Source organism: Kogia breviceps, chromosome 3 (genome assembly GCF_026419965.1).
Source record: "Kogia breviceps isolate mKogBre1 chromosome 3, mKogBre1 haplotype 1, whole genome shotgun sequence".
NCBI lineage: Eukaryota > Metazoa > Chordata > Mammalia > Artiodactyla > Physeteridae > Kogia > Kogia breviceps.
Genome location: NC_081312.1, coordinates 142,722,901 through 143,011,258, shown reverse-complemented (window position 1 = coordinate 143,011,258; position 288,358 = coordinate 142,722,901). Strand labels below are relative to the sequence as shown.

The window sequence follows — 288,358 nt, the reverse complement described above, 5'->3', positions numbered from 1 at the left end:
GTATATATATAATATGTATTACATATAATACATATTATATATATATAATATATTTTATTGCTAATATAAATGGTATTTCATATATATCATATATAGTATGTCTTATAAGTTTAGAATTATTATATATTTTGGAGAAATTAAGCATTTCACCATTATGTGGTGACTCATTGATCATAAAACTGTCTGGCTTAAAGTCTTTTTTTGCTGATATTAATATATTTTTCCATCTTTCTTTTGATTAGTACTTGCTTATTGTATCTTTTTCCATCCTTTAACTTCCAATATTTCTATATCCTTATGTTTAAAAAGCATCTCATGTAAATAGCATATGCTAGATTGTATTTCTTTATCCAGATTATCAATTTTTGTCTTTTAACCGAGGACTTCAGTCTTATTGTATTTATAGTAATTACTATTATATTTGAATTTATTTCTAACATCCTACTATGTGTTTTATATTTGTCTCACTTTATTCTTCTCCCGCACCCCACTTCTTGTGAGTAAGCAAGATTGGTTTTGCTTGTATTTCATCATTTGTCTTTTATTTGTTTAGAAGTTATCATGTCCATATCTTTTCTGTGGTTTGCCCTAAAAATTATAAAATGCATTTTTAATAATTCTAAACTTAATATTTTTAACCTCCTCCTGAAAAAGTTTCTTAATTTTTTCTTCAATTCCAATTACCCGTCCACCTAATCCAATGCTTATGTTGTGTGGTATTTTCTTCTAATATTTTTTTTCCTGAAAATAGGACATTTTAATCATGTTTATAGTTAAGTTTATTTAGGTTTATCCACATATAATATTTATATTTGTTCATCATTCCTTCTCATATCTCAGATCTTGTCTCTTAGACCATTTTTCTCCTAGCCGAAGTATATTACATAGAATTTCATTTAGTGGAGACCTTCTGGAGATAATTACCTGTTTATGTATTTCTTTTATTTCAAATATCTTTGCCCTTATTCTTGAAAAATCATTTGTCTGGATATAAAATTTTTGTTAACAATTGTTTTCTCTCAGCACATTATGCCCTCTGGCTTCCATTATAGAAGCCAGCATTAACACTAGTTGCCATTCTTTTGTAGAAGATCCATCTTTCCTCTCTGGCTGCTTTTAAGATCACCTCTTTTTCTTTATTCTGATGTATCTAGGAGGATGTTTCCTTTTATCTATCCTCCTTCAGATTCGTTAAACATTAGTGTCTTTTTTAAGATGGAAGATTCTCAGTCATTTCTTGTTAAAATTAAATCCCCTCTTTATATCTGACTGAAATCTTTCACTTTGTCCACTCTTTTTCCTTTTTATTCATATTTTTAAACTTCTCAAATTTATATCCATGATAATGCCATTGCATTCATCTCCATTATTTCTCTCTAACTGTATCCAATTTTCTCATTACTCCATCCATCAAGGTCTTAATTTCAATTATTATAGTTTTCATTTTTAGAAGTTATGTTTTGTTGGTTCATTTTCAAGTCTACTTGATTCCTGCTCAAATTTTCAAGACTTCTTCATATTTTACATAGCTATTTTACTTGTGGTGTTCAATAAATCTGCTCTCTAATGCTCTTGTTGGTCTATTTCTAGTGTGTGTTTGGTTTTTATTATTTTTCTTTTTTGCTGGTTCTCTCAATCATAATACTTTGTTTCCTTGCATGTTTTGAGATTTTTTTACTGTAAACTGTTCATTCTCTTTGGACATTATTTGTGGAAATTCTGAGAGGACTGAGTTGCAGCAGAATTCCTCCAGAATATATTTGTGTTTATTCAGCTGGTCATGTCAGGTATTACCAAACCGAGGATAGGTTAAATTTTCAGACTTAGATATTTAGGGCCACACATGTGGAATGAAGTTGAACTGCAAGTGCAAGAGACAGTTTGTGCCAAGCCAAAGTGGTTATCTGGATTGAGACAGGCAAGTTTTCTTGCTTCTCTTTCTGTGTTCACCATAAAACATGTGTAATCTTTTGGGATTCCAGCTTTATTTAAGGATCTCCTATGATGTACCCCACCTTGATTAAGCACTGGACTTAAACTCCTATAGTCCATCCCCATACAACCTCCAAGGCAGTAGCCCAAGGTGTTGGCATCTGGCAGAAACTTCAAGGCTGAAGGCAAGCTTTGGTATTCATTTACCTCTCAGAGTTCTTGGTTTCAGTTTGTTTGGGAGCTGAGAGATTTTCTTACCTTCCTGTCAGCTCAAAGATGCATTTTTAAAGATTTTTAAAGGATACTTTATTCAATATTTTCATTGTTTTGGATGGGAAAATTATTCTGGCTATCTAATTCATTCTATTGCTGGAAACAGAAATGATCAAGCTAGTTTATTTTTAGCCAAGGCTAATTTCTGGATCACTCTGCACCTGTGAACCTGAACCAGTTTGCATGAATGTGCCTTCCTTTTCTAGCTAAAAAGAATTTTCAAAGATGATAACCAATGGACTTCTCTGTTGGAGAAAAACAAATAGCATGCCAGTCTACCTGTCTCAGAGGCTCCCAGAAATAACAATTCTATCCTACATTTGAAACTATCATGTCAAATGTATTAATAATAATAGCTAATGTCCATCCAGGGTAAGGCTTATTATCGTTTGCAAAACACTAGGTAATGATATGTATTATAAGGTTGGCCAAAAATTTGTTCCCGAACGAACATTTTGGCCAGCCCAAATACCTCAGTTTTCACAACTGTCTGCGGTAGGCATTATTATTAGTTCCATTTTACAGATGAGGAAACTGAAGAGCAAAATGGTTAAGTAATTTGCCCAAAGAATGTGGTGGAAGTGGGAGGCACTTGGGCTCCAGAACAGATACCCCTCGCCTCACTGTCATGCTATCTCTGTTAGAAGATAAGCAATCAGTGAAAAACTAGCTTCCTGAGAGATATGGCCCATATTAGATTATCCAGGGGAAATCATTCCTCTAGCACCATGGTTCTTAATCTGAGCAGCCCATCAGAAATACCCAGGGAGTGTTTTCAAAATATACCTGGCACCTCCCAAGAAGAGATTCTAACTTAGTTGGTCTGGGGTGGGGTCCCAACATCTTTATTTTGTCACGGCTGCCCCCGCAGTTCTGGTGAATATCTTTGATTAGAACCACCCCCTGTGGCTTACCCAGGGCTGCCACCCTGGATATCTTCTTCTCTCCCTTTGTTCACAGGTGAGAACACTTTACCAGGTCTCAACTTCCCAGAAAAATGGACGTCATCTCACTAGTCACCATCTGTATGTCCTTAGGCAATTCAGACTCTCTGGTTTCTGAGTGGGCATTGAATAAACCCAATCTCTCTTGGATTAGCACTGTGTAGCAATGGGTCAGGGCTGGGGGAAGGGCAGCTGTGGCTTAAATTAGACATGGGGATTATTTATGCATTTCACGTATCCATCACTCCTTATGTGTGGATATTTGGGAGTGAGAGTCACTGTGGGATGCTGCCACCTAAGTGATCCTGAATGATCTCCAACACATTTTCCCTCGCTGACAGCCCATCTTCTCTCCTTCCTAGTTAAGTGCTTGACAAAAGCACGAAGTACAATTTAACTTGGGAAGAGTCACTAAGGGACAAAGTCCTAAAAAAGAAGGAGAGGCCCAGATTGAGAATGCCACCCACCTCCACACGCACACACCCTTCTGTCAAGGCTGCTGAAGCCATCTGGGCAGGAAGAAGCTGCTTTTAAGGAATTTGGCTTTGTTGGCCCTGCATATAAAATTCCAACACAGATGTTCCTTGGCAACCACCTGGCTTCTCTGGACAACACAGTAAAAACTCTCCCTCCCTGGCTGGTTCGGGACCCAAGTTTGTGTCATCAACATAGTCCTTCCATTCAGCACTTCTGGCCTGAGTCCTTCCAACTGTACTGGATCCCTCCCAGGAGGTAACCAAATACTTCACTGCAGGGCCGAGCCTGGATGCCCTCCTCAGTGTTCCCTGCCATGTGCTTTGTAGGGCTCCACAGCTCTACTCTGTTCACTCACAGTATCCCCAACTCTCAGAGGTTATGGGCAGAAGCCACTCCATGTGCAATTAGAAAGGTGCCAGGGGAGTGGGCTGAGCTTTCTGAGGACCCTTGACCAGCCGTAGGCCCTGCTCCATAACACAACTTCATCCACTTCAAGTGGGACTCCCCTGAGAGGTGACCAGGCTTTCCCTGAGCTTGCCTCTGGATCACCAACTAAGCCTGGCTGTATCCCCTAGACACCCAGGCTTCTTGTGGCTGCCTGTGTAAAGCCCAGGTGAGGCCTCAGACAGGTCATCAGTTCTTAAGGAGAAGGGTTAGGCCTATATTCTGCCTATATTCTGCTTCCCTCACAGCTGTGCTTCCTTAGAAAGCCTCTGGACAGGGGGCTCAGGGGAGGGTGGCAGAGGGAATAGAGGCCAAAAGGACCTGGTTCTGTGTCAAATGAGTTAATGTCGTTAGCGTATTACCTGCAGCATTGTAAGGGCTCATTACTCCTCCACTATTACGGCAGAGTGCTAGGCAGTGCGACAGGTCTCCCAGACACCGTATGAAGCATGTTACGTATACTCTCCACGAGTCCTAATAAAGTTCCTGCAGGGTAGGTATTATTATTACCACAATTTTATGGATGAAGAAACAGAGAGGTTTAGTAACTTGACCAATGTCACACAGCCGATGAGAGTCTGAATTCAAATACAAATGAGACCAACTCTGAAACTGGACTCTTTCCTACTACTCCAGACTGTGATAATTCCCTTCCCAAATGGCAAGATTATCAATGCATTTATTTCTTAAAATGACTAATAAAGCATTTTTAAAGGAAAAGAGCTATGAGAAAAAAAGCCAAATGACAATCATTACAACCAATGTGGTCATTGTAATTGAGCATAAAACTATGCTCTGGCCTCTATAAGGCCAACGGGGGAAATTAAATAGGTGAAATTTGTCTTCCTGGGCCCTCCTTTTCTTGTGGCTCTTGTTTCCATCACCCCAATATCTACCTCTATCGCTCTTATAGAACGATTCTAGTGCCTAGTGCTTGATCCCACCCAGAGCAGCATCCCATGCCATACCCCATTTCTCTTCCCCCAGCCTGCCAGACATCAGTGATCATTTTTTCCTTCATTCTGTGCATGCATAAAAATAAGAGAATAAGCCACGTTCAGCAAAGGACTGATCTGTGAGCACAGGTAATTACAGGGCAGAGTACAGTGAAGGGACGAGTTTGAGGTTCAGACAGGAGGGCAGTAGGCGTGTCTCCAATGGAGGAAGCATCTCCCATGGTTGGCAGGGGCATAAGGGAGAATTCAGAATGGGTGTATCTTTGGAGACCTACATATTGTGTCCTAGAGTCCCTGCCTGCTCTACCATCGGTTGAGCTGCTCATTCTCTTAACAAGGAAGTACAAGGTTAAGCAAGTTTCACTAAGTAATCCTGGAAGAATAGGACTGCTTCCCTGAACAATGTATCTATTTCCTACTATTCTGCTGTGCAGGGCAAAGGCAGCTAACGAAATCATATACCTAAGGCTAAGCGGGTCAACCTGTTCTTCCCAGTTCCTGGAGACTGAAGGTATTCTGAGAGTCAGAATCCATGCGGGCACCAAGCATTTGCTGTAGACTGAATCACTATGTCTCCCACTACTAAGAGCCACCATTTCACAAAGGTAGTGAACACTACTGAGTTTTTTGTGTAGGTTCATTTGATTCTAAGGAACAAAGAGAGAAGAGCTCTTTGGTGGCAGCGCCATGGAGTGATGAAGAGGCAGACTCTCATGGGGTGTCAGCGAGGATTCTCTAGAGAAAGAGAACCAAGAGAAGCAGGAGTTGATGCTGCAGTCTTGAAGCAGAATTTCTTCGCTGAGAAATCTCAACTTTTGCTTTGAAGGTCTTCAAACGATTGAATGAGACCTAACCACATTATTGAGGGGTAATCCCCTTAACTTAAATTCAGCTGATTGTAAATGTTAACTACATCTACAAAATACCTCCACAGCAAAACCTAGTTTAGAATTTGATTAAATAACTGGGTAGTATAGCCTAGTCAAGTTAGTATAATACCAACCATCCCACATGCATATCCAGGAACAGGAGCCATCATGGCTTCATGGAGCCAGGAAAGAAGGCATCTCTAGATCTACTAGTACCCAGACGTTAATGGGACTCAGCCACCTCCTCACATCTCTTCTACTCCCAAGTAGCAAATTCGTTCTGAACATTCAGTTCAGATTTCCGAGAGAGAAAATCTATTTATTGAGGCCACTTTTTCATAGCAGGCTCTGTTAAGGCTGGTGTGGGGCCTGGTTGTTCTGGAGTCGGGCAATCTCCCTGTGACCCAGGCAGTGGTTTTCTCCTGTGCAAAGACCAGCCAAGGGCTCTGTCTCAGAGAAGGTGGCTGTGGGCCAAGGAGTTTCAGCTCGAGGAGAATGTGGACCACAGCAGGCCACTGACTGCACGCCTGCAACACACCCTCTGTCTTCACTGTTCTAACCCAGTGTATCCGAGTCATCACACACAGCTGCACACAACCCACCTGCTCCCAGCAAGCAGACAACCAAAGGCAGGGACTGGGTGCGACGACCATGTCGTGCGTTCACTTATAAAGTTGTTTTTCAGTGTTAAACCCACGATCTCCTGATGAAACTCATTCCTCTTGTGTTCCCTCTGCTACCCTTTCTAGGGATTATTCTTCATCCTTTTGCAAACTCCGGCCAAATGGTGAATGTAACCACCACCAACACACCTGATAAATAGGATGAGAGGAAAACAGAACATTCTTAACTAGTAATAACTAAAATAATAACATCCATCATGATTTTTAATAATGGTTAGGGGAGAATGGGGTATAATTCCTCAATTTTCAGATACGTTAGCAAGGAGCGAAAAATATACCTGAAAAAGAGGTAGGGACCATGCCGTTAATTCTACAATTGATCCCGAGGCTGTAGCTAACATCTATAGCTACCTTCTCCCCCCTTCTAAGTTCCTTTTGGTTTTGGCCCAATGGGGTGACTCTAACTTTTGCTATCATGAGCTCTTTGGGCTGCAAATAATGGAAAATCCAGCTAACAGTGGCTAAAATAAATAGGGACTTGTTTTTCTCACATACCAAGAAATTGAAAGCAATTTCTGGGATTGGTTTAGCTACAATGTCAGGTCTGTGGGTCACATCTCTGTTCCATTCTTGCCCTTTGCCTCATGATGAGAAGAAGCCACCATGGGCATCCTGGCCATGTTCATGGAAATATGACTAGTGAGGGATGGACACCAGCTACACCTGGACTTTTTTTTTTTTTTTTTTTTTTGCAGTACGCGGACCTCTCACCGTTGTGGCCTCTCCCGTTGCGGAGCACAGGATCTGGACGTGCAGGCTCAGCGGCCATGGCTCACGGGCCCAGCCGCTCCGCGGCATGTGGGATCCTCCCGGACCGGGGCACGAACCCATATCCCCTGCATCGGCAGGCGGACTCTCAACCACTGTGCTACCAGGGAAGCCCATACACCTGGACTTTTCATCAGCAGAGCCAAAGCTTTCCTCAGAGCTTCCAGCAGCCTTCTCCTTCCATCTTCTTGGCCTGAACGACATCAGATGACCACCCCTGCTACACTGGAGGCTGCAAAATCAAACACCTAGCAAGGGGAGAGAGGAACATCATAACTGACTGAAAGCAAATATGATTCTTTAGTTGGGTCATGGCAGATTACCTTCCTTCAATCAAGATGCGTAAGAAAGAAGTGGGGAATGGGTCATTGGTGCACCTGTCTATATGATACAGTCTGTTTTCTGCTTATCTTTATAGTCCCCTGCCTCTTGTTTGATAGTTGCACCTCCCCTGGATAATCAACATCAAGCTCTTTGCCAACACTCTGTAGCCTCAGCAGTTATCATATCACCAGTGGCAGTCCTAGTTCTGTAGGATTTTATCATGTCCCTCAGTGGAAGTATCCCTCCACTGGGTAGGGAAACTTCCAGACCAGCAGTGTCCAGCTGCAGGGTGAGATTGCATTGTCAGGTGTAAGCATGAGCAACATCCCCATCTCCACCTGGAGATTCCTGGCTCTTTTTCCCTGGTTGCAGGAGAAGACAACATCATATAAAAGAATTTTAAATTATTAATGAATTCACTGTTGCTTTTTCTCATTATCTATTTTCTCAACCAATCATTACCAAGCAAGACTTATATGAGTATCTCTGAAATGGTTTTGACTTCCAAAAGGGTTCCTCACAATTGAAGGAAGATGGAGTCTCGCTGATCCAGTGGGAAGACACCCAGGAGTCAGGAGACTTTTGTGCTAAGCCTGGCTCTGCAGTTAGCTAACCAGCTATGCAATTTTAGAGAAAATAACCACCCCCCCCCCCCCCCGCTTAGGACCACAGTTGTACACTCGGTAAGATCAGCAGATTGGACTAGAAAAATAGCTAAGGTCCCTTCCAGCTTGCAACGTTTTCTACTAATTCATTAGGATCTTGGGATTCTAAACTCCTAGGATCTGATTACTTTCGGGGTTAAACTTTCTTGCTCTTCTTAGTTGGCCTTTATTTTACACACTGAAGATAGACATCTTCTCATTTCCTCTAAAGGGAATGGGCTTTCTCTCTGGATTAACTACCTAGAATGTTGCAGTAGCATGTAAAAACCTCCCAGTGATCATTGGTCATACTGTATTATTTGCAACTTCTAGTTTCAAAAATAAGAAAAAAGGAAGGAAGGAAGAAGTTCAGTTCAGAAAATCCGAAATCTCCCCAAAAGAAAATGAAAGCCAATTGAAACTGTCTGGATATTACTGGGGCCTTTCACCTAGGCTAACTGGCAATGCATCAAAAGTATCACAAGGTTCTAACAGAATTCATTAATGCCAAAGTTCATTTATTCACACATGGTGCAAATGTGATGATGTTCTATGGCAAAATAAATCTTCATTTAAAAAATAAATGTCAAGGCTGTTTGAAGAATTTTTTTAAAAATTAATTGTTTAGGTTTTTATGCCTCTCTTTCTTACCCATGAATGATCACTTGGTATACTACAAAGAGCACAGAGCTGGGAATCTGTTATCAAAAGCCTTTGGCTGCACTACTTGTGTGATCCTAACCAAGTCTTTTTACACTCTTTAGCTTTAAAATAGAAATTATAATAATTAACACTAAGGGCTTTGGTGAGAATAAAATCACACCAGAAGAAATGCAGTAACATATGCCAAAGTTTTTATAAACCATAAAATAATATAATTTTAAAAAACTCCTTATGAGCTAACATAGAAATGATGAAAAAAAAGAATAGTTTGCAAAATATATGATTTGTGAATAATAATTTTGAAGTTCAAAAGATCCTCTACATCTGAGTTTTTTAAAGATATATTTGCCAAAATTCAAAGCAGCTGAACTCACATAAATACACACACTTTTTAAAAAAAAATAAATTTATTTATTTTTTTTTGGCTGCGTTGGATCTTTGTTGCTGCTCACAGGCTTTCTCTAGTTGCGGCGAGCGGGGGCTGCTCTTTGTTGTGGTGTGCAGGCTTCTCTCTGCGGTGGCTTCTCTTGTTGTGGAGCACGGGCTCTAGGCGCACGGGCTCAGTAGTTGTGGCTTGTGGGCTCTAGAGCGCAGGCTCAGTAGTTGTGGTGCACGGGCTTAGTTGTTCCGCGGCATGTGGGATCTTCCCGGACCAGGGCTGGAACCCCTGCATTGGCAGGAGGATTCTTAACCACTGCACCACCAGGAAAGCCCATCACACACACACTTTTTTTGTAGGATTTTAGACATTTGTTTTCATTTATTCAGAAAATAAGGAAAAACAAATTCTTTTCATTACCCTAATTGCAGTTATTGTTTTACAGTTGTATATATATGTCAAAACATCAAATTGCACACTTAAAATATGTGCAGTTTATTATGTATCAATTATACCTTAATAAAACTGTAAAAATATGTTAATTCTAAAAGGTCATTTAACATGGAGGGTTATATCCTGGTTGACTCACTCTTTTGGCTTCCTTCTCCTGCATGTTCCTTCATTCCTAGAAGTTTTCTGAGGGAACATCCCTAGCATTGAGCCACTTCCAGTTGGAGTTGGCCTAGGGCCAAGACTTCACCACCATCTCTGGCAGTCATGAGGGAGAAAATGAGGACTGGGACTCTGGAAGAACTTCTGTTCCTGGCAGGAGCTCAGCTGTGACCTAGCAGGTGGGGGTAGAACCAGCCACTGCCCACTTCTGAAATTCCTCACCCAAATGCTCAGCTTGTCTTTCTCTGGGAACTCAACACCAAAGGGCAGGCTGCCAGCACATTCCCCAGGGAAATAAACAGATGGGGGCAGGGTGGAGGGGAGTGTTTGCAGGGCCTGAGTTGAATCTGATGTAAAAGCAAGAAAAATCTTTGCAGCACTATTTACAATAGTCAGGACATGAAAGCAACCTAAATGTCCATCAACAGAGGATAAAGAAGATGTGGCACATATATACAATGGAATATTACTCAGCCATAAAAAAGAATGAAATAATGCCATTTGCAGCAACATGGATGGATGGACATAGAGATCGCCATATTGAATGAAGTAAGTCAGACAGAGAAAGACAAATATATGATATCGCTTATATGTGGAATCTAAAAAAAGGGTACAAATGAACTTATCTATAAAACGGAAATAGAGTTACAGATGTAGAAAACAAACTTACTGTTACCAGGGGGCAAGGGAGGGGGAGGGATAAATTGGGAGATTGGGATTGACATATACACACTACTATTTGTAAAACCGATAACTAATAAGGACCTACTGAATAGCACAGGGAACTCCACTCAATTCTCCGTAATGGCCTATATGAGAAAATAATCTAAAAAGAGTGGATATGTGTATTTGTCTAACTGATTCACTTTGCTGTACACCTGAAACTAACACAATATTGTAAATCAACTCTACTCCAATAAAAAAATTTTTTAAAAGAATATCTGGGGACTTCCCTGGTGGCGCAGTGGTTGGGAGTCCGCCTGCCGATGCAGGGGACACAGGTTCGTGCCCCGGTCTGGGAAGATCCCACATGCTGTGGAGCGGCTGGGCCCGTGAGCCATGGCCGCTGAGCCTGCGCGCCATGGCCACTGAGCCTGCGCGTCCAGAGCCTGTGCTCCACAACGGGAGAGGCCACAACAGTGAGAGGCTCGTGTACCGGGAAAAAAAAGAAAAGAAAGGTCTGGTCAAAGAAAAGAAAGGTCTGGTCATCTTGAAACAACCAACCCCTGCCTCCCAGCATCCTTCCCCTTGTCCTGATGTTTAGCTGCAGGGCACATGTTGGGAGGCCAAACCCAGGAACAGATTTTACCGAAAGCCGTTTTCATCCAGCACAGAGATCTCTAAACGGATAGACTATTTTAGGCCTAATAGAGGAAGAGATGAGGTAGGACATTTGCAAGAGGACAGGAAGTTTAAGCAGGGACAGTAAAGAGAAGGCTACTCTGCCCATGTTGAGTTCTTTCCCACCAGCAGCAGTTAATGATTAATTCCTGTACTTCAAGGTTCGGACTTCTGTACACAGTAAATTCTTCTAGGAGCGTAATGCTCAGATAATATTTTTATTCTCAGATAGGTTTGATAAGGATCAGAAAGCCCTAGCAGTGGTTCTCAGGATTATCTACTCATTGAAATCACCTGATTACCTGAAAACTGGGTCACTGATACCTGATCTCACCTCCACAGATTCCTATTTAGTTGGTCTGGGCTGCAGTCTTGGGTATAGCGATTCTTTTTAAGTCCCCCAGGTGATCCCAATGTCCAGCCAAGGTTGAAAACCACCTCCCTGGGCAGTGTACCCACACTGGTTGATAATCCCCTAAATCTCCCCAGGAGCATGGTGAACATAAAGATGTGAGGACCCTTCTCAGAACCCCTGTTCAGGATCTCTGGTAGTTTATCACGCAGCCATTTGTTTGCCTGCTGCTAAGGCCTCCAAGAAAGTACTTACATCCACTGCTGGCCACTCTCACCTCACTGGCAGGTTAAGGCCAAAAGCAGCGCCTCTTGATGTGCATTCACATCACCCAAGGATCTTGTTAAATGCAGATTCTGATCAATAGGGAAGAGGTCTGAAATTCCACATTTCTAACTAGCTCCCACCTGATGCCCAAGTTGCCCATCTGTGGACCACTTTTTAAGGAGCAAGAGCCATGGTTTTCAAGTAAAAATACTGATGTCTGGGAAATTCTGATTCAATTGGTCTGGGGTACAGCCTGGGCACTGGAATTGTTTTGAAAGTTCCCCAGGTGATTCTCAGGTGCAGCCAAGGTTGAGAACTACAAATAAGCAAAAACAAAACGATATTTTAAAGGGATATCAGCTTTAGGATTTTGGCAAAGTAATGCTTTACATTTACAACAGGAACAGAAAAGGTTAAAATAAAAGTATATATAATTTCTCTGTCAAGAATGATCTTGAGGAAGAGCCTTTCGTTTGTTGAAGGGGTGGTAAACATGCAGAAGCTAGAGGTCAAAAGGGAACTCTTTCTACATAAAAAGGAGCATGGAGTTGTGAGGGAAAATGATCCGGGCACTGGACAACACCTGGAGAGAGAGAAAAGGTAGCTGCTGTGAGGATGGAACTTGGGTAAGAGAGAGAAATGTCTACAGAGAATTTTAAGGAAGTTTTACTGTGTGTATGCCGTGTATCCTCCTTCCTCAGTGTCCTCAAGAAACCTTAAGCAAACACCTAGTCCAAATATTATTTGGACTCCAATCTGTGGTGGGTTTTGTTTGGTTTTTGCCTGAATCACTATACCTAATGGGGTCTCATATCACACCTATATGGAAAGTACTCTTACTACCTGTATATCACAGATGAGGAAACTGAGGCTTGGAGAAGGTAAATAATCTGCCCCAAGTCTTTTAGCTACCAGCAGAGCCAGAGCTGAGACCTGTCATTGAGTGAATCAACCACAGAGCCCAGACCTCAGGATTGATCTGCATGAGAAGAGAAAAGGCCCCAAGGCAGAGAAAATATGGAGATGGATGCAGGAATAATGATTCTGCTGAAGGTAAAAGTCTGCCAACTCAGCACTGGCCTGTCACTCAGACCACGCTCCAGGCCTGAACCCTAGGGAAAGAGAAGGGGTGGGAGGAGAAGAGGATGGGAGAGAAAAGTGGGAGAGCTTTTTCTTCAGGGATCTCTGGGCAAAGGTGGGTTCACAAGATAGCCTGCCTTGAGAGCCACATAACAATGAAACAAAAAAGTAGGCCAGGGAGTCTCCCCACTTTGGCAGGAAGCACAGCTTCAAGAGCTCTGTGGAACACTGCATTCATTCAGCAAAACATTTATTGAGCACCTACTGTATGCCCAGCATTGAGGATTCAGTGAGGAGCAATCCTAGTGCTTGAATGAGGGCACTCCTCTCAAGATGGGACACTCACTCATTCCTGTGTCCAGTTAACTGAGGGCAGAGGTGCCCTGTATGTTGTTCTGGCTACCCTCACATCTTGAACTACACTCATTTCACCAGAAAAAATTATTTCTAACCTTCCTTATGCTCCAAGCTTTCTGGAAGCCAAAGACAAGAAGAAAGTGTCCATAAGATTTAAGCAACTGCCCAGGGGCTTGGAAGAAGTGTCTCTCTTGCTCCTTTAGGAATGCACATAGTGTAATATAACCCACAAATCAACAGCAGCCTTATTACAAGAGTTTCAAGGGTTATTTCTTCAATTGCTCCTCAATATAAGTTTGCATATCATGCCAAAGAGCAATTCAGCAGAACAATTCCACAAAGGCCCATTCAGCAAGGGCATGCCCAGGGGGGCGGCTTCTTCCAGGAAGTTGTTAAAGTAATAATTCTTAAATTTGTTGGTGGGTGGGGTGTGGAAATTCCCTTCAAGAGTCTGAAGAAAGCTATGTTATATCTCCCTGGGAGGAAATGGACAGTTCACACAAACACACAGAATGCTGCCTAGGATTCCCATTCCCAGAGCCCTGACCCCAGTCACAGACCTGTTAGAATTTGTGGAGGCCAAAGGAGAATGCCTAAACCAGAGGAATGGGCCATCCTTTACAAATGTTACTTTCAGCTGGGCTTTGGAGAAGAACGAGGCAGCCACGAGTTTGAGGTTAGGTTCTCGACAAGAAGCTGAAGCAGCTGCGGCATGGACATATTTACACTACCAAACGTAGGGTGGATAGCTAGTGGGAAGCAGCCGCATAGCACGGGGAGATCAGCTCAGTGGTTTGTGACCACCTAGAGGCATGGGATAGGGAGGGTGGGAGGGAGGGAGACTCAAGAGGGAAGAGATATGGGAACATATGTATAACTGATTCACTTTGTTGTAAAGCAGAAACTAACACACCATTGTAAAGCAATTATACTCCAATAAAGATGTTAATAAAAGGAAAAAAAGAACTAACAGAAATTTAAAAGAAAGAACACGGGACGCCTCTTACTCCTCAGGCTCATCTAATTCTTGAAATTAGAAACCCCACCACCTAGCTTACCTCAGGTCAGCTGGCTTCGAAGAGACATCATCTTAAATAACTTACTCTAAAGGGGCTTTCCTGGTGGCACAGTGGTTGCGAGTCCGCCTGCCGATGCAGGGGACACCGGTTCGTGCCCCGGTCTGGGAAGATCCCACATGCCGCAGAGTGGCTGGGCCCCTGAGCCATGGCCGCTGAGCCTGTGCTCCTCAACAGGAGAGGCCACAACAATGAGAGGCCCACGTACCACCAAAAAAAAAAAAAAAAAAAAAAAAAAAAACCTACACTAAGACATAAATGACTAACTAGCCCCAAGCCCTTCCAGGGACATCTCCATTTCAAAAAGTGGTTGTTTATCCAAATGACGACATTCAAAAGAAGTGACAAAGGAAAATAAATAATTTGAGAGGGAAAAGACAAAGGAAATCATTAGTGAGCACCCACTACATGTCAGGCACTGCATGTATTCATGTGATTTTCTCAAATGAAAGGTGAGCTGGGTATTGTCCACTTTTTACTGAGAAGGAACACCAATGCCCAAAAGACAAAATAACTAACTTAATGTCACAGAGGATTCTCAACTTACATGCACATTGGAATCACCTGGGGAGCTTCAAAGGTACTGGGTTTCACCCCAGAAATTATGGCCTGGTCTTTGGCATTTTTTAAAAGATCCTCTGGGTCTCCTATGCAGACAGTTTGGGGACCACTGTCAGAGGGTGGGTTAGTGGAGATGTTAATTGGCCCAGTTCTTTCTTACTCTCAGGCAGTTATTCCACTGGGACACATTCATGTGGTCACCCCAGTTGTATAAACTTTGAACTAGTTTTATATCAGTTGCTATCCATCTGCTGACTCAAGCCCCTGTCCTCCCCCATGACTCCCCTCCTTGCCCTGGCTCACTTGTTCCTCTCCCCTAGAGTTGGAAGGAAGGCTCTGACTGGCCCTGCCTGTGCTAGATATGTTGCTAAATATCTTGACAATCACTCCTGGCAGTTTCAATGCTCATTTCCCTTTCATAATACCTTAGTACATGTGGGCAAAGTCAGAAAGACAATTTTGAGCACACAGCTTTCCTGACATAAGTTACACAAAGCTGAAAGCCCCAACTCTACTTGTTCACATACTGACACTAACTGGAAATGCCTACAGATAATTGGGACCTTTGCTCAGGTTTTGCAAGAGACAGCTCAGGACTTTGAGGCTTTGTTCCCAAATGTACCAGGTCTATAGTCAGGTCGACTCCTTGAGTTGTCCAGAGAATGAGAGATACTAAGTAGGAAAAAGGAAGAGAAAAGACTCAGGAAATTATCTCCTACTTCCCAGCCAACTACATTTTCCTATAAGACGATCAGCAGGCCAAACAAGTCTGAGATTTGAGCAAGAAATTCCTGTCCTCTTTGGGGAAAAGAGCAGGGGAGTGTAGTTTTCCATCATTAACCAGAGTAAACCACATTAACTGGGACAATCAGGCAACATACAAGAGCAAACTGGAAGCATCTGGTCTCTACATATCTGGTCAGAGATAATAAATACAGAAAATGATAACAATATATTTTACAATTAGTTCATTCTCTTTCATAATTAACTGCAGAAGAATATAAGTAGTGATAAAGGTCTTTACCTTACCCAGGGCACATCATCTCTCTATGCATCCCCAGCTTTATTGCATGTAGAAAGTAAGGCCCTTCTTTATTCATTTCACAAACAGATACTATTTGCCAGGAACTCTGCTAGGAGCAAGGGTGGAATGCAAGCCTGAGTAAGACACCATGTTCGCTCTCAGAAGCCCACAACCTGGGAGACAGACATGCAAACAAATAATTATAATGCACTCTGGGAAAAGTTGTAACCAACACCTGTGCAAGGGGCATGGGAGCTCAGCGCAAGGAGTAATTAGCTTGGCTGCCAGGTTAGGAAAGACCTCATGGGGAGGCAGTATCTGAAATGACATTACCAATGGGTATTATAGTACAGATGATTCCTACTGTTTACTCCAACTCTGTCTTTAGATTCTGTAAAAGAAGAGAAAGCACAGTGAAGACACACTGGGAGCAGCCCTGGATCGAGCATGGATATTTCTTAAAGGTTCAGACCAAGGGTTGGAGACTCCTTATGCATCACTGAGACCCGAAAGAGTGACCTGTTAATATCTGCTGGGTTTTAAAAAGTATCAGACTAAGTAAGATATGGCTTGGAAGTTATGGCATGACACTAAAGAATTGGTCTTCAGGGAGAAAATGGTGAACCCCTTTTCTATGAATCATGCATTTCCCAGAAGCCTCTGATTCCCTGAAACTTCCCTTGGGTATTCCCAGATGCACTAATGAGCTCTTTCAAATGGCATCATTTTTGATCATGTTTATCATGTTTGCCTTGGAGTTCCAGTAAGAAAAACTGGGTTTACACTGAAGATTCACATTGAAGCTTTGGTTGCATTTCATTTCTTCACCTCTCACTGCTTCTTTCATGGGCTTCCTTGGAATGGAGATTGAAAATAAAATTGAAAAGGAAACCCTGATATTCCTAAACAGAGGCTTTGGGGGAAAACACCTGACAACCCTTTGGTTTGGAGTCATTGAACTTTCTTCCCTAAAGAAAAACCCTCTTTCAAGGTCCACTGTCTGGAAGCTGAAGGGAGGGCAGGGCAGGGCAGGGGAGAAATTTATTCTAAAAGTAACCTTAAGAGTAGACTTTGGTAGAGGGAAAATGAATGGATTCATCAATTCTGACTCCCCTCACTCCCATCCAACCACCACTGCAGGCAGGGGCTTCTCTCATAAATTTAGTTGGTGTGTTTATTTCTTTATTCACGGAGCATCTATACAACTGGGAACTAGAGATAAAGATAAAGGGTAGGAGCTTCCCTGGTGGCGCAGTGGCTGAGAATCCACCTGCTGATGCAGAGGACGCGGGTTCGTGCCCCGATGCGGGAAGATCCCACATGCCGCGGAGCGGCTGGGCCCGTGAGCCATGGCCGCTGGGCCTGCGCGTCCGGAGCCTGTGCTCCGCAGCGGGAGAGGCCACAACAGTGAGAGGCCCGTGTAATAAAAACAAAAATAGGTTTTGTTAAAAAAAAAAAGATAAAGGGTAAGGTTCTCAAAGGAGCTTACATTCTATTTATAGACATGTACATTGATTTTTTAAAATTAATTTTAATTTTTGCTGCATTGGGTCTTCATTGCTGTGCACGAGCTTCTCATTGTGGTGGCTTCTCTTGTTGTGGAGCACGGGCTCTAGAGCACAGGCTCAGTAGTTGTGGCACATGGGCTTAGTTGCTCCGTGGCATGTAGGATCTTCCCGGACCAGGGTTTGAACCCATGTCCCCTGCATTGGCAGGCAGATTCTTAACCACTGCACCATCAGGGAAGCCCATGTACATTAATTTTACTTTTTAAAAATCTTCAACAAAGCATAGGGCAATGCAGAATATGGAAGTATCCCATTTCGGCCGCTAGATTGGAATCTGGCATTAGGTATGAAGGGCCACAGTAAATTCAGTGCCTGAACTTGAACTCAGCGAGTCCTCACAGGTCCAGGGTAGGAGAGTATGATGAAGAACCAGGTGTTTGGGGCATTCTCTTCGACCAGCTGCTTGAGACCACCCTGTGGGCATCCATGGCTTCAAGGCAGCACCCTCTGTGATGGGATACAAAGGTATTTGCTACATTATACAAAGGTGTTTGCTACATTATACGGAGAACAGTGAGTCCAAGAGAAGACAAATGGCTGAGTGAAAGTTTCGTGGGGGAAAAAAGCACTTCACAGGAAGTCAAGACACCTGGGTTCTGTCTCAGCTTTGTCACCCTATCACCAAGACAGACAACCTGCTCAGCCTCTTGGCCTCAGTTTCCTCACCTGTAACATTGGAGAATGGGTGATGTCATCTCTGAGTTCCTCCTCAGACTTCCCCAGGACTTGTGTGAACTGTCACTCCAGGGGCCTCCCTGGCCCTCACTGAGCCTCTCAGAATCCTGGGGTGATTAATGTAGCTTCCCAGAGAAGGCAATGAATGCCATGGCTGGGAGAAAAACCTTTCCTGTCCCTGCTGGAAAGTAGTACGTTGTTAGTCTGGTTTACAACCTTCATTCATCTTCCTGACCCTGGCCAGTTTGGGGTCACTGACAAGGCTGAGGGAATATCACTGGGATAATACCACCCCGGGTCCTCCTGCAGGTGCCTCCTGACAACTCCTTATTTAGTTCACTTTCTTCCATAAACTTGCCAAGTGCTTATTGAGACCCTCCTGGCCAGGACCTTGGAGTCTAGTTGCGGACAAAGACATTGTTATGGGTTGGATTGTGCCCCACCCCCAAATTCATAAGTTGAAGTCTCACTCCCAATATTCAGAATGTGACCTTTTTTGGAAACAGGGCTGTAGCAGATGTAATTAGCTAAGATGAGGTCATTAAGGTGGGCCCTAGTCAACATGACGGGTGGCGTTATATAAAAAGGATTAATTTGGATGCAGACAGGTACACAGAGAGAACACCATGTAGAGATGGTGTTTAAATTTATTGTCTCACAGTCTTGAAGGCTAGAAGCCCCCCCAAAAAAGTTAGTCAATATCATTTTTAAGTAACCGCCTGGGACTGCATTGTTTGGATGTACTGTAATCTGAACACTATTCCATAGCACTGGGAATTGAGGTTGGTGTGTTAATAATAAATAACACTGTGATTAGTATCTGTGTGCATACATCTTTGTCTGCATTTCTGATTATTTCTCTAGAAGATTTACAGTAGAGGAATTACTGGGTAAAGAATATGAATTTTTTTTTTTTTTTTTTTTTTTTCGGTACGGGGGCCTCTCACTGTTGTGGCCTCTCCCGTTGCGGAGCACAGGCTCTGGATGCGCAGGCTCAGCGGCCATGGCTCACGGGCCCAGCCGCTCCGCGGCATGTGGGATCTTCCCGGACCGGGGCACGAACCCGCATCCCCTGCATCGGCAGGAGGACTCTCAACCACTGCGCCACCACGGAAGCCCAAGAATATGAATATTTTAAAGCTTTTCAAAGCCTATTGCCTGAACAGTGTGCGAGCAGTGCTTTTCTCCCCACACCCTCACCAGCCTTGAGTAGTGTCATAGTTAGTCTTGCATGATGCAGCGGGGGGCAAAAAGTGTTTTATTGTTGTGTTTGCATTTCTGTGATTACTGTTAAAGCCGAACATTTCCCCATACATTTATAAGCCATTTTTATTTCCTTACCTGTGAACTGTTCATGTCCCCTACGCACTTTCCTATATTGATGTTTTAGTAGTTGTTTTTTTTAATCGAAGTAGAAACTTTTTAAAGATTGAGGTTATTAACCTCTCTACCACATTTGTGACAAATACTTATTCCTAGTTGACGTTTAATTTTAGGGTTTTATTTTTTTTTAGCTTGCATCGTGTCAGAATCCTTTCCTTTGCCTTCTTTTTCAGTACTCCTGGTAACACTAGGTGGGGCCCTCATGTGAGCTACGGCCTGGAATCTGGAGAGGAATGATGAGGCTGAAAAAAAGGACTGGAGATAATATAGATATAGATACATCAGTTAGAAGAAAATTGATATCTTAATATATATCGTGCTATATAGTTATCTATCTATCTATATATGGATAAAATGTCAATTTTCTTCAAATTGATCTATAGATTCAAAGCTACTGCAATTAAAATCCCAGATGGCTATTTTAAAGAAATTAACAAGCTGGTTCTAAAGGACCTAGAATAACAAAAACAAATCTGAAGAAGAACAAAATTGAATGGCTAAAGCTACCTGATTTCAAAAATTACTACAAAGCTCTAGCAGTCAAGACAGTGTGGTATTATCATAAAGCCAGACAAAATAGATCACTGGAACAGAATAGAGTTCAGAGATAAATTCACATGTATATGGACAAGTAGTTTCTGACAAAGGCTCAAAGGCAACACAGTGGAGAAATGATAGCCTTTTCAACAAACTATTGTGGGAAAATTAATTAACTAGATATAAATAAATTTGAGTCCATAGTTCATACCATATACAAAAATTAAATAAAGATGGGACTTCCCTGGTGGCTCAGTGGTTAAGAATCCGCCTGCCAATGCAGGGACATGGGTTCGATCCCTGGTCTGGGAAGATCTCACATGCCGTGGAACAACTAAGCCTGTGCGCCACAACTACTGAGCCTGCACTCTAGAGCCCACAAGAGACAACTAATGAGCCCAAGTGCCACAACTACAGAAGCCTATGCTCCTAGAGCCTGTGCTCCACAAGAGAAGCCACTGCAATGAGAAGCACGTGCACTGCAACCAAGAGTAGTCCCTGCTTGCCACAACTAGAGAAAGCCCGCACGCAGCAATGAAGACCCAACACAGGCAAAAGTAAATAAATTAAATTTAATTTAAAATAAAATTTTAAAAATTCAATAAAAATGGATCATAGACCTAAATGTGAAACCCAAAACAATAAAAATTGTAGAAGAAAATATAGGATAAAATCTTTGTCACCTGGGGTTAGGGGAAAGGATTTCATAGGTATAATGCCAAAAGCACTGTACATAAGAAAAACAAGCTGAACAACATTAAAAACTTCTACTCTTTAAAAGACAGTGGTAAGAGAATGAAAAGAGAAGCAAAAAGTGGGAGGAAATTTTTGCAAAGCATATATCTGATAAAGGACTTGTATCCTGAATATGTAAAGAACTCTCAAAATTCAACACTAACAACCCAATTTTTTAAACAGGCAAAAGAGTTAAACAGACACTTCATCAAAGAAGATATACAGATGGCAAATAAGCACATGAAAAGATGCCCAATAACATTAGTCATCAGGGAAATAAAAATTAAAACCACCATCAGATACTACTACACACCTACTGGAATGGTTCAAGTTAAAAAGACTGGCCAGGGCTTCCCTGGTGGCACAGTGGTTGAGAATCTGCCTGCTAATGCAGGGGACACGGGTTCGAGCCCTGGTCTGGGAAGATCCCACATGCCGCAGAACTAGGCCCGTGAGCCACAACTACTGAGCCTGCGCGTCTGGAGCCTGTGCTCCGCAACAAGAGAGGCCGCAATAGTGAGAGGCCTCCGCACCGCGATGAAGAATGGCCCCCGCTTGCCACAACTAGAGAAAGCCCTCGCACAGAAACGAAGACCCAACACAGCCAAAAAAAAAAAAGACTGGCCATACCAAGTTTGGCAAGAATGTAGAGGAACTAGAGCTCTCACACACTCCTGATGGGAATGCAAAATGGTGCAACCACTTTGATAGTTTGGCAGCTTCTTAAAAAGTTCAAGATACACCCACCATAAAATCCAGCTGTTATACTCCTAGATATTTACCTAAAAGAAAAGGAAATACATGTCCATACAATGGCTTATACACCAATGTTCATAGGCATTTATTTGTAGTAGCCAAAAAATAGAAACTCAGATGTTCATCATAAACAAATGTGTTCATCAATACAATAAAATACTTCCCAGCAATAAAAATGAACGAACTGTTGATGCAACAACATGGATGAATCTCAAAATAAATATGCTGAGTGAAATAAGCCAGACAAAAAGAGTATACACTGCATATTCCATTTATATAAAACTTTAGAAATGTAAACTAATGTGTAGTGATAGAAACTAGATCAGCAGTTGCTTGTGGATAGAGATATGAGATGGGCAGATAGGAGGGATCACTATCTCTCCTATACACCTCCTTCAGGGGTATATACACATGTCAAACATTTACACTTTAAATATATGCAGTTTATTGTATGACAATTATACCTCAATAAAGCTTTTTTTAAAAACAAAATTAATGTACTGAAAGATTTAAAAAAACAAAGAAAGAAAAACACTGCCTTAGTCCCAGGCCTTCCTTGTGTGTGCAGGCTCAGTTTTTAAGAACTGTTGAATTAAGTTTTGTTAAGGCTGGATCTTGACTTCTATAGATGTCTTTCCAAAATCTTCCAAAACAGATGGCTTTATTCCCCAGCCACAAGAACAAAGTACCCTTGGGCTCAGACAGGAAGAAACTTGGTGTCTTCTACCTCATAACTAAGAGCTGAAGGTTTATTTCAAGGAATCTGTGTCAGAGAATTTCTGTGCATTTGCTGAAGATTACCTCCTTCTTGTTATTCTCATTCCTCTATTCATTCAATGCATGTTAACTGAGCATCTAGTATGTGTCGGGCTTCTAATTGGCCAAATGAGGACACAGGTGTGAACAAGACAGGAACAATCAGGGTCACGTTATGTATTTTGTGGGCACTTTTGCCTTTTTGAGTTCTTTCTTCCATTAAAAACAATTAATTTATATTTTATGACTCTCTTGGTGAATAGACAAATATAGTCTAGACTGAATTAATTATGACATATCCATTATTCTTACATTCTTTTTTTTCAAATAATTTGAAAAGAAATTTAAATTAAAATATTTTTGTGGACCCCTAGAATATCACAGACAGTAGGCCTCCTGTGCCACTGGGTAACAGTCCCAGCCCTCATTGAGTCTGCTGCTAGAAGAGGTAATCTTTGAACAGATGCTCACACTAATAGCTAGGTAGGTGTTCTAGGCAAAGGGCAAAGCAAACGGAAGAGGGAAGGAGCACAGTGTCTAAGAGGAACTAAAAGAAGGCCAGTGGTTGCACCCTAATAATCCACAGGGAGCTCCATGAGACTGGAGGTGTAAGCTGAAGTTGAGTTATGTAGGATTTTGGCCTCGTGTTTTAGGAATAATAAGAAGCCGTTGAAGTGCATCAAAGCATACAGTTAACAGAGTGAACAGGCAACCCATGAAATGGGAGAAAATATTTGCAAATTTTATATCTGATAAGAGAGTAATATCCAGGATATACAAAGAACTCCTACAACTCAACAACAAAGAAAACCCCAATTTAAAAATGGGCAAAGGACTTGAATAGACATTTCTCCACAGCAGATATACCAACGGCCAATAAGTATATGAAAAGATACTGAATATCTCTAATTAGTAGAGAAATGCAAATCAAAACCACAATGAGATACCACTTCTCACCCATTAGGATGACTACTATAAAAATAATAATAATAAGTGTTGGCGAGGATGTGGAGAAATTGGGACCTTTGTGCACCATTGGTGGGAATGTAAAATGGCGTAGTTGCTATGTTAAAACAGTATGACAGTTCCTCAACAATTAAAAATAGAACTACCATATAATACAGCAATTCCAATTCTGGGTAAATGCCCAAAAGAATTGAAAGCAGCATCTCAAGGAGATATTTGTACACTCATGTTTATAACAGCATTATTCACAATAGCCAAAAGTTGGAGGCAACCCAAGTGCCCATCAGATGAATGGTTTAAAAAAATGTGGTGTATACACACAATGGAATATTTTTCAGCCTCAAAAAGGAAGGAAAGTCTGACACATGCTATGACTTGGATGAATTTTGAGGGCATTATGCTAAGTGATTCACAAAGATAAATAAAGATTAAAAAGATAAATATTGTTTAATTTCACTTATATGAGGTACATAGACTAGTCAAACTTATAGAGGCAGTAGAATGGTGGTTTCTAGGGGCTAAGGAGAAGGGAATTGTTTAATGATACAGAGTTTCAGTTTTGCAAGCTGAACAAGTTCTGGAGATGGCACAACAATGTGAATAGACTTAACACTACTAAACTATATACTTAGAAATCGTTAAGATGGTAAATTTTGTGTAACATGTTATAAATGATGTAATTAAGATTTTTTTGAAAGATAGCTCTGACATTTGTGGAAAGGATAAACAGGAAGTGTGCAAGAGTGAGTCCAGGGAAATCTCCTGGAGGATGTTGCAGAAGTGCAGGTGAAAGATGAGGGTGACTTGACTAGACTTGACTAGAGGTGGGTAGAGAAGGAGAGGAAATAGAGAGAAATGGGTGGATTGGAGCAATATTTATGAGTCCAAATCCATAGAACTTGGTAAGTGATGAAATGTGGAAGTCAAGGAAGAGAAAAATATAAATGGTAAGTGACCAATTTTGACATGAATAACTGAGGGGCTGGTGGTGCCATTTACTGAGCTGGTCGGGACATCAGAGAAGGAGCATCTGGGGAGAGAGGAGGTTGGGTTGGGGAACAGGATGAAATTCCATTTTGAGATGCCTCAGAGATCCAAGTGTGAAAGTTGGATTAGCAGTTGACAGTATAGACCTAGAGCTAATAAGAGTCTTTCAAGTGGAAAATGCATGAAAGCATAGACTTTCCATCTATGCTTGAGTAATAGCTGTGGTAGGGTGTGACTGAGAAGCTGGAGAAGCTGATTGTCTGGAGAAGAGAAAGCCTAGAACCAAGCTCTGAGTCATTCCTGGCAAACTGATGTCAGGAACAGAAACGTCAGCGTTACTGTCCCATTTTAGAAATGAGGAAAAGGAGAGATTAAGCAACTTGCCCAAGATCACACAAGTCAGTAAGGGGAAGAGCTAGAATTTGGACCTGAAATCCACCCTCAGCCACTATCTTCCTCCCACCAAAAAGCACAAAACACAAAAAACAAACGAACAAAAAAACAAGGCAGGAGAGGGCTCAGGGAACTGCAGCCTGAGCTGGCCCTGGATGCCTCTCCTGGCTCCTCACCACCAGCTGCCTCCTAGGGAAAGTCCCCTTCACCAACTGAGACTCAGTTTCCTCACTGGCAAAACGGAGAAGATGTGACCTCCCTTTCTTAGCACACAGGGTTGTGGTGAGGACCAGGTGAATCACAGATACAGACAGCTGTCAACTGTGGAATATTGTTTGATGGGGCTACAGTCTCTGTGCACTGGTCTTCAAATGAGGGAAGATCTGCCACATGATTAGCCTGCGATAATCTTAAAGGCAGAGGTCATCATCTTCCCATGAATCTAGACCAGCCACCCCATTAATCAATTCCACCTCAGACCTGCCTCCTCATGTTTACCGTTCTCTGGGAACCATCAGGCTGGTTGGCAGTCCCTGCCAGACCTGTTCTTCCCTGAACTGGGGCCATCTGATCCCCTCCTGCAGACCCACCGCCATCAACCCCCCCACCTTGGGGCTGGCCCTGATCAAGTGCCCAGGGCAGGGAATTGAACCTTCTCCTCTTCCAGCTGCCTCGTTTGGGGCAGGTCCCTGCCTCAGTGCCAGGACTGGACTCTTGGCAGAGGCAGGAGCCTCCAATGTGATGGTGATGCCCAGTCTGGACCCCTGAGAATCACCTGGGCTTGAGAATTGCTGGCCACTGGCCCTTGTCCACTGCCTTACTCATGGCCTGAGGCCGACTGCATGCTTGGACCAACCCCTTTCTTAGAATCACAAATCTACTGGCTTCTTTGTGTGGTTCTCCAGGCCTACCTATCCTCCCAGTAGCCTCAGCTGGGCCCCCACCCTTTACCCAACACCCCCATCCACCAGTACTTGCCCCTCTGTGGCATTTTCTCCCTGAACTCTTCATTCTCAAATGTACATATTTCCCAAGATTTCACCCTGAAGTAGATTCCCTTTTCTGGATATACTGTCCTTTGACAATCTGATTGACTCCCAGGGTTTCAACTAGTACCCCCAAGAGGAAGAGGCCCACAGATATATAGGTCATTTTGAAATTAGAATGACCAGGGCCCAAGCCTAATTGATGGGGGAGAGAGAAGAAAGGTGGGAGTCAAGAGGGAAGTTGAATCCCAAGAAGGCTGGCCCCTCCCCAAGGCTTTGGAAGGAAAGGCCCAGGCACAGATAGTCTCTGAAGCCTCCCAGGTCTGGAGCACTGCCAGGCACAGATGGGTGCAGAGTTTTTGCTGGATGGATGGATGAATGAACGAACTGGTTCTCCCCTCTCTGGGTCCTAGTGTGTCTTCTCAGGCTGTCAGTCCTCTCTCCTGATTCGGGGCAAACACACGGTCAGGGGAGGAAGTGACTAGTCAAACAAGTCCAGAGAGGAAACATCAGTTCCTGTGAGATCTGCCCAGGAGCAGAACTCACTTGTCCCTTCAGGAGGCCGGGAGAGGACAGAATGGGCATCCAGACTTTGAAAGAGCACCCCAGCTCCTACTGTCTCCCTAAGAGAGCTTGGGCCCCACCAGCTTTTGTTTTCTACTCAGCTACACTCTTGCCTGAGTTTATGGGCAGGCACTGTGTTAAACAAGCCCTGAACTGTTTTATCTTGCTTAATCCTCCCAAAGACCTTCTGAGGCACGTACGATTATCAATGTTCTCTCCACTTTACTGATGAGGAAATAGAGGCAGGAGGTTAAGTAACTTGAGCAGGATCCCACAGTTCATAAAAGTAACAGAACCGGGATTTTTTTTTGTTTTTACTGCAATGGTGCTGTTTTATCTTTAAAATATCAGCAATTAGCCCACATGCTCAGCTTGGCTGAAATGTGTTATTTTCAAACCTAGCAATGAGCTACCGAAGGGTAGAGGTGGAAGAGCCTCCGAGATGAGTTAGTCCAGGCCAGAGCTGGGAGAGAGGGGGAGAAAAGCTAAGCATACAGGCTGCAAATCTTCCCCTCACTCTTCCCTCTGCTCCTAAAATAAAACAGAACAAAAGATTAGAAAGTCTCTGGATTTGGAGAATTCAGCATCTCCCTCCTCACTCCCTGCGATTTTATTATTCAGGATAGAAAGAAGGGCCTACTTCCTGGAACAGGGAGAAGCTAAGATCCCTCTGTTGGTGGATATGATCTTGAAAGTGGGTAAAGGCGGGGAGTGTCCTGGTGTCCTCCCCCTTCAGCTGCCTGCCTTTCCCTCCAGCCCTCCAGGCGCTGTGAGGCTGCGGGCTGCAGATCCAGGGCCCTGAAGACTTCCCAGGATTGGTTCCCTGGGAAGACAGCCCCGTCCTTCAACAAACCCTCGCCTCCCATATGCATCTTCTGGTGACATCATTTTTCACTCTTGGCTAAAAATGGGCCTCTGATGATTTATTCTATCCAGGGTGTTGACAAGCTCAAGAAGTTGTGCGGGGCCAATGCCAGGCGCTCACAGTAATAAAGCGTGACTCACCACTCCAAGGTCAGTGGGGCTGGGAGGCAGGGGAACCAGATGACAGTACTTGCATTCCATCACCAGGCCTTCTGCCCTCTTCTGTGAGGGCTTTACACTCCTGGAGATGAAAGGGCCACCCCAGAGCCCTGGGACGGAGACAGGACAGGCAGCCCCTAGGTCTGTCACATCTCAAGGCTGCTTCTCTGTTTTGTTTCCCACTCCCAGTGCCAAATGCTAAACTGCCTTTCAGAGAGAGCTCTAAAAGGGAGATATAACCCAGCCCTGCTTGAATCCACCCAATCATGTGTTCACAAAACATGAGCACTGGAAGAAAAAAAAAAAAAGTTAGAAGAAACTCTTACAAATTATTTAATTCAGTCTTCTTATTTTATGGGAAATAATTTGAGGCCCGTAGAGGTCAAGCAACTTGACCAAGGTCACAAAGTGAGTTAGAGGTGAAGTTGGGACTAGAACCTAGGTCTTTTGTCTCACAGCCCTGTGCTCTGTCTACTGACTGCAATATTAGGAGAATTAAACCTGAGCTCATGGGAGTTCCCTGGTGGTCCAGTGGTAAAGAATTTGCCTTCCAGCAGGGGACACGGGTTCGATCCCTGGTCAGGGAACTAAGATCCCACACTCCACGGGGCAACTAAGCCCACGCGCCACATCTACTGAGCTGGTGCACCTCAACTGGAGAAGAGAAAACACACACACCACAACAAGCACCGCAGTGAAGATCCTGCGTGCCCAATGCAGCCAAATAAATAAATTAAAAAACAAAAATCTGAGCTCATCAATGAGTGGAGGCTGACTCCTTTCTCCATGAACAGGAGCAAGAAGCACTAACCTTTAAAGGAGAAACTGCTGGAATTTCAGCTTTGCCCTTCATTACTCTCTTAGATGGGGCTCTCTGTTTGGCAGACAGCCTTTTCCTAGTTTGTGGGGATCCCTGGAGTCCTGGAGGCTCTCCCAGGCATGATGTATTACCCACAGGAAGGTGAAAACTGAGGGTGATCTGCACACTATTTCTTGGCTTAGTCAAGAGCAAGTTGCCCTTCTAAGCATTTATTGCATTCTGTCTGGCTGCTAAATGACCCCACTTCTCTTTTTCTCTCTGTTGACCTCCTGGGTAAACAGTTTGTTACCTCAGGGGAGACTAGAACTCATGGAGACAGTAAATCAAAAGGGGCCACGAAGTTCCTCCAGTCTGAACCTGCTGCACTCAGTCCAGGAAGCCCCTTCACCACCACCCAGAGGGACACCGCCTGGGCTGGAACACTTCTCAGGGTGAGCAGTTCTTCCTCCCTCACTCATGGCCTCTCAGCTGCTGGACAGACCCAAGCAATAGAGATAACTGTCTAGATCTTCCTGGTGTCAGCCACTCTGTAATGCCAGGTTTGCCTTTCAGGCTGATGCAGAACAATTGTTTTCCCTTCTCTACACTACAGCTATGTCTTTGCTCATGACTTACAGGTACAGGCCACACCAAACAGAACCATTCTTGATCCTCCAAAGACTGAGCGTTCGTTTGGTGGGCTAAGCAGGACTCTTTTTTTTTTCCCCAATATTTAGTGATTTATTAATTATTATTTTTTAACATCTTTATTAGAGTATAATTGCTTTACGATGGTGTGTTAGTTTCTGCTGTATAACAAAGTGAATCAGCTATATGTATACATATATCCCTATATCTCCTCCCTCTTGCATCTCCTTCCCTCCCTCCCTATCCCACCTCTCTAGGTGGTCACAAAGCACCCAACTGATCTCCCTGTGCTATGCGGCTGCTTCCCACTAGCTGTCTATTTTACATTTGGTAGTATATATCTCCATGCCAATCTCTCACTTCATCCCAGCTTACCCTTCCCCCTCCCCGTGTCCTCAAGTCCATTCTCTACGCCTGTGTCTTTATTCCTGTCCTGTCCCTAGGTTCTTCAGAACCATTTTTTTGTTTTTTAGATTCCATATATACGTGTTAGCATATGGTATTTGTTTTTCTCTTTCTGACTTACTTCACTCTGTACGACAGACTCTAGGTCCATCCACCTCACTACAAATAACTCAATTTCATTTCTTTTTATGGCTGAGTAATATTCCATTATATATATGTGCCATATCTTTTTTTAAAACATCTTTATTGGAGTATAATTGCTTTACAATGGTGTGTTAGTTTCTGCTTTACAACAAAGTGAATCAGTTATACATATACATATGTTCCCATATCTCTTCCCTCTTGTGTCTCCCTCCCTCCCACCCTCCCTATCCCACCCCTCTAGGTGGTCACAAACCACCTAGCTGATCTCCCTGTGCCATGTGGCTGCTTCCCACTAGCTATCCACCCTACGCTGGATAGTGTAAATATGTCCATGCCACTCTCTCACTTCGTCACAGCTTACCTTTCGCCCTCCCCATAGCCTCAAGTCCATGCTCTAGTAGGTCTGTGTTTTATTCCCATCCTACCTGTAGGCTCTTCATGACACTTTTTTTTTTCTTAGATTCCATATATATGTGCTAGCATACAGTATTTGTTTTTCTCCTTTTGACTTACTTCACTCTGTATGACAGACTCCAGGTCCATCCACCTCACTACAAATAACTCAATTCCGTTACTTTTTATGGCTGAGTAATATTCCATTGTATATATGTGCCCCATCTTCTTTAGCCATTCATCTGTCGATGGACACTTAGGTTGCTTCCATGTCCTGGATATCGTAAGTAGAGCTTCAATGAATATTGTGGTACATGACTTTTTTTGAATTATGGTTTTCTCAGGGTATATGCCCAGCAGTGGGATTGCTGAGTCATATGGTAGTTCTATTTTTAGATTTTTAAGGAACCTCCATACTGTTCTCCATAGTGGCTGTATTAATTTACATTCCCACCGACAGTGCAAGAGGGTTCCCTTTTCTCCACACCCTCTCCAGCATTTATTGTTTGTAGATTTTTTGATGATGGTCATTCTGACTGGTGTGAGGTGATACCTCATTGTAGTTTTGATTTGCATTTCTCTAATGATTAGTGATGTTGAGCATCCTTTCATGTGTTTGTTGGCAATTTGTATATCTTCTTTGGAGAAATGTCGATTTAGGTCTTCTGCCCATTTTCGGATTGGGGTTTTTTTTGATATTGAGCTGCATGAGCTGCCTGTAAATTTTGGAGATTAATCCTTTATCAGTTGCTTTGTTTGCAAATATTTTCTCCCATTCTGAGGGTTGTCTTTTGGTCTTGTTTATGGTTTCCTTTGCTGTGCAAAAGCTTTTAAGTTTCAGTAGGTCCCATTTGTTTGTTTTTATTTGCATCACTCTAGGAGGTGAGTCAAAAAGGATCTTGCTGTGATTTATAACATAGAGTGTTCTTAGGCAGGACTCTTGTTCAATTTTCTTTTCCCATCTGATTTCCATGAGTTTAAGAAAAAAAAAAAAGCTTGCCCACCTTCTCTAGAGAAATTAAGAAAAAAAGATAATTGCTAGACCTGCCCATTTGCTTCTTGCTAGCAATTCTAGTGAAATGTCTGACTGGGGAGGAGGTTGAACCTGTCCAAGGTGAGACGCATGGACACCTACGCTCTGCAATTAGCCTCTTCCTCTTCCTCTCTCCATTAAAGTAGCCCCAGACATTCATGAAAAATATTATTGTTCTTCTAAATTCCTCATTTGCCTTCTCATCCCTTTGGAAACCACATGTGAATATCAACCAGTCAAGAAAATCAATTACTTACTATCGCCAGGCAGCATTCCAGGGATATAACAGTCAATGAAACAATGTTCCTGATCCCATGAAGCTTATGTTCTAGAAGAGAAGACAATAATAAACTAATAAACAATACAGTAATGTCAGGAACTAGCATGTACTGTGAAGGAAAGCAGAGCAATGTAAAGGACAAATGGTGACGGAGCTGCCATTTTGGGTAAAGGGGTAAGGGAAGGCCTGGGAGGTGACATTCAATCAGAGACCGGAGTGGAGGAATAAGCCCTCCTTGGGAATATCTGGGGAAAGTGTTCTAAGATGAAAGAATTATAAGAAATTCCTGATGCATGTGCTACTGGGATCAGTTAGAATGTTTCAACTGACTTTTCATAGATGACAGTCATCTTCAAGGCAAATATTGCCAATAGCTGAAATCAACATGACATTACTTGCTTTTAGAAGTCTTTAGCCTTCATAACCTGATTCCCAGTAGGTGGGACCAACGTTATATGAATGAAGTGATCGCTCCCTTGCGTGGTATCCTTTTTAATAATCACAACAACCCCACAAGGTAGATATAATTCACAACAGTGTTACAGATGGGGAAACTGAGGCTGTAAGAAATGAAGTATCTTGAATGTGCAGAGCCAAGACCAATAGTATATGGTGGCCTGACTCTGGTCCTGACACAGGACATCAGTATGCAGAAGCACACTGTTTCTAAAGGAAGTTGTCAGGACTTTACTGAAACATGTGGTATAAAGTTATAAGAACACCTGAGTTGTAATTTTAACTTCTAATTAGCACAGTATACGATGTCGAAGATCAGTGTACCACTCAGCTCTCCTTCAGGTGGACCTGCCAAGGGGAGAAGAGTTGCCTGAGAGCCCCAGTTAGTGCCCTATGGACCCACCTTGCCATTGGTGTCCCCTAGGCTGCTCCCAGCCAATGGCTGACCACTGCAGTAGGGGTACAGTGCTGGCCCATCCTGCTTGACACAAGCTGCCACCAACAGGCAACCTCGGAGCTCTGGGGCTCCTGTTGGCCTGGCCGAAATGCACTGCTGTCTTAGGCTTTTTCTACCCAATTCCCTCTCTCCTTTCACAGGTGTCAGACTTGCATTATGGTCTGAAGGCTTTCCCTGCCATTTCCTGCCACCTCCCCTTTCTCCTTCACAGACATTTCTCTTAATAAATCTCCTGCACATTCTAGCTCATCTTGGCCTCTGTTTCCTAGATAATCCACACCAACATGATTTCTAATCTAAATCATTTCATTTTATTTCTTTATAGAAGAACTACCCTTTTAGTTTACTATATCTTTGTGTTTCTGGACTTGAAAAACCAAAAAAACCTTTTGTTTTTCTCAGCTATCAGTGTCAGACTTCTGGGCTCATGAATGGTCCATTTTAATAAAAATGGACAGGGAAATTCTGGAATTTTACTGCTGTTAACTGAGGTGAGGTTTTGGTCTGAGTTTCTGGCCGTTTATCTTAGCAGTTTCCAGTCTGCTTCATAGATTCTTGTCTAGGGCAAACGCTTGCTGCTTCATTCCCAGGCTGTGAATTCCAAGCTTAGAGCTAATAAGAGCTGTCCATGCCTGTTTGAAAGTAAGTGGTTCTAGAAGGTTGCCGGGAGTGCTGTAGGAAGATGTAGGGGTCTCAACCTACATTGTTCAACAGAAACATACATGAGCCACATATGTACTTGTCAATTTTCTAGTAGCCTCACTGGAAAAGGAAAAAGAAACAGGTTAACTTAATGATATGCTTTAATTAACCCAAGACATCCAAAATATTATATCAATGTAATCATATTCAAACACCATTGATGAGATATTTTACATTTTTTCACACTAATTATTTAGACAAGTCACACATCAAGTGCTCAACAGGCACATGAAGCCAGTGGCTACTCTATTGGGCAGGGGAGGTCCAGGCGCTCCTGAGTCTGAGAAATAATACCTGGATATGGGGCAGCTGACAAGCTTTCTCTTCGTGTTCCTCTAAACCCATTATAGATCCCCACTCACCCCTACACCATTTCAGAATCTGTCAAATCATCACCCAAGGTGATTTTTATTCAGGACTTTTTGTTTGCTAGGTAATAGAAAATATTCATTTCGAAATCCGGGGCTGAGTTCTTAGGCATATATGAGATGTCAGCTCTCACCATGATTTTATTTTATTATTTATTTATTTATTTGTGGCTGCGTTGGGTCTTTGTTGCTGCATGCGAGCTTTCTCTCCTGGCGGCAAGTGGGGGCTACTCTCTGTTGCAGTGCACGGGCTTCTCATTGTGGTGGCTTCTCTTGTTGCAGAGCTCGGTCTCTGGGTGCGCTGGCTTCAGTAGTTTTTGCTCGCAGGCTCTAGAGCGCAGGCTCAGTAGTTGTGGCGCACGGGCTTAGTTGCTCCGTGCCACGGGGGATTTTCCCAGACCAGGGCTCGAACCTGTGTCTCCTGCATTGGCAGGCAGATTCTCAACTACTGCGCCACCAGGGAAGCCCTCACCATGATTTAAAATAAAGCAGCTAGAGAATCAAGTGTACAAAAGTATGAGTTTACTTCCTTCTCGCAAACAACAGACTCTAGCAGCTCCAGCAGTTACCTATCATGTGACTCTGATATCTTCTGCCTGGTCCCTGAAGGAGCCATCTCCCACCTTACCTGGCAGTTTACACCCCCAGCAGAAATGCATTACTACTTTAAGAAAGCACTATGATACTCCAATTTTTTATACTGGAATCACACATTTAATGCCAACTTCACAAGAGGCAAATATTGTCTAAGTATCTGCCCAGGCATTTGCTCATTCAATTTTCAATCTTATATTATTATCTCCATTTTACAGTTTAAAGAAATTGAGTTTCAGAGAGCTAAGTAACTTGCCCAATGCCACATTGCTAATCATTCTACATCCCTTTAAAACTTGGCATTGGGAGACCGATAACCCGAACCAATTTACTATGTTGATGGCATTGTAAATTGGTTCAATCTTTTCTGAGATTAACTTGGCAATGTTTAGCAAGTTATAAAATGGTCAACGCCCTTTTACACAATGATCTTGGAATTTATTCTAAGGCAATAAATAAAATACATATGCACACACTCACATATCAACTTATGCAAAATGTTTATGACAAAAATACCTATGACAGCAAAAAAAAATTTATATACCCAAAATCTTTCACTCATTTAGCAAACATTTACTGAGTACCTTCTGTGTGGTAAGCACAGGTCTAATACCAAGGATTCAGCAGTGGAGAAAAAAATAGGCCAAAGATGATCCCTACTTTCACGGAGAAGTTTTACACACAAATATCCTAGGAATAAAAAAGAAAAATGGATAAGGAGAGCCACACACATAATTTTAAGTTGTCCAGTGCCCACATTTAAAAGGTAAAAAGAAGTGAGAGAAATTACTCTTGATAATATATTTTATTTAACACAATATATCCAAAATATTACTTCAACATGTAATAAACATAAGAAACTAATTAATAAGATACTTTGCATTCTTCTTTCATACTGTCTTCAAAATCCAGTGTGTATTTTACATTTATAGCACATCTCAATTTGAACACTAAATTTCCATCAGAAATACTAGGTCTGTATTTAGATTTCATACAATTTACCATTAAAAGTAGAGTCAATAACAAAGGTGTTCCAAACAAACTTAATCGTTTCCCAATAAGTTAGTTGAATGTTAAAAATAATTTTCTTCTAATATTTGGAATCACATTGACCAAATTAGTTCATCTTTTTTTAGGAAAAGTGGTTTGACTTTGGAGCAAAAGCATATCAGTTTCAAAACAATTTTTGTTCCAGTTAGCTAAATTCACTAACTCTTGGGTCATCTCAGTCTTACTGACACAAATTCAAAAGTATATTATTACATAAACTGAAAAGAAACTCTGAAATTATCAATATCAACAAAGTGTCCAAGTTTTTGTAGCCAATTTACATAACACTGTCAATTACAATTAAAATCTTCTGCAATGGATTCATATTTGAAAAAAATATATAAAATCAATATAGTTGATTTGGATTATGAAAAATTTTGATTTCAGCATAAATTCTTGTACCTAGTTTATTTGTGACCTAACAAATAAACTAGGTTAGGTCACAAATAAACTTCTCCTTAACTTGAAACTTCAAATTTAGCATGTCCATGTGCAATGTAATATCAGTTAGAAAACATAAATCACACTGACATTTTGTTTTTGATTATTGACCATTTCAAATATTCCTTTTGTTTCAAGAAAAAAATCGGACCTACCAGTACAGTAAATTTTTGTAAAACTCTTCCACCACTCAAACAATGAGTATTAGCAAAGAACATTAAATTCATTAAATCCATTGTCTTCTATTTCTTTCAACAGTTCTAGATACTGGGGATGATTCATAGCATTTGCACATCTATAATGAACAATCTTAACAATTCCATCCATTACACTTTTCATTGTATCTCTTTCAGAAAACCCAGCCCAAATATTTTCAGTATGTGTCACACAGTGAAATGAAGCAATAAAGGAAACATCAGTCTCATTTCAAAATTCCATTAAATCTGAATTTTTAAACTGATATAGCTAGATCATAGTACATCATGATAAAAACTAATTTTTTCATGTCTAGCTGATATTGTCTGTTAGATAGAAAAGATTCAAAACTATCCATGCCTTGAGTTCAACTTTTTAGGGCATAAATTAACATTTCTTTGTAAATGTGGAAGTCCTTTGAGAAAAATAAAAATCTAAATGTTTCTGATCCAGTCATAGTACTAGCTTCTTCATCTCCAATCAATTCTAAAGCAGTAGTATGCCTTTGCTTTAAATTTAAATGTTGGACTTCCCTGGTGGTGCAGTGGTTAAGAATCCACCTGCCAATGCAGGCAACATGGGTTCGAGCCCTGGTCTGGGAAGATCCCACATGCCGCGGAGCAACTAAGCCCGTGCACCGCAACTACTGAGCCTGCGCTCTAGAGCCCGCAAGCCACAACTACTGAAGCCTGTGTGCCACAACTACTGAAGCCCGTGTGCCACAACTACTGAAGCTCACGCGCCTAGAGCCCATGCTCCGCACCAAAAGAAGTCACTGCAATGAGAAGCCTGCGCACCACAGCAAAGAGTAGCTCCCGCTCGCTGCAACAAAGACCATGCTCAGCAACAAAGACCCAACACAGACAAAAATAAATAAATTAATTTTTTTAAAAAGACAATATTAAAATAACTTAAATGTTTGTCCACACTTAATTTTTAACTAGAAAAATAATTTAATTATATTACAATGAAAACAAATGCAGTGTAAACATTTTAATAAATGCAGTCACTATATCACTATAATTCATGTTGTCTGCAGAAAACATTCAAATAAACACAAGTTACATCAGATGTAAAGAAAAAGAAATCACTCAAGCTTGACACACACTAGATGGGTGAAGTGTTTAGGTGTAGACCACAGTAAGTTCTTATATGATTACATGAAATGTCCTACCAAAACAAAGTTGTATTTAACAGAAAAATATTTTATACTGCTAAAGTTTTTAAGTTCAATTAGGTTAATTTATATTAAATTAATAATTCCATTCCTCAGTCACCCTGGCCACATTTCAAGTACTTGGTAGCCGCATGTGACTAGTATCACAGTGAAGCCCTGTTAGACAGGACAGGGTCCAGATCACTGGGCTTCTTCAGAGCTACCTCGTGTTTCTTTAAGGTTCCAGAAGTTTGGAAGGGAGAAAAAGCATTCGGGGCCGGGCTCTTGGCTGCCCCTTCACTGTAACCAAGGTGGCTCCACTTTATTTGTTTTGCTTATTGAAACTTCACATAAGATTTTGTTGGAAGAAAGTGTCCCAGTGTGTTTTTCTTTAAGGTTTGAAAGCATTTGGTCCTGTTTCCTTGCTTCTGAAGGTGGTAGCTCTAGTGTAGACATCCCACCCCAACTCGGAACTGGATGGAAATGCAGGTTCTCAGGCCCTGCCCCAGGTGATTCATGCACATTAAAGTTTAAGAAACGGTGGGATACATGCTTTTTTCAGCCTTGTGATGTCCTCTCCCTCCAAATACACACACACACACACACACACACACACACACACACCCGACAGTGTTTTAATGAGGAATTAACCCATCATGAAACCATAGCTAAATTCTGGCATTTTAGAAACAATTACAGGTCAGTGGATGCAGCCGTCAACACTTCCTTTCGGCAGCTGTGACCTGTGTGTAGCTGCTGGATTCTGAGTTACATTCCCAGCACTTCCCTCCTACTCCTGCCATTGATCTGCCTGATGGAGCCCCGGAGAGGACTATCATTGCAGTAGAAGCTTCATTGATGTGGTAGAGGAGGTATGTTTAGTAGTTAAACAAATGTACCCTGGAACAGAATTGAGTGGATTTAAATACCATATCCATCACTCTCTAGCTCTGTGACCTTGGGAAATTTTCTTAATCTCTTAGTTGCCTCAGTTGCCTCTTCTATAAAATGGGGATAATAACAGAAAGTACATAATGAGCCATTAAAATGATTAAGTGAGTTAATATGGGAAAAGCATTTAGAATAGCACTTGGCTTACAGTAAACACTAATAAGCAATATAAAAATCAATCAACCTCTGCATATTTTTTCCAATTTTTTATAATATGGATAGTAAAATATAGCATTTTTCCTTAAACACTTTCCTACCTCTGGGCAAGTGGAAGTTTTATCTGCTATAAGTGGCCCATAGGAGGTGTTCAAAGTATGTTTGCTGAATAAATAAATAGATAATCGATTAGAATAGGATAATGTGATTGTCCACAGAAGCTCAGAATTCCAGCATTCTCCTCCAAGTATCGGAACCCCCCGTCCTTCCTGTGAACCATGGCTGTATTTTGTCATCTGTTTTCCCCTCCTGGATGTTCACCCCACAGTGTTCCAAGAATCATTTGAGCGTAAATGTTTTTTCATAATTGAAGAGATTCCAAACCTACAGTCAGCAAAGCTCCTAACAGGAGCAAAAGCAAAACTAGGGTTTTGTACTTATACAAGGTCAGGAGATTGGAATACAGAGTGAGGCAAAAATCCCCCAAAAATAAGTAAAAATTAAGGCTGTTGACATTTTGCCAGAAACCTAAGGTCACTTTATTAACAGAGCATTCATCATTCTTTCTCTTTATTGTTTCATAAGTGGCTCTGGTCAATTCTCCTTTCAGTTTCCTCTGATGGAGTCCTGATGGCCAAGATGAGAGGAACCCCCTTCTGCCTAATATCCCCAGGTCTGAGAGCACGCACCTTGCCTGGTTCCGGGAATCTGATGTCAGATGTGATTCAGGGCAGGGATGGGGATATTCTCTTTCTGATGTGTATATCCCATTCTGAACTGTATCCTGGGAAAAGTTCTCCATGGAGAGAAGATGAAGGACTCTGACCCTTCTTTATATATTTCCTAAGGACATTGCAAAGTACATTATTTTTCACAGATGTGCTGAGGGATCACTGCTGAGAACAAAATAGAGACTGAACAGGGGACTTGGCAGGTCTAGAACTGTGTCATTCTGTTGGATGGAAGTGTGACACCCTAGCAGAAAAAAAAAGGTGGCCATGTCTGGGGCCCATCTAGGGAGAGAGGAGTGGTTTTCTGGAGTTAACATCTGAGAACAGGTTCCAGCTAGACTCGGGGCGGGGGTCGGGGAGTAGTGGCAGAGAGCTCAGCTCATGTCAGAATGAGTTTTGGAGCTTCCACAGAGGTGAGGAGATACACTAGCCCTGGTACAGGAAAGATTTCCCCAGTCTTTGACTGTGACCTACTAGGTGGTAAGCAACTGTAAGACATGAGGTCAGGGAAATATGTCTGTGCCATCTGTATATCCTCAGCCTTTGGTACTAGTCACAGAGTAGGTGCCCTGAATGTTTTTGAGTCAATAAACTAACTAATGTGGGGAAATACTCAAAGTAGGACTTCAGGTGCTTGAAGGGTTTGTACTCCCAAGTAGGTCTGGGGTCTCATGAGCCAAAGCCAAGCATGGGTAAGTGTGGGTTGGGATACAGCAGTGGCATACAAAGGAAGGGGACCTAAAAGCAGTGTCCTCTGTTTTTACATATTTATTTATTTAGGCCGTACCGCGCAGCATGTGGGATCTTAGTTCCGCGACCAGGGATCGAACCCATGGCCCCTGCATTGGGAGCACGGAGTCTTAACCACTGGACGGCCAGGGAAGTCCCAGAAGCGGTGTCCTCTGCAAAGGGTTAGCAACAGGAACAAAGAGGAGGGGAATGGGAGGATCAGGGGTGCAGAGCCACAGATACCCAAAGGACATTGTGTGAAGGGGGAGCCTTCCTCCATGTATAACAAGCTAGAGGGCAGGGAAGCAGCTGCTTGGGCTGAGGGGCCCAGCCACAAGTGTTTGTAAAGCTGCTGTTGCTGTTTCCTGTTAACTAAAATGCTGCAATGCAGGAGCGGGCCAGGCTGCATCCTTGGAGGTATCACGCTAAGTTGACCCCAAGACAACAGAGGGCTGTCTGACCTGCCCCCACTGAGTAATCAGGATCCTTCACGCTCTTGGGGTTCCTCTCACTACCAAGTTGTATCCTTAAGATTTCTGCATTGTAGCTTCTTGTAATCCAGGCCTCCCATACTCTCTAAATTCACATTTCCTGCTGCTACCAACTGAACACATACAGCTTGCTGCCACCTCCCCTGACTCCCTGAGCTACGTCCTCAGTGGAGAGGTGAAAGAAGAGGAGAGTGGTGGGCACATCTCCTGCCTGTCTCTGCTTTGTGCTGCAAGGGAGTATATGGGAAATCTCTGTACTTTCCTCTCAGTTTTGCTGTAAACCTAAAACTGCTTTAAAAAATTAGTCTTCTTAGGGACTTCCCTGGTGGTCCAGGGGTTAGGACTTCACTCTCCAGGGCAGGAGGTGTGGGTTCGATCCCTGGTCTGGGAACTGGAATCCCACATGCCTCACAGACAAAAACCAAAACATAGGGCTTCCCTGGTGGCGCAGTGGTTGAGAGTCCCCCTGCCGATATGCAGGGGACACGGGTTCGTGCCCTGGTCTGGGAGGATCCCACCTGCCGCAGAGCGGCTGGGCCCGTGAGCCATGGCCACTGAACCTGCGCGTCCGGAGCCTGTGCCCCGCAACGGGAGAGGCCGCAACAGTGAGAGGCTCGCGTACTGCAAAACAAACAAACAAACAAAAAACCCACCAAAACATAAAACAGAAGCAATACTGTAACAAATGCAATAAAGACTTTAAAAATGGTCCACATCAGAAAAATGGAGCTGGAGGAATCAGGCTCCCTGACTTCAGACTATACTACAAGGCCACAGTAATCAAGACAGTATGGTACTGGCACAAAAACAGAAATATAGATCAATGGAACAGGATAGAAAGCCCAGAGATAAACCCACACACATATGGTCACCTTATCTTTGATAAAGGAGGCAAGAATATACAATGGAGAAAAGACAGCCTCTTCAATAAGTGGTGCTGGGAAAACTGGACAGCTACCTGTAGAAGTATGAAATTAGAACACTCCCTAACACCATACACAAAAATAAACTGAAAATGGATTAAAGACCTAAATGTAAGGCCAGACACTATCAAACTCTTAGAGGAAAACATAGGCAGAACACTCTATGACATAAATCACAGCAAGATCCTTTTTGACCCATCTCTTAGAGAAATGGAAATAAAAACAAAAATAAACAAATGGGATCTAATGAAACTTAAAAGCTTTTGCACAGCAAAGGATACCATAAACAAGACCAAAAGACAACTCTCAGAATGGGAGAAAATATTTGCAAATGAAGCAACTGACAAAGGATTAATATCCAAAATTTAGAAGCAACTCAGGCAGCTCAATAACAAAAAAACAAACAACCCAATCCAAAAATGGGCAGAAGACCTACATAGACATTTCTCCAAAGAAAATAAACAGATTGCCAACAAACACATGAAAGAATGCTCAACATCATTAATCATTAGAGAAATGCAAATCAAAACTACAATGGGATATCATCTCACACCGGTCAGATTGGCCATCATCAAAAACTCTAGAAACAATAAATGCTGGAGAGGGTGTGGAGAAAAGGGAACACTCTTGCACTGTTGGTGGGAATGTAAAATGATACAGCCACTATGGAGAACAGTATGGAGGTTCTTTAAAAAACTACAAATAGAACTACCATATGACCCAGCAATCCCACTACTGGGCATATACCCTGAGAAAACCATAATTCAAAAAGAGTCATGTACCAAAATGTTTATAGCAGCTCTATTTATGATAGCCAGGACATGGAAGCAACCTAAGTGTCCATCGACAGATGAATGGATAAAGAAGATGTGGCTCATATATACAATGGAATATTACTCAGCCATAAAAAGTAACGGAATTGAGTTATTTGTAGTGAGGTGGATGGACCTGGAGTCTGTCATACAGAGTGAAGTAAGTCAGAAGGATAAAAACAAATACCGTATGCTAACACATATATATGGAATCTAAAAAAAAAAATGTCATGAAGAGATTAGTGGTAGGATGGGAATAAAACACAGACCTACTAGAGCATGGACTTGAGGATATGGGGAGGGGGAAGGGTAAGCTGTGATGATGTGAGAGAGTGGCAGGGACATATACACACTACCAAATGTAAAATAGACAGCTAGTGGGAAGCTGCAGCATAGCACAGGGAGTTCACCTCTGTGCTTTGTGACCACCTAGAGGGGTGGGATAGGGAGGGTCGGAGGGAGGGTGACACAAGAGGGAAGAGTTATGGGAACATATGTATATGTATAACTGATTCATTTTGTTGTAAAGGAGAAACTAACACACTATTGTAAAATAGTTATACTCAAAAAAAGATGTTAAAAAAAAATGGTCCACATCAAAAAAAAAATCTTTTAAAAAAATTAGTCTTTTTGTTTGTTTGTTTTTAAAGCAAACAAGTAACATTTTATGGTGGACACAGTGATACAGCCCCAGATTCTCAGGAATGAAAAGCCTCTTCCTTTAGCTGCCAGAAGTGGCGCAGAGGACAGCCCTCAGGGGTCAGCCACTCTGGAATTGCCTCAGCTGAATGAAGAGTCACTTCCCCAAGGTCATGTCACATTCCTTATTGATAGAGGGATATAAATACCGGGCTTCCTTGTCTCAACTCTGAAGAGTCATCCATCTTTAGAACTGCCCTCAGGGTCACTGTTATAGCTTCCCCTGAGACTCCATCACAGCTGGGCTTCTCCCTTTGCCAAATCCTGCTCCCTTCCCAAGGACATCCCTAGTAAACTCCCCACATGCTCATCTCTGTCTGAGTCTGCTTCCCAGAGAACCCAGAAATGAGCTCTCATTTTAAGGGAAAGGAAGTCACACAAGTATTCATTCAGAGTTTCTAACTTACAGAATTTATGACATAAAGTTCTTTTGATTTGGGTGGGATGATTTCCCTATGCGATGCCTCCCACAGATGAAGCAGCCACACTTTTATACCTCTGTATTTATGGAGAGGTGTATGTACTTCCTAGACAATAACTACACCTTCCCAAGGATTGTGTTGTTCATCATTACTGTAAAAGAAACTTGAGAGCCAGAGATCATCCACCAGAACTCTGTTCGATCTTGCCAATCATTAGGTGAAAAGTGGGTTGTCACTTGTTCTTTTGATTGGCATCTCCCCAACTAGTGAGCTTGAGAATGTTCACAGGTGCTTATTAGGCAGGTGGATGCCTCTTCTGTGAACTCTCTATTCCTATACTTCCCCTTTTCCTTTTTGTTTCTCCTTTTTCACAATAAATGGTAATAAATTTTTGAATATATGCTGTTTGGGCTTTTTTGTGGTAACTTTCATCACTTTTAAAGATAACATTTTATGGGTTGTTTTTTTGAGGATTATTTTAGTTTTGGTTTTAAAAATTCATGTATACAGAAGGATATAAGGAAGAAAGTAACTGTCTTAGTCTTTTTGGAATGCTGTAACAAAAATACCATAGATTGGGTGACTTATAAACAACAGAAATTTATTTCTCACAGTTCTGGAGACTGGGAAGTCCAAGATCTAGGCACCAGCAGATTCAGTGTCTGGTAAGGGCATGCTTCCTGGTTCCTAGATGGCTGTCTTTTTGCTTTGTCCTCACACGGTGAAAGAGGCAAGGGATCGTGCAGAGGCCCCTTTGATAAGATCATTAATCCCATTCATTAGGGCTTCACCCTCACCTCTTAAACACCTCTTAAAGGCCCCATCTCCAAATACCAGCATATTGAGGATCAGATTCCAACATATACATTTGGGCAGGGGGGACATAAACATTCAGTCTATAGCGGTAACTATCACTCAAAATTTCTCCACTTAGAGAAATCACTTTGAAACTTTTCACTTTTCCTTGCAATTTTTCCAAGCCCAGTTTTCATAACTGGAATAATCTTATATCAGACTTCATATATAGTTTTGAATTCTAGCTTTTGCATATAATATTATATCTTAAGCATTTTCCCAAGTCATTAAAAGCCTTAATAAATATCATTTAAGTGGCTGCCTAATAGTTTATCAAATGGATAAAACCATCATTGGATGTAATCCCTTCAGAAGTATCAGACGTGCGGATCATTTCCAATTTCTCACTATTACAGCGATGATGAGCTTCCTAGGCAGAGATATCTGTTTGTATTTCAGATTTCCTTAAATACATTCTCAAGAGTGGAACTGAGTTAAAAGTAAAAACACTGAAAGACTCTTGTTACAGATCTCAGTTTGTTTTTTGAGGAGTCATTTGTAAACCAATGCTTTACATCTGAAAAGAAATACTGCAGTGAAAACATTACACTCAAACTTAGTCCAAGCATTGGTGGTTCCAGCCAATATCTTGGGGTCTCTCATCAATTAAGCAAACATTCATTACACCTACTGCTTATTTTAGACACTAGAGGGATGTGGATAACATTGACCAGGATCCTGCTGTCAAAGAGCAAAGGGTCTGAGAGAAAGAGGAACAATAATTGATTAACCATCATACGAGAAAGAGAGAGACAAATCTTTAACAAAAATCGTGTCAGCATGTGTGGGGGAAGCAGTGAAAGGATGCAGCCAGGAAGATAAGTTGTTACAGTATAGTCTCATAAACACCCTAGAGGACACTGGGACCCTTCATACAATCAGTACTGGAAGTTTCTGAATGCCCAGTCTGGGAATTGAGATGTGGTTTTAGGATTTTACATAATGACATAGGTTTATGGTTTTTACAGCTTTGCTTTTATGATCTACTGTTGGTCATACTACAGTTTCCTTGATACCAGGTCCCTGGCATGCAGCCTCCACCTTTTTCCTGTAGAGTTTTATCTGACAGTAGCCCACCCTGGACTGTGGCCCTGAAGACTGCACTGTGTCTTCAAGGCAAAGATTGTATTACTCCATAGTTTGGGCTACGCTACTCACCGCAGAGGGGCTCTGGTAAGTGGAGGGAGACCCGCCAGGCTGGATTCCAGCAGAGCACGTTTTGTCTACTGCTCAGAGCTGAAGAGACCCCAGACCCCACGACCCAACCCAAATCACCTAAGGGCAGAATGGTGGGATTGCCCTTGAGTCAGAAATTTTGAATGTGACCCATGCTTTCCCCACTGAGCAGTCATCAGACCTAGACAACCTACTTAAACCTCTCACCTTTCTTTCCTCAACTGTAAAACAGAGTCAAGAGTGATCATGAAAAGACAAAAAGAGAATGGATATGAATGCACTTAAAAGGAGGAAATCGTGCTTCCCTGGTGGCTCAGTGGTTAAGAATCCGCCTGCCAATGCAGGGGACACAGGTTCGAGCCCTGGTCGGGGAAGATCCCACATGCTGCAGAGCAACTAAGCCTGTGCACCACAACTACTGCGCCTGCGCTCTAGAGCCCGCAAGCCACAACTACTGAAGCCTGGGTGCCTAGAGCCCGTGCTCTGCAACAAGAGAAGCCACCACAATGAGAAGCCTGCACACGGCAATGAAGAGTAGCCCCCGCTCGCTGCAACTAGAGAAAGCCCGTGCACAGCAACGAAGACTCAACGCAGCCAAAATTAATTAATTAAGAAAAGGAGGAAATCATCTTTGAAATATCAGGATTTATTATGTTTGAAAAAAATCTAAACGAAAGATTTTCTAGTCCCTCTTCTCTGAACAAATTCTTATGTTCATGCGAGATGGGGAGAGAGGGGTAATAGTGCATTCATTTATTCTTTGTTTGTTTTTTAAAAGGTGTGCCTTAAAGCAACGTGACAGAGGAGCTATTTTCTGGCTTTGTTACATCTAGAGAGGCAGACTTTGGCTAGCTAAGAACACATTTTTGTGTGTGCCTAGGGTTTTGAAAGTTAAGAGGGGAGTTTTGTACAGACATACCTTGTTTTATTGTGCTTCACCTTATTGCGTGTTTTACAAATTGAAGTTTTGTGGCAACCCTACATTGTCAGATGTTAGCATTCTTTAGCAATAAATGTTTTAATTAAATTATGTACACTTTTTAGACATAATGTGATTGCACACTTAAGAGACTACAGCATAGTGTAAACATAACACTTACATGCACCAGAAACCAAAAAATTTGTGTGACTGGCTTTATTGTGATATTTGTTTAATCCAGTTGTCTGGAACCAAACCCAAAATATCTCCAAGGTATGCCTGTGGAAGGCTAGGTAGGAAAGTTTCTCTAGGGTTTACAAGTTGTTACCAGGCTCTACCCCATAACCCTGCAGACCTTTGAGCCCTTAAGAATTACCATCCACTCTATCATCTACAAAGGGTAGATAATTTGCTTGGGCAGCAAATACTCACACGATGGGGGGAGAATTCAGCCAAGCTCCTGGACAAATGAAACTCGAAAGGTACTCTAGCAGATTTTCAGAGAAGCACCTCTACTTTAGTGAGCCTATGAAGAAACCTGCAGAACTGTTGTTTCTCTCACTCTTGTTGCATGGAGAAAATATACTACTCCATTAAGAGCTTACCACAAAAGAGAAGGCAGCATGGCCCTGGGTAGTTTACTTGGGCACACGTGGAGGCCAACTCAAAGAGGCTACTTCATTATTCAGAGATGCTCAGGGAAGAGAGAGAAGCGACTAGACCCACTACTCAGTATACCCACCCACCCCCTCGCCAACTAGCCAGGTAATGGCCCCTGGAGAGCAAGATTGAGGCATCCCTCCCACTCACCACCATATTTCCATCCTCACTGGTGCCCCCAACATGGAAGACAGGCCCTGTGCCCGGCTGACAAGGTGCCACCCTGGAGCTTCTTCCGCCGCTGTCCACCCACCCACTTTCCCTTCCTGCTGCCTTCAAGGACCTTCCCCTGCCCTCTGCCACATCCCAAGCCACAGGCCTCTTCAGGAGCTCCTCATGCTTAATGTCCCCACTGACTCTCTGCAGCTATTGGGCAGTGTTACCCCAGCTTTGCTCTCTCCTTCAGTTTCCAGCTCATCGCTGTTCCCTAAGGATCCTCTTCCTACCCTCTACTCTGAGATCCTCATGCCTGTCTGTGCTTGAAAGAGAGTCTGAGAAATTCTCAGGGCACCCTAACTATAATTCAGTTCCTGTTCTGTGAATCCTCAGTCCCAGTCAGAAACATGTGGAGCCTTGCCTCCACTCCCCACCCAGGAAAGGTGGTATTTTTAGAGGGACTGCAGAACGGGAAGGGTCAGAGGGAGCCGAAAGGATGGGTCCACTGAAGAGAAACCCTTACTTAGATGGAAGATAATAATCATAAGAGTAAGAGCTGTAATTTTCTGAGACACTTTCCTATTTACCCGCATCATGGCCTGGACTCCTCAGCATCACTCACTGAGGAAGATAAGCAGGTATATTGGCTCTGCTTTACAGACAAGGAAGACGAAGCTGAAGGAAGTTGAGTAAGCGCCTGCAGCAGAACCCCAAACTAGGGGTCAGTGATATTTGAGGCCCCTTCAGTTTCTTGCAGTATGAAGCCATCACTGCCCTCTCTGGTCTCTGGCCACGCCCCGGGACCATCTCTCCAGCAGAGCCTCCTCCACTGGCCAACCCGGACAGGGCAAGGCGTGTGGGAGAACGTGATGCCCCGAGAACAAGGTCAGGGAGGGAGGATAGTCCTGATGAGGGCTTCATATCAAGAAAACCATGGCTGCGATGGACAACACACCATAAAGGCAACGCTTCAAGAGCTATAAACCTCCAACCTCATGTGAAGCAGGAAAACCACACTCCAAACCCTCTAGACTGGGCGTAACACCCTGCCAAGACAAACTTAACCACAGATCCCCCACTGCGTTTCCTACTGCTTCCATCTGGCAGCCTAAGAAGGTGAGTTTTGTCATGTGTGGTTTGCTCTTTCTTCCAATAAGTGGGAAGAACCTGGTCTGGAGGCACCTCCTGCCAAGAGCAGGTGCACGACATGAGCCATGACCATGCAAGGGCCTTGCACCAGATCCCAATGCTGGGCCACCCTCTTCTGCAGGACCTCTCAGGCCCGGCAACCCTCCCCCACCTCCCCCACCCCAGGCCGATGGAGGTGGGAGTCAGGGGCTCTGAGTCTGCCCCAACCTCATGTGGGCTAGAAGGGGAATTGCTCTCCACCCACAGGAGACAGGGATTCCAGTTCCAGGGTCATCTTGCTGATTTCTCCTGCCCTTCCTAGCTCCAAAGTGGTTCCCTCTCTTGAGAACTGACTCATCTCACTAGGAAGAGAAAGGTGGGCACTTAAGGATTTACACAGTGTGCCCGTCAAAGAAGAAGACTCTGAGATATTAAGGAGACCCAAATATTACAGTGCTTTTGCAAAGAATGGCTCATCTTAGCCTTAGATAGTCCTGGGGAATAAATGGAAAAGCTAGTATTAGTATTCATATCCGTGTTTCTATTGGTATTTGTACTGGAACTACTACTGCTATTTGTAGCAGTATTTGTATTCACGTTCGCATTAACGTTGGTATTTATATTTGTACTCACATTAGTATCCACACTCATAGTCCATGTTGCTATTGCTATCAGTATTAGTCCTTAACAGGAACAAATGGTGAGGCACAAACAGCTAGAAAGGCCGGTGCTGTTGCATCTGCCTTCCGTTCTCCATAAACAATGGAGATCATCTTGGGCAGTAATGACAAGTATAGAGGCTCTTGAGTTCTCTTTAACCTGGGAGAAAAACGAGATGGCAATGCACCGTCCAGGAGCTCTGAGGCAGGAGAAATTACACAAGTAAAGTTCTAAGCACAGCCCCCAAATCCTACATGTGAGGGCAGGGTTACAGCAAGGTGATGGGAAATTCTGCTGGAAATGAGGGCAAATACTGAATGACATTATGGATTCGGATAAGGGATTTGTTCTAAAAAATGAGTCACCACTGAGGTTCTGGGAGCTCTCTGAAGTCCCAGGACCCAGGGCCCAAGCTGCCTGCGTCACCTTCAGTGTCACATGTCCTTCTAGGAAGGGCCAGCGCTGCACATCCCATCCTTCTTTCATCTCATGTCATACTGTGGGAAGACACAATACAAGATTTCACATCTCTGGGACTTTCCACCTCAGGAGGCCAATACAAAGCCATGGGTTTCCTCTTTTCACGTTATTTCACAACATAAAAGAAAGCACCCTCTCAGAGAGCTAGAGTCTGAAAAATATTCACACTCCCCTGCATTAGCATCCCCTGATCTATAAGGGCAGCAGAGGGAGACATGCTGAGCTAGTTGCAGGCTTCGTCCTTTCCAGTTCATCAGCTTCCATCCTGCTTTGGGGGCAGTGATTCTCACACATGCCTGCAACTAGATCAACATCTGGGCCAGTGAAATATACAACTTCCTGAAGCACATGAACAGTCAAGGTTAGGCATAGAGTTGAAACTTTAACATCAGAAATGCAAGATTCTTGGGCTTATATTTCACACCATTGGAAAGAATTCTAGAATTTTCCAACTGAAGGATATCCCAGAGCTCATCTAACTTCATCATTCCACACACAAGGAAATTCAGGAATCTGTTTTTCCAAGTGTGACCATCTGACCAGTTGCACCAGAATCTCCTGTGGGCAGATTTCTGAGGTCCTTCCCCAGATTGCTGAATTAAGATTTGCAGTGGAAAGCCTAGGAACCTGCATTTTAAATGGACTCTCAAGGAGATCATATACCTGAGAATGTTCTAGAAGTACAGCTGGTTTGTATTGAGACCATAACAATAATAATGACTACAATATTGAAGGGAGGTAAATCTGGGTAACCCCAGAGACCCATCTCCTCCCCACTTAGGAACTCAGCAAGAGCTAGCTCAGCAGTTCTGAGTAAACCAAGAGAGAACTCTCTGTCCCCAGTCACAGAGTCCCCAAGGTTCTCTCTTTCTAACAAGGCTACTCCCTCAACTCGGAAGCTCACTCACCCATACATGTCCCCTGCCTTTCTGCCCCTATAATGAGGCAAGGTCATTCTACCGATGCCCTCTCCATGGTATGAATGGTCCTGCTGGGTCCATCCCTAACAGGCCTCTCATTACACTGGTTCCACAAACAACTATTGCAGCTCTGTACCAGGCATTGTGCTAGGTACCGGCAATATCATCATGACAAAAATTGGGCATAGCGAGACTTCCCTGGCAGTCCAGTGGTTAAGCCTCCGTGCTTCCACTGCAGGGGGCATGCGTTCGATCCTTGGACAGAGAACTAAGAGTTTGCATGCCACGTGCATGGCGCAGCCCCAAAAAATGGGCATGGCATCCAAACACAGGTTCCCAAGTGACTCTGGTCCAGCTGCCTGTCTGGTCCCTGCTGATGGCCTGGCTAGTGATGAGAACAAGGGCTTAGGAGTCAGGCAGGCCTGAGCTACAATCCCAAGTCCACCATCTCCTAGGTGTTACCGTGGACAATTTCCTTAAGCTCTCTCAGCCTCCATTTCCACATCTGTAACATGAGAAAAATAAGACCTACCTCTACCTACCTCTCAGGTTGTATTGTGGATTTGACACAACCTTCATAAACACCAAGCACCACATCTGTACAGCAGGTGCTTGGCAAACAGAGTCTATCACCATTGCTATCACTCTGTGTGATAAATGACAAATGCCCTAAGTCTCCCAAAGGACTGTTCAACCAGCCAAATATTTGTTGAGCACCTACTCTGTGCCAGGTGCTGGAAGTGCACCAGGAACAGGACAAAGTCCCTATCCTCATAGAACTTAGATCCAGAATAAAAGAGATTAAGTGACTATATTAGTTTATGAGGACTGCTGTGATGAAGTACCACAAACTGGATGGCTTAAGAGAAATGTATTGTCTCACAGTCCTAGAGGCCTGGAATCCAGTATCAAGGTGTCAGCAGGGCTGGTTCTTTCTGAGGGCTGTTCCACGCCTCTCCCCCAGCTTCTGACGGTTTGCTGGCAGTGTTTGGGGTTCCTCGCCTTGTAGATGCATCACCCTGATCTCTGCCTCCGTCTTGACATAATGCGTTCCGTGCGTGTGTCTGTGTTTGTCTGTCTGTCTCTGTGTCCAGATTTCCCCTTTTTTAAGGACGCTAGATATTTTGGATTAGGGTCCACCCTCAGGACCTCATTTTGACTTATCGCTGTAAAGATGCTCTTTCCAAATAAGGTCGCATTCTGAGGTACTGGTGTAAGGATTTCAATATAGCTTTTTCTGAGGGGACACAATTCAACCCATAAGAGTACCCCTTTCCATCCACTCACTCAGCTTCATTTGATTTCTGAGTCTAGTTGATCCCGCACAGGCCTCCTTCTAATCCAGCTTAATCTCCTAGAATTGGGTATACACAGCATGTTCAGTGTTCTTAAAGCTTATATCCAAGAACCATCTCTGTCTCTCTCCTCTCTGCTCTCAGGAAGGTAAGACTTTGACCTTTCCCTCTTTCACAAGAGGGACTGGCTGATGTCCCAATAGGGGCTCAGTTCATTGCCCAGCTCCTTTCCCCATGTCTCCAACTCCGGTCACCTGTCCAACATACACAGTGCCTGATGCAAGCAGCCTTACACAAGCCTTAGATAGAGGCTTCCATACCCTGCACCCGGTATTTCCTCCTTTGAACATACTCATCTCATATAAATGGAGAATGCATCTCTTCATGAAACTGCCTACCTCTTGCAACTTAAGTTGGAAGAATGTTTACTTATCTGGCCCCAGGGAATCATAAACGTCTTGCAGCGTATGTTAACAGTCACTCCATAACACCATTCATTCTTACTATCTGAAATTACAGAGTGTCCCCCCCGCCAGGATTCACCTCCAGTGGTTAACAGACTGATGGGCTATGTCTTCCTTGCCTCAGGCCTCAGAAGGACAATGTTATTGGTTCTGGTTTGTCCCCTTCAAAAAAAACAGCATCTCTTGATGTGAAAAAGTAGAGAGACCAGCCACCAGGAACAAGCCTCATCGCAAAACGTCTATAAATGCCCAAACAGAAGGAAAGTCAATGACTATAAAAGAATGGCAATCTTTAGATTTAGTTTAAACAAGCAGTTTCTAAAGGCCAGGAAGTGAGTCTGAGTGAACCTGAGATGCATTTAAAATACAGAAACCTGGAACCCACCCAACATCCCCCCACCTACTGAAAATCAGAATCTTGGTAGTAAAAGGAGAGAATCTGCATACTCCCATATCCCTCAGGTATCTCTGGGGCCCCTGCCTTCCAGCTCCCAGCCCTGCCTCTCCCAGGCCTCTTTCCAGCTCTCAGGGACCCTCATGGTATCCGTCCCCCAGGCCTGCCTGCCCCCGTGCACCATCTCCCCACTGCCACTTCCATCTTCTTCCCACTCCCCACAGTGAGTCACTCTCTCTCTGGACCCCCAAAGCACCCGGGTTCCCCTCTGCAGTAGGACTCACCATACTCACTGGTATTGTTGTTCACTGGTCTGTCTCCCCAGCTAGGCCATGAACACAGGTAGGATTTGCATTTCTTTCGTGCACCCAGCCCAGGTCCTGCTCATCACATCCATGCTGCCTGCCTGAATGGCAAACTGAACCTTCCCTCTGTGACCACCTGGTAGACAGGTTTCCTCTCTCTCTTTCTCTTTCTCTGTGTCTGTCTCTTGTCTCTTTCTGTGTGTTTCTCTCGCTCTCTCTCTCCCTTCCCACCCTCTTTCTCTCTCCCCACCCCCCATCTCTGTCTCTTGTCTCTGTCTCTCCCTTTCTCTCTCTACCCCCCTCTCCCCACCTCATTCTCTCTCTCCCTCTCTCCCCGCCTTTCTCTCCCTCACCCTCTTCCCTCTACCCCGCCCCCAACTCACTGTCCACCCTGAACTCTCACTGGGAACTTCCTCACACTGCTGTGAACTGGTCCTTTTCTCTTCTGTCCCTCCTTTTGTAACCCTCAAGTGTCCAGCACTGAGCTTGACATCCAGCAGATCCCTGTAGCTGTTTGTGGATGGCTGGTTGGTAGAGACACGGGATGGTACAAAGGAAAGAACTCAGGAATGTAGAAGACATAATTCCAGTTCTGGCCTCACATCTGGACAGTGAATTTGCTGCATAATCCTGAGCTCCTTCCTTGACAGTGATGGCTCTTGGCCTCCTTATTGTAACTTGGGGTTTAGTGCTCCTTCTGTGACGCAGGTAGGTTAGACAGGGTGAGGGAATGGTCTTGGATCCCTGATGAAACCTAGTGCCTAAGTCTGCTGGTGCAGAGGTGCCCTGAGTAAGGAGTAGCCCAGCCACAGTGGCACGTCCCATGGGGCAGTGTAAACACCCCCAGACCCCCGAGCAAAGGGGAAGGAAGACGAGGGAAGGGAAGAGGCAAGACTCCCCACTTGGCCAGCAGACCAGACCCAGGGGCTGAAATCAAAGCCAGTCATCCTCAGGCAGGGAGTCTCAGTCATGCCAAGGGATTGCCATCCCCAAATCCGTGACCCGCTGGCTCTTCTGTTGAGTGGAATATTGGCTGAGGGAGCCAAGTCATCGTCCTGAGGCCAGAGCTGAGTCCACTGCACCTCTGGCCCAGTCAACAAACTGCCAGGTAAGAGGCAGCACACAGTGCAGGCCTGCCTGCACCCTCACAGCCCTGGGGTGTTGAGGTTTTCACCACATCATATACGATAGGAGGGCATCAATGCTTCTAGGCGACGGAGCTGCTTGCTGAACTGCCCAGTGGAAACCGATGCCTGGCAGACACTAGGAACAGACACTTTGAGATGAAACAACCCTGCCCAGATTGCAGAATGGAGGATGACACTCCTCTCCCGGAAGAAGACTGTCTGAAGGAAGCCCCCTAAGTGCTCCTACCAGGACCTGGGAGGATGTCGCTGCTCTTCCTCCCCAGAAGCAAACAGGTGAGTGCACTGGGGGCTTTGCTAAGCATCCAGACCCCGCAGCCCATCTCAAGACATGTACAGTGTTCATTGCTGCTGCTCCTGCAAACCCTCCTTATTCTTTTTCTACCTTATGTGTGGACCATGGGAGAAAAGCTGACACCACAGCTGGCAAAGGAGACAGCTGCCTATTTGCTGTGATTTCAGCAAACACATATCATAGGCTGTGCCAGCCTCCCACGCCTGGAATGCGCACTGACCCTCCTCTGCCGAAGACTGATGAACTTCCCAATAAGAAGACACCTGGAGTTCCTTAAAAATCTAAAAATAGAGTTACCATATGATCCAGTAATCCCACTCCTGGGCATATATCTGGAGAAAACTTTAATTCAAAAAGATACATGCACCCGCAACGTTCACAGCAGCACTATTGACAAGACAGAAGCAACCTAAATGTTCACTGACACATCAACAGATGAATGGATAAAGAAGATGTGGTATATATATATATAGAGAGAGAGAGAGTGGAATATTATTCAGCCATAAAAATAGAAATAATTCCATTTGCAACAATATGGATGGACTTAGAGATTACCATACTAAGGGAAGTAAGTCAAAGACAAATATCATATGATATCACTTATATGTGAAATCTAAAAAATGATACAAATGAACTTATTTACAAAACAGAAGTAAACTCACAGACATAGAAAACAAACTCATGGTTACCAAAGGGGAAAGTGGGGGGAGGGAAATTGGGAATTTGGGATTAACAAATATACACTACTATATATAAAATAGATAAACAAGGTCCTACTTATAGCACAGGGAACTATATTCAATATCTTATAACAACCTATAATGGAAAAGAATCTGAAAAAGAATATATATATATATATATATATATATATCTGAATCACTTCAGTGTATACCTAAAACATTGTGCTTTAGGTGTACAGTATTGTAAACCAACTGTTTAGAGTATAGTTGGTACTGTAAACCAACTATACTCTAAAAAAAAGAGAGAGGGACTTCCCAAGTGGTGCAGTGGTTAAGACTCCACGCTCCCAATGCAGGGAGCCTGGGTTTGATCCCTGGTCAGGGAACTAGATCCCACGTGTATGCCACAACTAAGAGTTCGCATGCCGCAACTAAGACCCGGCATAACCAAATAAACAAATAAATATTTGTTAAAAGAGAGAGACTTGGCTATGGTGTCAGTATCACACCTCTGGAAGAGAAGGCACAGGAGGTCTCTACTGGTCGTTTGCACCTCACCTAAATTACTTGCTCTTTTTCAAAGTCAGTTTTCAGGTGTGGAACGAAAAGAAAACAAGAAAACTCATCCTAACCTTTCAAGACACGATTCAAATGTGTCCTTGACAGAGGTTAGCTTTCTCCTGGAATGAAAACTGCATCTTAACTTTTCACAACTTGTTTGTATCATCCAAGTGCTATGTCTTGTGCTGTCTTTACAACATCCTTGCCAAGTTAAGCATGGAAACCAAGTATCATTTCCCCACTAAAAACAACCCTCAAAGCGTTTGTCATCTTTAAGAGAATCTGACACTTTTTATTTTAATTTTTAGCAGAAAAGTATAAGAATTTTAAGTCTATAAATAGTTGTGGCATGTTTAGGAGAACTTGATTTACTCTAATTATTCATTTATTGGATACAAGAGTAATTTAAATGCCCAAGAGGGTTTTGCTTATTAATATTGTAAGTATACCCTGCCAGGCATCTGAAGTGTTTAAAAAGTAAACATATTAAATTTATAAATGTGGTTGAAGATGTTTAATGGAATATAATTAACTAAGTTTGTAAATGGGACTAATTTTAATCTGTGTCCATGAGTTAATTGAAAAAATCAATGAACAAGTGAAATTATTTCTTCTCATTTTTAGTGCTTTTCTAGACATGAGGAGATGCAAGAATTGGGCTCATAAAATCAGCTCCTGGGGCTTCCCTGGTGGCGCAGTGGTTGAGAGTCTGCCTGCCGATGCAGGGGACACGGGTTCGTGCCCCGGTCCGGGAAGATCCCACATGCCGCACAGCGGCTGGGTCTGTGAGCCAGGGCCGTTGGGCTGGCGCGTCCGGAGCCTGTGCTCTGCAATGGGAGAGGCCACAACAGTGAGAGGCCCGCCTACTGAAAAAAAAAAAAAAAAAATCAGCTCCTGAAAATATCTAACTATCTGAAGACCTGTTCTGCCAGTTTTTCCCAGAGTACCGAGTGTCTCATTACTGATCTCCACCCTGAGCTCCTTTCAGGGGGTGTTGATGGTCAGCAGCTGCAGCGGCTCATGATTTTAATCCTTGTAGAGGTAGATGGCAAGTGCCAATGGCAAGTGCCAGTTTGTAGTTGACAATACTCTCCTATAGAACTTCCAGAAGGAACGTAGACCAGCCCACACCTTAATTTTAGCCCAGTAAGACCAATTTCACACTTCTGGTTTCAAGAACTGTAAGACAACAAATCTGTGTTGTTTTAAGCTATTAAGCTTGTAGTAATTTGTCAGAGCAGCAATAGGAAGCTAATACACCCTCCTCCATCACCTCTAGGTCTCTAATGTACTTCTTAATACAGCCGCCCACTTCCCTGTTTAAAAGTGAATGCACCCCACTCACCCTGCCCCTCTTTCCCACTTTATTTTTCTCTTTAGCATTTATTACCATCTAACATATGACATATTTTGCCTTATTTATCATGTTTATTTCTATCTCCCCTCTTTAACACATAAATACACAAGGGCATGAATTTTTGCTTCTTTTGAATAGTTTGATCACATAGTAGGTGCTCCATAAATAGTCAATAAATTGGCTAAATAATTTAACTTGAATAGAGTAAGTATTAATTTAAGACTATGGAGTTATAACAACCCATATACCAGCCCTCTCCACCCCAAAAATGTTCCACAATTTTGTGGTGGTTGTCCCTTTATATTTTCTTAAGACAATTTTAGAATCAAACGGAACCTGTTCTACTCACAGTGTCACTCAGACTGGAAGGGGCATCAGAAATGAGGATTCATAAAAAGAACCAATTGCATTACTAGCATTGGACAGAGAGGTTTGGAGGGGGAGGTGTAACAAGTGAAATACAGAGCAGATGTGTCCCCATCCAAGCCTGAGCCTCAGTTCCACTTCAGCTCTTTCCTGTGCTCAGAGTACAGGAAATCTTTGGAAATAAGAGTCAGTTCCCTAGTATAGGTGCATGCATATCTCCAGGGAAAGAATCCATCAGTTTCCCCAGCTTCTCAAAGGGGTGAATTTAGGGATCCTTGTCCTAGAATCAGCCATTTGTCTGTAAATATTCTCACTTGGATTCCAGACCAAACCCACCCAATATTTGAACGAATTTAATAGATTGTTGACAAAATAAGTGTCCGATGACTGTGATCAGTTGTTTCACTTTTTTTTTGTTTTTTTGCGGTACGCGGGCCTCTCACTGTTGCGGCCTCTCCCGTCGCGGAGCACAGGCTCCGGACGCGCAGGCGCAGCGGCCATGGCTCACGGGCCCAGCCGCTCCACGGCATGTGGGATCTTCCCGGACCGGGGCACGAAGCCGTGTCCCCTGCATCGGCAGGCAGACTCTCAACCACTGTGCCACCAGGGAAGCCCTATTTCACTTTTAAAATAATTTTTCTGGACTGATGCAACCTTAGTCCAAACTTGGTTGGAACATCAGCTTTTCACTTGTAGCAAAACTATTCAAATATTTTCACAGAGTAAGTTCTTCCCTTACAGCTATACTAACATAGGCCTGGTCTCACCCCTAGGGAATCCCAACTTTTTACAGAGGAATTTCTATGTCCTTATTCATATAATCACAGCAACATATCCTCCCTTCCCTCCTTCCTTCCTCAAGCATTTATTAAGTATCTACTATGTGCTAGTCTCCGTGATGAATGAGACAGTATTCCTGCCCAAGCTGCTCAGTGTGATGGAAGGGATCGACGCATGTAATCAATGACAGAATGTGGTAAGTGCTCTCACAGAGATACACAGGCACGGAGTGGTGTGGTGATTAAGAACATGGTCTCAGGACTGGGCTACTCAGTTTCAAATTCTGTTTCCACCTCTGTCTAGCCACAAAACCTTGCACATGTTTAAGTGACTGCGCCTCATTTCCTCAAAAAGATGGAGATAAGGAGAGCACAGACTTTCTAAGGCTCCTGCGAAGATCAAATGAGACAATGCACAGAAGGTGCTCAGACAGCACTTAGCACCTGAAAAGAGTTCAGTAGCTATTCAGGGCTCTGTGTCATAGGGCAATGGAAGCTCAAAGAAGGAAGTGACTAAAAGGGACTGACTCCACCCAAAGGGGTCTGGGATGGCTTCTCAGAGGAGGTGATAAATGATGAATCCTTTTCCAGGAAGGAAAAAGGGTGGGCATTCCAAGGAGAGGGAGTGAATATCCAAAGTATCCTGAGGGTGATAGGGAACCAGTGAATGTTTTTAAGCAAGAGAATGTCATGAACAGATGTGTGCTTTAGAATAATTTCTTGGGTAGCTGAGCAGAGAATGGACTGGGACACTAATAAGAGTCTGAAGGCAAGGAGATGAGTTACAAAGCTGTCAGTCAGGTAAGAAATGAGAGAGGCATGGAAGGAGGCAGAGGGAAGGAGAGGAAGCAAGGGCTTTGGAGGTAGAGTTACTGACATATCTGGTGAAGGTACCGGGAGGACCAGGACAGAAAGAAAATTGTTTATCTTTAGAATCTTCAGGCCTCCTTCCCCAAGGCTGACCAGGATCTCACTGAGCAGCCATCAGCCACTTGGCTGGTAAAGATGAAAAATCAGACCCTCCCCTAAGTGAAGGGACTTTCAGAGCACATGGTCAGATTCACCAGGTCTCTGAAAGTGATTCCTGCAGCCCAGCGAGCAAACAAAGCCAAACACAGGGAGAAGGTAAAGGGAGGCTCTGGGAAAGCAGAGACAGCACCTCTAGGTGCCATGACATAAGATCCAGGGTCTTTCTCTGGATACTTATTTAGAGTTGGTGAGCACTTGTCAGACATGAGTGAAACTCAGAGGCTGGCCCAGAGGAAGAGAGTAACTAACAAACTGTAAGAAAAAAAGACAAGTCTCCCCTAGCCTTGTCCCTTGGCATTTGCTCTTAGTTCCTCAATGAACAGGACTGCAGGACACAAATACCCAGGGTATGTGGAGCCAGGGGCTTTATTTACCAGCCTATCTCATTCTGCTGCCTGAAACTCAAGGGGAATTTCCTGGGGTGCTCTCAAAGATCCATCACTCAATCACATTATGCATACCAGGGTTGTTGTTGTTATTTGTTTTTTGTTTTTGTAAATCTGGGTCACAACAAAGCCCAAATGTTAAATATTAAACCTCTAGATCTATATTTCCCTGTGTGGTCACTGCTGCGGCCGTTTGTAAGTGCCAAATACCCAAATCTCCAAACATCTGAACACTGTTCCTCCAAGTATAACCACCCTTCAGAATTTAAATAGGGATTCCATCTAGAACTTTCTTTTGTTCTTGGGATGCCAAGTCTGAGAGTTCTGAGACCAAGAGTAATAAAGATATTGAGTTTTCTGCAAAGACTACGGCTGCCCAGCCACCATAAAGAACCAGAGTGTGGCTGGAAGTGTCTGTTCCTCTCGGCCCCAGCCTATCTTCTCCAAAGAAGAGACCCCTCAAGAGAGAGGGGTCCCTGGCAGCCCCAGGGGACTGACTGCTCCACCATTTCCTGCTGCAAATCTCAGCAATGATTTTTTACTCAAATTTACCCTGCTCTGGCCCTGCCTTCTGGGTCTCCTCCTCCCTATGAATAGTTTAGAAAATAACAAACAAACAAAATGTAGAAACACTAGAGATTTACACAGTCCAAAGGGAGGACTGGGACATCGAATCCCCCAGTCCCCATGATGAGCTCTGGTGTCTAATCAGTGCACCTTGTCACTGCTGCTTACTGCCATTTGGTGATACTACTGAAAGTGGTTCTCAGAACTTGGAGAAAGAGCCCACACCCCTGCAGAGCTAAGTTTAGCCAGTGAGGCTGCAGCTCAGGTTCCCAGGTTGCAGCTCCAAATGCTCAGTGATTTCTGGCCCTGCACACCCGTGTTCCAAGGAGCCAGATGCCCAGCCCACTATAGCCGCGAGCTCACCGCCCCCCCACCTTCACTTTGCTCTCTATCCCCAAGGAATCACACTTCTTTTCAATCTGTGAAACTCAAAGGATCTTTTCACAACCTCTCTCCCCAGATAGGTTTTCCCCAAATAGAACCACCAGCCCAACTCTTAAAAATGGGTTATAACAACACCCTTAAGGGGTCTGTCTTAGTCAGCTTGGGATGCCATAACAAAACACCATAAGCTGGGTGGCTTAAATAATGGAAATTTATTTCTCACAGTTCTAGAGGCTGGGGAATCCAAGGTCAAGATACCATCAGATTTAATTCTTGGTGAGGGCCCAATTCCTGGCTTGCAGATGGCCACCTTCTTGCTGTGTGCTCACAGAGAGAGAGAGAAAGGGCTCTATTCTCTCCTCCTCTTCTTGTATCAGCATTAATCTCATTGCGGGGGGGCCCACCCCCATGACCTCATCTAAACCTAATTTACCTCCCAAAGGCCCCACCTCCAAATACCATTATATTGTGGGTTAGGGCTTCAACATGTGAATTTGCAAGGAGACAAAAACATTCAGTCCAAAATAGGATCTAAAATCAAAAAAAGGTCTGGTTGTCTCTTTTCCCTTGAGAAAGGAGCTTCTTCAAAGCTAAAAGGAGATTTGTTTTCCCCCAAAGCCAGCATGATTGATTTGTAGAGACTTCCCTCTGTGGAACAAATAAATGGGAAACATACACATAACACAAGTTAAACTTTCAGCAGGATGAACTTCTGCACATCTTGATAAGCTATGTAGTGATATGGGCCATGGGCCTTGTTTTTCCCATAATCTACTCCAATGACTCTCTCTGTTCATGGTAGAGCACATGTAGCAGAGGATCCCACAAAAAGGGAAATATGTGCAAACCCTACTCATGCTTTCATAGAAGTTGAATCCCAGAGTTGACAGGGATTTTGGTATCACTCTATCCACCTCCCAATCAATGCTTTAAGCCCATCTATATCTCTGCCAACAGTTATTCAGCTTATTGTAAAGACCTCTAGTGCCAGAAAACTCACTGCTTTCTAGATACTTTCTTGCTTGTTTGTTTATTTGCTAGCTCGCTTCTGAAAACACACATTTTTGGGACGCTGCGAGTATACTGTAGCAGACAAAGCTTGGGCTTTGGTATTAAACAGACCTAAAAATTCCAGGTCTGCCTCTTGCTGTCTGGGTTTAGGGAAATATTTGAACATTTCTGGGCTTTAATGTTGTCATCTGCTAAAAAGAGGGAAAGAGCAATAATACCTACTTCCTGGATTCTTACGGAATTTATTAATCATGAAGTGTCCACTATAGAATAGGTGTCAAGGTTAGTTCCTCTCCCACCTCCTCATCACCCTTCCTTTTCCTGCAATACAGATATTCATTTCCTGCAATTCATTTCCTGCAGTACAGATATCCTGACTGATTATTTGGGTTAATTAACATACCATTGATAAAAGCACCACAAAAAGCCATAAAGGAGTCATTATGTTGAAAAGGGAGACCCTTGTCTGGCAAGTAGACTCATAAATCCATGATGATAATTAATGTCCTCACTTGATTGCAAATTCTTCAAGGGCATGGATCTTGTCTTATGACCCTCATAGAATCTACTATAGGTCCTTGTGTGTGGTAGAAACTCAATAAATGTTTATAAAATTAATTATGTTGTCTCCTATAAATTTCATTTCAAAAATGTATACAGATCATGGCAAAATTACAGACAACATTTGGTTGTCTAGTATTTTTGGATTATCAGCTCCTACATTGGGATGTAGAGGCTCATCCCTGCATTTAAACAGTCAAGAAAAAAACTTATATTCTCCAGGACTGGCTGTAACCCTGAGGGCTATTGCCTTAATAACTAGGCATTAAGTACCAATCAAACTTCTGTAAAATTTATTTTCATTGTATGCATGATTGAACCCCATTTGTCCATTTAGGAGACTGGAGTATATGAAAAATTTATTCTTAGCTACCCTTTTATTCCTAGTGCCTAGCCCAGTGACTGACAATATTTCATGGGTGGATAGACAGAAGGATTCCTCAATTTTTACTCTACTTTGAGTATATTTATTGAAAAACATAATGAAAGTAGAATTATATTAAAAGATCTGATATACACATTATTTACCTAAAATAACTTCAATATTCACATTATAATTTAAGTTTTAATACTGTACTCTGTGTGGTTGATTGAGCTATTATATAAGGTATGGTCAGAACATAAGTTACTCCAAAATTATAGAGATAAGTCACCCTCTGTGAATGAATTTGGTACAAATCAATATATAATGATGAGCTTAACCACTGCAGAAATAACCCTTCCCAAGCGATAGTTGGTAAAGGTGTTACTTACAAACTTAAGAATAACCTAAATCCAGCTAAGGTGATTTAAATGTGACTTCATTGCACAAGAAAGGAAACCATAAACAAAGTGAAAAGGCAACCCTCAGAATGGGAGAAAATATTTGCAAACAAAGCAACTGACAAAGGATTAACCTCCAAAATATACAAACAGCTCATGCAGCTCAATATCAAAACAAACAACCCAATCAAAAATGGGCAGAAGACTTAAATAGACCTTTCTCCAAAGAAGACATACAGATAGCCAACAAACACATGAAAAGATGCTCAACATCACTAATTATTAGAGAAATGCAAATCAAAACTACAATGAGGTATCATCTCACACCGGTCAGAATGGCCATCATCAAAAAACCTACAAACAATAAGTGCTGGAGAGGGTGTGGAGAAAAGGGAACTCTCCTACACTGTTGGTGGGAATGTAAATTGATACAGCCACTGTGGAGAACAGTATGGAGGTTCCTTAAAAAACTAAAAATAGAACTACCATACGACCCAGCAATCCCACTAATGGGTACATACCCTGAGAAAACCATAATTTGAAAAGATACATGAACCCCAATGTGCATTGAAGCAATTTACAATAGCCAGGACATGGAAGCAAACTAAAGGTCCGTTGACAGAGGAATGGATAAAGAAGATGTGATATATATATGCAATGGAATGTTACTCAGCCATAAAAAGGAATGAAATTGTGTAATTTACAGAGACGTGGATGGACCTAGAGACTGTCATACAGAGTGAAGTAAGTCAGAAAGAGAAGAACAAATGCCACTTATTAACACATCTATGCATGATCTAGATAAATGGTATAGATTACCTTATTTGCAAAGCAGAAATAGAGACAAAGACGTAGGGAACAAACATATGGACACCAAGGGGGGGAAGAGGGGGTGGGATGAATTGGGAGGTTGGGATTGGTATATATACACTACTGATACCATGTATAAAATAGATAACTAATGAGAACCTACTGTACAGCACAGGGAACTCTACTCAATGCTCTGTAGTGACCTAAATGGGAAGGAAATCCAAAAACAAGGGGATATATGTATACGTATAGCTGATTCAATTTGCTGTATGGTAGAAACTAACACAACATTGTAAAGCAACTATACTCCAATAAAAATTAATTTTAAAAATTAAAAAAAATAAATGTGACTTCAGAGAGTCAAACTAGAAAGAAGGAAAATGTTACAAGAAGAGATGCGGTCCACAGGCAGTCTTGTGTAGCTCTCAACACTCTGCATTATCTTCTTATATTGTATCTGTGCAGGCTCCCTTCCCCCATGAACACTATAAGCTCCAAGAGAGTAGGGAACCTTTCTTTTTCACTATGGCATCCGCAGCTCCTAGCATAGAGCCTGGCACTCAGTACAAGCTGGGGTTTCTAGAAGAGCCTAGATGTTCCCCTTTTGTCCCCTCCACATTCTAGACCACTGGTGAAGAGACCACTCAGGAAGCAATACATCAGCTTTCTTAATGATAAAGCTGGAAAGCCATGAGAATTCTTACTCTCTTTTTGCAGGGAGATCCTGGAGAAGGGAGAGTGTGGTCTCCAGGACAGACCGTCATTGCATGGAGGAGTCTAGGAATGTGAAACAAATACTTGTTGCCTGCAGGGAGTCAAGGCCTCTTGACAACAAGGCCTCTTATTGTCAAAAGTTGTAGAGGGCCTGAGGCTTTACCCTACTTGCAAGCTAACAAGCTAGACCGCAGCTGTTTCATGGATGCTGGCAAGAAGATATGAGACCCCTGGATCAGAGACAAAGGACTTTATTACTCACAGCAAATGCAGTAGCCAGTGTCAGCATGATGTTCACCCTAGTTGCCCCCAAAGGTCCCAAGGGGACAATGTAGGTGTTTCTAGATGGACCCTGAATATGCAGAGGATTATTACAGGGGAGGAGGTCAGAGCTTGGATGTTTCATCTCTTTTTTAGCAAGTTGAGGCAAGTCTCCTCTTTGTCCAGGGGAAGTCGTTACCTCCTTTCTCAAGGATGCTCACTGCCAATGCAACCCTGAGGGATGGCCTGAGTGAAGAGCAGTCAGGCTCTTGCATTCATGGGTTACACAGGAAGAACATTTAGAGATGCTCAGGGCCCATCACAGAATGTCTCTTCTGACACCAATCAAATCAGGTCCCCCTTCCCTTGAAAGGGGAAGAGGAAGGTGAGGAGAATAGAGAGGTGTTACTCCAACACTTCTCCCTCCTGGGGATAGAGCAGCAGTGTCCTTGTGGGAACACTTTTCAGCTTTCGCCAACTTAACCCATTGGGATTAATAAGCAGGTCAACAGGCTTGTGGCTGCCCCTCTTTGGGGAAGGGAACAGCAGTTTATCAGATAATCCTGCTCCCACAGTTGCTAGAATATGCCCAAACTCACAATCATTCCCTTGTACTATCCTTTTGGAACAAGTGGTGGGCGATTCATATTCTACCTGCTATGATGGTTTTTTTGTTAACCTGGCTAGGCTGTAGTACCCAATTATTTAATCCAACACTAATCTAGGTGTTGCTGTGAAGGTATTTTGTAGATGTAGTTAACATCCACAATCAGTCGACCTTAAGTAAAGGAGATGGCCCCTGATAATGTGGGGCTTCATCCAATCAGTTGAAAGGCCTTAAGAGGAAAACTGAGATTTCTCTGAGGAAGAAGAAATTCTCTCTCAAGATCGCAACATTAGCTCCCACCTAGGAGTTTCAGCCTGCCAGCCTTCCCTACAGGTATGAGACTTACCAGCCCCCCACAGTTGTGAGCAAATTCCTTGAAATATATCCTACTGGTTCTGTTTCTCTGGAGAAACCTGACTGATATGACCACATACCAGAAATAGGTCAGAAAAGATAATAATTAAATAAACCCATAGCTCTGCTGCATCTGTGCTCACCACACACCCTCTTATTGCTTATGCAGGGTCTTACGTCTCTGACACCTAGGAGAACACAGACCTCAATAGTCCAGCCACAGTGAGATAACAAGTTGGCATCTTTGCTGCACTGTGCATATTTTCCAAACCAAAATATCAGAGTACCAGGTCTGACAGATTAAAAACGTACTTACAGGAAAAACTGGAGAGCATATTTGAAACTGGGTCTGTTCCAAAAATTCAGGATGTACAATTGTTGTATCTAGATATCATTCAGGTTTGCTTCACCCCCATCAGTTCCCCTGGTCCACATAAACTCTAAATATACCTCATGAAGCTTCTAGATACTTCAAGATTAAGGATCTCCCAATTATTCAACAAATATCCAATGAGTATGAAGCAGGCCAGACACCATCTTGGCATTTTTAAAAAACTTTTTATTGGAGTATAGTTGCTTTACAATGTTGTGTTAGTTTCTGTTGTACAACAATGTGAAACTGCTATACGTATACATATATCCCCTCTTTTTTGGATTTCCTTCCCATTTAGGTCACCACAGAGCATTGAGTAGAGTTCCCTGTGCTATAAGTTAGGCTCTCATTAGTTATCTCTTTTATACCATCTTGGCATTTTAAATAAAAGGAACAGGATACCATTCCTAGTCATTGATAGTTCAGAGCCTGCTGAGACAGATGGGCAAGTAAGGAGGTGATTACAAAACAGAACACTGGTGCCCTGACAAAGCCAACCCCAGGTACGTCTCAAGACTGCACCATCCAGCCCCCAAGGCCTCACAGGAGAGCTTCCCTTCTGTGCCATTTCATCCCTTTGTAAATTCAACAAAGGCTAAGTGTAGTGTCCAACATAACTAAATTCATTTCTCTGCAGGCTAGGGTCATTTCATCTGCCCACATCCATAGCTCTTGATCACCTGAGGAAAAATCAGAGTACAAGGTCCACCCCACTGATAGCAGTCCAACATCAGCCTGGCCCTTTGACCTACTCAGGCAGGCCTCATGGTCACCAGTGGCTATCCCAGGCCACTGGGTCCAAGGACCCTTTCCTCACACGTTGCTTTTGAGCAAGACCAGACAAAGAAACATTAGCTCCTACATTCATCTCTCCTAGACTGGCCTCCCCCACTGGCTAATATCTCTGGACTGTGGAAGCTGCTTTCCCAGAATCTGGGGCAGTGCCTGGTCCAGTCTAAGTGCTCAGTGCCCAATGCTGAAGGGATAGAGGGAAGAAGGGAGTGAAGGAATGAAAGAGCCTTTACAGATGAGAAAATTCAGCAGCAAAGTGAAAAACACACCAGCCTGCCAGAGGGGGAGTCCTAGGTCTGAGTACTGTCAGCTCTGAACTTTCAGTGTGACTTGGCGCAAACAGTTAAACCTTTCTGACTCCCAGTGTCCTCATCCGTAACAATGGGATCGTAACAGTGTCTGCCTCATAGAGATAAGATGAGATGTCTATAGCACACTCAGTCAAGTGTCTGGCAGATAGTTAACACTCTGTATAAGTTAATTTCACTGTTATAATTCTCATATCACCACTCTGGACCTGCATTTCCTCACCTACAAAATGAGGGGTTAAACCACATGACCCCCAACACCCTTCAAGTCCAGCAGCTCTGCCACTTGGTAAAGCAGAAATGAACTCTTTTCACATCAGCCCCACTTCACAAATGACGAGTACTGAGAAAGCGGAGGTGCTGGAGCCCAAGTTTGAATTCTGCCCCAAGCACTCAGGCCCACTCCAGCATCCAGTTCAGTATGACGCTGCTCCTAAATCCAGCTGAAAGGCTTCTATCCCTGGCTCTGCCCTCCCCATCTTGACTTGGGTCCTGCCTCTTGTTGCCAGACTAAGCTAATATTAAATCTTACTGTTCAGCACATACTGTATTGCTACTGATTGTCACATTGTGTCTCAGATTAGTTTTAATGCTTTATACATTCAGCCATGCACAGCTTGCTAAAACGAGTCCAGAGTCACCTCTCAACTCCCTGCAGGCTTCAGAATGTTTTCAGGACTGTGAATTTCTTAGAAGATTGAACCAAGTGTTCATTGAACAACTGGCAACTTTCATTGGACAACTGACATTGAACAACTAAGGAAAGGAACCCAAAATCTCTGTCTGCAAAGAGTATAAATTACGAATGATCAATTTCAGTGACTCCCAGTGCATGAATCATTTCAGTAATAAAACTGTTTGGGGAAAGACTGAAGGATTGTGTCTCTTAATCTTACTCTCCCAGAGTTCTGTTATTAAATGTGTCCAGGGCCAACAATGGGTTATGGATTCATTTGAAGAATCACGTAATCCTTCAGAACTATCAGGACACAAGTGGAATTTGAAAGTGGAATTGCACAGAAGATTTTTTGCTCACTAGAGTTGGTCAGTAGGGCTGAGGCATATGGGTAATTTTTGTCTCATTAACGAATCTTTCAATACTTGCAAAGTAACTGCACTTATCTGAGACAAACCAGGTAGAATGCTACAGCTTTTCTTATGTCATATTCTCCTTCCCCAATGAAAGAAAGCTTCCACTTTTTCTATACAGGTTGCTGTCATTTCTCTCTATTCCTTCCTCCAAAAAAGAAAATCACAAGTTTAGCTAAAATTTAGGTTGCAAAATGTTTCACAAGTTAATAGTTCATTATTCCATATTGATTCCTGTTAGTGCTGACTCCTAAGTAGACTGTGAGATTCTTAGGAGCAGAAGCTTCCCCTGAGTTCTCCCACATGCCTAGAACAGCAGTTCTCAACCAGGGCAATTTTGCACCCCAGGGGACATTTGGCAGTTACTGGACACATTTTGATTGTCACAACTGGGATATGGTTGCTGCTCCTTGGCATCAGGTGGGTAGAGGTCAGGATGCTGCTAGACATCCAGTGCATAGGATGGCTCCCTCAACAAATGATTAGCCTGCCTGAATGAGTGTTCTCCAGAGAAACAGAATGTATAAATATATAATTTATATTTATTTCTATTTAATATTTTATTATTCTTTCATATTTATAATATAATTATAACCCTTTATTATATTACAATATAATTATAATATAAATATTATATTATAATATATTACTATAATATAACAATGTTATAATATATTAAATATATTATGATATATTAATTATATACAATTATATAATATATTATTATATTTAATATATTAATATAATAACATATATTACAATATTATAATACCACAATATTATAATATTGTGTGGAATTGGTTTACACTCTTATGGAGGCTGGCAAGTCCAAAATCTGCAGAGCCAATGTCCTAGTTAAAGTCTAAAGGCCAGCAGGCTACTATAGAACCTGAAAGAGCTGATTGATGTCCCAATTCAAAGTCCATTATTCAGGATGATTCTCTCTTACTTAGGGAAGAGTAAGTCTTTTGTGTTATTCAGGCCTTCAACTGGTTGGATGAGGCCCACCCAACATTACGGAGGGCAATCTGCTTTACTCAAAGTCACCAATTTAAATATTAATCTCATCCCAAAACCCTCACAGAAACACCCAGAGTAATGTTTGACCAAATATCTGGGTACCCTTGGACCCAGTCCAATAGACACATAAAATTAACCATCACACCACCAAAAATGTCTATAGGGCTGTGGTTGAGAAATTCTGATCCAGAATCATTCTAGGCACATAATAAATGCTCAGAAATGTTTGTTGATGGAATACAGCTGCCTTGTGTTCATGTTAAGATAAAGGAGGGCTCAAAAGTGGGATAGGGTGGTCAGGGGATTCATGGAGGAGATGGGCCAGGTAGAAAATTGTACATATAGGTGGAACTTGGGTGGACAGGAAGGATACATCCCAGAATGGGAGAAGCCACATTCCATGATGCATGCAAGGGAACCCCGTCAGCTAAAACCCTAAAGACACACTCAAGCCTACAGGAGTCTTAGTAGAATAGAATCCACTGTGATATTTGAATGAATGATGCAGTCTTGTTTTTAAAACAATTGAAATTATGTGTTTTGGGAAGGAGAGTAGGAGAAAATGGATCTTCAGAACGATTTATATTTATATAAATAGAGCCACTAGTTTATATTAGCACATTTTACAGATGAAGGAACTGAGACAGGAAGACATTAACCACAGAGTTTGGGAATTTTTGCTTTACAGTTTGGTAAATGTGCTTACTTATGTCTGCTGACATGAGTTGGATGTTATTAGAGACAATACCATTAATGCATAGGATTATGTGGTGTTTACAGTGCTGGCTCTGGAGCCAGGGCATGTGGGCTCAAACTGGCTCCACCACTTAGTAGATCACAGCCTTGGGCAAGAGGTCAAACTTGTGAAAAGTAAATAAGTTCATATATATAAAGCAGGCAGAATAAGGCCAGTCAGGCACATAGAAAATGCTCAGTCATGTTGGCTGTTCTTATTATCACCATTCTTTTTAATCCCAGTTTCTTAACCCAGCTATAAGGTTCTGCTGGATTCCCACCCTAATAAACAGCATCAAATCGCCTGGTGGCAAAACGGAGGAGGCATTAGCAAGCCCCTTTCAGGACTTTCCCAACTATTTTCAATATGATACTTGCACAGATCTCTCAAAATTAAGTGATTTCAATGGCACTGAGTTTAAACCATTTTCTCCTGCAGCCTCCTTATTAAGCCTGTAGTTTAGACAAGCAAACAGCAAAACAAGCATGTACAAGTTGCTGCTTTGAGTAGCCAGCTGAGAAATGATGCCGCCCAGAGGGGTGGGTATGTGTATGGGTGGGTGTAAGGGAGACAGAGAGAGGGAGAGAGAGAAAGAGAGAGAGAGGGAGAGAGAAAAAGAGAGAGATAGAGAGAGAGGTGGGGAGAGGGAGAAAAGGAGGATGTGTACCGGGACAAGCTAGAGTTTCTAAGCACACAGCATCAGGTTGCAGGGGGCAGGGACCCTTACACATCCCCCGCAATCAGCACCTTCACATGCAATGTCTGTGTCCAATTTTCAAAAAGAAACAAAAAACAAACAAACAAACAAAAACCCACAGTAGAGGGAGGGAGGGGCGATTCCCCATTACAGTTACCTCCCTGGCTTTTCACTAAAAGGGAAAGCTCATTAAATAGGGAAGAATCCAGAGGGGAGTCCCAAGCTATTGAGAAGGCTGGAGGCCGTGCCAATGAAAAGAACCAGGCAGATTGAACATAGAAAAGAGACACTAATGGGAGCTGAAGGGCAATGGTATGGATGGGAATTAAATATGTTATGTGTAGAATCCAGTTGCAATGAGCAGGTACAAAATACTGAATGTCTTTCTACTACTTAGAATAGTCTAAAAATGCAATTCACTATCAATGGGTAGTGAGCTCCCCGTCATTAGAGTGATGCAAGAAGAGGGTGAATGATCATTGTGTGGGGTGATGATTTCATACTTTAAAGTGATTTCTAATTATACAGTTCCCAAATTTAAAACTTACATTGCCTATTTGGATGTGAGGTTTAGATTTTGCTTATTTTCTTTACCTTCCTCAAGCATAACTCTGTACTAGTGATAGAAAAGAGTTTCTATCTCCAAATGCAGCTCTTGTTGATTGTTCCTGGCTGCCTGGAACACCATGTTAAGAAGGTTTCTAAGATTGTGTGATGTGATAGATTGGTAATGTCTGCTAAGGACAAAAGAAAAAGCAAAGGAGTTTCATTTTTCATTCCTATTGTATATGCAGTAGCTATAATATATAATAAGGATAATATCTTTAAACCATTTTTAATCTAATTTTTCTTATCTATGAGAAGTTTTCCCTTCCCACTTTTCCGTTCCGTTGTGCTGGTTAGGGCATGAGGTTTATTGCCTCAGAGAAGGAGCAGTAGGATGGATCCACGTAGATCAAAGAGTCATTAAGTAAGAAAGAAGAAAGATAAGATGTAGAACAATTTCTAAGGGACAAAAGAGAAAGTAGAGACATTCCTGGGAAGAAGTGGAGAGTTCTAGAAAGGATGAACCTAGGAAGAAGTAGCTGCCTGAAACCCCCCTACCTCTAAGCCTTAGCTCAGGGCAGGGAGTGGGGACAGATAGAAACTGTGAGGGAAAGAATGAAAAGCTGAATCCAGAGCAGATCTAGCGCATTTCCTGTTTGGAATTCCCGGGGAGAGCAACTTGCCCTGCATCTGTGCCACCAGGGAGCAGCCATAGCAGGTAGAAATGACAGTGTGGGATGTGCAGGAAGACTCGGTGCCCCTGAACATCTCTGCTCACACCAAGTGTGGAGGTGTCTGGAAGTTCCACCTGGCAAGGGACAAAGAAGGACACAGAGCTGAGAGCAAGGGGCCCACTTGGCCATTGTGAGAGGCCAAGTGACCAGGTGGAGGTTGATGCTCAGGGGATCTATAAGGCCAGTAAAGACTGAGATGGGGTCGAATCAACAGGGGGGACCACCAAGCCCTGAAGGTGCCAAGATATCAGAGCCCAAGTAACACCACCGTGAATGTGTCTGCAGCAAATGCACAAGGACAGAGGCTGGAGGGAGTACAGACGGAGGTCAGAGGAAGCTGATAGAGAAGCACAGCACTCGGATGAGGAGTCCTTTCATACAAGTTGTGAGGATAGGAAGCTTCCTTTGCTCAGAGGCACTGGGGAATGGGGAAGGGAGGGGACACCCTCTGAAAGCTCTGACAGTGAGTCTAACCTTTAAATTGACTGACTAGGGATTTCCCTGGTGGCGCAGTGGTTAAGAATCCACCTGCCAATGCAGGGGACACGGGTTTGATCCCTGGCCCAGGAAGATCCCACATGCCGTGGAGCAACTAAGCCCACACACCACAACTACTGAGCCTGTGCTCTAGAGCCCACGAGCCACAACTACTGAGCACGTGTGCCACAACTAATGAAGCCCGCGCACCTAGAGCCGTTGCTCCACAACAAGAGAAGTGACCACAATGAGAAGCCCGCAACAAAGAGTAGCCCCCGTTCACAACAACTAGAGAAAGCCCGTGTGCAGTAACGAAGACCCAACGCAGTCAAAAATAAATGAACAAATGAATGAATAAATAAATAAATTGAATTGATTTATTTTTAAAAATAAAAATAAATTGACTGACTAATAGCTCCCAAGGCCCTTTTAACCCTGGAAAAACTCAGTTTCCTTTAATTAGCAAGTGTAAGAGTCATTGTGTAAGATATGGTCGAGACGGAACTGCTTTTTCCAAACATGAGCATGACCATTTCAGCATCTCTGTCACCTCCCTCTCTCACACACGCACGCGCGCACACACACACATACACACACACACACACACACACACACACATCATAAGTGTATGTGCAGTCAATCACAAGAACCCAACAAGAATAGCTAGAACGAAGGTCTGGAAGACTTCTCAAGAACAGAGGGAAAGAAATGAAAGGATTGGGTATGCAGGAGCAACGGGCATCAGTGGAGCTTGTTAGAATTCCAGATAGCAGACCACACCCTAGACCTACTACATCTTTTTTTTTCCTTTTTTTTCTTTCCAGCTTTATTGAGATATAATGGACATATGACACTGTGTAAGTTTAAGGCATACAATGTGATGATCTGATGCACGTATATATTGTTTACCATATACATATATGTATATATGTTTACCACAATAAGCTTAGTTAACACATCCTTCACCTCCCATAATTACCATTTTGTTGTTGTTATTATGATGAGAACATTTAAGATTCATTCTCTCAGCAATTTTCAAGTACACAATATAGAATTGTTAACTATAGTCACCATGCTGTAATTAGCTCCCCAAACTTATTCCTCTTACAACTGGAAGTTTGTACCATTTGTCCAACATCTCCCCCATCTCCCCTGCCCTCTGGCACCTGGCAACCACTGTATCTTCTCTGCTTGTGTGAGTTCAGTTTTTTCAGACTCCACATATAAATGAGATCATACAGTATTTGTTTCTCTGTCCCTACTGCATCTTAACATGATTCCAGGTGATTTGTGTTCACATGTGAGTTTGAGAGGTGCTATGTAACATGATTTAACACAATCAAATCAACAGAACAATTCTATGAATCAAAGAGTATTCTCCCCATTTTGCAGATGAGCAAACTGAGACCCAGTCAAGATCCCATATGCAGTAAGTAGTAAAACCAAGATACCAACCCAAACTCTGACTTCAGAGCCCACCCCTCTTCTCTATACCAAAAATTTAGGCTCCTTCACTGTTTTTTTCTGGTCAAATGTGTGTTTACAATTGCAATGTTGCATGCCTAGAATGTTTTGGAATGATCTGTGGAGACAGAGCAATGACAAGATTTCCTGCTCCAGTATGTTTTCCAGAGTAAAACACCAGATATTCATGATTCAATCCATGCCCAGGATTCTGTGTGATCAAAAGCCCCCAGTATTTTGAGCTTTGGGGCAATTCATAGCTATCATGTCTAAATTGTTCTGCTTGTTCTAAATTTGCCTTGCATGTGTACCTTTCAAGAATAGTTCTTTTAGCTGATAAAACCCAGTTTTCAAATGCAAATGTGTTTTGAAATGTATCTGTTCAATCACTTCTCCCTCAAAATCGTACTATAGCTGAATTACTCCAAAGGAATCTGTAGTGAAGCACGGAACATTTTTCAAGCATAATCCTGTGGTGTTTTCATCTAAAAAGGTGACTAACAGCTTGCATAAGCTTATACCTAGACTTAAAGCTTAAAAATCCCTGTGGAGTTTGCAAAGGGAGTTGAGAAAGCAAGCCAAACCTGGGAAACAGAAATGTCTTTGCATGCTGACTTATCTACCAGTCACGAAACCAGTCCAATTTAAAATCGCTGTTACTCATTTCAGCTCCACAACCTCTATTCCTGAGAGTGAGTTGAAAAAGCACTCTTTCCTCTGTTAAGAAAAATAAGAAATGGCTCATAGCCAGCACATGTTAATTAGATCATGCAAGGTGGCGAAAAGGGATCTGAAGTAAGATGAAACCTATTGCTACCTGACATCAAGTAGGTAATTATAAACATACGTTTGGAAAAATGAATGAAATCTAGCCTTGGGTCTGGAATTAAGCAGCTCTGTGACCTTGGGGAGCTCACTCTCCTCTCCAGGTTCATCTTTTTGGGCCTCGGTGATTTCCTAAGATTCCTTCCAGATTCACAGTCTCAAATTTTAATTATGTGCTAAGTGTAACATACTTAACTTGAAGGATGGCATATCGACAAAGATAGTTAAGAAGATGACAAGGCAGGCAGCATGGGAACTAGTCATTACATAATATGGAATACAAAATGTTTATACTCTCTAAAGCTATATAAGATTCTGCATGCATGTGAACGAAAGCTGGAAGAAAGAGGGAACAAAGAGAACAGAGTGAGATCATGGGTGAGTGAAGTTTCCTTATATTTTGATTTTCATTAATTTGCTGTTTGATGTTTAAAAAACATAATTTTAGGGAAGCATTTCATATATTAACACATATATGTGGAATCTAGAAAAATGGCAGGTGAACCTATCCCCAGGGCAGGAAGAGAGATGCAGACGTAGAAAACGGACATGTGGACACGGTGGGGGGAAGGGGAGGGTGGGACGAACTGGGAGATCAGTATTGACATAAATACACTACCATGTATAAAATAGCTAGTGGGAACCTGCTGTACAGCACAGGGAGCTCAGCTCGGTGCTCTGTGATGACCTAGATGGGTGGAATGGAGTTGGAGGGGGGAGGGAGGTCCAAGAGGGCAGGGATATAGGGATACATATAGCTGAGTCACTTCGTTGTACAGCAGAAACTCACACAACATTGTGAGGCAATTATACTCCAATTAAAAAAACAAAAGAAAAACTATTTTGGTAGTTTGCTGTCATTTATTTTCTCAGCTTCCAAAGTGATGGTAGCCAGGTTGCTCTCATTGCTATTTAAGGATTGTGTCACTTTGCAGAGCTCAGTAGTGTTTCCAAAGCGGTCCTACACCAGTGCTCCAGGAGGTAGATCCCTATCTTCTCAGCCCAAACCTACATACATAGGTCCTGTGCTTGCCCTTCCCTCTACTGCTGGCTGGAAGAGAACAGGTGCTGCATGTAAGGAGCCAATCAGAGCACCTCAGGTGGGAACGGACTATGGAGTTTGCTCTGCCCTTCCTCTGAGGTAGTCCCTTTGGAGTGTCCACCTGGTTCATAAATAAGCCTTTCACTGCCCACTCTTGATCCACAACCAAGGGCCCCAGCAGCCATTTTGGACAATATGTCTCATCCTACCACCATGGCAGCCTTTGACTGGACCAGTGCTGAGAACCTGACCCATGATGGCCAATCAGAGCCTCTTTGCCAGACATTTGAAATTGGAACTAAGAAACAGTCAGTATCTCTTGAGATGGCTAAATCCAAAACCTGCCATTGTATCAGCTTGGGTGCTTTGGAATAAACATTTTTTATCACCCATGTGGATTGTAAAAGCAGAGAAAGCTCATATGGGGGACAAAATGTCAGTGAGGAGAGAATGAGTCAGTATGCCTTTCTGCTTCCGCCCCTTCCTCGGCGATGCTGCAACCTGCCCTTGGGTTCTGTGAAACAGCCTGAATCCTTAACTAAAGGCTCCTTTCAGCTTAAGTGAAGGCAAGTTCGTTTCTATTACTGGTTATCAAAATTGTCCTAATACACCTGCCCTCCCTCTATTTATCTGTGGCTACAAGCCATACAAGTCCCTGTGTAACCTGGCCCTGCGAAGGTCTCCACCTTGTAGCCCACTCACACCCTTGCCATGGGGGGGCCTCAGCTGGTACTGCCCAACACCTTTCTGCCTCTTGTCTCTGAGCCTTGCTGGCTGCTCTGCCTGAAATGTCCTCTGGCTACTGAGCTCTGTTCCCAGCCTGAAGGCATAAGCAGGTAAAGAGCCTGTCTGCAGGGGTCTGCTTGCTTCCTGCCTTTCTTCAGCCTTGCATATGATTAAAGCACTCACACTGAGTGCTGCCTGGGATGCTGGGAGCTGCTTTTTCTGTTCTGCTAGCCAGAACAGACTGAGGTTTCAGAGAGCACGCCCTCCCGGGAAGCTGAGGGAGACAGGTCTTGTTGCTGCAGCCTGAGATGATGCTGTTCTCATTAGGTTTTTCTGCATTCTTTATTTATAAGGACTTACTGGGCATCCAGGTTAAAGGCTGGCAGTGCCCAGCATCCCCACGCTTAATGAGGAATCAACGGCATGGTGGAAAAAGTATATCTGGGGAGGTTTCACAAGAAATGAAAGAAGAGAGCTTCTCTGAACACGCCTGAGGTGAGGAATAACTCACTTCCCAAAAGATTTTCTGAAGAGCAGCAAATGTGCACATTTCAATCCTACCCGGTTGAAAGGAAGAGTGAGTAATGATTGTAGACGTTATATAATGCATGCGCAGTGCCCCACAGAAGTCAACTAAGGTAGGTGTTATCATCCTGGATTTACAGATAAGGAAACTGAGGTTCAAAGGTAAAGTCACTTGCTGAGCTTACGCAGGGACCAAGTGGGCCTCTAGGTGCAAAGCTCGTCACCTGGTCCCAGTGACTATATCCTCTAAGTCAGTAGTCATCAGAATGTTCCCTGGACCAGCAGCATAAGCATCACTTAGGATGCTTGGGCATCCTAATGCAAATTCTTGGGCCTCAGCCCAGACCTACTAAATCAGACACTCTGATGTCAGGGCCTGGCAAGCTGTGTGTTAACAGACCCTCCAGAGGATTCTGCTGTGCTCTACATCCCCACCATTCAATGTGGGTCTCAGTCCAGATGCATCAGCCTCATCTGGGAGCTGATTTGAAATGCAGACTCCCAGGCCCCACCCCAGATCTAGTGAATGGGAATCTGCATTTTAACATCCCCAGGTGATATGTATGCACATTAGAGTTGAAGACTTAAGGAGCAAGCAGTTGGCGTTTGATACCTTGTCACTTCAATCCTGTTTGAAGTCCGGAAAATGAGTGGGGGTTAGGGGAGACTATGCTGGGAGGAAAGATGATGAGATTCTTAAAGGCTCCTTTGTGCATGGGTGATAACTTCTCTCCTCTCTTTTACTTCATCACGTAAGGAGGTAATTTTGTGTGAGAGCTTTTTTGTTGTCTGTTGTTTATATTTACATGATAAACCCTTTCTTGAGGTGTTCAAAGTGATCTTACTTTGAAGCACTCTTTTTACGAAGCTGGGGTAACGTCTACATGGATGTAAACACAAGGGCCCCTCTAAACCCTAGTGAAGTCAAGGGAAATCAGAAAGTGACATTCAGTCATCCCTGCTTCCTCCTTCCTAACAGAACCTGCAATCCTCCCTACTCCGTGCAGCCATGCTTCAGAGGGGCTCAGCGCTTCCAACCCCAGGGTATGTGCTGCTTGGTCTACAAAAATGAATCACAGTTGCATTTTTCTTACCAGAGATTGGTTTAAAAATAGGCGTGTGAACATAATTCCAACCAATGGGACAAGAGAAGTGAGAGTAAATGTTTCCTCAGTCTTAAAAAGAAACACAAGGACCACCTCACACCCATTAGGATGGCTACTATCCCAAAAAGTGGAGGGTGAAGGGATGTGGAGAAAAATTGGAATACTTTTTCACTGTTGGTGGGAATGTAAAATGGTAAGATCACTATGGAAAACAGTTTGGCAGTTCCTCAAAAAATAAAAGTAGAATTAACATATGATCCAGTAATTCCACTTCTGAATATATACCCCAAAAAACTGAAAGCAGACTCTTGAAGAGATATTTGTACACCCATGTTCACAGCAGCATTATTCACAATAGCTGAAAGGTAGAAGAAGCCCAGGTGTCCCCTGGGCTGACGAACAGATAAACAGATGAATGGATAAACAAAATATGGTATATACAGGCAAGGGAATATTATTCAGCCTTAAAAAGGAGGGAAATTCTGACTCATGGTACAACATGGATGATCCTCGAGGTCATTACAGGAAGTCACAAAAAGACATAGACAGTATAACTCCACTTATATGAGGCACATAGAATAGTCAAATTCACAGAGTAAGATACTAACTAGAAGGATGGTTACAAGGGAGTGTAAATGTACATAACACTACTGAACTGTACACCTAAAAATGGTCAAGATGTTAAATTGTATGTGATGTGTATTTTACCGCAATTAAAAAGAAATTTGTTTAAAAAGACACACAAGGAAGAGACCATCCCCTGTTCTGCCTCTGCATATTATCATGTCTTCATGTGGTACCTGGAATAGCTGCCAAAATTTGGGGACCCCCTCAGGAGAGAAAAAAGATGGGAAAAACACAAATCTTAGATGATGCCTTTGAGTCACTGCATTAACAAGCCCTGGATCGGCCTTCTCTCCAGGACTTTTATAATGTGAAATAATATTTCTTATTACTTAGCTGCTTTGAGTTGAGTTTTCTGTCACCTCCAAAAGCATCCTAACAGACAGAGGGTTCTAAGTATCCAACAAGAGGCAGGCAGCCAGCATGGCTCATGAAGACAAAAAGGCCCAGCTTTGAAGCTTTCAATTCTGCTGCCACCGTAGTGAAATTGGCTGGTGGTGGTTAGAAAGGCTCATGCTGATTGCGCTTTGTTTTATCTTCCAGATATTGCTGTGCAATACGCTTTTATAAAGAATCACTGAATTACCGTAAACCCCTGGATGGCTATCATAGCATGGAATACAATGCCACTGAAATGATGCTGAAGAAGTTTACTCATTAACATGAAAAGTTTCTTACCTGTGCATTAAGTGGGGGTAAATGCAAGTTACAAAGTGGTGTGGCTCAATTTCTTATGTACTAACTTATGTATTCTTGTGTATTAACTTCAACTAGTTGTAGATAGGCAGGCAAGGTCAGAGACATAAATGGATATACATATACAAATATATGTGAAAAGAGAACAAGAGAGCAAACAAAATATTAACACTTGTTATATCTTGGAAGTGGGGGTTATAGCTATATTTTATTTCCTTCTTTTTGGTTATATATTTTTCTAAATTTTCTTCAATGAAACTATCTTATTTTATGAAAATAAAAATATTGGTCTCTTTAAAAAACTGATGTAATATTTTAATTCACTTTGCTCATAGACACACGTTTTTTCTCAAAAAGCTGAGCATGTAATTCCCTGTGTGTCCAACCTTTTTATGCGAACCATTTAGAGAGGGCATCTCCATAATGTATGACATGGGTCCCTCCCCCTAAGATGCTGTCTACCAATCACAGTCAACAGTGCTGTTAACACAGGTTTATTATTCCAGACTCCCATTATTTTAACGTGGTGTTTTGAGGGGTAACAGTCCAGGGCTGTAGCATACTTTGACCCTTACCAAACAACCCCGGTTTGCTGTGTTCTTAGTTCTTGCGTCTGCTTTTAATCCTTTCAGTGTTTTCAGGTAGTCCTCATTATTTATCAAAGTATATGTCTGTGTCACACTCTCTCCTGCCCTCTCTTCTGCAGCCTCCAATACACTGAATCCTTGGAAGGGAGATGAACTCCGTGGTATCACTGGGTGTAAATAAGAGTAAAGGCTCAAGGAAGCTTTCTCATGAGGGAGGCCCATGAGCTTTATCACATGAGCTTCCTGGTATTCTCGTTTGCACAAAGCCTTTTCTGGCTTGGCTCCTGGTTCCTATGTGTATTCTAAACTAGTGAAGATGCTGGAGAGCAGAATGCTGCGTAAGTGAAGTGGGAGTGTTTCTGATAACAAGTGGCTACTCCATTAAGAAATAGCAATGACTGATTCTCTGGACATCTCGATCCAAAAGAAGGAGGCTGCAGATGGCAAGAACAGAACCGACTGGGGTCCCTTCTACCCCCAAAGTGAGGTTATTTAGGTTCACCACCTGGTTATTAGACTCACCAGATGGCAAGCTTGAGTAACTGCTCAGAAAGAGAGCAACTAGCCAATCCATTAAGCCAGCACAGTCAATACTGTTACTTTAACATGAGATGCACATACTAGTACATAATATAGGTAATGAGGCATCACAGAGCCATCATAAAGGCAGCCATCTGGGCTTGTGTGGGACAGCCTTGTGCACCATGGCCATGGGAGAAACCCAGCTGAGTCTTGCACAGCAGGGATGAGGAGGAGGTGCGGGGGCAGAGGTGGAGGTTGGGTAGGGGAAGCATGAAGCGGGGTGTGTGCCTTCATGTGCCACTGTCCACAGCATTCAAACATCTTGCTGCTGTCTCTAGGCCATTGCCTCCTTTTGCCCCTTTTTCACCTAATTCTCAGGTTCTCTTTGTTGTTATTCTCAATTTTGATGAAAAAGTCATGATATTTTTACAGTAATGCTGGAAAAATAGAACTGTGACTAGAGGTGCTTTAGAATACTTTGACAGTTCTAGTCCAACTCTGACAGTTACAAAAATGGCTTTCCTTTAGGAAATGGCACGTGTGTCTGGGGGGGGAAGGGGATGGGGTGAGTGTTCGCACACTCTGACTCACCTCTGGAATAGGCTCGGGAGGGAAAAGCTCCAACTAGTCCCACTGGGGCTGGCACAATTAGGACCTGGGCACCCCAGAGGGTAAGGCCAGAAAGAAAAACAGGTGAACCAGGCCATGCCCGAGTCAGGCACTGTAGGCCACATGAGGGCAGGGGCATTTCCTGCCACAATTCCTCCTCATAACCCCACAGGACCCAGCACAGTGCTGCCCAAATACGGCAGTCAATGTCATGTTTGTGGAAGTCAGTTCACTTATTCAGCAAATGTTTACTAGATGCAGGGCACTAGGTGAAACCAGGTAAAGGGCACATGAGATCTCTCTGAATTATTTCTTAAAATTGCACATGAATCTACAGCTATCTCAAAATAAAAAGTTTACTTAAAGGTTAAATTTCAAAAACTTTAATACATCTAAAAAGAGAGTGGCTAAAGAGAAACAAATGTGGAGATCCAGATATATTGTTTTTAAAGGGAGAGGGAGACAGAGACAGAGTGAGAGAGTGACAAACGTTTGACAGACATCACGTGACAAAGGGCATAAACGTGTGTAAACATCAGAAGCAGGGAGACCTTGTACCAGCAAGCTCCTTCAGACCCCAAATGGCCATTCACTAGGCACTTTCTAGGTTTCCTCCCAACTTTAAGAACGTAGGAGATACTGACCTATTTTCAAACCAATTTTCCTCACTGCTCATTTTTGCCCAAAATGACCTGTGACTGTAAATCAAGACCATCTGTCTTTAATCCAGCTCTTCAGAACCTGAGTACTTTTCACAACTAAACTTCTGAGCCATCCAGAAAGGAGGGATGCCTTGTGATGCCCTGAGAGGAGCTGTCATCATCCCTGCTGTTGTCTAAGGAATGTCCGCCTCAAGGCCATGCCCATAACTCTCGTCATGGCCTCGGGGGAGGAGAGGTGGCAGCTTTAGAAGTGACAATGGAGAGCCTAGGAAACACCTTGCTCGTGCTTTACATCAAGCACATGGAAATAAACAAAGATGCCAAGGGGAAGGCAACATACGTTACGTTTTCATAGTATTGTCTACAATATTGTCATGTTCGCTTTAGATCATCAAAAACATACAGTAACCCTGTGAGGCCAGAAGTGCTGGGGTCTCCCTTGACAGATAAGGAGACTGAGTTCCAAGAGGTTCCTGGATCCCAGGAAGAGTAAGAGATAGGGTGGTCCTCTTCTGACTCTGGTGCCCATTCTTCATTCTCAAGCCCACTGCTTCCAAACCATGGTTTTGCTCCTCAAGATCAACATCTACTTCTTTGCCTCTCTTCATCTTGGCTGCACAGTCTTGTCATTGACCGCCCGCACACACCCCTATCCTATTTCATCAGTGCTACACCATCTATGTCCTGATACTTAAATATTATGTTCAACTTCACTGTTATTTGTTAAGCCATCCAGACTTCAGTGTCTCCAGTCTCTGTAATCTGATGCATTTTGGCTTCCAAGCACCTAATCTTCTCTCTTGCCTTATTCCAATATAATTCCTTTTGGGGAGCAACTGAAATAAGTCTTTCTCAGATGTCGGCCTGTCTGCCCTCAGTCATGTTTCTGCATCTTTCATATCCAGTGTAGCATGGAGCACAGCAACACCAAAACCAGGGAGAGCTGACTGTCACAGAATCAGTGACAAGCCACAGTCCCAGGAGTACAGCAGGGAGAGGCCAAGAGTCAATGAGATCCACAAATGGATGCATGAAATATGAACCATGGATTAGGACTTGGGAAAGTGGCTGATGTTACAGGGGGCAAGCTTAAAGGAAACAAATAAGTTCCTGGTTTGTCTGGCATAGGGAAGCTTTTAAAGTGCCAGGTGTTACTGTCTCCTTTTGCTCCACAATGTCTTAAAGGCGCCACCTGTCACCTGGCAGATGACTGATTCAGCAGCCTGGGAGTTCACAGGGGGCCAGCTTGCCTTGGACACAGCCCTGCTGATTGGAGCCAAAGTATCTCACACAACAGCGATAGGTTAAAGCCAACAGATGTCTTCACACCCTAAATCATAGAGAAAGTCAAGAAGGGAGAGGAATAATTGACAGTGTCCCTGATCAAAAGAGACACCTCGTCACAGCATATTTAGTGGAAAATACATAGAAAACAAAAGCTGAATTCCCTATCCAGGCTGCAGTACCTAATACATCACTGCCAAGAAGAAAGCATTTAATGAAATCCTCCTTTAAGTATGGAGCAGTTAGTCAGACAGCAGTGCAACCCCCAACCTCACAGTGCAATGCAAACAACCCTGATGTAGACAAACAGGCACAGCATATCCACCCGACAAATATTTATTGAGCACACATATTATGTACCAGGCACCAAGTGTGGCTTTGATATTACAACAGAGCTTCCTTTTAAAGTTTCCAATACAAGTTCACCTACACAATCAAATCTGATCCTCATAAACCCAGGTGAACCAAGTGACATAGGTGTTGTTAACCTCACTTTGAAAAGTAAACTTAGGTTCACCAAGATTATATGAATGGTCCAAGTCCATATGACTAGTGTCACATAAAGTTTCTTGCATTGGGGAAGAATCTCAGGGAATATTTTTCCTTCATACCCCTGGACACCTATAGACACTTTCCTACCTGTGCCAAAAGCCTGCTCCTCAACCTCTACACTCACTCTACCTCAGATGTCTCTGCACTCTGCCTACCACACTTTTTAGAGTAGGAAGCACACGTAAGGGTATGCTCAGCTTCAAGCCACAGAAAACCCAACTGAGAGTGACTTAAGAGAATTATCTTACAAGAGATCTGAAAGAACACAATTCCAGAGTTGGCACCGTAGCTCAAAACTGTCACAAAAGAAAAACAAAATTGCATTGAAAGAACCAAGATCTTTCCTTCTTTCCACTCCACCATCCTTAGGCTAGTCACCTCACGGCTACAAAACGGCCGCTCCAGCTCTATCCTCATGTTCTCACATGACTGTACCCAAAGGCAGATCCAGGTCACATGACCACCCAGCAGCAAGGGCAGAAGGAAGGCAAGAATCTGGTATTTGTGACTTTCATGGGGGAAGCAGGGAGGTGTGGGCACCAAGGCAAAAGCTGGGAGTGGCTATTGGATAACTAATCAGCAGCCTCTGCCACAGGTAACTTGCTGATTCCTGATTAGGGTCAGAACTGAAAATTAATTCCTTCCCAGCAGAAATATAAATTTCTCGACACTATAGATTGCTTTATTAGTTTTCTATTGCTGCATTGTAAATAACCACCGGCTTAGCAGCTTAAGACAATACCCATTTATTTTCTAACAGCTCTATAGGTCAGAAGTCCAGGAAGTCTGGAGTGAGTTCTCTGATTAGGGACTTACAAAGCTAAAATCGAGGTGTTACCTGGGCTGAGCTCTCATCAGGAGTTCTGGGGAAGAAATCACTTCCAACGCATTCAGATTGCTGGCAGAATTCAGTTCCTTGTAGCTGTAGGATTGTCTCCATGGCCTTGCTGGCTGTCCACCAGGGATCACTCTCAACTCCAAAGACGGCTCTCCACCCTTATATGTGACCCCCTCCATCTTCAAAACCAGTAATGGTGAACTGAATCCTTCTCATATCAAGACTTCCAATCTCTCCAACTTTTCCTTCTACTAGCAGCTGAAGAAAATTCTGTGCTTTTAAAGGGCTCCTGCATTAGATTAGGCCCACCTAGGTAATCTGCCTTTGACCATGATCACAGGAGTAACACCAGAGGGTGAAGATCATGGGAGCCATCTCAAAACTGCCTACCTTAGCCACCATTATAAAAACAAAAGCAGGATTTATTCTTGGAGTTTGGGATAGGGTCACCCTTCCCTGAATCACGATAAGGGCAGAAGGACTCCCAATCAAAACTGGGGCTCTGCAAGCAAAAAATTAAAGAAGAGAATGGCTGCTGGGTGGGCAACCAAGAGTGACTGATTTAATTAACTTTTTTTCTGTGTATCTGAGATACTACCCCTAAGATAGTTACACAGTGGAATACCATCTAGCTGGTGCAATTTTTTTTTTTTTTTTTTTTTTTTTAAATGAGAACATGGTGTGTAAGAACCACTGACCAGGACAGGGATTCCTGCTTCACTTAACTTCCCCACCCCTCCAACACTCACAACCCCTCCCCAACCTGCTCCTCAGCCAGCACTGTGCCTCCAGCATGGACTCATGAAGAATGCTGACCAACAGGGAGTTTGATAGAGTTTCTTATAATAAAAGTATTTACTGTGGCTAGATTTCTTATGGCTGTTTTTAACTGGTTTGTTTCTATCTGTTAGGCAAAAGGGAAAGACAAGGGTTTGTGGAAAGCGGAGGCCCATCTCTCAGAGTTCACACAGAGCAGGTCCTAACACTGCCCGCGGTGTTTGTAAGGAGTCTTTGTAAGGAGTCTTTGAAGGCCTTTCCATGTCTTTCTAAAGAGAAATCACCGGCGCTCTTCTCTGCAGAGGTGCCTCATTACAAGCTCTTTCAATGCACTGTTTTGTTTCACTGCCTTAAATCCAACTCGGGCTGCCTATGTTTTTTATTTCAGTTCGTTTTCTCTGTTTTATGACATCTATTTGTATTTAATTTTTTTCCTCCACCAAAAAGTCTAAAATCCCAAGTCAGATGTCTCCGAGGAGCTTATGTACGTTTGCACAAACACTTGAAGATCTTTAAGAACTGCAGATTATCAACCAGGAACAGCTCAATGCCTTTCAGAATGCTTTACTTTCACAGAGGCTTGTGTTTACCTTTTATTTTAAGTGCTTTCAAGTCCATTCTCTTGAAGTACCTTGCCTTACCAGGAGCCCTGCTTTTTGTTCTTGTTACCTTCTTCATTCAGAAGAACCATCAATCAGTTTCTGAAACAAGGAAGCTTCTGTGCAGAATTCAAAAGACACTACATCACAGCTGGTGGCAAGAGAGTGCAATGGGCATTGTTGTTTGTACACAGGCCTTCATCTCTGTGAGAAGTACCCCTGTTTGAAATGAACGAGGCAGACAAGAATGGTGGCTTCAAAAGCAACTATCCTCCTCTGGGCTTTTCTTGTTGAAAGTTCTGTGCAGCACTGTTACTAGAAAGTAAAGAGAATAAAAGGCAAATCTGCAGCAGGCTACAGGTTTCCTATACAAGAGACTCACACCTGGCCTCAGCCAAGCTGTGCATCTGGATATCTGCCTTTACTATGTAGATTTGGGTTTGCAAGGTTAATGTGAAAGAGGCTGTTTATTTTTTCCCAGCGATTCTGCATAAAAATTACTAAACTTCCCTTACCAAGAGCCTAGCCCAGAAATATGAAAGGCTCCTCTCTCTCTCCTGGTGCCTCTTAATGGTGTCATTTCTGGTAGGAGTACAGCATCCATCACTAGCGTTGCCATGGTTATGGCTTCTGGACCAGGGGATTGGCTGAACCTTGGCCCAGCTCTTCCACCTATCTATCATCAACTCCACAGCAGGAGGTTTCCTTATTCCCTGATTCATTTTGTATTTGGCTGGAATATTGGAGAGCACATAGTTTCCGTGGTACTTCATGACTCTTCTGTAGGTTCTTAGTGACCCTAAGGTTAATTAGGACATAAAGTCTTGGGCTAGTGGAAAAGTTAAAACAGTGTGCAGGGCTTACAGCAATCAGAGATGAAAAAGAAATAAAAGGAATCCAAATTGGAAAAGAAGAAATAAAACTGTCACTGCGTGCAGATGACATGACACTATACATAGAGAATTCTAAAGATACTACCAGAAAACTACTAGAGCTAATCAATGAATTTGGTAAAGTAGCAGGATACAAAATTAATGCACAGAAATCTCTTGCATTCCTATACACTAATGACAAAAAATCTGAAAGGGAAATTAAGGAAACAGTCCCATTTACCACTGCAACAAGAAGAATATAATACCTAGGAATAAACATACCTAAGGAGACAAAAGACCTGTATGCAGAAAACTATAAGACACTGATGAAAGATATTAAAGATGATACAAACAGATGGAGAGACATACCATGTTCTTGGATTGGAAGAATCAACATGATGAAAATGACTACACTGCCCAAAGCCATCTACAGATTCAATGCAATCCCTATCAAACTACCAATGGCATTTTTCACAGAACTAGATCAAAAAATTTCACAATTTGTATAGAAACACAAAAGATCTCGAATAGCCAAAGCAATCTTGAGAAAGAAAAACGGAGCTGGAGGAATCAGGCTCCCTGACTTCAGACTATACTACAAGGCCACAGTAATCAAGATAGTATGGTGCTGGCACAAAAACAGAAATAAAGATCAATGGAACAGGAAAGAAAGCCAAGAGATAAGCCCACGCACACATGGTCACCTTATTTTTGATAAAGGAGGCAAGAATATACAATGGAGAAAAGACAGCCTCTTCAATAAGTGGTGCTGGGAAAACTGGACAGCTACAGGTAAAAGAATGAAATTAGAACACTCCCTAACACCATACACAAAAATAAACTGAAAATGGATTAAAGACCTAAATGTAAGGCCAGACACTATAAAATTCTTAGAGGAAAACACAGGCAGAACACTCCATGTCATAAATCACAGCAAGATCCTTTTTGACCCACCTCCTAGAAAAAGGGAAATAAAAACAAAAATAAACAAATGGGACCTAATGAAACTTAAAAGCTTTTGCACAGCAAAGGAAACCATAAACAAGACCAAAAGACAACCCTCAGAATGGGAGAAAATATTTGCAAGCAAAGCAACTGACAAAGGATTAATCTCCAAAATATACAAGCAGCTCATGCAGCTCAATATCAAAAAAAAAAAACAAAACAACCCAATCCAAAAATGGGCAGAAGACCTAAATAGACATTTCTCCAAAGAAGATATACAGATGGCCAACAAACCCATGAAAGGATGCTCAACATCACTAATCATTAGAGAAATGCAAAGCAAAACTACAGTGAGGTTATCACCTCACACCAGTCAGAATGGCCATCATCAAAAAATCTACAAACAATAAATGCTGGAGAAGGTGTGGAGAAAAGGGAACCCTCTTGCACTGTTGGTGGGAATGTAAATTGATACAGTCACTATGGGGAAATCTTGCATTGTTTGTATCCTTTAAAAGTGCCTTAAATTCTTTGGAAGCAAGGCTAAATATAAAGGAAGTATAAATATATTCTCTGGAAATCCATTGGATTTTTTGCTTTTAGGATGGGAGAAAAAAAGTACAAAGGTTTTTCTGGCCAGGAAGGGAAAATTGCATAATGCAAAGCACCTAGAACATATTCTGTATAAAAAACAAATGGAATAATTTAAATGTATATTTTCTGTTGAAGAAAAAATATATGTACATGGTGTTTGATTCAACAGCATACATATTAAAATTGTAACGATACAGAGAAGATTAGCATGGCCCCTGCTCAAGGATGACATGCAAATTTGTGAAGCATCCCACATTTTTAGATGTTGGTCAAAGCATACAAAACTCCCCGCTAAAGGATAAATAAGGTCTAGGGATCTAATGCACAGCATGGTGACTATAATCAACAATACTGTATAATATATTGAAAGTTTTTAAGAAAGTAGATCTTAAATATTATCACCACACAGTAAAAAATATATAACATAATTATGTCAAGGGATGGAGATGTTAACTAACCTTATTGTGGTCATCGTTTTGCAATGTATACATGTCTCTAATCATCACATTGTATACGTTAAACATACATATATTGATAATAATTCAAAGAAGCTGGAGGGGGGAACTGCCTCAACTATAGAGGGGAAAAAATATATATACATATATTTGGATTCAAGAAAACTGGAATTTCTAGTACAATGGGAGGATAAGACAATTACACTCCTAAACTCAGGGAGCCCCCTGAATAATTAGGAGCCTGCCACAGAGAATCATACACACAAGAAATTTGGGCAGTCCCTTCAAAAGCCTGGGGTGGGTCATGTGGACACTCCATACCATCAGGGAGGTGCTTAGTGGGTTCTGGGAACCCCAGTTTCTTGCACACAATTAAAAGCTTTACAGGCAGTTCCCTGGTGGTTTAGTGGTTAGGATTCCGGGCTTTCACTGCCATGGCCCAGGTTCAGTCCCTTGTCAGGGAACTGAGATCCCGCAAGACATGTGGTGTGGCCAAAAAATAAATAAATAAATAAAAGCTTTACAAGCATCTGCTGAACAAATGGAAAAGATTTTAAAAAAAAAAATCAAACCATTATGCCTGTGTGCTAAATAAGTTCACATATAATCTTCAAATTAACCCAAGTGGAAATGATTTAGCAGCCTCAGAAAAGTAGATGCTATAAAAGGCTTTAGTTCCTTTAATCCTCTCAGCAACTCTTTGAGGTAGATGTTTTTATCTCCACTTTTTTTCAAACGAGGTTACAGAAGGTTAAGTAATTTGTGCAAGACCACATAACTAGTAAGTGAAAGACCCATGATTTCAGCCCAGAGCTGTCTGATTCTAAAAACAGACTATTCCCTCTACTCCGATTTTCCCCAAGCTTTTCTCATGTTAAGAACACAAATCTGATGCCCCATCCCAGATGCACTGAATCAGAATCTCCAGGGAGAGACTTGGAAACATAATGTTTAACAAGAGATGAAATGATTATTATTATCAGAGAAGTTTAAGAAAACTGCTCTATTGCATCAGGTGGGAAGTGAACCCATATCTCCCTCTGACTGATCAAAGAGAAGCCATCAGAGACCTGAAGCTCCTGCAACTAAAAATACATCAAGTTATTCTGGAGTTTATCAGATTATAATATTATAGGATATTTATTCCTCAGTATGGTAATACAGCATTGTCTGACTTAAGGTTATCTGGATCCGAAAATACCAAGACCATTTTGGAAAGATAAAAATGGGCTGTAGTTTGAACCTCAGACTTTCTTAGCTTTCCTCTCTGTCCCTCTTTGGTCCTTGGGAGCAGAAGTGAATAAGAATTCAGTTTCAATTCCTAGCAGCTGTAACTGATGCAGAGGTTCCAGCTGTGCAGGGGCTGGAGGACGGCTAGAAGGAGAACAACAGGTTGAGAATCAGTCCTCATGTCTGGGTGCCCACCAGATGGCTTTCATTGGATGTAGTACAAGTTACACGATCCAGGAAGTAGAAAACCCACCATTGTTTCGTTTGTTTTCCTTAGTTTCAGTTTTTCCCTCCCCTGATGAGAAGAGCCAGGCCAGCTAAGCCTGCATCTTCAATACCCATTATGGGAGCAAATAACTTATCTGTACAACCTAAATGCTTGCTTAATTAAATGGAAAGCAAGGCAGTGATTTCTGACAGGGCTGAACTTAAGTCAAGTTGTAAAACTCCACAGTGCAGCCAGAAGCAGCGACGGACAGTTGAACTGAAACCTGGGAACACGTCAGGGGCCCTGGACCACTGCTTCTCAGCCATTTTATTGTAAGTTACTGCCATTATCTCAGAAAGAAGTTTGAGACATGGTTAGGGAAAAGGATGGAACTGATTACCCCCATTTTGAACATAGACCTTTGTTTTAAGAACTTGCTTTATATGCTATTGCCAAGAAACTTGCTTTGAATGATATTTTCAGGCATGATGTCTATAATAGCAGATAATGACAACTACCTTCTACATATAATAATTTAATATGCTTTAATATACTTCTATTCCTGAGTGTTCTTGATCTTACTTACTCTTAACAACAACTCTGTGAAGTTGGTACTCTTATTAACAGAATTTTACAGATAAGGAAACTGGCAGCCTCCTAACAGAATCATTAAGTAACTAGCAGAAAGTCCACAGAAATTTTGTTGATTGAAAGCACAAATCTAGAAAATATACATCTAAGTACTAACAATGGTTGTCTCTAGGCTCTGAAATTTGGGGTGATTATTGTTATTTTGTGTTATTTTTCTATTCTGAATATATAGTAAGTTCATAATAAAACAATAGTAAATATGAAAATAAATACAAACTTCTTTAGATCATAGTACAAGAAGAAAATAAATACTAATACACTGAGTGCCCTATCTGTAGTAGTTTCTGTAAACATTCAGATATTTCAGCTGTTGCCACTGTCATCTTCAGTATGGTTAATTCTAGAATACTCTCAATTTCTCTCTCACCCTCTCTCTCTCTATATATATATATAAAATATATATTATATACAATAAATAAAATATAAATTAATTATAAATTTAAATATAGATTATATAAATTTATTTCTATTTGTTATACATAGTTTATATTATATATAGTATATACACTCTAACTATAGTATATATATAAAACAATATTGTGATAACTGACAATTTGAATATGGACTATGGAATTAGAAAATTGTATAGTATCAATATGAAATTTTCCAATGTTCTTAACTGTTAAATTTCCTAAGTTTTATAAGAAAAAAATGTATATTTTCTCCCAGGAAATATACATTGAAGTATTTAGGTATGTATGTACATCTGTAACTTATTCTCAAGTGGTTCAAAAAAAAATTCATATATGGAGAATGAATTATAAAGCAATCAGAGAAAAATAGAAACAAACAAAATATAAACAAATGGTGAATCCGGCTAAAGGTGAATCTAGTTTTTAACATTTCTGCAAGTTTAAAATTATATACAAACAAAAATTTACAATAAAAAGAAACAAATAAATGGCTGACAACTTCTAACAACAGCAACAAAAATTCTCCTAAGTAACAGGGTCAAGTAGAAAATTAAGGACATGATAATAATTTCTGAAATATTATAAAATTGAAAATACCACCTATGAAAAATGAGGGGGGTATGAACAAATCAAGACTCAGAGGCAAAGATATAGATCTACGTGCTCTTATTTTAGAAACAAGAAATAAGTGAACTAAGTACTTATTTAAAATCTTATGAAGAGTGTCAACATGAGAAAACAGAAAGAAAAGAATAAAGATGAAGGACAGAAATAAGCTAGAAAATAGGTAACAATAATAAATAAATTTAAATTCTCATTCTCTGAAAAGAGTATAAGATAGATTAAAACCCTTGTAAATATAATAAATAAAAGGTATTAATCAACAAACTTAAAAGGAAGACTGGTGATTTAACAACTGATATAAAGGATTGTAAAATATAAATTATTGCAATGCACAATTTATTATAATCAATTTGAAATGTTTAGTCAAATGGACAATATAAAATTGGCAAAACAAGATACAAAAACATGAAAATAATGATGGAGAAGGAAATTGAGAAAGTTATTAAAGAAATACCTCATCCACCAAAAGAAATATGACCTAAACAAATATACTGAATAATATTTCTATGAATTCAACAAACAGATTTTCCCATACTATGTAGTCAGTTCCAAATCACAGAGAAACAAGACCTGATACTCAATTCATTCTAAGATATAATTATCATCCTCATCTACAGATCTGTGAAAAATACCACACATGTACACACACGCATAAACACACAGGCTTAGCACGGTAAACATACACAAGTACCAATTCCAATACAACTGGTTTGAAAAAGTTAGAAGCAGACTCAGGCACATAGCAGATTTTCCAAAAATAGTTGTTGGATAAGTGAATAAATGAATACATGGGAATACATATAAATGAAGAAACTAAGGCAGTCAATTAGCATCTACTAAGGGCATGCAAGGTGGGAATGGCTTGTGCATATCATCTATCTGCTAACTTTTACCAATCACTTCACCACGTCAGACCCAATGAGCATAGGCAGAAAAATCTTTTTTTTTTCTTTTCGGTACGCGGGCCTGTCACTGTTGTGGCCTCTCCCGTTGCGGAGCACAGGCTCCGGACGCGCAGGCTCAGCGGCCCAGCCGCTGCGCGACGTGTGGGATCCTACCGGACCGAGGCACGAGTCCCCTGCATCGGCAGGCAGACTCTCAACCACTGCGCCACCAGGGAAGCCCAGAAAAATTATTTTTAACTGCACTTAGAGAATGCAGCTGTAACAAGAGCGCATGGTGACCGGTAAAGGTAAATTCTAGGAATGTGAAAGATTATGACAAATCCCAGAATCCCTTTTATAAAAGAATTGCTTCTTTTTTTGGTGAGATCTAAAAGAAAAATGGAAGAAATGAAGACACAAAGGATTGGAGGGTGACAGAATACACTATCTCAGAATATGCCACGTTGGCATAAGGATTATTTTGAGTTACAGGCACTTGAAAAACATCAGATGTGAGAAGGGCATTCTTATCTCTCCTTTTCCTCCTAAAACAGGAGATAACAATTCCCATATGGAAGATGGCTTCCCAGTAACAGAAGAAACAAAACATTTTCCAATGGGGAATCAAAGCCAAGATAATTCGGTACCAACAGACCCTGTTAAAATAATTTTTATCTTCCTTTAACCTCTCTTCATAATTTAGTTACTTTTCCACAGTTGCCTCTCTTTGTTCAACCCAGTATAAAAGATGTAAGTTCACCGTTTCTTTGGGTCTTTTGAGGGCTCCCATGTCATGTAACACTTAGATAAATTTGTATGCTTTTCTCTTGTTAGTCTGTCTTATATCAGTTTAATTCTCAGACCCTGCTAAAAAACCCTAAGAGTATAAAGGTAAAATTTTACCTCCCCTACAGGATGTTCCTGAAGGAAAAGACTGATGAATCTGACTACATGAAAATTTTAAATTCTGTTCAACCAAAGACATCATAAGAAATGTGAAAAGACAATGCAAACTGGGAGAAGATATTTTTCTTACTGAAAAACACTTATGAACTAGTAAAAAGGTGGGCAAAAGATATGAGCAAGCAGTGGATAGCAGAGGAAATCTGAATGACCAACGGCACATATAAAAATATGTTCAACCTTACCAGTAATCAGAAAGATGAAAATTAAATCAATGAGATACCACTTTACATCCATCAAACTGGTGAGAACGAAATAATCCAGCACTGTCAAGTGCTGGTGATGATGTGGAAAAATTGGAGAAACATTCACATTTTGTTGATGATGTATTCATTGGTATAACCATTTTGAAGAATAAACTGTCAACATCTAGCAACAATGAAGAGATACATATCTCACAAGCCAGGAATTTCACTTCTAGGAGTAAACTCTAGAAGTTCACTTGTGGAAGATGGAAGTGTGTTGCAACATTGTTTGTAATAGCAAAAAACAAACACACAAAAAATAAACCACACAAATATCCCTCAACAGAATGAACAAATTGTGATATACTCATACAATGGGGCCAGTTATAGCAGTTTTATCAACAGAAGTAATCTCAAAAATATAATGCTGAATGAAAAAACAAATTGCAGATAGATGAGTATAATAATTTATACAAAATATGCTATATATTTATAGCTACATACCTATGTTGCAAACATAAACAAAGATGAGACTCATAGGCACCAACTCAGGATGGAGTTGCCTCTAAGGAGGAGAAAATGAAATTAGGTTAGGGTAGAGGAACAGAGGTATATTTCTTAACAAAAATAGGAAGCATATACAGCAAAATATTAGTATTTGGTGGATCTGTGTAGCAAGGTGATATTCACAAATATTCATTATGCTGTGTACTTGAAATTACTAAAGTGTTTAATGAGCACCTCAATTTTAAAATACATAAAAATATATAAACTACTGTATAAAATTATAAACATCACTAACAGGTAATTCAGAAAGAAAGAAAATATCCAATAAAAATGGAGGTGATGATAAATTCAACTTTAACTCACGAGTAAAAAAAATTAAAACATACACATACCATTTTGGCTTATCAGTTAAGCATGGAATTTCAAAAATGTTAATAGCTAATATTAACAAGGGGGAAGGGTGGGCACACCCATTCACTGTTGATGAGGACTTAAGATGATATACATTTACTTAACATAGCTGTATATATGAAAAGGTAAAAAAAAATGTACACATATTTATAACTTTACCTCAGCAGGAAGTGATCAGAAATGGGGACCAAGATTTATGCTTAAGTATGTTTATACCAGCACTGTTAATAATAGTGATATCTTAGATACATGAGAGTTAATAACAATAGGGAATGAAGCCAATTATGGCACATCTATAGAATGCAATGCACCACAGCTGTTTCAAACAATATTTTAAAATAATATTTAATGCCACTGAAATATGTCATTAATATGTTGTTAAGACAGGTTATTAAAGGGTTTGTAAAGTATGTTAGCAGGTATTTTTTGAAAAACAAATATATAAACAGGAAAAATAATTTAGAGGTATCTATACAAAAATGTCAATAGTGGTTACCTCTGGATGGTGAAATTATGGATCTTTTTTGCCGTGTTTTTGGTTTTATAATAGAAAAAGTTATTAAAAATAAAACATTCACCAAAATAAGCTTCGGTTGATTAAAGATTTAAATATAGAATCTAACTATGGAAGAACTTGCAGAAAATTGAAAAAAAAAAAAGGGTTATCACCTGTCTGGGGCAATTTTAACTTTATCAGCTTTGAGGCTATTTAAATGATTACACTATAAAAATTAGCATTACTAAAGATTTTTTTTAAGAGGGAAAATATTTTTATCAAACATTACAAGGAATTAAGATCTATCAAAAATAGCTAATTCAAATTTGTAAGATAAATGTCAAGATTTCCAAAGATAAATAGGTAAAAGATGGGACCATTCCCATAAGGGAAATACAATTAGTAGACAAACAGTGGGAAAATGTTAATGCTCACCAGAAATCAAAGCAACGTAAGTGAAAGCAGTCTGAAAATGACGATTTACATATTCTAAAAGAAACAAAACAAAAAGGTTGAATGCTAATATTCAGTGATGGTGAATTTGCCCAGAAATTGACTCATATTCACTTATAGCAGTATTGTTCCCACCCTTCAGCCAGAAATGTTACTGATACCGACCACGGTTCTTGGCCTTCCCAATCCATAGAAATTGATTAGAGGCCAGAGAAGAAATTCAGGCAAATCTTTACTGGGGCTCCTGCTATAGCAGGAGGGAGCAAAAACAAGTAACAGGTTCCCTTGCTTGCTCCCTGACGGAGTGGGGGGCAAGCTGGTTCCTTATATGGGGTGAGGGTAGGGGTGTATCCAGGGGTCGGACTAGAAGGATGGCTTAGGTGTTTTGCCCAGCTTCTGGTGGTGTTGAGTGCAGGGGACATGTATAGTACCCGGCTTTTGCTCCTGGCTCTAAAGAAGTGGCAGTTGGGCTGTTTGGTCTTTTTGTATCTTTTGTCCAGAATTTGCCCCAACTGCGAATGCACAGAGTTATTTTTAGTCCATTATAGTTTCTTTGCATTTTGTTGCTCAAGGAGAGGTGTGTCCAGGTGCAAGCACTGCAGCACTTGCAGCAAAGAGTCCCAGGTCCCAGCCTGTCTCATTATCATTAAGAACTTGTTCTTAAGAAATAATTTGGCAAAAGCAGAAAAGTGCCTCCTCACTTTCCCAACTTCCAAGTGTTGAAACTCCCAGGGCTCAGCCCTTTGACACCTTCTCTTTAATATCCACATGCATTGTTTGGAGGATCTCACTTGTGTACCAGGGCCTCTCTCCTCCTGGGTCTCCAGGGAGAAAGCAAAACCAAGCAGCAATTTTCCTGGGGGGGAAGGGGGAGGTTGAAGGCAGTTCAAGAGCTCTGAACTCAGTTTGGCGGCAGTAGTCAGCAAAGACAGGAAGGGCCAGCAAAGAGAGTCAGAGAGACACCTAAAGCAAGCTTCATCATAATATTAATTCCTTACCATGTTAATAACTAAACTTCCCAGGCTTTATCCACTAGGGAGTAGGGGTGAGGTCCCCAGGAATTCCCTCATCGCAATAGCCCTCAGCTTTCCTGCTTCCCACTAGATCTCAGCTGCCCTTGACCCCTACTTCCTAAGTCTGCAGGTATTATTTTTGTGAGGTAGCCCATTCATATTTTGGCTTCCTTGCTGAAGCCCATGTAGGGGAGCCAAAATTTGCCACCCCAAAAGGTCTCTTTGACAGGCAGATTATTTTGAGCTGAAAATAATTAAAGCCCAAAAGACTCAGGAAGAAACTGTGACCTTCTCCCTAACTACGTAAAAGAATTTAGACAGAAGCCTGTTTCCAGAACAGAGCTATCACCAGAGATCTCTGCAAAGAATATGGGGTAAGTGTGGTGGGAAAAACACAGCAGGGCCTAGAGATCAGAGTCCACTCTGTGTCCCATTGTTTCTGTGTGGTCCAGCAAATGATTGTTTAACAAACATTTGCTTTTCCATCTTTATGTGAATTGCGTTCCTCTCCTTTGAAGTCCCAAACCACTACCCCCAACATCCTCTTGTGTCTTTAGCTGAAGATGGTATTTAAGGTGAGGCCTTTGGCCATTTTGGCAAGTTACTCAGTTTTCCTGGGTCTCTCCCATGTTACTAAACTTTTGTTTACTTTTTCTCCTGTTAATGTCTCCTGTCGCTTTAATTCTTAGACCAGTCAGAAGAACATAGAATGGTAGAGGAAAATTTCTTCCTCCCTGACACCTATAAACCACTTAAGGTGGGCACTTCAGCACTCCGTCTATGCCTTCTAGGAGAGTCTTGACCAGCTAGGAGCCAGACCTTTCCCTCTGCTGGTGGCTGGCAGCTGCCTTGGGCCCCTGTGGCGACGAGGGGTGTCCTGCTCTTAGGTCAGGAAGCAGAACTGCTTGGGTACCCAAATCTCCTGAAATCTCTGTGTTCCACAAACACACTCACCCACTTGACATCCCAGCCTGGGGTCTCTACTTCATGTGGGTTCTTTTATTGCTTAAGAATGTTTGGTTATTTACCATTCTTCATTCTCATGACCTTGTGAAGCTGGAATCACAGGTTTCATTATCCCCATTGGAGAAGCGCCACAACAGTGTACAACTGGACTCAAACTCAGATCTTCTACTCTACTGTCTCTCTCCATGACACCAAGTATGGCCAAAAGTAGGTGTTGCTACACATATCGACAGCCTATCACTTTCTTCATTGTTTATACATTGCCTGTGAAAAATGGAAAAGGGAAGTTACTTTTCTATCAAGAGCTAAAACAAGCAGTTTTGCTCCAGAGATGATATGATAGCAAAAAGAAAGAATGCCCAGAGGCAAGGAGCCCTGTGTAAATCTGACTGTGTTCTCCCAGCCCCAAAATCCCAATTACACACCGGCTAACCGCTGAGATCTAATCCTAATCGTCGCTGTTCCCTAAGGCATCAAAATGATGGTTCTTTCTCCCAGGATTCCACCGCCCACCCCCACCCCCGCTCAGCCTGACAGTCAGATTAAGTGATCGGAGTGGAATTGTGGAGTGAAAAATGGCTCTCTCCAGGGTATCACTCCAGTTACCATACATTTAAAGGAAGCCTAGACACAGCAATGTTTTCGTGCTCCTTTCCCTGAACTTTGCCTAGAGATAAAGGCTCCTTCCCCATCCTGGTTCACCAGAGCGCGCACTTCACTCAAGTGCCTTCTTCTTCCCTGCAAAACTCAGGCTGCTAAGGAAAGGGGAGGGTGCCTGTGTGCCTCACCTGAATAATCTGGCACTTTCTCAAGGTGTGAGAACTGAAATTGGGGCTGATGGCACTGGGCCTTTCCAGCTGGGCCCCAACAAGTGTTCTCCTGCCAGGTGTCATTTGAGCCAGGAGAACGAGACCGACTTTGGTTCAGAAGCAAAGGAAAGCTTATTTTTCCGTCACAAAACGGAAACGTAGAGTCGTCACTCTCCCTGACAGGCCGTGGGGTGGGCTGCTTTCTAGGTATCTCCTCAGCGGGGAGCGGGTGCAGCTGCCCAGGGGCGGGCACTTGGGCGCTCTGCTCACGCTCCCGGCACAGCGTCTCTGCACACGGCCCGCCCCCACCGCCATCTTGAATTGCAGTGGCGTGTGCAGCGCTTCTGCGCACGCCCCGGAGCTGAGGTGCCGGACCCGCCCTTTCACAAGAATTCTGGTCAGAAGGCCCGGGTACGAGGCCTCTGCGCGCGACCCCCTCTGAACAAGTGCAACTAGACCGAGCATAAAGGAAAAGAAAAAAAAAAAAAAAAAAAAAGGTTAGACTTCATTACCCAGATTCTATTTCTATTTACAGGGAATTGTTAATGGGCTTCGCGGGTGACAGTGGGGTCAAATCCACACAGGTATCCTGACACAGAGACCTCCAGGAGGAATTCCTCCTCGTGTTTGAAAATATTCCCCCTCTCCACCCAACCCAAAGGAAAAAAACAAACTTCCCAAAGGCAGGTTTGCACTACCTGCCGTGGGCAGAGCTCTGTGGTCAGTTCTGTCCTGTGCCTGCTGCAGACTCTCTGGCCCTTGGTTGTGACCCCTGAGGTCTAAGGAGTCAGAAAGGTATAGACTCACCAGTGACTTCCCAGTCCTGACTCCTGAGAGTGACGTCTCCAAGCGGCGGGTCCTGTCCCCAGCACCCCTGGAAGGACCCCTCTGTGGGCCTTTCCCACTCTAGAGCCTGCCGTCTCTGGCCATTAATCTGAGAAAAAGAGCCACATTTTTCAATTTAAATTCAGGGTTAGCTGTTCTAAAACTGATGATGGGAGGTATTCAGAAAACAAATATTTTTCGGAGAGTGCTTTTTTTTTTAATACAAAGAAATGCATAACAACTTAGGCAGTCAATTTCAAAATCAAGACCACGAAGCATGACTCTATCTGTACTTTTTTTCAAAAACACTATAAATCTATTCTTTATTATAGTCAGTTAAATGGGTGGAAAAAGAGAAGGGAAGGAACATGTATGTGTAGGAGAAATAAAAAGCATGATGAAAGACTGTAGTCAGTAAAAATAAGGATAGCAGGCACTGTGCTAAGCACCTTTCACGGATTATTCTCATTTATTTTTCTCCTAAATCCTATGACGTTAATAATGGTACTGTCCCTGTTTTAGAGTAGGGAAACTGAGGCACAAAGATTTTAAATAGTTTGCTTGCTAATGGGGCTAAAAACAGAGAAGCCAGCAAGGAAATACAAATTCTCTGCTATCACAAAGCCTTCACTCAAGAGACAAATATCAAGAGACAGTCTTTTCCTCCAAAATAAATAGTTATATATAACCTGTTAGCTTAAAATTCTACAGCTAAATAATTCCTTTATCACTTCTTAACAATAGGAATTACAAGGGAAATGTTGTGCTTCAATAGAAAACTATGCACTGCCCACACCCAGCACAACCTTCCTAGGTTATCTGATTCTAGAGGCATTTTACAACTGTGTACATTGTAGATAACTAACACAAGTGCAAAATGCAGGTTCTCTGCTGTCCTGTAGAAGTTTGATTGACTTCCCCGTAAGCTAAATGTGCTTCCATTTGCCTATTCATTTCAACATCCCTTTATCCATATAAATTTGTGGAAGTTTTATCTTCTCCTTTGAACTACTTATAACACCCTAAACAGCTTCCTCATTAATGAGTTAAATAAAATACTTACCATATGTTCAGTTTTATATCTGAATGAGAGTCATGATTTTACCTTTTTAAAAAAAAAATTATGTCTTAACAGAATTATCAAAGCATGTCAAAGTATCTCATTGTTGCATTCTGGAGGAGCCTTAGGCATGACCTAACCCAAATGGTTTCAAGAGTAACTGGATGACTGTTGATGGTGTATAAATTAGATCTTTTGTAGCAGTCTCACCCTGACAGTTTCCTATCAAGCACACTGTTCTGTCCATGCCAAAGCTTCCTGGGCAAAGGTTCCAGTCCCCTCAATCATGGCTGGTCTTTTTTACTGTTGACTGGGGAAAATTAATCTTTGTATAAATTATATAATTCTACCATAATGTCTTCATTACATCTGTCTTCTGCTATGTTTCATGGGCTGTTTCAAGCTATCTCCATTAAATAGCTGAGAAACGGCTTGAGAACATTTGTTTTTAAAATAATAATAATAGGGGCTTCCCTGTTGGCACAGTGGTTAAGAATCTGCGTGCCAATGCAGGGGACACGGGTTCGATCCCTGGTCCAGGAAAATCCCAAATGCCACGGAGCAACTAATCCCGTGCACCACAACTCCTGAAGCCTGTGCTCTAGAGCCCGTGCTCCGCAACAAGAGAAGCCACCGCAATGAGAAGCCCGCGCACCACAACAAAGAGTAGCCCCGCTCGCTGCAACTAGAGAAAGCCTGCATGCAGCAACGAAGACCCAATGCAGCCAAAAATAAATAAATATATTAAATAAATAAAATTTTTAAAAATAAAATAATAGTAAACACACACTCTATGTCTTTATCTGCAGTGCAAGAGCACAATTACATTTTTTAAAATCTTAGATACATGAAGAGCTCATAGCCAATTCCTACAGCCTTGGCAAAACTACCTTTTGTTGTATGTGCTTTGGAGTTAGACAAACATAATTTCAGATTTCATTCCACCACTTACTAGAGTGTGGATTTGGGCAACTCAATAACTTCCCTAAGCCTAAGTTTTCCTCTCTGTATAAAGGGAATAATCATACATGCATCATTATAGGGTTGTTTCTGAGGTTTCAGTGAGATCTCATAGAGTCTGGTATCTTTGGGAGTTGGCCCCTGAACTGTTAACCCCTGACTTCCAGGCCTGCCTAGGAATTGATGACTAATCATGACAGTAAGATACCCTGTGGAAAAATGATGAGTCACTGGCAGCACTTGAAGCAGATCTCTGGGAACTGTTCCTTATTTCTTGTAGCCAAGGACTTCATTTGCTGAGCTCAGAAAGCTTTTCTGAAATGACTGTGTGACCAGCTGCTGTAGAGAGTCTTGGGCCATTTCGATCTAAGTGATGCCCCAGTCCTGCCTCATACTCGGAATAAGGACAGTGCCTCTGGCTATCCCATTGTCAGAAGCACTGGGACCCAGAGAAAGAGAGCTGCCATGCTGATGGCTCACCTTCCCAGACTGTGCCCTTAGTTTACTGCAATCAACCAATTCAGTTCATAGCTTGGTTGGTCTCCCTTAGGAGCCCAGCATGAGCACCCCTCTATCAAGCCCAACCAACACCCGAAGCAGCTGTAGGATGCTGGCACAGAGTCTAATCTATGCCCACCCTCTTACCCACAGAGGAGAAAACCCTTGTCAAACTTGAAGGAGCCAGCAATGGTCTGTGTCTGTCTAGCTGTTCAAAACCAACTTAAATCTTTACTTCTTTTTGCTTCCAAGCATAATGCAAACAGAGGAAAAAGGTTTTCCATTCTACTGGAACTACTAAACTCATAAAATGCATTATTGGTTCCAGAGTATCCAGCCACAAAAAAGATAGCTCTGGTTTTGTTTGTTTGTTTGTTTGTTCTTTCATTGTTCCACAATCCAGCAGCTGTAATTCTGATGGGGAGAATAAAAGGGCCACCACAGAGCAGGAAACATAAAAATAAGTGTAAAAGGAGATCTCATCTCTTTGATCCCTAGCTCTTCACTTTAGACTCTGGGAATGAGAGAGTATCAGAGTTTACAGGGACCCAGAAGTCCTTAGATCCAATCTACATAGATTAGACATGTGGCCTCAGACAAGGAATCTCAGAGTCTCAGTTTTCTCACTTGTAAAATGGAGGAAGTAAAATTTGTCTCATTTGTTACAAAAATCAAATGAGCTCTGATTGTGCCAAGCACATTCCATGTAATAACATTTCATCCTCACACTTCCATTTTACAGATGAGAAAACTGAGGCAAAGAGAGGTTACATTATTTACACAAGGTCACACAAGTAGTCAGAGGCAGACCCCATGCAGAGGTTAATCTGAAAAGGTTAATCGATTCAGGCATGATGATCTTGAATGAATAAATACCTGCTTGAAATGCTTGAAACACTTCATTCTTTCAAATAATCTAAAACATCATCTGCAGTCTTATGTTCACCTTTCATTTGTTTACTTGTCTTAAAAAACAGATAAGGAAACAAGGAAAAGGTTAGACTCCAGGCCAACCCCTTTTCAAATAAGGACATGTTCCAAGCCAGCTCAAAGAAGTGTCCCTACTTGTTTTTGTCCTATTCCTGATGCCCAAAACGCGGCCTCTGTGTACCAGTGCTGAATCGAATCTCGGAGACAGAATTTTGGGTAAAGTAGAAAAGAATAGCTTTATTGCTTTGGCAAGCAAAGGTGGACACAGCAGGCTCCTGCCCTTGAAAACTGTGTGTCCCCCACCCGGGAGGTTTTGGTGAGGAGTTTTATAGCAATAGTTCAAGTGTGAGTTTGCTGATAAATTAAGGTGTGTGAGGGGCTTTAATCTGGTCTCAGATAATCTCTTGATGAGCTTCTCTGGTTCCTTTAATCTGGCCTCTCAGGTGTTCTTCTCTGGAATGAAGAATGCTACATCTTCCATGGTGGGGGGGGGGGGGTTGTATAAAGAGTTTAAATATATTGTTATGTGTATCCCTTGAGGTAGAACCAGGACCCTGTACTATTGTTTCTTGGCTGCTCCTCCCTTGTCTCTGCATCCCCTCCCTTCCCTGATTAGCAACTGTTTGAATCTGCCCTTTGCAACTCAGGGAAGGTCATGGAGGCTGGAGTCTGTTCCCTACAAACAAGGAATGGGCAACACAGAAAGGCTTTCATGTCCAGGAGCCCCACAGGGTCCTACTCAGTTTCATTCCCACGTAGTACAAGAATGTCCACACAGATCGATCTGTGCCCCATAAAAGCTTGGTCATTTTCCTGGTGGCAGCCTGGCCCCAAGGAGGTGTAGGAGAGGGTAGTCATTTTCCAATGACGTGATCCTACAAACTTTATAAATTTCATCTTGGAAGTGGAATAAGAATGAGAAAAGAAAGCTCAGTGCAGGCCTGAGGAAAGCCAGTGATTGAGGGCATATGGTTTAGAAAACTGACCCTGGATTCAGGTGGCCTTGATTTCCTCTCCCTCAGCCTTTACTGATAAAATATGGTTTTGTCCTAGTTCTTAATCTCTTAAATCTCAACTGTAAAATGAGGGAAATAATAGTACCAATCCAAAACTTACTGTTTCAATTATTCTTTCCTTGGAATTCTGCCAAGAGGCTACAATTCTCAGGTATCCCCAGCATCTGATGATGATGAAAGCAAGAAAATCTGATTTGGAATATAAAGCCCTGTGTCTCCCATCAGCAGAGATTTTCACCTTGATCCCATGCCTTCTCCCTCCTCTTGCTCTCTTTATCTTTATAAAGTATTTTTTTCTTCTGATTGACTTTCTTATTGCCATTACACTAAAAGGAAAGGTTACATTCAGGTCATTAAAGTCCAGCCTCTTGAAATCTCTATTTCTTCAAGAAACTCTTCAAATTAAAAGGAAGCAAGTACAGGGAAATTTTTAAGGATCTTACTATAAGACCATTATTATTTTAGATTGAGGATTACAGACAAGAGAAAGCACTGGGCCCTACCACTATGCACAATGCTGATAACTCACTGGAGGCTTCAGCCTCCATGGGATCAGGCCATGGGACATGAAGTGTCCTCCAGCAACTGCTGGGCTTTCTGGGGTGTGGAAATGCCTAAAGATCCCACTAACGGATCTGCTGATTCCAATGTATTGATGGGATCAACTACATTATAATCAGGTCCCAAAGGCCTGGGGGCCATTGCATCCCTCTACAGCAGAGCCGTCACACATTTTTAATGAAGCACTTTTGTCAGTTTGAAAAAAATTTTGAGTGCCCCTCCAAAATACATGGATATTTATCTGTTTATAAAGTATATAGCACTAATACATTACATAGTACTGTATACAAGTGGTACAGTATAAATATAAGCATTATATATACACAAAATTTTCAAAGGTGATATCTTAGTTGGTTTGGGAGGCTATAATAGAATACCATAGATTGGGTGGCTTATAAACAACAGAAATTTATTTCTCACAGTTCTGGAGGCTGGGAAGTCCAAGATCAAGGCACCAGCAGATTTGGTGTCTGATGAAGGCCTCACAGATGGCCATATTCTCATTGTAACGTCACATGGAGGAAGGGGCAAGGGAACTGTCTGGGGTTCATTTCATATGGACACTAATTCCATTCATGAGGGCTCTGCCATCATGATCTCATCACCTACCAAATGCCCTATCCATTTACCGTCACCCTGGGGGCTAGGTTTCATATACTAATTTGTGGGGGACACAAACATTCAGCCTAGAGCAGGTGATACAAGAAAAATCAGAAAGATCTATTATTTTCTTCTTGTGCCCCAACAGATGTCTCAAGCACCACTCTGAGGAAATGGTTCTCAAACTTCGGGTGACCAAGAATAATCTGAAGAGTTTGTTTAAAATTAAGGTTGTCCAGGCTCCAGCCCTGGAAGTTCTCATTCACTTGTTCATGGGAAAAGCCTATAATTCTTTTCCTGAGGTCTCAGGCTGACTCTGATTCCACCCCTCAACCAGATTTTGGAACCACTGATCCAGACCCTCGTGTTTTCCTCCCCTTTTAATTTTCCACTAAATTTTAATCCTGTGATCCTGCTGTTATCTACCTCCTGGACCCCTACATGAATTAAAAACAATAAAAATGGTAAGAATAGCTGCCATTTATTATTTCCTGCTTGGCAGTATTGCTAAGGGCTTACCTCTTTACATTATCTCCTTTAATCTGATCAGGTAGATAGATATACTTAGTCCCACTACACAGATGGAAAAATCTAAAGCTCAGAACACTAATGTCTTGCCCTAGGTCACCCAGTTAGGAAGTGATAAGCCAGGGACCTTAACTTAGATCTGTCTGATTCCAAAGCCTGGACTCTTGACCACTAAGCATACTGTCTCAAAATAAGTCACTGTAATTTACTGAACCTCTACTATGAACCAGGCACTTGGCTGGGCACTTCACATATAAATCCATAATACTAAATACATACCTGTGTTTGTAGAAGTGTGAATCTCAGTCTGTAAATTCTGATGTGGAAGAAATACCTTTATTTTCTGTAACCCACCTGAGTTATGACTCCAAACTCCTATTTTTTAGGCCCTCCTAGATTCTTTCTTCCCCCACCCCACCCACAGTTCTGGATCTGACACAATACCCAGAAATGGGGTTAGGGGTAAGCACCTGATCATCTGACATCAGTCCACATAGGTGACCACTAAGGGGCCACTCCTCCCCATCTTCATGACCTGTTGGCACCGGAGGCTCACTGCTACTCATACCCCATGACAGGCACAGGGGCATCTTTTGTCCCCCTGCTGACACACTCACAGCCATTTTTTCTTTGGGTTCTTACCACTTTCTGGAAGCAAGGGACTGTCCCCTCTGCCCTCATAGACAAATCTCCCTCTCCCCCCACCCACTTACAAAGCCCAAGAGACTCTCTAGTGATGGGATGGTAGGGGTAATGTTTCTCCCTTCCCAACCCTTTGAAACGTTTTTAGCCTTTTGCTTGCCATTGTTGGTTAGAATTCACTTACCCTAGGTCCTAAGTTTCAGCAAGACAAAAGGCTTATAGTCTTCTCTCTACTTTAGTCTTCTTAAATGGAAGGGAGAGGGTGAGGGAGAGGTTGGGAGAAATATATTGTTGATACCTCAAAGTATTATCTCCAGCCCATATTCTCTTATTTTACAGGTGAGGAGATGGAACTCATTAAAGTTAAGTAACATTTTGCGCAGCTAGTTGATTATAGACCCAGGATCCCAGAGGCACTTGGATTCACTGGTTTCCTGGTGAGTTAATCTGTAGAGTGAGGCCGGGGGTGGAGTTGGTACCTGGCAGTACCCAGAGGATAAGAGATGAGGTGGGCCCAGGGGAGAGGAGCCAGGTAGATAGTCAGCTGGTTTTAGGTTCCAACTTTCTGGGAAATAAGAAGTAAAGTGGAACCTTCAGATCCTGCTTAACTATGCAGGTAGGATGGAGCCAGCCAAGAAGCCAGCACAGAAACCTCTGCTCAGAAATCATGCATTTGACTAGATGGTCTCCAAGGTGTAGTCCTCTGGAAGCTGGTGCAGCCACAAGACAACACAGAGTTAAGCTTTGGCCTAGGATCAGTCAGTCCAAACTGCCGGTGGTTTCAGAAGGTCCTATCAATTCGTTTCATCCGGGCAATGATCACCAAGTTATCTAACTGCCTACCCAACATTTCCACTTGGATGTCTAAGAAGCATCTCCCTGGGCAAAACTGAATTTTTGATTTTCCACCACCAAACCTGCTCCACTCACATCCTTTCCCAACTCAGCTGCTAGCAACACCATTGTCCCACTTGCTAAAGCCAAAATCCTTGAAGTCATCTTCAACTCCTCTTTCTCTGCATCCCAGTAGTCAGGAAATCCTGTTGTATCTACCTTCAAAATATATCCACCACCCATCCATCAGTCCCCAACTGCACTGTTACTATGCTGAACCGAGGCACCATCACCTCTTGCTGGATCACTGTGATAGCCTCTTAGCAGATCTACCCACTTGCACCCTTGTTTGCTAATAATCTGCTCCTAGTCTTGCAAACTAAAGTGATCTTTTACAAATATTATGCAAATCATATCACTCTTCTGCTCAGAATGGTTCCCCATGTCTTGTAGTATAAAAGCCAAAGTCCTTATAATAATGTCTCCCTAATCACTGGCCTCCTTGCTGTTCCTGGTACATTCCAGGCATGCTCCTACCTCAGGGCCTTTACACTGGCTGCACTGGCTGTTCTGGCTACCTGATGCTCTCCTCAACATGTCCACAGGGGCAACACCATCAAACCCTTGCTCAAAGTTCAGCTTCCCAACAAGGCTCACCTTAACCATTCTATTTAAAATCACTACCTTCCCCAACCCCCTTAACTCTGCCATACTTTTCCTTTTTCCATAGCTCTGATTACATTCTACCAATCTACATAAATCTCTTATTTATTATGTCTATTACCTGTTATCTGACTCCTCCCATCTCCTTGTGGTACATAAGCTCCACAGGACTGGAATCTTCATCTGTTCTCTTCACTTGCATATCTCAAGTACCTAGAACAGTGCCTGGAATATAATAGATATTTTTTAAAAGTTTGAAAAATTAATAAAGTTTAAATAAAACTCGAAACCCAAGGAATATTACAAGAGCCACACCTGAATTTCCCCTGTCTGGTTTTGCCAAGTGGCCTTACTTCTCAGTCCTCTACCCAGTTAGAGCATCCATTAACACAGAGGAGGAAACAGTGTGTTTACTCTAGGGCCATCTTTCAATGGGGCCCCCAGCAAAGGCATCCAGTTCTTCATCTTTGCTCCTCCATCAGCTCCTTCTTAGACTGAGGATAGAGGTTTTCTGCCCCTTTCAGCTATAGAAATGTTGCCCATCACTCTTTGACCACAGACACCAGCAATTTTGCTAAACTCAATAGAAAACAGACCACCTGGGGGCTCTCCACATAGCAGAGTCCTTTCCTTTCTCTTGGGGTTTAGCCTGCAATTTGAAATACCACTGCCAGGAGCCTGCATCCGCTTTGCATGCTGCCAGAGAGAGACTTAGGCAACCATGTGGAAGTCACCTACTCCTGACCTTTGACAGAACTTCCAAACACAACACATTAACTTTAAATTGATTAATTTACAACTGTGACCTTGGCCCAAGAAGGTAAGAGTACAGGACAAGATATTTTATTTTGAAAATGTAGCAGGATAAAAAATACTTTTGTAAATCAACCTTTTTTTTGTATGAGATAGAGTTAGATTTGGGTTCAGTGTAGGAAGGAAAGTGTCTGAACACTAGAAAACATGTTTAAAAGGTTAATTATTAATGGGCAGTCTTCTCTAACAAAGTATCAATAGGCAATCTGCTCTCTTTAGCTTCAGAAATTAGCAAGAAGACTTCAGTCCCCCGGTGAGACAGGAGAAATGGAAAATTCCCTGTGTGTCTCTATTTTCTTGGTTTTGTGCATCTTTATCCAATCAAGTGCCCGTGGACAAAGCCTGGGACTAGGTAAGAGCCTGCCTTTTCTCCGGAAATGGGCACGGATTTTCTTTTTTAAATGTACGTCACAATGAATCCAAGTGTTCTTGGCTATGTGGAACAGAGCTTGCTTCACAGCATGCCAGGTGTTCTGTTAGTGGCATCGAAGGTCACAGGGACGTGTAGCTGTTTGTAGGCAGGACTGAAAGTTTAGGAAGCCACTCTGGGAGTAGAAGTCTTCTCAAAGCGCTTGCAACTAACAATGAAGTCTCTCACATATCCTATTCAGAAATAGTCAGGCTAAGACTTCTTTGGTGGCAAGCAATCTGAAAGAGTTTCAGATCTTCCTGAGAGTTAATTTGGCATCTAATTTGCAGTTGAGGAGAATAGCTTGCAATGAAATGCTTCATCTTGCTGAGGGTTGTCTAATTGCTGGCTCTCTCAGAAGAAAGGAATTTGTAGAATCCTCTTTCCAGTCAGGTTGAAAACAGAGCTATCATTGCACATTTTCTAGACTTCACTTTTTCTGCCAAAGTTTTACTCTGAGACTGAGGAATTCAACAGCAGTCACACCTGTTTGGTCTGTAAATTCGCACACTAGGTTGATCCCCAAAGAGATCCAAATGCTTGATCAGGTAGGTGGATTCCAGGTTCCTGGCTAAACAGTGCATTGAATCAATAAGTGCTGGATATGAAGTGAACTGAACACTTTGGGCAAATGAGACTGGCCTTTGGGACTTTGTTTTTGTGCTGGTTACTGGTCAGGACCTAGAAACTCTAAGGTAGAGGCTTAGATTTTTCTTTCCTCAAAGATTCTGCTTGGAGGGAACTCCAAGAAGAATTAGGTTCGGAATCCTCCCAGCTCACTTTGGTCATCTCACGTCTCCAAATCCCGTGGTACTTATTGCCTGTTTTTGCATTTAAACAGCAGATTTGAAATTAAAAATGATACCGTAGTGATTATAAAGACAAAGATACAGAACCCGAGAACTTCAATTCTCCTATCCCATGTGACCACTTAGAGTTTTGTATTTAAAATGTAAAACAGTAAAACAGATTTTACAGTGAATTGTGAAGTGTAATATTTTGTTTGGTAAGTAAAAATTTTGGTTCTTCCAGGAAATATCTTTAATGCACTTGCATATCTTTAAAGTGGAAATGTATTCTTCTTTTTAAAATTGTTCATTGCTTTAAAACTAAATAACAAATCAAGAAAATAGTGATTATTACTGATTTTTGCATGCATATAACTGAAAATAGCTTTGTCTTATAGAGCAAAGTGGTATTAAAATGATCCGTCCTGGGTTTCAAATATATAAGGTATACCACTGAGTCTAATAAAGGAGATAAGATGTATGTATAAAACTTTTTCAACTAAACCATAAAATATGCTGAGTACCCCTGGAGAGGAGTGCAATGGAGTGTTTGTGTCCCCACAAAATTCATATGTTGAAATCCTAACCCTCAATAGCATGGCATCTTAGGAGGTGGGGACTTTGGGTGGTGATTCAGTCATGAGGGTGGAGCCCTCGTGAATGGGATTAGTGTCTTTATAAAAGGGACCCCAAAGAGCTCACTCACTCTCTGTTCACCATGTGAGGAAACCTGGAAGAGGGTTTTCACCAGAACCCCAACATGCTGGCACCCTGATCTCAGACTTCCAGCCTCCAAAACTGTGAGAAAATTTTCTGTTGGTTACAAGCCATCCAGTCCATTGTAATTTGTTACAACAGCCTGAGTTGACTAAGACAAAGTGCAGGTAGAGATGGAGAAGAGTTTACTTCCAAGTACGTAGAGGGAAGGCTTCTGGGAGGAAGCAGCATTTGAGCTGAGTCTTGCAGGATGGAATCTGCACAAAAGTGAAGGAGGCTTTCCTTGTGCATAAGCAAAGGCACAGAGCCAATAAAGTACACGTTTTCCAAGTCCAAACACCTTCCAAAGACAGGTCTTCCAGGAAGGAGAAGAAAAAAAAAGGAAGGAGTTGATAGCAATACTACATCACAACTGCAATAAACTGAAAACAACTTGAATGCCCAACAATAAACCATCAAGTGTGGAGGGTCCAGGTATTATTAATTCCTCCTTTAAACAAGCAGTGTTTTGAATACCTACTACTAGAAGTTCTAGGAACTTTGGGGAACAATAATGATGAGATTCAGAAATAAAAGGCTTAATGCTGACCCTTAGGCATTCATAGTGCAACACAAGCGTTCTCAACCTAGCCCAGGGATGGGTTTCAGAGAGGCTGGATGCGTCTTAGGATGGTACCCAAGGCAGTATGAATGTGCATTTGAGGGTAGGAGAGAAGTCATAACTTCTGGCAAATTATCAAAGGGACCTGTGACTTCCAAAAGGTTACATAACAACTGGTCTTGTAGCTTTTAAAAAATAAGTATGAAATTTTAGGCAATTTTATAGGCAATAAAGTGGGGGAGAAAAAGAGGACTAAATAACCTACATATTGAATCACAACTATGCTAAAACTACATACATGTATATTGCTAGGGATTTGAAATATATGTAAAGATCTATAAAGAGTATTAAGGCCATGGAGAGGGAGGGGGTGGGTAGGGGTGGGGGGGAGAATGTGTGTGTATGTGTTTTAAGTGTTTAAATGTGAAAGAAAAAAAAAGTTTTTTTAAAAAACCTGGTAAGCTGCAATTCGATTGGTCCTGGATTTGTTGTCCCTAGAGGGCCCACCTCCCACCATCTTCATGGGCTCAGCCAAGCCCAGAATTACAGCCCCAGTGGGACCTGAAAATTCCTAACAGGCCTCCACAACTGCAGGGAAGGTGGTTCATGAGTAATACCTGAGGTAGTATCCAGAGATGGAACTCATTCACCTGGGTTGTGAAATTCTACATGCTCTCTGCTAGAGACCCTCCCACCCACTGCCATACTTCCTGGCCCTATGGCTGAGCCATTCTGGAGCCCTCCTGAGGGCATCGTACCCAGAGAGGACAAGCCTGAGGTGAGAAGAAAGCAGCCTATCTCCCACCCTGCTTGCCTTTCACAAGGGACCCAGGACCTGAACCCATATTTAATTGTGGGCCAGGTGAGCAAGATCCCCACCACCACATTCTCGCTGCCCTGTTTTCCACACCAGCTGCCACAATGCTACAAGGCATGCTGCGTCCTCGCAGGCGAGTCAGCAGGGAGAAGGGAAGGAGAGGCAGGCCTGGGCCAGAGGCTTGCCCAGTTTTAGGTCTGGTCCACAAGACACGACTGAGCAGTCCCAGTTACATTCTCCAAGGGGATGTGACCACCTTGACCTCAGCCTGGGGTGTGCGCCTGACATCCATGGGGCCCAGCAATTCTCATAGCCAGAAGGGTGGCCGTACATTGGTTCCCAGGAGAGTGTTCATTTTGGAGTGGGGCCCTGTCAGCCAGGGATCAGAGTCCAGCCCACTAGGGAAGGAGGCTGGCCAGGAGCAGGCAAAACATCTGGACCCCTGACAAACAAGCTGAGGATCATGGCCAGACTTCAGCCCCAAGGTGAAAACTAGAAAAATGGGTCAGAGCCCAGCCAGTCCTGCAGGGAGTGGGGTTGCTATATTAAGGTAGACAGCAGCTGCACCCAGCTGCTGACAATCAGGCACCCAGCTTAGAGCAAGGAGACAAACTCGAGTCATTTCCACACTGGAAGATTCAGGGTCCAGCTATGCTTCTCAAGAGAAGGTGTAATTCGTAGACATTGCCACGAGGTAGCGCAATGACGCCTTAGCTGCTTCAGGGTTTCAGGAGAGGATTCAGGTATGGGAAAAACCAAGTTTCTGGATGACTCTGGAAAACTCATGACTATTGGTTAACGTCACTCTCCTCTCTGCTTATGACTCTATTTCCAGAAACACTCATAGTTTAGATATTTCCACCGTGGGATTTGAGGGGAGGGGTAGGGAAGAAGTAAAGAGAAGATCAAGCGCATTGAAGGGGAGGCCTCTTTGTCTGTCCCCAGCATTTTCTCCTCCATATATACAGGTTCACCTTCAGGGGCCTGGTGAAGTAGATTTTAACAGCTTTTAGATGGCATGTTGTGGCATTAAAATAGTCCTTATGACAATGTAAAGGTGGCAATACTGAATAGTATTTTTGTTCCAAAGCTAAGTGGGACAAAAGTAGTATACCTAACTGTGTGTGTCTTGTGATTACAACTCCATGAAAACGTACATTTGAGGAAAAAAAACTACTAGAAGAAAATGTACAAATGTGTTCAGACTTCAGTTGAGTTTATATCTAAATTTTTGTCTCTTCCAAATTTTATGTAATGTTGTACTATGTATGTAGTGTTTTGTTTTATGATTTGAATAATTTAAAAATTCACATCAAAATGATAAAACAAAGGGATTTGACTAGTCAGAGGTTCTCGAACTTTAGTGTGTATGAGAAACTTATTAAAATAAGATTTTATTAAATCTCATTTATTTATAAAATAAATAAATTCTATTAAATTTGTTAAATAAATAAATCTTATTAAAATCAGATTTCTGGGTCCCATCTGCAAGTTTCTAACTCAGTGGGCCTGGGGTGGATCCAGGAATTTGCATTTCTAAAATTCCCAAGTGCTGCTTCAAGTACGGGGAGTACACCTTGAGAACCACTAGAAAAACAAAAATAGACAGTTAATGGCAATACATAACTTGACTTGAACCCAGGTCACCTGATTTTCAGGCTTAAGGCTCTTCCCTCAGAAACAATACAAGCTTCCAGGGCAAACCTGGCTTTCATTTCTCAGTCTCTTGGAGGGGGGAAGGGGAGAGATATCAATGTCTATTGATCCTGAATATTGACCTCCCTCGGGGGTAGCCATCTCCCAAATAATATAAAACCCCTAGATATTTGTGACAATTTATTCCTCCAAAATAAAACATCGTCATGCTGAAAAGAAAGTGGTTCTTGAATTGGAAAAAAAAAAAAATTCCCAAGCTGAGATTTACTTGTAATTGGTAGAAAAATACTAGTTGCAATAATGAATTAACCATACACAGTAAAGCATGCCTTGGCAGGCCTGAAAATAGGATCCAGCAAATTCTTTTCATATGAGCTGGGCATTACCAAGAGCGGGCAGAGCCTGTGATTCTCAGTTGACTAGGACTGGCCTTTCTGTGACTGAGAAAAACTTTCGAGTGATAAACGTTCCAGCTTCCTTATCCCAAGAGAAACCAAGATAGTGAAAACAACATACTTCTTTATACTGAAATATAACAAGATCAACACCAGCATTTATTATAGCATTTATTAACCACCTACTGTGTACCAGGCTCCATGGTTTGTACGAAAACATGTTCCTAAGGACACAAAAATGAAAAAGCACACTGCCATTCATCAAGGAGCTTCCCAATTGACCGAGTCTGGGGCCCCCTACAGCCCTGTGTGTGTGGTGTGTGTGTGTGTGTGTAGATTAGAGATTGGAAGTGGCATAATTTCAACACAGTATGATAAGTGCACAATTAGGTACAAAACATCTCAAGGCCCTGAGGCAGGAGAGGTTAGCAGAGAAGGCTTTATAGAGGAAGTGATATTTGAGTTGAGCCTTGAAGGAGAAGTGGAAGGACATAGCAAGCAGAAGGAAAAGCATGAGCCAGTCTTGGAGGCTTGAAAACAGAAAATGAAACTGGGAATCCCTGAGATGTTTGCTGTAGCTCAGGGGAGGGCACAAAAAAAGAAGTGGCCAGAGGTAAGGGCATCAAAGGCCATGCTAATGAGTTTGGTCCTCACCCTGGAGGCAGTGGGGCCACCACTGAGGTTGGTGTTTGAAAAGGGGAAGGACTTGGCTATTGGCTGCCTTTCTTGCTTGGTGGATGGCTTCCCCTCACAGCCTGGCTGAAACCACAGCCACTCCCTGATAGAAAGTGATGCTATCAGCAGGAAAAGGCAGGGCTGGCACTCGGAAGTTACAGGCTCTGCAACCGCACCTGGCTGGTGCCCACAAACACTCAGATCTTCCTCCCAGGAGGGCTCCAGCCCATGGGCAACTCTATTTGAAATTTACTTGTTAACTGCTATTCCTAACACTAAATAGTAGGAGGGATTTACACCAATGAAACTGAGGCAGGAACACATACTAGGAGCTTGAATAGGAACCTTCCATTTAAAAAGTACCTTCTTCTAAGTCTGAAAAGAGAACCATTTGCAAATTCCACGTCAAACTAGTTTGTAAACCTATAGCAATTTCAACTTTAAAAACTTATTCCTACCTACATGATATCACTTGATTCTCATAATACCCCTGTAAAGAATACTGGGCAGGTATCATTATGCCCATTTTACAGATGTAAAGGTTCACCAGCCAAAGGCCACGAGGAACACACTTGGAGTCAAATGAAAGTTAGGATTATTTGGCTTACTGCAGCAAGGGAGGACGCACTCCAGAGAAACCCAGGGGCATCCCTGCATGAGGAGTTGAGAGGGGCTTCTTAGAAAATTTGGGCTTGTGACAGATGAAACTAAGGAAGGTTTGGGGAAGCAGGGGCAATTCTGGATGGGATTCTGTCAAAGGGGAAGGGGGCCATTCAGTGATCTAGTATCTATATAATTTAATAATTAATTATTGTGAACTCATTATTGCTTAATTTAATCAATAACATTCCAGCAGGCAGAGCTAGAGCTGGCATTGGTACAGGAGCAACAGTCTCTCCTTGTTAGTTGGAAGCAGGGAATGTTTAGTCATGTTTTTTGAATTCAGAGTGGCCTCCTTTGTGTCCTGTTGCAAACATAGCTGCAAAGGGTCCTTGTAGCACATTGTTTCTGTTTTGTGGGCGTTGTCTATGTTCAGTTGGGAACATCGAGGTCTGGCTGCCAGCTAGGCTCCTTTTTGTTGCTGTTGTGTTTGTTTTCATTTTCTCACATACCAAGAAACCTGGGTAATGTCTTTGACATCTCTCAATACCTCCACCGTAGCCGAACAGCCTTAGGTGGCTGCCTTTACCTCCTGCACCTCCAGGTTCTCACCAGTAGTATCCCTTCCAGCACTGATATCCTGAGTGTCAAGAGAGCTCATTGAGAGGCATCGTGGTACCCTGAGACCTTCCACAGCTACCTCATCTGGTGTCAGCTATTTAACCCTTAACGGTAGAGAGAAATATGAACGCAAAGTTCTATCCACTTTAAACATGAAACATTGCCCCCTGCCTCAAGCCTAGTGCAACTCAGTTGCCTTAAGCCATTCAAAGATTCCCAAACACCAGCAGGACAAAGGCACGATTCTGTAACAGCAAGCTAAGCAGTAAATGACCATTAGACCTTTGGTCCCAAGGCTATTTTTTTTTTTTTTTTTTTTTTTTGCAGTATGCGGGCCTCTCACTGTTGTGGCCTCTCCCATTGCGGAGCACAGGCTCCGGACACGCAGGCCCAGCGGCCATGGCTCACGGGCCCAGCCGCTCCGCGGCATGTGGCATCCTCCCGGACCGGGGCACGAACCCGCGTCTCCTGCATCGGCAGGCGGACTCTCAACCACTGCGCCACCAGGGAAGCCCCCAAGGCTATTTTATACTCAGCCAGACACACATCCATTTTTGGATAGAGTACTAACAATAAAAAATATACATTTGATGCTTACGTTCTTTGAGTAGAACCAAGAAGTATGAAATAATAATAACTATTATTTTTAAGAACTTTCAAATGTGTCAAATGCTTTACCTGTTTATTTCACTTAATCCATGCAACGCTCCTGTGTGATAAGCATCATTATCACTACTTTACAGGGGAAATTGTGGCTCAGAGAAAGGAAGCGGCAGGGAAGGCTCCCAGGGTCCCTGAGATTCTCACTGGTGCTTATTTCTGGTGATGCTGGTGCCCCTTCAGAGCCCACATGGGTACATTGGCTTTCAGAGGTTTCCCACCTTGGATGTTACTCAGTGCCAGGGGATCCTAGGACACACTCTGAGCCTCTCTGGGCCTGGCCACTTCTAACTAGAAGTTGGCACTCACCTTACCCATTGTTGAGTGATGTCTACCTCTCAATGGCCCAGAAGAAAACCCATCCCTGGACAAAGTCCTGGTTCCCTTGTGTCTCAGCCTCCATCACTGCCCCTCAGAAATAAGATGTAAGCACAAATCCAGGCAGACCAAAAACAGGAGAGGCCTCATGATATCAAGCCTGAAAATTCTGGGCCAATGTAAGGCAACCAAGGATGGTTTGAAGGATGGTTTCTTCATCCAAGAATCCTCTAGGAACCGGGTTGTTTTCACAAGCTGAGCTGGACCCTCCACAGGGGGCTTGATGACATCAGCAAAACAGCACCTGAAAAATCTCCTTTCATGAGGTCTTGCCACTGTTTCATGACTAGGTCCTCTTGGTATGTTACTGTCATGCCCTGGCCACCACCTTCACGCCACACAGAGAGACTCCCGTCCCTGAGATTTGTGATCAGGATGAGTGATGTCAAAGCAGGAAGAGCTGGAGAGGAGACTCAGGAGGGAGGGTGGGGCTCCACTGTCGACTCACACCAGGAGACATCCAGATGACCAATTCAAGCAGGGGAGTCCACACTTGGAGGATAGTGCCTGGGCCTGGGACCACTCACAGATCTAGCCACACCCCAGCTCTCTGCAGGTCTTGTGTTAGGACTCTACCACATCCAACTTTCATCAGTATATTCATTTGCTGGGGCTGCCATAACACAAGACCACAGACTGGTGGCTCAAACAACAGGAATGAATTTTCTTGCAATTCTGGAGGTTAGAAGTCAGAGATCAAGGTGTTGGCAGGGCTGGTTTCTTCTGAGCCTTCTCTGCTTGGCTTGCACATGGCTATCTTTCCTTATCTTCACATGATCTTCCCTCTGCACACGTCTCTGTCCTCATCTTCTTATAAGGACACCACGTCTCTGTCCTCATCTTCTTATAAGGACACCAGTCACATTGGAGTAGGGCCCACTCTAAGGACCTCATTTTAACTTAATTACATCTTTGAAGACCCGATCTCTAAAGACAGTCACATTCTGAGATACTGAGGGTTAGGACCTCACATATGAATTTGGGGGTGGGGGCAGGGAATACAATTCATCCCATGACATCCAGCAAACCTCTGAAGATCCTGCTCGGACCTGGGTCCTGGGCCAGGCACTGGGGACCCTGGGGATACCACAGGTATATCATGGTTCTGTCTGAGCTTCAACAACTCCCTGGGGTGGTGGTGCTTCAGAGTTAGAAAAAAGAGGCTTATACGTATACCTGAGATTGGAAAGTGAGTATAAATCTGCACCCTCCGAACCAGGCCTAAACAGGGGGCTTTAGCTGTGTGGGTGCAGAAAGCTCTGGCCCACTGAGGTGCACAGGAGCCAGCTGGCAGCTAGTGCGGGAGGGGCTTGGCCCTTTGAACAGCATGATGAAGACTTTCTGGCAGCAGGAGCAATAACTGGCAGGAGGCCAAGAATGAGCCATTTATCTGGCTCCTGGTGAGGGTGAGTGATAAAACTCACCCTCTGGCACAGCTCCTGAGGCAGGATCACGCTCAAGGAGATGCTCACTGTGAGCCCACACGGTACTCTCTCTGGCTTTGGGAGACAACTGCCCCACACAGGCAAGCTGTCCTCAGCCAGGCCATTGCCTAGACTCACCCTGGCCTCAGCCAAGGTCGGCTGCCATCATCTCCTGGGTGCCTACCACCCACCCTCCCTCCACTCCCTGCAGACCCAGAAGGAGGAGAGGACGATCGCCAGCCTAAGGACAGCACGGGACTGGGAAGATAAACACCAGGGCTCCTCTTTGGGAAGATAAACCATAGACTCGTGAGGGAGACTGGGTAAAAGAGAACTGGATTTGGAGTCTAAAAACCTAGTCTCAGTCCTAGCTATGTCACTTACCCACAGGTAGCCTTGAGCAAATCACCATGATCTCTAGGCCTCTGCTTTTTAGTAGTGAATGGGGTTATTAGTAGAGACCCCACAGGGTTGTTCTGAGGATGAAATGGGATCATATATGTATGTGGAATTATGTAATGCAGCTATGCATTGCTGGCCATAAAATAACATTTGTAAGAACCTGCTATTTACTAAGTCATCCTCCGTTATAATACTCATCTGAGTCACTGAATACTCCCATTGTTTCCCCCACTTTTTATTACCAAAATGTCCCAGTATAGAAAAGGTTGAAAGGATGGCACAAAGAATTACAGTGAGAAGCAGCCACGTAGCACAGGGAGATCAGCTCGGTGCTTTGTGACCACCTGGAGGGGTGGGATAGGGAGGGTGGGAGGGAGGCGCAAGAGGGAGGGGATATGGGGATATATGTATACATATAGGTGATTCACTTTGTTATACAGCAGAAACTAACACACCATTTTAAAGCGATTATACTCAAATAAATATGTTTTTAAAAAAAGAATTACCATACTCCCTCCAGATAGATTCAATAACTATTAACATTTTAGCATATTTACTTTATCTCTCTTTCTATGCACATTTGTGTGTGTGTGTGTGTGTGTGTGTGTGTTGCAGAACCATTTGATTTCTCTGTCTCTCCACATATATGTGTATATATGAATAACAAATATATGTATCTCTCTCTCCTCTTTCTTTCTCTTATATATGAGCCCACGCTCCCAGGCCTTCTGCGGACCTCTCTTTGCTCTCTAATTACCTGCTGCACATCTCTCTCCCCACTGGACTAGGAACACCTCAAGAGCAGGGACAAGGTAGTCACCATTGTATCCCCAGGACCTGCAGGGCCTGGCATGGAGCAGGCACGTGGCAAGTGACCATTGATTATACACATCTTCAACAAAGGACTAAGCAACATACACTTTTTTAAAGTAAATGAGTTTTAAGTCACTTCATCTGGCAAATTCCAGATCCCTGCTGGAGATAATGGAAAAAACATCCCAGAGGTGCAGGATGTTTAGGTCTTGCTCTACTTCCTTCCCCCTCTAAAAGCATGGGGACTCTGAAGCCACTTGGGGCTCTTGGTAAGAGGCTGCACTCTACAGCTGTGATACAGCTATCCATTTGCAAGGGGGAAGTGCTCTCCAGACCACAGTCTACTCTGGAAAACACACATGCACAGAAAAGCTGGCTCTGTCCCTATAATGGATCTTACAGAAGTGATTCTGAGTCCTTTAGGTTTCCATGGAACCAGGAACCCACTTCCAGACCAGCGAGAGTGGGAAAAGGGGGTATATATCATGTTTGTGTTATTGTCTTGCCTATAAATTCCCTACAAAGCTCACGACCTTCATAGGAGTTTTAAACTTCCCCCAGGTTCAGATGATGCTTGTTAAAGCAGAGTTTCTCAAACTTTAATGTGCATATGAATCACCTGAGAAGCTTGATAAAATGAATGTTATGTTTCAGTACATCTGGGATGGGCTCCAAGATCTTGTTTCTAACAAGCGTTCGGGTCGTGCCAATGCGGCTGGCCACCAAAACACACTTTGAGAAGTAAAGTTCTGAAGAACACAAAATAGCTCCTCATTTACTTGGTGAACTAGTAATTGGGCACCTACTACTAGACATAAGGCAGCGTACTAGCAATGGAGGTACCAGGAGACGGGAAGAAATGTAAAGATGAAGAAGACGCAGTTCTTCGCCTCAAATCCAGCTGGACATGCCTCATTACTATGTCTAGGCACTTGGCTTAAATTGCCTTAATTCTTACAATTTATAATCTCTACAGTGTATATTGTTGTTCTCATTTTACTTGTGAAGAAACTGGAGCTCATTCAGCTTAACTGTCTTATCGAAACCAGTGAAAGGATGCTGTGAGATTTGAGCTGAGGGCTCCCTGACTCCGAGGCCTGTGTTTTCCCCATGCACCTCTCTCACACCTGGCCTTGATGCACTTTTCACCAAGCGCCCAGATGGAAGGGCAAGGAGAGCCCTTAAAACAGACCTCAGTAACCTGAGGGGAAGGATGTGGGGTGGCAACCGGCAGAAGGCACTAAGTAACCACCAGAGAGGGGAATTAGGACCTAACAGGTGCCTCAAGGCTGCCTTCCTTGGGTCTCTGGCTGTTTCAGGTAATATATTTCCTAATGTGGCAGATCAAATGCAGCCTACACTAGTAAATTTCAGCCACGAATTATGGCCTGAACTTTGTCACCAAATGGCTTTGTGACTTTGGATAAATCACTGCCCTCACCTGGATTCAGAATTGGGAGCTCTTTAATTCCTTTTCTCTCTGACAAAATGTTTCTGAACTCTCTTCCATTCTTCCCGTCAAGTCAGGGTGAATGCCTCTTTGTTACGTCCCCACTTGGGGTTCCCCCAGCCCCAACTTCTTAGCTCAGGACTGGGAGTTTCTGTGGATCACTCTGCAGTCTTCCTACTTTCTTTTTTCTTTTTAATATTTATTATTTATTTATGGCTGCATCACATCTTAGTGATGCAGTGATCTTAGCACACAGGCTCTTTGTTACAGCATGCAGGCTTCTCTCTAGTTGTGGCATGCAGGCTCAGTAGTTGCGGCACGTGGGCTCTCTAGTTTTGGCGCACGGGCTCTAGAGTGTGCGGGCTTAGTTGCCCTGAGGCATGTGGGATCTTAGTTCCCCAACCAAGGTTCAAACCTGCGTCCCCTGCATTGGAAGGTGGATTAGTAACTACTGGACCACCAGGGAAGTGCCAGTGCTCCCACTTTCCCTCCTAACTTCCCACATGTTTACTGAGCACAGCTCCGCCCCAGATGCTGTGCTGAGGGCTGGGGATGCAAAGGCAATGAGATGCACTCCATCTCTCAGCAGAGTGGCCCCAGGGCACCTAACCCAGCACAGGCAGGGGCAGGCAGGGCTGAGTGGGCAGATTCCCCACATGCCAGAGCTACATCCCCCAGCAACCCTTTGAGGTGAATGCTTTTATCATCCCCATTTTAAAGATGAAGAAACTGAGGCTTACGGAGGTGAAGTGACTGTCCAAAATAATTAAGGATCAAATGAAATAATGTATGCAAAATACTTAGCAGAGTGTCCAACAAGTAGGAAATAAATGGTAACTAAAATGCCTTCTTTAAATGGCAGAACAGGGAGTAAGAGCCAGTTAGCCTCACTCTCAGAGACAACAAACTGGAGAGTTGGAGAAAGGCCTCTTGTCTCCCCTGGAGGACAAAGACCAGGCTTGGGACGGACCACGCATGATGAGAAAACTGCTGAGGAAAGAAGCAAAATAACCATCAAGAAAGGGCTTGACAGGGTCCAAAGCAGCCCAGTGCACACGTGAGGGCAGTGTGAGCTCTGATGGTGGTGACAGCGATTAGTCATGCTGGGGGAAGTTTGGATAGCCCAGCGCCCTTTGTCCTTCCTAGATGGCTGCTCACCCCAGCCTCAGCTATTCCATGTTTCAGCTGTCATGCTCCCCACCTGGGTAATGGAGTGTTAGGAAGCATGTTGGAGGTCATCAATTAGTGCTTAACTCCATGTCTGCTGGGCTATATTTCCAAGGATGCTCCACTCAGATCCACGGCAGAGGTAAATCTTGCTCCTTTTCATTCAATGGCTTGGAATTAAAATGCTGCCTAACAGGTTCTCACAGAGAAATCTAGATTTATGGGTCACTGTCAATATCAACACATGTTGGCCATTATTTGAAAGCCTCCTAGCTCCTCAGGACTGATTGCTATTTACTTTGAAAGATGAATGTGGCTTTATAATACACTTGGGTTGCTGCATGTGTTTCTTCCCTTGGAGACTTTTTTATTCCATTTCATGCTGTTTTGCCTGGTGGTATAAACCTCACCCTGCCCCCAACCCTTGAATACTCTGATGTATTTGAGGCACTGGAACAGAGACAAGAGGAGCCAGTCCATCTTCAGTCCAGATGCTAGTGTCACAATAGGGAAGGAGCACCTTAGTAGCAAAATTACCCCTATTTCATGGACTGAAGCCACTAAACATGATCTGAGGCCAGAGTTGAGACCACCAAGGAGCTTGCTTGAGGAGCAATAGGTGGTCCCCTCGTGAACACTTCTGGTCTTTTGTGTGGTTGGGCAGGGTGTGGAAACTGATACAGTAGCTGATTCACTTAGGTTAGTGGTTTTGACATTGGTTCTCAAACTTGAGCTGGCATCAGAATTGCCAGGAAGATTTGTTAAAACATGGATTGCTGGGCCCCATTCCAGACTTCCTGGTTCAGTAGGCCTAGGATAGGGCCCAGGATTTAGCATTTCTAACAAAATGCCAGGTGATGCTAATACTGATGTTCGTCCTGGGTCCCACTTGAAGAACCACCTTAGAAGTATTACAGGCCATGAGTGGGGGAGATGAGGCTGCTGGCAATATTTGTCATTCTAGGAAAAGAATAACAAAATCTAGAGAGGAATTTTTATTAAGTTTTGCTGGACAATGTATAATTTAAATCCCTTTCTATGAAATCTTCAGTTGAAGATCAATTTCCATTAATAAGCTGTAAAGTTGGATCTATTTTGGTAATGCACTGAAGTGCTGATGGGTCTGGGACCACCCAGGCCACCCATCAGTGGTGTGCTATAGCTAGGTTACTGGGAGGTCATGGTCCAGCTGCTGGCATGTTTTGACAACTTTACTGGGTGACAACTGTAAGGAGATTCCTTGTGTTGATAACAGAACCTGTGGTGCTGGTTCACACACAATGGTCCCTAAGAGATTATTACCTGCAATAGTAAGGACTTGCAGGGGAAACTGGACCCAGGGCAATAAAGGGACACAGTCTAAAGACTCCAGGAGCTCCATGTTGAATACCAGAGGGTCACTGGAGACAGATAATAGCTTTTTAATTTTTATTTTATTTTTTGCATCAGACCTTACATTGTAAGTCACAAGGCTCCAAATGCCCCAGGAAATGTGCTAGAAAGAGCCATTGTGTACTGAAGTCAGGCTGCCCCAAGCCTTCCCCATAAAAATCCATTGGACTGGGCAAGTCATCACTTGGGATTCATTACTTGAAGGAGGATATCCCCAGAGCAATCAAAAGGCCTGATTCTTACAGGGTTGAGAGGCTGTTACTAGGACAGGTATTACAGTGGGGATAAAGGAAAGTCAACATATTTGGAGATGTGAAAAAGGTAGATAAGAATACTCAATGATTGATTGTATTAGTTTGGACTTCTGGTAATAAGAACAGAAATCCAATTCAAATTAACTTAAGCAAAAAGGGGAATTTATTTACTCACATAACAGGGATGTCCAAAATACAGGTATAGTTGAATCTATGCCTATAACAAAGACACAATGTCTATCAATTCTCTTGCTTTCTCCCTCTCTTTTTCTCGCTTTCCCCCACTCCATGATGGCACTTGAGAGTTCCATCACTCCTTAGAGCTTAAAATTCCAGAGAGATTATAATATTTTATCACATACCTCTGGCAAACATTCCAGAAAGGACTCTGCTTGGCTGGGGGCTCATCTCTAAGTAGACAACTATGGCCAGGAGGATGGGCTCTCCAATTGGCTTGGTTTGGGAAGCATGGCAACCCCTTGGGTAGGATCAGCTGTACCCAAACCCGACTGATCAAGATCCACATAGGAGAGGCGCTTCCTCTGATGGGGAGATGTCAGCCTGACCACAGAGGACTGGCTGTACAGCTTGAGGATGGCGGGGGATGCAAGGATGACTCCTGCTTCCTCAGGGGCAATCAGAATGATTTCTCTGTTCCTCTTACACACACTTGACCATGCACACTGGGCCCCTGCTCAAAGGCGTGCTGTAGCAGCTAGTCTACCTGGGCAGACCTGGCCTCAGGAGCATGGAGAAAATCCTGGATGACCTTACAGACTCAGCTTTTTGTAGAGCAATGGATTTGCAATTAGTTCTTTAACACATAGGAGCACCAATGCCACTTTCAAGCCTTTCCTCCTCCCCAAGGATACTAGATGGGTGAAATAAATAAAATCAGCATTTTTATTGGATTCTTAGGAAGTTCAGGAGCCTATTTTCAAGGCTGTGTTAAATACAAACTTCCAGAGACCTTCAAGATGGCAGAGGAGTAAGACATGGAGATCACCTTCCTCCCCACAAATACATCAGAAATACATCTACACATGGAACAACTCCTACAGAACACCTACTGAACGTTGGCAGAAGACCTCAGACTTCCCAAAAGGCAAGAAACTCCCCACGTACCTGACTGTGTGGCTGACAGGGTTTTGGTGCTCTGGCCAAGTGTCAGGCCTGTGCCTCTGAGATGGGAGACCGAGTTCAGGACACTGGACCACCAGAGACCTCCTGGCCCCCCGTAATATCAATCAGCAAAAGCTCTACCAGAGATCTCCATTTCAATGCCAAGACCCAGGTCCACGCAATGACCAGCAAGCTACAGTACTGGACACCCTATGCCAAACAACTAGCAAGACAGGAACACAACCCCACCCATTAGCAGAGAGGCTGTCTAAAATCATACTATGTTCACAGACACCCCAAAACACACCACTGGACATGGTCCTGCCCACCAGAAAGACAAGATCCAGGCTCATCCACCAGAACACAAGCACCAGTCCCCTCCACCAGGAAGCCTACATAACCCACTGAACCAACCTTAGCCACTGGGGGCAGACACCAAAAAAACAGGAACTATGAACCTGCAGCCTGCGAAAAGGAGACCCCAAACACAGTAAGTTAAGCAAAATGAGAAGACAGAGAAACACACAGCAGATGAAGGAGCAAAGTAAGAACCCACCAGACCAAACAAATGAAGAGGAAATAGGCAATCTACCTGAAAAAGAATTCAGAGTAATGACAGTAAAATGATCCAAAATCTTGGAAATAGAATGGAGAAAATACAAGAAGCTTTTAACAAGGACCTAGACGAACTAAAGAGCAAACAAACAGTGATGAACAACACAATAAATGAAATTTAAAATTCTCTAGAAGGAATCAATAGCAGAATAACTGAGACAGAAGAACGGATAAGTGACCTGGAAGACAAAATAGTGGAAATAACTACTGCAGAGCAGAATATAGAAAAAAGAATGAAAAGAATAGAGGACAGTCTCAGAGACCTCTGGGACAACATTGAACACACCAACATTCGAATTATAGGGGTCCCAAAAGAAGAAGAGAAAAAGAAAGGGACTGAGAAAATATTTGAAGAGATTATAGTTGAAAAATTCCCTAATATGGGAAAGGAAATGGTCAATCAAGTCCAGGAAGTGCAGAGTCCTATACAGGATAAATCCAAGGAGAAAAACGTCAAGACACATTAATCAAACTATCAAAAATTAAATACAAAGAAAAAATATTAAAAGCAGCAAGGGAAAAAAAACAAATAACATAGAAGGGAATCCTCATAAGGTTAACAGGTGAATTTTCAGCAGAAACTATGCAAGCCAGAGAGTGGCAGGACATATTTAAACTGATGACAGGCAAAACCCTACAACCAAGATTACTCTACCCAGCAAGGATCTGATTCAGATTCGATGGAGAAATCAAACCCTTTACAGACAATTAAGAGAATTCAGCATCACCAAACAAGCTCTACAACAAATGCTAAAGGAACATCTATAGGCAGGAAACACATAGAAGGAAAAGACCTACAATAACAAACCGAAAACAATTAAGAAAATGGTAAAAGGAACATACATATCAATAACTACCTTAAATGTAAATGGATTAAATGCTCCAACCAAAAGACATAGACTGGCTGAATGGATACAAAAACAAGACCCGTATGTAGGCGGTCTATAAGAGACCCACTACAGACCTAGGGACATATACAGACTGAAAGTGAGGGGATGGAAAAAGATATTCCACACAAATGGAAATCAAAAGAAAACTGGAGTAGCAATTCTCATATCAGACAAAACAGACTTTAAAATAAAGACTATTACAAGAGACAAAGAAGGAAACTACATAATGATCAAGGGATCAATCCAAGAAGAAGATAGAACAATTGTAAATATTTATGCACCCAGTCACTCCCATCAAGAAACTTGCACAAGCCTCTTACATAGCCTCATCCACCAGAGGACAGATAGGAGAAGCAAGAAGAACTACAATTCTAGAGCCTGTGGAACAAAAACCACATTCACAGAAAGATAGACAAGATGAAATGGCAGAGGGCTATGTACCAGATGAAGGAACAAGATAAAACCCCAGAAAAACAACTAAATGAAGTGGAGATAGACAACCTTCCAGAAAAAGAATTCAGAATAATATTACTGCATGTGATCCAGGACCTCAGAAAAAGAATGGAGACAAAGATCAAGAAGATGCAAGAAATGTTTAACAAAGACCTAGAAGAATTAAAGAACAAACAAACAGAGATGAACAATACAATAATTGAAATGAAAAGTAGCCTAGAAGGATCAACAGCAGAATAACTGAGGCAGAAGAACAGAGAAGTGACCTGGAAGACAGAATGGTGGAATTCACTGCCACGGAACAGAATAAAGAAAAAGAATGAAAAGAAATGAAGACAGCCTAAGAGATCTCTGGGACAACATTAAACACAACAACCTTCATATGACAGGGGTCTCAGAAGCAGAAGAGAGAGAAAGGACCAGAGAAAATATTTGAGGAGATTGTAGTCAAAAACTTCCTTAACATGGGAATGGAAATAGCCACCCAAATCCAGGAAGCGCAGAGAGTCCCAGGCAGGATAAAGGAGACACACACCGAGACACATAATAATCAAATTGTCAAAAATTAAAGACAAAGAAAAATGATTGAAAACAACAAAGGAAAAACGAAAAATAACATACAAGGGAAATCCCATAAGGTTAACAGCTAATTGCTCAGCAGAAACTCTACAAGTCAGAAGAGAGTGGCATGATATATTTAAAGTGATGAAAGGGAAGAACCTATAACCAAGATTACTCTACCTGGCAAAGATCTCATTCAGTATTGACAGAGAAATCAAAAGCTTTATAGACAAGCAAAAGCTAGAGAATTCAGCACCACCAAACCAGCTCTACAACAAATGCTAAAGGAACTTCTCTAAGTGGGAAACACAAGAGAAGAAAACGACCTACAAAAACAAACCAAAAACAATTAAGAAAATGGTAATAAGAACATGCATATCGATAATCACCTTAAACGTGAATGGATTAAATGCTCCAACCAAAAGACACAGGCTCGCTGAATGGATACAAAAACAAGACCCATATATATGCTGTCTACAAGAGACCCACTTCAGATATAGGGACACATACAGACTGAAAGTGAGGGGATGGCAAAAGATATTCCATGCAAATAGAAATCAAAAGAAAGCTGGAGTAGCAATACTCATATCAGATAAAATAGACTTTAAAATAATGTTACAAGAGACAAGGAAGGGCACTACATAATGATCAAGGGGTCAATCCAAGAAGAAGATATGACAATTATAAATATATATGTACCCAACATAGGCAACATAGGAGCACCTCAATACATAAGGCAACTGCTAACAGCTATAAAAGAGGAAAGCGACAGTAACACAATAATAGTGGGGGACGTTAACACCTCACTTACATCAATGGACAGATCATCCAAACAGAAAATTAACAAGGAAACACAAGCTTTAAATGACACAATAGACACAATAGACCAGAGAGATTTAAATGATATTTATAGGACACTCCATCCAAAAAATAAATATAAATAAATGTAAATAAAAATTACACTTTCTTCTCAAGTGCACACAGAACATTCTCCAGGATAGATCACATCTTGGGTCACAAATCAAACCTCAGTAAATTTAAGAAAACTGAAATCATATCAAGCATCTTTTCTGACTACAACGCTATGAGATTAGAAATCAATTACAAGGAAAAACGGTAAAAAACACAAACACATGGAGGTTAAACAATACATTACTAAATAACCAAGAGATCACTGAAGAAATCAAAGAGGATATTAAAAAATACCTAGAGACAAATTACAATGAAAACATGATGATCCAAAACCTATGGATGCAGCAAAAGCAGTGCTAAGAGGAAAGTTTATAGCAATACAGGCCTACCTCAAGAAACAAGAAAAATCTCAAATAAACAATATAACCTTACACCTAAAGGAACTAGACAAAGAATAATAAACAAAACCCAAAGTTAGTAGAAGGAAAGACATCATAAAGATCAGGGCAGCAATAAATGAAATAGAAACAAAGAAAATAATACCAAGATCAATAAAACTAAAAGCTGATACTTTGAGAAGATAAAAAAAATTGATAAACCATTAGACTCATCAAGAAAAAGAGGGAGATGACTCAAATCAATAAAATTAGAAATGAAAAAGGAGAAGTTACAACAGACACCAGAGAAATACAAAGCATCCTAAAAGACTACCACAGGCAACTCTATGCCAATAAAATGGACAACTTGGAAGAAATGGACAAATTCTTAGAAACATATAATCTTCCAAGACTGAACCAGGAAGAAATAAAAAATATGAACAGACCAATCACAAATAATGAAATTGAAACTGTGATTTAAAATCTTCCAACAGGCCTTCCCTGGTGGCACAGTGGTTGAGAGTCTGCCTGCTGATGCAGACGACACGGGTTCGTGCCCCAGTCGGGGAAGATCCCACATGCCATGGAGTGGCTGGGCCTGTGAGCCATGGCCACTGAGCCTGTGCATCCAGAGCCTGTGCTCCGCAACAGGGAGAGGCCACAACAGTAAGAGGCCTGTGTACCACACACACAAAAAAATCTTCCAACGAACAAAAGTCCAGGACCAGATGGCTTCACAGGCAAATTCTGTCAAACATTTAGAGAAGAGCTAACACTGATCCTTCTCAAACTCTTCCAAAAAATTGGACAGGAAGGAACACTCCCAAACTCATTCTATGAGGCCACCATCACCCTGATACAAAAACCAGACAAAGATACTACAAAAAAAAAGAAAATTATAGACCAATATCACTGATGAATATTGATGCAAAGATCCTCAACAAAATACTAGCATAGAATCAAACAGCACATGAAAAGGATCATACACCATGATCAAGTGGGATTTATCCCAGGGATGCAACGATTCTTCAATATATGCAAATCAATCAATGTGATACACCATATTAACAAATTGAAGAATAAAAACCATATGATCATCTTGATAGATGCAGAAAAAGCTTTTCACAAAATTAAACAACCATTTATGATAAAAACCCTCCAGAAACTGGGCATAGAAGGAACCTACCACAACAAAATAAAGGTCGTATATGACAAACCCACAGAAAATATCGTTCTCAGTGGTGAAAAACTGAAAGTATTTCCTCTAAGATCAGGAACAAGACAAGGATGTCAACTCTAGCCACTTTTATTCAACATAGTTTTGGAAGTCCTAGCCACGACAATCAGAGAAGAAAAAGAAATAAACAGAATCCAAATCGGAAAAGAAGAAGTAAAACTGTCATTGTTTGCAGATGACATGATACTATACATAGAGAATCCTAACGATGCCACCAGAAATCTACTAGAGCTAATCAATGAATTTGGTAAACTTGCAGGATAAAAAACTAATGCACAGAAATCTCTTACATTCCTATACACTAATGATGAAAAATCTGAAAGAGAAATTAAGGAAACAGTCCCATTTACCACTGCAACAAGAAGAATAAAATACCTAGGAATAAACCTACCTAAGGAGACAAAAGACCTGTAGGCAGAAAACTATAAGACACTGATGAAAGAAATTAAAGATGAAACAAACAGATGGAGAGATATACCATGTTCTTGGATTGGAAGACTCAATATTGTGAAAATGACTATACTACCCAAAGCAATCTACAGATTCAATGCAATCCCCATCAAGTTACCAATGACATTTTTTACAGAATTAAAACAAAAAATCTTAAAATTAGTATGGAGACACAAAAGACCCCGAATAGCAAAAGCAGTCTTGAGGGAAAAAAAAAAAAAACAGAATTGGAGGAATCAGACTCCCTGACTTCAGACTATACTACAAAGCTACAGTAATCAAGACAATATGGTACTGGCACAAAAACAGAAATGTAGATCAATGGAACAGGATAGAAAGTCCAGAGATAACCCCACGCACCTATGGATGACAAAAGAGGCAAGGATATACAACAGAGAAAAGACAGCCTCTTCAATAAGTGGTGCTGTAAAAACTGGCAAGCTACATGTAAAAGAATGAAATTAGAACACTCCCTAACACCATACACAAAAATAAACTCAAGATGGATTAGAGACCTAAAGGTAAGACTGGACACTATAAAACTCTTAGAGGAAAACATAGGAAGAACACTCTTTGACATAAATCACAGCAAGATCTTTCTTGATCCACCTCTTAGAGTAATGGAAATAAAAACAAAAATAAACAAATGGGACCTAATGAAACTTAAAAGCTTTAGCAAAGCAAAGGAAACTACAAACAAGATGAAAAGACAACCCTCAGCATGGGAGAAAATATTTGCAAACTAATCAATGGACAAAGGATTAATCTCCAAAATATATAAACAGCTCATGCAGCTCCATATTATAAAAACAAAGAACCCAATCCAAAAATGGGCAGAAGACCTCAATAGACATTTTTCCAAAGAAGACATACAGATGGCCAAGAAGCACATGAAAAGCTGCTCAACATCACTAATTATTAGAGAAATGCAAAAGAAAACTACAATGAGGTATCACCTCACACCAGTTAAAATGGGCATCCTCAGAAAATCTACAAACAACAAATTCTGGAGAGGGTGTGGAGAAAAGGGAACCCTCTTGCACTGTTGGTGGGAATGTAAATTGATACAGCCACTATGGAGAACAGTATGGCAGTTCCTTAAAAAACTAAAAATAGAATTACTATATGACCCAACAATCCCACTAGTGGGCATATACCCAGAGAAAACCATAATTCAAAAAGACACATGCACCCCAATGTTCATTACAGCACTATTTACAATAGCCAGGTCATGGAAGCAACCTAAATGCCCATTGACAGATGAATGGATAAAGAAGATGTGGTACCTATATACAATGGAGTATTACTCAGCCATAAAAAGGGATGAAACTGGGTCATTTGTAGAGATGTGGATGGATCTAGAGACTGTCATGCAGAGTGAAGTCAGAAAGAGAAAAACAAATATCGTATATTAATGCGTATATGTGGCACCCAGAAAAATGGTACAGATGAACCGGTTTGCAGGTCAGAAACAGAGACAGAGATATAGAGAACAAATGTATGAACACCAAGGGGGGAAAGTGGCGCATGGTGGTGTTGTGTGATGAACTGGGAGATTGGGATTGACATATATAAACTAATATGTATAAAATGGATAACTAATAAGAACCTGCTGTATAAAAAAATAAATAGAATTCTAAAAATCCAAGGAAAAGAAAATTTATGCACCCAACTTAGGAGCACCTCAATACATAAGGCAATGCTAACAGCAATAAAAGGGGATATCAACAATAACACAATCATAGTAGGGGTTTTTAACACCCCACTTTCACCAATGGACAGATCATCCAAAATGAAAATAAATACAGAAACACAAGCTTTAAATGATACATTAAACAAAATGGACTTAATTGATATTTATAGGACATTCCATCCATGAACAACAGAATACACTTTCTTCTCGAGTGCTCATGGAACATTTTCCAGGATAAATCATATCCTGAGTCACAAATCAAGCCTTGGTAAATTTAAGAAAATTGAAATCATATCAAGTATATTTTCTGACCACAGTGCTATGAGACTAGATATCAATTACAGGAAAAAAAATCTGTAAAGAATACAAATACATGGAGGCTAAACAATATACTGCTAAATAACCAAGAGATCACTGAAGAAATCAAAAATACCTAGAAACAAAACAATGAAAACATGATGACCCAAAACTTATGGGATGCAGCAAAAGCAGTTCTTAGAGGGAAGTTTATAGCAAAACAATCCTACCCCAAGAAACAAGAAACATCTCAAATAAACAACCTAACCTTACACCTAAAGCAACTGGAGAAAGAAGAACAAAACAACCCCAAAGTTAGCAGAAGGAAAGAAATCGTAAAGATCAGATCAGAAATAAATGAAAAAGAAATGAAAACAATAGGAAAGATCAATAAAACTAAAAGCTGGTTCTTTCACAAGATAAACAAAATTGATAAACCATTAGCCAGACTCATCAGGAAAAAAAGGGAGAAGACTCAAATAGTATTAGAAAGGAAAAAGGAGAGGTAACAACTGACACTGCAGAAATAGAAAGGATCACGAGAGATTATTACAAGCAACTCTATGCCAATATAATGGACAACCTGGAAGAAATGGACAAATTCTTAGAAAAGCACAACCTTCCAAGACTGAACCAGAAGAAATAGAAAATGTAAACAGACCAATCACAAGCACTGAAATTGAGACTGTGATTTTAAATCTTGCAACAAACAAAAGCCCAGGACCAGATGGCTTCACACGCTAAATCTATCAAACATTTAGAGAAGAGCTAACACCTACCCTTCTGAAACTCTTCCAAAATATAGCATTGGGAGGAACACTCCCAAACTCATTCTATAAGGCCACCATCACCCTGATACCAAAACCAGACAAAGATGTCACAAAGAAAGAAAACTACAGGCCAATATCACTGAGGAACATAGATGCAAAAATGCTCAACAAAATACTATCAAACAGAATCCAACAGCACATTAAAAGGATCATACACCATGATCAAGTGGGGTTTATCCCAAGAATGCAAGGATTCTTCAATATATGCAAATCAAGCAATGTGATAAACCATGTTAACAATTTGAAGAAAAAAAGCCTAATAAACAAATGGGACCTAATGAAACTTAAAAGCTTTTGCACAGCAAAGGATACCATAAACAAGACCAAAAGACAACCCTCAGAATGGGAGAAAATATTTGCAAATGAAGCAACTGACAAAGGATTAATATCCAAAATTTATAAGCAACTCAGGCAGCTCAATAACAAAAAAACAAACAACCCAATCCAAAAATGGGCAGAAGAACTAAATAGACATTTCTCCAAAGAAGATATACAGATAGCCAACAAACACATGAAAGAATGCTCAACATCATTAATCATTAGAGAAATGCAAATCAAAACTACAATGAGATATCATCTCACACTTGTCAGAATGGCCATCATCAAACAATCTACAAACAACAAATGCTAGAGAGAGTGTGGAGAAAAGGGAACCCTCTTGCACTGTTGGTGGGAATGTAAATTGATACAGCCACTGTGGAGAACAGTACGGAGGTTCTTTAAAAAACCAAAAATAGAACGAGCATACGACCTGGCAATCCTACTACTGGGCATATACCCTGAGAAAACCATAATTCAAAAAGAGTCATGTACCAAAATGTTTATTGCAGCTCTATTTATGATAGCCAGGACATGGAAGCAACCTAAGTGTCCATCAACAGATGAATGGATAAGGAAGATGTGGCACATATATACAATGGAATATTACTCAGCCATAAAAGGAAATGAAACTGAGTTATTTGTAATGAGGTGGATAGACCTGGAATCTGTCATACAGAGTGAAGTAAGTCAGAAGGATAAAAACAAATACCGTATGCTAACACATATATATGGAATCTAAAAAAAAAAAAAAAAGTCATGAAGAGATTAGTGGTAGGATGGGAATAAAACACAGACCTACTAGAGCATGGACTTGAGGATATGGGGAGGAGGAAGGGTAAGCTGTGACGATGTGAGAGAGTGGCAGGGACATATACACACTACCAAATGTAAATTAGATAGCTAGTGGGAAGCTGCAGCATAGCACAGGGAGTTCACCTCTCTGCTTTGTGACCACCTAGAGGGGTGGGATAGGGAGGGTGGGAGGGAGGGTGACACAAGAGGGAAGAGTTATGGGAACATATGTATATGTATAACTGATTCACTTTGTTGTAAAGGAGAAACTAACACACTATTGTAAAACAGTTATACTCAAATAAAGATTTTTTTTAAAAAAAGCCATATGATCATCTCAATAGATGCAGAAAAAAGCTTTTGACAAAATTCAACACCGATTTATGATAAAAACCCTCCAGAAAGTAGGCATAGAGAGAACTTACCTCAACATAATAAAGGTCTTATATGACAAACCCACAGCCAACATCATTCTCAATGGTGAAAAACTGAAACCATTTCCTCTAAGATCAGGAACAAGACAAGGTTGTCCACTCTCACCACTATTATTCAACATAGTTTTGGAAGTTTTAGCCACAGCAATCACAGAAGAAAAAGAAATAAAAGGAATCCAAATCAGAAAGAAGAAGTAAAGCTGTCACTGTTTGCAGATGACATACTATACATAGAGAACCCTAAAGATGCTACCAGAAAACTACTAGAGCTAATCAATAAATTTGGTAAAGTAGCAGGATACAAAATTAATGCACAGAAATCACCTGCATTCCTATACACTAACGATGAAAATCTGAAAGAGAATTTAAGACAACACTCCCATTTACCACTGCAACATAAAGAATAAAATACCGAGGAATAAACCTACCTAAGGAGACAAAAGACCTGTAGGCAGAAAACTGTAAGACACTGATAAAAGAAATTAAAGATGATACAAACAGATGCAGAGGTATACCATGTTCTTGTCTGAAAATGACTATACTACCCAAAGCAATCTACAGATTCAATGCAATCGCTATCAAATTACCAATGGCATTTTTCACAGAACTAGAACAAAAAATTTCACAATTTGTATGGAAACACAAAAGACCCTGATTAGCCAAAGCAATCTTCAGAAAGAAAAACCAAGCAGGAGGAATCAGGCTCCCAGACTTCAGAGAATGCTACAAAACTACAGTAATCAAGACAGTATGGTACTGGCACAAAAACAGAAATATAGGTCAATGGAACAGGATAGAAAGCCCAGAGATAAACCCACACACATATGGTCACCTTTTTTTTTTTGGTAAAGGAGGCAAGAATATACAATGGAGAAAAGACAGCCTCTTCAATAAGTGGTGCTGGGAAAACTGGACAGCTACATGTAAAAGAATGAAATTAGAACACTCCCTAACACCATACACAAAAATAAACTCAAAATGGATTAAAGACCTAAATGTAGGGCCAGGCACTGTAAAACTCTTAGAGGAAAACATAGGCAGAAAACTCTGACATAAATCACAAAAAGATCGTTTTTTACCCACCCCCTAGAGAAATGGAAATAAAAACAAAAACAAACAAATGGGACCTAATGAAACTTAAAAGCTTTTGCACAGCAAAGGAAACCATAAACAAGATGAAAAGACAACCCTCAGAATGGGAGGAAATATTTGCAAATGAAGCAACTGACAAAGGATTAAGCTCCAAAATTTACAAGCAGCTCATGCAGCTCAATATCAAAAAAACAAACAACCCAATCCAAAAATGGGCAGAAGACCTAAATAGACATTTCTCCAAAGAAGATATACAGATTGCCAACAAACACATGAAAGGATGCTCAACATCACTAATCATTAGAGAAAAGCAAATCAAAACTACAATGAGATATCACCTCACACTTGTCAGAATGGCCATCGTCAAACAATCTACAAACAACAAATGCTGGAGAGTGTGGAGAAAAGGGAACCCTCTTGCACTGTTGGTGGAAATGTGAATCGATACAGCCACTGTGGAGAACAGTATGGAGGTTCCTCAGAAAACTAAAAATAGAGCTACCATAAGACCCAGCAATCCTACTACTGGGCATATACCCTGAGAAAACCGTAATTGAAAGAGTCATGTACCACAATGTTCATTGCAGTGCTATTTACAGTAACCAGGACATGGAAGCAACCTAAGTGTCCATTTACAGATGAATGGATAAAGAAGATATGGCACATATATACAATGGAATATTACTCATCCATAAAGAGAAACGAAATTGAGTTATTTGTAGTGAGGTGGATGGACCTAGAGACTGTCATACAGAGTGAAGTAAGTCAGAAAGAGAAAAACAAATACTGTATGCTAACACATATATATGGAATCTAAAAACAAATTGGTTCTGATAAACCTAGGAGCAGGACAGGAATAAAGATGCAGACGTAGAGAATGGACTTGAGGACACAGGCACAGGGAAGGGTAAGCTGGGATGAAGTGAGAGAGTGGCATGGACATAGATACACTACCAAATGTAAAATAGATAGCTAGTGGGAAGCAGCTGCATAGCACAAGGAGATCAGCTCGGTGCTTTGTGACCACTTAGAGGGGTGGGATAGGGAGGATAGGAGGGAGACGTAAGACGGGGGATATATGGGGATATATGTATAACTGATTCACTTTTTTATAAAGCAGAAACTAACACACCATTGTAAAGCAATTCTACTCCAATGAAGATGTTAAAAATGAATAAATAAATACACACTTCCGTGATGCTCTAATCTGTACCACAGTGATTCTCAAATTGTAGTCCCCAGACCAGCAGCATTGACATTACCTGGGACCTTGCTAGAAATGCAAATTCTCAATCCCACCCCAGACCTACTGAATCAGAAACTGAGTCTGGAGCCAACTGTCTATTTTAACGAGCCCTATGGTGATTCTGATGTGTGTTGAAGTTTGAGAACCAATGCTCTATATATGTATTTGATTCAATTCACCAAGTTCAAAGGGACCACCTACTGTAAAAACTAAGACTTATGTTACAGTTTTATTGTTCAGTCTGAATTTAGAGGAATATAAACGTGAAACGGTTTTATATTTCTCCCATCCCTTCCTTCTACCATGTACTGTCAAGTTACACTTTTCATCCCTTACTAGCATCTTGAGTAGATTTCTTAACATTTGGTCAGTTCTATTATTAAGTCTTTTTTTTTCACCTTATTTTATTCTAAAGCCTCAATCTCACGTCTGATTTGACATTCTTCCTCCTCTCCTTCATGAGCTAGGTTCAGGGAGGAATTAAGATTTGAAGTGGGGAGGGGATAGTTCTATTCTTTCACTCCTCTTCTCACTGGGGCACCATGGGGTGGGGTGGGAGAGCAGGCCTGGTGCTGGAATTGCTACCCCTCCCTTTGCAGGGCCTGTCCTCTCTGGAGAAGCTTAGTGGAGTACAGGTGGGGGACACAGGGATCCTAACTGCTCATTGGCTCTCTGGTTTCAGTCTGGGCCCATCTGCTGCTGGTGGCCTTGGCTGCAGGATGGTCCTTTGAGGACGTGTGTGTGGCTCTGAGGGCCCTGTCAGTGTGACCCCAGCTCATCTGCCACTGAGAAGGACAATTGTGGCCCCCTTTGGCTTCTCCGGTGGTCCATGCCCCTCCCACTCTGTCCTCCTATACAGAGGCTCAGAAACTGCTGGTGTCTTCTTCCCCACCCTCTGAGGGCTGAAGGGAACTGAAATTAGGATCCCACCTCCTCAGACAAACCTCCCCTCCTTGGCTGACCTGCCTGTCTTCAGATAGCTGAAGCAGGCACGGCCTCCCTGTTCACAAAGAGCCCCCAAAACTCCTATGGACACAGGTCAAACTCTCTCCAAAACTCCATCACTGTATCCCCACCACCAGATGGGGCCAAGGGTCTCAAAAGGTCAGCAGGCATCCAGCCTGGAGCAGTATGACAATTGCTGCCTCATGGAGACCCCTCACCCTGCCACCTCCATACGTGATTCTGATAGATGTCCCCAACTTGATCTCAAGATGAGAGTCACAATGGGAGGGGCAGAAATAAATTATTCTCCACCAACTCCTACCTCCCTTGTCCCACTTGTCTCCCTACCTGAGGCTGGCAGAGGGCAGTAATGGTAGTTGGGCCACTTCTTGGGAGTCCTGGAGTTAGGGAAAATCTGGCCTCAATTGCTGACAGCTCTCTTTAGAGAATATGGGTTACTTAGCACCTGGTGTTTCCAGCAGAGGTTCTGGTGCCAGTCCTGTTTACTGTCCTCTAACACTTGCTATTTGCTACATGTTTTCACATATATTAGCTCAGTTGATCTCACAGTGATCCTGTGAGGCATTTAACTTAAAACAAACAGGCTCAGAAGGGTTAAGTCACAAGCCCAACATCACATGCCTGGTGGTAATGGTGGAAGAGGAACCCAGCCCTGGAGCTCCTGGGCACCTGTCCTTTCCCTGCATTTCGTGCAGATGCCTCAGCCACACTGGTTTTGCAGCTCTAAACAAACTCAAAACAACTAACCCTAAAAATGCTTGTTTCCAAAGCCACTGAGCAGCTGACAGTGGAGGGTTTAGGGCATGGGATTTCCGAAGAGAAAACACCAGCTGGTTCACATCATGGGTCCTAACCATTGTCTTCCCAGGCCAAGGCCACATGACCCCAAAGAACCTCGAGCTGGGTTTAGTCAGCCAGCCCCTCCTGCTTTTCTGGGGTTAGGGAGAGGGCAGGGAAGGGGATATAAGTTGGTACTTCCAAAGCAAAAAGCTAGGCATGAGCTGTCAGGACTGACTGGCCAGACCCCACGCTCTGGCCTCATAGAATACCCAGCCCAGGTCATACAGGGTCAGGGCACCATCTGTCCTTCTGGATGGCCCTGTCCAGAATGACTCATTTCTGCACATGGTGGGTAGAAGTTCATGGTTAAACTCCCTGCAACAGCCAGAGTTCACGGCAATTTTCTAATCAACAGATGGGGTTGGAGCCCCTGCTACAGACACAAGAGGCTTCTTTCATTCAGGTTTAAGTAAAGGTTTATGATGAACATGAGACCCTCACATGCCCTCATCCTGGGCAGAACTTCCCCCAGGGCTGAGGTTCAGTGAGGAGCCATCCAGATGGGCTGAGATCATATTTCTCACCAAAGATCAAAGCCCTCGCTCTCTATAGAGCCAATTAAATTTTCAAGAATTTTGTGAGCTGATTGTTAAGCACAGCGATTATTTTAAAATTAAATAGTAAAACTTACAATTAAATAATGTTAAGAACAGTAGTACTGAATCACTTTGCTGTACGGTAAAAATTAACACAACATTGTATATCAACTATGTTTCAATAAAATAAATTTTTAAAAAAGAACAACAGTAGTAAATACTCAAACTCCTCTGTTCCTAATTATTTTATTACATTTTAATATTATCTCTGTTCTCAAGGTTATTGACATTTATGATGTAAATACTACATAATGCTGTGCTAAAGGCCATCTCTTCTCAACTCCCCATTAGTAACATCAGACTGGTAGCTAAATAGTAGCCGTGATGACTGTATTTACGCACGAAAATTGGCAAATACTACAAGTGTATTTTACATAAATATATTAAAATATAGATGAATACAATTAATCATGATTTGATTTATTGTTTTGCTGACTATGTAGAGCAAATGTCAACAGACCTTTTCTGTAAGGGCAAGGTAGTAAATATTTACCCCTTTGTAGGTCATACGGTCTCTGTTGCAACTACACTATTCTGCTATTGAAGCTCAAACACAGCTACAGACAATAAACAAATGAACATGGCTGTGTTCCAGTAAAACTTTATTTACTAAAACAGGCGGTGGGCCAGATTTGACAGGCCATAAATTGCAGGCCCCTGGTCTAGACTTAAGAAAAGCATGGAGAAAATGTTAACTATGTAGATTAAACTTAAAAGCGTACTGTGTCTGTAGTTGTTCCAGTTGTAAATAGCACAAAAAATTGAGGAAATGTTCTTCCAGGATTCTAAAATAATTATCTGATACAGCAAAGAAGTAGCTTATGTCATTGTTGAATGACTGAAGTTCTGAAACAGGTCTTCATTGTTTCAGTTTTGTCTTACTCCATGTAAGTGAAAATATCAACTAACACTCCTAACAGAATAATCCCTGTTCATCATTTGCAACCATGGGTTGGCTAGCGATACAAAATTTCAGCAAAAATCAACAAGAAAGTTCTGTAAGAATCAATTGGCTACATGGAGTTTACAATAAAGAGCATTGGATGTTTTATACTATATTATTTTTAAATTGTGTAATATATATCCTTGATGTCAATAAAATGTATAATAAATTACGTATGTATATATATGCATACATTTTTTTCCAGGGAGCCAGTAGTTAAATATTTCCCATCACACTACTGCCTGAGGAGCATTTACATAAAGAGAGACCTAACTGTCCAGAGTAGCACATGTTAAGGACCAGAGGCACAGTCCAGATCCCACGGAAGGGGAGGGGTGTCAGGGACGGAGGGACAATCAGGAGGGCCTTCCAAGGTGTCCTGGAAGGCTTCATGGAGGTCATATCACCCTAAAGAACCATAGGACTAAAAATGAATGGAGGGTGGCTGCACTTCAGGCAGGTAAATAGCAAGGGCGAAAGAGTGGTGGTTGGAATCCCTGACTTGGTCAGAACAACCAAGAGAAGAGGGTCAGCTCTGGGAAGCAGTGGGTCCAGATATATCTAATGACGTGGAAACATGCTATGAGGTTGAGCAGAGTAAAAGCAGGTTACAAAATCTGTGCACTTGTGTTAAGAAAAAAAAAAAACATTAGAAGAAAGTGCACTTAAATGCAAATAGCTCTGGGTGACAGGATTATAGCTGATTTTGTTTTCATGCTTCTTAACACTTTTCTGTACCTTCCTACCATTCTGAAGTGGTGTGTATTACTTTGATAATCATGGAAAAAATAAAGTTTTCTGGGTACTAAGGGCAAAAAGCAGGCAGCCCTAGAGCACTGAGATAAATCTGAAGCCATAGCAAGGGAGAGGGCACATCTGGCCTGAGGCCCCTGGAGGGAGGTGCTAAGAAGGGGTGTAGTGGAGCCTAGGAGGTGATCCCGCTCTCCTGGGAGGACTGCAGGAGCACATGGGTGCCAACCACGGATACCCACCTAAATACCTAGCAGCCTCAGTGACTCACACAATTCCTTTTTCCTCTGCCTCCCGGACCAAAGCCCATGTCTTCATCCTTCCACTGATGCTGGCTCTTTGGTTATTTTCTACACATCTCTCTGTGTACATGCCATGTTGTTAGTCTTAAATAATATACTACTGGAGCACAGGGAACACATAAGCTTAAGCTTTTTCTGATCAGGAGTATCTGTAGCTGGAGGATTAAGAAATACATTTTCATGAGCTAGGTAATAACAAAAATTAAATGGCAAAAGTCCTTGCTATCCCCAGTAGCTGGAGAGCTTTTTAAAAAAAATAAATAAGCACCTATTTCAGATTTTTACTACTACAGAGATAGGGAAAATTCTAGAGAAAAACTTGTACCTGTATATCTCATGCCATACCTCTTAAAAGAAGAATAAAATTTTAAATGGGATCATCAGGAAGAACTAACTAAATGTGAAGCTCACAAACTGATCTTTGAAGTTTGGAAATGGACTTCCCTGGGCAAGGTGGACATGTGCTATGGTTAGACCAACAGCCGAGGCTCCCCACCATGTCCTCCACCTTGGGCAGTTAAAGCATAACCCAGGCTGATGAAGGCAAACAAGAACCACTGGGATTGTCCTTTGTATTAGTGTATATACTGTTATCATATAGCAGAGAGATCGTCCTCATCCCTGGCTCTTTCCTCCAAGTCATAACATCTAGGATGACATCTTCCAAAGAATAAGTCTCGTGTGAGGTTTGTCCACCTTGTCTGAATTCTCTGTCTTGGATGCTTTCAGCTTTTAGACCAGCTTTCCACCAGAGCCAAAAAAAAAAACGCTCTTGGTTCATTTCCCCTTGAGGAAAGCTCAGAAACCAAAGAATTCCCTGTTTCCAAGCTCTTCCCAGTAGAATCCGAGTCACCCTTATATCCCAGGGATTACACACAGAGGACCATCCGTCTGTGTCCCAGGACCATCCTGTCCCTTGTCTTTGACTCCACTGTCCCAATAGAATGAGGACAAAGGAGGTTACGGCACGTTCTGAAAAGAGCCCCATGTCAACCAACTCCCTTGTCTTTAGGAGATGGGTAAAGTTGTGCATTAGCTCAGCCCCAAAGCCTGCCATCAGTAACACCATTCAGGCCCTTACATCCATGGCTTTATTACCTTTGTAATGAATATTTAAGTGGAAAAGGTATTAGATCATAGAATTTTTTTTTTTTTTTTTTTTTTTTTTTTTGCGGTATGCGGGCCTCTCACTGTTGTGGCCCCTCCCGTGGCGGAGCACAGGCTCCGGACGCACAGGCTCAGCGGCCATGGCTCACGGGCTTAGTTGCTCCGCGGCATGTGGGATCTTCCCGGACCAGGGCACGAACCCGTGTCTCCTGCATCGGCAGGCGGATTCTCAACCACTGCGCCACCAGGGAAGCCCAGATCATAGAATTTTGAGAAGGCTATAAATCTCCCTTTGGCTATGGATGCAAAATGTTCTAGGAAGGAGGGGTGAGGGGTTGCATCATACTTTTTTGGTGAGATATGTATTTTCTAGTTTTGCTGCCACAAAAATAGCTTTCAGTCCCTGAAAGCTAATGGCCTAGTGGACGTGAGATGGGGCAGGCCTCTCTTAGCATAAGAAGACTACTGGCAAGTCTTGTCAAAATATAGTGGCCAACTTTTGACCTTTCCTAGTGAGCAGAAAGTGACACAGAAAGTGTCTTCCTAGAGACCCTGCTTTGGATAATGCCCATTGAGTGGGCAAATATTTGCTGGTGAGATTGTATTTTAGTCCTTTGCTAAGTTTGAGTGAAGCCATCTTCTCAAAGCTTTTAGAGATCTGGCTTCATGTTTTTTCCCCTTTGGGGGCCTCTTTTTGAGATTTAACAATAAATACATACATACATAAACCAAATAAAAGCTAAAGAGACATAACAAGTCCCAGGCTTGGTCCAGGTTTTCAGGAAATAAGCAGTTTCTGCAGGAAGTCCCACCCACTTCTAAAAATAGAAAAAATAAACAAGATGAGAGTCCACCAGCAAACAGGTGTTTTGTATCCCCTCAAGTCAGATAAGTAGATTTTTATATTTATGAGAAAGCAAATAAACATTCCCCCAAATTGGGCTTGGTCCATTCTGAAGTAGAAAACCAGCCTGGGTTATGCACACCGAGTTCCGGCTGTATCTGCAGACACCACAGGAAAGAACTGGATAACCCACCCCCCTTCCCAAAGATGCCTGAATTGGACCGGATTCCGGCTCCATTTACCTGCTGGGGAGGGACAGAGTTATCGTGGGGCCTCGCAGGCCCTGTGCAAGCAGCATGCTTCCTCCTTGCCACGAAGGCCCTGGGCAGCCCCAGGTGGGACCCTCAGGTTCCTCTAAGATCAGAACAACAGTCAGGCATGGATGCAGCTAGCTCACACCTGACAAGAACTGGCTGCTCGCTTTTTCCTAAGAAGGGGTTCATCCTGAGGGCTCCCCTGCAAGGCTGCATAGGTCTTGCCTCTCTGCTTCCAAGACCACCATTGGGTATCTGAGCACAGGCCCTTGGGGTCTGCTCGGGAAGTCTTGCCAACTCCTAATGAGCACTCTAATGCTCGTTAGAACCAATTCTAAGATGCCTGAAACCGCTTAGCTCCCAGGGCCTTGGCCCATGAACAGCCTGCCTTCTGTTTCTAAGGATATATTGAAAACGTAGTGCTGAAACAAGGTTTTGGCCTCTCCCTGGAGTTCTAACTCTGTATGTGAAACAGTGAGGTAGGGGCTTTGGGGAATGCAGAAAGTAGAGGAGAGCTCACAGGGAAGGGTTTGGTGAGCTAACAGGGACACTGGGGTGTAAAATGGAAAGGGAAGGAAGGGTCACGTGGGAGGCAGCATGTGCAGTCGTGGTGGGCTCTTAGGGCCAGGGCGACCTACCTGACCAGAGAGAAGGGGATTCAACATCCCAGAGCCTCTGCTCTGTGCCAGACACACTACCAAGCCCTTCACTTAGGCTATAATCCCATCTATCACCCTCACTCCGGCCCTGCAGGAAGCTCTTGTAACATCTCTCTCAGTGATTGGGAAATGCAGGCTCAGGATGTTACCTAACTTAAGGTCACTCAGTTAGTAAGAAGCAGGGCTGGACCGCAAACCCAAAGTGACTGACAGGATGGCTCATGCAGGTCCATCTTCTACCCTGCTTTTGTGTCTCCCAGGGAGGGTTTGGAGAAGCTCTAAGAAATAATAGGGCACCAGACTAGGGGCTTAGGAAAAACAGGACCACCTGTTAGAGGGAAGGCATCAGAAGCAAGAGTAGGAAGACTGAGTGCCTAATGGCTTGGAGAGCGGCCAACTCATTTATCCTCTTTGGCCTTGGTTTTCTCATCTGTATAAGGGCAATGGACCAGATTGGTGCTTCTGTGAAATAGGGAGCATCAAGGCTCTTGGACAAAGAAGTGGCTGCAACATAACACTGAAGGGGGTTCTGTTTGAGGCTGGTGCACAGGCTGGTTTGCAGGGGAAGAAAGCACGCCAGCAAAGCCTGCTTCATTGATGTGCAGAAACCCAAATGTGAGGTGAAGTGGGCAATGCTCAGGTGCAAAAGATGAGGTGCTCACTGCTACAAAAGAGAGGTCAAAGCAAGACACAAGAAACACTTCAAAGGCAACGCTAAGAGCATTTGGGGATTGGCTGGAAGAATAACAATAATAAAAGCTAACACTTACAGAGGGCTCTCTACTTGTTATCCCACCAAGTGCTCAGCTACCGATCTTCACAACAGCCCTGTCGCTGTATCACGGGTGATGAGGAAACTGAAGCTTACAGAGGCAAAGTAACTTGCCCCAGGTCATAGAGCTGTCAGATGGCAGAGGCAGGATTTGAACTCAGGCAGTCTCAGTGCAGAGCCTGTGTTCTTAATCCCCATGCAACACCTACTGCTCCCTGTGTGCTGAAGCAAAGACCACCACTCTCAGTTGGGCCTCTGCATTTCATTCACACTGATTGACCTTCGTAGGATGCCTCCTCTTCTCCCTGGTCCAAATTCCCTTTAAACTCCAGATTCCACTTCTCCTTAAACCTTTCACACTCTGCTCTGTCCACCCATCCGCACCTATCTCCCACTGTTTTCCCCTCAGCCTAGGCCTGCCTGGAAGCCACAGATGTGTTATGCCCACTCTAGTCCCCTCTCCTACCCATCTGACATCCACACCTCATCCGGCTGCACGCCGAGTGTCATCCCTCTGCACCCAGAGTTAGGCTCGTCCTCCTCTTGGCTTCTGTCATCTCTTTACCTATTTCTTTTATGTATCGCACTGTATTTATTATATATTTTTTGCCTACTTGTCAATGTTTCCACCTTCCCCATAACAGTGTGAGCACTTTGAAAGCAGGAAGAGGCTGGGTCTTAGTCCAATCTATGCACAGTGTATGGTATATAGTGGATGCTAGATAAATGCTGATGAGTGATTTAACATAATTGATTGAATAAACAAATAAACATCTGAGTCCAGGAGAGGAGTCCTGGCTCCAACCCATCCCACTAAACAAGATCACATTTAGTGTTTATCATAATGGCTTTTCATGTCCTTCTTAAAAAGTTGTTACCACTGGTCCACTTTCTGCCTTATCTGTAATCCATCCCATTGATTCACTCACACACACACACACACACACACATTCATATATAGATACACACATGCACATATTTCTTCCTGAGTAGACCCCAGACCAAAACCAGATAAATAAATATCCCTCCCCCTGTTCTGTTCTCACTCAGACACATTAATTCTAAGCACAAGAGGAGAGAACCCAGGCCCAACAGGGATGGGCCAGCTGAACCCAAGCCAGTACCTTAGAAGTAAGGCTTCGTAGAGCAGGGTAATTGCCTATTTGGTTTTTCTCACCTGCACGGCAGCTCTTGGCTTCCCCCTCCTATGTGGGAGGGGCACAGTCCTGGCTCAGAGGTCTTCCAGATTATCCTCCCATCCCAGGCAGTCTGAAGGGAACCCACTGGCTGAGCGCTGGCCTCTGCAGGCCCAAGCAAACGGAGCACGGCTGCGGAACCACTTCAAGGACCAACCTCTGCTCCTCTGCTGGGCCCTGCCTGCCAAGACAGGTCAGCGGAGTTATTTGTGGCACTCATTAGCACTTGCATAGCTCTTGAATTATTCCTGTGTTGCTAAGTAGCCCCCAGAACACTGCAGACTTATCCCTACTTTTGAAGTCCTTGTTTTGTAGGAGAATCCAAGAAGTTGATTCCAAGTCTTCCCTCCCGGCAGGGATCCCGGTGGAGCTGCACCAGGGGGCAGCTGGCTGTTATAGAGAGTTGAAGCCAGGGACCATGTCTCCCCTGGGGAGAGATGAGACCCACTGTGGCAAAGGGCCTCCCTGTCTCACTGCTTTGTTCTCATCTTCTGTGGATGACTGAGGTGAGAGGGAAATCATATGTCATTTACCCTGCTCCCTCAGTGCAAAGAGTGCTGGCGGGGCCTGAGTCTAGGTTCCAGCATCAAAGTGCTCTGTGACTCAGGAAAGGGGCTCAGCCCCTTTGAACGCTGGTCTCTAGTACCTGTCCTGCCTCCTTCGTAGAGAAAACCATGATCACACATGTGAGTGGATTCTGAAGTATTAAGAAACATGTCAGTGTGTCTCAGTGGGTCACTGAAAGCTGTCTGTGCTCTCCCTACACTCAGACAGTTTGGGGAGAGGGACAGAAGCCAGACCCTCACTCCCACAGCTGATTGTCAGAAGGCTTCAAAGAGCTGGTTCCTCCCTACTGCCTGCCGACGCTGTAACCATGGAGGACAAAGAGCAAAGGACAGACTCCCAGATTGTGGTCCCCCATGGACCCAGAGCAGGTGCCACCCCTGGGTCATCTCAGAAGGGAGCTTGGGGACCAAGAGAAGGAGAGAAGGGAAGTGCCGAGTGTATTGGGTCAGCACCTCCTCACAACCCAAATAAGCAAAGCTAGATGTTGGGTGGAGGCTGTAGCAGTGATGGAAGGCACGCAACCACTGAGATTCCTGGGTTTTTAAAAATATTTCCGATCAGGCCCTGTGCTAGTCTGTTCTATACGTGGGAGAGAAGAGAGAAAAACGAGGAAAGCTGGTAATTACAGTTTCTAACCCACTGAAAGCATGTCAGGAACTGGCCCAGAAGCATCACCCCCTCACCCACACCACACTCCTTTACTTTATTACACACATACACACACACACACACACACACACACGTCCCAGCGTCCTTTACGATTTCTCTCAGGATGAGCAGAGGCCATTTTGCCTCAGGGGCAGCAATGGCATCCTGGTCTACCCAGGGGGGCAATCAGATCGCCCCACCCAGTCTCATTACACTGTTTTACCTGAGGATTGGTTTAAAACAACCAACCAGCCAACCAGCAAACACCAGCCTTTTTCTGCCTTACTATTTCCTTTCTCCATCTCTCCTCCCCTAATCCTTCATGACATACTTGCTTCAAATGGTAGACTCACCCCACTTTCCTCCTCTGAGCTTATTTCTGTCAGCCTTCGCCCATTTGCTAAAGTCTGATTCAGGCCTCACCTCCCCCACGGAGGCTTCTGATGCTCCCTCTTCTCTGAATACTGTGCTATACTTGCAGCTAATGTGTTTTGAGCACTTACTATGCCAGGCGTTGTGCTAAGCTCCAGGCATGAACCGTTTTCTTTCATCTTCCCAATAACCCTAAGATCTTCATTCATCAAATGAGGAAGCTAAAGCCCATAAGATTACATAACTCACTCAGGTTCACACAGCTGGTAACTGGCAGAGCCAGGATTCAGACCCAAGTGTCCTGACTCTAAGCCAGTGTAGCGATGTGCAAAGAGAGTGGCTTTCCAGTCCACAGACCAGAGTTTTAAGTTCGGCCTCCAACACCGACAAACTTGGGGAAGTGCTCTGAGATTCGATCTCTTCATATAACCACATCAGCTGTGGTTAAGATGACAGGAACTATCCCAGTAAAGCACATGCCCCTTTCCTGGTCTGTCCCATTACTTTAACACCCTTTCTAATGCCTTGTTCTCTCTGACCAATCATCTCACAGGCAAACTAGGAGATCAGACCCTTCAGGCAGAGACTAAGATTTATGCTCTGGGTTCCTACAACCTGGATAGCTACTCCAAAGGAAAGTTCCATGAATATTTAAATTGGTTAACTGAAGTCTTTAAAAGGATGCTTTTTCAGAAATGCTTTTGCCCCTGTAGGAGTCTATGACCCAGATCAAATCAGGCTTTCAGAATCTGCACTGCTCTTTCCCTGTCGCCTCTCCCACTCCTCTTCACCCCCTTCTTGCTGTGGTGTATCCACAATGTGAAAGGCCAGCTTGACTCCAGCTTCCTGCCCACTGCTCACGTTCAACCTACAGCACCTGCCCTCTTGTCCCAACTCGTTTACCCCATCTGAGCCCCTGCAACCAGCCTGAGTCAGCCACGCCCCTCCTCTCCCCAGGAAAGAAAGAGAAAAACCCATCAGGTCTCTGCTCTGCCTTGAGATTGAACACGTATCTGTCTTCTTCAGTCCCATCTCTCCAGCCCCTCTCCTGCCCTCTCCCTCAGGGGCCCAGCATTGGGTACTTACCACCTTTTCCAGTTTTCCATCGATCTCTTAGGATTCTCAACTGTTATGCTCATCTGTGGGGGGAAAAAAAAGTCAAATAAAGGTACTCATTATCTTTGAACATTTGATTTCACAGTACAACTTGCATGACTCTCAAATATGAGGTCAATACACAAAATAGTCATTTAAATTGCCTGATATTAAACAATTCTGACCCAGAGAGTAAAAAGCTTTTTGAGTGATAGTTACATTGATAAAAGAGTCACAATGACAGGTTTCCAAAATGAAAGTAATGGATCAGAAAATAGAACAGTAGAGAAAACACAGATGAAAGGCCAATAACCCCACTTGAAATCCAAAGCTTTCATTTTGGGGGAAAATATTGCCAAAAGCACTATTTTGTGTTAAATAGATCATGATAAAAGGAGCACACACTTGCTGCCTCCTCGAGTTTTTATCCCCTAGTATCTGTGTCTCTTTCCATCTTTAAGTACAGTGGCCTTTGTTGTGACTGTTTCTTAGGCTGGTGACGCTGGTAAAGTAAGTGCTATGGACACTTGTGGGTGGGTGGTGCCACCCGAGTGACAGAGCCAGGCTCCCCAGACCCCAACTCCCCGTCCACACGATTAGCTGAGCCAAATGCCAGCCTGCCCTCCCCCACAGCTAGAGCTCCTTTTCAGTAAAAGAGCGGATAATGACAAATACTGAACTAGTACAAATAAAGCATTTTATTTAGAGTAAAATTTAAAGACATATGAACATAAAGCCTCTGAACCGCTGTTCTTTCATTGCTATTTTCCACAGCGTAAGCCAGTCTTTGAGCCTGTCAGATTTGAGTCGAATGCACTTTTCTAACTCACCTTCATCCTTCTTGGAGTTGGTCCTAGAACTTTCAGTGGCTTCACCAGGCATCAAAACAGGTGGTGCCTTTCTTCCACTTTACCTTTAAAGTCTAAATAAAATAATATTACTGTTACTGGTTTGCTCTAGAGTAAAGAAAAGCCCTATTATGGCAGCCCTGTCACTTCTCTGGGCATTTTGAGTTTCTATATTTCATCCCTTTAGGGACCAGAAGATTCTTTGTCACATATGCCCCACATGTGCCCATGTCACTCCTGTCCGTCCGATCAGAAGAGGTCAATTTCCCCCACTTTACTGCCTCCCTAACCTCAGCTCTTTGCCCTTTGGAGCATGATATGCTTATTGATTGATTTATATTTACTTACAGTTGGTATTTATGTATTCCAATGGTTTTTACACTGGCTTCTGACAGACTGCTCTTACATAGACCTAATGAAGATTTAAGATTTTAAAAATCACATTTAGAAAGAATTCTGTGCAATTCCACATGAAATGGAAAAGGTTTTAAATGGGAGATTAAAGTGATCAGTTAAATAAAGATTATAGGAAATTACTGAATGCAGGGCTGGGCTGGACAGAAGAGACAAAGACAAAATGTCCAACTGAGAGCAGGGGTAAGGTATGAGTCCAGCAGCATCACAGATCAGACCTCTAATGCGTGGAGTACAAAGATGTTACAGTGAGCTGGAGGGAGCAGGTCAAGAGCTTGGGTGAGGTATTCATGTGCCTGGGAAATCAGCTGGTGCAGAAAGGTCCAGACAAGTTTTGGGGATCCACGACTGGGAAGTTAGAGTCAGAGAGTGCAGTCAACACCAATAACACATCCAAAGAGTGCCAAGCTCTCTGTCCTCTGTGATCTACTCTCTGTGGTGTGTGGTCAAACCAGGTACATATAGGTACACATGAAACTAGAGAAAGAACCATAGCTCCTGATGTCTGTAGCTCCTAATTAACACCAGGCCCGAGGAGTTAGATGTTCTGTTGTGTATCTAGAAATCCTCTGAAGTTCTATCAAGCTTCATCCCCTGATGATTAAATGCCAATTGTAAAACAGGGAGACTTACTCCCAAAACCAACAGATGTTTGGGCTGTCATCATTATGCCTGTTTTAAACTCATTTGTGATCTCAATGTGAAGTCCTGTCTGTGTTATTTCTTAGAAATCACTTATATAAGATTATTTGGAAAATCATACTAGTCATGAGGTATCTATCCATCTCAATGATTTGTCTCTTACAGCAATGCAATCTGGCATTTTGTAGGAGCATTTGGTCAACTTTCCATCTCATCAACCTAAAAAAGTTCTAGAAATCTCCCACACTTTTTAAGGTGGCCTTTATCAGATACTTTAGTTTCATGAAAGGTAGACTAATGTTTTCCATCTTGTATACAATGCATTCTTTAATTATAGGATTAGCCATTTAGCTCTCTGGACCTCTGTTTTCTCACATATAAAATTAATCAGTAGACTACATTGTTGCCATGGCTCCTAAGTTCTAAGGATCTAGTTATTTTAAGCACTTTGTTAGCTATCTTGACCAAACCGACATCACAAGTGAGAAACAGGCTGCAGAGACCAAAATTCTTCTCTGGTTTATACTGTCAGGGAGAAAGAAATTTTCCTACCCTTTTAGATTCTTCTGGCTGGTTTAAGGATTAAATCGACAGGAGACAGATTAACAGGAGAAAAATCAAACAAAAGTTTAATAACATGTACATGGGAGAGACCCAGGAAAACTGAGTAACTTGCCAAAATGACTAAAGCCCTCACCTTAAAAACTATCTTTAACCAAAGACAAAAAAGGATGTTGGGGGTAGTGGTTTGGGACTTCAGAGGGCAGGAAGGCAATTCACACGAAGATGGAAAAGCAAATGTTTGGCAAATAAATGTTTGCTGGGCCACCACAGAGAGAATGGGACACAGAGTGGACTCTGATCTCTAGGCTCTACTGAGTTTCCCTCACCACACTTAGCCCACATTCTTTGCAGGTATCTCTGGCGATAGCTCAATTTTGGGAACAGGTCCTCTATCTAAGTTCTTTTAGGCAATTAGGGAGAAAGTTAAAGTTTTTTCCTGAGTCTTTGGGCCTTGATTGTTTTCAGCTCAAAATAATCTGTCTGTCAAAGAGACTTTTTGGGGTGGCAAGATTTGCTCCCCTACAATAGCCATTAGGTCAGAGCCAACCACTGCATATGTTGTTTGCATTACTTGCTGCTAAACACATCATGACCTTGTCCACATTAAAGGTCATCTTCTATTTTTCTGCCCATTCACCTGGCCCCATTTCATCATTACAAGCAGCTGAGCATCTTAACTCCTAAAATGCATATGGATTCTTTCTTCTCTTACCAGATCAAATAAAATTCTTATATGATAGTAAAGTCACTTTTCATAGCTCTTCATTCAAAAAATGATCTCAATTTTTGTGATGCCTTTATTCTAATGAATAACAATCACAGTTTTCAAAGCACTTTTCAGACATCCATTGCCTTATCTGACCCCTCACAATAATCCCATTTCCTTTTTATTATGAAGTAGTTTGTAACACAATATTCCTACCCATGTGTAAAAGTTGTAACAACTTATTTTCCTAATAAACTTTGGCATGAAATTTTATCAAATTCTTTTGGTAGTTATATATATTTTTTCATTCATTGTATTCCTACCCAAATGCCTGCTTACCTGGGGAAAGAAATCTGGTAGACCCATGAAGCATGAATCCAGCTTCCAGAGTGTCCCTGGAACGAACAGCTGCAATGGCCTTCAGTGATCACCTGTCCCACCCACCGACCCCTGAACATGGGATCTTGTTCCCAGTGACCAAAAGGCACTTATCTCTCAGGGGCTTCCTGGTTTGGGCGCAGAACCTTTGATTATAGGCTCCTGATCCCTGTAAACTCCCCTGAGTAGCACCTCAGCTGACAGTTTCTGATTTGCACACGTCAGGTCTCACTTGATGGCTTTTCCTGGTCTCTCTCATAAGCATATTTTTCTTGCTTCAAAGCTGCCCTTTCCCCAAGATGGCTGCTTTGACTAAATGAATCAGTGCCAGCCTTTGTGATCTGCTGCCAGCTTTCCTGGGCTTCAGTCAGCCTGTTACAGAGGCCTCTGGTCTTCCTACCGGCTGTTTTTTCTGTTCCTTTTTCCTCCTAATTAATGCCTACGTCTTATCTGAGTGGCCCTTCTCAAACTGAGTTACTGAGTGATTGATGTGTTTTGTTGTGTTTTCTTTTGGAACCCCTCCGGGTCGCCCAGACTTGAATTAATTGGGGTTTGCTCACTGTTGCAGAGTGATTCGCCCACCAGGTATCCCTTACATCGAATCCTGCTCACCACTTAGAAAAACCAGTTAGAGACTGTTTGGCAAGTCTTAGTGCTCACACGGTTTCCAACTGAGGGTCAAGGACGGCTCAGCAGTTGAGAGCTTGGGCTCTGAGGTCAGCCAGAACTGCCTCTGACACAATGCACTTGACAAGGTACTGAAGCTCCTAAACTTCAGTCTCTGAGCTAATAAGAATAATAGGACCTACTTCGTAGAAATGTTGAGAAAATTAATCAACATGATGCATGGAGAATGCTCAGTACCTGGTAAATACCCAATAAGAGTTATTACTGATTATCCCACTCAAACCTTGGGGATAGGCAAAGCAGTTCCTCTTACCCCCAGATAATGGACGAAAAGACTGGGCTCAGATAGGGCACATGGCTCACCCTATGCCACACAGCCTGTGCATGAGTCACAGCAAAGCCAGGGCCTGAATCCAGGTCCTCTACCTCCTAGACTCACACTGTTTCCACGTCCCCAGCAATGCCTCTCAGAGCCAAGACCTGTGTCTTCTACAACAGTGGTTCCCAAAGTGTGGTCCCCAGACCTATCTCATCAGCATCATCTGGGAACGTGTCAGGCATATCAGTTTTGGGGTCCCAGACCTAATGAATCAGAAACTCTAGGGGTGGGGCCCAGTAATCCAGGCGTTAGCAAGGCCTCCAAGGGACTCTGATGCACACTCAAGTTTGAGAACCACTGCTCTATGGAATAATAATGTCTCTCTGGATCTAACTCCTGAGATGGATGGTCCATAAATCCCACTGTGATCCCCAACATGAGTTACCCCTTCCAGCTCTGTGATAATTATCCTCACCAGGAATTTGTGGTTAATACCTACTATACTGTTCAACTGTGGTGTGGTTCTCAGCCCTGGACACACATTACAATCACCTAGGGAACTTTAAAAATAACACAAAGGCCCACCCCACAGCAGTTAGGGTTCAGTTGTAAAGACAGCCTAGATTGAAAACCCCAGCGACAGAGCTGCCCTGTACAGACTCCATGGAACTCTGCTGGGCTGGGAATATTTTACCACATTAAGGCTTGTGTGCTTTACAATCCACTTTCATTAAATTGGTTTCTTTCCTTCCTGTGAACCTAGGTTCTTCAGTCTGGTCAAGCCCTACTCCTCATGCCCACTTATTTGCACAGCTGCTAGCATTTGCACAGAGGTGTTTACTTAGTATATCTCAGCTGTGCTGCCCCTGTCCACACCCAGGGCTGTCCTGTTTGATCTAAAAAGGTAATGACAAGGTATTATAAACATTAAGCATTGACTCACTATCATTCTTATTTCTCTTCTAATAACTTAGAAGGAATAAGAGAAAATAGTTTTATGATCATGTTGGAGTATTAAGGATCCCAAGCTCACTCCCTGGCCCACCAGGATCACAGCCATACACACACACTGCTGGTTACTAAGAAAGAGCACAGTGTAAGCCTTTCTGACCCTCCCTCTCATTGGATGGGAGTATCTGGCTTGGGCCTGAGGCCATCATGAGGCCTTTGTTCCAATACCCTCTGGATGGAAAATCAGCAGTCTTCCAAAAAAGGGCCAGCCCAATTGCCCACCTGGCTCAGGTAAGGAGGCTAAGAAGATTGGGGCTGCCTCCCTCACCCCAGGAGGGCTGGCCACCGTGTTTACAGCCCAGAGCAGAGGAAGACCCTAGTCTTTGCTAGACTGCCTCTACAGAAGTGACCCACTCTCCAGTAAAATTCTAGTTACTACCAAAGAAGTAGATTATATTTATTAACAAATAAGGCTTCTAGGGAAGAAACAAGAAAATAATAGAAAAAAGGCAGATACTCCTTTCCCAGCACCTCTCCAAGAGAATCCAGGAGTTGGTAGACTTTGAACCCTGTACAGACAGAGAAGAGCTTCCCTCTATTCACGGGCAGAGCCAGGCGTTATGAGGCCTGAAGACCCAGATAGTTTGGGATGGGGAGAAAAGGCTTACTTTAAGAAAAAGAACACAAAATTGCAAATACAAAATTAGATATGAAAGTACAAAAGACACCTTGCAAGTGAGGGCCTAGGTTTAAATTTCATTTGCTGCAGAGTAAATTCACCTCTACCTAGACTGTATTTTTTAAATTGTTCTGGATTTTTTTTCTTTTAATCATTTATTATATCTTGATTTTACAGCTTCAAGTATTAAACACATTCTAGGTCTAGCAGTGTTTTTTTTTAACATCTTTATTGCAGTATAATTGCTTTACAATGGTGTGTTAGTTTCTGCTTTATAACAAAGTGAATCAGTTATACATATACATATATGCCCATATCTCTTCCCTCTTGCGTCTCCCTCCCTCCCACCCTCCATATCCCACCCCACTGGTTGGACACAAAACACCGAGCTGATCTCCGTATCCTATGCGGCTGCTTCCCACTAGCTATCTATTTTACATTTGGTAGTGTATATATGTCCATGCCACTATCTCACTTCATCCCAGCTTACCCTTCCCTGTGCCTGTGTCCTCAAGTCCATTCTCTAGTAGGTCTGCGTCATTATTCCCGTATGCCCCTAGGTTCTTCATGACCATTTTTGTTTTTGTTTTTTAGATTCCATATATAATGTGTTAGCATACGGTATTTGTTTTTCTCTCTCTGACTTACTTCACTCTGTAAGACAGACTCTAGGTCCATCCACCTCACTACAAATAACTCAATTTCGTTTCTTTTTATGGCCGAGTAATATTCCATTGTATATATGTGCCCCATCTTCTTTAGCCATTCATCTGTAAATGGACACTTAGGTTGCTTCCATGTCCTGGATATTGTAAATAGAGCTGCAATGAACATTTTGGTACATGACTCTTTTTGAATTATGGTTTTCTCAGGGTACATGCCCAGTAGTAGGATTGCCAGGTCGTATGCTCGTTCTATTTTTGGTTTTTTAAAGAACCTCCGTACTGTTCTCCACAGTGGCTGTATCAATTTACATTCCCACCAACAGTGCAAGAGGGGTCCCTTTTCTCCACACTCTCTCTAGCATTTGTTGTTTGTAGATTGTTTGATGATGGCCATTCTGACAAGTGTGAGATGATATCTCATTGTAGTTTTGATTTGCATTTCTCTAATGATTAGTGATGTTGAGCATCCTTTCATGTGTTTGTTGGCAATCTGTATATCTTCTTTGGAGAAATGTCTATTTAGGTCTTCTGCCCATTTTTGGATTGGGTTGTTTGTTTTTTTGATATTGAGCTGCACGAGCTGCTTGTAAATTTTGGAGCTTAATCCTTTGTCAGTTGCTTCATTTGCAAATATTTCCTCCCATTCTGAGGGTTGCCTTTTTGGCTTTTTATGGTTTCCTTTGCTGTGCAAAAGCTTTTAAGTTTCATTAGGTCACATTCATTTATTTTTGTTTTTATTTCCATTTCTCTAGGAGGTGGGTCAAAAAGGATCTTGCTGTGATTGATGTCCTAGAGTGTTCTTCCTATGTTTTCCTCTAAGAGTTTGATAGTGTCTGACCTTACATTTAGATCTTTAATCCATTTTGAGTATATTTTTGTGTATGGTGTTAGGGAGTGTTCTAATTTCATTCTTTTACATGTAGCTGTCCAGTTTTCCCAACACCACTTATTGAAGAGGCTGTCTTTTCTCCACTGTATATTCTTGCCTCCTTTATCAAAGATAAGGTAACCATATGTGCATGGGTTTATCTCTGGGCTTTCTATCCTGTTGCATTGATCTATATTTCTGTTTTTGTGCCAGTACCATACTGTCTTGATTACTGTAGCTTTGTGGTATAGTCTGAAGTCAGGGAGCCTGATTCCTCCAGCTCCGTTTTTCTTTCTCAAGATTGCTTTGGCTATTCGAGGTCTTTTGCGTTTCCATACAGATTGTGAAATTTTTTGTTCTAGTTCTGTGAAAAATGCCAGTGGTAGTTTGATAGGGATTGCATTGAATCTATAGATGGCTTTGGGCAGTATAGTCATTTTCATCATGTTGATTCTTCCAATCCAAGAACATGGTATATCTCTCCATCTCTTGGTATCATCTTTAATTTCTTTCACCAGTGTCTTGTAATTTTCTGCATACAGGTCTTTTGTCTCCTTAGGTAGGTTTATTCTTAGATATTTTATTCTTTTTGTTGCAGTGGTAAATGGGAGTGTTTTCTTAATTTCCCTTTCAGATTCTTCATCATTAGTGTATAGGAATGCAAGAGATTTCTGTGCATTAATTTTGTATCCTGCTACTTTACCAAATTCTTTGATTAGCTCTAGTAGTTTTCTGGTAGCATCTTTAGGATTCTCTATGTATAGTATCATGTCATCTGCAAACAGTGACAGCTTTACTTCTTCTTTTCCAATTTGGATTCCTTTTATTTCTTTTTTTTCTCTGATTGCTGTGGCTAAAACTTTCAAAACTATGTTGAATAATAGTGGTGAGAGTGGGCAACCTTGTCTTGTTCCTGATCTTAGTGGGAATGGTTTCAGTTTTTCACCATTGAGGACGATGTTGGCTATGGGTTTCTCATATTTGACCTCTATTATGTTGAGGTAAGTTCCCTCTATGCCTACTTTCTGGAGGGTTTTTATCATAAATGGGTGTTGGATTTTGTTGAAAGCTTTCTCTTCATCTACTGATATGATCATATGGTTTTTCTCCTTCAGTCTGTTAATATGGTGTATCACATTGATTGACTTGCGTATATTGAAGCATCCTTGCATTCCTGGGATAAACCTCACTTGATCATGGTGTATGATCCTTTTAATGTGCTGTTGAATTCTGTTTTGGATTTGTTTTTTTAATCACAAAAGTGAAAAAGAGAGCTCAAATAATGAGGTTTATGCCAGTTACATACAAGGGTCCTGCATATCTCAAAGACCCTAGTATCACATCTTGATCACTCCTCAGTGAACATCCTTCCCAATGCTAGATGATTTTCCATCATCTTCATTATCTTCATGGAATATGTTCTTTGAAACCAAAAGACTCTGTACATGGAAATTTGTTCAGGCAAAATAGGGTATTCACAGGTGCAAACACAAAGACAAGCTTTTAATTTATTGACTTTATTTTTATTAGGTAATACATCGCACAGCTCATTGTTCAAAAGGTATGAAAGGGTCTACAGTGATAAAGTCTGAGTAAATTTTATAAACTTTAAAAATAAACTGCATTTTTATAAAATGCATTTTGTCTATTAAGAAAGTAATACTTGCTTAATATAGAATTTTAAAAAACAAAAATACAGAGAAAAATCAAATTTAACCCCATGATCCAAAGTCAAACTTAAGATCTTTCCAACACGTTCCAAACATAAGTAGATAAAGGTGGAGACTTGTCCTTTTGTCTGCCTGCCTTTCATCTTTCTAATACCTAACACCTCTCTAACCTTCCAAGCAAGGGGGGAGAAATGGGCTTCCATAAACAAAGGTGGAAAGAGTTGAAGCATGGCAGCATTTTGTGGGGAAAATTATAAACTTTTGAAATGTGTAGCAGCCTCAGCATATACCCAGTGATCTAGGAGTCTAAGCCAAAGATGGCAAGTGGCTTTCAGCCAAGTACCTATTCCATTCCATCAGGGATGACTGCCGTATGGAGGGTTGTGAGAGGACACCATGCTCAGTGTGGAAGAATGCTGTGATCCTGTCAGCCGTGTCTGTCATGGTCACAGGAGAGGGAGAGACTATCTGAATGCCACACACATGTCATAGTGATCTAGGGGTGGGTTAAACAGTGACTGGAGATCCATCTAGAGTAAGTGCTCCAAAAATGTGACTCAACTAAATGAGTGAATTAAACCAACCAGAAATGCATGACTATCCAATTCTTGTTGTGTAGAGAGGCTTAGGAAAGGCAGGTGTCTAAGGGTGATCCTCTACCCTCTGCCTCCCCTCACCCAATCATATCTGTCATTCTTGGTAACTCTCCAGCCCACAGCCCAGCCTTCCCCTCCTCTGGATCCCCCTTGGGCTCCCCTCCTCCTGCCTCTTTCCCGACTCCACACTGAAGCTCGCTGGTGGCAGGGACCCAGGCGTGTACTTCTTCTCATTACCTTCCTTCATGCCTTGCACAGCATCCCTGACAGGCTGTGAACTTTCCAAATTTGCCAAATGTAATTAAGCTCTTTGGGCTCCTAAATCTCTTGAGCTACACTCCTCAGCCCCTCAGACACTTACTGGCTACTTACTCTGCCCTTTGCTTTCAGAGTTGAAGAAGCTCTAGCTTCTTCCATCAAGGGGCTCATAGTCTGAGAGGGGAGTAAAACACATACATAAATCATTATAATGAAATAATAAATTATAAAACTATAAATAAGTTTACAGTGTAATTATAATTAAATCATTATACTTACTTAAATTAGACATAATAAGAGCAACTAAGTGCCAGGTATGGCTGCTAAGCATTTTCCCTACATACTGTGTTTCATATAATCTTTACAATGGCCCTGAGAGATTTACTAATATTATCCCCATTTTTCTAAATAAAGAAACTGAAACTTAGAGCATTTAAGTCACTCACCAAGCTAGTCAATGAAGAAGCCATGATTCAAACCCAAGTATGTCTATGTTGTTAATCAAAGGGGAAGGGGGTCGTTTCAATTTGGGTTTGACTAAGAAGGGTGAGTGTTTCTGGTAACTCTAAAACCACCACCACTACCACCCTCCAACACTGGCACGGGGGAGCTGCACAGCCAGCTGGAGGGGCAGGACAGCAGCCAGAAGAAATATCCACTGAAGTCCCAACTACTCAGACCCAATGCCTCAACCAAGGACAGCCTCACCCTGGCCCAGGGTCCCAGCCCCTGAGCATCAGCTCAGAGCAGGGATGGCTGCTGGGAGTGTGTGGTTCCTGCATTTCCTTCACACATGCTGCTGGGGCAGGTTTTATGTGACCAGAGAGAGGCAGGGAAAAATGATGAGAAATCAGAGATCTGCCAGAGAGTCAGAGATGAACCACAGGAAATGCTTTTGTCTAAAAATATACCATTTCTGAAAGGAAAACAGTCATTAGAGGGTGTGAGAAGCCCCTGTGGTGAGGAAAGCAAAACAGTACGACTCACTGGGAGGCCAGTGGAACAACAGAGAAGCCCATTACCCACCCACTTCCTGTGCGATTAGCGAGACTTTAGGAGGATGAAAGGCAAACAGGCAAAATGACAACCCACAGACAGAACTCCAGGGGAAATGTCTGGGGACAGCATCCGAAGATGCAGCCGGGAGGTAGGAGGAGAAGAAACTGTTCCAGTTAATATTTTTCTCACATCAGCTGGCTCAGCTATGGATTTGGTGATAACTTCCTGTGTACTTACTATATGCCAGGCACAGTGAGGGGCTTTGCCTACATCATCTCCTGCCTTCCTTTAAACAACTCGGAGGAGGAGGAACTGAGTCTTAGAGGTTAGGTGACTTGTCCAAGGTCACAGAGCTGGTAAGGGACAAAGACAAGCTTCATGCCAGGTTCCCTCACCCCAAATCTCTTGCTCATTGCAGCATACCGAGCTGCCTCCCAAAGGATCAAGTGTCCTAACCATCCCCAACCTAGACAAGTCAGGACCAGTTACTCTAGTCTTCCCGGAAGGCTATAGCCATTTGATGTTCTCTATCTTGTCTCAAGTTGAGGCAAATCTGGTTAAAAGGAATGTCGCCACCTTTTCATGATGCACTGTCAGCTAAGACTGCAGCCACACCAGATCCATCTACTCACCCAGGAATGGTGTCGTCTTGGAGTGGGAGGGTAACGCTTAAGCCACTTGATCCAAAGCCCTTCTGTATCCATTGTGAGGCAACTGTCCCTCCTCTGCTGAGAGCTCCAGGGACTGGGGCAGGCAGCATGGGGACGTCAGGTGGAAGAGGTGGGGACAGTTCTTCCAGGGGCATCCTGACCACTAGGGACCACATCCTCTGTGCTGGGAGCAGTAAAGAGCACTTTAAAAGCATTTCTCATCCACCCTCCTCCACCCTTGACGTAGGCGGTTTGTCACCATCTTGTAGACAAGGAAACAAGTCTCCCTTATGCTGAGCCCAGATCTAGCATCTTTTGGCTCTCACTCACATGTCAGTTTGATGTTCAGGAACACAAAGAGCTAGGTCTTCGCCATGAACACAGGAAGGGTCACGGTGAGAGTAACAGCTTCCTCAGCCCCTCAACCCAGGCTGAACATCCTCAGGCTCCTCGACTCCCCTCTCTGTACACAGTCCTCATCCCCTCATGGACACACAGTCCCTCCCACACTGCGGCAGCCAGAACTGGCTGGTGAGTCTCCAGGTCCCCATGGACCCAGGACCTCAGTCCAGTGGCCAAAGCAGAGAGGTGCCCATCTCTGTCTACCAAACTTCCCGTGCTGAGGAAACTAGTGATTTCTCAAATGCCACCTTACACGGCCCCTTCTCAGGCCTCCCTTGTCAGACCTCCCTGAGCCAGAGTGCTGAAGTCACCGCGGACTGCTCTCTCTCCCTCCCCCACATCTGGCCAGTCACTGACTCCAGCTGGCCCTCACTCCATCGTGTCTCTCACATGCCTCCCTTCCCTACTCCCCCATTGCTCCTGTCCTCTTTACACCCTTACCCCCCTTCCCTGCACTCCTGCTCTAGGCCCTTAGCAGGTCCCACTCTCCTATCCACCCTTCACCCTACAATCCTAGTGATCTTTCAGAGAGGCAGATTTAATCATGCTTCTTCCCGGCTTAAAATCCATCAATAGCTTGTCACGGCCTCCGGAGAAAATGCAACTTAGCCTGGCCACCGAGGCCCTCCGCCACCTCCTGCTGCCTGCTCGCCGACTCTCTCCAATGACCTACAGCTTCCTGAATATGCCCTCCTTCCTCTCCTCTGCCCAACAAACTCTTGTTGTTCCTTCAAGACCCAATTCGAGTGTCTTTTCTCCCTCACACCTTCCCTGACCTTCCTGCCCTCAAATCAGAGGTGACTGTCCCCCTCCTGTTTCCCATGACCACACCTCACACTCACCCCAGCTGAGGCACTCCTAGAACTACACTGCAACTGCACCTGATTCACAAGTCTGTCTCTACCAGTGAATCACAAAACTGGGAAGAGATGGCATCTGTGCTAGGCCTTGAGCAATAAATGGATTTACAACAAAGGGAGATGTTGAAGGACCACATGAGCTAAATCATGGCATTCGGTCCCCATGACAATGCCAGGGCAAGGCCCAGACCTGGGCAGGTTTAACTGTGCAAAACCTTACCTTAACAACAGGTACCACTGTGAGCACTTTGCACGTGCCAGGAACTATGTGAAGCTCTTTATTTGCATTATGTCATTTAAAAGGATCGAGTGACTTAATTTATGTAACGTGGTTACCACAGTGCCTGACACAGAGTGACCACTGAACAAATGTTAGCAATAAAAGTGACATATTACTGATATTTAGGGGACATTTCTTATGCCAGGCAGTGTGCCAAGCATGGTCCATGCGTTGTCTCACTTCTCACAACAGCCCTGGGAGGAGGGTATTCCTATATGTCCCCATTTCACAGATGAAGATACCGAGTCTCAGCTGGGCTAAGTGATCACCCCAGAAGTAATGGACTTGGGCTTCCAGCCCAGATGCATCTGCTCTGGCAGCCAGGTTCTCCAAGTCTCTGGTACAGCAGAGTGCCACGTAGCCCCCAGAGCTCATTTGGGAAGAAAACAGGACATGTTCCCTCAGAGCAGAGCCTATGAAATATCCAGGGGGAAAACGTGGTACTGGGAGGCTTCCTTTTCTGTACCATTTAGTCTAATACCACATTTTGCATACCATCCTGCAAGGGACACAGTCCCAGGAAGCAGTGTAGACTGGTTCCTCTTGATCCTCAATCCTCTTGACTTCTTTTATGTGCCAAGTTGTTACGCCTTCCTTCTGGGCCAGCATCATAAGTATAATTTGGAGTCAGTCCCCTCCTTCATGCAGCTGGGTAAACTGAGGCCTAGTTATAGTGATTCACACTAAGAATAGATACACAGGGGTCAGTCCATCAGCTGGTCTGGACCCCGTTCTGCTGGCTGCATACCAAATGACAGCGGCGTGGTGCCAGGGAAGGAGCGTGGAGTTAGCAGTTGGACCCTCAGAAGCCCCAGCTCTGCCAGGTGCTAGCTCTGTAACATTTTAAATAAGCCTCTCTGAGCATCATTTCCTCACCTACGAAACAAGGTTAAGACCTCCTTCCTCACAGGGCTGTGTCAGAATCAAATGATGGCATGTGTCCCCAGTTTGCGGGGCTGTAAAATGTTCTACGATTGCTGCCTTGTAGCAGTTAGCTCAGAGATATTTCATTCGGCCTTGAACTACATAGCCTTTCTGTTTCTGTTGGATTGCACTGTGCTCAGGGTTCTTCTTGAATCCCAACAATAATCAGGCTCATTCTAACTCACTATGTCAGTCAAGAGCAGCGCTGTCTCAGAACCATCAGTCCTGCACCACAGCGGCTGAGTTCCCGGTTAGCCAATATTCTCTGAGCTCTGACTGAAAGCATCCTCACCAAGCTCCTTTAAGTTTTCCTTTTAAAGATATTTTCCCTTCAACTGAAGTCACAGGCATTAAATGATGTAGCCAGAAGGTTGTCTGTAGAGCTTCTAACAGGGAAGAAAGGGGCTCTGCCATCTCCTACCTTTTTAAACAAAACCTGCCATGATTTTCTCTGCCAAGATATATCTTAGGATGGGGTAAGGTGCTTCTGAGACCCCGTGGGCCCTGTGATAGCTGAAGAAAGAAGTGAAAGAAGGAAGCAGGGGTGAGACAACCACCATGGTTCAGAGGCTGGTCCCCTGGTTTCCAGAAAGCCTGCTTAGCAGCTCATCTGCAACAGACCAGCTCCTGAGGACAGAACTGGAAAGGGCTGAGAGAGAGGAGATGTGGGTGGCACTCACAAACATTTTACAGGCTTTTGAAATCTATTAATTTAGGAAAAAATATTCACTATGTCATCTTAAAGGGCATAAAACTCCACACAGAGGAAAACAAAAGGTTTCAAAAATCATTGATAATGCATCCCCTTTAAGCTTGTAAAAGACTTGTGTCTACCCTGACTGTCCCTACTGGAAGTTCCCACAACCTCAGAGACGGATAATGTAGAAGTTGGAAAATGCCTGTGTTTTCTGCTTGCTTTAATTTATGGATTTGCCCAGTGAAGCAGTGATTGAATTTCATTTCTAGGATAAAATACTGGCTCTCTGGGGAAGCCAGGCCTCAAGCAACAGATTTTCACTTCCCCTTGGCCTATGAGGACTGGCCTGATTCTTAGGGAAAATTTGAACAACATGCCAGTCTGCAGGAATCTATGAGTCCCTCCATGACAATCCACCTACTTCTCCAATCTCCTCTCACTTCCCCCACTCACATCAGAGGGACCTGCACCCCATGTCCACCTGCCCAGGCTCTGGCTTTTAGCTCCTGCCCGCAAAAGGGACTCTCCTCCCGCACACAACTCAGCTTACCCAAGCCTCGCCCATCACAGTCCTGCCTTGCTGGCAAGTTAGAAGTGATGCCTGAACTCCCAGAATAAACAGTAATAACAAAAACTTGCATTTCTTGAGCTGAGTGCCAGGTCCTCCTCTAACAGCCCCATCATGTACATATTACTGTGGTTTATTCCCATCTCACAGATGAGAAAACTAGTACTTACAGAGGTTATGCAAATCACCCAAGATCACACAGTTGGTAAGCAGAGGAGCCAAGAGTTGAACTCTAGCACCTGGCAGAGCTGGGGCTTCTGAGTCTGGTTCTAAGCCCATGGCCTGCCACCTCTCCCAAGAGCAAAGCTTTCATACCACAGACCACTCCCCACCTTGCACTACTAGAATTAGTATGCACTTGTTTTGTAGCCATTACAGGATTATAGCTCAGTGGGCAAAGACAGTGCATGATTCTTCATACCCCCAGCAGCACTGAGCTCTCAGAAATGAATGAATGAATGAATGAGAAAATGTACATCAGACTAGAAAGTTAAGGCAACTTTTATAAACATTAAAAGGATGTCATGTTAATAAAGATTTATTAAGCACCAGCCATATGGCCCACATTCTGATAGGCTGTGGGCCCCAGAGATGAAACCAGAGTCCACTGGACCCTCAAATGTTCAGCGAATTCCCACCTTCCATCTATAAGACCAAGTTACCTGTTGAACACTGATTTCCAGTCTCTTAGCAGCTTCTCTGTTCATTATTGCTTAGCAAACAATGTGATTTATGCATGAGACACACACATTAAGACGCAATGTAGTTATTCCAACTGTCATAACTACTATATTGGATTGAATGGCTATCCACTGATAGTTCAAGCTCTGCAGAAAAAAAGTCAGCCTGAAAATAATCAATTCAATGGTACTTTACAGCATTGCCAGAAACAACTGTACAAACAGTAGGAAAGGTGATGTCATGACTGTCATTTATTAACACATGGTGTTTTGGTGTTCTGTACTGAGATGAAGGCCACTGAAACGTGAAGCTAATTTGTCCAAACAGAATTTCTAATAAATACCTTTGATTGTTCCTTTGTCTCTATCCTTTACCAACGACAGGCAATTAGCAACGTTTGCAATATTACAAGCAAGTGAAATTGGGTCTCTGCCCAGCCTGCCTACAAAAGACTTCTACAGAAATAAAAATAATCAGTTGGATTCTTCATTTTCTGCTAGGCCCATGTGACTTCCCTAATAATGTCAATGCAGATTGTAATTTTCAGGAAAAAATAAACACCACTTGCATGAGGCATGAAATTTCAGACCACAGAAATGTCATCTTTTCTTACAGATTGTTTTGTTATAAGGGTATGCAGCTTGGACAACTAGAATAGACCTCAGGTCTGGTGCCTAAATTACCTTTCATAAACTGACCTATATTTTATCCCCCAAATGGGTTTTGTGCATTTTTCCTTCTGTACCTTTGCTTTCTGGCAGTTAGCAAGGGAAAGAACCACAATTAGGATCAGAAAACCAATATTAAACTCCCAGGTTGGCCACTCACTAGCTAGGTGACCTTGGGCAAGTCATTTAACCACCCTGGGCCTCAGTTTGCTTCTCTGTAAAATGACACATACAAGTATGAAAGTGCCTAGAAGCTAAGTTCCCCAGGCACCTAGGACAGGCCTGGCCCACCATAGGCATGTAGGCCTTGTTGCTTGAGCAAATGGATAAATGTCATGCACAGTATCTAGCATGTGGTCAGCACCAAGTAAGTGTTGCTTAATAATTAAGAATCCGTTTCCCACCTCTAATACCCACCTTCTTCCTATTGGCCCAGCAAAATCTTACTCATTCTTCAAGGTTAGCATCAAATTCTGGTTCCTCTGAGAGGCCTTCCCAAGATCACACCAGCCAAAAGTGATCCGACTCCCCCCAAACTCCAAAGACATTTATTGTCCATAAGCCTCACTTAGAACCTGGGCTCTCAGACTTGTACTATTGCTCTGCTTCTCATAAGGGATTTCTTAGCTGCCTAGTTAGATCACTTACTTCTTGGGGGCAAGTCCAAAGTCTTTGATTCCTGGTGATCCCTCCAGTTTCTAGTAAAGTACATGGCACACAATGGATGTTCCATAAATATCCACAGACTGACTGAGGGGGAAAAGCCGAGTCCCCGTGGAGAGGGGCAAATGCCCATGGAGAGGGGCAAATGCCCATGGAGTTTCTCAGTTCTGCCCCTGCCGTGGAGAGGCCACAGCACCAGTCCTTACAGCCCTCACACTGTGTCTCTAAAGGTTTCTCTTCCGTAGAAAGTTTGCTCCTCTTTGCAGAAACCCTCCCCATATGTGAAGAACCAACACCCTCATGCCTTGTAGTGGAAGTGCTGTATGACCTCTTCAGGAGACAATATGACAACATCTCTCAAATTTTAAGCTGCACATACCATTTTATAAAAATCAAAGACACACAAATATTCTTTGATCCAGCAACTGCACCTCTAAATGTTTATCTTATAGATTGACCGGCACATGTGTGGAAAGACATATTAAGAATATTCACTGTTAGGTTATTTACAGGAGCAAAAGACTGGAGACAATTTAAATGTCTATTAACAGGGAACTGGATAAATAAATCTTGGTACATCCACACAAGAAACACCAGGTGGCCATTAAAATGAATGAAGTAGACCTGTATGTACATATGTGGAATATTAAGTGAAAAAACTAGATGCCACCCAGTATGTATAGCCTAATCTAACTTATGTAAAAAGAGGACATGTGTACATGTGTGCCTGTATGTGCATTAAGTGTCTTCAGAACAATAGCAATGGCTGACTAGGGCCAGGGATGTGGGAGGCAGCCAGAAAACCTGGGGTCAGAAGCAGGAGAACACGTGTCACTGTGTTCCCTATTCCATTTGTACAGACTAAATTCTTTAGCAAGTGAATGCATTTCTCTTCTTTTCCTTTTTTAAATTTAAATTATATTTACTTCTAATAATATTTACATTCACATGTACAAAATTATAAAAGTTACAAAATAGTATATGGTAAAAAGTGTTCCTCCTATCCTAGCCCCCAGCCTCCCAATTTCTGCCCCAGAGGCAACTAATGGGAGCCCTTTCTTTGTCCCTTTTTAGAGGTAGTCCATGCACTGCAGGTATTCTCTTTAAAAATAATCATAATAAAAAGAACAGGGTCAAAGCTTCCATTGACCGCATCTTCTCTCTCCAGCTAAGGCTCTATTCCTCTCTTCTCCACATAGCCAACTCAACTTTTGGACAGTGCCGTCCATTTGTACGGAGTCTACTTACACGAGAAGAACTTCCTCAGGCTTTGGAGTCAGGCAGACCCAGGTCTTCAGTAGTTATCTAACCTCTCTGGGCTTCATTGCTTCATCTGTAAAATGGAGAAGTAAAAACAACCTCTTAGGTTGTAAGGGTACAGCTGCTTCATGAAAAGCAGACAGGTCGCTTAGCAGATGTGTGGAGCTGCTGCGGTCACTAGAGAGCTCTAGGCATCACCCCCTTCTTGGGCCCATTCACACTAAGCAGTGTCCCTGGGGGCAGCAGGAGACTATAATACAATTGTTGTCCTCTCCAACCGCCAAGTACGTCCCGTGTCTCTGAGGCAACGTTCTGTGGTAAACAACTCCAGCAAGTTAGAAATTTTGTGGTGCGATGTTACACTAATGATCAACATCAGTTTCTCACCTTGGTTTTGGGGACTTTTGAAAGGGTTCAGGGTTAGAAGTCAGGAAACCTATTTTTGAGACCTGACTCTACCACAAACTGGTCTTCCTTGAACAATTAACTTCTCATCCCTAGCCTTGCACAGATTGGGTGGATGATTTCTCAGACTCTGGCCAGCCTTATAATCTCACGTAGGGGATGTTATTAGGGGAGCCCTTCACTCAGTGAGAGGATGGCTGAGGTGGGATCTGTAGGTGGCGAGTGTGATTTCCAACCTCAACTATGAGGTCCCTACTTACAAAATGATGTTGACATAGAACAAGCATTTACTAAATTCTTCCAAGCTAACTAACTAAATGAATTCTTCAAAAAGGGAGTAAATATTTGTAAATATTTTAAATTAACTTTAATTCATTTTTATCATTACTTACTGAAATGAAATGCAAATCATATGAACTACTTAGAGTATCTCACACCCCTTTTGTCCAATGCCAGGTTACTAAAGATTAAGAAGTGACCATGTGTAACAAAAGTTTTACAGCCCAGTAAAATAGCAGTTAGGGAGAGCTAATCTAAAACTCCTTCCAACTCTAGGGGCTTTGAATTGATATCTGGCAAATAAGCAATTGACACACTGTGATTTAGTGACTCCGATGATCTTGAAGATAGAGGGGGATTTTGCACCTGGCAGAAGTTTCCCAGGAACACACACACACACACACACACACACACACACACAGGGACATAGTGGGGGTGGGAGGGGAGCTGTGTCCCTCTGCCATGCCTCTTCTCATTGCTGTATCACCATTCAGCATGCAGATTTCATTCCCCAAAATAAATCACAGATATAAAGTAGAAAGATGGTTTTCCATCTATTCTTTAAGTAGATTTGGGGAGTTAAAGAGCACAGCTGTCTCCAATAATACCATGCTCATTGGGTAAAAATATCTCTTAGCAAGTTGTCCTAAATCAATTTTTTTAATGAGTTCTCTTTTTGTTCCTACTTAGTATTGGTAATTTAAAGCTCAGCAAAAAGTGCTATTGAAGCAAGGAAACTGAGTATTTTCTAATTTATTCTCTGGGACATTTATCTGTTAATCAAATATCCTAATTCCCTCCATACTTAAAAAGGGCATTTTAAAGTGACATTCCCAGCCATTTCAGATCACTCCTTGGGTTTTACTGTATGTTTTTAAAAATTTATGCCCAGCATGAGCTCTGTTCTTGAGGACTGAGCTGTATGAGAAAATTTCTATGGAAATTTTGGGTGGATCTGCAGTGGTGGTGAGTCTACCCAAGAGGGTAGGCCAGTAAACCCGGGAGGATCAACCCCTCGGACCCTGTCTTTTGGCCTGTCATGCTAATGGGCGTGGGCAGAGTTAAACGTGCAGGCCTGCCTCTAGTATGTAGTTCTGTCCTTGTCATTTCATCTCTTTCTTCATCACCTGTTATTCCTTTCCAATTCCGTTTGTTGATAACCCACTGTGCACTGAGCACCTTTCTGGGAATTAGCATACAGAGAGATGCCTAAGCCATAGTCCCTGCCCTCAAAAGGCCCTTACAGCTGAGGGAAGCACATCTGACTAAATGCAGCATGATAGATGCCATGCCTGGGGTGTGAACAAAATGCTTGGGACAAAGTCATTTTATTTATATAACGAATGCTTATATAGCGACCTAATATGGGTGATGCACAGCGCTAGTAAGGACTTTTCCAATATTAACTCATTTAATCCTCACAACCCACTGAGATGGATACTATTATTATCTCTTTGTACTGATAGGGAAACTGAGATGTAAGGTGGGTAAATAACTTGCCCGAGGTCACACAGCTGGTGAGTGTCAGCACTAGGTTCTGAGACCAGGCTCCCTGGCTCCCCGAGCCCATGCTCCTACCATTGGGTCACACTACCTCTCAAAACACCTTCTCTGCCAAATGCAAAGATACTTAACTAAAGTCAGATGCAAATGGAATACGCAGGCTACAAATACTACAGAACACAGTGAGGAAGTTACATATATGCTAAAACTTGAATGATGAACAGGAGTGAACTAGGCTAATGGAGAGGAAGTGGGTTGAAAGTCAAGGTTCTGGGTGGGGAAGGAGTAAGATGTGTTCTAGGAACTGAGCAAAGCCACCCACTGTGGCAAGAGGGTATAGAGGAAGGAGGACAGTAGCTCAAGGGGCAGCTGGAAAGTGGGCAGAGACCACATCATTCAGCACTACATTCGTTACATGCAAAGGGTTGTCTGTGGTGGGTTCCCCAAGAATTCTAGGAGTCTATCAGAGAGGGTTGGTAGGGAAATGCCAGCATCAGCTTTCATGATCTGATAATCACTCTGGCTGCTGGTGTGTAGAATGGACTGGAAGGAGGCAAGAGTGGAAGCAGGGACACCCATGGGGAGTCGGTGTCCAGGAGAGAGCTGATGGTCCATTGGATGGGGGTGAGGGTGGATAGAAGTGGATTCAAGGGAGACTTAGGAGATAGCATCAACAGGAAATGATGACTGATTATGAGGGATGAAGAGAGGAAAGTATCCCTGATGGCTCTAAAGATTCTAGGTATTCACGGGGTCAGGGAGCACTGGGGAGAGGTGAGGGAGAAGGTCCCACTCAACAGCCACATGTGCTGTTCACCACTCCCCTAGGTCACAGGCTGTTTCAGGGCTCCATGCCTTCTTCATACATGATGAACTAAGTCTTCTGAGTGTCCTTTCCCTCCTTCTTCACCCAAAGAACTCCTCCTCTGAGATTCAGCTTGAATGTCACTTCCTCCTTACACGTACACATGCTGAGCTCTGTACCAGATACTTGTGCAGACATTCTCCTATTTGAACCTCACAACATCCCTGCAAGGAAGCTATTGCCATCTTCATTTTACAGGTTACTGAGGATCAGAGAAGGTCCAGAGTTGGCTAGTTATTCAGGTAGTAGGTGGGAGAGCCCACAGACACCCAGTGCTGCCTTCCCAGTGACACTGAGGGAAAGGTGAGCTTGGCCTGGGGCCTCTTCTTCTCAAAGGCATTGAGGTTTCTCACCACACAGATTAGAGATGTGAACTTGAGGAACAATGAGAAGTTCTGAAGCCCATGCTGTGGGCTGTCGGGGGATAACAGCAAGGGGTACAGATGAGGACCACTGGACCCAAAGCAGGTGTACACCACACAACATGCTTCTCTCCATCCCCAGAATTCTAACGAAGAGCCTCCCAAGCATCAGACACCCAGGGTTTCCCTGTTCTTCCTAGAAATAAGTTCCAATGAACAGACAACCCACAGCATAACTAAGCACAGATGTTGTGCCTTCTCCCCTACCTCCTTGACGTGGACCCTATACTCTATCCATGTCACTGTCCCTTGCCACTGTGCCTTTGCTTGTGTCTATCCCTCTGCCTGGCACCTCATCTCTCTCCTTACTATGTGCCTGGAGAGGTTCTACTCTGGCTCAGTCTCCCCTGGAGCATCCCTTCCACATTTCCTTAGATTGGGTGTAGGGTGACCAGTTGTCCCAGGTCACCAGGACTAAGGGATTTCCTGGATTGTTGGACATTTGGTGCTAAATCAGGGCAGCCCTATGTAAACCAGGGTGGTTAGGTGCTTGGATTGTGTCAGCTTATTGCAAGCCCAGCAAATGTTCAAGCTGTCTTGTATCTATTGGTTCTCTTCCATCTCCTCCTTTAAAGTAGACATGACTCTTGAAGATAAGGTCCTGTACCTTGTTCATCCTCGATGTGTGCAGTCAGCGATTGTGGAATGAGTGTATGGTGTGAGCACAGACGCAGAGTGAGTGTGGTAAATGGCTTAACCTCACAGAACTCCAATACCCCCGTTGTGTAAATGGGGCTAAAGGTAATACCTGTACCTCACAGGGTTGCTGTAAGAATTAAGTGAAGGGAATGCATGCACAACACTCAGCAGAGCACCTAGGTTATAGTAAGTGCTCAGTAAACAGTAGCTATTATTTTTAGCAATGGTAATAGCATTGCTTTTATTGGGCACTTAAAACTTGTAAAAATTTTAAAAAAACTGGTTAGTCAATCCGGGCATTCCACCATGTTGCTAAAGCAAAAGACCTGGCTTAATAAATAGCTTCTGGAAGATTTGTCATTTAAAACTACATTTTTGTTTCTCAACTTTCAGTCATATTATTTCCCACCTGATGGTTCTTGCTCCAGAACAGTGTGGCCCAAACAGGCTGACTAATTATAGCATTTCCAGAGCACACACAATCATTCAGAAGCAGCTTTCTCAAGAGCTGGGATGGAAATAAATGGGCAATTAGCAGGTTTAACAGATTTTCTTCCCCACCCCCCACCCACCAGAACCTCTAACACATTAAGTTGATCACAACATTTATTTTAAGGAAATTCAGCTGAAGTGTTTGTGGGGTTTGAGGAAATCTTGTGACCACCATGGACTCATCATTAATCCTGTTGCCCGGAGCATTGTGAGGGTGTGAAAGGGATACTGGAGGTCAGGAAAGCCAAGCTCCATCCCCAGATAGCCTGGGGCCTGGTGCAGGTTGCTCGGCAACCCTGGGCCTGTTTCCTGTCAGTAAAGTAAGGAAGTAGTCTTACTTAATTCCCAAGCCTCCCTCCAACTCAGGAATCAGAAGGTTCTCAGAGAGAACACTCTGATTGGCCAATGAATTACATGTTGCCCCCAAATGCCTCCATTTCCTTATCTATACCATGCATCTAACAGCTCTTTATTAAGTTTCTGTTAGGTGCTAGGCACAGTACTAGGTGTTTGTAATAGTCACTCTCATATCCATCCTATCTCTACCACCTGTAGGAATGCCTTGCTTCCAGAGTTAGCCTCCTTGGAAGGAAAACACTAAACTCCAATTTCCATTTCCTTCCCATCTTGGAATCTTCAGGGGCTGCCTGTCTGACCTGCCCCATCCTCCGAAATATGTCAGAGGAGTGAAGCTCAGGCTTGAGGCCTTCAACACAAAGGGACCAGGTCTTAGGGGAGGGAGAAGTTCCAGGACAGAAAAAATCCTGGGCTTTTTTTAGCCTCTCATTATCCAGGCTTACAGCAAAATGATTCTACAGATGAGCAAGCCTCTTCCCCTTAAATATTCCTTTTGGCAATACCTAGGACCCCCTTTGTGAAGTCCACACCCCAGCATCTTCTGACAAACTAAAGATGAATTCCCTATTATATCTTATTGTGGGGAGGAAAACAGGATTTAGGAGTTCTAGTTTTGCCACTTGAGAAAGGGATTAATCTTGATTTCCGGGTTTGTCTCCTCAAAATGCACATGATATTGATGGCTACTTGATAAAGCAGAGTGTGCATTTGGAAGTTCACTGTAAACCACAGAAGCATTAACTGTGGTCCCTGTTCGCCTTCTTCCACTTCATGACAATATAGACCTGACCCTACAAATAAGATGAAGAGATGAACATCTCCATAGAGTCTGAATGACACCGGAAAGTTTCACCTGTCCAAAAATATCTTCCCCATATCCTGAAATTCAATTATTTGTGATTCACTCAAGCTCCCAATTAAATAGCTTTGCCAACTGTGACCTACTTACTCATGCTATGAAGAAAAGTTACATGCATTGGGACCTTGCCATGTCCCAGGCCCTTTGCAATACTTAATTTTTTTTTAACCCCACACCAATATGCAAGACAGGGCTTACTACTTAATACATTTTAAAATCTGGGAAACTGATCCTCAGAGAGTTTAGGAAACTTGCTAAAAGCCCACGTGAGTGATGGGGTCAGGACTTAAGCATGGGTGGGGTTGGGAGGGTGGCAGGCCCAGGGTAACACACAGAACAGCTGCCAGGGTAGAGAGGTCCATAGGAGATGCGCACCAGCACCAGCGACGCTCAGCCCACTTCACAACTTTGTCTAGCCAGGTGCCCCAAATGCCCAGGTCACATTCACGAAGACCACTAGCGTTTCTGCCAGGAAAGAAAGAAAGAATGTTGATGCTGTTCATTTTCTGAAACAATGTATCCCCTCTGGCTAATCTGGAAATATTATTTACAGGGCTCTCAAATGCCCCTTTGTTGCTGAGTGGGTGGATAGGCATCATGAATATTTGGCACTGCTTCTCCTCTAAGAGCCAGCACCATTCATTGGAATAATTACCCTGTTGTCTTCTCACCTCAGGAGAAAATGCAAGACGCCCTCTTTGCAAATCTGGTCCATCAGGCTAGCAACACTTATATTTTGAGAAGCTGTTTTTCCCTGATTGTTTCACAACCTCTAATCTGCCACTCTCCAAATGAATATAAATTAAAACACAACAATGAAATATGGAGAAATATCTTCTCCCAACATAATCTCCAGCTCTCTGAACCCAGGGCCAGGAATGGGTTGAGCCCTGATTTGTCTCCAAAGCAATGGGGAGAGGAAGGCATTGAGGAGAGGCATCCCCTGGTCGCTTCTGGCTCTGATGAATGGCTGCCAACTAGTTATTAGGGAGGGGAGAAGCACGTGCAAAAACTTCAGGTCTCTGAGAGCTGGGACCCGGGAGGTGTAGAGGATTATAATTACACCCAGGTGGAAGCCGGACCGCAGCTCACCTGCCAAGCAAAGAATGATTCCGTGGAATAGCCAGGAAGGAATGGAGTTCACAGGGGATTGGATTTCTACACTGTGGCTTCAAAGTCATTCTCAAACTTATCCCCTAAAATCTAGAGGTTAAAGAACAAAAATGTCCTTTAAGAACAGGTAAAGGGAGCACTGTCTAAAGAGAGAGCTGCCCAATCCTTAGCTCCTGACAGCTGTGGCCTCAGGAGAACAGACATCCTATCTGCACAACCCCGCCCTGATGGCCCAAGAAAACCCCAGAGGTGGAAGCTCAGAAGCTAGCATTTCAAGAGATGCCAGTGCCCCCCAAACACAAGAGAAATAATAGTGGCTTAATGCAGCAAGGCAATGCCATACTAGCTTTCACACATGACCTGGGGCCTGGAGCCCACTCTCCATAGCTGCTTTTCTGACAGAGTTGGATACCTTGACAAGGTCCCAGCAAGCAACAGAGCACCCGTTGTTCAGCCTTCCCAGCCCCAGAGAGGGACTGTGCCTGCCAAGTTCAGAGGTGCCACCCAGATCTGGCAGCAGAGAGAGGCCCCCCAACCTTCTACCTGGAAGCACAGCTACCCTCACCCATATGGCCTAGGACCCACTTGGCCCTCAGTTCCTGCCAGATCCTCAAGTCTGTCTGCTTTGCTGTTTGTAAAGGGCAGGGTGAGAGGGTTGGGAAAGCAGATGAAACTTAAACTTACTCTCTGCTCATGGTCATGGAGATGTTATAGGCATTATTATTATATAGCTGTACTATATTAATATTACTATAATTAATACTACTGGAATTAGTGTCACTATAATATATTCAGCTATAATATAAACACATAATGCAGTTGTAATAGCTGACATTTATTCTTAGCATACGGCAAGTCTGTGCTAAGCATTATCTTAGCCTAAATCCCCCACAAACCTATGAGGTAGAAAATATTGTTCCACCCCATTTTAGAGATGAGGACAATCCGGAGAAGCTATACTACTTGCCCAAGACCACATAGTCCACAGAGTCCAAATTCCCACTCAGACAGACAGCACTCCATACATGTGGGCACCCAAACCTGCAAACTGGTCCTGCTGGTGGCAGACTCCTACAGACCAAATCTAAGGGCCTGAGAAATTTACTCTTCCGCACAAATGTCACTCCACCTTCACTTGGTGCCTGAAATTCCCCTATTTGTGTTCCTGTGTTTTAAAGCTTCATCCCTTACTTAAATGCAAATATCCTTTATGGACAGGATCAAAATCCACCATTAGATGTCTTAGTCAGACTTATGAATGAGGCCTTTTTCTCCAGAGAGCTAGCTAAGATCAAGGGAGAGAGGCCCTGAGCAGACCTGCACCATCACATCAAAGTTTATTTTCCTCCCATGTGCCTCTCATTTCTCATGTGTTTTCATTCTCCCCATCATCCAGAAGTTTCATGCTGTCATAAAGAAAACTGATTTAATAAATAAACTCATGCTGAGGATGTTTCCCATCTCCAGCCCTCTCACTGATATCGTACATCTTCAGCAGACCCAAAGCATCCCCCAGCCTCATCAGAGGTTTTTTAGGAAAATGTACTTCATGGGATTAGGAAGCTCAGGTGAATAGCAAGTCAAGTGGTCCCCTCTGCCACCCATTTTTCCCCAGACATTCCACCATAGCCTCCCTGCTGTCTGCTCACTTGGACTACCATCTGGTATAGGAGGATCCAGCATATCATTTTGAACTGCTCAACTTTATTTCCACTAGAAGTATGTCACACAATTGGGGCATCGTGGGGAACTAAGGAAAACAGAGAAGCAATAAAGTCTCCGTACACACTGAACCCGTATTTGAGTCTTGCTCAACACACATACATTAGGTCCTAGGGTTCTCAATTTGAAAGAACTATAGGGCCACACGTAAATGGCTCCCTATAAAAATAAAACATTTTTAAAAAGGATGCCCCTTGGGTAGAGACTTCATCTCCCAGGGATATTTTCTGTATCAGAGGTCTGTGAAGATGGCCATGGTTAACTGAAGGGGATGTTTGTCACCTATGGTGGAATTCTGTTCACGGGAACAACCCAGGGTGGAAGAGGTTTTGAGATTTGAGGGGAGGGGAGGGGCTCTGGCAGAGGTCATCTTACCTTCTAGTACAGAGGGTGTAAAAGTTACTCACTGCCGTATAACAAATCACCTCCAAGCCTAGCAGCTTAAAACAAATATTCTACAATCTCACAGTTACCATGACTCAGAGACCTGGGAACAGCTTAGTTGGGTGGTACAGACTTGGGGTCTTCTATGAGGTTGCAAGTCGGCAAAGGCTACAGGCACCTCAAAGCTCCACTGGAGCTCGAAAACCACCAACAAGCTCATTCAGGAAGTTATTGGCAGGCCTCAGTTCCTCACTGGCTGTTGAGCACAGGTTTCAGCTCCTTGCCATGGGGCCCTCCCACAGGGCTGGCTGCTCCTGACATGGCAGGGGGGCTTCCCCCAAAGTCACAGATCACAGAGAGAGAGAGAGAGAATTCAAGACAGAAGGCTCGGTCCTCTATAGTCTAATCCCAGCATGACACACCATCACATCTGCTCTATGTTCCTGGTCACACAGACGAACCCTGGTACCACGTGGGAGGGGGCCACACAAAGGTGTGAATACCAGGAGGCAGGGACCTTTGGGGCCATCTCAGAGGCTGGCTGCCCCAGGAGGGCACTGAGCATGGTGCAGTCCACAGTTGGAGGAATCCACATTGCAGCCCTTGAGCAGGTGTGCCCACTCAGCCTCAGTCTGCACTTCTATAAGATGAGGGTAATAGAGTTGTCAGGGATCAACAATGTCTAGAAAAGCACATTGAACAAAGAGTTGCACAAATAGAAGGCAACATTATTTCGATTGCTACCAGCAGTAGCAGTGGCACACAGTGCTGCGGACTCCTTCTCTGCTGCGCTCGCAGGCCCGACCCACCTGTATAAAGCAGTGCCAGTGTGTATTTCAGATTGCCAATACCCAACGCCAGATAGTGAAGTGTTGCAAAATACAGCTTGGGCGGGACCTCTTTAATGATCTGTTAGAGCTGATTTATAATTAGCCTCTCACCTGAGTGCAAAAAAGGGGCCTGAGGTTCTTGCTGTTTCTTGCTTGGAAATGATCTCTGCTCTTCATTTAAATGTCCTCCCAATTTCTTAGCAACCCTGGCTTTCCTAATTAATAAACAATGTGAAAGTAAGCATCAGCCCAGCCCTCTCTGAATATTACAGGCTCCAAATCACGCAGCTCTGATGTCTACAGTCCCACTGATACTCGCCTGTCCTCCCCTCCCCGACCCCTTGCCCTGTCAAAAGGGCTTTCAAGACAAGATCTGGCTTAACTCTGAGCATTTAGGACACCAAGAACTTTCTCACTAGGAAATGCCTCTTTCCAGAACACGCAGAGTGTTGGTCAGAGCACTGGATAGGTGTCAAGAAACTGGAGTGCCAATCCTGGCTCTGATCCTTGTCCAGGTGTGGCCTTGGGCAGGTCACTTCACTGCTCTGAGCGATTCAGATCTGCTTATCAAAGAATCAAAGATGATGATTCTACCAGGTATTCACTGAGCATTTCTGAGCCTTCTCCAATAGCCCCCTCCCTCACCTTCCCTATAGCACCCCACTAGAAGCAAAGTACATGCAACCTTCTAAGGTATTCCTCATAGTTCCGTTTCTCTCCCTGTGGGTTTTTCTTTCCTTTTGAACACTGGCAGGACTCACGTGTGTGTGTCATGCACTGGGCATGGACCCATTACGGCTTTGAGCTAGTAATCCAGCCTCGTTTTCACAACCACGATATCTGACCCTTACTGAGCACTCACTATGTGCCAGGCACTGTTCTACCACATTGAATGTCACAACAGTCCTGAGGTTGTGACTATCATCAGCTCCATTTTACAGGTGAGAAACTGAGGTTCAGAGAAGGTAAGCAACCTATTTAGTCACCCAGCCTGTGTAAGGCAGAGCCAGGATTCAAACACAGGCCATCTGGGACCAGGGTGGGCTCTCTTAAGACTGACTTCTTCCTCCACAAAGAATCTGAACTTCTTGATCACAGGCCCTATTTCTTCTACACACAGTCAACATCTATGCATATTTGCTGATTGATCACAGGCTTCTATCCCGGACACTTGAAGCATATGGTGAAGCGTAAACTCTATCTGTTCCTTTCCAGAACATATGACCTAATATGTGATAAGAGACAAATCCAAGTTTTTCATAGACTCAGAGAATTTAGAAGGAATGTTTTCCCAACCCTCGTTTTACAAATAAGAAAAGGAAGCCTGAAGAGATTAGGTGAGTGGCTTCTGATCACACAGCTCCCTGCAGCAGAGCCAGGGCACGAGCTCCGTCCTGTCAAGAGTTCAGGCTAGGGTGGTGGTTCTCAACTGGGGTGACTTTGCACCCCAGGGTATTTGGCAATGTCTGGGGACATTCTTTGTCATCACAACTGGGGAAGAGGATACTACTGGCATCTAGTGAGGAGAGGCCAGAGATGCTGCTCAACATCCTGCAGTGTACAACACAGTCCCCCCAACAAAGACCTATCTGGCCCCAAATGTCAAAAGTTCTGAGACGGAGAATCCCACTCTGCGGGACTCACCAATTCCACATAAGGCTCTTTACTCCTGTTTATTTACACATAGTCACCTACTGTTGGACATCTTGTCTTAGTCATCTTTGGTTCCAGCACCCAGCAAAGTACATGGTGTGGAGTAAAGGCTCACTGAATGAGAGACGGGGGAAAGGACAGAGAGGGAAAGAGGGAGAAAGGAAGGAAGAGAAAGAATGGCAGAAAAAGATATCAGGCCTTCCTGGTGGATGAGAAAGCCAAACTCTATAAATCAAGACCTCTATTCATAAAATAGAAGACTATTGACCATTTGAAATCAATTCTTGCATATCTTTCCAGAGAGAATACTAACTCTGAATACCTTCTTAATTACGCTTCAGCATAATTTACAAAGTAAATTAAAGAGAGAACAAACTCCTGCTACAGAAATTTTCCCCCTATGAAAGAAACGTCCTGATTGATGGATGTGATAGTGCCAGTAAGGTACAAATGCACTGCCCTTTATAAAAATAACTGGTTCCTTAGAGGTGTCCACTGGGAAAATTGCAGTAGTTACAGATGCCACTGAGGAAGATATAACAGACAGCTCTCATTCCAAGGCAGCCAGTCCTCAGAGGAGGGCTGGCCAGTGGGCTGTAAATCCAAATATCCAAGTGCAATTATTCTTCAGCCCCCCAAACAAATGACAAATGGCTCCCCTGTCAGAGCTGGCAGGTGACGCACTACTCCTCCCAACCCACCCCCTGCAGTGGGACAATCTGTCAGCAGCCACTAATTCTCAGGATCGTGGGGAAGAGCTGGAAAGTCAGCCTGTGACTGTTGGGCAAGGAGAAGGGGTCCCTGAGCCCAGACACCTTGGAAAATGTAGCTCCTGCCCTATGTGGCAAATAAAGCTCCACGGTCCACCAGAGGAGAACAGTGCTTCTCTGTGTTCTCATCAAGGTATGGTGAGCAACCCAGAAAATACCTTGAAACCATCAGATGAGAAGCCCTCGTACGGTCCTGTCTCCCTCCCTCTAGCATTCCCCACTTCTTTTCCATGGACACGCCTCTTCCAAAACCCACATAACACCTCCCAGAGGCAGCTTTTCCCAGGCTCCACCATCAGGACAACGCTCTCCCCACCTGATGCCCCAACTGCACACAGGCCTCCATCAGAGGTGCTCAGCACACTCCGCCCCGTTCACACCCCTGGCTAGAGGTAGCTCAGACCTGCCTGGCTGCCAGACTTTGATCTGCCACCACCTGCAGTGCTATCACTACCTGGTGGGTCCTCCACTGTGCTCAGCCCCCAAGGGCGGACTTGCCATGGAGCCCATGGAGCTTAGGTTTCAAGACCCCACACTTGCTCAAGGCCCTTCCAAAGCCGACCTAATCATGATTCATGACTTTGCACTCCTTTTCTTAGAGGCCCCAATGGTATCTACCATTCCGGCCCCATAGAACCTCTTTCCTGCCCGCAGTGATCTCCAGAGACCTGCATGCCTTACACATAATACCTGCTTAATAAGGATTGGAGGACTGAAAAGAATGGATCCTGACTAAGAGCACAATTAATCAGGAATTGGTGTATAACAAAACAGGGAGGATGCGTGCTTCCCTCAGGCAGGCTTTCATAATTCTTCTGTCATCAAGCCGAAAAGAATCAATGGTGTCCTCTATCAGCTAGTCCAGTGGTTCTCAAACTCCAACAGGAGAATGACCTAGAGGCTGGACTCAGCCCCAGAGTATCTGGTTCAATAGGTCCCAGGTAGGACCAAGAATGTGCATTTCCCACAACTTCCCAGGTACTGCTGCTGCCCCCACTTGGAAGATTACACATAAGAACCAGTTTGAATCCATGCATTTTCAACAGGGAGGACATCACCCCTAAGGAAGTGGAAAGTGGTTCTTGGAGGAGACAAAATCTTACACTTTTTATAGTAAAGCACATATACGTGCAGCATATCAATAGATCTACAGCATATCCATGGCATTAAAATTTCACAGTGGGCAATAAGAAAAAATGTCCAAAAAGACATTAAGGAATAATTGCAAAGAAGGTTAAGAAACACTGATCTGACCCAGCTTCCTACTTGGTACTTAGCCCCACCCCTCTGGTGACCCAGAGGCCACACCATACCTGACGCTGTGGAAGGAGCACCGGACTTGGAATCAAATCCCAGGTTCAAATGGTAGCTCTGCCCAGTAGCAACTGTGAGATTTTTCCACCCAAACTCACTTTAGCTTCTATACTGAGATGGTATATACTACACTACCCTCAAAGGGAGTGCTCTCCTTGGGTGGGAGAGAAACTTGAATAAGTTGTTACAGGAATGGGGTGAGTGAGCCCCCAAAGTGTGTGGTTGAGTAACAAGAGCAGCATCTTCCCAGGAGGGTGGGGCTGTTTACCACCTCGCTTTGCTGAGCAACAGGAGCGTGAGGAAGCACATTTCAGGGCAGAACAGGATTCCTCCATCCTCTTGAACGTGTGAAGGATGGAGAGAGATGGAGCTGGGGGCAGCCTAGGAGAGTCCAAACTGCCTTAAAACACACACGTCAGTCCTGACGCAGGCAGTCTTCTGAGTGGCAGCTATATAAATTCTTTCTTCACTACCCCTGTGAGTTCTGCACTGTTTCCTGTCACTAAATAATGATCTTAGGACCAGCTGATTATTTAGGGGTAGGGTCCAGAGGGGTTGAGGGTTTGTGTTGCCTCAAAAGTAAAGACTCACATGCAGGACCCATCACAGCCCTGGGTTACACTTCTTGGTTCTCTTATCATTTGCCCAGTCTCCCAAGCCCCAAACTAGGACTTGTCATTGACTCCCACTTCTCCTTCAGTCCCGATGTCCAACCAGCCACCAAACCCTGTGGATCTACTGGGCAAGCCTGCTCTTCTGCTCCAGGCTCTCAACTGCCTGAGACTTGGTCCTCTGTGTGTCTCCAGGGAGCTTCTGGAACCTTATCTAGGCCCCAGCCTGGGCTGCCCAGCCCAGAAGCCACCCCAGCCCCAAAGCAGTCTTCCTATTGTACAGATTGGATTGTCATAACTGCATAGCCATGGCCCAAAGCGAGGATGGGTAACAGAAGTGGTCCAGGCCAACTTTGTCCTGGGGGGAGGAAGTTAAGTGATAGATAGCATTCGGCCAAAGATCTTCTAGGCAGCAGACTTTACCAACTGAGGTGGAGGTCAGAGTCATCCATCAGGGAGGTCTGATTTGGCACAAGAGATGTAGAAATAGGATACAGCTGGAGCAGAGAAAGGAAAGGATAGCAGAAACCAACTGATCGGACCTCAGGGACAGAGTAAGGGGCCGACCAAAACTTAGGGATCCCCAGATCTCCCAACAGTCCCTCAGATGGTGAGGTCTGGGAAGCAGTGCGTAGTCAAAAGGGCATAGGTTTTGGGTATCAGTTCTCCCTCATGCAAATTGTAGAACGAGGGACAAGCAGCATTACTCCCCTGAGCCTCAGTTTCCTCCTGTGTAAAATGGGGATGCTAGTGCCTACTTCATCGGGTGTGGTGATGAGTGAGTGAGCTGTAAGCACTAACAGATGGTGGTGTCGATGATGGTGAGATTGGGGGGGTCATCTCTAGCCCCTTCACCATTGTGCTGGCTCTCCTCTGAACATGCTCCAGCAGCTCCATATGCTCTGAGACCAAATGCAATGCTCCACTGTCACTTAACCAACACAGAAATGAACAGCACTGTCACCTCCCTTTTCCAAAACTCATGCTTCTAGCAATGCAGTCTACAATCACATGAGGGCTGGGAGGAGACACTGTGCAGTATTTACTCCTGTTGAAAATGAAAATTAGAATTAAATAAAGATGGATCTTTCCACATGTGCTGCTACTAGGCCACAATTCACTGTCTTTTCCTGGAGTACTTGGGTTTAGGATCCAAGTGCAACCCTGTTAAATTTTCTCTTTTCAGTCTCTCTCTCTCTCTCTCTCTCTCTCTCTGTTCCCCCCTCTACCCCCCCCCCATCACGTTCCTTCTTGTATTTCTTGGATTTTGTTTCTGGTATCACATCTAGCTTCTTGACATCAGAAATTTGATGAACTTAGACTCTATATTATTATCCAAATCTATGACAAAATTGCTAACACAAAGGCAAAGACTGGACCCTGGGTCCAAGTGCAGGAGCCCTCCCTTCAAGGACACATCAGTCCATACATTGGTACTATGGGTACATTTGTCCAGTTAGTTATCCGTCAACCTAACCGTTCTTACAGCCAGTCCTTATTTCTCCCATCTTCCCACAAGGATATTGAGAAACCTTATCAAATATGCTGCTCAAGTCCTTCTGTCTTTTTCCATCCTTCACCCCCTCATTTAGTAAGCCTCTGACTCCTGTTGATTCCACCTCAAAATGTCTCTTGTAGACCTTCCTCTCCTACATCTCTACAGCCACATACCTCATCGGGGCCTTTACCATCTCACTCTGGATCACTGCAGTAGCTTCCTTATTAGTCTTCATACCTAGACTTTCTGGAAAAGACTTGAGGCAGCTCAGCATATGTATATTCAAATACACCCACACTGTCCCAACACAGTCCTCACCTGGAAGGCACTCTTAGTATTTTTTATGCCTTAAGGTTTGTTTTTCTTTCCAATTCTTCACTCTAGTATTTGTTTGGTGATGACAGATCTGCTCCCAAAATGACAAAGAATTTAGAAACATTTTCAATTTATTGTTAGCATCTGCGTCAGTGAACAAAGAAATCATAGTTGGTGACAGCGGTGGAGAAGGAGGAAAAAGGGAACTTAAATAGCTTTAGCTTTTACAGGAACTTCCATCAGTGCTGGTTGCACTGTGATGTGATATCAGATTGGGTCTAATCATAAGAAGGAAGGGTACATTAAATTGTCCTGAATATATTTACCAGTTCTTACAATACCACTTCTTAAACTATTTGCAGAAGCCAATTTCCTCATGAGAAAATTAGATTTTTTAGAATAAGCAAGCCCCAAATTTCTTTCTTAACCTAACTCAGTCATCTGGTTCTAACATTGTGATTCTGAGAACAGATAATGATGCAACCTCAGAGCCTCTGGCTCTCTACCCTTCAGGAATTTTCTGCAGCCTGAATTTAGGTAGGAAAACCAGAGGATGGAAAGAAAAACTAGATATCTGTCATGTATCTTGGTTTTAGAGGGTGGGAGAAAAATCCCAGCTCAGCCACACTCCTGGGTAGGCCAGAATTTAATGGGATCCTTGAGATGTGTCGGCTGAGAGAGAGGCAGTAGCTGAAGATGCTTGAGGCTGGACCTAAGGCATGGCTAAATAACTGAAGGCAAGGCCAGTGAGTTGGAACCTTACTTGGGTCTTAGTGACGCTATAGCCCCTGGGATGCGGTGAGAAGGGGCTGACACGCTGGGACATCTTCTTCTCCTCTCTTTCTCTGCTGTTCCTCTGATGCCCCACCCCCATTCAGGAACCCACTGACCCTTTCCCTCCTCTAAAATCCCACAGCACTGTCTGCACCTCTCCTGCAGTATCTCTGCCCTCCTACACTGCTCTTTATACACAGGACCCACCCTCCCCACCAGACAGTTTGTACCTGAACAGGCTTGTGACTTAATCATCTACATATCCTGAGCACTAACTGGCACTTAGTAAGTGCTAAGTATATATTACATTCAAAGAAAGAAAGAGCATCATTACTCACCTCCTTCTCTTGGTTTTTGTACATTTTGTGCTCAATCCCATGTAAATTTCTCCCTTTTTTGCAACAACATTATAATTTAGTTTGCCATCACTTTTGCTTTGGGGTCACAAATGTCAATATAATTAGCTTCAAGTGACTAATGTGTGGGCATCAGGGTGTAATGCTCCAAAATCAGAAGTAAGTTTTCTAAAACGAAGACTTTCAATGCCAAAAAGAAGGTATAAAATGAGTAGGCCATATTCATTCACTTATGTATTCAATAGGCAACTCTTGGAGTGTACCCATGTGCCAGACAATCATACTGGCCTTTGGGAGCATAAAGATAAACAAGACGTGGTTACCTCCACCCTGAGAAACTCTCAGCCTGGAGACCTTCCCTAATCCTTCAGCAAGCAAGCATTTAATGAGCCCGTGAGGTGCTGAAACACTGCTCATGGCCCTTTTTCTTTCTTAAACAAACACTTCCATTATATGTGCCAGGCAGCTTTGAAGATGGTATATAAACATAAATAATTTACATAGGCACGTTGTAAGCATTAACTAGTATCTTTATAACAATTCTGAGACTCGTACCATTAATTACCTATTACTATACATAGATCATCTCTTTTAATCCTCACAATTAAATGAGAACAATATTGCTAGTCCTGTAACAAAAATGAAGGAACTGAGGTTCAGAAAAGTTAACTAATTTGCCCAGAATCACATGGCCTATTAAGTGGTAGAATCGAGATTTTATTTTTTTTCCTAAGAGAACTGAGTGTTTTCCTTAAACCCTTGTCAGGATCTGTCACCGAATTTGCCTGCTGTCAATGCAGAGGCTGGAGAAGGAGGGCTGAGACCAAGGTTGGAGACTAGCAGGAATTGTCGAGAGTGGTTTATGATATGACTTTAGGAGCAGCACGGGCCCTGGGGTGACTGGGACATGGGGACACAAAGGCGTCTTGGTCAGGACCCCAGGAGGCAAGGGCTCAGTTTGCATGGGCACAGCCTTGCATCCGTCCTGGCACCTATCATCACTCTACCTGCCCTTCAAATAAGCAGCACCCACGAGGGTCTTGTCACCAGCAAGTCTGCCAATTGACCTGCTCATTCCAGAGCAGGACGAGGAGCAGTGCTCAGCCCCTGGGTGCCCACCAAGAGCAGAATGCATGTGTGTTACTGTTGACACCCATCTCTGTGAGGCTCCACACCTGTCAGGGACCAAGCAAGCACAGAGCAAGCATCTGAGAGCAAGTCACCTGAGCAGAGAGAGCAGTGCAGAAGTCATGGAGAGGGGGTCTCCTCAGCCTGTGACTCTCCAGGCACTGGGACCCACAGCACTCAGCACCCAGGACAGACACTACACACACACACACACACACTCACACACACGCCACACGCACGCACATGCTCCTTAGTCCTGTTTCCTCAGGTGGGCGTTTTCATAAGAAAACCAGAGAGCAGCATTCCGAAGCCCATGATCTGTTTCAAGAGCTAACAGGACATAATTTCCAAATGGAAAGAAGAAAAGAAATGCTAAGAAAACCCTATTTATTGTAGAACTCCATACCCCAGTTTGAAGCCTTATTCTGACAGACCAGGTTAGAGTGCAGGGCCATATGGCATCCTAACTGGAATAAACGAGCTCCATCCTGACTCCACTGAAACCCCAGCACTGCAGCATAAACATGTCCATTATAGCTGGGTTATTCCTGTCCCATCTCGGGTGCTAACCTCTCAGAGCAGAGGAGAATAAATGTGCCATTGTCAGGAACCCCACGGCAGAAGTGAGGACAGCTGCCCCTTCTACATTTTCTTTTATACCTTGTGGCCACCTTTAGAGCTTTCAGAAAAGAGATGGCTTCTGAGTCTCAAGCAGGCAATTCTTCAAGCCAAAGCTACAGAGAAATTCCTATTTTATCCAGTTCTATCTCTGGAGGGCAACACTCCAGCACATGCACAGAGTAGGGGCTCTCAGGTGGTCAGGACAGCATTCAACAGGCTGAGGCAAATCAGAGCACAGTCTGAGGATTGCACTGTTCTGTCCCTCAGCCTGAACTTTTTCTAGATTTTTGATTGTTAAGGACAAATTTGGATTTCTTTTTCTCTTTTTTCCTTCTCCTGGCAATCTCAAATGTGTTAAAAGAAAGGAAATTTCTACCATTATTGTCAGAAACGCGACTCAAATAACATGCCACCATCAAACACCAGTGTTCTTTTCACCAGAAAGAAGTGCACCAAGAGTAACAGATCTCTGAATACTACCCAGTGCACAGAAATCCAAATGGCCCCATTATCTCAACACCAGAAGAGTGGGGCAAGCTGTACCCTGTTTTATAAGGACTTTTGAGCTTCTGGTGGCAAAGAAGTAATCTCCTGGTTCTTAAGCGGCATTGGGGACACCAAGCACTCAAGCCATAGAAAGAACTCACATGGTCAAATATTTTCAGTCATATCAGGCTTCAAAACCTGAGTCATAAAGAAACTGGGGTAACCACTGAGGCAAAGAGAATGAAAATTCCTTGGACACTGGGCATCAGAGGTCCCCACTTTTGAGGGGGGCATCTGAAACTTGATATGACAGCACTGGAAGAGGCCAACAGTCCCTGAATAGGCAGGGACCAAAGGGGTAAGGATGCTACTGTAAAGCTATCTAGGAGCTAGGCCAGAGGTGGGGCTGGTGGGAGCAGACTCAGGCCCACGTACTGACCAGAGCATCTACTACATGTGGTCCCAGCGCCGCCACTCACAAGCCATGTGGCCTCAGGCAAGTTATATAATCCCCGAGCCTCTGTGTCCTCACCTTTAAAGATGGCATAATAAGAGGTAAATGTACTTCATAGGGTTGTTGTGAGGATTAAATGATCTAATACACAAAAGTGTTTAGAACAAGGCTCAGCACATAGTAAGTGCTCAATAGTTATCATTGTTGGACAGTCAGCCCCGTGGGTAGGGAACATTTCATGAGCATAAAGATATGCTGTTCCAATGATCTAATCAGCTGCTGTGAGAATGTGCCTCCCTTTATTGTACCGAGATCTTTTTCCTTCATGCTGTACCCCGCCCTACCACAGACTTCTTCTTTGGCTAAATATCCCTTCAACGGTCCTCAGGGGACATGGTTTCCAGTCCCTTCACTCTTAGGTCACCCTCCTTGGAACAAGTTCAAGTTGAATTTTATTTTATTTATTTATTTATTTTTGGCTGCCTTGGGTCTGCTGCTGCACACGGGCTTTCTCTAGTTGCGGCGGGCGGGGGCTACTGTGCACGCAGTGCGTGCACTTCTCATTGCAGTGGCTTCTCTTGTTGCGGAGCATGGGCTCTAGGAGCGTGGGCTTCAGTGGTTGCAGCACGTGGGCTCGGTAGTTGTAGCTCACGGGCTCTAGAGCGCAAGCTCAGTAGTTGTGGTGCACAGGCTTAGTTGCTCTGAGGCATGTGGGATCTTCCTGGACCAGGGAATGAACCCGTGTCCCCTGCATTGGCAGGCGGATTCTTAATCACTGCGCCACCAGGGAAGTCCCTCAAGTTGCACTTTAAATGTCCATTTCTACAGCCAGTTCTCTCTCAAACCAGCATTCCAAGGCCAAAATCATCACCTCCACCACTGACTATCTTCTTCCATTCCTGGGACTTCAGATTGCTTTCTCAGGGCTACAGGTGCAGGTCAGGTCTGCTGAGCCAGCACACACAGCCTCCTGAGCTCCCTGCTCACAGGAGACAGTTCCCCCTTTGCCCGGTCCTCTTGTGCCTCTGAGAGAGGAATCCAACTGCTTCGAGTCTCCTCCTTACCCAGACAACCTGGAGGGACTTCCTTAGAGGCCCAGGCAGCAGCCTGGGCCTCAATCTGTCTCCCTCAACCCTGCCCTCATGGGGTGTGCCCTGCCTAGGCTGCGTTTGGACCGCTCTGTACCACCTGTCTGCTCTGCTCCGCTCCAGCCTCACACAAACACCTGTAAGGGACTCCTTCCCCCCAGCACCTATGCCTTACAACTGGGCTCTTTAGCCCAGGAGAGGAGAGACCATCCAGGAAGGAGAAGACTGTACTGCCTGTGGCATCGATGGGAACAAGGGCGTTATTTTGCTGCCTTCATAGATCTTTAAAACCACAACTCTGCTCAAGCCCAGAAATAGAAGGCATGCCCAGCCTGCTTTGGCATCAGTTCTCTTGCCAAACTTGAAACTTTCAGTCCTGAAAGGACTGAAAGGGCACACTTCCACAGGAAACACTCAGCCAGCTGTTCCAGTGATAGCCACAGCTGAGGGGCTGGTCCCTTGAGCAGGGTAGGGGCTGAGGAGAAAGCACAGCAAAGGGAGCCCAGGCACCCGTGCCCATTCCCCCTACATTCCCAAGTCAATTCTGTCCACAAGTCCAAATCCAGACCCCTAGCTTCTGAGAAACCCTTGTGTGCAGGCGGCAATATTTTCTTTCTCCAGATGATACTGACTGCCAAGGGGCCCCACCAATAAAGCACTAGTGTTCTCCCTGGAAACACAGGCTCCAATTGTGCTCTGATCAAACAGAGCTCTGGCTCTCTTCCCTGACTCCCAAGCCCTGTTGGCTTCTTCCATCCACCAACCCTGCCCAGGGAAGACGCTACAGGTGCACAGGGGCAACCAGGCAAACATCAGCACATTTACATGTACTGACAAGAAATGAAATTGGTTTTTACAATGGCAAGGCCGTCTGAAATTCTTTCTTACTTTCTCTTATTCACTCGGGTGTCTAACCAAAAGAGACGTGTTCTTTCTTCTCTCTCTTTAAAAAAGAAAAAGAAACCAGTATAAGCCAAAGTGACCTGACTTAGCTTATTAGTAAACATACAAATGGGATCATCCTGTTCTTGAAATGTAATCCTTCACCTTCCTGCAGGTCGTGTGACACATCTATGTTCAAATTACTTCTTTTAATCAGGGCACCACCCTCCCCCCCCACCAAAAAAAAAGTATGATTCTTACCTTACTTGGATAAACAAATGAGCTCACCACAGTAGTCCCTCCTAAAATAGAGACTGGACACTAGGACAAATTTCAGCCTCTGGAATTCTAGAATGCCGAAAGGGTAATTTGCCAGTAACTTTAAAATCCAGAGTCTACCAGGCATTGCCAAAACTTAAGCCAATCATCCCCTAAGCAATTAGTCCAGCCCAGTTCCTTTCATGACAAGTGACCTGAACATAGGTCTCAGGTTTCCTATAGCGCTGTGGTCATTTTGGGGGTGAGGAGATCCTGAACACTCACACTTTGGTGAAATATAAAATGTTTTTCCTAGCTCTGTGTCTTTCCTATAGGCCCATCCCCACCCTCTTTATTAAGGTATTTGTTAATATGGGAAAGTTTGATGCATCAGCTTTGCTCTGGAACAAAGCTATATTCATTCCCAAAGGCAATGCTGAGGGCTGAGAGGAAGTCTTTAAGGCTGAAGTTGTTTCTGATGAGGTTCTCATTAGTCCAGCTCCTTAGATGCCTTTTTCTCCCCGTTCTTTCTTGCACCCTGTCTGGCCCCATGTGTGAAGAACCAATCAACATGTCCTGACCTTGGTGAAAAAACCATGGGATTTTTCACCCTTTGCTCTTGCTACTTTTTCTCACCATTCTTCTATGCATCTTCCTTTCCTCTCTTTTAGTGCAAGTTGTAGCCAGTGCTCCTTCATTCACAACAGCCCAGGGCATTTGTGTCCAGTCCTATATCAAAGCACACCTTGTGCAATAACTCTTCTAGCTACTGCCAAAAGAACTAAAGAATAAAACAAGCCAAATGAAGTACAGTAAAGAGCATGTGCAGGGCTTCCCTGGTGGCGCAGTGGTTGAGAGTCCGCCTGCCGATGCAGGGGACACGGGTTCGTGCCTCAGTCCGGGAAGATCCCAAATGCCGCAGAGCGGCTGGGCCCGTGAGCCATGGCCCCTGAACCTGTGCATCCGGAGCCTGTGCTCCACAATGGGAGAGGCCACAACAGTGAGAAGCCCATGTACCACCAAAAAAACCCAAACCAAAACAAAAAAAGAGCATGTGCAGGGGATGGTGGGGGACATGTTACCAGAATACTGTCTTTGTTACTATATCCAAATCCACAAGCTCTCCTCAGTGTTGTCTGGGAAATACATCAGTCTACTTCCACGTCTCAGATAAAATAGAGTCCATCCAATTCAATGCCTTGACTTGTCTCCATATGATAGGCCACATTCTCCATTCTAATTCCATTGCTGGCCCAAGTGTTCCTGAATCTTCATTAACTCCTATTAGACATTTCACAAATCCCAGGTTTTCTGGGTTAGCATAGAGTGTTTGGAAAAGCAATGGCTGTAGAATCAAGAAGACTCAGATTAGAATCCTAGAGAAGGTGCCCACTAGCTATGGGCAAGTTACTCTCACTGAGTCTCAGTTTCCCCATTTGCAAATGAAGCAATGTCATCTAATCCAAGGGTTTCTGTGAGGATTACATGCTAGCCTAATAGATGATCAGTAAATATGTATTCTCCTTCAAAATGCCTTTCCCACCATCACTGGCACAGCTGTAGTTCTTTTACAACTTTCTGAAGCATAGCAGCCAAACTATCACTTGCCAGTCTTCAGCAAGCCAGGATCCTCCATGTATTCTGAGTGTTTTGCCACATCATTTACAGGGATGCAACTCTGTCTCCTATACTCTCCAATTTATATTTCTCAATGATCAAGAATTACTCCTGTCACTATCACCAGACAGTGATAGCATGTCTGTGTTTGAAAACTGAAAAGTTTTATACAAAAGTACTTCATAATATGATAATGAGAATTCTATCAACGGGAGTCTACCATTATATCTACCAGTCAAAATTTTACTTCTCGTAATTGATATCACCAATTAAATGAATTCAGAATGAAAGAGTTTTTTAAAAATAGCAAAGCTATTTATATACTATTTTACTTCCGTATGACTTCAGTTTGTTCCACAGTTAACAAAAACCTACAAGTATAGAATCCTATTGGGTTGGCCAAAAAGTTCATTCAGGTTTTTCCGTAACATCTTACAAACTTTTGGGCCAGACCAATATTAATTCCTCCATTCATTTGACACATATTTATTGAACTTCTGTACGCCAACATTGTGCTAGGTGTTGGGCACACAATAGCAGACACAACTGATAAGAACTCAGTTCCCTGGTAAAGGAAACAGATACCTTATTTAATCAATTCTAAGGCACACGTTTCTTCATGTTTAAAATATCTTTGAAATCAGAATCTATCTTATAAATGCCATGGGCTAGGCCATGGTTGTGAGATTGATCAGAAGTACCCATATTATCATCACTTCAATTGAGACTACATGTGTCAAGCTTAATTGCCAGTTAAAACGTTTTCAAAAAGACTAACTTTTGATTTTCAGGAAAAAATGCATGGAGAAGGTGTAAGGCATAAAGTTGATATTTATCGTGGGAGAAATGACCACCATCCCCTAATTTCTTACAAAGCAACAAACAGCTGTTTTATGGAAGGATATTCGCAATATATGAAGTCATGTTTACTGATATATGTGGATTGTCCATCACACTCTAAGCAAATCAACTGACAGTAGGAGAAACTGCCAGATCCTTAAAATAGATTAAGTAAATCTCAAAGCAATAAGAGGCTACTATGAACGATTCATGCATGCCCCAGGACTATCATTAAGGCATCATGTCACAGTTTAATTTGTAGCTTTCCTTTCCCCTTTTTAGTGGCATAAAAAAACAATGGTGTATTATACTACCCATGGCATGTTATATTCAATAAAATACTATAATAGGGCTTCCGTGGTGGCACAGTGGTTAGGAATCCGCCTGCCAATGCAGAGGACACAGGTTCAAGCCCTGGTCCGGGAACATCCCACATGCCGTGGAGAAGCTAAGCCCGTGCTCCACAGCTGCTGAGCCTGCACTCTAGAGCCCATGAGCCACAACTACTGAAGCCCGCAGGCCTAGAGCCCATGCTCCACAACAAGAGAAGCCACCACAATGAGAAGCCCGGGCACCACAATAAAGAGTAGCCCCTGCTCACTGCAACTAGAGAAAGCCACACGCAGCAACAAAGACCCAACTCAGCCAAAAATAAATAAATAAGTAAATTTATTTTTTTAAAATACTGTAATAAACTCAAAAGCTTTTGCACAGCAAAGGAAACCATAAACAAAACTAAAAGACAACCCTCAGAATGGGAGAAAATATTTGCAAAAAATATGACCAACAAGGGATTAATCTCCAAAATTTACAAACAGTTCATGCAGCTCATTATCAAAAAAACAAACAACCCAATCAAAAAAATGGGCAGAGGACCTAAATAGACATTTCTCCAAAGAAGACATACAGATGGTCAACAGGCACATGAAAAGATGCTCAACATCACTTATAATTAGAGAACTGTAAATCAAAACTATGAGATATCATCTCACACCAGTCAGAATGGCCATCATCAAAAAGTCTACAAAAAATAAGTGCTGGAGAGGATGTGGAGAAAAGGGAACGCTCCTACACTGTTGGTGGGAAGGTCAATTGGTACAGCTACTATGGAGAACAGTATGGATGCTCCTTAAAAAACTAAAAATAGAGCTACCATATGACCCAGCAATTCCACTACTGGGCATGTATCTGGAGAAAACCATGGTTTGAAAGGATTCATGCAGGGACTTCGCTGGTGGTCCAGTGGTTAAGAATCCACCTTCCAATGCAGGAGACAGGGGTCTGATCCCTGGTTGCGGACCTAAGATCCCACCTGCAGTGGGGCAACTAAGTCTGTGTGCTCTAGAGCCCACGCGCCCCAACTAGAAGGCGAGTATACCACAGCTACTGAACCCACTTGCCCTGGAGCCCGCATGCCACAACTACTGAGCCCACATGCCCGGGAGCCTGTGTGTCACAACTAGGGAGAAGCCCGTGTGCCGCAATGAAGAGCCTGCACGCTGCAACGAAAGATCCCACATGCCTCAACTAAGACCCGATGCAGCCAAATAAATAAATATTTTTTAAAAAAGAAAGAAAGGATTCATGCACCCCAATGTTCATTACAACTCTGTTTACGATAGCCAAGACATGGATCAACCTAAATGTCCACCAACATATGAATGGATAAAGAAGATGTGGTACCTATATACAATGGAATATTATTCAGACATTAAAAAGAATGAAATTATGCCATTTGCAGCAACATGGATGCTGGTCCATTATGGATGGACCTGGAGATTATCATACTAAGTGAAGTAAGTCAGTCAAAGAAAGACAAATATCATATGGTATCACTTATATGCAGAATCTAAAAAAATGATACAAATGAACTTATATACAAAACAGAAACAAACTCACAGATTTAGAGAACAAACTTATGGTTACCAAAGGGGAAATGTTGGGGGGGATGATAAAATGGGAGTTTGGGATTGACATGTACACACTACTATATTTAAAATAGATAGCCAACAAGGACCTACTGTACAGCACAGGGGACTCAGCTCAATATTCTATAATAACCTAAATGGGAAAAGAACTTGAAAAAGAATAGATATATGTATATGTGTATATATAACTGAATCGTTTTCCTGTACACCTGAAACTAACACAATATTGTAAATCAACTGTAGTCCAAAAGAAAATAAAAATTAAAAACAAACAAAAACAAGTAAGCAAAACAATTATTCCAGGTACTGAAAATGTTATGAAACAATAAGCCAGATACTGTCATAGGGAATACCAGCACAACTTAATTTATACAGCCAGGCAAGAAAGGCCTCTGGAGGAGATAAAGTCAAGGAGAAGCCAGCCCTGCAAAGAGCCAGCAGAATATTCTAAGCAAAGGGAATCACTAGTGCAAAGGCCATCCAGTGGGAAAGAGTTCATGCGTTTTGGGAGGATTTTATCACTGGTTATAAAGTTCTGGCCTGCTTAGAAGCCCATGACCACATCATGAGGCCACAAACCAGCCCGACATGTAGCTAATCGACACATAGCAAACATTATACAGTAGTCCTCACTTACCTGTGGTTTCACCTTCCTCAGTTTCAGTTAACTTCAGTCAACCACCATCTGAAAATATTAAATGGAAAATTCCAGAAATAAACAATTCATACATTCTACATTGCAAGTTGTTTTGAGTAGCATGTTGAAACCTTGCACCCTCCCTTCTCCATCCTGTCCAGGATGTGAATAATCCCCTTGTCTAGCACATCCACACTATATACGTTACCTGCCCTTTAGTGTAGGAAAAACATAGTACATATAGGGTTTGGAACTATCCAGTTTCAGGCATCCACTGGGTATCTTGGAACGTATCCCCCATGGATAAGGGTTTGGGGGACTACTGTAATAAAAATAATTTGGAAACATTTATTACACTTCATCCCGGTAAATATGTGGAGTCTAATATAGTCTAATTCTTCTGATAAAGGCAATGCCCATTGGCATCACCACCCACAAAGAAATTCAATAGTAAATAACCATAAGGGAGAAAAATGAATACCCAGTTCAGATAGGGCCAATCTCACTTCTCTGCCTCTTGCTTTAGTGTTTTATTCTTCTATCGCCTTCTTTTAGTGTCCTTCACAACCATACATTGTGCAGAAATGCCATAAATTCCTTCAAACCAATGGATGGCTTAGATCAGGAGACTTACAAAAATTTAGAAGCAAATTAACCTCAAATTCACCAGTATACTGATAAATAAACTAGTTAATTTCCCATAGCAAACTGGCCTGCTTTAGTGGTTTACTTACTTTTAGACACCTAGACTGCTCCTCCAGGACTCCCTTTTAATAGCTGTTCCTTTTACAAAAGGTTAGAATTCTCTTCCAGATGGCAATAATAACCACCATGTACACTAGGCACTACAGTTTCTGAAGTCAGTTTCATACGCACTATCCTGCATCATCTTCACACCCTCTCTATGATGCAGGTACTAAGTTCCATTGACAGACAAGGAAACTGAAGCTAGGACCAAGACAAGTGACTTGCCCAAGTCCACACAGCTGTCAGAGCAAAGACTGAAGCCCAACTCAGGGCTCTTTCATGTCCTTAAGTAGGTCACATGACCTCACAAGTAAAGGAGCCAAAATAGCTGTTTAAGTGGGGTTGCCAGGTAAAATACAAGACATCCAGTAAATTTAAATTTCAGATAATGAAGAGTTCTATAGTATAAATATGTCCCGAATATTGCATGGTACACACACTAAACAAATGTCCACTGTTTATCTGAAGTTCATATCTAATTGGGTGTCCTGTAATTGGATTTGCTAAATCCTATGTTAAATGGATGTGGGCGGTTCTTCCTTTTCACCATTCTCCACCTTTGGACCAGTCTATGTAGTTACCATTTCTTTCTCTTCCAGCCAAATTTCCTCTAGATAAGGAATTCTTAACCTAGAGTCCATAGTCTCTCTGGGGACCTGTAGATAGAATTCAGGGGAGTTCAAGAACTCAAATGGGAAAAATTATCTCTTCACTAACCTCTAACTGGAATTTAACTTTTCTTTTGATTATAAACATAGGCAACCAAGCAAAACAGATCATATTACGGTTGTTGCAGATATCTCAAAATATAATTTATGCTCACAATGAGCAAAATTACAGTCGTTATTAGATTGGCTGCTGTATCTTATTTAATGCATGATGCAATTTGGATTCCCCAGGAAGCAGATGAAGAGACAGAGTTCAGTGTTCAGAGGTTAATTAGGGAGGGCCTTTGGGATCCACACTTGTGGAAGGGAGAGGAAAGCAGCAGGAGTGGGCGGGGGAGCATTCGAGCCTCAGTGCAGGCCCAGCAGCCTCGGTCAGCGCCACAGCCAGCTCTGAATGTGAAGTGGACTGTCAGAATCACCTACATTGGCTGAGATGGCCAGGCCTTTTACTCTCTCCTCTACCATCACTGGAGCTCCGGGCATGACCTTGGGCGAGGCTGCTCTCTGCAACTAAAGAAGATATTGAAGGACTAGCAGCTGAAGGCCACTTGCTGATCGCACTCCCAGAATCCAGAGCAGCATGTCCTTCCTAGAAGGGTATCTGGGCAGTACGTTGCCATGACCACCTGGATGAAGGAACTCTATATGTATATCATTATAGTTTATGTCCTACATTTGAAATCAGTTCCTAGGCTTCATCGAGCTGCCAAAGGGATTCACAAAACAAAATGGTTAAGAACCCCTGTGCTGTTCTCTCTCTATACCCCTTCTCCTTGCCATTTCTAGCCCATCACAGCACCACAGTTACCACAATCACATATCCCAAGAACAATTCTCTTCAGTCCTATACCTCAAACCCATCGAGGCTGGAAGTGGCCCTAGAAGGTCGTTTTCTTCTCCATCACTCTCTCCAAGTCTTTCTCTTACTTTCAGGCCTTTATACATGTTTCTACTTTTACCTCTTTTCCATCTATACCCACCCCCACACCATACTCTGCCTATGCCTACCTTCTACACACCTCTCACTGTGCTCCCTTCTCTGAGCACTTCTCACACTGGTGGCCCATTGCCTTCTCTGCCTTCTCCATTGACCATCAGCTCCATGGGACAGGACCATGACTAGATCATCTCTGTTGCTCCTCCAGTGCCAAGCACAGGATAGGCATGTCATGCGTCTTTATGGGAAGAGAAAGGGGGAGGGAGGGAGGGAGGGCGGAAACCTGTCCTGCTGTGTCGGTCTCAATCATATCTCACCATAAAGGATTCTGGCTACTCTACCCCTCTTTTTAGTCTATACACTAGCTTTTCTTCCCAAAGCATTGGCACGGAGCTGTATGTTCACTGTTTTTACCAATGCACAGCTTCCACTGCAAGCTGGGCCATCCACCCCAGGTACTTTTCTTACTGGCATGTGTCATATAAAGGGACCCAGCCTCTGTGGTTGGTGATAACTAATAGTGAAATGACCAAAAGAGCATAGGAAAGAAATAAGGAGCTAATTTCTGGCTAATTCACCAACTCGGTGATCATCCCCAACAGAATGACTCGGCTGTACTCCAAGAAATAGCACCCACTCAGTCCAAAGGGCACCACACCATGAAAGCTTGCTCCTCGGGCTTCCACTGGAACCAGACAGGCCTGTTCTCCCACTGACTGGCCATGGAACATCAAGCAAGGCTCTGAGCCTCCACTCCTCCACCTGCTAAAGTGAGGTGCTAATGCCTCCCATGCAAGGCTGTAGGGAACTGAACGGAATTACTTTCCCAAGTGCCTGGCTTTCAGCGGCCCTCACTGAATGGGCGCTTCATCATCTCTCTATCTTCCCACCTAACACTGCCACGTCAGACGGCACAGACGTGCCATATGGAGGACAGGCACACTGTCTTTGGCTCACAACCTTCTGCAGCTTCCTAACCAGAGGTCTTGCTGGCACCTTTAATTTTCCTCCCACTCTCAGCCAAATAACCAACCAACCAAGCAGCACAAAGATGTGCCCAAAGTGCAAGTACCAACCCAAGCTGTGAGAGACTTTTGGGGAGCAGAACCAGAGCCTTCTTTTGAACCATCATTGCACATCCTTCCCAGCCCCAACCCACACCGTATCTGTGGCTCAGGCAGGCTTTTCAGTCCCAGAAAGAACAGCTTTTAGAAGAAAGTTTGCCTCTTTCCAAGCAGCATTCTCAGAAAGAAGGATAAATGTCCCACGTTTTCCTGCATCTCACTGTCCCAACTGTACAAAAACTGATATTAGCTTCTTTAATCTACAAATATACAAATAATAGAAAACTGAACCCTCCATATGTGAGGCAATGTGCTAAAAACTTTACAAATTTCTTATTTAATATAAAGTATTATTGCAAGTCAGTGAGCACTAACCATGTCCATCTTATTTACTCTTTTATTCCTGGTATCTAACCTAGCACATAATAAGTTCTGAAAGAAAGAAAGGAGGAATGGAGGAAGGGAGGGAGGGATGGAGAGAGGGAGGAAGGGAAAAAAGGGTGTGTGTGTGTGTGTGTGTGTGTGTGTGTGTGTGTGTGTGTGTGTGTGTGTGAATGAGTCAATGAATGAAGGGAGATGATACTAATAAAATGCCTGGCACATTGTTGGCACTCAAGAAATGTAGCTTTTCCCACTGTTCTTCTGTTTTCCTACTTGATCCAGCCTCAGCAGGACATCTGGACACATCCTACAGAATCAAGGCCCCAGTTCACTTTGTCGCTGTCCCTCACTTCATAGATGAGGCTCTGAGGTGGCATGATTTGGCAAAGGCCACAAGGCCACTGGGTGACCAGGCCTGGGACCATGTCTCCCTCACTAGAAACCTCCATGTCTTCAGAAATGACTATGCCAAGAGCATCTGTAGGACAAATGGGTGTCCTCGTTTATGCCCTTTAGTCCAGTTTCTGATGACCTGCCCCAGGCAGGTCAGAACTCAGAGGCCAAAGGCCCACAAGCAGCTGTCTTAAAACTCTGCGAGAGTGAGGCATTGCCAACAAAGTTTCAGATGGAGTCGATGAGGAAGACAGCACTTCCCTCCAGATATAATCTAGCAGATATACCCTAGCACACAAAGTGCTGGCACACAACATCTTGTTTCAGCATCTCAAGAACCACACCTGAAAGGCATTATTATTATGTGTATTTTACAAATGAGATGACTAGGGGTCAGTTAGGTTAAGAGACTTCCCAAGGTCACTCAACTAATGCCTGCAAGAATGAAAACTAGAATCCAGGACTCCTGACCCCCTCCTGTGCTTTTCCTCTGTACTACATGAAATGGTACAAAATATTAATTAAATGATCATCCACATTCATATATAATTCTGGCATGTTTCCAGCTGAGATTTTCCAGCTGTTGATCCAACTCAAAGGTATCTTTCAGTCCTCTCCTGTGATTCCTTCTTAGTCCCTGGAAAGGGAGAATGGTGAAAGGAGAGTAACCAAGTCCTCATTAAATGCAAGGCTTTAACTCAAGGAAATTGTAGGCAATAACTTATCCCAATGCATCTACTATGGGGCTCTCTAGTGATAATGGCAGATGTTTCAAGGACATGAACCATAAATACCACACCCCAAGGTTAGGCCCCAGGAGGGTTCTCATGGGAGAACTATAGGTAGGGCTGACTGGAGACAGGTGGGACCCCCACCCCCATGATACTGAGGTAGGTGGGACCCACTGTGGACCTGAGGCAGGTAGGAACCACCGTGTTTACAGCGTATCCACTTGTTGCTTTGCACAAGTTAGAGCTAGATTGGAGCTAACAGACAACTGACAATTTGTATTTGGAATCTTTTAAAAGTTCACGTCACTTAGCCTAGTAGTTCTACTTCCAGGAATTTATTCAAAAAGGTATGAATCTGGGATGTAGAAAGAAGCCCATGAATAGGAAGGACAGCATCACAGTGTTGCTTACATTCGGGGGAAAAAACTTAAATTCTCCTACAACCACACGTTGAAATTATCTATGGACCTTAAAGCTGGTTATTGATGTCATGGGAAATGTGTAAGACAAAACAGTAAGTTGTAAAATCAGGACTTTACATAAGAAATATGGATATATTTATGTACACACACTCTTCCATACATATATGCATCCAACACATTTCATTTTAAATGCTAGACAGAAACCATAATCCAATGGTTATCTTTTTTTTTTTAATGGTTATCTTTGATTGTGGGGTTACAGGTCATTTTAGATACTTTCCTTTGTACTTTTAGTGTTTTTCTCCATTTTTTAAGTTCTCTACAATGAACGTTTACTCCTTTTTTAATTTAAAAAAAAGAGTTTGATTTTTGGTTTGTTTTATTTTGCTTTCTTAAGAGGGAAAAGGCCATTCAAGTCAGAGGCAGGGATAGATGTGAAAAATGAGGCCAGGTGTCTTTGAACCAGGAAGATCTCAGGAAAGAAGATGGATGACCCAAGGAGGCCGAGCCAGCCAGGCTGTTTGGAAATGCCACAGAGATCAAAGGCCACGCACGGGTGACTTCTCTAGATTCAACAGTCTTTTAAGACAGCAGATGGAGTCTTGGGCTTGTCCCATCCCATCTTAAAGTGGCCTGGTTGTGGAGTTGGAGCCTTAGCAGATGCACACGGCTTCAGGTCAGGTACCAAGCATGGGCTGAGCATCTGCTGCATGAGATACAAAGCGGGGAGCGGGGATGAAATGTGAAATCATGGCCCCCGTCCTCAAGATGCTTACAGTCAGCATGAGGAAGTGAGATGGTCATAAAAAGAGGAAATACCACAATGAGGCTCACTCAGATAACATCCTCCAGGACTTCCCTGGTGGTGCAGTAGTTAAGAATCTGCCTGCCAATGCAGGGGACATGGGTTCAAGTCCTGATCCAGGAAGATCCCACATGCTGCAGAGCAACTACGCCCGTGCACCACAACTACTGAGCCTGCACTCTGGAGCCCACGAGCCACAACTACTGAGTCCACGTGCCACAACTACTGAAGTCCGCACACCTAGAGCCCGTGCTCCGCAACGAGAAGCCACTGTAATGAGAAGCCCACGCACCACGACGAAGAGTAGTCCCCACTCGCTGCAACTAGAGAAAGCCGGTGTGCAGCAATGAAGACCCAACACAGCCAGAAAGGAAGGGAGGGAGGGAGGGAGGGAGGGAAGGAGGGAGGGAGCGAGAGAGCGAGAGCGGGGAGGAGAGAAAGAGAGAAAGAAAGAAAAACATCCTCCAGACCCCAGTGCAAAAGTTCTTTCACCTCCAGGCAAAACAAAATACACCAACCCAATAAAAGTTCACACACACACAAAAAAGTACAAAATAAAAAATCTCATCCAAACTGATGACTGTTTCATCCCAAAGGAGACCCAACCTTTCTGAGGCATCATGCCACTGAAGAAGTCCAGGTTTCACAGCCCAGGGCCCCCAGATTCCACTCAGCACCATCTGGAATCAAGGAGCACATTTCATGGAAGCTTAGCAGATTCAGATTTCTCTACAATTCCATATCCCTTTCTGCCAAGAAGCTGTTTTGAAAGATGACACTTGTTTGATGGGAATTTGCAGCCTGCCCCATTAACGAGGCTTCCCTCAGAAAACATTTTGAGGTCAACCCTGTTCCAGACGCTTGCTCCCAATGACAAACTAGAACAAACTGCACCAGTTCGAACCTTTTGGAGCTCTTTAATGATTGGAAACGAGGGAAAATATTAGAATGAATGTGATTAATCCAAATAGTCTCAACAACCTTCAAAGCAAACCGTTCCTCTTTATGCCGGGAAGCACAGTTCAAGCAAAGCTGGCCACTTTGGCCCTAATTCCTATTAGGCAAGCCAACTCCTTAAAAACAAACAGACCTTAGAACAATGGGCGGAAATGGAAGGTGAGGGGAAGAAAAGGGAAGAGGAAACAGATATGTGAAAGAAGTGGGGGGTGGATTGAAAAACAGGCTGCAATTAGCATGTGCCTCATTTTATTAAAAACGTGGATTAGGGCTCAAATGACACAGCCCCCTCAAAGAAACCCTTTGAGTTCACTCTTGTGCAACCAAGAAGTCTGAGGAGACACGAGGCAGCCGGCATCTGTGTCCTGTCTCCACTCACAAATGGCCAAGCACCATCCTCACCATATGCAACCGCCTTTCTCTAGGGCATGGAAGGAGGGGTGTTTCTGTTTCCATACCTCAGACCCATTTGCTCTCAGATAAACAAACATCTCCTCAGCCTTTGCCAACTTCGCCCAGCCAGAAAGTCAGTAGCATTTCAATCACTTCTGTGACAAGCTGGTGACAGGCTGGGCTATGATGAGTGGAGCAATCAGATGTTGTCACAGGAAAGAGGCTTGAGGACAGAATAATAACAGAATGGTACAGTAATAATCATCATCGTAATGGCCCCCATTTACACAAAAATTTTAATTGCCAGGATAACAAAATGAGCGAGCCACCTGTTTGTAGTCAGACGGACGGGAGACAGAAGGCCAGCTCCTCTGCTTTCTAGTGCTGTGACCCTGAGCAACTTTCTTGACCTTTCTAAACCTTGGTTTTCCATCTTTAAAAGTTGGATAAGGATCTCTATTTCATAAGAACGTTTGGAGGTTTGAATGAAATAACGCCTGTAAGGCATTTATACAACATTACAAGTATGCTAGTTGTAGTAATGTTGGTATGGTAAGTAGTATTTTCTATTATTTCAGCTAGTCTTATGTGCTATTTCACTTTGCCTTTACCTCACATAGGAGAGAGAGTTTTAACATAATCTGGCTGAAAGTAAAACAGAGACCCAAAAAGGCTAAGTGTCTCTCCCAGTAAAGATGAGTAGTTAATGGGCAAACAAGGACTGTGTGTTACTTTCCTATTGCTTCTGCAACAAATTACTACAAATTTAATGGCTTAAGATAGCACAAGTTATTACCTTACAGTTGCACAGGTTGAAAGCCCTAAAATGATGGTGTCATCAGGGCTGTGTTCCTTCTAAAGGCTCTGAAGAGAGAATCCATTCCCTTGTCTTTTTCAGTTTCTAGACAGCACCTGCATTCCTTGGTTCATGGCCCCTTCTGACATCTTCAAAGCCAGCAGCCTCTCGAAGGATCCATGTGGCTACATTGGGCCCATCTAGATAATCCAGGGTAATCTCCCCATCTCAAGATCCTTAATTTAATCACATCTGCAAAGCCCCTTTAGCTGTATAAGTTAACATCCTCACAGGTTCTGGCGATCAGGATGTGAACAGTTCTGTGGGAGGGCCGTTAGTCAGCTACCACAGACTGAATCCTGTTCTGCAGAATGTAACTATTCAGGTTTGGCTGGAGTTTTGTTTATTTTTATTTTTGTTTTGTTTTAAACTCTATTTGTTTAGCAAATACTTTGTGTAGGGCACATTTATAATTTATAACCTGCTCCTCTCTAGACATAATCACATCAGAATCAAGCTTCATTAGTGTGAAATAAGAGGTCTGTACATACATAACCTAAAACATCACTGAAACCCAGTCTTTAAATGTGAAAAGGACCTTGGTAGATCATTAGCCAATATTCTTATACAGGGGCAAACTCAGACCCAGAGAGGTAGTATGATGTCCCCAATGTCAAAGAGTGAGTTTGTGAGAGTTTTGAGAGCTGAATTAGAATTGGAGGAAGAAAAGCAAACTGAGAGACACTTTGGAGACCGTAATCAGCAGGGTATAGTAACCAGCTGGAAATGGAGTTAGAGATTTGGAGTCGGGGTTCCTGAAGGTCACAGCACTGGGGTGTCATTCACTGAGCTGGGGATATATAGCGGAGGAAACATGTTTCCTAGGGAAAATAAAGTATTGAATGTGTTCTGGAACTTGGACCTCTTTTTGTAGGACTGGCTTAACATCTTTGTGAAATTTCTATTACTCTTTCTCTTCATACTCTCTCACAAGTATGGGCATGAGGCTGTAATCTTCATCTGGCCATCACCTATCAGTGCTTTTTTTTTTTTTAAGTAATACACTCTATTTTTTAGAGCACCTTTAGGTTACAGCAAAATTGAGCAGAAAGTATAGAGAGTTCCCATGTACCTCCTGTCCCCACACATGCACAACCTCCCCAATGACCAGCATCCTCCACCAGATATATGTATAACTGGTTCACTTTGCTGCACACCTGAAAGTAACACAACATTCTAAATCAACTATAGTCCAATAAAAAATTAATTTTTAAAAAATCCTCCACCAGAACAGTACATTTGTTACAGTTGGTGAACCTTCATGACACATCATCACCCAAAGTCCATAGTTTACATTAAGGTTCATTCTTGGTGTACTACACTCTCTGAGTTTTGACAAATGTATAATGACATGCATCCACAATTATAGTATCATACAGAGTAGTTTCACTGCCCTAAAATTCCTCTGTACCCCACCTATTCATCCGTTCCTCCCCCCAGCCCTAATAACCAATGATCTTTTCACTGTGTCTATAGTTTTGCAAGCAGTGCTTTTTCTTTCCTGCTGACACTGAGCTAGGCCTCTGGCTGCTTTTAAGATTTTCTCTTGGGCTTCCCTGGTGGCGCAGTGGTTGAGAATCCGCCTGCAGATGCAGGGGACACGGGTTCGTGCCCCGGTCCGGGAGGATCCCACATGCCGCAGAGCAGCTGGGCCCGTGAGCCATGGCCGCTGAGCCTGTGCGTCCGGAGCCTGTGCTCCGCAACGGGAGAGGCCACAACAGTGAGAGGCCCGCGTACCACAAAAAAAAAAAAAAAAAAAAGATTTTCTCTTTATCCCTGATGTTAAGCAATTTGATTATGCTGTGCCTTGGCGTAGTTTTTTTCATGTTTCTTGTGCTTGAGGTTCATTGAGCTTCTTACATCTATGTGTATATAGTTTTCATCAGATTTAGACATTTTTCTGCCATTATTTCTTCAAGCATTTTTTCTGTCCTCTCTCTTCTTCTTTGGAATCTTCAATTACATGAATATGAGACCACTTAAAATTGCCCACAGCTCCCTAAAGTACTGTTCATTTATTTTCAGTCTTTTTTTTCTCTCTGTGTTTCATTTTGGATAGTTTCTATCGCTGGGCCTTCAAGTCCACTAATCTCTTCTGCAATGTCTAATCTATTATTAATCCCACCTGATGTATTTTTCATCTCAGACATTAGTTTCAATCTCTAGAAGTTCAAATTATATTTTTTTATATCTTCCACATTTCTTCTCACCATGCTTACATTTTCTTCTACCTTCTTGGACATATGAAATATAGTTATAGCAACTGTTTTAACATTGGGTTTTTCTCATTACAGGTTGTATTTTCCTGCTTCTTTGCATGCCTGAGAATTTTTGATGGGAGAAGTATGAAATTTACCTTGTTGGTGCTGGATATTCTTGTATTAAATATTCTTTAGCTTTGTTCTGGGATGCAGTTAAACTACTTTAGAGCAATTTAATCTTTTTGAGGTGTGCTTTAAAACTCTGTTGGTTGAAACCAGAGCAACCTTTAGTCTAGGGCTAATTTACCCCACTCTGGAAGTGCTAACCTTTTGAATAATCTAGTCAATGCCTTATGTTTACAAGGTTATTTCACTCTGCTGGTGGGAACACAAACTCTTTGCAGCCCTCTGTGAGTGCCAGAGGGTTGTTCCCCTTGCTCCTTTCTGCTCATTCTTTCCCCAGCCTCAGGTAGATTCCTCACATGCCCGTGCTAATCTCTATCAGCTGAAGACTAAAGGGAGGCCCCCGGCAGTTCTCTAGAGCGCTCTCTCTCCTCTGTAAACTCAAGCTGCCTCAGAAGTGACTCCCAACTTTCTCTCCTCCTCCACTGGGAGGGGCCTGTGGGCTGGAAACTCTCTCTAGGTTGCAAAGTGCTAGAGCTCTCCTCATTCATTTCTCCTCTCAAATTCACTGTCCTGTGCTGCTTACTACTGAGTGTTTAAACACTGTTTCATATATTTTGCCCAGTTGTTTATGGTGAGAACATCAATCTGAATTCTTATTCCATCTGATGCCGAAAGCTCAGCTTCTCTGTACACCAGTGCCGAATCGAGTCTCAGAAACAGAGTTTTGGGTGAAGTAGAAAAGAATAGCTTTATTACTTTGCCAGGCAAAGGGGGACCCAGTGAGCTCCTGCCTCGAAAAACTATGTATTCCCAACTTGGAGAAGGTAGTGAGAAGTGTTATAGTACTGGTTCAAAGAGGGCGTGATCAGCTTGTGGACATTCTTCTGATGGGTTGGTGGTGAGGTAAGTAGGAGTCAGCATCATCAACCTTCAGGTCTAACTAGTCTGGGGTCTACATGCTTGTGGGCAGCACACCATCGTTAATCATTAACTTCTCTCACCTGGAGTGGTGTTTCAGTATCTGCAAAACAGCTCAAAGGTATTCTTGTGTGTATCCCTTGATGGGGAATCAGGACCCTGCCCCAAGGCTGCACTATTTTTTCTCTTGACTGTTGGTTTCTCCCTTGTCTTGCATCCCCTCCCTTCATTAATTAACAACTGCTTGAATCTTCCCTTGGAACTCAAGGAAGGTCATGGAGGCTGAATGAAGCCTAGTTCCTGTAATCAAAGAAATGGGGGACACAGAGAGACTTTTGTCCACAGGAGCCCCATAGGGCCCTGCTCGGTATCACATCATGTCTGGCAGCAGAAGTCCTTTGGTATGCACTTTTGAATACTAGAATTTGGAGTGGCTTTCTTAGATGCACTCAACCCATCTCAACCCTGTATTAAAGTTCTAAACAACACTGCTGATGTTATTAATAATTACAATATGATGCCAAAATACCCATGTCCCACACTATCCATTACCCCACTGTCTCCTTTCAACACTGTATTTAAGTAGAATTGTTTACTACCTCATCATCTTACTGATAAAACAAAGTTCTCCGGTGTTTTAATACCTAACATTTCTTTGGCACAAGATTTGCACAGCACCAGGCCTCTTACCCCTTGCTCTCTGAGGGTTGTACCCCTCTCTACGTTACGTGGCATAGCACACTAAGCTGAACAATATGACAATCAAACAAGCATCGTCATTACATTCCTCATCCTCACCCAGAAGGGCCTATAGCCCTCAGCCTCTCTCGTAACAAAATCAAATCCAAGATTCAACCCTAAAAATACCTTGCTCTTTTGAAGCAAACCGCTTTGGAAGTCTCACAAGATTTTCAAAGAGCATTTCCAGACTGCAAGTTCCAGTATTGAGAACTGCAGCCTTACAGAATTGCAGGGATGTTTGAAGCCCTGCCCATAGTTCCAGGAAACACCCTTTGTATATGAGCTCCTTTCCCACACACATGTGAGAATGAGGCTATGACCCTGGAAACTGAACACAGGAAAACAGAAACCCTGCTGAAAATATTCCTACACTGACATTAGACACAAAACCACCCATAGGCTTGATTTGCTGTCATAGTCCAATAAAATAATAACATGTAAGCATTCCAAAACGATTGCATTGACATTCTCACTTGATCCTGACAACAAGTCTGTAAGTAGGAGAGTCAGGCAGCACAGTTCCCAGCAAAAGATGAGGGAAGTGAGCCTCACAGAAGTTACATGATGTGAACAAGGTCAGATGGCTACTTGGTGGCAGAGTAAGACCTTGAACTTCTAGGGTCTTCTAACTCTAGGTCAAGAACTCTTCCCATTATGCCCTGCTTCTTCTCTTCCTGTATCAGAAAACAACCTCCAGATTTCATGTGGATCCTAGACCAGGGCTTCTCCACAGCAGCTCCATTGTTATTTGGGGCTGGATAATTCTTTTTAGATGTGAGGGTGGGGGCCGTCCTGTGCATTGTAGGATATTTACCAGCACCCCTGGCCTCCACTCACTAGATGCCAGTAGCATCTCCCCACCACTACGCTTGGCAACCAAAAATCTCTGTAAATGCTACCATTTTGTCTAATGTGCTCAGTGAGGGAGGAGGGGAAGGGGAGACAAAAAAAAGCACCCCTCAGCTGAAAACCACTGTCCTTGATGATGCCTAAGAATGCTGCCCACATGTTTGAGGGGGTGTCAGGGACAAAGTTTGTTCCGTAAAAGGAGAGACAAAACCAAAAGAGGAACTTGTGCTTATGCCAGTGAGTCAGGACTGAAACCCAGCAGTGAGGGACTGAGAATTGTACAGCACCTGGGGGTTATCTAAAAGGTTCTCTTCTTGGCCACACCCTGAAGTTACCTTTTTGTGTTCTCACTCCCTTCCGCTTGAGGCTCAGCCAGCTCTGAGTAACCTAACCTACTTTCCAATGAGACATTTGCAGGAGGCAACACAGAATTAGTTAACCTGACCAGAAGCAGTATGGCATAGTTGTTAAGATGCAGCCTCTGTTCATGCAATACTGCGGATGAACCACACATACTATTGAGTGGAGCCAGGCACAAAAAAATCACATGCTGTATGAACCCACTTATGTGAAGTGCAAGAACAGGCAAAACTAATCTCTGATGATGGAAGCCAGAACAGTGATTACATCTGTGGTGGTATTACCTGGAGATGGGTTTCAGGGAACCGTCTGGGAATGGAAATGTTCTGTCTTGCTCTAGGTGGTGGCTACATAGGTTGTAAACAGAGGAAGAAACTCAAAGCTCTACATTTAAAATTTGTGCACCTTACCGTGCATGAATTATACTTCAGATAAATAAATAAGCTTTATCACCTCCATAAAGAATGTCCACTCTGGAGCCAAACTGCCTGGGTTTGAGGAGGACTCTCCTACCTCAGAGTGATTTGTGAGAGGTTAATGAACTGCGTGGGGCACAAGAAGTACGCAGTGAGTATTAGCATCATTACAATTAAAGGGACCACACTTCTAACCAACCAGGCAAATCTACGGATTAGGAGAAGTGCTTCTGAGCCCCTCTGTGGTCCCCTCCGCCCACCCCGCCACTACACTAAACAGAGAGTAGTCCATGTGGTTGAGGCATGACAACTCAATTAATCCCCCTCCTTTGTAAGTACCCCCACCCCTGTCAACAAGACAGGCATATCTGCCATGATTCTGTCTTGTTTAGCTCCCCGCCAAATTCTCTTGGGAAGCCTGCTTAGGAGCTGCCCATTTGCAGAGCTCTTCATCAATAGACTGAATATTTTCAGAACATAGCCGTTCTGATCAGTTTGTTTCACTGGAGACTGGAGTATTGTACTGTGTCTCCTTCTGAGTTATTCTTGGCAGGAGCAGCCCTCGCTCTTATCATCCATTTCTTTACATTTTAAGGCCTCGCATAAGAAGAACTAGACTGAAACAGATGAAATGAGGAACAGATGGGATCGCTCTGTACCTTTCCCCCAACTGTTTCTCAGTGGATTTACCACGGTATCCTTGGTGCTGTTTGTTCCTTGCTATCTTTTATTCTTTTCTTTGGAAAGTGGCTCAGTCAGTAGGAAATAAACAAACACGAGAGTGTGTAGAAAGAGCATTCGCTGATGTGTCAGGAAACTTGGATTCTAGATCCATTATCCAGATGTGTGACTGATTTGCATGTGTTTTAAACTTTCTGCACCAGATTTTTTGTTTTGTTTTAATCTGTTAAATGAGTGATTGGTCTAGATTTGTGGTTTATGAACATATGTCAGCCATGGAAGCCCTCCTACAAACAAGATTTCCAGAAAAAAAAAACAACATTAAAACCTGAAAGCAGTGTTGTTTGGGTTAAAACAGAGATGGACATGAGGAACCTGCCCTCAACTTCTACATCCCCTCGCACCCTCACAGCAGCCCCCAAAGTACCTCCACAGCTACTTTGCTAGTTTTTAATGGGAAACATCTTGGGCTTGGGATCCTAGGAACACAATTTAAAAACCATTAAATTTTATCTTCTTTTAAAAAGTCATTTCCCAGCCAGCTACAATACTGTTCTACAGTGCCCCCATTTCTATTAATTCCACAAATTTTAATCAACAGACCCTCTTTACTTTAATAAAACCCATAAGTAGGGCTTCCCTGGTGGCGCAGTGGTTGAGAATCCGCCTGCCAATGCAGGAGACACGGGTTCGTGCCCTGGTCCGGGAAGATTCCACATGCCGCGGAGCAACTAAGCCCGTGAGCCATGGCCGCTAGGCCTGCGCGTCCGGAGCCTGTGCTCCGCAACGGGAGAGGCCACAACAGTGAGAGGCCCGCATACCGCAAAAAAAAACCCATAAGTAAAACCCTATATGACATGTCTGCATGGAAAAACCTGGGGAAGGAAATACACCAAAAAAGTAAGGACAGTGGTCATTTCTGGGAGATGAGACTATCACAGCAATGACTCCAACAGGATGTTGTGTAGTTCTCACTTTCTGACATCACCACCCATAACCAGCATCTGAGAATAGCCTTGTACCTCTCTGTTGGGCTGCACCCCGCAGGCCTGCAGGTCCTGGAGCAACTCCCACACCGTGTACGGCCTACGGCAGACAAGACAACACTCTTCACCACTCAGGGGAAAAGGAGGCTACCATTTATAGGGTGAATTGACTTCAGGTTGGCTCATTAGTTACCAGGGAAACCAGGGCTGGGGCATGTCCCTCACAGCCCCTCAGGTTAACAACCATCATAAGCTAGATGTTTCCCTTTAAAAACTAGCAGGTGGGAGCCATTCTGGCCTCAGGATTAGAACAATCACTAGCTGGGGCAGTGAGCAAGTGCATTCATGTGACAGGGTGTAGGTGAAGCAGACACTCATCGAGCAGGGGATGTACAGAGAGCAAGACAACAGCCATCTTGAGTGGCCTGACCCTACAGTCTCACAGTACCCAGCCTGTGTCCCACCACGAGGCCTTGCCTTCATTAGCGCAGCTAGCACTGGCCTTCCAGACACAGATGAATTTGCATGCTGCTCTGCAGGATACAGGCATGATGGAAAACAGTCCTCAAACAGGATTTCCTCAAGTGTGTCCCACGAGATATCAGTCCCAGAAATCTTGGCCACTAAAAGGAATGGTGAGGGCAACAGGGGCGGCCTACCCCTACCCCAAAGTACGGTTGACCCTTAAATGACACCGGTTTGAACTAGATGGGTTTGAACTGTGTCAGTCCACTTATATGTGGATTTTTTTCAGTAAATATAGTACCTGTACTTTCATTTTACAGATCTTTGAATTAACTAAGTGTAGGGGAAAGTTTGTGTTCAATTAGACATCATACTATGTGGAATCAAAAGAACTAGGGTTTGAGTCCTGATTCTATCCAAACTTTCAGCTTCCTTCCCTTGGCTGAGTCATTTATCTACCCCTTTGTTTTTGAGGCAGAGACAGCAGTACGCAGATTTTCCACTGCACAGGGCATTGGTACCCCAAGTCCCCATGTTGTTCAAAGGTCAACTGTAATCGAGTTTGAGAACCACTGCATATCATTTGTCCCTACTAGAGATTAAATGCACAGTAAGTAGCATCTTTTTCTTTTTTTTTTTTTTGTGGTACGCAGGCCTCTCACTGCTGTGGCCTCTCTCGTTGCGGAGCACAGGTTCCGGACGCGCAGGCTCAGAGGCCATGGCTCAAGGGCCCAGCCGTTCCGCAGTATGTGGGATCTTCCCGAACCGGGGTACGAACCCACGTCCCCTGCATTGGCAGGCGGACTCTCAACCACTGCACCACCAGGGAAGCCCAGTAAGTAGCATCTTAACATCTCTGGCCAGCAGGAAGCCTGATTAATGTTACTTAATACAACATCCCAAATTTATTTGACTACAAAACTGTTTTTCCCCAACAACCCCTATTAACAGCTCATCAAATTCCCATATGAGAACAGGCTTCACAAAGGCAGTTTTTAAAAACTGAATTGTAAGGTTTGAAATGAGGAATTACAAAAGAGGAAGGGAAGAGAGGGAAAGAGACTTGTTCAGGGTCTGGAGAACTTCAAGTTGAAGACAAAACAAAGGACCATCTATGATTCCAAAGAATGTCTGGAACTTTCTTCTTATCTACAAGTGCCCTTTTTCCAGCTCATTCCTAGAGAGTAAACAGAGGTGGGGATTACTGTGTTAGTAGTTTAACAGCTCATGACCACTAGAAGGGGGCTGTTGGTATTAGAAGTGACATAGTGTGGAGTCCCTGCCTTTACTCTCCTCTTTCTCTCACTATTGGCTGACTGTGACACATCTTTCCCTAGGAAGAGCAGAAAAATTAAATAATCCTGATAGTTCAATTCAGCAAACACCCATCTCTGCAGCAGCCTTGTTAACATAAGTGCCAGGAGCATGCAGAGGCCTAAGGCACGTACCACTCAGAGCCAGTCATGAAGTCAGCAAGGAGACAAAGAATCCCTCCCTCAGGGTCTGCACAGCGGTCTGGGGAGCACACAGAAGGGGCCCCTCTCCTGACTAGTTGTCAGACGTTTCCTAAAGCCTCAATCCTAAGCACATGTTCTCGTTCCTTCTAAAGTGAGGGCTGAGGCATAGGAAGCGGAGAGAGAACTCCCAGCAGAGGGAACTGTGAGAGCAAAGTCGTGAAGGCAGGAGAAAGCAGGGCTGCCTGGGGCCTCCATGCAGCTCGGACTGGGGCAGAGTGTTTGGCAGGATAGAGAAGGATGGAAGTGCCAGGAAGCAATCACATGTGTTACTGCTGCAGTGAGTGGTAGTTGCTGATGGTAGGAGGGCAAAAAAGAAAAGGGAGGAGTGGGAGATAACTTGGGGAGGTCTCAAGTGCCTGGAAGAAGAGGAATGTGGGAGCAGGGTGAGGAAGTCAGCAAAAGCTGGTTGGAGGTAGGAGGTGGAAAGACAAGTGCAGTCCTCGACAAGTTGAGCAGGGTATATAAGAAGTCCAAGTACTGATGGTGATTATAGTAGTGATGATGATGATGATGACAATGAAGATGACTGTGAACTCTCTCTCTACCTCCTTTCTCTCCTGGCTGTGGGAGTTGGGGGTGGGGGAAGCAGGAGTAGACAATGATCAGAAAAGGGAGTTGTTGCGTCTTCTCTAGGGAACACCTGGGGGCAGGTAGAGCTGATGAGAGCTTCTCCATCCATCCCTGTCACTTTCCCCCTGCCCCACATTCATCCTTCTGCAGGATGACATACTGGGCTGTTCCAGCTGGGTCCTGCACCACCACCCCTAGCACCCTGGTGGTCCATATCCAAGATATCTCCTCACCACTCTCCTCCCTCCCCATGACTTGCCTAGGACTGGCCCTAGTGGCCTGACCCCAGCCCCTTATGGTGTGATTCCATCCTCCTTCTTCTGGTAGGTATGGTCCACAGTGGCCACCACCTGTGCTTCCTCCACCCCCACAGCTCCCAAGAAGCCTGGGATGAGCCATCTCCTTGCATATTCAGAGAACCAGTAACACTACGTACAAAGCAAAGCCATACTGAAAACAGAATAGCAAGACACCTTCCTCTGAGGATGCATTATCTGGAGGGTAGATGTTGAATTCCGGTAACGCATTCCCTGGGATGTTTTCAAATCCAGACACACTGATGCCTTGTTCCAGCCTCAAGCTGGGCAAAGGCCCGGGGCTCACCTCCAGCCTCCGACAGGCTCTGGCTGCTGCCCCTGCTCAATCCTGGCGGGCAGCCGTTAACAGGCCGGTCTTGCAGTCCCAGTGCTGCAGGTGGCGAGCTCTGCTGACTCCAACCTCAGGCCTCCACTTGTGCAATTCTGTTTTTTTTATGCTTCTGCTCCTTCCTGCTGACCTCTCTGAAGGTCACTTCATTTTGCCAAGACCTCGGGCATTAGCACATCCCAGACCCATCTTCACTGATTTCGTGTCCACTTACAGGGCCCACCTCATTGCCACCCACATCTGCGATGGCAAGCAGAAGCTGACTGTTTTAAAAACTTCCCGACTTCCTCCAGAGTTCAATTTCTTCCAAAGAGCCTGGCACATCTTAGCTGCCAGTGTAAAGTGCGAGTTCCCAGAGATGCTGATGGCACTTTCCAACATTTGTCACTTTTGACACATCTAAAATATCCTTGCTCCCAACACTCCAGGAGCACCAGCCCAGATGGACTGGCTGCTAGGGAAGCGTCAGTCTCTGAAAGGCCTCGGGAGGCCCTGGGAAGAAGCTTCCTGACTGAGACTCACATGCTTTCCTCTCCCTCCCCCCACCCCTTCCAAAGCTGAACCAGCTGAATCCACTGGGTACCAGCATATCCCTCTCTGCCTGGCTTTCAAATGCTAGGTAGGCTTCTTTCCATAGAGTTCCTCGCACCTGGGCTCCCCATGACCCTAAGCACTTTGCCATCTGCTGGGCCCAGTTCTGCCAGAGAGGAAGCTGCATACTTGGGAAGCTCCCTGTGGGATCACTTTTACTCTTTCAGGCCACCGAGGACCCCATGGGAAGGAGCCTAACCCCCTGACTTGTTCAACAGCTAAGTTAAGGGCCCCTGAGGCCAAGGTCAATGAAGGCATATATGTGTGGGTTTATCTCTGGGCTCTTAATTCTGTTCCATTGGTCTACGTATCTAATTTTATGCCAACACAATACAGTTTTGATTAGTATAGGTTTATAATATAGTTTGAAATCAGGATGTGTGATACCTCAGGCTTTGTTCTTTCTCAAGTTTGCTTTGGCTATTCAGGGTCTTTTGTGGTTCGATATGAGTTTTAGGATTTTTTTCAACTTCTGTGGGAAATGCCTTGGGTATTTTGATAGAGGTTGCATTGAACAACACGATAGGGTTTTGTTTTGGTTTTTTTCCCCCAGACAGTTCATTGTTAGTGTATACAAAGGCAACTGAACTTGTATATTGATTTTGTATCTTGAAACTTTACTGAATTCATTTATTAGGTCTAACAGTTTTTGGGTGGAGTCTTTAGGATTTTCTGTACACAAGATCATGTCATCAGCAAACATAGATAATTTCACTTCTTCTTTTCTGATTTGGATGCCTTTTATTTCTTTTCTTTGCCTATCTAGCAAGGACTTCCAGTATTATGTTTTGGTTTTTTGTTGTTGTTGCCAAAATGGATAATAATAATGAAGAGCTTGGCCTTTAGGATCTACAGCACAAACATTATATTTTTTATGACTCTTTTTTTATATATACAGCAGGTTCTTATTAGTTATCTATTTTATACATATTAGGGTATACATGTCAATCCCAGCCTCCCAATTCATCCCACCAGTACCCCCACCCTGGCTTTCCTCCCTTGGTTTCCATACGTTTGTTCTCTACATCTGTGTCTCTGTTTCTGCCTTGAAAACCAATTCATCTGTACTACTTTTCCAAATTCCACATATATGCGTTAATATATGATATTTGTTTTTCTCTTTCTGACTAACTTCACTCTGTATGACAGTCTCTAGATCCATCCACATCTCTACAAATGACCCAGTTTCGTTCCTTTTTATGGCTGAGTAATATTGCATTGTATATATGTACCACAACTTCTTTATCCATTCATCTGTCAATGGACATTTACGTTGCTTCCATGACCTGGCTATTGTAAACAGTGCTGCAATGAACATTGGGGTGCATGTGTCTTTTTGAATTATGGTTTTCTCTGGGTATATGCCCAGTAGTGGGATTGCTGGATCATAAGGTAATTCTGTTTTTAGTTTTTTAAGGAACCTCCATACTGTTCTCCAAAGTGGCTGTATCAGTTTACATTCCCACCAACAGTACAAGAGGGTTCCCTTTTCTCCACACCCTCTCCAGCATTTGTTGTTTGTAGATTTTCTGATGATGCCCATTCTAACTGGTGTGAGGTGATACCTCACTGTAGTTTTGATGTGCATTTCTCTAATAATTAGTGATGTTGAGCAGCTTTTCATGTGCCTCTTGGCCATCTGTATGTCTTCTTTGGAGAAATGTCTATTTAGGTCTTCCGCCCACTTTTTGATTGGGTTGTTTCTTTTTTTAATATTGAGCTGCATGAGCTGTTTGTATATTTTGGAGATTAATCCTTTGTCCTTTGATTCATTTGCAAATATTTTCTCCCATTCTGAGGGATGTCTTTTTGTCTTGTTTATAGTTTCCTTTGCTTTGCAAAAGCTTTTAAGTTTCATTAGGTCCCATTTGTTTATTTTTTATTTATTTCCATTACTCTAGGAGGTGAGTCAAAAAAGATATTGCTGTGATTTATGTCAATGAATGTTCTTCCTATGTTTTCCTCTAAGAGTTTTATAGTGTCTGGTCTTACATTTAGGTCTCTAATCCATTTTGAGTTTATTTTTGTATATGGTGTTAGGGAGTATTCTAATTTCATTCTTTTACATGTAGCTGTCCAGTTTTCCCAGCACCACTTATTGAAGGGACTGTCTCTTCTCCATTGTATATCCTTGCCTCCTTTGTCATAGATTAGTTGACCATAGGTGCATGGGTTTATCTCTGGGCTTTCTATCCTGTTCCATTGATCTATATTTCTGTTTTTGTGCCAGTACCATATTGTCTTGATTACTGTAGCTTTGTAGTATAGTCTGAAGTTGGATAGTCTGATTCCTCCAGCTCCATTTTTTTCCCTCAAGATTGCTTTGGCTATTCGGGGTCTTTTGTGTCTCCAAACAAATTTTAAGATTTTTTTTTGTTCTAGTTCTGTAAAAAATGCCACTGTTAATTTGACAGGGATTGCACTGAATCTGTAGATTGCTTTGGGTAGTATAGTCATTTTCACAATATTGATTCTTCCAATCCAAGAACATGGTATATCTCTCCATCTGTTTGTGTCATCTTTGATTTTTTTATCCATGTCTTATAGTTTTCTGAGTACAAGTCTTTTACCTCCTTAGGTAGGTTTATTCCTAGGTATTTTATTATTTTTGTTGCAATGGTGAATGGGATTGTTTCCTTAATTTCTCTTTCTGACCTTTCCTTGTCAGTGTATAGGAATGCAGATTTCTGTGCATTGATTTTGTATCCTGCAACTTTACCAAATTCATTGATTATCTCAAGTAGTTTTCTGGTGGCATTTTTAGGATTATCTATGTATAGTATCATGTCATCTGCAAAGAGTGACAGTTTTGTTTCTTCTTTTCCAATTTGTATTCCTTTTATTTCTTTTTCTTCTCTGCTTGCTGTGGCTAGGACTTCCAAAACTATGTTGAATAATAGTGGCACGAGTGGACAGCCTTGTCTTGTTCCTGATCTTAGAGGAAATGCTTTCATTTTTTCACCATTGAGAATGATGTTAGCTGTGGGTTTGTCAAATATGGCCTTTATTATGTTGAGGTAGGTTCCCACTTTCTGGAGAGTTTTTTCATAAATGGGTGTTGAATTTTGTCAAAAGTTTTTCTGCATCGATTGAGATGATCATATGCTTTTTATTATTCAGTTCATTAATATGGTGTATCACTTTGATAGATTTGCGTATATTGAAGAATCCTTGCATCCCTGTGGTAAATCCCACTTGATCATGGTGTATGATCCTTTTAATGTGTTGTTGGATTCTGTTTGCTAGTATTTTGTTGAGGTTTTTTGCATCTATATTCATCAGTGATATTGGTTTGTAATTTTCATTTTTTGTAGTATCTTTGGTTTTGGCATCAGGGTGATGGTGGCCTCATAGAATGAGTTTGGGACTGTTCCTTCCTCTGGAAGAGTTTGAGAAGGATGGGTGTTAGCTCTTCTCTAAATGTTTGATAGAATTCATCTGTGAAGTCATCTGGTCCCAAACTTGTGTTTCTTGGAAGATTTTTAACCACAGTTTCAATTTCATTACTTGTGATTGGTGTGTTCACATTTTCTATTTCTTCCTAGTTCAGTCTTGGAAGGTTATACTCTTCTAAGAATTTGTCCATTTCTTCCAGATTTTCCATTTTATTTGCATAGAGGTGCTTGTAGTAGTCTCTTATGATGCTTTGTATTTCTGCAGTGTCCATTGTAACTTCTCCTTTTTCATTTCTAATTTTATTGATTTGAGTCCTCTCCCTTTTTTTCTTAATGAATCTGGCTAAAGGTTTATCAATTTTGTTTATCTTCTGAAAGAACTAGCTTTTAGTCTTATTGATCTTTGCTATTGTTTTCTTTGTTTCTATTTCATTTATTTCTGCCCCAATGTTTATGATTTCTTTCCTTCTACTAACTTTGGGCTTTGTTTATTCTTCTATCTCTAGCTCCTTTAGGTGTATGATTAGATTGTTTATTTGAGAGTTTTCTTGTTTCTTGAGTTAGGATTGTATTGCTATAAACTTCCCTCGTAGAACTGCTTTCTCTGCATCTCACAGGTTTTTGATTGTTGTTTTTTCATTGTCTTTTGTCTCTAGGTATTTTTTGATTTCCTCTTTGACTTCTTCAGCAATCTCTTGGTTACTTAGTAACGTATTGTGTAACCTCCAGGTGTTTGTGTTTTTTGCGTTTTTTTTTTTTCCTGTAACTGATTTCTAATCTCATAGTGTTGTGGTCGGAAAAGATGCTTGATATGATTTCAATTTTCTTAAATTTGCCGAGGCTTGATTTGTGACCCAAGATGTGATCTATCCTGGAGACTATTCCGTGCGCACTTGAGAAGAACATGTAATCTGCTGTTTTCGGATGGAATGTCCTATAAATATCAATTAAATTTATCTGGTCTATTGTGTCATTTAAAGCTTGTGTTTCCTTATTATTTTCTGTTGGGATGATCTGTCCATTGGTGTGAGGTGTTAAAGTCCCCCTCTATTATTGTGTTACTGTTGATTTCCTCTTTTATAGCTGTTAGCATTTGCCTTACGTATTGAGGTGCTCCTATGTTGGGTGCATATATATTTATAATTGTTACATCTTCTTCTTGCATTGATCCCTTGATCACTATGTAGTGACCTTCCTTGGCTCTTGTAACATTATTTTAAAGTCTATTTTGTCTGATATGAGTGTTGCTACTCCAGCTTTCTTTAGATTTCCATTTGCATGGAATATCTTATTCCATCCCCTTCACTTTCAGTCTGTGTGTGTCCCTAGGTCTGAAGTGGGTCTCTTGTAGACAGCATATATATGGGTCTTGTTTTTGTATCGATTCAGAGAACCTGTGTCTTTTGCTTGGAGCATTTAATCCATTAACACTTTTAAATATTTATTTATTTATTTTTGGCTGCATTGGGTCTTCATTGCTGTGCACGGGCTTTCTCTAATTGTGGCGAACAGGGGCTACTCTTTCATTGCAGTGTGCAGGCTTCTCAGTGCGGTGGCTACTCTTGTTGCGGAGCATAGGCACGCAAGTTTCAGTAGTTGTGGCTCACAGGCTGTAGAGCACAGGCTCAGTAGTTGGGGCACATGGGCTTTGTTGCTCCGCAGCATGTGGGATCTTCCCTGACCAGGGCTCGAACCCATGTCCCCTGTATTGGCAGGTGGATTCTTAACCACTCCACCACCAGGTAAGCCCCTAATCCATTCACATTTAAGGCAATTATCGATATGTATGTTCCTATTACCATTTTCTTAATTGTTTAGTGTTTGTTTTTGTAGGTCCTTCTCTTCTGTTTCCCACTTAGAAAAGTTCCTTTAGCATTTGTTATAGAGCTGCTTTGGTGGTGCTGAATTCTCTTAGCTTTTGCTTTTCTGTAAAGGTTTTAATTTCTCCATCAAATCTGAATGAGATCCTTTCCGGGTAGAGTAATCTTGCTTGTAGGTTCTTCCCTTTCATCACTTTAAATATATCATTCCACTCCCTGCTGGCTTGTAGAGTTTCTGCTGAGAAATCAGAAACTGTTAACCTTATGGGAGTTCCCTTGTATGTTGTCCTTTTCCCCTTGTTGCTTTTAATAATTTTTCTTTGTTTTTAATTTTTGTCAATTTGATTACTATGTGTTTTGGCATGTTTCTCCTTGGGTTTATCCTGCCAGGGACTCTCTGAGCTTCCTGGTTTGGGGTAGCTATTTCCTTTCCCATGTTAGTCAAGTTTTCTACTGTAATCTCTCCAAATATTTTCTTGGGTCCTTTCTCTCTCTCTTCTCCTTCTGGGACCCCTATAATGCAAATGTTTGTGTGTTTAAGGTTGTCCCAGAGGTCTTTTAGTCTGTCTTCATTTCTTTTCATTCTTTTTTCTTTGTTCTGTTCCACAGAAGTGATTTCCACCATTCTGCCTTCCAGGTCACTTATCCATTCTTCTGCCTCAGTTATTCTGCTATTGATTCTTTCTAATGTATTTTTCATTTCAGTTATTGTATTGTTCACCTCTGTTTGTCTCTAATTCTTCTAGGCCTTTGTTAAACATTTCTTGCATCTTCTCGATCTTTGCCTCTATTCTTTTTACGAGGTCCTGCATCATCTTCACTATCATTATTCTGAATTCTTTTTCTGGAAGGTTGCCTATCTCCAATTCATTTAGTTGCTTTTCTGGGGTTTTATCTTGTTCATCTGGTGCATAGTCCTCTGCCTTTTCATTTTGTGTGTCTTTCTGTGAATGTGGTTTTTGTTCCACAGGCCAAAGGATTATAGCTCTTCTTGCTTCTGCTGTCTCTCCAGTATTATGTTGAATAAGAGTGGTAAGAGTGGGCATTCTGCTTGTTCCTGGAAGGGCAAGTATTTATTTAGCAGTGGTTTAAGGACAGAACCCTGGCTGGGTATGTCTTGTAGTCAGAGTTTTATTTCCCCATTGACCTGTAGCCTGGTTTGGCTCTTGGAACTGCCTGATTCAGCTCCTGGGGCTGCCTAATTCAAATGGCATTCCTGGAGCACCCCAGTTAGTAGAGGCAGCCTAGTAAGCTCCAGAGCTACTGCATAAGATTGATAGATTCTTACTACCCAAAAGAGCTTGTAAAAATGGGAGAGGGGAGGCTGAAGTCCTCATTCTGAAGAGGGCCCTCCTTTTCCTGACACAAAGGCAAAATACTATTGCCAAAACATGTGATGTACTACCTAAAAGAGGTACACAGAATTCACAGAAAGGTGTGAGATAGGCAGGCTGGCAAAGACCTTGGTGGGTCAGTACCAGAAAGTATCTGGAAAGAACTATGTTGGGTCAAGACATGAGGTGGAAGAGATCTTAGGTATGTTTTGAAGGGAAGGGGAAGTGAAGTCTTGAATGCCAAGCTCTGTATTAGACATTTCACCAAGTTTCATCTGATTCTCACAACAATCATATGAGATGGATATTCATTTGTTCAATTTAAGAGAAGGAAATTGAGGCTCCCAGAGATTAAGTGAGCTTCCCAAGTTCACATAGCTCATAACTAATAGAGAATCAAATACAGAGCCAACTGGCTCCAAAGCCAGTGCCCTTTCCATTACACTATTCTGCCTCTCCCAGTGCTTCCAGAAATGGCACAGAAATTTTTAAGATACATGTTCATGGTCTGAAGGGGGCAAGCACTAATCATCTGTGCCTCCAGACATAAGGAGTGAAGGGAGGACATTGATCCAGAAGAATATCTTAGGGAAAGTGGAACAAGGGTAAAAGCACATGCCCAGAAAAGTTTTACAGTTTCAGGACCTAGACATATGGAGAGATAGGTAGAGAAAGGGATTCTGGTACTAGTTTGATTTGTTTAGCCAGGTGTTGCCCTTTGGCAAGTCACTGAACCACTCCTTATTTCTCCATCAGGAAATGAACATGCAGAGAATGGGACCAGTAGTGGTGCAGACCCCAGGGCTGGGGAATCTCAAAGGAGATGAGGGCTAACAACAGTGTCAGGAAAGCTGAAGGGCCCAGGGTACAGGCTGCAGCCATGACCTCAAGCTCCAGAGGTGACATATTGATTACACATGAGCTCATTCTACTCCCACATTCCATAGTCCTTCCCTCCCCTCAGGGCCAGCCTTTGATTGGAATCCCCAGGATTATCTGGGGAACTGGTAATACTACCCACCAGTGGGGTACCCTGGCTGCCTTCACACCAGCCACTCCATGGCTGGGTAGTTGCCTTTCCTATTCTTCAGCCAAGAAACACTTGCAATCGTCTATTTAGCAATCGTCTATTTACTTGCTTCCACCATATGACCATGAACTTCTTGAAAGCACAGTCTGTCTTCTTTACTGTTGTATCCACTACATTAAGCACAATCCCTTCCACATAGTACCTGCTCACTAAATATATGGTGGAATGAATGAATGGGATCATGTGCATCCTCACCCTCTAAGATGTAAGATCTAAGGGGGCCCAATGACCTGCCCTCTCAACCCCAGGTTACAACCCAAGGAAGCCCCAGGGATACTCAGCAGTTGGGTGGGCTAGGACCATTCCCTCACCAGGCAGCCCCTAAACTCCTGCCCTAGAGATCCTATCCCAAGTGCTTCAGATCACATTCTCCCACCCTCAGTTTACTTTTGCCTTAAAGAGCAACACTAGAGCTGTTTGGCCAAGTTCATGCTTAATGCATTCCTCATACTGCAAGTGTTTCTCTTTGCAAAGCATCAGGCTCAGATTCCAGTGCAGGAGAGGGCAGCATTCCTGTGGGAACAGAGCCAGGAGTCCCCAGGTCGCAGGTGCTCTCTCACTTTTCTTTTTGCCTGATTAGCTCTGGCCTCAAAAACACTTCTCTCTGGCATCTTTTATTTACTGAAAGTCAGAGATAGGACAGTCTTAGGACTCACACATCTCAGAACTGGAGGGACCCTGGAATCTTCTCCCGACCTCTTGGTTTTCCAGAGGTACAAACTGAGACCCGGCTGGTGTGGGGAAAAAGCCAGGTCTAGAAACTTGGTCCAGCTGACTCAGAAAAGCTGAGGACATCTCATGTACCACCATGGATACCTCACAGCTGGCTGGTCCAATGTCCTCATTTTCCAGATGAGGAAACTGAGGCCTAGAAAGTTAAATGACTTGCTCAAGGTCAACCCGAGTGAGTTAATGAGAAACCAGGACCTACGGAGATCTGCCAACACACAGACACACATAGTCCACCAATAGCTAAATATGAGTGAGATAGTTCTGAGTGTCTAAAGCCACATTGTATATACAAGCAGATACAGCAGACCCAAACAAGAATGTGCTCAGTTGCTTACCTCATGTGGAATGCCTTCAAGTCAGTCTCTCAGTTCTCTTCTAAGTCACCATAAATGCAATTCAATACAGCCACACTCTAGACCATGGGAATGCAACTGTGAAAAGACTGATTTCAGGGACCTCATGGTCAGTGAGCCTCCCGTGGGGTGCTGAAGACCTGGCAAAGGACATTTATGGGTCAGTCCTGGTGGGTGACTTTAACTTTCTGGTCTGCAAAAGAGCCACTCTCAGAATGAGGCTCAACTCAATTACTTCCTGTGTGACCTTGGTCCGACACTTATCTTCTCTGAGACCCAGTTTCATTGGGGATAGCACCTACTCACAGAGGTATTATGAGGATGGGATAAAATACAGAATTCCAAGTTACTAGCAAAAAGTAAGTGATAACCACGTAAATAATCCTTTAACCAGCCTTACCAATTCCTCCAGCACCCCCTCATCACCTTTAAAGAGAGCTTTTGGGTTTTATGGATTCTCTGGGTTGGTAATAATTATGACTATACCTGTGGGGGACTTGTAAGATTGCTTCAACTCCCATGTCAGCAAAATGATCCCACCATTTAACCAAGCAATTCCACACCAGGTAATTCATGCTCATGGAAATAATCCTCTGAAAAGAAAAGCTCTCTGTGTGAAGTTCACTGCAGCTCTGTTTAGAAAGGTGAAAAATTAAAAACACAGTGCTTGTCCCAGTTAGGGAAATGGATACATAAATTCCAAAGCATTCCCTCAGTGGAATATTACTTAGCCTTTAAAAATGATGAGTATGAACACTGCAGGGATATGGAAAGATGTTTATTACATAATGTGAAATTTTTAAAAGCAAAAAGCAGTTATATCTGCACAGTTACATGAAAAATATATTTGCTTCTGGATACAGAATAGAAGCACAGGAAAATAAAAAGTCAATCCATTAGGGTGATGAGAATATGAGTCTATTTTTTAAAACTTGTTTTTTGCTGTTACTCCACTTTGTGCAACAAATACATTTTTTAAAGAATAGGGAAGAAAATTCAATACGTGCTCCAGAAACAATTTAGCTGAAGGCAAGTTTCATTTGTGGGAAAATGCCTGGCATGGAGTTGGTACTCAGGAAGTGTTGGTAGAGAGAATGAATGAGTAAATAAGTGAAGAAGCGAGTGAACAGAGCACCAAAGCTGTGCCATTGGGAAGGATTAGACAAGAAAGATTAGACAAGAAGGATTTCTGTCCTCTTTTCCCACTTAAGCTACTGGCTCAAGGTCTGTTTGGAAAAGCCATCCTGGGTCTGCTCTTCCTGTGGAGCTGAGAATAAGAGGATAGATGAAGCACTGCACATCTGAGCAGGCTCAAAGGAAGCTAAAGTATGCACAAGGCTTAGCAGAGTGTCAGGCACATAGCAAACAGCCAGCAAATGTTGACCACCGTTATGACCATCAGTAGTGGACAGAAGCAGAACCAGTCTAGTAGAGACCACCTGGGTCTCCACAAAAGAGAAGTGTTATCTTGGGAGGAGGCTGGACTGGGGCAGAAGCCCAGTATTCAAGTCTCCTCGTTGTTCTAAACTACCTGTGAGAGCTTAGATAAGTGAGTTTGCCTCTCTCAGTCTCAGCTTCCTCATCTTTAAATACTAGAATAATTTATTGAGGTATTATTTTGAATTTATTTTCCCACCACCACCATTCCTTAGTTTAGAGATATTTTCAGGACTCAGAAGCAGAAGCCACTTGAATCTAACATATGTTCCTATCTTTTGTAAAAGCCTAAATTCATCAAAAAGATAATTCTAGGTATCCCCAAAAGGAGATGAGAAAGAGAGAGGATGCTTAACTCTCTGACTGGGAGAGGATAGGGGCTGGTATGTCCCAAAGTAGCAAGAACCCAGCCAGAGTTTCCATGACACTCCTAAAGGAGGAGGTGGTGTGGTACCCTCCTGCCTCAAAGGGCTTCCCATCCCTTAAGTACAACCCCAAAGAGTGAAACTTCTGAGGACTGTGTAAAATGGGACTGAGCTTCTTAGCAGGTGGACCTGATATAAAAAATAACCAGTACAGAGAGATCTTTGCAAGAAGTTGGGAAAAAAGAACTCCACCTAAACTGCGCAGGATGGGGACTCAATGCCCCATTTAAGCTGATAAAAGAAAATAAAGAAATGTGCTACTTGTCACTCACTTGAGTTTTGTGGACCAAGATCTCATCAGTGGTGAGCTTGTTTTTTAACTGATGCTCTTTCAAAAACAAACAAACAACTTGATATTTAGCCAATTTCCATGGTGTAAATACTCCTATATGGCCAATTTCAAACTACCAACACTAAATTACTGAACGTGGAGAGTTGAGAAGAAGTGCACACAATTGAGTCTTCTGAGCCGGCTCCCACACACACCACTGAGATTCACACATTATGAGCTTTCTATGTGTAGAGCGCTCTCAAAGATTTTTCTCAGCACTAGGATTCCAGTACAGTAGGTTAAGGCTAATTCATAATGGTTAAAGCCATTCACTTTATCAAGTGTAGTCTGCTGATTTTATTTATGTTGAAATATGGCCTAGTGGAACTGCTGACACTTCTACCTTTGAAGAACACCCCTCCCCAAAAATGAGCCATCCCCTTTGTCAATAAATAAAAATAAATGTTCCAAACTGAATCTATTCCTTCCTTTGATTAAGTGGTCTTGTGACTAAGAACAGACCATGCATCATCACTAAGGGTTACTAAGAGGAAGTCCACATATCTTTCCTTCAAGTTGTTTTTTTTTTTTTTTTTTTTTTTTTGGTGGTACGCGGGCCTCTCACCGCTGTGGCCTCTCCCGTTGCGGAGCACGGGCTCCGGACGCGCAGGCCCAGCGGCCACGGCTCACGGGCCCAGCCGCTCCGCGGCACGTGGGATCCTCCCGGACCGGGGCACGAACCCGCATCCCCTGCATCGGCAGGCGGACCCTCAACCACTACGCCACCAGGGAAGCCCTCTTCAAGTTGTTTTAAAACAATATATTTTAACCTATAACTCATAATAATCCTAAAGGTAAGATTAGGACTATAAGATTACTTCTGTAAAATAGGACTAACTACTGCTAGTTCCATTTTATAAGTGAGGTACAGAGAGGTTAAGTAACTAACCCAAGGCAAGTAGCAGAGCTGGTATTCAATCTAGGTAATCTGAGTCCAGAGCATAGGCTGCTAAACTCTCCACAGCTCTATGTCTCCCTGTGCAGTAACAAGCCATGTACAGGATGTGGTCTCATCTTGGGTCTCTTCCATCCATGAGGCCAGATTAGAAAGCAGTCAGCAATCTCTCTCCTTTCCTCACCTAGGTATAAGGTACCCAATTCATCTTCTGGCAGCTGATTGTGGATGAGGGAGTGGGCCCCATTTTTCTCTTACAGGCACAAGTACTGCCAATAATAAAACAACTATTTCTCCCAGTGTGCTTGTCTCCACAAGGTGGTAGCTCTGGGCTGTAGTAGGACAGTGCTCCTAGAGCCCTTGACTGTGATACCATCTGACAATGCCCTAACCTCACAATTAGAGTGAAGGTCCTCTGCCCCCACCCCTTCTTCTGTTCCTTGGAAGCCTCACTTGGCAACTGTATAGGTCATGTCAGAGACAGGGCAGTGAGGGATAAGGGAAAATGAAACTTAAAGTCGGGAGCTGGACAGTTGTCAACATTCAAATAAAATTTTGAAACAAGAATGCTGTTGAGTTAATTTTTCTATCAAAATAACTCTTGGCAACTCTCAGACCAGGACTTTATGCCAAGATCCACCATTCCAAGAACTGTTGAAGAACCTGTGATTGTCCAGGTCCTGGGCAGCTTCCCCTGGCCTGACTCTGGTCAGATGCCAGCATCCCAGCCCTCTTAGCTGTGTGAGAATTCTCCTGGAGTTACCTCTGGTGAGGGAAGGAAAAACCTCTGGTCTGAAGATGAGGCTGACAATTCTGGCAGGTGTTGGAGGGGGTCGTGGAACTTGTGGTTTTATTACTCTGGTCACCTCTGTTGTTTGGGGGCATTTCCCACCAACAAGAGGATGCCTGAGCAGCTGTCTTCTGAGACTCAAGATGCATTTCCTATGTGACAACCAGGGGCCTTACTTGATGGGATCAGCCTTTATAAGACACAGAATGTGAGTCCTCTGAGCTTTACCCCAGTGACAGGAACAGAGTCCCAAAACATGGCAGGAACGTGGGTTGGGACTCCTGTCCTCCAGCAAAGTAGAAAGATGCTGGCTTGGATGTTAGGAGAGCTGAGTTCTTTTGATTCTGCCGTTAACTAGATGCATGGTTTGGGACAGGCCTGTTGGCCTCTCTGGGTCCCAGTTTCATCTGTAAAATGAGGAAGTTGGACTAGATCATTATTACCAATAAGAGTTCCATGGTGCTTATGGAATAATGGTTGGGGGTGGGAGAATGGCATCACCAAGCTATTTTCAAACAAATTACAAAGGGAGATTTACCACACACGGTCATTTCTTTGCTTTTCACTGTAATTCTACCTATTTGGTGTGGTAACACTGATTCTCTCCAGAGGACTGGAATAGTAGATTGATGGTGTTATCTATATCCTTACTAAATAAGAAAAGGAAAATGAGAAACTCCTCAATAAATGAGGTTGCTTGAGATACACAGAAAGAGAATTAAAAGCAGGCAGTAAATGCTGTATCACGTGGTCTCCAGTCCCTTTCCTCTCTAACCCTCTCTGACCAGATGATTTGGGTTCCCAAGTATGGACCCCCTAGGTGCCTCTAGTCATCCCTGCCCCAAAGGAACCTGGAAGGGCTTTGCAGGTATGCCTGGTCTCCCTGAGGTCCTGGAGGGCTGGGCTCATCCCAGACTGATCCAATAATTTGGTTCAAAGTCAGGGCTGGAGCTCTCCCTGCCAACTGACCTCAACCCCAGAGGACTCAGAAACATCTTGTCCTCTCAGGCCAGCCCAGCCCTGCATAAGCAACTGATGCAGAAAGACTGCCATGCAGCCTGCAGTGCCCAGGCCCAGACCCTGGGTCATGTGGAGAAATAACAGTATTGCCTGGCTATAGCTCATTTTCTGAACAATTCTTTAAATGTACACCTAGGGAACCACTACCACCATCAAGATATAAAATACTTCAACCCCTCCAAAAGTTTTCCTTTGCCTTTTCCATCCCCAGGCCCCAGGAAACCACTGATCTGCTCTCTGTCACTATAGTTTTGCCTTTTTCAGAATGTCATATAAATAGAATCACACAGTATGCAAGTTTTTAAGCTGGGCCTCTTTCACTTAGTGTAATGCCTTTGAGATTCATCTGCACTGCTGTATGTATCAGAAATGTGTTCCTTTTTGTTGCTAAGTAGTATTCCTGAGTATTATTGTAGAGTATTCCTAAGTAGTATTGCTAAGTACGTTCCATGGATATATCACAATTAGTTTACTCATTTATTAGTTGATAGGTATGGGTTGTTGCTAGTTTGTGGCTATTATGAATAAATCTTCTGTGAACATTTGCATCTTTGCATAGACATTTGTTTTCATTTCTATTGGGTAAACTCCTAGGTTTGGAATTGCTGAGTCTTATGGTACATGTGTATTTACCTGTATAAGGAACTGCCAAGTGGTTTTCCAAAGTGGCTACAGTATTTTGCAATCCCACCAGAAATAAATGAATTGTTCTTGTTGCTCCACATCCTCACCAGCGCTAAGTGTTGTCAGTCTTTTTAATTTTAACCATTTTAGAGGGGGAGAGGAGAGGTGGTATCTCATTAAGTAATTTGCCCAAGGTCACAAAAGTAGTAAGTATTGGAAATGGACCTCAAACCCAAGCCACATGGCTCCTGGTCTGGGGGCCTGACCACTACATTTGACAATCCTTGCTCTACTGACAAAAGTTTCAGTGTGAGCAAAACCAGACCTAGATCCTGCTTTCATGGAGCTTACCACCAAACCGGGGAGGTAGATATTTATGTAATGACTATTCAAATAGAAAATTACAACTACGAAAACACCTAAAAGAACAAATAATAGGGAGATGTGACCAAGTCAGGACATTTCCCCTGAGAAAATGAAGATTGAGTTTACATTTGGAGAAAGAGTGATGTTAGCTAAGCAGTTGGGGAAGACAGCAGAGCATGTCAGGGCAGGGGACCACACAAAGACTAGGCAGGAAGGAACATTGTACTTCTGCATTTTTATCATCTTTTCTCTTTTCATTTATTCACTCAATTGCCCTTAAACAAATTAAGGTGGCCAATTCATCCTGGTTTGACAGGACAATTGGTTATCCTACCTTGAACTGATCCAGAGTGGAATATGCCCAAGACCTTGGAACCACTTTAGGGAAGTAAGCCCCCATATCCCCAGAGGATTCCAGTACAGATGGAAAGCTCTTCTGAATGGCATACTTTTTCATAATCAGATTTCCTGAAAGAAAAAAAAAATTCTGACTTAGCCAGGGGAGTACAGCCTAAGAAGAAATTTTGGAGGAAAAAAAAAACTTTCCAGCAAGGAAACACAGCCTCTATTTACTTTTTTTACTGGAATCCACAAAAGGAGAAGCTGTAGTCTAAGGCTGCAGATGGCCAGCAAAATCATGCCAAAAGAGACAAAGAAAACAGAATAAATCAGATTTCTGAAAACGGCTTTCCTTCCATCTCTTATCTCATCACCTTATATGACAACAAAATGGTGAAAAGAAGAAAGCAAAAATAAACAAACAAAAAGAACAGGTGAAACAGGAATGCAAAAGAGAATGGGAAGATGGCAACCTTCTAAAGGTAATAAATTACTTCAGCAATTCTAGACCCCAAAGTTTTTTAAAGAACAGCTATAAAATAAATTCATTCAAGGCAAACTTAGGAATTTCTGCTGAGTTCAAAACAATATTCTACAGGGAACTATATTCAATATCCTGTGATAAACCATAATGGAAAAGAATTTGAAAAAGAATGTATATATATATATGTATAACTGAGTCACTATTGTACAGCAATAATTAAACACAACAATGTAATTCAACTATATTTCAATAAAAAAGAAAATAAAATAATATTCTAATGACCTGAAAAGTTATTACAGCCATATAAATCACCTCATAGGAGCAGTTTATGCCTTGGGTCATTTGAGTTCAATATTACAGTGCAGTGATGCTGGGGTGTCACAAGAGCTGGGGAATGTCACAAAGATTAGTAACTATATTGTCCAAATTGAGAAATCCAGGCATAGAAATATTTTTAAGATAATAAGTAAATGGGAGGGTGGGATGTTCAGGTCAGGGCAAAATTCAAGATGGCAGGAGTGGGAGAAGCATTGCTCACCCAGCCTTTGGTAGAATCTGCTTATCACCAAATATCAGCAACAGCTAAGAACTAAATCTGTGAAGACCCAGTAGGGACTAAATTCTTATTCAAGTTTTTCCATCCTGCTGTAGTTCTAGAAATTCTGAAGTCCGTGTCACCCATGTACAAATCATAGGCCTGACCATGGCAGCCAGGGACAGAGCTCTGGCTACATTTATCTCATAGGTTTGTTCCATCCTAAGCAGAGGACATGGCCCAGAGGATGTTCAGAGTAATCATGAAGTTATGATCTTCCAGAGGACCCCTCCCCTGGGTCTGGGAATATTTTCAGTGTGTTAACAAAGTGAAATCACACACACACACACACACACACACACACACACACACACACACACACACACACACACACAGAGTTAGAAATTTAAATAAGAATGTGGGACTTCCCTGATGGTCCAGTGGCAAAGAATCCGCCTTGCGATGCAGGGGACACGGGTTCAATCCCTGATCAGGGAACTAAGATCCCACATGCTGTGGGGCAGTTAAGCCCAGATGCCACAACTATTGAGCTCGAGCACTTCAACTAGACCCCACGCGCTCTGGAACCCACACGCCACACCTAGAGAGAAGCCGGCGCACAGCAACAAAACATCCTGCGTGCCTCAGCGAAGATCCCTCATGCTGCAACTAAGACCCAATGTAGCCAAATATAAATTTTTAAAAAAATAATAAATAAATAAATAATAAATCTTTAAAGAAAAAAATAAGAATGTGAAGAAATTTCACTAACAGCTCTGTGGCAGGAGGCATATTAATACCTGTGGCTCCTGTCATGCACTTGTATCCTCAGCACAAGCTAATACACGGATGGTACTTGACAAACATGGAACTGAGCAAAAGCACCCAGCCCAGGCATCACAGGCAGAAGACAGTTCCTGACTCCTATCGGGGCCTTTTACTGCAGAATCCTTGGTTCTCCCCTAAGCCAGCTCAGTCGCCTGCAGTCATCCACCTAATAATGTCCTTACCGAAAAGAAAATGAAATAATTTATTCTTTTTTTTTTTTTTTTTTTTTTTTTTTTTTGTGGTACGCGGGCCTCTCACTGTTGTGGCCTCTCCCGTTGCGGAGCACAGGCTCCCGACGCGCAGGCTCAGAGGCCATGGCTCACGGGCCCAGCCACTCCGCGGCATGTGGGATCTTCCCGGACCCGGGCACGAACCCGTGTCTCCTGCATCAGCAGGCGGATTCTCAACCACTGCGCCACCACGGAAGCCCAATAATTTATTCTTGTATGAAATTTTAGGAACCCTCAAACCTGATGGCTGACTTAGGAATAGAGAAATCACTTGCTTCAAGGAATCTAATATTAGAAATGTAATGGCTGCACCCAGCTTTTCCTTCTGACTAATTCTGAGGAAGTTTTGCTGTCCCAGGAAGTTGCTGTCATGCAGAGGGCAAACCCAAGCCTCTCCAGCCCATCAACTTGTTTTCCAGGTTACAGGGGCTGACTACCTCTGAAGGCTTTGACTGCCTACCTTAGTTGATATTCTCCCTCTCAAAATCACAGCCTTATCTCCAGATTCTTATCATTGGTGTGTCTTTAGCTCTTCTAAACATATGAGAAAAATGACGATTTCAGAAGACACACCTAAAGAAGGAAAAGCTCCTATCCGATACAATTACGACAAATTTCCTCACTCATAATGAAATCATTGGATTTACTAACCACTTACTCATGAGTTGTGAGGTTTAAATAAGTTCATACAAATAAGACTGCTAGAAAAGTGCCTGGCACAGAGAAAGCACTCAATAAATATTAGCTTTAAAAGTGCTGGGGCTTCCCTGGTGGTGCAGTGGTTGAAAATGTGCCTGCCAATGCAGCGGACATGGGTTCGTAGTCCTGGTCTGGGAAGATCCCACATGCCACGGAGCAACTAGGCCCGTGAGCCACAATTACGGAGCCCGCGTGTCTGGAGCCTGTGCTCCGCAACAAGAGAGGCCGCAATAGTGAAAGGCCCGCGCACCGCAATGAAGAGTGGCCCCCACTTGCCACAACTAGAGAAAGCCCTCGCACAGAAACAAAGACCCAACACAGCCATAAATAAATAAATTAATTAATTATTTTAAAAGTGCTGAATATCAATTTGGATATATATGCATATATAAAGAGATATAAATAAGATCACCCCTAAGGGGCTTCCCTGGTGGCGCAGTGGTTGAGAATCCGCCTGCCGATGCAGGGGACACGGGTTCGTGCCCTGGTCCGGGAAGATCCCACATGCTGCGGAGCAACTAAGCCCGTGAGCCATGGCCGCTAGGCCTGCGCGTCCGGAGCCTGTGCTCCGCAAAGGGAGAGGCCACAACAGTGAGAGGCCCGCATACCGGAAAAAAAAAAAAAAAAAAGATCACCCCTAAGAAGCAAATGATTCTACTTTGGGGAATCTTTACTAAAAAAACACTCATAGATTCAGACAAAGATTTATTTATAAAGATGGTCATCAGAGCATTGCTAGTAATAGGAAAAAAAAAGAAAACAGGAAACAACCTAAATGTCCAACAGTAATGAAACAAACGATGTCACTTTTCTTTTTTTAAAAAATACATTTATTTACTTATTTATTTTTAGCTGCATTGGGTCTTCGTTGCTGCGAGCTTTTCTCTAGTTGTGGCGAGCAGGGGCTACTCTTCGTTGCCGTGCATGGGCTTCTCATTGCAGTGGCTTCTCTTGTTGCAGAGCACCGGCTCTAGGCATGTGGGCTTCAGTAGTTGTGGCACACAGGCTCAGTAGTTGTGGAGCACAGGCTTAGTTGCTCCATGGCATGTGGGATCTTCACAGACCAGGGCTCGAACCCGTGTCCCCTGCATTGGCAGGCGGATTCTCAACCCTTTCACCACCAGGGAAGCCCTATTCCACTTTTCAAAAGCATGTTTTTAAAGAATTTCTAATGCTGTAAGAAAATTATCATGACAGGTGAAGAGGGATATAAAACCATTCACATGATATGATCTCAATTATAGACACCCCAAACAAACATCTATGAAACAAATATCTCCATAAGAATAGATCGGAAGGAAATACTCCAAATATTACTTGTGTGTTTTTCTGAGTAGTGAGATTCTTTATTCATTTCAGCATTTTTCAGATTGTATATCTACAATGAACATGTATTAATTCTACATATAGACAAAATTAAAAAGTTAAGAGTCTGTTACCATATCACAATACAAAAAAACTGTGAGTTCCCAGACTAAGTCAGTAGCAGGGGGCAGAGAAGATAACCCTGAGACTGTGTCCTCAGAATTTGGTGACCCTAGTGGGTTACCAAGGGGACAGAGAGGGTATTCCAGGACAGCTCTTAAGCTTTCTAGCTTGAGCAACAGCATGGACAAATGACGGTGTCACAAACCACAACAGGAAATGTAGAAAGAAAGGAAGAAGAAGGTTGGGAGGAAAGAAAATAAATTCACTTTGGCCTCACTGGGTTTGCAGTGTCAAAAGCATCCCCAGGTAGAGAAGCCCTGTCAAGAGCCTGTTACGGGCAGGGCTAAAGCCTAGGAAAGAGATTTTGGTATACTTTTGGGTGTGAGTCACAGTAGTGCATCCTTGAAGCTGTGGCTTTCCTGAGGATGCTCCAGTATTCTATGTGTCCTGTGAAGGGGTCAGTCAAACTCTGCTCCCATGGAGGCTCAGACACTTGGGGACTACTCCTTCCACCCAAAATGTGACCTAAAGTAGTCCTTGCCTCCTTCAGTCATAGGACTGCTGCGGGATTACAGCAAAGAGTCTTACAGAGACTCACTGTGACTTAAACGCTGTTTGGTGCTATGGGTGCTGCTTCCATTGAGGACTGCATTGCACTCTCAGAGTCAACCACATAAAACTTGCTACTGTACCATCACCATCATGGAAATAGCACCGGCTGGGTTCATCTACAGGAGATAGACATAGAAGGGAGAGACCAGATCAATATTTATTCTTTGGCCTCATCTATCATCAGCAGCTATGGAATCAGATCAGCAGAATCATCAGCATGGTCAAGCCCATCACTGAGAGTCACAGCTGAATATTATTCAGTCTTTAAAAAGAGGGAGATCTTGCCATATGTGACAACATCAATGAACCTGGAGGACATTACATGAAGGACAAATACTGTATGATTCCACTTATATGATGTATGTAAAACAAACTCATAGAAGGAGAGAGTAGAATGGTGGTTGCCAGGGGCTGGCAGGAGGGGGTTGAGAGTTCAGAGTTACTGTTCAATGGGTATAAAGTGTTAGTTATGCAAGATGAATAAGTTTTAGAGATCTGCTGTACAACATTGTGATTATAGGTAACAAAACTGTATGTACACTTAAAGATTTGTTAAGAAGGTTAAAAAAAAACTTGCTACTGTATATTTCATAGGAATAGTATTCAAGACAATGGCCGCTGCCTCGTGCAATGGCCTCTTTTTACAATAACCCACAGGAAAACCATCTCAGTCTTCAGGACCAGAAAAGTATGAGCAACTGGACAGCATGAATTCTATAACTGCTCCTGTTTCCCTCTTTGATTTGGCCAATAGGAAGCTCAAAACAAAATCTGTGGCCCATCTTCTGTAACCTTATATGATCACAGTTTAGGTTGCTAATCTATTAACATTTCTGTCTTTGTTGTTTTGCCACCTTTATTTTCTCTTTGTCCCAATTTCTTCAACTATGAATTTTCAAGAACCACTTAAAGTCAAAATTTTCCTTCCATGTCATGCCCACCTTTTCACTCTGTTTCTATCTCCTGGAGTTGCGCAAAAGAATCCTAGGCCCTCTTCCCCACAGCAGCCCTTCAGTGCTCAGGTCCTCCACTAAATCTTATATTTTTAGGCACCGGAGCCCCACTTTCTTCAAAAATTTCTCCTATATGTGAGCACCTAAAGAATCTTTCATCCTTCCAGACTCAACTGATGCCTTATCTTCTCTTGGCATCTTCCCTAAAGCCCCTACTCAGGATGTCACTCCACAGCAGTATTCACAGCAACCTCATGTGATGGCTGATTTTCATGCTTTCTTTCCCACTGGACTGGGGACTCCTGAAACGCAGATGTCAGGCCCTATTCGCCCCCAACTGGTACTTGGTCAGGGCTCAGGGCATAATATAATAATATATGCTTAATAAGTATTTGTTGAGGAAGTAAATGAATGAATTAATATATATATACAACCTCCTCACTCACACACATGCTAAAAGAAAGCCAAGCTCCGAGGAAGAAAAGGGAGAGCTCAGGTCAGTCCAGGTGTTTGTGAGCCTTTCCATCTGACAACTCTTTTTTCCCTAGGACTCTCCTGAACAGATCTGAGGTCCCAGGCACTGGGGCCAGAGCTGATTTTCCCAGCTAAATCCAGGGTAACTGGGATAAATTTTCACAGAAAGAAAGAATTTCACAGATCAAAAATGCAAGATGCTGGATGCTCCAATCTGTACTTATTTTAACAACACACATTTATGTGGGTCTAATTATGTGCCAGGCATTGTTCCGTGCTCTTTACAAGTATCATCTTATTTAATCCTTGTAATGACTTCACAAGATGGGTATTATATCTATCCCCATTTTATTTTCATATAGTCTTTTTAGCATTCAAGTCAGCTATCCTGAAAAGAAGGAAGATATAGCTATTCAGTCACTGAATAAAAGAAAATTAGTTACCTTGAGCTCCAATTCATAAAGGGCCGACAAATCGAATGATAGCCTTTGATCTGAGACCTGGACCCCACAGAATACCACATCGCGCACTTAATCACTTATTAAGCATCCTCAGCTCTGTCCTCCGTGAGTTCACAGCCTGGTGGAGGAAACACCACGCATCCAAACAAATAAATTACCTTAGGATCAGAGGTCCAATACGGTGCTGGCAGCAAGAGGAAGTAATTACCTCTGGCTAGAGGAGACAGCCTCCTGAAGGGGGTGATGTCTGAGTTCCATTTTAACATATGGACCAGGGCAGAGCAGCAGAGAGAGAAGCGAGAGTGCAAAGAGGCAGGGATGTGAAATGGCAATGGGCTGGGAAACGAGTGGCAGTCTGGTGTAACAGGAGAGCGTAGAGAGGGGATGATTTGAGGGATGAGGGATCGTCATTCAGGTGATGGACTTGGCTGCAATACCAAGAAGCTTCAAGATACTAACGGGTATAATAGTCATTTCTGTTCTAGCAGGTGTGAGGGAGGGTGGTGAGATTAAACAGAGAGAGACCAGTTAGGAAGCTGTGGCAATAAACCAAGCAAGAAACAGTGTGCACCTGAGCTAGGGCACTGGATTCTAGAGATATTAGGGAACCTGAAGCTTTGGACTGATTGGATGGCTGCTAAAACAGTGTAAGATGACACCCGGGTTTCTGACTTAGAGACCAGGGGGGCAGTGCATGCAATGAGATGGGGAGCACGATCTGGGATTATGCTTTCGGGAATGAGGACAAGCTCAGATAGTCTCTAAGCTTGGGAAGGGCAAACTGGGCGGCAGAAATTTTCATTATCTCAGAGAAGTTACTCAGATTCTCATCTCCTTTTTAATAAAATATAATGCATTTCATTCTGTCATCATAGTGAAAAATCATTGCCCTCTCCTGGGAATGAATAACCTTTCAAATTAATAACCTTTGGGTAGGAAAATTGGTTTCATTAATACCTCTCCTTGCACTTTGTAGTTTCATCATCTCTCTGTCCTGCTGTCCCCTGAAACCAAAAGCCCAAGACTTATTGTCTGAGAAGCCTGAATGACTTTATGCTCAAAAAGAATGATCAGGGTTCTTAGTAACTGGACTGAATTGAGTTCACTGATCAAAAATGCTGGTATGGCCTTGTGTCTACCCCTTAGCCAGAGGGGAGCCCACCCTCGGCTGGAAGGGACTGTGAGAGCATCCTCCCCCAGCTCTTGGTCTGATTCCTAATCTTAGCAGAAAAGACGTCACCCAACTTGGGATGCCACACCTGGGGAACACGGCCCCTCCCTCAGGCTCCACCCAGCTGTATCTCTGACTGACATCGTGGTCTTGACAGCTGTTGGGCTGCCTCAAAGAGCTGGGTGATTGCCCCTCCTCCACAAAGTGTCTCAGAGTCAGCGTGAGGCTCCCCACAAAGAGAAGCTAGATAGCCTTTCAGGAAAACAACAGAAGGTATAATCATAAAAGCAATCTTTTTCTCCCTACCCCACCCTCACACAGTCTATGAAAGATTCCGGGTGTATATTCATTTATCCTTTTCTGCTGAAAACTCCTTAGCAGCATCTTATCATCTAGAGCATAAAGTCCAGACTCCTCAGCATCAAGGGGCCCCCCACACTCTGGCTTCCCAGGCTTCGGCTTCCTTCCACCCACAAGGTCCCATGCCTCTGAGCCCTTACTCAGCTGTTCCCTCAGCTTGGAAAGCCCTACTCCTTCCACCCACTCACACATACCAGCAAGCCCTCATTCATCCCTCAGGGCCAGCATGAGCATCACTTTCCCTGAAAAGTCCTCCCTGCATGCCACTCCCCATCAAGCAGAATCCACCACTCCCTCTGTGACCCTCCCCACCCCAGTCCTACCTGGTCAATGCAAGACTATGTGTGAGAACAGGTTGAGCCACAGGAAAGAATGCGTAGTGTCATCAAACTAAGATGCTCTATGTGCTGTCTCCCTAGCATACGGATGTAGGGAATTCAAGTCAGAGAGACAGTGTCCAAATCCTACCACTTATTGGCATCATGATTTCGGGCGAAATACTTATCCTCTCTGAACCTCAGTCCCAATTGCCTCTCCCATATTCCCACTGTCCTGGAGTTACTCTAGTGTCTGACTGGCTGATCCTATCGTCACTGGGATATCAGGATGGAGGATCTGGTCCTCTCCACCTCTGTGTGGGGTCCTCCTAGGTCACCCTCCATCATCTCCCAGGAAAGAAATGGCCATTCTGCTGGAAATAAAATGCTCTTTGGGGTTCCCCAAAGCCACAGTCCATGCCTACCTCCAGCACCTTGCAGTAACCCCACTGCCTAGTGCTCTTAGAAACTTCTGGCTTGTCCCAGAGCTGGCAGAGGTGGATCAGGTGCCAGGTTAAACACTGTCTCCAATTTTATCTTCCAGAGTCATTTGGAAGGAGATCTCGAGCTGTTGAAACAAAGGAAACATCACAGGAGACAAGAACCAGATTTCTGCTCTTTAAAGAAGAAACCGATAAGGGCTGTCAGATTCGGCTCAATCACTCAGACACATTACAGCAGTGCAGCTTCAACTCCTCTCTGCCTCTGGTGATGATAGTCCACGGGTGGTTGGTAGGAAATGCTGACATGCCTTTCTTCTCTCTACTTTTACATTTTCTTCTGTTTCCCTCCCTAGTGTGTTCAATTGTAATAAAAAGATAGGGAGCTGGTGATAACAACTTCATGCATAATACTTTTAAAGTACATTCTAATTTTCCAAGTGCTTCCCACACACATTATCTTATTGATTATCTCAATTTCATGAGTAAGCAGGGCAGAGAAAGTATAATTATCTCCACATTTCAGATAATAAAATGTGGCTCAGAAAGGTCACACAGCACATAAGGGCCCATAAGAGATTGCAGTTCATGAAGGTGAATCTGCATGTTTCCCAAGAGGAGGTAGGAAGCCAGAAGATATAGTCTCCCAATAAAATATTATATTTTTAAGGGTTAAATTCAGCTGCAAATAACAGAAATCCAAATTGGCAGTAGTTCAAATAAAACAGAAGTTTTTTTCCATTTCATACAACAGTCCAGTATATGTAATCCAAAACTGAATAAACAGCTTTGGTCACTGAAGTCCTCAAGGGCCCAGCTCATTCCCTGCTCACTATTCTGCTATCCTTAGAATATGGTCCTTATCCTCATAATCCAAGATGGCAGCTAGAGCACTAGCTATCACATCTGCATCCCAGGTAGCACAAGGTAGTAAAATGTAAACACAAAAAAGAAAAAAAGCAGGGTTTTAAAAAAACAACTATATTGAGGTATAATTCGCATTATACCATAAAATTCATCCATTTAAAGTGTACAATTCAATGGCTTTTGGTATATAAGTGTGTTTTCTTAGGTTAGCTTCCCAGAAACATCTGTGAAATGCTTCCAATTACATCCATTTGCCCATACCTAGAGGGAAAGGTGGTTAAGATATGTAGCCTCTTAGAGAAAGTGTAGCTTTTTAGTGATGCTAAAATTCTATTACTGTGGAAGAAGGGGGAAAAGAATATTGTGGGCAATGAGTGAAGTCAAACAAAAGTTTCCAAGAAGAAATTCTGCCTTACTGGTTTCTAGGCCACCCACGATTTGAAGCTTGGTTTACACTGTGAAACCTCTAGAAATCTGGGGTCTATTTCATGACTTGAAACACCCTTTCCCTACCATCTAATTGAAAACTACTCTGTAACCCCCGTCTATCCTAGCTTAGAGAGCAAAATGAGCCCATCGGCCCACCACCACTCTTTCAACATGTATTCACTCATACCCTCCACGTGAACAAAACAGACCCCATGCCTGGCCTCATAGCGTAATGGGAACCACATGACGCCATGTGGGTGTAGCCACAAGGTGGGTTTGCCATCCCAGAAAAGCACACAGGCTCTTGTAGCCTGCCAGCAGCTTCCTCCTAGGATTTAAAGGAGCCCCACCCTAAGGAAGGGCGAGGGGTGTTCCACCACAGCACAGGGTTGGCAGTGAAGGTGGTAGGGGCTTTCCTGCCCCTAGAGAAGAGACCTAACACAGATGAGGCCCTATAGGAGCTAAGCCATTTACATTAGACATCAGCTCATTTAATCCTCCCGCCTCCCAACACAGCCACTTGAGTTAGTCTCATCTCTCAGATGAGGAAACTGCAGCTCAGAGATGTCAAGCAGCTACCACAGTCACACAGCCCTCAGTAGACAGAACTCCAAAACTAGAACCCTCATGCTCCAAAGCCCACACTGTCAAAGACTCCATTACATCAAGCCTTTGTCAAGGATGGGTTTGGCAGGGTCCCCATCACACAGCAGGCCTCACACTGCAATCTCCTCACTGCAGCTCTCTCTAGCTAAGCTAGGAGCTCCATCCCTGTTTCTTTAAAAAAAAGAAAAAAAAAAAGCATGGAATTGGAGACAGAGGGTAGAACCCTGAGATGAAACCTATCTTAAAGGAAACTAAAGATCAGACATGGAAGGAGTTCTCTGGTGGTCCAGTGGTTAGGATTTGGCGCTTTCACTGTGGCAGCCTGGGTTCAAGCCCTGGTCAGGGAACTAATATCCCACAAGCTGAATGGCATGGCCAAAAAAAAAGATCAGACATGGAAAGCTTTCCCATGGGACCAGAGGGGGTAAGGATGGATTATTAGAAGGCCAGTCATTGTAAGGGAAGACCATTCCATCTCTTCAGCTGTCTTAGCCAAAGGGACCTTCCCTTACAAGAGAAAAAGAGAAAAGAAATTGGGAAGGAGAGAATGCATCCAGAGCAGAGCTTTGGGGAGAACAGGGCTGTGGACTTGGTACCTGACTTGAGGTAGGGACTTGAGCTGAGAGCCTTACAAACAGCAGGGCCGGCTCTCCCTGCCTCCCCCTTACCTCTGCTTGTAGCTCCTTCCACATGACTTCTCTCCTCTTGGCTCAGGCTGTGACTTCTGCCTAGAGTATCCCTTCCCTCATCTCCCGCCAGACAGGATCCATTATATATTAGGTGCTCCAAAAATATCTGTTAGCTGAAGTAATGGCTGACCTCATATCTTGTTTATAGACATGAAGATAGCAGGGTCCTCTTACCAGGATCCTTCTACTAGAATGAGTTCTTTGTTTTCAAAATCTTGTGTAGACTGGAATATATCTACTATTGCTGGTAATAATAATAATAATGACAACAGCAGCAGCTGCAATAACTAACATTTACTGAGTCCTCACTATGTTCCAGGTGCTAAATGCTTTACATCTATTAACTTATCTCATATTCACAGCAATCTTGGAAGGAGGACACTATTATTATCCCCATTTTCCACACAGGGAAACTGGGGCACTGAAAAGTTACATAACTTGCCCAAGGTCACTCAGCTAGTAACTAGGAGAGTCTGGATTTGAACCCAAGGTGCTACATCCACATAGAAGGTACTGGGTAGAAAGACATTTATTAAATGAATGCATCTTACCCCAGACTCACAAGCCAAACCATCAGTACTGCTGTCCAGCTTCACCGCTGTGTTCTCATCTTCAATTACACCCGAATTTCCTCCTTTCCCCAGACAGGCCGCACTGCCCTTCTGTGGTTCTGCACCTCTGCACATGCTCTTCCTCCGCCTGGAGTGCCCTAGATACCCTCACCCACCGCCGCCATACTCACCTGCCCACCTGGATTCTTCCGTGAGAACTCCTATTTATCCTTCCAGACACAGCACAACCGTCTTTGCTCTGTGAACCCTTCAGGAGTGCCCTGCAAATTGGCTCTCAGACAAGGAACATACACAGAACAGTTCTCCATAATGAATCAACCCAATTGTTATTGAGTTCCTACTATGTTCCAGCTCACAGTCCTACCCCCTCTAAGGCAAGCGGAACACAGTGGGTGTGACCCAGAGGTGCGGCAGCACAGGGAGGGCTGGGGGTAGCCCCCTGGGGGACATTTGGAAAGTCCAGAGACATTTTTGGTCTTCACAGCTTGGGGAGGGGGAGGAGAGCGGTGCTGCTGGCCTCTCTTGGATGGAGGCAAGGATGCAGCTAAACATCCTACCGTGCACAGGACAGCTCCCACAGCAAAGAAATATCTGGCCCCAAATGTCAATGGTGGTGAGGTTGAGAAGCCCCAGATTAAGCCCTTTCTCTTGGAGAGAAGGACCCAGCATGAGCTCAGAGTTGGAGAAGGAAAGAGGTGAGCAGGTAGATAGAGGGAGCTAGCACAGCACTCCCACCTCCCTCCCTGGGAAGCTGATGACCCTGTGGTTCCACCCTCAGATGGAAGCCTCGCTGGAAAACTGGATCTGGCAGATGGTAGCCGCACTGAAGTCTCAGCTGGCCCGACCAGTCAACGTGGCGCTGGCAGAATGGGTCACCCTGGCCCACACCCACTACTCCACTGCTGTCCGCAACACCCGCCTCGTCGGCCAGGAGATCGCGGCCCTTCTCCAGTGGCTGGAGGTGACACCTGCCCTGACCTCCCTTCTCTCCCGTCCTCTCCCTTCCTCTAAGACTGAGTGAATTAAGCTGGTCTCCTAGAGCAACCCAGACGGGAGAACTACTTCTGCTCAGCTCACAGGAATGGGAAGGCATGAGACAGAGACCAGACCCCCAGTGGTCTCTCAAATGCCTCCCTTAAAGCCCTATTTTATAAAATCAACTGCCCCCACTACTCCATCCACTGTTCCTTTTATGCTCACCTCTTTGGATGTGCTAAGGGATCTAAACACACCCTATAAGCTATCAAACTCCCACACACATGAATGAGATCACTCCCGCAAGGCATTAACATCCAGGTAAAGATGGGCAGACAGGAGGCAGCATCGCCAGGCAGGGTCCCAGGTAGCTGAGCCTGAAAGGAAACAGGACAGAGTCAGCAAGGTGAGAAACCAGTTGGGGTCCTGAGTAGGAGTTAAGCACCTTACTTGTGACCAGGCACAAAGAACAGAGAGAGCCTAGAGCAGGCTGCACCCACAAAGGCTTTTATCCAGGCAGCTCTCTCCCCTCCTGAAACCATCTCACCGCTGTCTTCCAGGAATCTGTTCACTTTTCTCCAAGCAATGTTCATCTAATTGGGTACAGCCTGGGTGCACACGTCTCAGGATTCGCTGGCAGTTACATGAGCGGAAAGCACAAGATTGGGAGAATTACAGGTAACCACACTTGATGACTAACAGCTATAATCTTCACAACTGGACGGGAGCACGGAGCAAGGACCTGCTCTTCCAACGGTCTCATAATTAACCCACCCCCAGCTTCCTTCAAGCTGTATTAGAGTTCACAAGAGGACTTATAGCACTATTTATTTCAAACATGACCGCTGTCATAGACTGCTGTTCCAAGAGAATTTAGAACAAATCACTGCCTCCCTTCCTATTGACTTTCCTCAAACAAAGGTCTCTCACAGTCCTGCCAAATAGGTCCTAAGAAGTAGATTTTGTGTACACTTTTGTAGCAGGAAAGAGTTTATTTTTCAACCTATAGTTTTAAAAGCCCAACGTGAGTTAAAGAATGACAGCCCTAAATTTGCTGTAACAGCCATGTTTGTACCCCAGTGTTCACTCTTGTGAAACACGTGGGTCCTACTCTGGGGCCCATGTGGATTGAGGGAGGGATCTGTGCACCAAAAACCTCACCCCAAGCTCTATGCCACCTTGGAAATGCCCCTAGATACCCAGGAAGAGCTGAAGACACACAAGAAGGCCTTTCCTACCAGGCTGCCCTGACACAAACCTCATCCCCTCCTGCTGCCCCAGAGTCACAGTCAGAAGAACACGCCTCATCAGCCAAGTCCCTGAGGCCCACTGATTCCTACAGGGTAAAACTCAGGAGGCCCAGACAAGGCCCTTCTCAGTGTAGTGTCCCCAGAGCTCTCCAGCTTCTCCTCCCACTGTTCCCTTCTTATAGTTCTAGGCTTCTGTGACACTAGATTTTTCTCCACTCTACAAACATGCCATGACCTTTTGTGCTTCTGGGCCTTTGCAGTCACTTTTCCCTTTGCCTGGAAAACCAAGCCCTAGTCTCCCTACCAAACTCCTACTCATCCTTCAAGACCCATCAGGCTAAAACAATATTTCACAAGCAAAAACAATTCAAACAAAATGTAAGATGAGGGCTTCCCTGGTGGCGCAGTGGTTGAGAGTCCGCCTGCCGATGCAGGGGACGCGGGTTCGTGCCCCGGTCCTGGAGGATCCCACGTGCCGCGGAGCGGCTGGGCCCGTGGGCCATGGCTGCTGGGCCTGCGCGTCCGGAGCCTGCGCTCCGCAATGGGAGAGGCCACAGCGGTGAGAGGCCCGCGTACCACAAAAAAAAAAAAAAAAAAAAATGTAAGATGAATAACATTGCTGTGATCTTTTATTTTATCAAGAAAGTACATTTTTGGCAACTACTATCTACTATTACCATTCTTTCATAAAAGAAGAGATTTATTTTAACACTGAAAAAAATAGGGATAATGGCAGACATTTAAACGAAGCAAATTTGTCATGTTGAGAACTCATTTTCTGGTCTTTTTTTTTTTTTTTTTTTTTCATCTTGCTGGTGACGGGGAGGCCTGATCCATGGATCAGTATTTGGCGCCCTCCATTATTTAACACTCAATAGCCTGGGGGTGAGCAGACCTCCCACACAAGAACCTTCCACAGAAGTCCAGTGAGGTCTTTCACAGACAAGGCTAAGTCAGAACTGCAGAGAGGCGGCACTGGGCCCAGGACCCTCTCCACACCGGCTGGTGTCACGGGCCACATCAGGCATTATTAGCCAGGCCCACACATATCAGAAGCAACAGGACCGCTAATTACTCTGTTGTCATCTCATAGTCAGCCTGACGAAGAAAGGAATATAAATCACTTCCTTTATTTGTAACTATGGGTGAGGGCTAGAGAGCAGGGACTGTCATGGTCCCCTGTCAATTCCTTCACCCCCAACAGTGATGGAAGCCAGGACTGATACGGGACAACAAAGGGTCCTCCAGAGAAGGTAAAGGAAGAAAGAGAAAAAAAACCTTGAGTGCATAAATACTTCCCAGCAACCATCAGCCAGGAGCTGCCACTTGTCTCATGTAAACATATCTGTCACTTAAGGACCAGAGCTGTGAGCAGTCCTATTTGCTCACATTTTTCCCAGAGAACAGTAATGTCCCAAGGCGGTTCTGAACATTCCAATGAAATGACATTAGTGTAGGGGAAAAGCCAGCTTGTTTAGGGGAATTATTGACAACATGCAGGCAAATAAATTCTTTCTTTGATGGATAGGTTAAAACTACTTACATAAGCACAGTGGTTTTTTAATATGCAAAGACATGCTCTTGAAAGTAGCTTGAGAGGTACTTAAAATTGATTGGCTTAAATAAATCAAGCATTCCCTTATAACCTTATTTTCTACCACTGGATAGTTCCTGCAAACCTCTTTTCCCCATAGATAATAACCAGCCCGTGTCCAATTTTTAGTGCCATGAATTACTACAGTTTTACTGCGAAAAAGTTATGGCAAGATTTTCGAGAGAAAGATTATGCCCTAGGATTTTCTTCTTCCTGCTAGCTCATGAATGTGTAATAACATGAAAAAGGTAAAAAGAGCATTTCTTCTCCTCTCCTCTTGCTCTCACCTAACCCTTCCCCTTGCTTTCCTGTTAGGGCTGGATGCTGCGGGCCTTTTGTTCAAAAGAGCTTCCCCCAATGACCGGCTTTCACCAGATGATGCCAATTTCGTGGACGCCATTCACACCTTTACCCAGGAACACATGGGCCTGAGTGTGGGCATCAAACAGCCCATAGCCCACTATGACTTCTACCCCAACGGGGGCTCCTACCAGCCTGGATGCCACTTCCTAGAGCTCTACAAACATATTGCGAAGCACGGCTTAAATGGTGAGAAAGAAGACACTAGCCTAAGCTGGTTTACATTCCCTACAACTGATGGGGCCTCTGGATCCAGTGGTGTCTAATCTGCAAGATTCTGAGAAGAGTTCGGCAAGGGTGGGGCCCAGGGTGAATGGTCACCAAGTCCACCTAGAGAGAGTGCTTGTGGGAGTAGGTAAGGGCTGCCACTCCCCACAAGCCCTTCCTCTTAACAGTTAGTGGTCCCTGGAGCTCAGGTGCTGAGGATGAGCTGAGGGGCACCACTAGGAGTCCCCACTTCTTACCTCCACTCAGTGTACCCAGCGAAGTCTCTCCCGGGGTATTAGCCCTTCTGAAAGTTGAGCCCTGATGCCTGTGGTTCTTCCTCTTTCTCTGGAAGCTTCCTCACTCAGGGGGCTTCCTCTATTCTGGGCCCTATGATGATCCATTTAATAGATCATGGTTTCTTGATCCTTGGTCTCACAAGAGTGGGAATAACTCTTCCAACCCCCATGAGGTTTAATCAGCTGACCCTACAGGACATTCATTATTGAGATTCTTCCAATTAGATGTTCAGCTCTAAATAGGTCCTTGCGACTTCCTTTGTCTCAGGGTGGAAACTGAATATGGCATTATCTGGGCTGTGAGCCCCCTTCTCTCTCAAACCCTAAAACCAAAACATTAACACACACATTGATAACACGCCCCGGGTTAAAGAACAAAATTGTGAGCAAAAACCATACATTTCATAGGCCTTCCAAGGTTCTCATTATTGTAAAATAATATCCTGATTAAGACATGCCAACTCACTCTAAGCCAACTGGAGACCCCCCCGACCCCCATATACCACCATCTTGCCCCAATCATCTGAAACTGAGCTGAGCATACACTATCTCGTGATTACATCACCACCTTCACGTCTCCTGTATCAGAATGACCTTCACACTGGACACTATCTCATTTTGGCTGGACTCCCAACTTTCCACCCACCCACGCCTGAGAGAACCTTCTGGGAACTTCCCCTTATCGTTCCTTACATCTCTCTCCAGTCATCGCCCTCTAGTCACCAGCAGTTCCTGGTGACCATCCAACCCTCTTCCCAGATTTACACCCTCCCTAAGCTCAACACAGACCCCTAGGATGGTGTTTATTAGCTAGTTGCCTGGTAAATGCACCTCTGACCAATTACTGCCATTTTCTCTCTTTTTTTTTTTTTTTTTTTTTTTGCGGTATGCGGGCCTCTCACTGTCGTGGCCTCTCCCATTGCGGAGCACAGGCTCCGGACACGCAGGCTCAGCGGCCATGGCTCACGGGCCCAGCCGCTCCGCAGCATGTGGGATCTTCCCGGACCGGGGCACGAACCCGTGTCCCCTGCATCGGCAGGCGGACTCTCAACCACTGCGCCACCAGGGAAGCCCCATTTTCTCTTTTGTGCTACACTTCAGAATGATGGAACCAAGGATATTCATTTACCTTGCCCACCCTTGGTATGGTTTTTCTCAGTTTTCTTCACCCTTATGTTTGCAGGTGATCCCATTCTGGGGTGAACATGTGAACTTGGTCACTTGTTAACTGCTTTACCATCCTCACCACCTCCGGGCTAGGTGAGCTTGAGTGAGTGAGTGTCTTTGAAACTCAGTTTTCTCACTCGTAACAGCTGCCTCAAGGAGCCGAACTGAAGATCTGGGGAGGCACTCAGTGTAGTTAGTACCTGCCGAATCGTGGGTGCTCAACAAATATAGCCCCTAGTGACCAAGAACTGAGATGACTAATCCTGGGCAAACAGCTTTTGGCAAAGTTACCTGTGCTCCACCTTCACATGAGGTTCTTATCACTTCTCGTGGTGGTTCCTCAACATTCCTAGAGAAAACTTTACTAAAGATTGTTAAGATTTGGAGACCCAAAAACAACCCTCCCCCCCCCCCCCAAAAAAAAGGTCAAAATCCTTGGTATATAAACCTCCTAAACTTGTTTTGGGTTAGGCCCATTCAGACCTGGTCACTGGGATACGTCCTTCTTGAAGCCAGTCCCCATGCTGGTTGTACGGGCCAGTTATCTTAGGGCATGCAGTGGCTGCTTTGGGGCAGAAGGCAGACATGGTTGGGGAGGCCTCAGCTCTCACCAGACCATGAGCCAAGTCCCAAGATTGCCTGGGCACTGGTTTACCCAGCTTTATTAAGAAAAGAGGCATTCCGCACAAGCCTGTTCTGCTAACTCACCCTTAAAGCATCAGCAATTGTGCATTTTTAACCATTTGAGATTAAAATATTTCCAAAATGAATTACACTACCCCACTTGCTTAAATAATTCAATATTTTCTTAGTGACTTGGGGTTCCTATTAAAACACCTACCGTAACATACAGGGTGCCCTCAGCAGCCCCCTGGAGCCTGAGATTATGCCTCCACACTAAGTGACTGCAGGGTGTCTACCCTTTGTGTAGTGTTCAGTCAGTTATCACATCCACTGTAGTCAGCGGGTTGACCTCAGCACTCTCTTCCGCCTTCCTAATGTGCTGGTACTCTGCACTGAGAAACAAGGTGATCCTTCAGATAAAGGGATGATAATGTCCTTCTTGCCCTGTTTTCCAGCCATCACCCAGACCATCAAATGTGCCCACGAGCGCTCGGTGCACCTCTTCATCGACTCCTTGCTGCACGCTGATATGCAGAGCACGGCTTACCCATGCAGGGACATGGACAGCTTCAGACAGGGCCTGTGCCTGAGCTGCAAGAAGGGCCACTGCAACACGCTGGGCTACTATGCCCGCCAGGAGCAGCAAAGCAAGAAGAGCAAGAGCCTCTTCCTGGTGACTCGAGCCCAATCCCCGTTCAAAGGTGAGTGCAGGAGAGCCTTCACAAGGGCAGAATGCAGCCACTTGTCTGAAGGTTCAGAAGTTCCCTGAAGTCTTTTGCTGGAACTACTTCAGGCTCTGTTATTTTAGTGGTTTTGACCCTGCACAGATTCCAGACCGTGATGATGACACAGCCTCTCTCTTTACCCAAGAATGTGGCTTCCTCACTGCCAAGTGCTGGAGGAGAAAGCTTGATACTTTCTGGAACAATCTTTGGGTTGGCTGTACTTCATCCAATATCATGGTCCCCTAGAATATTAGATCCAGAAGGCCTTGAGCAATTACCTTGACCACCCAAGTTTCATTGTACAGGGCCCTGGAGACCTCTCCAAACTCAGACTGGAGCCCAGTGCTTTCATCTCTGCTCATGGCTTCCAGGAAAAATCTGGGCTCCACGCTACATCTGTGCTTCCTCATTTCCCCTGATGTTTGAATCAGCTCGTCTTACAAGAGATCATTGTCCTATTGAGGGCCTCCCTAGAAGAAGTTGCACTTCTCAACCTCAGGGGAGAAACTGAGCCCCTTCTTCTTGCTGGGTTGAATAGGAGGTCAGAGAAAGGGCTGTGGCCATGATTTGGGCTGAAGCCAGCAGAGAAATACTCCACTAAAGCCTAAATCCTCCTGGAGGGAACAAGCCAACATCTGTTGCCTTTAACATTTCTGCCTAATCCTTAAAACAGCTCTGGAATGATTTAGCATTTCACCGTTCACAGCACATGCGCTTGCGTCACTGGGAGGAGCCTGGTGCTGTTTGCTTGTTACCATGCAGATATTTGTATGCAGAAGGTGAACACGCTGTCAGTAGCACTTTGCCTTTGCATCACGTTTTACACAAAAACATTACATGTATCCACCGACTCCTCATGGTGCCCACAACAGCCAAGCGAGGTTGACAGGGTTAACCTGGAAGGAGGCCTGGAACCCAGGTGCCTCTGACTCCCAGGCTGAACACTCCCAGGTGTTCCGTTCATTACCACACTCCCAAGTTCAAGCTCCCAGGCGACTTATTTTTTAGGCACAGGACTCTTCTGTTTATCTGAACTTTTGCTCTCCAGCCAGATTTCCCTTCCCTGAGTCCCAGGAATGACAGAAATCAGATGGAGCGTCTGCTAGCTTCTGAGAGCACTTGGAGGGAGGGCAGGATCTTTCTTCCCTGAGGGCAGAGGGTGCTCTCAGCTGTCTGTCCTTGAGGGGTGGCGGAAGCCGGGGCACCGGGCACCGGGGCAGGTGAAGGGATTTGGAAGGCCTCCTGCTTCAGGGAGCTCCCCCACCGCAGGCTGGCAGTTAGACACTCACTCGGATTAACCAGCTCCTCTTAAATGGCAGAGCTGCCTGGAGTGATTAAGCCTCTCAGATAATCACATTTTACCAGATCTACTTTAATCCTGGAATGCTAGCATTTCAAAAAACTGTTCAACTCCACTATTTCACAGATGAGAAAACAGAGGCCCAGATGCAGGAGAATCATTTGCCCAGGGACACAAGAGGAATTCTTGGGGGCGGAGCCAGCACTGAGACCCAGGCCTCCAAACAACTAGTCTAGTGATTTTTTTACCTTGGTAACCTGCCCATGGTCTGTCTATAGGGGTGAGGGAAGGAGGAGAGGTGGGGGAGAATCTTGCTTTCTCCTTGCGGTCAGCTGGAAAGAAAGAGCGCCATTTTTCACCTTCCAGGGCAGGGCTGTGCATCTGAAGTGAGGGACTGGGTCCTGCCCTAGGTCATCTCCTGGGGGGCGTGGGGATGGGGGAGGGAGGCGAGAGCATCAAGAGAAGGAAGAGGGAGAGGGAAGAGCAGTAGACACAAGCCAGGCTGAGGTTTTCCCTTTGCCCGGGACCCCAGATGCCCAATCACCACACGGTGCTGGTGTGAACTCACAGGGACCCCTTTCCTATGAAGGAGGATCAAGGAGTCACATTAGGGCATCACTATCTCACCCAGCAGCTGCCAAAGGCACTGTGCCAGGCCATCATTTATTCTTCAAGCATAAATAGAGCCTGGTAGGCAGAGGCCCTCCCTCAGGGGAGACCAATCCCCTCCCACGTGCTAAATGCTAAATGCCATCTCAGGGAGACAGATGATGAGTCCCTTGGACACAACGTTGCAGGAAAAGGGACCCCTTCCAGGGCCCGAGAGTGGGCTCTTGCCTAACCCTCGGAAATGAATTGCCCGAGGAGACACACTTGCTGACAAAGCAGAGACTATTGGGAAGGGGTGCCCAGGCGGAGAGCAGCAGGGTAAGGGAACCCAGGAGAACGGCTCTGCCACAGGGCTCGCAGCCTTGGGTTTTATGGTGATGGAGTTAGTTTCCGAGTTTTCTCTGGCCAGTCATCTCGCTTGGCCCATACGTGGTAACTCAGGGTCCTTCCTGGTTGCGCACGCATCTCTCAGCCAAGAAGATTGGCTGGATTCCAGCGTGAAGGATTCTGGGAGGTTGGTAGGACACATGGACTGGTGTCTCCTCTCTCCTTTTGACCTTTCCCAAATTCTTTCAGTGGGTGGTGGCTTGTTAGCTCCACGTTCCTTACCAGGACCTCATGTTGTAAGATAACTCATGCAAATGGTTACTCTAGGGTCTGGCCAGAGTGGGCAGTTTCGGTCAGTAGTTCCCCTAACAAGAACACTTGGGTCTCTTTATCACCAGCGTCTCATCTTGCTCCAGGGATATCCAATGAAGATAAGATCTATGGGGCCACTGATATGGAGATGGGACTATGAGATAAGACTGCCTGAAACTGGTCCGAACCCAAACCTCTAGCCCCAGACAGAGTCCAGCGATGAGCTGCAGCCTGCACTGCACCCTCCTCTTCTCTGGGCCCTCCAAATTCTCCCCATACCCACCTCAGCCCTTCCAGTGAGCAAAGCCCTAATCTGCTCAGCCTAATTTGACTCACTGGTGGGGAGTCACATCCCTGCGGTCACATCAAGCTACCCTGGGTACAGCTGGAAATTATGCCCAGATGAGACTCCTACCTATGTGAAAGCGGCTGCTCATGGGATGCTGCAGTCTGTATAATGCTACATCGACCTATATGGTCGCTGCTAACCTTATGTGGCTATTTAAATTACTTAAAATAAAATCACAAATTTGAATCCTCAGTCATACTAGCCACATTTCAAATGCTCAAATGTGTGGCTGCCATATCAGAGAGTTCAGAAATAGACCATTTCCATCCAGAAAGTTTGATTGATGGTGCTGGCATCAAGTCTTTAATCTAGGCCACCATAATTGCACCCATCTTCACCCATCATGGCCACAATCATCTGTGACTTGGGCCCCCAGAGTCTATTTCAGTGGCCAACTCCAGCATTTGATGAATACTTATAGATTCATAAAGGAACAGACTTGCCCAACCCTGGTTACAGAGAACCCACAATCCATATTCTTCAAGGACATTTAATTGTACTATATATTTTAGTGCAGGGTCTGGCTGGGCAAGATAAACATCCCCTCCCGATTGTAGTTGCACAAAGGATGACTAACTTGGCCCTCATTCCTCTGGCTCCCAAGATATTTTGACAAAACCATCAAAGGATCTGTTTTCTACAGCCGTACGCCAGAACTTGGGTAAACGCTGAAGAGGACAGCAGTAGCAGAAGGGAATTGGGAAACAGTCGCTGAGTGAAATGAGGCAATTTATTGCCTACTTCCATTCTCTCTCTCTCAGGAGGAACCTTTGCTAGTTTGGGAGCCCTTTTTTTTTTTTTTTTTTTTTTTAAGTGAAGGAGGTGGGAAACAAACCTATATGAAGTCCTGCTTAGCAAGCATCTTATCTAATTTAATCCTCATAGCAGTTAGAGGAGGTAACTATGTGGAAGAGAAGGAAGCAGCACTCAGGGGGGGCTTCCTCTGTCCAGACACCACGTTGGATGTGTTGCATCAATTATCTCATGTATCATTTAATCCTCACAACAACCTACAGACAGAGAGAGGGACAAAGATGGAAGGGGCGGGGGGTGGATTGATTATGCCTAACTTTCCAAATAAATAAATTGAAATTCAGAGAGGCTAAATCACCTTCCCAAAGTCACACAGTCAGTGAGGAGCAAACGCAGTGTCTGACACCAGGTCTCCCCGATTCCATGGCCCTTGTTCCTTTCACTCCACATGGCCTCCTAAGTGTAGGACCGAGGCCAGTTCACTGACAGCTCACTCCTGAGTCATCCCTCCTCTTGGGCTCCTCTTTCTGAGTCTCTCCTCTCTTCCCCATCCTCCGCTGCCTGCACTCTCTCCCTGCACTCTGGGCCCCATCCAGCCGGTGGGAACTCGCTCCAGCTGATGAGAGCACTCTTCTGGTTGGTGAGCTAAACAGCCAAACTGTGACTTGGGGAGTCTGTTTGTCTTTGGCTTTTCTCAGCTACTTCTCTGGAAGGTTTTCACTGATTTCCAGGGAGAATTCCAGAGAAGCAATGGGTAATAGTAGAGAGAACAGAGGCTTGGGATTGGGATAAGGAGTGTCCAGAATTTGGCTTTGCTGCCAACCACCTATATGACCTTGACTCTGTGGCAAAACCTATGTGGGCCTCAGTTTCTTCAGCCACGAAGTGACTGTGTGTGGACCAGCGTGAGGGAGAACCACTAACCCCGGCACCTGGGGGTGGACTCAGTCTGCCCGCTGTGCTGGTCAGTCCTGCATATAGGATGGTCGACACCTTCTAGAAGCCAGGCACTTTTACATACCATCTCATCACATCCTTGCAACAACCCTGTGAGAAGGCTTTTGATACCTGTTTTACAGATGAGGAAACTGAGGTTCAGAAAGCTGATGAGTGCTCAAGACCTCTTGATGGTACCAGGAGGCTCCTATCTCTCAGTCAAGGGTGCTTATTTCCATCCCATACACACACACAACACAATACTCCCTGGCCTTCCCATACATACACACATACACACACGCTCCCCCATCTCCACCCCCAGCAGAGAAGGAAACTACCCATAGAAGGGGCAAGCATCCAATCTTGTGACATCAGCAGCACATAAATGGGGCAGGACTGTTGAGCCCAAATTTAGTCCCCAACCTAAGTACAGACACGCACACACACATAGGCTTATAAAACCCCTTCTCGACTTCCCTTGAGCCTGTTCTGAGTTCATTCAACCAGCCCCTGCTAGTGCTGGCTGCTCGTACATTAACCCCCTGCATAAGACCATCATTGGGCCTCTCGGTTCCATGATGTTCAGCCTCCCTCTCGGGTTAGAGGCGTTTGAGATCTAGGAAGAAGACCTTGGTGCTGCAAGAAAACACGAGATCTCATTCTTACCAACTCCATGAGAAAAAAATCTATACATTCAAAACAAAAAGACCTCTTTGATGTTTGTAAAGAGTCATAATGTCTCCCAGGGCCAGTACCTAATGATTCAGAAGCATTTTTCCCATGAGACAAAAAAAAAAGTGGAAAACAATATTTCCTTTTTATAAATTCCATAACCTGGTACTCACAGTGGCTACCTTGTAAAAAGAAACTTTTTTTTTTTAAGTGGCACCAGTGGAGTCCACACAAGATTAGGATCCAGGGTTTTTAGGGTATCTGAACCCCAGGCAGACTCTCTGGTGAGGAGACTCTCCAGAGGCCTCACATCTCTGCTCCAGGTTTGATCTTGCCTGATCTCATTCAGGGTTAATAGACTATTTCATGCTTTTCATCTTTAAGACCTGAAATAATTTCTCCTGCCTGAACTGAGGAACACGTTGTGCTGGCCTCCTTGCGGTCACAGGATCAAAAGCATTTCCCTAAATCATCTTTTTAAATCCTTATTAAACATGCCATAAAGTAAAGTGAGAAAAATTATTCACCCCTTTTTCCTTCATCTTTGTAACAGCATCATTGTCCTGGGGGGTGGGGGGAGGAATAAGAAGCAAATTGTCTTTTTTCTTGTTTTAAGGAAAAACACTTACAAAATCCAAAATAAGAACAAATAATTAGATCTGAACATGAAAGTCTCTTATGTATTTTAAAAAATTAATTTCAAGATTTCTCCCCAAAAATGGCTCTCCTAGTGCAGGTTAAAAGGGATTCCTTGTGCTATCGATGTGTGATGGGTTTGACCATCACACTTCTGCAGACATGGGTGCCCGCATTCCTGCACACCTGTGCCCTCCACAGCCCACCTCACTCAGGCCCCTCACGGCTTACACACCTTTGGAGGTTCTGACCTCCTGCATAGGTCCCACCCCAGGGAGACACTGCAGGACACAGGTAATTCTCATCCACAGGATGTGACAGCTAAAGGGACCTTCGCAATCATCAAAGCCAACCCCTTCCCCCAGAATTGTAGAACCATGGCATCTCAGATGTGGAAATCCATCTCTTCCCACTCATATTTTAAGAGCAAAGGAAGACAAAAACCCATCTCCAGTGCAGGGACGTGACACATTTATCCCAGCTCGGGGGCTGGTCATTCAGCAGACAGGCAGGAATCTGCAGCAGTGATAACCCAGGATGGATGTCAGTGGGTCAGAGCTGGCAGGCACTTTGTCTTGGTGGCTTTATTGGAGGCAGGTTTAGACTGCGGCTTTTCTTCAGGGGCTGTTTGCTCTTTGCTTTCAAAGGGCAGCTTCAGCTTGCTAGAACCGGAACCCCAGGACACAGTGGGAAGGGTCTTTTGGAATCAGACCAGACACCTGTGTTCAAAGTCTGCTCCACTGAAGTGAGAGAGTGGCATGGACATATATACACTACCAAACGTAGAATAGATAAGCTAGTGGGAAGCAGCCGCATAGCACAGGGAGATCAGCTCAGTGCTTTGTGACCACCTAGAGGGGTGGGATAGGGAAGATGGAAGGGAGATGCAAGAGGGAGGAGATATGGGGATATATGTATATGTATAGCTGATTCACTCAGTTATACAGCAGAAACTAACACACCATTGTAAAGCAATTATACTCCAATAAAGATGTTTAAAAAAAAAGTCTGCTCCACTTCTAACTATCTGGGTCACCTTACACCCCTCTCCAAATCTCTGCTTCCTTATCTGTAACCAGGATCATTGATACCCTATCTATCTAGGTCTCAGCAGAAAACAGGACTCCACTCACCTGGATCAACTAAAGAGAACAGGCAGGACTCCTTAGAGAGGGTGGGTGATATTAAGGAAAGCAACATGGGCTGTTGATGCACCCCAGATCTAACAAGCAGCCTCTGGGAGAAGTAAGGAGAAGGAACAGCCCAAGAGAACGGGAGCTGTGGAGGAGAGGCTGCTCATAGCAGCTCATCATGGAGCACAGTTCCTCTGCAGTCAGTCTTCAAAGCAGGAGGGAGCAGAGAAAAAAACACCCTGACATCTCTCTTCTGTGCCCTGATCTCCTGCTGGTGCCTCCCCAGTGGGTCAATCGCAAGCAGAAACCATCCTGCAAGGCAGCCGGGAGATGAGGCCGTGGGGTCACTTCCTGAGGTTCGGAGCTGGATGGGGATAGCAGGGGTAGGTGTAGAAAATGGAGCCTCACCACATGTTATCTTTATTTTGTCTTGTTACGAGGACAAATGTAATGTCTGTGAAGCACTTAGTATGTAGCCTGATGCGTAGTAGTATCTCAACAAATGAAAGCAATTTTTTGATTATTCCTATTCACAATTAGGCTCTTTAAGGCAACTGTGTCCTGCCTTGTTTTCACACAAAAAGCCTCAGAAGCACTCCTTAGATGCCTGATGTGTGCTGTGACTTGTGGAGACACAAGCGTTAATATGACCCCAAGGCTGCCCTCAGGGAGATAAGATCCATGGACATGGATGCCCCTGAGACTAGGCAGAAGGTGACAAGGGTCACAGAAGTCAGTTTGCTTCCCAGCTGCAAGCTCCTCTAAGGCCAGGACCACAGCTTGTGGTTCTGTTTTCTTTCTTAATACTTTTAAAAACTTTTCTTTTTCCAATAAGAGTCTAATTAGAATACATGCTTATTGTAGAAAATGTGGCACTTGCAGAAAAGCATAAAGAAGAGAATAAAAATTACCTCTCTCCCCTCTCCAGAGATAATCACTTAATATTTTTGCGAATCTCCCTCCTACTCTGCATGCTGTTTTATTAGAATTAGTCTCATGTTAGATGTACAATTTGTATCCTGATGGTTGTTTGGGGTTTTTTTTCCACTTTTTCATAAGCATTGAAACCATTCCAAAAATATCTTTTAATCACTTCATAAGAGTAAATCACGTGGTTGGGAACATGAACTCAGAGTCAGCAGACTAACGTCTAATTGCAGCTTCACCAGTTCTTAGCTGCATGACAATGGACAAGTTACTTAAATTTCCTGAGCTTCAGCTTCTTCATTTGTAAAATCATGTGAAGGGAGGTTAAAGTAGGCATCTTACAAAGTTGTAGTAAAAGAAATAAGATAATTTTGAGAAACAATAGTTCAGTATCTGGGACATAATAGAGAGCTAAATGGTAATTATTATAATTGTCATTATTAGTCCATAGTCATTCCTCTATTGGTGAATATTTAGGGTGTTTTTGATTTATTTTTAATTAAATAATTCTGTTATGACATTTTTGAACTTTAATCTCTTTCCGCACTTCGACTTTTTCCTTAGGGTATGTAAAGCTATTGGTCCTGGGTATAAACATTTAAAACTTCAAGTTCTGGAGCCAGGTGGCCTGGACTTACGTCCCAGTTATGCTACTTACTAGCTGTGTGATACTGGAAAAGTTGCTTAACCTTTCTGTGCTTCAGTTTCCTCTTCTCTAAAATGAAATAATAGTACCAGCTGTTGTAAGGATTAAATGAGATAATAAATACAAGGTGCCTGGCACAGGTAAACAAAATAAATGTTAGCCTATGTTATTACCATGCATACTGCTAATTGCATTCTTTTACTCATCTATCCCCAATGGCTTTTAGTACTGGGCTGGGTATCAGTAGATTTCCAGTTACTACCTATTAAACTGGTTGCTATGAGTGTTTCTTGCATACTCTGGGAGATGCCCTGCCTGCTTGTTTGGGGGTTAACCCAAGGCCAGTTCTCTCATGTCATCCTGTCCACATCCTGCCCCCACCCCACCCCCAGTGCCTACAGCCTATATCTTTCCTTTTTGCCTCAGTTCAACTTATAAAACTGTTCACCTGTTACAGCGTTTCCTAGACAGACCCCAAATAGTGTAAGACCTCTCCAGAGGCTTCTGGGATGATAGGCCAGAGTCCCTGCCTCCACCACTGCCCTCTACCCAAGGGTTTAGGGACCCTTCCTGGGACTTGGGCCCATAGCCCTTCTCTTATTTCTCACCCAAAGCCTCACAGTCTTGAGAGCATCAAACTACTGTATTCCAGGCTGGAGGATTCGAGCACCTGTTATTCAGGGCACTGGAGGCAATCCACTGCAAAACCCAAACGGGAAGATTGGTTTATACCAAAGGGTAGGGTTATATAAATAACCCAGAAACCCAGCAATACAGGCACACCAGGACCCTACAGCTGAGGTGTTGGCAACACACCATTAGCCACAGCTGCTACCAGGTTTGTGTGTAGCTACCAACCTCCAGCGGAAATGCATCATTTGGGAGTAAGTAGATTGATTCATGAGGATGTTGAATTTCCACAGGTTGGGTGCATGGGATGGATAATCAAGTGGCTAGTTCCATAATCTATCCTTTCCAGGAGGAATTCTACAACAAAGCTTGAAACTCACCTTGAATTCTCAGAGGTGATTTCCATCTTGCTAAATGTTCGTGCACCTTCTGATACTCCCAAGCAAAATGTCAGTTCTTCATCCCACAAATGTTTATTAAGCACCTTCTGTGTGCAAGCACTGTATCATGATTAGTGGGTTAATCATTATCTAGAACAGGAAAAGCAAACACGCCACAAGTATATCGTATATCCCCTATCCTTCGCCCAAGGCAGACACCAATCCTCCCAAGAGCCTAGACATGGTCTCAGAGCCCATCTCAACATGGGGCCCCAGGCAGTCCTACCAATCAAGTTGACATGCCATATTAAACCTGTTTGCAGTCTTGGAGCTCAAGTGCTACAAGTACTTAGAGAATATGGAGACAGCAGGAAAAAGAAGTCTAAGCAGCCATCAGTCATTTGGAAATGGGGTGGGGTAATTTTGAAAACAGCTCCACAGCTGGTTGGTGTAACAATGCAAACTAATCAAAGCAGTGGGTCCAGGCCAAGAGCACAGGCTGCTATGTGACCCTGAGCAGGTCACTTCACCTCTCTGGCCCTGGTTTTCTTCTTTATAAAATGGGGCTGATACTACCCTCCTCATAGGGTAGTTACGATAAGTAAATGAGATGATGCAATGTCAAGTGTTTAACTACACCTGTCCTATAGTAAGCAGTTTGCTTTTATTAATTAAATATAGACTGTATTTAGGTAAAGAAGAAAAAATTAAATTTCCCTCTTCCAAACAACCCAGTATAGAAGGACATTCTGGACACCTGATAAGATAAAAAAAATTCTAGGCCCAGGCACTAGAACTAGTTGTCTTATTTCCATGGGAAAATGTGCTTGTTGAACCCCACAGAGTTAGTTCCCAGGAACTGCCCCAGAACACAAAGGTGTGGTCATTAGGGCATATTTCTTAGCTGGAGTTCTGTCTCACCCCAAAACTGACGCCACCAAACAGAGGCAAAAGTAAAAATGACAGTGTGTTCTCTTGCTTTTGTCAGCTGCCTAAAAGACAATATATCCTTTGATTTGTGAAAGGGGACCCTTGCCAAATACATGGAATAGTCCAACAGAATTCATCTGGAAATTGATGAGAATGCCAAATATATTGTACTCCTATTCTGCCTTCTTTTGTTGGATAATATTTATTATATTATTGGGTTGGCCAAAAAGTTCATTCAGTTTTAAGTAAAAATAAAAGACACTTTCTTCATTTTCACCAAGAACTTTATTGAACAACGTTTTCACTACCACAACGAACTTTTTGGCCAACCCAATACAAACATAAGTCCTCTTAGACATGTAGGAAATTCAGAGAAGGAAAAAGAGGAAAATAAAAAGCATTCATAATTCTACCACCCAGAAAAAAAAAACGGGGTATCTATTCATCCATACTTTTCCCTCTGCTTTTTAAATTTAAAAAATACGACATTTTTTGTTTTAAAATTTTCTGCTTAAATTATCTTTCTCTCTCCCTCTCCATCCTATTCCCCTCTAGTTTATCATTACCAGTTGAAGATTCAGTTCATCAACCAAATTGAGAAACCAGTAGAACCAACTTTTGCCGTGTCACTCCTCGGAACAAAAGAGGAAATGCAGAAAATCCCGATCACTCTGTGAGTATGAGGTACAGCCCTGTCCGTGGTGATGAGAGGCTTAATTTTCTCACAGGGTCTGCATGGACCCTGCTTTTCAAGGGTCAGGCCAGACACAACGTACTTTTCTCAGCCCATTATGACTGCCCCAAACACCCCGTCAGATGGGACATCCACCCACACTCAGCACCTTGTCATCCCTCCTCAGCCTCACCCAGTCCCAACGATTACTTTATGTTGCTGCTACCTGTGTTTGTGATGGGCCCAGTGCGACAGGGGCTGGAATGGAGAGGGAAGCCAGAGGTGGCCAGTCCATGTCTGCAGTACAGGAAGAAGATCCAAGCAGGGAGGAGCGGTGATGCCTGGAGCAGGTGTCCCCAGGAAGGCCCTGAGCGCCTTTCCAGTGAGTTCTGAAAACCATAACCCAGAAATAACACTAGTATCGTTCAACGTGGCACACATTTTCCATTCGGTCAGCCTGCACTGCCAGCCCTCCCCATCTGTCCTCTGCGCTGCTGCACACCTGCTCACAACATGGGCAGTGGCCTCAACGTCTCCTGCAGAGGCTCCGCACCTTCACTGGCCAGAAAAGGCCTGCTGGCTGCTTTTTCTCAGCATCTTTACCCTCAGCATGGGCTCTCCTTGGGAAGTGACACTAGCTTTCACCCACCCTAGGGACAGTCCTCAGCTTCCCGAGAATTGTGCCCAGCTTTGAACCTCTGATCGTCACACTGATTCAGTCACTCAGCAAGGACATGTTGGTGCTCAGCACTAGAGGTAGAGAGGACACTATCCTTAGGATGCTCCCAGCCTAGGGGTGTGGGTGGATTCCTAAACGATACTTTACGGCATACTACAGGAGGAGCTAAAGTAGTGGAAAGGGCATCTGGCAGTTCTGTCAATGTTGGGACATTTTAATGTCTTGTAGGTTAGTGAGTAAAGCTGATAATGATACCTAAGGATCTGCATTTAAATCTTGCTCCAAACTGGTGCGTCCTTTATATGTGGTTTTCTATTACTGCTATACTTGTTGTTTTAACAAAAGTTTCTATTTATGTGGGGAGGAAAAAAGCATCGATCTGGAGAGACGACTGTGGTGTGGCTATAATGTGTTGATCAAACCTACAGAGAGTGGTATTGCCCAGAGACCATCGCCAAAGCCTCTGCCCTCTTTAGAGCGGTTTTCCCTACTTGTTAATCTGGAAACTAGGAAGCCTGAGCTAAACAAAGCTAACTAGACTCATTACCGTAGAACTCTTAGGGCGTTTTTAATATGCTAACACAGAAAATAAGATTGAAAAAAAGGAGAAAAAGAAAAAAAAAAAGGGGTCTTCTCTGGTGGCGCAGTGGTTGAGAGTCCGCCTGCTGATGCAGGGGACGCGGGTTCGTGCCCCGGTCCGGGAAGACCCCACATGCCGCGGAGCGGCTGGGCCCGTGAGCCATGGCCGCTGAGCCTGCGCGTCCGGAGCCTGTGCTCCGCAATGGGAGAGGCCACAACAGTGAGAGGCCGGCGTACTGAAAAAAAAAAAGAAAAAAGAAAATAAGATTGTTTTCCCAATGTTATTGGTCTGGAAAACCCTTTTTATCCCGGCACACCTATTGCTATCTCTATTAATAGTCTGTCCAATACCAGTTTGGGAAATGCAGCAGAAAAGACCATCCCAAATCATTCAGGCAAACCGAACATATCCTGAATGTGCCTAAGCATCACTTTGCTGTTAAAAATCAACTGACTGTGTCTGGTTTCCTTTGTATCTTCAAGGAACAAAGAAATTACTAGTAATAAAACCTATTCCTTTCTTATCACATTGGATTTGGATATTGGTGAGCTGATCATGATCAAGTTCAAGTGGGAAAACAGTATGGTGTGGTCCAATGTCTGGAACACGGTCCAAATCATCATCCCGTGGGGAAGAGAGTCCCTTCACTCGGGCCTTGTTCTGAAGAGCATCAGAGTCAAAGCGGGAGAAACACAGCAAAGGTGAGTGCTGTTTCAACCTCCTCCTAACATCTGTTAAGCATCTACCTATGTCAGCACTTTTACAGTGTACTGTTTGCATTTATCTTATGAAGTGGGCATTACTATCTCCTAACGACGGCATCTAGATGCTCAGAAAGATGAAATGACCATCCTGAGTTCAAAAAGCCATAGGTGGAAGGACCAGGATTTGCACCTGATTTTTCTAGTCTAGCCTCTTCCCCCTGCCTACGGTTAATAGCCACCTGCCTCCAGCGTTTGAGAACAACTCACTAGCCCAGTGCTTTTCAGATTTCACCAGGTGATGTCAATGCTGCTGGTCCAAGGACCACACTTTGAATGGCAAGGACCTAGATGTGACATTTCTTCTTTGTTGTTTTTACCCAGAGAAATGCTTGGAACAAATCACAATCTCAAAATCTCACACTGTGGTGGCACCTTTCAAATCTAAGAATGCCAAGGGATCACTAGGGCACTTATTGAATATGCACGATTCCACCTGAATACCCACCTGAAGAGCTTCTGATTGGCTGTGGTCTGTGAAGGACCACACATTTGGAGCCCTAAGAAATTCTGATGTGGACCAGTGGATTACCCTCAGGAGATGCAGCTCTGTGTGACTGAACATCTCCCTCCGCCCAAAGTCTCTAGGGACGCGAGGGGTTGGGTTGGGGGCAGGGAGTGAAGGAAAGAAAGGATGTCCAGCTGTTCCTTCAGTCCTCTCAGCAGAGCAAAAGGATGCCCAATGTATTTTACTATGGAAACCGTGCTTTTCTGTGGTTCTGCAGTTCCCCATGAAAGGAGAATCCTGTCCTTCCCCAGACCTTTTCCTATCTCCTCCCCACTGTATTTAGGAAACTTGTCTCTCCTCTCCTACTGCCGTTTGTTGGCCAGCCTGTTGCTCTCTTTGGCTTGCCGCCACCAGAGTTGGAGAACAGCATGCCTCTCACCTCTGAACTACTCTTCCCTCACCCCTCGGGTCTCACTGCTAGGAGTGGCCTGTGGCAGATTTATGCCCCCTGAGTCCCTTATACAACCACACTCTGAGGTTTTTTTTTTTTTTTTTTTTTTTTTCTTTTTTTGTGGTACACGGGCCTCTCACCGTTGTGGCCTCTCCCATTGCGGAGCACAGGCTCCGGACGCGCAGGCTCAGCGGCCATGGCTCACGGGCCCAGCCGCTCCGCGGCATGTGGGATCTTCCCGGACCGGGGCACGAACCCGTGTCCCCTGCATCAGCAGGCGGATTCTCAACCACTGCGCCACCAGGGAAGCCCACACTCTGAGTTTTTATCTCCCTGGAATACAAAATCCTGGCAATTACTAAGAGCATACTCTGCAGTCTGCCAACAGGTTTCTCCACATGATCAATTTGAGAAAATTAAACTGCTTCTCTCCTCTTATACGCTTAGCTATTCTTGCATGACTTTTTGGCCCTTTAGAAGAGCTCAACTGAGCACCACCCGTACCCAGATTCTCTCAACTGGAGAGTAATTCCTCAGTTTTAGTGGTTGCTTGCCATGGCAATTCTAGGTGACTTGACCTGAAAGGTAGTATAAAACTCAGCACTACCTTCTCCCCTGGTGCTTACCACATGGCTCTGAAGAAGGAAAGAGGAGAGGGACAGGAGTGGTGCTTACAGAGCTCCTGCTGCACCATGGGCTTGAATGAGGTGCTCTAGAGCATTCATCTCATGGAAGCGTCCCAGTGACCTTCTGAAATGGGTAGTATTGCTGTGCAGATTAGGAAGCTGAGGCTCACAGGAGTTACACAGCTTGGGGACATTGCTCATAACTGTCTGAGCCCAGATTATGACTTGGTTTGTCTGACCCATTGCCCGTTTGTTGCCCGAGCACAGCTTCCAACAGCTCCTCCCCCACCCCCATTAGTCTTGGTCCCATTAATCTGACTTTCTCTGGTCTAATCTAGCAGAGTTGCAGAGCTGGAAGCTAATATATACATACATCACACCTTTCCTCACGGCTGCAGGAGGAACATCATGAAAAAGGGGGAGGGAGTCTGGGACCTATAGTTTTTTAAGTTTTTAACTCAGTGAGTCCTATGGGTCTTTGCAGTACAGAACACCATCGGGGGTGGCGGGGGGTACCAAAAAAATCTGAGTTGTAGCTTTTGGCAGAAAGAAACTCAAGGACCTAACTAGGAAAACAAGATGCATTAATTTTACTAATGATATGCTCCATCCCAGGGCTTCTCAAACTTTAATATGCACACAAATCATCTGGGAATCGTGTTAAAATGTAGGTTCTGCTTTGGTAGGTAGAGATGGAGCCTGGGATTCTACATTTCTAACAAGCTCCCAGGTGCTTCTGATGCTGCTGGTCCATGGATCGCACTTTGAACAGTAAGAGTCTAGTACTGCATGGTCTATAGGAAGTCTAAGAAGAAAGACATCAGTTCAGGTTGGTGCTGTTTGGTCAGTGCTGCAACAGGCTTTGGAGAGGCCAAGAGGCATTCCCGGAGAGACAGGCAGTGAGCAAACCATATGTAGGCAGAATCCAATGACTTCTGCATCAGCTAGTCCCAAAGTCGAATTTTGATTTCACCGCTTCCACCTATGGAGGTTCAGACAATAGCTGCACCTCTCTGTGATTCAGTTCTCTAGTAACAAATGGGAATTATAATATGTACTCATGAGACTAATAGCTACCAATTTTTGAATACCTTCTACCATCTGAAATCCCAGAGCTAGGATGCAGATATTAAACCTCATTCTCAATCTCTTTGCTAACTTTGCTAAGGGAAAAAAAAAAAAGGTTAAATAACTTGCTCTTTGTCTCCACGGAAGGAATTCAATGAGAGGTGATTTTCTTCTCCCAAAGCACAAAGTCAGGGATGAGAGGGACTGTTGTGGGGTGAAGAGCAAGAGTAGAGAATACTGGTCCTATAGCAAGAAGTGAAAAGTGATTGGCTAAACAAAATGAGATGTTTGATTGCCACAATAATCATATAAATGCAAAACAAAAATCAATGAAATTATCAAAGGTCACCCACTAGTTTGGCAGGAATTCAAAGACAGATAACATCCAGAGCTGGTAAAGGTGTGGAGAAATGGGCATTTTCATACATTATTCGTGGGAGTATAAATTACAGAGCTTCTGTAGGGGAATTTCATTCAACAACTAACATTTAGTGAGTACATAGCTTATGCTAGACACTGCTGTGTATACAGCAGTGAACAGAGTGGACAAAGCCCTTGGTCTCATGGAACTTATATTATCAAAATTTGAAATATGCATAATCTCGACCCAGAATTTTATGCTAGTTGCCTATCCCGGAGAAATACTCAAAATATCCACAAAGGATATCTATGTACAAAAATGTCTGTTGCAGTACTATTTGTAAATACAAAACCATTGAGGAAAAATTCCAATCTCCATTAATAGGAAAATGACTAAATGCATTGTGATACATCCATACATTGAAATGTTATGCAGCAGGTGAAAAAGACTGAAATAGATTTTTTTGAAATATAGTTGATTTATAGTGTTTCAGGTGTACAGCAAAGTGATTCAGTATATATATATTCTTTTTCAGATTCTTTTCCATTATAGGTTATTACAAGGTATTGAATATAGTTCTCTGTGCTATACAGTATGTCCTTGCTGTTTATCTACTTTATAGATAGTAGTATGTATCTGTTAACTGCAAACTCCCAATTTATCCCTCACCCCACTTCTCCCCTTGGTAACCATAAGTTTGTTTTCTATGTCTGTGAGTCTCTTTCTGTTTTGTAAATAAGTTTATTCATATCACTTTTTTAAAAAATCACATATAAGTGATACCATATGATATTTGCCTTTCTCTGTCTGACTTACTTCACTTAGTATGATAATCTCTAGGTCCAGCTGAGAATGAAATAGATTTGTATGTACTGATGTGAACAGTTCTCCAAGTACATTATTTGATGACAAGAAAAATTTTCAGAAAAATACAACAAATTTAATGTTTGTATATGAACATCCGTATATGTGTAAATGCATAGAAAGAGGTCCAGAAAGACAGAAAGCAAATCATGAAAGCAGGGAGGGGAGTGACATTAGTGAAAGGTGATAGAAAAGAGGGTCTTTAATATTCAACCTCATATATTTCTTTACTGTTTGAATTTTTAAAGAATGCATTCATAATTACTCACAATAATTTTTAATTTAAAAAGTTTGATTTAGTAAAGACTTGACCTTAGATGCAATTTTTAAAAAAAAGAAGCTATAAACTACAATTCTCTGTGACTACTGCTTTTTTTTTTTTTTTTTTTCTTTTTTTTCAGATAGATGCAATTGAAGTTAGTAACACAAAATAGCATCTCAGGCCAAACCAATGGTCAAAGTTGTCAGCCGTTGGTCTCCAAGAGAGACCCAAAGCACTTAGTGATATCCTCTGTGGCTGGAGGACCAGATAAGAGGAAAGGGTGGGGCTTATAGGGCTGAGCCAGGCACATGCTGATGACAGGGGCCTCATGCCCAGGGACCTTTAAGAAGGGCATTGACAAACTGGAGTGTGTCCAGAAAAGGAAGGCTGGGCACGAAGCCTGCCTGTGAGGAACAGTTGAAGAAAGTGCTAATGTTTGCCTTGGAGACAGGGTAATGTAGTGAAAGAAACCATTGTTACCCTCAAACCTTTGATGAGCTGTATAAAGGAGAACAAAGCAGGGCTGCCCCAAGGACTTTCAGTTCTTACAGAACTGAAATCACACCACACAGAGCTCCGGGAAGCCTTACACTGATTGCTTTCACTGACCTGGGCTTTGTTTTTCTCTGAAGTTATGAAAATATTTGCAGTCATAAGAATCTATTTTTTAAAAAATAGCATGTGTTACTAAATAGCATGTCAAATTGGGTATTTGACAAAGGATGAAACACTTCACTAAGCTCCATTCAAAATTTAGTGCTATGTTTGCTTGATGTTTTCTATGCAGAATGACATTTTGCTCAGAAAACATGAATGATCTACAACTTCACCCAACCCAGGAGAAAACCTTTGTGAGATGTGAATCAAACTCTAAAAAATTGAAGCGAAAGATCAGATGAGCTTTAATGAAGACCCAGTGTGAAGAATAAATGATTTTATTCCCTATCTGGAATTGTTGCCTTGTTTGAAAACCAGTTATATAAAGAAACTTGTATAAAGCTTTAATAGAGTTAAGATTTAAAGGGGAGCACATTTCACTGTTATAAACTCAGCTTTTTAAAACTATGTTATGTAACTATATTCAAATATTAGTGTAACCAAAAATTTCCCAATTTTATGCCTGACTGAATGGTAATATATGCAAATAAGTACAAATGTAAGAGCCATTTTAGATCCGTTGTTCTGATTTAAAATGTCTTTTACAATTAAGTCAAATTTCCCATATTTCCTTGCTAGTTTGTTCTGTTCAGTTTTTTGAAGCATGCTGGCAAGATACTTCTTTATTATATAACTAGCACTTCCATAAAGTGAAATTCCAATTAACCACAGCTGTGTGTCCCAAAGTACACACCCTTTAAGACCATTCGGGTCACCAAAAGAAGAAAAATTCTACTTAAACTAAAAGTTACCATCATACAAATCATACAGTTATTTCACAGAACCAAACCAATTATAGTAGAATTCTCCTAAAACTACTAATGATAACCATGAAAGCTGGGTAGTTGGTCGTTTTAATGATTAAATTACTATTGAAGTACAATTTTCCGCTTTGATTAATGCTTGCCACAAAAGCTAATGGAAAACGTGGAATATCTCAAAGACTTAGATATCAAATCTCAAACGGACCAATAAACAAAATAATGATGTTTTGACCAGCAAACTCCATCACAGAGCATGTGAAGGAAATATTAGACACATCCCTTGGATGTAAATCTCTTGGATCTGTGTTTCAAGTAATTCAGAGAGGAGGAGCACACGATACACGTTCAACAACCTCACCTGACACTGGCATAGCCTCAGCTCTATACAGCTCATAATTCATATGCTCTTCACCAGAGCAGGGCTCCTGGAAACAAAAGTCCTGAAGACATACCTGCCTCTGATGAAATCAATTTAAGAGGATCTTGCATGATTCACTTTTATTTCCCTTGGAAAGACCCGCGAAACTAAAGGATATGGGGGAGGAAGGACAGCTGGGTCAAGGTTGTATTGTGTCCTGCATGCTAATCTTGACTACAAAAGCACCTGACCGCCTTTTTAGGTATTGTGTGTGTGTGTGTGTGTGTGTGTGTGTGTATGTGTGTCTAGAAATTACAGATATGAAAATGAACACTGTTTCCCATCATGTCTCAAATACTAAGATTTACAATAAAGTCATGTTTGTGTTGGATGGGCATGTTTTATCATTGACTATCCAGAGGGAATTTAAAATATCACTTTTTGAACATACTCTTTGCTATATACCCCATAGAATCTATGCACAAGTCGAACAATACTCCTCTCAGCCTTGAAAACATCACAACCAGAAACAGCCCAAATATCCACCCACGCGGTGCATAAATGAACAGTGTATATCCTTACTAACCATTGTTAAATAGCAGTGAAAAAGATGACCCAAAGCTACACACACAACAAGAAAGGGCTGAGTCTAGAGTGAGACAGAGAGGCATCCTGGGAGCAGAATTTAAGGAAGCACTTGTGGGTTTGTGTATTTACACAAAGACACAAAATATATATGTAGTTTGTTACAAGGAGAACTAAACTATATTGTTAAGGATGGATAAATAGGTGGTAAAACACTAAGTAAAAGCAGTAACATCCCTAGCACAACGGTGAGGCTGTGGTAACCTAGGAACGAGGAAGTGCACACCAGAGTTTCAGGTGCCAGCAACACTGTACTTGTCACTCCGAGTGGTGGTTGCACAGGTGTCCATTTTTATAACCAGTCTTTAAACCATACGTATATATTTTATGCAGTCACTTTTAGTGTGAATGTCATATTTTGAAATACAAAAAAAAAAAAAAGGAAAGAAAGGGCAGAGTTTAAAACCAATGTTTTTCTACTCTAGTGTGATGCATTCCAATACTAATTAGTTTCACACAAAATATAGTTAGAAATTATTTCATCTTTAGTAGGAAAACTTAAAGTGACACAGGACATCATAACATTTGGGGCAGAGAAATCAATAAGCAACCAACATGACAAATGGTTAATGGGAACATTTGAGACTCCTCTTGGCATGGATTATTTTCACTTGGGAAGATGTGTTCATCGACATCACATTTTCTGAAGTACATCTTAGGAGGGAAGTCAAATAGGGAAACTGAATAATGCAGCCACATCTGTTCGTTGCACATGCAAAATGCTGACTGGTATGCTGATTATACGCACCTCTCTCCAAAGAATCTGTATTTATGAGCCCACTCAGGAAAGATAACACTAGCATACTGCCTTTCAGGCAAAAGCCTGTTTGTGCTTTTACTTGTAAGAGAGCACCGGGAAAGAAATGGGGCGTCAATTACACTGCAGCTGGGCTCTTTGAGGTGCCTGAAGTCAGAGAGAAGGAAACAAGCAGTCCATTCAACACTAAAATGAATGCACTGTCCTCCAGAGCCAAGCTGCCTGTCTTCGGTGTTCACCTTGGTAATGTTGCCGCAGACATTGTGAAAGCTTTGGTAGCAGTTACACGTCTCTGGGGTGGCAGAGCAGGAAGCCAAACTGCCCAGGGCAATGCCCACTCTCCCACCAGAGCGTGGATGAGAGGGAAGCCGGAAACAGACAAGCAAGAGGAAGACTGAAGAAGGCAATCCCGAGTGTCACCACCTACCTGCTTACCTCATCTCATCTTACAGACTTCTCCTGGAATTCCTATGATCTGTATGTGACGAGCGGCCCCCAGCACACCTCATTCCTGCTATCAGGGCTGCCCCCAAATACATCCGGCTGCCCCAAAATATGCCACAATGGCATACTGTTTTTGAATTAAAGTGAACTTAAGAAAGGGTCAATGCAAGAGGGACACTCTGACCCTCCTTTCCATCTCTCTGAAAGCAGGAAATAAATCTCTCCTGTGAAAGGTGCCCTCCCTGATCTGGAGGTGGAAAGACACCCTTATCACCAGAGATAGGGAATTGGGGCTGAGAAGCCTGTATAAACAAGCATTGTTACTTCTTTAATTTATTAACCTAAGCCCAAAGTCTGTTTAGATTCTTCACTAAATTGAGCACCCAAAACCTAACTTTCTTTGTCCTGTCAATTCCTCACAAAGGTATTGTCTCTCTAAAAAGTATAAAAGCTGCCTGCTTTGGCCACCTCTTAGGTCCCATTTTATGAAACCTCCGTTTGCATGAATTAAATTTGTTTTTCTTTCTCCTGTTCATCAGTCTTGTGTCGACTTTATTATTAATACACCCACAAGAACTCAAGAGGAGTAGAGGGGGAACCTCCCCCTGCCTGAGACTTCCCGTCTCTCCCTTTTCTTACACCTCCTTCCTCTTTCTCTTTCCTCCAGAATGTCCGCTTCCCTGCTTAACTGAATCTTATTTATCCATCCAGACCCAGTTACTTCACCAGTTATTTCCTAGGTCAGCCCAGCTCACAGCAATCTCTCACTCCCCTGAACGCCCAGCTGTAACGTAAACGATGCTCTCACCGGGCCCTCGGTTACAGGTGCGCTGCTGACTTTCCTGCTACCTCTCTGTCTCCTCTCTGCTCCTGGCCCTCTACTCAACCTGTCAAGGTTGGCACTCCTCAGGGTCTAGACCTCCTTCTCTGTTCACTTCTCTCTCTTTACGCCATCTCACCACTCCTGTGGCTTCATTTATGACCCATACAGGCCAACCCCTCTCACCTTAGAGCTGCACTGTGGGGTCCCCCCTGAGCGGCAGGCACTCTCGTATGTGCCATTGCCCCCTCTCAACGCTTCTCCCTTTGCTGTCTTACAAGCTCAAAAGGTTCAGAACTGAGCCCATCATGTCCTCTCTGCCCCCGCCCAAACCTACTTCTCCCCATGCTGCCTGGTCTGTAGCTCAGTGAATGTCATCATTACCCCATTAGTTGCTGATACCAGACACCGGGGGGACCATCCGTAATGTCTCCTCCCCTTTGGCCCTTCACAATTGAACAGTCACCAAATCCTGTGGGTTTTACCCATGCTTCTTAATTGTGTGTACATCTCTTCACCTCCACTGCCATCATCCCAGCCCAAGCCAACACTCTCTCTTACCTGGATGTTTGTGACGACTTTCCACTTCTTCCTGCTGCGCCCAAACCTCTTTCGATCCATTTTTATCACAGCCGCCCAGGTGATCTTTAAAAAAAAATTTGTTTTTTTTCTTAAAGACACATACTGTTTTCATACTTAAAGCCCTTCAAATGACTTCCTAATGGTCTTTGGAAAAAAAGTCCAAAATAATTACCCTGGCTTCCAAGGCCTTCCCTCAGGCTCCCACTTTTCCCTCCAGTCTCATCATCCTCATTCACCACGTCATTGTAACCCAGCCTGCACGTTAGAACTGCCCCAGAAGCTTTCAAAACTACCCAGGTTTCAGCCCGACCCCGAGAGATTTTTATTGACTTCGTCTGGGTAAAGCCTGGGTAACGCGAGACTTAAAATGCTTTCCAGGTGATTCTAACGTGCGCTAAGTTTGAGAACCACGGGTTTAGACAAGTGGGCCCTCTTTCAATTCCCTGAAAGGTGCAAAGCTCTCTGCTGCTTCTCAGCCTTCACCCTCTCCTCTTCTCCCACCTTCTTTCCATGCTTCCAGTCCCAGTTTAGGTGTTACTGCTTCAGGGATAATTTAACAAAGATTATCCACCCCACCACCACCGTCCCAGCTATACATACGCTTCCTTTATTTTTTAAAGGGACTTCTTTTTTTTTTAAAACATTTTATTTATTTATTTGGCTGCATCGGGTCTTAGTTGTGGCATGCGGGCTCTTAGTTACAGCATGTGGAATCTAGTTCCCTGACCAGGGATCGAAACGGGGACCCCTGCATTGGGAGCACAGAGTCTTAACCACTGGACCACCAGGGAAGTCCCTATACATACTCTTAACATCTTTTCATTCTTCTGGAAAAATTGTTTGTGGCCATGCCATGTGGAGCCATAATGGAGCAAAACAAAAAATCAGTGATCCTGTCTTTATATAAAATATTGATATTTTATTCATCACAGATTTTTGCATTAATTTTGATTTTTTAAAATATTGCATTAAAATATTTATATTGATAGCTGAGTTTTCGGAGCCACCTTAAATTGTACACACAAGGCAAGTGCCTCAGCCACTTCACCCTGGTCCTGGCAACTTGTGTGACTGTTTACTTAATGTCTGTCTCCCACGCTGGATGTGAAGCTCTGTGAAGTCGGGGAGCTTCTAGATGTTCACTGCTTTATCCTAAGCACCCAGCCCACTGTGGCAGAGTTGGCGTTCCATAAACATGTGTTGACGTTACAAGTGACAGTCATTTTTTTACAGGTATGTCTTCTCTTGCCAATTAAATCATAAGCTCCAACTACAGTCTCTGTTCAAGATAGCATTCACTACTTCCTCATTCCGTTTGAAAACACAGCCATGTTGCTGTAGCATTTGACTTCCCTCCCCACTCGAGGACAGCCTTATCCCTTCCCACCCTCTAGCCTCCTCTCGTCCTGATTTGGCATCTGTCTCAGTCAGTTCATTAAAAGCCTTTGTGTTCCCTGACTAAAATTTTGCTTTTTTTCAAATTAGGTCTATCACAAAAAGGATTTTCTAGAGAGCTATACTCATGCCAAATAAGTTAGAGTTGGGGGTGACCATATGTGTCATCTAGAGCATTGCTTCTCAAATTGTAGCATGCACGGGGACCGTGTTAAATGCCGTTTTGATTCGGGAGGCCTGCCGTGGGACCTGAGATCTTGCGTTTCTAGCAAGGTTCCAGGTGATGCCGTTGCTGATGCCACCACTGCTGGTCCCCAGGCCAAACTGTGAGGGGCGTGAACGGAGGCCAGTGTTTCCCATGCTCCTCTGTTGACAAGCATCACCTGAGCAAGAATGAAAATACAGCTCCCCAGACCCCTCCCCCGGAGATTCTAATCCAGTGGGTCAAGGACAGATTCTAGAGATTTTTCTGTTTCACAAGTACCCTGAGTAAGTTTTCTCATCAGAAAATTCGGGATGACACTGACCTAGTCCAAAGCCTTCCTCTCAAGGGAACATAACATCACAGCTGTGGCTGAGCACCTCCAGTGAAGGGAGGTCCCTACCTTTGCAGAGAGCAAATTTGCCTGGCCATAACCTCTCAACCTTAGTTTCTTCCCCAGAAGCCCTAGAGACCAAATTCATGCCTCGAGTAGCTGAAGACAGTCTGGATGTGAGGCTATGAGCTCTTGAGGGCAGAAGTAATGTGTTCGTGGGATTTGTTCATGGGATTGTTTTAAATTTCCCATTTGTTAGATGTTTTACAAAAGCATAAATACATGTGAAACAATGCAAAGATGTATAAAGAGAAATCTAGTCATCTCCCTGCATCCTCCTCCTACCCAGCCCCAGCAAGCTCGGGTAGGTAGAGGATGATAACAGCTGTTATGTTATTCCTTCAAACATCCACAAGCTTTTTTACACACCTGGGGCTCTGTTTGTGATTTTCACCAAAGTAGAATCATACTATATAGATTACTCTGAAACTTGCTTTTATTTCTTATTTTTTAGTTGATATAGATCATTAATATTCCCCTAAGTTAGGAGAGATGAACGTGTTTTTCTAATTTCTGTAAAAGCAGAGTTATACCTGTTGGAGGAGTTAGTGCAATCTTTTTCCTACTCTTCTGGCTCGGGCCAGTCCCATGACTCATGTTAATGACTAGGGGTGTCAATGAAATTTTTTGTGGTCATATACCCAAACGTATGTACACATTCTTATATAAAAGGGAGTTGTCACTGTTTTACAAACATGTAATTACCTTATACATTCTTTTCAGCAAATTGATTTTCTTACTCAATGGTACCTCCTGAAATCTTTCTAGGTCAATTGGTATAGCTCTCAATATTTTTTATGACTGCCTAATATTCTAGATTGTGGAGGTGTCTTAAAATATTCAGTTGGTCTCATACTGCTGTGCCTTCACCTTTCTTCTAGCTTTTTGTCCCTCTGAAAAAGGCTGCATTTAACATTCTTATACATACCTCCTATATATACCCATTTGTGGGAAATATTTCTATCAGTGGAATTGCTAGGTCAAATGATACATATTTTTCAGCATAATGCTTGCTTATGCTTGCATTATGTTGCCGTATTGCTTTCCCGAAATACTGCAACAGTTTGCAATTCCACCATAATCTCTGAGCACCTACTCTCTCCTCTCTCCGCCTCTTTCTAGGAGGAAATATTTATTGCTCATTTTAGTTTTTGTCAAGTCTGACGGCAGTAAGTGATGACTTCGTTGTGACTTTAGATTTCCCTACTGAGTTTCAGAATCTTTCCACAGATTTATTGAAATTGCTCTACTGTGAACTAATTGTTCAAATCCCATTTTCCATTGGAATGCTTGTCTTTTTCTTGTCAGTTTGTAAGAACCACATAGTTTATGAAATTTTATTAACCCTTTATCTTTCAGCTTCTTTGCAAATTTTTTTTCCAAATCTGTTCCTCTATTGTTTTTAATTATAGTACTCTTTGTTATACAGTCGTATAAATTTTTCTGAGGTCAGAAAAGTCTAACATTTCTTTTATAACATATGGATTTCCTGACTTGGTTACAGTCTCTTTCATCATTGAATTGCAAATTGTACAAAATGAAGATTTTCTTCTGAGATCTGTATTTGTTTTCCTACCTTAAAGGCTTTAATCAATTGAAATTTATTTTTGTATATGGTATGAGATTGACTGCCAACATAACTTTCTTTTATATGGATAAAAGTGGAGCTAACATTATTTATTTATTTATTCTTATTATTTTTTTGCAGTATGTGGGCCTCTCACTGTTGTGGCCTCTCCCATTGCGGAGCACAGGCTCCGGACGCGCAGGCTCAGCGGCCATGGCTCACGGGCCCAGCCGCTCCGCGGCATGTGGGATCTTCCTGGACCGGGGCACGAACCCGTGTCCCCTGCATCGGCAGGCGGACTCTCAACCACTGCGCCACCAGGGAAGCCCTATTTATTTAATATATTAACATTTCATGCTGAATTCAGATCCCACTTTTATCATAAATTTAAAGTACATACTGGGAACTATTTCTTAATTCCCTATTTTGTTATACTGATCTCCTTGTTTATTTCTATTCCAGCCATACTTAATTGATTTCAGAGTTTTTATTTACTTGCTTACAGGGGCATTATTCATAGTATATTCTTAGGCATCTAGTCTTTCATATGGACTTGAAGGTAATTTTATCCAATTCCCTAAAATCTCTCTTAATATTTTAATTGGGAATCACAATTAGAAATTAGTACAAGGAGAACTTACCATTTTACTATATGAAGTCTCCTCATCCAGGAATATGTTTTCCATTTGTTCACATCTTGTTTCATGTCCTTTAATAAGATTTTACACTTTTAATATTCATTTATTCCTAAGTATTTTAGTTTTTTGTCATGATTGAAAATGGATCATCCATTCCATTTCTATTTAATGGAGCTTGTTACTAGCATATAGAATAGATTGTAGATTTTATTTATTTATTCTATATTTGTCCACTTTATCAAATTATTTTATTGACTCTATTTGTTTTTTTATTTTACTAGAATCTCATGGTATACAATCACTTCATCACCAAAAAGACAATATATACTGATTATTTTATTTTTTTCACTTTAGTGGGTTTTCTAGAAGCTCTAAGACAATGTTAACTAAGAATGCTGATAGTAGATACTGCTGTTTCATTCTTGATATTAATTAAAAGTTTTGAAGTTTTGCCTGTAATACATACATATATATATTTATATATATATAGTTTTGGCAAGTAAACCTTATTGTATTTAAGTGGTTTTCTACTATTTTTATTGGAAATGGCTGCTGAAATTTTAAAAATGTCTTAATAATATATGAATTTTCTTCTTTAGTTTATCCATAAAATTAATTATGCTGATAGATTTCCTGATACTGACTCACACTTGCATTCTTGGAATAAACCCTCCTTGGTTATAATGTATTTTTTTCATGACATTACTGGATTTTACTTGCTAAAATTTAATTAGAATTTTGCCTTTAGTTTCATAACTGAAGCTGATGTACACTTTTTTTGGTGCTATCATTTTCATCCTTTGATATTCTATAGCTTTACTCTGTGGCCTTGAATAGTTTAGATAATATAGTGATGATCTTTATAATTTTTCTAATTAGAGAAAAATTCAGCTGTGAAACCATCTGGTCATTGTGCTTTTACATATAGTATTCTTAGGTTTTCAGCTTTTACTTGTTTATTGCATATAACATTTATTTAAATTATTTTTGTGAAATACCTTCAAGCAAGAGAGGTACAAAGTTACTCATGATAATGAGTAAATGAAGGCGTAACGTTAAAGCACAGGAAAAATCCCAAACTAAACTGAAGTTTTAATAATTCTACCTGAGGTAGCTAAGCAAGCACACACATTTTTCATGGGAAATAAGATTAAGCCACAGGAACGCTATGTAGTGCTCTGTCCAACATTAAAAGTAGATACAGTCCACCAAAGGCGGGTGAGGTGGGTGGAACCAATAGCCTAGAAAGTGAAAAAGTTTAGTTAACTGTCAGGAGAAACTGTGTTGGAGAATGGTAATATTTCTCCCAATTTCTGGAGATACTCTGCTTAAGAGTATATTTAAACACTATATTTTTAGGAAGTACATTTGGAATAATTCTAAGTTCTTACAATTCCTGGGGGACTGGGGCATTCATTCATAGCATGGCTGATGCTCTTTGAGCAGGCCCATGTGTTCGTTTTCTACCTTATACTCTCAAATTCTAAATGGAATAAGAGGTACAATGAGTCATTACTATTTTGTATTTACTAACAATGACATACAATGAGATATGTGTAGGCCCATAAAATAGGCCCATTGATTTAGGAATACAAAGTAAGGTAAGGAATCTAATGCACTTAAATAAAAAATAAAAAGAGTTTCTAAAAGGAAACATTTAATGGAATACAATAAGTTATTTCTGTGAGATCTTTTCTGACTCTACTGTCTTCTAGGCTGGAATAAAATTAGTAAAATTAAAAGATCACGATAACAAGCATAAACTACACCTGGGTTATTATGAGTTTAGAGAAAGAGAGAAAAAAAGAAAGAGAGGAAAAAAGGAGAAAAGGAAGGAAGGAAGGGAGGGAAGGAGGGAGGAAGACAGGACAATACTTTTTTTCTCCCTAAGAAGGAAGCTTTTACTTTTATTGTCAAGACCAGGTCTAGAGTGAGGCAAGCAAGGCACCTCCATAGCAAAACCCGAGGAGGCAAGAGATGCAAGTGCCAGCCCTCACTTGGGCGACCCTGAGAGTGAGCTCTCCTTTACGAGTGAGGTGCCCAGGAGGCCAGGGCTGGCACTTGCATGACCTTGTCTTCTTGAATTTTGTGCCCTGGGCAGCTCACTTGCCTCTCTATAGTCCCAGTTCTGTTTATGTTAAATCTTTCTTCATATTTTCTTCCGCTTAATTTTGTTCATTTCAAAGAACTTGCTGCATAGAAAAACCAGTACTTTTATTTTTAGATATTCTTCTTTAATGATAATGCTGTGTATGTTTATAAATTTTCCTCTGAGTACAGATTTTGATAGAAAGCATGCCCTTTTTTACTGCTTTCTAGATAGTTTACAGTTTTAGATCTATTTTCCTCTTTGCTCTAAAAGTTATCCAAGAATTATTCCTTAATTTATAAGTAGGCTACTCCAGACACTTTTAAATTTTAAATTCCTCCTTGTCTACTATTAAGTTTGCTATTTCTGTTTTCTTTTTTATTATATTTGCTTGGTATCTTTGTCCATCCCTTTATTTTCTTTATACTTTTTTATTTTAAATTTTGTTTTAGATATTTTTCTTCTAGATGTTGTATAGCTGGTTTATTTATATTTCCATCTCAATCTAAGTGTCTCTGACTTTCAGTGGGAAAATCCAGTCCCTCCACATTAAGCGTTATAACTGGACTCCTCCCACTAACTTATTTTATTTAGTTATTGGCTTATACTACTTATTATTTACTTTTAATTGTATTTATTTTTGCAGATTGATTAAATTGTTATTATTTCCCCTTTCCATCTTGTTAACACGACTTCTCTTGTGGATTTTCATTATATTTCCTGTTAGTTTCCCTTTCCTGTTGCTCATGATCAGATAACTATTTGTTTACCATTTTTTGAAAACCTCCCACCAAAATACTCTATTATTCCACCATTTCCACTCCAAACTTTAGCGTACATTCACTCCCCCCACCAGTTCCACAGCCACTCCCCAGATGAGACCTTTGGAACATTTCCCTCCTTTCCACCCACCCCTGATGCCCAGATTTGCTGAGATTCACTTATTATTTTTAGCTCCAGACTGTTTTTAGAGGAGTTGTGAAGGCAGATGGTGATGTGATCAATTCAGGAAAAGAATAGACTTACAGAGTGGAGAGCCCAGATGCACTCAACAGTCAGAGGGATGAGCTTCTCTGGGCTTTGTGTCTTCAGGTGCTGGTGATATACTCTGATTTGGGTGATGGTCCCTTTTACCATTCTCCTAAGATTTGGTATTCTCCTGGCCCTCCCCCATGCTTATGGAGACTTTGACTCTGAGTTTTTTTGGTCACTAAATAAAAGAAACTGGTAACATATTCTTGGGTTATTTTGCAAGTCTGAGTGAACTGAAAGTACAGGAGGTGTGCCTAGGTCAACTTCCATACAGGTCTTTTCTCTCGTTGGTCGGCAGTTTTCTATATTGTAGCGTACAGTGTTGTAAATAAGCAGTCCAATGCTAGGATGATTCTTTCTTCTTTAGAAGTAACTGTTCTTTTCTGGGGAAACTTGAAAGATTTTTTTCTCTTTTCTTGTAGCTCAGAGATATAATATGCCTAGAAGTCTTTTTTATCATCAGCCTTTCCTGGAACTCTGTGAGATGCAAATCTCTCTTCAGCTAAGAAACTTTTCTTATCTTACTGATTGCCTCTTCTATTGTATTCTCTATCCCCTTCTAGATTTCTATCCCTCTCCTGATTTATATCTTTCTGTGTTTTTGCACTGTGCTTTGAGGTGTCTCTTTCTCTTATCTTCCAGGATACTAATTCAGACGTCAACCATGACCACTTTCTCCTTCAGTTCAACTCTTGAAATTTTTACCTCAAAATCTTTCTTGGTCTCAGAAAATCAGTGTGTGTGCTGCACTTAAATCTCCTTAAGTTTCCTTATTCTTTTTGGTTCAAGTTATCTATGCCAACAGCTATTTCTGTACTGAGGGTTCTACTTGTAATTCTTCTCCCTGGCTGCTGGGCCCCATTAGGAAGCTTCTTTTCCTTTGTTTGCTCACTGGGGCGCTGTCCCATGTATTGGGGTATCTTAAGTGGCAGCATTCCCAAAGCAGTGGAAGGAACAGTGGTCTCAACCTCCCCTGGCCAGAGCTTAGCGGTAGATGGGTTGCCAGTCCTCTGGTGAGGCACTAGGAGGAAGCCCTTCCTAGTCTTTTCACCTCTTCAACCCAGGATTGGAGGCAACTCAGCCCATGTGCTCAGCTCCTCAGGAACCAGGGGGACCAGGTACACTCATAGGGACCTTCCCCCTGGTCCTCTGTCAGGATGCTGAAGCCTCAGCAACATTCCAGGCATCGTCTGCCTCCCAACAGCTGCTTTTCTCGGGAGAGGCAGGTGGGTTAAATTGCAAGTAGAAAAAATGCACGATGTGTCCAAGCTGCTAATCTTTCCAGAACCTCCTATTCCTCGTTTGTCATGTCTCAGAACTTCCTCACTTCTTATTTTTGCACTCCAAAGTGCTCAATAAATACGACTGAATAAATGCCACCACTCCTACCACAAATATTCTGTGGTGCAGCTTCTAGTCATTATGATGTTTTTAGAAGCTAACTCATAAAAAACTTTTTTTTTTAATCTCACAAAAAAGGAAGTCCCAAGGTAGGGTGGGCTTCAGGGAAGCTTGTTTCAGCAGCTCTTCAATGTCATTAAGATGAAGGTTTGGGGCTTCCCTGGTGGCGCAGTGGTTGAGAGTCCGCCTGCCGATGCAGGGGACACGCGTTCGTGCCCCGGTCCGGGAAGATCCCACATGCCGCGGAGCGGCTGGGCCCGTGAGCCATGGCCGCTGAGCCTGCGCATTCGGAGCCTCTGCAAAAAAAAAAGAGGAAGGTTTTTTTGTTTGTTTTTTCTCTCTCTGCTCTGCCATCCTTGATGTTGGCTTCATCATCAGGCTGACAGCAAGTTGGATGCTGCAGTCTCAGGCAGCACACTAAGACTTGACAACACCCAGAGAAAGAAAAGTCAAAATCCCCTCATACTTTACCGGCCAGATTGGGTCACATGCCCATTCCTAAACTTGCAAGGGTGATGGGGTTGACCAAAGACCAATCATCCCTAACCACATGGCTGTTTGAGGAGAAGCTACTTAAAATTGGGGAATACCTGCTCACAAGCTAAATGTTCTCAGCTCAATAAGCAGTTTTTCACATGAAAACAAGAATAGTTGGCATTTGAGTGCTCACCATATGCAAGGTGGTTTACATTCTCATTTAATCCTCATCACAGTCCCCTGAGGTGGCTATTACTATCTTTGTTTCACAGATGAGATACCTAGAGCTTAACTAACTTTAACAAGGTCACACAGTTAATGAACCATCATTTCCCTCCTTATAGATTCTATATGTCTATGAATGCAGCTTAGCATTGCAGTTGGCAACAGAACACGGCCTTTACATGTTAATTCCCTTGGACCCCATGTGAGAGCTATAATTAGGTACTCCACTTTAAGACACTGTCTTTCATATTACGGAGCCTGGTAACTAGCTCACAGTGCAAATCATTAACGGCAGACCACTAGCTGTGCTCTCCCTGATGCAGCTGGGACAGTGCAGACCTGTTTAGCCATGCCTTGCAGCTTCACCTTTGTTTATTATATATCAAGCTCAAGAATCCTATTATAAAACAAGCCTCATGATCTTATTATGATACAGCTGAGCCGTATGTGGCTTATGCATTCATTTTATATATTCCCTTAGAAACTAACAAGTATCTGGCAAGTCAAACAAGTATTTTATACTCCTGTCTACACATGAAACTCTTTGCACTTGGGGCTTTGCAGTTTGCATTTGTGTGTGTGTTCAATTAAGTGTTTGCCCATTAAAAGCAATAAACACTCATGGAACACAGAACATATGGGGGGAAGGTACCTGAAGTTCTACTCCTCAACTCTCCCACTCTCAGGATAATCAGTTACTATGTGGTGTATTTCTATAGACTCCTTTTGCAATGCATTTATTTTTCTTTAATTTAAAATTATTATTTATAGTAATATTCAAATATATATAAATGTAGAAATGTAGTAAGGAAGCCCAATGTTCCCATCACTCAACTTCAACAATCAACAATGACAATGCGCTGTGCCATATTTGACATCACACTATATGTAGTAATTTTTAAATTTATTATAAAGAGAATCTTTCATAAAAAATTCATATACAGAAGGATAAAAAGTAAAAAAATCCTCTTCCTCTCCCAAGACCCTTAATTCCAGTGCTCAGGAATAATTTAACAGTTTTTAATGTATCAATCTAGAGCTTTTCTATACATAAATTATATATTTTTACAAACTTCAAAAATTTCACACACAACAAATAAGGCCACACATATTTATTAATACTTGCTTTTTCCACTTACTGTATCTTGGAGGTCTTTAGAAGTAAATACCTAGGAGTGGCCTGCATTCTTCAGCAGCTACAGTGATCCACTGGAAAAGATACTTAACACAGGAATGTGAAGAGGGTGAAAACTACTTGATTTGGAAGATATGTAGATTCTATCTCTAAAGCCAGAGGTTTACAAAGTGGGTTGTGTACACACCAAGGTGTGTGCAAAAAGACCCAATGGACTGTGGGAGGAAATACTGTAGCTTCCATTAATTTTTAACTCATCCCTTTAAATTTTTGCATATTTTAAAAACATAGTAACAGTATAACACATTTGCATTATTTATAAATAAATATTTCCATATTACGAATATGTACTCAAGATTTTTAAGTATGGAGTACAAGATGAACAAAGTTGGTAACCACACTCCCAGGCCACTGTTTTAGTGAGTGCCACAGAAAGCAGGGATGCCTGTAAGACTGAAAGAGTAGGCTGACAGCCTGACCTCTGACTAGTGTTTTAACAGACGTCAAACTCCAAGCCTCGTAAGAATTCCTGAGGTAAGGAGAACCTGTCCCTGGCTGAGGATCCTACAAAGATACCCACCATCTAAGCAGCAATACACAATGTTTCTACAGAACCCAGACTCTTGCCAGGGTGTGGGGGGGTGTTAGGGAGGAAGAGCAGGAGAGTTTCCTAGTTTGGGAGCACTCTATATTATGATAAGACCCTTTTAGAGACCAAAATCAGTGTTAGTATATTAGATGCCATTAGAAGAACCTCGTTTTTTTAAAAAAAAAAAAAATCAATAAAAATAAACAAAAACCCATTTGACTTTTACTCAGCATTTTCATTTGACCCTGGAATCCATATCCCCTCCCAACATTTTTTTTTTCTGAAGTTATTTTAAAACCTATGGAACTAGAATTTTGTGGGAAAACTTTACAGAAAACGTTGATCTGGACTTTTGCTGCAGGAAAACACCATCTACAAAATGTTCAACTTCTACCTTTTATTCTGAAATAGTCAAATAAGAAATACCATAGATGATTTAGCTAAAGAAAACAAACACTTGCCCCCCCCCACACACACAAAGAATCTGGAGCCTCCCCATTTAATTTCTAATTTGAGCTTTCTTAATCCATTTCTTCTGCCAGGAGTTATATATAATTTGTTGCTTATACACTCCAAAGCTAAGCTGTGCTTTTCCCATTTGTGCAAAACGTGGTGGGTATATTTTATATTCTATAAATACAAATGCATATTAGATTTTTTTTCATTTTATTGTGCTTTGCTTTATCGCTCTTCACCGATACTGTGGGTTTTTTGTTTTTTAAAACATCTTTATTGGAGTATAATTGCTTTTTAGATTTTGAAAGGAAATTTCTCTCTTGGGGTGAGAGGAGGAGGTTGTGCTGCCAGGGGATTTAGAATCAGATATGTTAAAAGTTACAAGTATGAGTGTTGGTAAGGTTGTGATGAGACTAACTTTTGTGCATTATTTTGTGAAATTAGCTTCATTGCCTATTTTGCAAAGCACACACCCTTTACCAAAATACAAATGTTTATTGAATACTTACTATAGCCAAGTTCAAGGAAATGGAGATCAATAAAATTCAGCCCTGTGGAAGAACCAAGAGGGAAGAGACAATCCAAGCAGAGGGAAAAGCCTACCCACTGGCATGGAAGTACAACAGAGCATAAAATAGTCAAGGAACTGCCCTGCAGTTAAATCATTTCTAAAAGTGACAGTAAGTTTGGCACTAGTTAGAACAAACTTTTACCAAAACTTTAATACTCAGCTCAAGCATATATCCTTTGGAAAGTCATCTTGGCTTACATATGCATCGCCTCTGAGTTTCTAACTACACTGTATTTATATAGTTTACAGCACAAATCCCTCTGCATTATGATTGCTGGGTGTTTTCTTTCCACTAGATTACGAGCTCCCTGACAAGCTCCCTGAGAGCTTGGATTACAGTCCCTGGGGGACTGAGGACAAAATGCAGCAGGTTGATAAGCAAATGGGAAATGAAGTAGCCACTGAGAATAGATGATCCTTTCAAGAGCTCGGCTTGGATGAGGCAGGATTACACTGCAATGTGGTATGTGCTATGACAGAGAATGTACAAAATGCCAGAGAGCAGCAAATCAGAGGGACACCTCACTTAGCATGTTACGAGGTTAGATGTCCTGATTCTGAGTTTATCATAGTCATGACACAGACGTCAAGCTCTGAAAAGCCAAGGGCCTTTCACAACTCTCAAACGATATCCTTAAGAACAATAACCAAGTAAGACATCTGCCAAAGTACAAGCCAGCTGTTCAGTAAATGAATACGTTATGCAAAAATGAAAAATCATTTAAAAAATACACAAAGGAATATGAATGGCTGGGTTCACATATAATGAAATCCAGAGCAAAAAATATTTCCTTTCCCCAAAGAAAAACTAGCTATCAGTGCCCAATATATAACCATTCACTGTTAATAAAACCCCTATTGGACCTATTTAACCTCTCTTCATCCTTCAGATTTGGGCTCAAGCATCACTTTCTTGGGAACACATTCCCTATCCTTCCTGACTAGGTCCCACCTCCTTCCTCAATCCCATCCCTGCATGATCAGCTCTTGGACCACCAAGGCCTCCCCCTCCCAGCACTTATCATCGTTGTTATTGACATGTCTTCACATGATTATTGGATTAGTATCTATCTCACCTCCCAGCCATAAGCTTCACAAGGGCAGGGACGCTGTAAGTTCACTACTGTATTCCTAACATCCAGCAGAGGTGCTGGTGCAACCAGGCGCTGAACACAGATCTGTCCAATGAATAACTGAGGCAACCAGTCCACACAAATCAGCACGTGCACACCACATGAGCAAAGAATTCCAAACATGTTCTGAAAAGGTTTCAAGGGAGAAGGGGAAAAAAAATGGTTAATACGTCAATTAAGTTAATCAGAGGTCCTACTAATAGGGACTTGCAAAAAATAAAAACTAACTACAATCACAAAACCAAAGTAATGACAAATTAATCATAATATATTGACACTTTATAAAAACTGGGCTTTTGGGTTCAGAAATACAGAGGCTAACTGTCCAAAAGGCAGGGGGAAAAAAATAAAATATACATTGAGAATGAAGAATAAAATTGTTTAATTAGTTCAGTATTACCAAATAGGCTTCACTTTTCAAAATGATGTCTAAAACTCAGACAATGGAAACACATTTTATATAAGACAATCTACACTAGATCAAATTATTCTTATTTCTTTACATTGAGAGCAAAGAATTCCAAGATATCTTTTGTTTTTTGTTTTTTGTTTTTTTTTGCGGTACGCGGGCCTCTTACTGTTGTGGCCTCTCCCGTTGCGGAGCACAGGCTCCGGACGCGCAGGCCCAGCGGCCATGGCTCACGGGCCCAGCCGCTCCGCGGCATGTGGGATCTTCCCAGACCAGGGCACGAACTTGCGTCCCCTGCATCGGCAGGCAGACTCAACCACTGTGCCACCAGGGAAGCCCCCCAAGATATCTTTTTAAAGATACATTTCCACCTCCAGGGATCATTATCATTTTAAAAAGAAAGAGTAGAATCTAGTTTACTGTACTGAGCTACTTAACACTTATTCTAATATAGGACACACAGGTTAAACGTGGATCATCTGATCATACTCCCTGACATGTTTTAACAGAAAATAAATATTTTCTTTAACTAGCTATTAAGCCCCACAAAAACTAGTGAGCAAGGAGGGATCTAATGGTCTGCTTGACATGATTGCTGAATGACTGACAGCTTCAAGCATTCACCCTAGCAGTTGAAATCAATTAATTACTCAGTAACTGGAGCAGAATATAATTAACTATGTTTGCTTGACTGGTTCAAGTATAATTCCACTAAAATCACTAAAAAAACCCCATTAGGAATATAGGCCATTATCAGGAATTTTTGCTAAAATAAAAACAGTAATGAATGAGCGTCTGTCTACATGAACTTAATTCACGTTTTTAAAAAATTTTAAAGAAAATGTTGAATACAAGCACGGGTAGAGAAAACAGTATAATGAGTCCCCAAGGGGCCGTCACCCAGCTTCAACAATTACCAACTCATGGTCAGTCTCGTTTTCAGCTTTACTCCCATACCCTACCCAACTGCAGCTCGCAATTTTTTTTAAAAAAAATATCGGCTGTATAGCCTTTTATTTTATTTTTAAATTTATTTTTGTCTGCATTGGGTCTTCGTTGCTGCACCCAGCTTTCTCTAGTTGAGGCAAGCAGGGGTTAACTCTTCCTTGCGGTGCGCGGTCTTCTCATTGCGGTGGCTTCTCTTGTTGCAGCACATGGACTCTGGGCACGTGGGCTTCAGTAGTTGCGGCTTACGGGCTCTAGAGCACAGGCTCATTAGTTGTGGCGCACGGGCTTAGTTGCTCCGCGGCATGGGGGATCTTCCTGGACCAGGGCTCGAACCCTTGTCACCTGCATTAGCAGGTGGATTCTCAACCACTGCGCCACCAGGGAAGCCCTGCAATTTTTTTTTTTTAAGAAAACCTAAACACAGTATCATTTCACTTTTAGGTCTTCAACGTGCGTCTCTAAAAGGACTCCTTTTAAAAATGTAACCATGATACCATTATCACACACCTAAAGATAATTACAAAAATCCTTAAAATCATCAAATATCCAGTTAGTTTTCCTATTTCATTTTTCATTGTTTATTTATATCAGGATCCAAATAAATCCATAGGTTGTATCGGCAGATAAATCTCAAGTCTCTCTTAATCCATCTTTTTCTTTTTTCCTTGCAAGTCAGTTGTTGAAGAAACAGGGTCATTTGTCCTGTAGTTTTCCAGTCTGGGTTTTGCTGATCGTAGCCTTTGTGGTATCATTTAACGTGTCCCTTTATTTCCTGTGTTTCTAGTACAGAGGCGGTTAGACCCGGAGGCTTGACCAGGATCAGATCGGACTTTTGGCAGGACTGCTTCAGAAGTGGTGCGCGTGTCTCCATTAGGAGGCACAAATTATTGGACTGCTGTCTCTTTGTGAGGTTAGCAGCCACTGCTACTTGTTGTCTGGGTCCACTAATCATTGTCCGGTAAAATGGCGACATTGTATCCTCTTTATTAGCTGGAGTATTTCTTTAAGAGCATATTCCAAAGGTAACTAGGATTTTGTAAACTATCATTATTAACTCACAGAGTAAAACAGCTTTGGCCAGTGGAAACTTCAAGATGCCTCCTGAATCTTTTTTGACAGACCTCTAATAGCTTCCTTGCATTCTGGTATGACAGTGTTTTCTAGGCTCTACTTACACATTTCTTTCCGTATACCTGGAATTAGCCAGTTACCCAAGGAAGTCTGGTTTTTTTGAAGAAAATGGTATTTAGAGACCATGAACAGGGCACTATTTTTGACTTCCATTTGGATTATGTCCAAAACTAATAAAGTCAATTAAGCAGGAGCCTTCTACCATTGTTTCTAATAAATCCTACATGGCTACACACATGTAATTTTTTAACCACGGGGCTCTCAGATTTTTAAACAATTATCTATATAATATGTTAACGGTGGAAGTATTCTTATATGTTAATGGTAGAAGTATAACTTGGTACATCTATCCGGAAGACAATAGCATAATTTTTGTCAACAACCTTTAGAAAATCTTTTTTTTTTTTTTTTTTTTTGGCTGCATTGGGTCTTCATTGCTGTGCACAGGCTTTCTCTAACTGTGGAGAGCGGGGGCTACCCTTCGTTGCGGGTCACGGGGCTTCTCATTGCAGTGGCTTCTCTTGTTGCAGAGCACGGGCTCTAGGCGTGTGGACTTCAGTGGTTGCAGCATGCAGGCTCAGTAGTTGTGGCGCACAGGCTTAGCTGCTCCACCGCATGTGGGATCTTCCTGGACCAGGGCTCTAACCCATGTCCCCTGCATTGGCAGGCAGATTCTTAACCATTGCGCCACCAGGGAAGCCCCTAGAAAATCTTTAACCGACTTTTAATTCCACTTTTAGGAATCTATTTTATTACTAGGCCTAAGATTTTCCTTAAAGGATTCTTTAAAATAATGAACAATCTGAAAACCTAAATATCCAAACAATAGGGAATTGGTTAATTTTTTTAATGTATAATAAATACATCCATAGAAAGAAATACTTACAGTCATTAAAATGATGCAGATACAATATCAATGTATTGTTAAATAAGAAAGGTGCACGGAAAAAAGTCTTAAAGACTATATCCCAAAATGTTAACAAGGCAAACTGGGCTGTTCTCATGTTTCCACTGGCTGGTTTATGATTTGGCTACTTCTCCATCTGCTTTCCAGTCTCCAAAATGTTGTTCTTGTTCTCTTCTCTTCGATATTCCTTATCCTTATTGGATATGCTGTTTTCTTTCCCCAATCACTATGATTTTAGCAGAGATTTTAGTAAAGAGCAGAGGCTAATAAATATTTTGCTCAACCCTCCATTTTTACCTAGTATCATGTTGCTTTTCATAGGAGAGAACAGATACTCTGAAGAGCTTATCAATTACAAAATATATGAATTTCTACTGACAATAGTGCACACATGTATGTACCTAAGACACACAAACAATACAGTAGTACAGAATACAAGGGTTCACTTGTATCCTAATAATGTAAAGGGTTGGATACAGAAATGATAGTGGAAAAACTAAGCTGGTAATAAACAGAAAAAGTGATTCAAATGGAAGTTGTTTTCAATCAAGAACATAAAACCAGAAATGCTGAAACTGAAGCTGAACTCTGTGGGGCAAACTAATTATCCTTTTTGTTACTTAGAAGTCAAAAGTGCTTTTCAGGAAACTACGATTTCTTGCTACTTTAGTGACTTTTCTAGAGAAAAACTGGCAGCTGCTTTTAAACTATATCCAACTTGCTCTCTAGTTTTGGGAGACCTTGACTCTTTAAATCTGGATAAAGAACATCACTTCTTATACCCCTGAAGATGGGCTGTCCAGTTTTGTAATGGACTTACTACACTGACCCTCTTGTACTTTCGATTAGAAATACTTAGGAAATTAAAAGCCTTCCCAAGCACAAGCACCCACAATTGCACAGCTGCCAAGGACACTAATCTAATCCCATCTTTGGAGAAACAATAATCATTAGGTATTAAAATGTACAGACCACAGGGACAGAGATAAGAACTCGAGAGTAGTTTGCTCAATTTGGAGAAATCTTCAGTTTTCACTAGTCTCTGAATATAACAAAAATTTAGTACCTCAAAGCACAAACTGCTGGGCTTCCCTGGTGGTACAGTGGCTGGGGGTCTGCCTGATGGTGCAGGGGATGCAGGTTCGTGCCCCGGTCCGGGAGGATCCCACGTGCCGCGGAGCGGCTGGGCCCGTGGGCCATGACCGCTGAGCCTGCGCATCCGGAGCCTGTGCGCCGCGACGGGAGAGGCCACAGCGGTGAGAGGCCCGTGCACCGCAAAAAAACAAAACTAAACAAAAAAAAAAAAACACAAACTGCTGAAGACATCTCAGAAAACAAGACTGATCAGATAAAGCTGCCATTCCCTAAAAGAAGTCCTTCTCAAAACTGTATGATATTGTCTGACACTATGAACACTGGTCCAGAAACTGTAATAATTTATTCTATTGCTGATTTAATCTAAACAAAATTTAAATATTCAATTGTAAGTAAAAATAATAAATTTGCAATCATCTGAATCAATATTGATGGTTTCATAAACAAACATAATTAAACATAATATATATTTTGAGGTTTCTAAATTAAAGAACTAAAAAGTATTGCATATTTTTACTCATTTAACAAATACTACTTATTTAAGCTGGCCTCAATATATTTAAAAAATAGCTAAATAGCTTGGGTTTGGGGCAGATTGTTCTATGCAGGGCACCACTCTGGGCTTACAGTTTTTTTTCTAGGTAAGACTGAAAGGTCAAAGTCTCTTCTTATTTGCTATGAATTTGACAAAGCAGGAAAACGTGGCTCAAATTTTTAAAATACACTTATCAAACTAGACATTTTTTTAAAATGAGGTACTTAGCATTCAAAACTTTGCAAACTATATATAAGACCAGTTTCCAAAATGACTCAGCTCTTCTGCTAAGACAGACACGTTTAAGCACTTTGAATATTGATTAG

At 43.1% G+C, this 288,358-nt stretch overlaps 1 protein-coding gene, 2 long non-coding RNA genes and 1 other non-coding gene across 4 annotated transcripts; 2 read left to right on the top strand and 2 right to left on the bottom strand.

Annotated features, from left to right (window-relative positions):
• The first annotated feature begins 87,205 nt into the window (after window positions 1–87,205).
• On the top strand, window positions 87,206–87,312 carry LOC131754222 (U6 spliceosomal RNA). The gene has a single exon (XR_009335253.1). It is a non-coding gene; the product is annotated as a U6 spliceosomal RNA (small nuclear RNA).
• Window positions 87,313–106,558: 19,246 nt separating this feature from the next.
• LOC136793941 (uncharacterized) lies at window positions 106,559–148,624 on the bottom strand. Its single transcript, XR_010840039.1, has 3 exons — window positions 148,533–148,624; window positions 147,694–147,746; window positions 106,559–106,662 (listed from the first exon to the last, which is right to left on the bottom strand). It is a non-coding gene; the product is annotated as an uncharacterized lncRNA (long non-coding RNA).
• Window positions 107,476–266,050, top strand: LIPC (lipase C, hepatic type). Its single transcript, XM_059056339.2, has 9 exons — window positions 107,476–107,602; window positions 237,107–237,294; window positions 240,944–241,126; window positions 241,701–241,818; window positions 244,300–244,533; window positions 247,094–247,339; window positions 258,459–258,576; window positions 260,318–260,536; window positions 265,464–266,050. Exons 1-9 carry the CDS (start codon window positions 107,518–107,520, stop codon window positions 265,573–265,575), a joined length of 1,503 nt encoding a protein of 500 aa, XP_058912322.1. The 5' UTR covers window positions 107,476–107,517; the 3' UTR covers window positions 265,576–266,050.
• Window positions 266,051–280,274: 14,224 nt separating this feature from the next.
• Window positions 280,275–282,991, bottom strand: LOC136793940 (uncharacterized). The gene is made up of 3 exons (XR_010840038.1): window positions 282,951–282,991; window positions 281,813–281,854; window positions 280,275–280,344 (listed from the first exon to the last, which is right to left on the bottom strand). It is a non-coding gene; the product is annotated as an uncharacterized lncRNA (long non-coding RNA).
• Between the last annotated feature and the right edge of the window lie 5,367 nt (window positions 282,992–288,358).

Coding starts and splice junctions, on each gene's coding strand:
- LIPC (XM_059056339.2), top strand. CDS start 107,518: ATGGAAAATTCCCTGTGTGTCTCTATTTTCTTGGTTTTGTGCATCTTT. Junction 237,295..240,943: donor TGATAGTCCACGGGTGGTTG/GTAGGAAATGCT, acceptor TTCCACCCTCAG/ATGGAAGCCTCGCTGGAAAA. Junction 241,819..244,299: donor CAAGATTGGGAGAATTACAG/GTAACCACACTT, acceptor CTTTCCTGTTAG/GGCTGGATGCTGCGGGCCTT.